Consider the following 250,795-nt stretch of genomic DNA (forward strand, 5'->3'; position numbering starts at 1 on the left):
AAATGTTTGTCTTGGTATACCAACCCCAAGAATTTAAATATTTCTAGGTATTATCAGTATTTATTTTTGGTTTTAAATTGTTAACCCTTCAGAACTTATTGGGTTAAACCAATAGCTAGGATCATGGTGTGATCCTGTACTGTGTTTATTTTAATAGGAGTAATGTACCAAATTTGTGATGGGTCTGTATGCAGCCAAAAAAGGGGGAGGGTGTTGTCAAAAGTTACCTACTGTCACACACATGAGAATGGGGGCCAGATAATGGGCCTGAATAGTGATAATTCCATGCCAGACCAGACCAGAGGGTGGAGAGGTGAACTGAATTTCTCTTGCAATCTTTAGCAGACCATTCAAGGTAAATCCCATTGGGTTGCGGCACCCATGATGACATCGCTTCCAGTTCTGGTGGCAACGATGTCACTTCCAGTGCCAATGAGGACATTCACTTCCGGTCACAATGACGTCACTTCCAGTCTCGACCCTTAAAGCTGCCATCTTTACACATTTGAACCAGTTCCGTTTTGGACTTGAACCTGAACGCAACTCATCAAAAAACACAGGCATTTGCGCTGGCAGGGCATATTTTACGGGTGGCTGCCCCAAACCTTTGTGATGTCTCTTGTTAATTCTTGTCACACTACCTAACTACTCAAGTCTTGATCAGTACCTTTACATGGTGGGCTTTGTTATACAAGATGTACACCAAACTTCATCATGGCAAAACTACTTTCCATACTTTAATTCTCAACAATGGCTAGGTTTGCTTACTTCTCTTTTGTGTGAATTTTACTGTGTCTCCGACAATAGCTCAATCGTGTAAAACGTCTGCCACATTCCAAACAGCAATATGGCTTCTCTCCAGTGTGAATTCTCAAGTGACTCTGAAGATGGCTCCTGTCAGAGAATTGTCTGCCACATTCACTACAGCAATACGGCTTCTCTCCCGTATGAATTCTTGTGTGTCTCTGAAGAGAGTACATTTGTGAAAACCGTTTACCACATTCATTACAGCAAAATGGCTTCTCTCCGGTGTGAATTCTTTCATGTCTCAAAAGATCGGTCTTGTCACCAAATCGTTTTCCACATTGAGAACAAGCACATGGCCTCTTCCTTGTGTGACTTTTTTTGTGTCTCTGAAGACAGCCATCATCAGAGAATTGTTTTCCACATTCAGAACAAGAAAATGTCTTTGCATTTACATGAGTTTTTGAGTGGGTTTCAAAAATATGTCTGTTACTGAACTGTTTGTCACATTCAGAACAGCAGTATGGTTTCTTTGCAGCATGAACTTGTTCACAAGTCTGAACGTTAATCACATGTTTCAACTGTCTTTCAAATTCATTACAGGAATGTGTTTTTTCCTCGGTGTGACTCTGAAGACAGGAGATTCCAGTGTGAATACTGGTGTGGCCGTTTTCAGAAAATTGTCTGCCATATTCATTAGAACAATAAGGCTTCTCTCCTTTGTGAATTTGGGTGTGTCGCTGAAGACCACGCATTCGTAAATATGCTTTGCCACATTCATTACAGCAATGTGGCTTATCTCCTGTGTGAATTCTTGTGTGTCTCAGAAGGTTGCTGCGATGGGAGAATTGCATGCCACATTCATTACAGTGATACGGCTTCTCTCCTGTGTGAATTACATTGTGTCTTTGAAGACTACTCATGCGACAGAATCGTTTGCCACATTCATTACAGCAATATGTCTTATCTCCGGTGTGAATTCTTGTATGGCTCTGAAGGTTGTTGCGATGGGAGAATTGCGTGCCACATTCATTACAGCGATACGGCTTCTCTCCTGTGTGAATTACAATGTGTCTTTGAAGAGTACTCCTGCGAAAGAATCTTTTGCCACATTCAGAACAGCAAAATGGCTTCTCTCCAGTGTGAATTCTTTTGTGGTCCTGAAGATGGCTCCTGTCATAGAATCGTTTGTCACACTCATCACAGCAATACAGCTTCTCTTTTGTGTGAATTCTAGTGTGTTTCAGAAACTCAGACCAAAAAGAGAAGCGATTCCCACATTCTGAACAGCAGTGAGGTTTGTTTCCTGTATGAAGGTTAAAAGAAACAATAAAAGCTTATTATTCACATTAAGTCACATCATACAATACATGCCGGCTGAAATTAGGAACAACCCTTTAAAGCGCAATCAATTGTAAAACTTGAGCTGCACATGGAAAGACACTCAAATTGCTCATTTTCCCTTCTGTATTACAAATACTCACCACATGAGTGCAAGCACTGGAGCCAAGAAGTTGAAACAGCAAACTAAACAGATCAAGCCATGACATGTCCAATTGGTAAGATTACTGGTCACATTTTATTTAAAATTACAGAACTGCATCAGTATTTTGTCATCCATCTCTTAAAAATGATTTAAAATATATACAGTATACTGATTTAATTTGATTAATAGAGAAAAAAGTGATAAACTTCAGTTAACAGGGTATTGAACAGAATGTCATGCAAATCCTGTAAAATGTAGCTTTAATGATTTACCTGCAATTATGCTAAAGCCACTTGACTCTAAAACACGTATCAAAATGCCTTATTTAAATTACCAAAGCAAAACAGACTAATGGACAAAAGTGACATATTAATGGTAAGGCCAAGAGAAGCTGCAGTGGTTTGAGAGAAAAAATACAAATTGAGAAAAACCAGGATGAGTGGAGTTACTTGGGTCTCCTCTGAAGGGTAGTGTCAGTTATGTGAGAGCTTGCGCTATGAGTGTGCACTGTGGCAGGTCTTTCATGGGCTCGAAGTGTTACTTCTTTTCCATCCACAAAACAAAGTAGACAGCTATGAGACAAATCAAGCGTGTTCATGTTTATAATTATGTCACCTTAGGTGTATTCAATGAAGCATACTTACTCAATAAGCCTCTGTCACGAGACACTGGCATGAGTCCATGCCCACTATTGGTTTGTAACTGGATGGTACTCAAGGTACCCCCAAACAATGATGTGGCACATGATGTAGTTCTAAAATTAAAGACATAGATGTCTGTGGTAGGAACAGTCACAATGGGTCCAGCTGCAGACCTCTGCAGCTCAGCGATTCAGTAGCTCCACTGGACAACCAATTGGATTGCAGGTTTTTGTCACATGGTTTACTTAACTCCTCCTCCAACCTAATCTTAATCATAATGTAGCCAGGTGTTATCACTGATGTATAATATAAAGTAACAACCTCCTCAATGGAGTACAGCTGTGGGGGTTCGCCTCGCAGCCTGAATCTATTGCACAATCCAGTAGTTGTGGGTGGGAAAATAAAAAAGTTCAACAAGAAAAGGTGAAACAAAAAGGTAACGGTCAATAAAAAAATATGCTACACTGACGTATCCTTGACTGATGAAAACACTCCCAAAAGGACAACCCAGCAAAGACAACAATAGTTACCTGAGAAAGAGAGCAAAAATTAAATGAATAAATAAAACTTTCAACATTTGCAGTTACTGGCAATGATTCCATAAAATTAAATAGTCCAATTCTGCCAAATAAGAAGAAAAAAAAAATTCTGCTAACTGATCAAGTGGCTCTGTAGCAACCCCCCCAAAAAATATTTGTATATGTGTGTATATATTGTATGTAAACGTCTACGTTTGTGTGTCTGTCCGGACTAAGAATGTAATGCTCAGCTCTTCACCCTGTCAAATAAATGGCTCATTTGCCATGAAGTTTTTGAAGGTGTATGACATCGAATGTGAAGCCTGCAGGGACAATGGCTAGTGGGACAACATCAGGGATGGAAGTGAGAGGTGGAGTCGGAGTAAGGGCCCCACCTCTGATGAAACAGAAAAGTCGCTTAGCCGCTAATGACACAAGCGGGGCCAGCATGTCGGCAAAACAAAACCTCAGAAGAAAGACGTCGCTTAGCTGCGAACATCGGCAAAACGGTGTTCCTTTTACTTTTCTTTCTGCCGCTAATGCACAAGTGAGGCGAGCACGTTGGGAAGACGAAACCTCCGAAGAAAGACAGTCACCTTAGCGGCCAATGCACAAGTGGGGCCAGCATATTGGCAAAATGAAACCTCCTAGGAGAGAGTTGCCCAGAGTAGTTCATTTCAATTACCGGACGTCTCTACATTTCATTATTTTTTTTTTCCTGATGATTTCAAGAGTTTCTAAAAGCCCAGGCTTTTTACAGCATGGGCTTACACAACTAGTATATATATCTGAAATAAAAATGTGCACACTGCATTTGTGTCTCTGCCTGTCTGTGTCGGGTTAGGGCAGTGTGAGAGAAAATGTAACTGCATGCAAGCTACTAAGGATTAAAAGCCGTTTTATTATAACAGCAGGATATTCATACAGGCGTCTGTCACAAGATAAGGTGAAGTAAGCTGAACTTGGGTAACTTCCTTTTTTAGGAATGCGTCTGGCAGGCACAGGAAAAATGACCTGTCCTTCTTTGGGTGCCCTCTTGACACGTACACAAAAAAGAAAACGGTTGGCTGAATTGATGAAATGCTTAGAGTAAGGGGGAAGGAGAAAAATGAATCTTAAAAGCCGATTGAAACAGGAAAACTTTGCTCTTCTGCTTTGCAAAGCATGAATCCATGTACTCCTCTGTGACTGAATAAAGACTGATTGATTGAACTATTCCCGTCTTCCTTGGGGGTTACTTCCACAGCAGCTGTACTTGCCCTGGTAGTCTAATCTGCCCTAACCTGACACACATGCATCGCGCACAGTTTAATTTTAATTTCAGTTCTGGGAAGTGCTTCTTCCTCGCTCCCCAGAACACAGCACGGTACAAATAAGCACCAAAGCACAGTCCTTTTCTTCTCTTCGTATCCGTCTTCCTCCGCCTCCACTCCTCTCCCGGCAAACTTCGTCCAGCTCCTCCCAACTCCGGCCCCTTTAATGTTGCTCCTGTGAATGCTCCAGGTGGCTCATTTAGCGTTACATGGAAAAACTCCCAGGTGTGATAGAAGTTCAAAGTAGGGCTCTGCAGCTCCCCCTGGCAGCCCCCAAGAAACCCAACAGGGCTGTATCAAACTCCAGCTCTCAACTGCCCTGCAGGAATCTGTGGTGGCATTGCTGCCCAGGAGGGCTGGCCTCTAGCGTCCCAGGGGTGGCAGTGCATTGCAAATGCACTTTCCCTCGGTCCTTCCATCCAGCTGGCGTCCCGGCCAGGTAATGGACATAGCTGTCCATCACAATATACATATTATATATATTTCAAACCAGTGGTGAAGCAGTTCAAAAAACTAGCAGGCACCCTGGCTTAACAAGTTTGAAATACCCTTTTTAAATGGCCAACAGCACAATAGGGACACCTACACTCCCCACAGACGGCCCTGAACTAAAGGCATGGGGGCTTTTTAACCACTTCCACTCCACTTGCTGTAAGGCAATGAATCTGTGCCACTCTGACAAAAAAGGGAAATCCATTTCCTTGTGATCACTTACTATAATCACACAAACAAACTTAAAAGTACACTTCACACATTCCTAGCGAATACACCTTTCCTGTTTCGCTTCTCTTGCATGTGTGGATTCAGTTGCTTACTGGCTTTTTACAGCAAAAAGTTGAGTAAGAAGACACTCACGCGAAAGGATGAAAAACTGCCCACCAACTGACTGCAGACAGCAGCAAGCCTGCGGAGGTGGAGACCACGAGCAGGTAAGCAAAATGCACTTTTACCAAATTTAAAAACTGGTTCTCACTGGAAATAAGCATTAATTGAAAAACATCTGGTGGCACAGTGGTAGCGCTGCTGCCTCGTAGTTAGGAGACCCGGGTTCGCTTCCCAGGTCCTCCCTGCGTGGAGTTTGCATGTTCTCCCCATGTCTACGTGGGTTTCCTCCCACAGTCCAAAGACATGCAGGTTAGGTGCATTGGCGATTTGAAACTGTCCCTAGTGTGTGCTTGGTGTGTGCCCTGCAGTGGGCTGGTGCCACGCCCGGGGTTCGTTTCCTGCCTTGTACCCTGTGTTGGCTGGGATTGGCTCCAGCAGAACCCCGTGACCCTGTGTTAGGATATTGCATGTTAGAAAATGGATTTATGAGAAATGTTTTGTTTTGTGTTTGGACTATTTTTTATTTTTAACATTGCACCTTCTAAAAACTCACTATGTATTTAACTAGTTAATCAACACTACTAGTCCTTCTGGCTCATCGGAGCCAGTAAAGGTCCTGGTAACCATTTTACTACTGTCACCGTCTCTAATACAGTAAGACGCTGGCCTTATTTCAGCCGGTTTTGTTAGGGCAAGTCACGCTTTCTAATTGAGGCAACTAAGGATGAAGTGGAGTGTTTGAATTGGGAGTTCATGAAATTAACAACCAATGAGAAATAAAATCCCAAAGAAAGATTCTTTTTTTTAAGAAAATATGATGTTGTTGAATTTTTATTTAAATTACTCTTAAATTTTCATTATGAATATTATAACTCAAATTATCTATTGAAAATACGCAACATTTAAATTATGTCATTCAATACCATGTTTGCTTGGTCAGCCACAGGACTTTAGTATATCTTGTAGACCTGGGTACAAATATTGATTACATGGGTGAGGGTTGATTTGTTTCAAACCTAGTTTTGTAAAACTTGACTTGCTTGTATGGAATGTTGTTATTTGATTTTTTATCATTTCAATAAAATGTAAAAACAGACGAGATTAGAAAGGAGTCCCCTTAGACTATGATGTTTGCTGATGACATTGTGATCTGTAGAGATAGTAGGGAGCAGGTTGAGGAGACCCTGGAGAGGTGGAGATATTCTCTAAAGAGGAGAGGAATGAAGGTCAGTAGGAACAAGACAGAATGCATGTGTGTAAATGAGAGGGAGGTCAGTGGAATGGTGAGGATGATAGGAGTAGTGTTAGAGAAGATGGATGAGTTTAAATAGTTGGGATTAACAGTACAGAGTAACGGGGATTGTGGAAGAGAGGTGAAAAAGAGAGTGCAGGCAGGGTGGAATGGGTGGAGAAGAGAGTCGGGAGTAATCTGTGACAGATGGGTATCAGCAAGAGTGAAAGGGAAGGTCTACAGGAAGACCAGTTATGTTATATGGGCTGGAGACGATGGCACTGACCAGAAAGCAAGAGACAGAGCTGGAGGTGGCAGAGTTAAAGATGCCAAGATTTGCATTGGGTGTGATAGGATTAGAAATGAGTACATTAGAGTGTCAGCTTAGGGTGGATGGTTGGGAAACAAAGTCAGAGAGGCGAGATTGCAATGGTTTGGTCTTGTGCAGAGGAGAGATGCTGGGTATATTAGGGGTGCTAAGGATAGAACTGCCAGGGAAGAGGAAAAAAGGAAGGCCTAAGAGAAGGTTTACGGATGTGCTGAGAGAGAACATGAAGGTGATGGGTGTGACAGAACAAGATGCAGAGTAGAGAAAGAAAGATATGGAAGAAGATGACCTGCTGTGGCAATCCCTAATGGGAGCAACTGAAAGAAGAAGACGACGATGTAAAAAAAAGATATCTATATCTATCTATCTCTCTCTCTCTATATATTATATATGTATATATATCTATATATCTATCTATATCTCTATATCTATATCTATATATATCTATATCTATATATATATATCTATATATATATATATATATATCTCTATATATCTATATCTATATATATATATCTATATATATAGATTTTCCGATTAATCATTATTTTTCATTTCAATGATTTGATATTGATTTTGAAAGTCTTATGACTGATTTTATAAATCTCTACCCTGCTCAATTACTACATGCAGATTTTTGCTTATCTTCATTTTTGGTGTCTGGTCTAGTAGATGTTGTTAATGAGCCTGTTAAGACTTCCTTTGGAAAAAGCACTTTACTACTTCACATAAAATAACTGTGTCCTCCTCAACTGAAATCAGCACCTTTGACATTTAAATGAGATTTGTGGACTTACTATGGATTCAAAGAGGGCCTCAATACAGAGTAACTGGATAAAAGCAAAGCCATATGTAAGCTGAACAACTCAGAAATATTGTTCTAACACAACAAATTTGAGAAATCATTCATCCCGATGTCACCCATTAACTTAATCTCAGGCGAGCAGCACCTAAACAATCTAACACTGGAGGAGAGTGTTTTGCTCCAAGCTTGCATTTAATTTGCCTTGTGCCAAAAAAAAAAAAAACAGAATCTATACCGGTTGTTATCTGTAAATATAAGAAACCCTACACTATTGTTGAAAATGAGGGCTTTCAACAAATGATACAGGTTTTGGAACTGGGGTGTGCTATACCTACCAGAAAGCAAATGTTAATGTTCCAAGGCTTTAATATTTCTTAAGCAAAGCATCGCCACATCTCTCAAATCAGCGGATAGAGTAGCCCTAATTTGTGACTGCTGGACATCCAGGACAGCAAAGTCATACAAGTCAATCACATATCACTATTTTAAAAATGACTGGGCACCTGTAAGGCAAATATGTTGCACATACAGTTAGGTCCATAAATATTTTCTCAGAGACAACTTTTTTTCTAATTTTGGTTCTGTACATTACCACAATAAATTTTAAATGAAACAACTCAGATGCAGTTGAAGTGCAGACTTTCAGCTTTAATTCAGTGGGTTGAACAAAAAGATTGCATAAAAATGTGAGGCAACTAAAGCATATTTTGTAACACAATCCCTTTATTTCAGGGGCTCAAAAGTAATTGGACAAATGAAATAACTGGAAATAAAATGTTCATTTCTAATACTTGGTTGAAAACCCTTTGCTGGCAATGACAGCCTGAAGTCTTGAACTCATGGACATCACCAGATGCTGGGTTTCCTCCTTTTTAATGCTCTGCCAGGTCTTTACTGCAGCGGCTTTACTTTCAGTTGCTGTTTGTTTGTGGGCCGTTCTGTCCGAAGTTTAGTCTTCAACAAGTGAAATGCATGCTCAGTTGGGTTAAGATCAGGTGACTGACTTGGCCATTCAAGAATTTTCCACTTCTTTGCTTTAATAAACTCCTGGGTTGCTTTGGCTGTATGTTTTGAGTTATTCTCCATCTGTATCATGAAACGCCGCCCAAAATAATTTGACTGCATTTAGCTGGATTTGAGCAGACAGCATGTCTCTGAACACCTCAGAATTCATTCGGCTGCTTCTGTCCTGTGTCACATCAACAATAAACACTAGTGTCCCAGTGCCACTGGCAGCCATGCACTCCCAAGCCATCACACTACCTCCACCGTGTTTTACAGATGATGTTGTATGCTTTGGATAATGAGCTGTTCCACGCCTTCTCCATACTTTTTTCTTGCCATCATTCTGGTAGAGGTTGATTTGGTTTCATCTTTCCAAAGAATGTTTTTTTCCAGAACTGTGCTGGCTTTTTTAGATGTTCTTTAGCAAAGTCCAATCTAGCCTTTCAATTCTTGAGGCTTATGAGTGGCTTGTACCTTGCAGTGCACCCTCTGTATTTACTTTCATGCAGTCTTCTCTTGATGGTAGACTTGGATATCGATACACTGACCCCCTGGAGAGTGTTGTTCACTTGGTTGGCTGTTGTGAAGGGGTTTCTCTTCACCATGGATATGATTCTGCGATCATCCACCACTGTTGTCTTACATGGATGTCCAGGTCTTGTTGCATTGCTGAGTTCACCAGTGTTTGCTTTCTCTCTCAGGATGTACCAAACTGTACATTTCGCCACTCGTAATATTGTAGCAATTTCTCGGATGAGTTTTTTCTGTTTTCACTGCTTAAGGATGGCTTCTTTAACCTGCATGGAGAGCTCCTTTGACCGCATGTTGTCTGTTCACAGCAAAATCTTCACATGCAAGCACCACACCTCAAATCAACTCCAGGCCTTTTATCTGCTTAATTCATAATGACATAATGACGGACTTGAACTCACCTGCCCATGAAATAGCCTTTGAGTCAATTGTCCAATTACTTTTGTGCCCCTGAAATGAAGGGATTGTGTTAAAAAATACTTTAGTTGCCTCACATTTTTATTCAATCTTTTTGTTCTTCCCACTGAATTAAAGCTGAAAGTCTGCACTTCAACTGCATTGGAGTTGTTTCATTTAAAATTCATTGTGGTGATGTACAGAACTAAAATTAGATAGATAGATAGATAGATACTTTATTAATCCCAAGGGGAAATTCACATAATCCAGCAGCAGTATACTGATACAAAAAACAATATTAAATTAAATAGTAATAAAATGAAAAAATTAAAATAAAATTAATGTTAGCATTTACTCCCCCGGGTGGAATTGAAGAGTCGCATAGTGTGGGGGAGGAACGATCTCCTCAGTCTGTCACTGAAGCTACTCCTCTGCCTGGAGATGACACTGTTCAGTGTCAATCTTCATGATTGACAGGAGTTTGCTTAATGCCCGTCGCTCTGTCACAGATGTCAAACTGTCCAACTTTAATCCTACAATAGAGCCTGCCTTCTTAACAAGTTTGTCCAGGCGTGAGGCGTCTTTCATCTTTATGCTGCCACCCCAGCACACCACCGCATAGAAGAGGGCACTCGCCACAACCGTCTGGTAGAACATCTGCAGCATCTTACTGCAGATGTTGAAGGATGCCAACCTTCTCAGAAAGTATAGTCTGCTCTGACCTTTCTTACATAGAGCATCAGTATTGGCAGTCCAGTCCAATTTGTCATCCAGCTGCACTCCCAGATATTTAAAGGTCTGCACCCTCTGCACAGTCACCTCTGATGATCACAGGGTCCATGAGGGGCCTGGGCCTCCTAAAATCCACCACCAGCTCCTTGGTCTTGCTGGTGTTAAGGTGTAAGTGGTTTGAGTCGCACCATTTAACAAAGTCTTTGATTAGCTTCTGTACTCCTCCTCCTGCCCACTCCTGATGCAGCCCACAATAGCAGTGTCATCAGCGAACTTTTGCACATGGCAGGACTCGAGTCATATTGGAAGTCTGATGTATATAGATTGAACAGGACCGAGAAAGTACAGTCCCCTGCGGCCCCTGTATTGCTGAACACAATGTCAGACCTGCAGTTCCCAAGACGCACATATTGAGGTCTGTCTGTAAGATAGTCCACAATCCATGCCACCAGGTGTGAATCTACTCCCATCTCAGTCAGCTTGTCTCTAAGGAGCAGAGGTTGGATGGTGTTGAAGGCGCTAGAGAAGTCCAAAACATAATTCTTACAGCACCACTGCCTCTGTCCAGGTGGGAGAGGGATCGGTGTAGCATATAGATGATGGCATCCTCCGCTCCCACCTTCTCCTGGTATGCAAACTGCAGAGGGTCGAGGGCGTGATGGACCTGTGGCCTCAGGTGGTGAAGCAGCAGCCGCTCCATGGTCTTCATCAGATGTGACGCCAGAGCAACAGGCCGGAAGTCATTCAGCTCACTAGGACGTGATACCTTTGGGACAGGGTGATACAAGATGTTTTCCAAAGCCTTGGGACTCTCCCTGTTCCAGGCTCAGGTTGAAGATGCGCTGTAGAGGACTCCCCAGTTCCAACGCACAGGCCTTCAGCAGTCGTGGCGATACACCATCTGGACCCGCTGCTTTGCTGGCACAAAGTCTTTTCAGCTCTCTGCTCACCTGGGCTGCTGTAATTGTGGGTGGGGATGTCTCACCTATGCTGGTATCAGCAGAAGGATGGTTGGAGGATGCAGTACTCGAGGTGAGAGTGGGTTAGTGATCAAACCTATTAAAGAAGTTGTTCATTTGGTTTGCTCTCTCCACGTCTGTCTTGATGGCGGCACCCCGCTTCGAGCTGCAGCCAGTGAAAATCATCATCTCATCCCACACTTCCTTCATGCTGTTGTTCTGCAACTTCTGCTCCAGCTTTCTCCTGTACTGCTCTTTCGCCGTCCTGAGCTGGACTCGGAGTTCCTTCTGCACGCGCTTGAGCTGATCACCACCTTTAAAAGCCCGTTTCTTCTGGTTCAAAAGGCCCTTGATTTCACTTGTAATCCATGGCTTGTTGTTAGCATAGCAGCATACTGTTCTTACTGGAACTACAATGTCCATACAGAAGTTGATGTAATCAGTTGTGCATTTAACAGCTTCTTCAATGTTCTCACTATGTGACCCTAGCAATATATCCCAGTCCGTAGTTCCAAAGCAGTCTCTCAGAGCCTGCTCTGCCTCAGGGGACCACTTCCTGAATGAGCGTGTAGTTGTAGGTAGCGCCCTCACTCTTGGTTTGTATTGAGGCTGAAGCAGAACCAGGTTATGATCTGCTTTCCCAAGCGCAGGCAGCGGGGTGGAGCTGTATGCGTCTTTAACGTTTGCATACAGTAGGTCGATAGTCCTGTTTCCCCGAGTGTTACAATCCACATACTGGGAGAAGGCAGGTAATGTTTTGTCCAGCGTTACATGGTTAAAGTCTCCAGCGATTAGCACAAGTGCCTCAGGGTGCTGCATTTGTAACTTAGCAACTGCGGAATGGATGATGTCACTCGCCATCTCCGCGTTCGCTTTATTTATGCACGTGAGTAGGTGTACTGTTACGGTGGAAGCGGGCGATTGTTAGAATTTTCAGAACAGCCTGCAAAACCAAAGCAGCTGACGTCAAGTAGCTCTGGCATTGCCAGTCACGATGGCAGGTTCCTCATCTTTTCTATTCCATTCATCCAATGCCGCTGTCAACAGGCATCAGCTCTAGATTCTCATTTTAAAATGCTTCCTTGTTGTCCGAGGAGGAACTGTGAGGACACATTTTCGAGATGGATTAAAGTGACTGCAACACGTGAGCAACTAAAGATATGTGGAACTTGCAGAATTGTATAAAGGAACAAATCTTCCCACTGTATCTTTAAATTTCGACTTTTTCTTGGTGAATTGTGACGTTTACTTAAAGTGCAGCAAACAATATTTGGCGTCCAGGGGTGCATTAACCCCCAAGTACGTGGCAGTCTAAGGGTTAAATGTCTAATAGGGAAATAAATTTGGCAAACGGGGGGAATCTACATGGAGATTCAGAACACGTGAATAGGTTACTGAATAACAATTATTTAAGAAGCAAAATTTTATCTTGTTATAATAATATTATAAAACATCTAGATCATCTTGTGAATAAAGCAGATGCCATTGCATTTTATTAAAACAGGGTGCCCCCCCATAATGTGTGTGAACTCTGATGTGGCGCTACATGTCTGTTAGTTAAATTATGGTGAATTTTTTTTTTTTTTTTAAACATTTTATGAATTTTATTAAAATCCAATAGTATTCCATACAAGCAAGTCAAGCTTAAAAAAAACTAGGTTCGAAACAAATCAATTCCCGCCCAAAATTATGTGTGGACTCTGATGAGGTGATACGTATATTTGTTAAATTAGGGTGAATTTTGAATGAGTGCAGTGTTGTGAATTTTTTTTTTTTTTTAATTTTGTTCCATATCTTGAATATACTGATGCTAACTGTTCATTACTAATCTCTATGTTGACACCCTTCAAAAAAGGGTTACTGGAATTTTCACATTACAGGCAGTCCCCGGGTTACGTACGAGATAGGGACTGTAGGTTTGTATTTAAGTTGAATTTGTATGCAAGTCGGAACAGGTATATAAATTTAATAAATGCTATTGTTGACCGACTGTAACCAAGTGCTCTGCCAATGAATGATGGAGTTTCACCTCTCTGACCTATTTATTTCTACTTTATTTTCAATGGTGATGGTTTTTCTCTTCTTTATTGTATCACCAGCACTTGCATCAGATTTGTGTTTCAGTGCCATTCTTGAAGGGTGAAGACAAAAGGTTAAGATGAACTCTTCTGCACAGCACTGTCCACGCTATCACAGCGGGAAGGCACCCCTCGTCAGCACGTCTGATGTACTGACAAGAGACAACTTCCTGCTATGCATGTAACAGTACAAGCAGGCTTGCTAATGAGAATGAATGGGGGCATCGAGGGGCGGTTAATTATCAGCCCACCTCACAGTCACCTCCACTACAATATGCTGCCTGCAGTGTCCGCCCACCGAGAACGAATGGGGCAGACGTGTGTGGTGGGCGGGCAGTGAAACCACTTACTGCCGGGAGCTGTCCGAGGGACACTACACTGCACAAGCAATAAAATTGCCCCCTGCAAGCTTCCATCCAGACACCGCATGCAGCATTACAATCCGCACACTGAGAATGAATGGGGCAGCCGTGTGTAGTGAGCGGGCAGTGAAACCGCTTGCCGCCGGGAACCACCCGAGGGACACTACACTGTGCGAGCAGCAAAATCGCCCCTCTCCAGCCTCCATCATGCCACCGCTTGCAGCGTCACCAGGCCGAAGATGACGGAGTGGCAGTTACTGAGGCGCATGCATTGCAGCTGTGGCCCCGTTCGTAAGTCGTAGGTCGGATGTCCATAATCTGGGGACTACCTCTATATTAATGTTAGCTATGAATGGTTAAGTCATCTCAAAAAATGCCAGCACTTCAAATAAAAATGTCAGTGCATACGAATTAAATGAAGATAAAATCAATATCAAATTGAATTGGGACATCAATGCTTATACCCAGGCCTAATATCTAGTGTTGTCATAATCCAAGTTGCCCTATTGTGTAATCTGATACGTCTGATTTGAAATGGTAAAATACTAAAAGCTATGCTGTCAATTGAAAACGACGAGAATGAATATATACACGTTTACATTTTTTACACAATCTATCCAGATTGTCCTTAAAAAAATAAATAAATAAATAAATAAATATAGTAACAAAAAAGTTTAAATAGGTGTGTTCCATATTGTTAAAATTATCAGTTATAAAAAGTACCAATTCTACAGTAAGACAGTAAACATCTGACACTAATGTGGAAGAAGTCAAAAAAAACACCACACTTCAACTTGAACTTTTATCAACCATTATGGTCTTTGCATACTACAAACGGCTTCATCAAGTTTTGTGGACAATACGACGATGCTAGGACTGATAAGCAGGGATGATGAAACAACATACAGAGATGAGGTGGAACAGCTGTCCACATTGGGTGAAGACAAAACAATCTCTCTCTCGATGTCGACAAGACAAAAGAGATTGTGGACTTCAGAAAATCACATCCTGCCCACGTCCCACTCAGCATCAACGGTTTAGATGTAGAAATTGTTAGGAGTACCAAGTTCCTTGGTGTGCACATAACTGAGGAACTTGCATGGATGCATAACATCTCATCACTAATAAAGAAAGCCCAGCCGAGACTACACTTCCTGAGGCGGCTGAAGCGAGCAAGTCTTCCCCCTTCCATCCTCACCATGTTCTACAGAGGCACTATTGAGAGTGTTGTTGACCAGCTGCATCACTGTCTGGTATGGCAACTGCAACATATCCGACTGCAAGAGCCTGCAAAGGATAGTGAAGACAGCAGAGAACATTATTGGGGTGCCTCTCCCTTCACTACAGGACATATTTTACAAACGCACTGTCCACAAGGCCTACAGCATTGTGCAGGACCCCTTACACCCCTCACATGGACTTTTCATACTTCTACCATCCAAGAGAAGGTACTGCAGCATCAAAGCCAGAACTGTCAGGCTGCAGAAGAGTTTTTACCCCCCAAGCTGTCAGACTCCTTAAAATCATGCTGCCCCCTGGGATTTTCCACACTGCCTCAACCACCTCTAAAAACAGAACTTTCATACATGAAAGCCACTTTCCTGTAAAGACGAGTGTGCATGTAGAATCGCATACTGACCTTTAAGTATTATTCTTTGATATCCTTCTGCTGTGAAACATTCTGACCTGTCATTGTTTAAGACATGTGTAAACAATTATTATCATACACTGACAATTTCTGTATTATCTCTATTATTTATTTATTATATTACATATTTATTGACTATATGTATCTAGATTGCATAATACCATACATTGCATCAACGTTCATACTGCTATCTACACGTCAATATTGCTGCTACTTCTTTGTCTTGTCTTTGGCACAATGACTGGTCTTGTTTGTGTTTCAATTTATATTTAAATTCTATTTTTAATTTAATTTTTTTTATTTTCACTTCATGTTGTTACACTGTGGACCCTGAGCTTCGCAATTTCATCTAGCCGTATACTTGTATATGGTTGAGATAACAATAAAGTTCCCTTCAACTTTAACTTTAAACCACCATCTCAAATGGATTAGAAGGAAAGCCCCTTGTCAGTTTTGATTTAAGTCATGACCGTATTTGGATGTATACTGTTAACAATCTGGTCATACTCTCCACAGAGCAGGGGGTCTCAGGAAGTGAGTCCTGACATGGGGCTGGCTGCTAAGAGCACTGCAGAGGAGGTGGGCACAGATGAGCTTCACCTGCCTGCTTTCGATGCAAACCTGCAACCAAGGTGGCGGGGTGGGGATTAGGAGATGAAAATGGGCCACCACGGGTTTCTCAGTTTAGACAGTTGTAGTACCACAAGCTTGGCCTGGTGCAGGATGTTGAATTTGTTTGCCATGCCAGAGATGGATAGTAGGGCTGGGCCATATACCTTTCACGGTAATACCGGTACAATGTTAGAGAATGATAAGAAAATGAAATATCACGATAGAATATGGGTAAAAGGCGCATGCGCAGTGCCTTTGTTTTCATACGCACATTGCGGAAAAAGCATGGTGGCGGCGGCGAATGAGAAGGGCGAAAGCGGATCGTTGAATGAAACAGATGAACCAGAATTGGTATGTAAAAATTGTGTTACTTCAGTGGTGTGGAACTGGTTTCGTTTTCGCCCGTCAGATACCCAACAAAGCACAATTGTTTGTAGAACATGCAAGCGGGCCGTCGTGGCGAAGGGAGGAAACACCACAAACCTATTTCATCATTTGAAGCAGAAGCACTTGTTGGAGTACAACAAAGCTGTTAAAGCACATGAAGAGGCGTCCGCTTCAACTAGCGTGGTGGTGAGACCAAAAAAAGCTGACACAACAAACAATCGGCGTAGCTTTAAATTGCTGCACGCCTTATGACAAAAGTAGCAAACGCGGGGGGAACTAACTAATGCAGTGCCGCATTGTTTAGCCAGGGATATGATGCCCATTCAGAGTGTGGAAAGAGAAGGTTTCACAAAGATGCTTAAAAGGTTTGATCCACGCTACAAGCTGCCCACCAAGAAATACTTCTCTAAAGTCGCATTGCCTGCTTTATATGAAAAGGTCCGTACTGAGGTGTCAAATGCATTATCTTCGGTGGAGTTTTTTGCGTCCACCACGGACATGTGGTCAAGCCGAACATCAAACCCCCAACTGAGCCTCACAATACACTACGTGGACAAAGACTGGAAGCTACAAAACAAGTGCCTTCAAACAAGTTTCCACTGGCCCCCCCTCCCCCCCACAGGACCATACAGGGGAAAATATAGCCAAAGCCTTCTCAGCTCATGTAATCTTCAGGAGGAAAACCAAGTGTGTGCGATGACCGACAACAGGGCCAACGTTGTGAAAGCCGTTGCACTCAACAACTGGACCACACTTTCATGCTTCGGACATCACCTGCACATTGCAATAGGTAAGTTAATTATAACGTCAGATTAACACTAGAATTATCAGAGTCTACTAAAAAACTCGTAGATCTGGCCCACCTTAAAACCGTTCTCACTTCTCCGCCACCGTCTTTTGTTTTCTAAATGTGCCGATTTAAAAGAGCAGCAAGCAGCCGGCTATTCCATCCCCCACCGTTGCAGAACGTTCATTAAGTTTTCCCAGCTCATGCCTTGTTTGATTATCTGGGAGTGACTCAACTGCTGGAGTTTTAGAATGGAAATAATAGATCGTTTGTATATATGTATGTATGTATGTATACATACTGTGTATATATACACACATATATACACATATATATATATACATATACACATATATATATACACATATCTATATCTATCTATCTATCTGAGAAATAAGATTCTCTGGTCTGATCAGACTAAGATAGAACTTTTTGGCCTTAATTCTAAGCGGTATTTTTGGAGACAACCAGGCACTGCTCATCACTTGTCCAATACAGTCCCCACAGTGAAGCATGGCGGTGGCAGCATCATGCTGTGGGGGTGTTTTTCAGCTGCAGGGACAGGATGACTGGTTGCAATCGAGGGAAAGATGAATGCGGCCAAGTACAGGGTTATCCTGGACAAAAACCTTCTCCAGAGTGCTAAGGACCTCAGACTGGGCCGAAGGTTTACCTTCCAACAAGACAATGACCCCAAGCACACAGCTAAAATAACAAAGGAGTGGCTTCACAACAACTCTGTGACTGTTCTTGAATAGCCCAGCCAGAGCCCTGACTTAAACCCAACTGAGCATCTCTGGAGAGACCTAAAAATGGCTGTCCACCAACGTTTACCATCCAACCTGACAGAACTGGAGAGGATCTGCAAGGAGGAATGGCAGAGGATCCCCAAATCCAGGTGTGAAAAACTTGTTGCATCTTTCCCAAGAAGACTCATGGCTGTATTAGCTCAAAAGGGTGCTTCTACTAAATACTGAGCAAAGGGTCTGAATACTTAGGACCATGTGATATTTCAGTTTTTCTTTTTTAAAAAATCTGCAACAATTTCAAAAATTCTTTTTTTTTGTCTGTCAATATGGGGTGCTGTGTGTACATTAATCAGGGAAAAAATTAATGTAAATGATTTTAGCAAATGGCTGCAATATAACAAAGAGTGAAAAATTGAATACTTTCTGTACCCACTGTGTATATATATATATATATATATATATATATATATATATATATACTGAAGACTGTTGTACTCCAGTCACACCTCAAAACACAGACATTCCAACTAAACAAATTGTTGTGCTTTAAATTAACTAAAGAGATCTTCATTTAGATCTTGATCTTTGTCCGCGAATTCCACGCATGCGTAGACCACCTTCCAGTTTAGTACGTTGTTGTTACTCACGGATGTCAACAATGTGCCGGAATAACAAAAGGGGTGTTGGAGAGTGTTACGCTGGTTGGCTCTTGAAGGCTGGTTAGAGAATGAGATTGCAGAAGATAAAAAGTACGTGCCTACGTAACATATGAATGAAAGAAAGACAGTGGGTAAAATGAACGGCAACGTAACAGCACGTTCCGGAAATTATTATTGTTACGTTGTAGCCGGGGGGTGCTGTGCGTCTCAAAGTTGTACCGTGGCTTGCTCACATTTCAGTGAAGTGATCCCTATTTATGCTTTAAAGAGCCTGGATACCTATGTGTCCCCCTTTTATAACCATTGCTCCGTGTATATTGCCTTACTCTTTGGATTGCTACAAAGCAACCTGCGAGATTGGAGAAAGGTTGAGAAAAGATCGTGAGAGGAAACGACCGCGTCGTGAAAACGAGACGGACTGTGAACAGACAGAAGCAGAAATGCTCCAAGACCACCAAATAATTACGATTCTGACAGTGATTCCGAGTGGGCCGTTCTTATCGAATCAATATCCAAGGGTTTTCTTTTTTAATCTTGTTTCCCTTATAAAAAAAATCATAATGCTGTGCGACAAAGGGCCCAGTTCACGACTGGCAGCGCGTTTAAACAGGTAGCCCTTCACAGACAACTTTAACACGCAACGTAGTTGGCGAACATAACTAGTGTGTGTATATATATATATATATATATATATATATATATATATATACACACATATATACACACACACATAATTTCATGATGTTGTTACATCAATGTATTAAGGTTAGTGCTCAGTGATAATGAATATAGTTGAATAGATTAAGTCAGTTATGCATCAGTAAATTTATGTTACATGGGAATAATTCAAAGGTTTACCATTAGTCTATATAAACTGTGCTGTTGTAATATCATATACATATCGTATACATTTAAGAGATTTGTCTCTTGATAAGCTACTGTAAGAGCCATTTTCCTAGTTCTATAAAATGTATGAATATTTATGAATATCCTATAACCCCCGTGAATAGAATTGAGTTGGTATTTTCCTGTCATTTCTTAACAGTTTTGAGTAAATAATGTTCTCCAGTTAGTGTCTAGCCTCGCCTTGTATAAGGTATAGAGACATACGGTTTTTTTAACCGTGTTCGTGCTTGCGCACATGACCGTGCCTAGGCGCATGTCTATGTGCCAACAGCCTACGGGCCTTTTGAGTGTGAAGTAACACGTAAAATAAAAGATTTAAGAATTGAACCGTGTGTTTAAAGCATACAGAAGAAGAAATAAATAACCTTTAAGTACAGAAATAACCAAAGCTTCTTAAGAAAAGCTAAGTTTATAGAAGATACATTTTTTCTTTTTTTTTGCCTTTATTCTATGTGTGTAACTATTTTTCCTTTTATTCTTGTATGGATTATTTGCTTTTAACTTTCACTAAATAATTTTAAAACAAACTTTTGGACTGAGAGATTTCTTTGACAGGCGTCTTACGCCTGACTTCGCCTTATACATCGGCGGCTACAGCTACAGTTTGTTATAAGGTTTAGATGCTATAAGATTTCCTTTTAGACAAAAATGAAAATACTCATAAGTTCAAATATGTAACATCTATATAATAAAAGCCCAGCGCGGTGTCCGTGTCCGGGTTCCTTTTGGCTGTATAGCTGCCCCGTAGAAAAGTCCGTCCCCTCTCAGAATTCCTGCTTACCCCCCTCCGTTCTTTCCCCTTTGCTTTTATTTTTTCTGTTCCCGAAAATCTTTTCAAAACAAAAGTAAAGAAATAGACAGAGCGTCACATTAACGTCTTCTCCCCTCTGCCTATTAAATAATCAATAACATGAAATTAAAAAAAATCACGAAAGAAACAGAAACCACAACCTACCCTTACAGCATCCACCGCGCTTCTGGAGTTACAGCCAAACATGTCGTGTATGCAGGTTATGAGGTGTGATGCTAATTAACGCCCGTACTACAACAGATTATATTGTTCATATACTATTAACAGGGTTCAACTCTTTTGGGGAAGTTCATAACAAAAAAAAGAAAAATTAAATTATAAATAACATGTGCACTTAAGTATTTCGAGCCCCACGTCTGAGTCGGATGGTTCCCCTGGTCACCAATTCGTGTGTGTCACTATGCCTTTCCGTCTTCAGCTACCCATGTGCACTTGTACGGAGACCACCTTACGGAACAATGCCGAAACGAAACTCAACTAAACCTGCTGCTGCGAGAGAGGACACATTACAGCGTGATCACGAAGCAAAGAGGTAAAGACGTGACAGTCGCTTACAAGAAACGGACACTCAGCATTCACACAGATTAGCTCAACGACGCGTCTCTGCCGCACAACGAAAGGCAACTGAAACCCCTACAGAGAGAGAAGACAGATTACGCCGTGATCGCGAAAGAAAGAGGCAAAAGCGTGCCAATGAGACACCCGACGAGAGGTCCTTATGATTGAGTCCTTCAACTGTGGTCATCCAACGCGCAGCGTAGCGCGCGCCAAGTTGCTAGTCTTGTTATAATTTACAACATCTGTAATGGATAACTGATGCAATGTGTTTATTTTGTTTAGTGTATTATCCTATTGAAGAAACATTTTTACTAGCCTGGTTAAAATGTAATAACTTGCCATATTCATTTATCTCTAACTGTTATTTATGATGTATGAAATGAGACTGAAAACTGAGAGTCTACGATTTCCATTAATAGTGCTGTATATTGTATTATACATACAGTATCTCACAAAAGTGAGTACAGTGATCCCTGCCTATCGCGGAAGTTACGTTCCAGACCCACCCAAGACAGGTGTAAATCCGCGATATAGAAAGACCACATTTTTTTTTATAGTTTAAGCCTTAAAATACCCCTCCCACACGCTTTAAACACATGTAAACTTATTAAAACACACTTTGGATACACATATGACACACGGATGTCGGACCAAAGATATGAGTAACATAATAATAATCATCATCATCAGTTTTACCTTCTCCTGTATGGTCAAGGTCTTCCTCTTGCGCTTAGGCTCACTGCTACCAGAAGGCTTACAAGATGCAGGATGCTCTGGAGCCATTGTAGGGCTTAAAACAAACATAAAGCTCAGAAAAGTTTGCTCACAAGAGTCGGACCACAAGCACGCTATGCATTATGCAATTCGTCGGGGACCCACGCTCGCTGTTCTTGCGAGATTACACCACATTAGTAGCAGCTAATCAGAGCCCAAGAGAATAAAATCCGCTCCGATTGGTTGAGTATCCTCTTTCAGCCAATAATGGGCTTTGTAAGAAATCATGTGGGTGCTGTAACACGAAACTCTGTCTGCTGAAAACCATATGCTTTGTTATGAATTGGCTGCAAAGTACAATACAGGTAGGATGTACTTATTGAATTTTTTCCGTGATACAGCGGGGGCGCGATAGCTCAACCGCGATAGAGCGGGAGATTACAGAACACCTCTAACATTTTTGTAAATATTTTATTATATCTTTTCATGAGACATCACTGAAGATATGACAATTTCATACAATGTAAAGTAATCAGTGTACAGCTTGTATAACAGTGCAAATTTGCTGTCCCCTCAAAATAACTCAACACACAGACATTAATGTCTAAATCGCTGTCAACAAAAGTGAGTACATCTCTAAGTGAAAAATGTCCAAATTGAGCCCAATTAGCCATTTTCCCTCCCTGGTGTCATGTGACTTGTTAGTGTTACAAGGTCTCAGGTGTGTTAAAGTTGGTGTTATCGCTCTCACACTCTCTCATACTGGTCACTGGAAGTTCAACATGGCACCTCATGGCAAAGAATCTTGAGGACCTAAAACAAATAATTGTTGCTCTACATAATGATTGCCTAGGCTATAAGAAGATTGCCAACACCCTGAAACTGAGCTGTAGCACAGTGGCCAAGACCATACAGCGGTTTAACAGGACAGGTTCCACTCAGAACAGGCCTCGCCACGGTTGACCAAAGAAGTTGAGTGCAAGTGCTCAGCGTCATATCCAGAGGGTGTCTTTAGAAAATAGACATATGAGTGCTTCCAGCATTGCTGCAGAGGTGGAAGGGGTCAGCCAGTCAGTGCTCAGACCATACGCCGCACACTGCATTAAATTGGTCTGCATGGCTGTCATCCCAGAAGGAAGCCTCTTCTAAAGACAATGCACAAGAAAGCCTGCAAACAGTTTGCTGAAGACAAGCAGACTAAGGACATGGATTACTGGAACCACCATGTCCTGTGGTCTGATGAGATAAGAGAGATGAGATAAACTTATCTGGTTCAGATGGCGTCAAGCGTGTGTGGCAGCAACCAGGTGAGAAGTACTAAGACAAGTGTGTGTCGCCTACAGTCAAGCATGGTGGTGGGAGTGTCACGGTTTGGGGCTGCATGAATGCTGCCGGCACTAGCGAGCTACAGTTCATTGAGGGCACCATGAATGCTAACATGCACTGTGACATACTGAAGCAGAGTATGATACTCTCCCTTCTGAAACTGAGCTGTAGGGCTGTATTCCAACATGATAACGACCCCAAACGCACCTCCAAGACGACCACTGCCTTGCTAAAGAAACTGAGGGTAAAGGTGCTGGACTGGCCAAGCATGTCTCCAGACCTAAACCCTATTGAGCATCTGTGGGGCATCCTCAAACGGAAGGTGGAGGAGCGCAAGGTCTCCAACATCCACCAGCTCCATGATGTCGTCATGGAGGAGTGGAAGAGGATTCCAGTGGCAACCTGTGAAGCTCTAGTGAACCTCAGGCCCAAGAGAGTTAAGGCAGTGCTGGAAAATAATGGTGGCCACACAAAATATTGACACTTTGGGCACTTTTCACTTAGGGGTGTACTTACTTTTGTTGCCAGCAGTTTAGACATGAATGGCTGTGTGTCAAGTTATTTTAAGGGGACAGCAAATTTACAATGTTATATAAGCTGTACACGGACTACTTTATATTGTATTAAAGTGTCATATCTTCAGTGTTGTCCCATGAAAAGATATAATAAAACGTTTACAAAAATGTGATGAATGTACTCACTTTTGTGAGATACTGTATGTTAGATAAAGCATAGTTTTATATTATGTATTTGGTCTACCCTTCATCCTTCTTTATTTAGCTTAGCAAGTATTTTAGCTTGAACACTCAATTTAGTTGTTGTTCAGACGTCTCCAACTCAGTGGTGGTGCTTTATCGATGAATAAAAGGTGGTGTTCTAAAATAAGGATTTAAAGTTACTGTACTAATGACACTTGGTCTGCTGCACATACCTGATAATAGCTGGTGAAGAAATGACTCGCTTTTCCAGAGTAGGAGGAGTGCGGAATCAAACGAACATTGTAAGTCCAGCTAAGTATATCTGATGCCATGATATGGTTGTGCAGACATTTGTTGCAAAAATCAAAGTTTTTATGGACTTTAACACAAATAGACTGCAAAATGCTTCTGAAGAGATGACAGATGTTGAATGCAAAGACTCCCTTGATTTACTGCTGTATCCAGTGCAGGACAAGTGAAGTGTTCTTCTGCTGAAGGGAAAGTCCCAATGTGTCCATCTCATTAGCTCTCTAATGGCAATCAGACTGTTTAGTTTGTGTTCCAGTAATGGCAAAGACTATTTAGTGTCTGTACCAGCCACACGTTTATTCGGAGGGATCTGCAAAGCCCCCAGGCAAAAAACTTTGCCTAGAAACCACTGGGTAGGACAAGGCATGTATATAGAAAGTTTAGGAATATACTTGAAAGTATTATAAGAGGGGCTCAAGGGTATGAGGATATGCAAAATTTACCACCAATGATGTTATCTTGTAAAGTGAAAAGGAAAAGGACATCCCATAGTGAAGTTGGGGAGGATAAAAGATAGTGTACAATTATGCAGTGATACTGGTAAATACACAATACGTCACATGTGATAAAGACCATGGAGCGGCTGCTGCTTCACCACCAGAGGCCACAGGTTCGCCACTCCCTCCACTCTCTGCATTTCGCATACCAGGAGAAGGTGGGAGCGGAGGATGCCATCATCTACATGCTACACAGATCCCTCTCCCACTTGAACAGAGGCAGTGGTGCAGTAAGAATTATGTTTCTGGACTTCTCTAGTGCCTTCAACACCATCTAACCTCTTCTCCTTAGGGACAAGCTGACAGAGATGGGAGTAGATTCATACCTGGTGGCATGGATCGTGGACTATCTTAAAGACGGACCTCAATATGTGCGTCTCGGGAACTGCAGGTCTGACATTGTGGTCAGCAGCACATGAGCGCCGCAGGGGACTGTACTTTTTTCTGGTCCTGTTCAGCCTATATACATCGGACGTCCAATACAACTCGGAGTCCTGTCACGTGCAAAAGTTCACTGACGACACTGCTATCGTGGGTTGCATTAGGAGTGGGCAGGAGGAGGAGTACAGGAACCTAATCAAGGACTTTGTTAAATGGTGCAGCTCAAACCACCTACAACTGAACACCAGCAAAACCAAGGAGGTGGTGGTGGATTTTAGGAGGCCCAGGCCCCTCATGGACCCTGTGATCATCAGAGGTGACTGTGTGCAGAGAGTACAGTCCTATAAATACCTGGGAGTGCAGCTGGATGATAAATTGGACTGGACTGTCAATACTGATGCTCTGTGCAAGAGAGGACAGAGCCAACTATACTTCTTTAGAAGGCTGGCGTCCTTCAACATCTACAATAAGATGCTGCAGATGTTCTATCTGACGGTTGTGGCGCGCCCTCTTCTACGCGGTGGTGTGCTGGGGAGGCAGCATAAAGAAGAGGGACGCCTCACGCCTGGACAAACTGGTGAAGAAGGCAGGCTCTATTGTAGACACGGAGCTGGACAAGTTTGACATCTGTGGCAGAGTGACGGGCGCTGAGCAGGCTCCTGTCAATCATGGAGACTCCACTGCATCCACTGAACAGGATCATCTCCAGACAGAGGGGCAGCTTCAGCGACAGACTGCTGTCACCGTCCTGCTCCACTGACAGACTGAGGAGATTGTTCCCCACCCCCACTATGCGACTCTTCAATTCCACCTGTAGCGGATGAGGGAAACATTAACATTATACAAAGTTATTGTCTGTCTTTTATACTTTCATTGTTATCACTCTTTAATTTAATATTGTTTTTTATCAGTATGCTGCTGCTGGAGTATGTGAATTTCCATTTGCGATTAATAAAGTATCTGTCTATCTTATCTATCGATCGATCAATCGCAGATTTCTCTCTGGTTTGGGAACTGCAGTGTTTGTGACCGCAAGGTCCTACAACGGATAGTGCACACAGCAGAAAAGATCATTGGGACCACTCTGCCCTCCATTGAAGACGTTTTTATGAAGCGTTGTACACACAAAGCCTGTGGCATTGTACCAGGATCACTCCCAGTCTTCCCCACAGTCTCTTTGCTCAACTTCCATCTGGCAGAAGGTATTGGAGCATTCGAACAGCTGCAACGACTTCTAGTCTCCCCTAGTCGACATTCAGCGATACCCGTCTCCTGTTGGATAGACTTCAAGAATAAGAACGCACTTGTGTACTTAAGCACCAACATGACGTGGAGAGGGTGTTTGGGAAGAGGCCGACAGCATCTGGACACCTCTACAGCCGCACCCGGAAGTGCAATTAGAAACAGGTGATCAAGCACCTGGAGAACTTCCGGGTGGGCTATAAAAAGGGCTATCATCCACCACTCAGGGGCCCAGAATCAGGAGGAAGAGGTTGCCTGGGAGGAGTGGTGGTGCCAAGGTGGAGAGTTGTGTGGTTTATATTAAGTGCTTTTGGGACTGTGTTGTGGCTGTGAAAATAAAAGTCTTGTGTGTTTTTACACGTGCATCTGAGTGAGTCTGTGCCGGGTCAGGAACTATATAGCGCCTTTATCACACTATCTAAAGAACAACTATTAATAATCATAGAAATAGATCTGGAATAGCATCAGATTTATTTTACAACTATTGTAACTCATTTGAAGGGATCAGACACCAAAGGGTGGGCACATATATCAACATACTGTAGTTAGAAATGTTATGAATGCCAAAGAATAGTAAAGTCCATCAAGGTGCTATATAGATGTATAATGTAATCTGAGGCTATGGTACCCACTGCATGGGCCCAGTGATATTCAGTTACAACACTATGTAAGTAATGAAAGACATAACAGGAAATCTCCATCTACACCACTTGCGGGATTTAGTGATCTCTACTTAGTAACACCATGTTAAAATGTCCAATTGTACTGTAACTTGTCATTGTTAAATATTTATTTATGCTGATATATTAGACAAATGGGCACTACACCCCACATTTCCATTACAAACATTCTTGAACTGTCTACACTGTGAAGGGGGATCGAGTACCTTTTGCTTTGTGGAGACGATCGTCATGCATTGTTTTTGTGTCACAGATCCAGTGACAAAGGGCGGATTGTAATCAGAATACAAGTTTAATGTCACTGTGCTCTGTGCAGATATTTAAGATCTGTATTTCTTTTCTTTCTACATGCACAGCTGAGCCAGATTTAGTACAGAGGGGCTCAGCATTTAGAACTGCTAGGCCAAGCATAGGACAAGAAAAGCCAAATGGGCAATGTGCACTATTTCTGTGTGTTCAAGTCAGCATGAAATTGAATCTTCTCTTTGCCTTGTTTGGAATGGCATGATTTTACCTAAGAAAGGGCCTTCACATGGAGAAAGAGTTTAAAGCCTTGGAACATTACCCAGGACACCTTTGAAGCCGACGGACGGATGGGAGATAATGTCAACTGATCCTGAAAATCCTTCCAGCGCAGCAACTAAAATGGCAGACTCTACTCAAAGGTCTTGTCATGGCTTCCCGCCTGTTACGCCGCGTAAACTGTCATGAAAGAAAGCCAAGTTATTTTGTCTTATGTGATTTATTACTGCCGTATCACTCAGGGAAGGATATTGCCTCTTTATAATATATCTATTTAGGTTCAGGTTACTTAAGATGCCACAATTCCAAAACAACTTATTCCAACCAGGGAGCTAGTGTCCCCTGCTGGATAGACCTACAAACCTGGTCAGAAGAGCAGGCATCTCCTCAGATGCAACAAGCCCTTAAAAGTGGGTCTCCCTTACTAATTCCGTATTTATCGTCTTGCAGATTACCTTTTTGCTTTGTAATTACTTTAAGATATGCAGTAGATGAAGCTACAGATGCAATGATGCACATTTTCAATCTGTGAACATTTAAGGTTTAAGAATCATCAGAAATACTTTACATAATTACAGGTACTGAAGAGTAGTACTTTTTGGCAGATGTTATCTTTATGGAGAGCTCCAACTTTTCCACCTTTTCACAGGCAGCACTTCAGTTCCTTCACAACAACCAGCTGAATCTTAATGACATTTTCGCAGTGGTTACCCACAATGCATCATACTGTCTGAACGCATACCAGGAAGTTTTAAAAGGGGTTCTGCCCAACAGTGTACATTCAACCTGCTTGTTCATGTCATCAGTTTGGTGGGGTGGGAGAGACCTGGCAGCACTACAAATACTTTAGTGAGGCTGCATCTCTAGTGACTTGGGTAAAGTCTACCTTCTTCAAGAAGCCCCGAGGCAGGAAACACCAGGTGGAATAGCTGCTTCCAATCAGTATGGTACCTTGCAGAACATATTCACCACCACAAAGAGTTCTTTCTGGCCAAGAACACATCAGCTCAGGCTGTAACAAATATACTAGATCCTAAAATTGAAGTTCATCTCAGAAGGATGCATCAAACTAGTGGCAGCTCTTACAATTACGGAGGGAACTCACTGTCCTACTGCAGTCTCTGCGTACAGCATCATGGAGGTTCTGGGCTCCTACCTGATGAATGGAAGTGCAAAACAAGGTTCAATTGTGCTAGAGTGCGGTTTCATTAAAAGGAATGTAAAGTGTCATTTCATTAGTGTTGGTTTACAGTACTTACAATTTAAAAAATAAAAATCAGAATCAAGGAAAAAGAAAACAGTGAAAACCGAAAATAAAAAACAAACACCAGAATTTGTAAAAACAGATTCCATAGGGCCCTATAAAATGTCACTTTAAAACAAAATTTCATGTGACATATTTATACATACCATGAGTATGAAGAAATAAATGGCAACCTGAAAAAAACATAGCTTCTCTTTTAAACAAGTTTCACATAAAGCACGCAAGATTACATTTTTTGGTCCAAAATCCCAACCATTAAAACCTCACACGTATTTTTTATTTCATACTTACTTTCTCCAGACTTGAGTGTAGGTGGTGGTTGATCGCAAACTGTAACAGGCAAAATGTCCTCAGTCCTCTTTGTGTCAGACTGTGATGATTCCGACCTCAACTCGATGTCAACGTGCTCCATAATTTTATGCTTGTGCATCTCAATCCCGCCAGATGTCTCCTCTACCTCTTCTTTAATCCCCTCAACAGTTACCAGTTCATAATTTCCATCCTTAATGCAGACACTTTCCTTGTTAGAGTAGGCAGACTCCCATTCACATTCCTCCTTCTTAATATTTGCGGTCATCACCTCCATGGAATTAGTGTCAGCCATACACGTCTTCTCTTTTACATCCATCTTGGTGTTAAGGTAAATGGCAGCTTCTTCTTCTTTACTGTGGTGGAAGAAAAGAATTTAACCCGATTATAAATACACCAATCAGATCTAAAAATATTTGTTTCTTTTTTATAGCACTCTTCCTCAGTCAAAGTTTCCGTCAGGTCAAACAATTTAAAGAAATCACACGTAGTAAGAATTCAAGCAAAAATGACACTGTTTATTAGCTAACTAAAAAGATTACAATATGCAAGCTTTCGAGGCAACTCGGGCCCCTTCTTCAGGCAGGATAAACCGTATATACTCGCGTATAAGTGGGGTCTTGAAACCCAAAAAATTGATCATAAAAATCAGACCCCGACTTATATACTTGTTCAAAAATGTGACCCTTAATATATATATTTTTTTATATCTTCTTGCCTCCTCCAATCTCACACCAGCTTCTCAGACACATCGAATTTTGTTGCAGCAATTTCTTTCGCCACTTCAACGTCTTTTAATTCAAAGCCAGCTACATATTTTCTTCTGATCGAACGCTCCATCGTAGATAAGGGATGCTCTTACGATAAAGGTGTTTGAGGGTGTGAGATACAAAAAAAAAATACAAAGCAGTGCAAACGTCGCTTCGGAATAGTTTGGGTATTACCGTGTGGGCACGTAGGCAAAATACATAGAAAATAAGGGCAGTGTGCTCCGTGGTTACGCTCTCAGGTGGGTGTTAGCATATCAATCTCTTGGACCAATACCGTAAGTTTTCCGCATTCGACTTATATAACTGACATTATAAAATACCAGAAATTATACGGTAAAATCAAGTCCCGACTTATCTGCAGGAGAACTTAATCCGCAAGTATATACGGTAATCATTCATGATGTAATGAATTATGTAATTTATGTAATCATAAATTTATTACATCTTGTCTGAAGAAGGGGCCCCGAGTTTCCTCAAAAGCTTGCATATTTTAAATCTTTTTAGTTAGCCTATAAAATGTGTCATTTTGTTTGACTTCTCGCTACACCCATAATGGCTAACATGGTACAACACCCTAGTACTAAAGAAATCACATTAAAGTGTATTCACAGTAACTCATTACCCTTCGTATCACATTAGGAAGTGTGCACTGAAGGTCCAACAGGCTCAAATAGATGTAGCCCACCAGTATTCACTCCTAGGCTTACACATATTGTGTTTAAAATAAAAGAACTGAATAGCAGGCCTCTGGATTTGCTTCATGTGTTCATTCATGCTAAGATGTGCTTATTGAATTTCTGTGGCAACGTAGTGGAAACAAAGCAGTAAGACTGGACCTATTAAGACAAATTTACAATGTGAAAATTAAGTAGATTTTAGTATGAGAAAAAAAAAAAAAATCAAGCCGACCTTATTATACAGTAGATGGTACAATTGACATTAGGCAGCATAATAAGGAATCCAATACAGCGTCAGTATGCTATAAGACACCATTTAGGAAAAAAGCCTATGACTATTCTGTCAAATCACTGTGTGTATACGATTCAGTACCTGCACCAGAATTTCTATACGGCTTTACTCAAAATCATGCGATTTTTGTTTTTCCCTAAACGGCATCTCATTCATTGCTAAGTCACACAGCGTGAGCACGGTCCAGTCTTGCATATGTGTCAGTATCTTCATGTAGCACAAAGAAAGCAAGCCGACTGTTTATTCCTACATTTGTATACATTGTCAGATCTGCTGCATTTGTGAAAGCATTGTGAGCAAGATGTCCTTCAGTGCTGTGGTCTCCACTCATGACTTACTTCATCCATAATGCACCATCTTAGGTGTTCTCCTTCCCCATGTCATATAGATGCTGGTTGTGAAATTCACATTCCAAATGGTCTGAAAAAGAACTACATTTATATTCATTCTTTTACCTAACTGTAATAAATGACAGTTTGCCAGTTTGGACGCTGGGGGTTCACTGTTGCCCCTTAAACCCTACTGTGACGATGTGGGTTCTTGCTCCATGCTCCCATCTTTCTTTAGGGTACGTCTTGAACCCGACACTATTGGTAATGTAACTGGATGAGCTGGACAAAGAGGACACCAAAATGAAGCAAGGGGAAGGCGGCAAGAGCAAACAATGCTTTTAAAAATTGAAAACAGTCATAACCAAAACTGGGTCCAAAAGAAAGTGCAGTGCTGCAAAATGTCAATATATAAATCATCCATTAAAAACAGGGTGAAAACGTGGAGGTTAAAATCCAATAAATAAATCCATTAAAACAGGGTTAAAACAAAGGCTGGAAGCAGTCCTTTAAAAACAAAACCTGGAGCCACCTTCTGTTTGGCGGCTCCCCTGCTTCTCCCTTCCGGGCCATGCACCAGGGGAGTCACCCTACCTGCAGCTGACCAATCCCATTGGACTGGAAGCCTTTCGGTCCCTGGATCCGTAACACTCCACCAGACAGAGACTTGGGTTCCCCAGCGACCAGGGCGCTCACGCTGGGGCTCCCACTACCCTGGTCACTCCCATCTTTGTTCCACAGCATCCCCTGGTGGTACCTAACAGGGCTGAGATAAAGAACTCCATGTCCCATTGTTCCCTGTGGGAATCTGGGGCACCGCTACAGTCCAGGGAAGCTGCCAACTAGCGTCTTGGGGAAGGCAGTGTCCCAAAGTAGCTGCCTTCGCCCATCCTTCCAGTCTCTGGGTGTCCCGGCCGGGGTGAGCTGCCGACCATCTGTTACACCAGATTTGTCAATTATTTTCTTTATCACATGCAGTGAAACAATACGAGTGATTAATAATGTGACACTTTCTCAGCGATTATATTCTGGTTGCCTGCCGTGCACAGAAAGCAACTCACACTTGGACAGTAATGTTTTTACGAATGTGAATAACAATGAAGGGAGACAATCTGCTGAGGTAAAAAGGTTATGCAAATATGGTCAAGATTTTTTGCTTTAATTTGATACAGGAGGACAGGCTTCAGAGTTGAAAAGGTTGTGTTTAAAAATAGAACAGCTGATGGAGGACTTAATGTGCTCGACTTCTCCCCACTGAAACACACTATTAAAATTAGCCTGATTAAAGTTCCTTAAAATCCTTTTGATATGAGGGTAAATCAAAAGGTAATGGCAATTTGAAAATTATGTGATAACTGCAATGGTTAGAAGCTGACACAACACAACATGCTCACAATGGCTTATGGGTAAGTCGAACATGCACAGTGCACTGCTCTGCAATTGGTCAAGTTGAAGGCATGTTCAAATGAACATGGACTCTCTGCTGTGGGAGCGCACCATACTTGGATTTCTTCGGGAAGTGGGAGTGAAACCCAATATCCCCATACCCGGTGGTGGACTCCAGTGGTAAAGGAAGCAGTCAGACTGAAGGAGGCGGCCTTTCGGACGTGGTTAGCTTGTGGGACTCCACATGCTGTTAACAGGTACCAACAGGCCAAATGGAACATGGCAATGGCAGTTGCAGAAGCAAAATGTCGGGTGTGGAAAGAGTTTGTGAGACCATGGAAAATTAACTTTGCTCGGCCTTCTGCCCTCGCCATGTCTTTGCGTACACAGTTATGCAGCAAGCTAAACACTCCCTCGACAAACACCCAAGGCACTGGTGATGTTCAGGCATTTAATCAAAGTGGTGTGAAACTGTAAAGTAACAAGCAATACTTATCAGAATTTGTTAACTTAATACACATCTCTCTACTATAATAAAATAAAAAATAAAAAATCTAGGGAGACCAGACTTTTTATCCCGCAACGAGATGTGATCTTTTGAAGAGAGCCACTTTCACGTCCCACAAGATGAGACTTTATGCCAAGAAATTTAGCCACACCCGGGGCTGGAAATAACAGACAAAGAGTAGATGATGAAGTAGAACATCGTAAAGAATTCAAAAATGATGGTGTGATACACACGCTTGGTGGTTAGAGATAATGGAAGTACATGCGAGAGGAGCCCCCTAGTTCTTCTTTAAAAATGCCTTCAAATTTAATACAAACTACTTTGTTATTATTTCCTTATGAAATGGTATAAATATTACAAAACAGATTCTTTAGCGCAAAGACATCCTGCTGCTTCATATTCAAATGCATAAAAATAGGCCTGAACAATAATATACATATACAGTAATCCCTCGTTATATCGCGCTTCAACATTCGCAGCTTCACTCTATCGCGGATTTTACATGTAAGCATATCTAAATATATAACGCGGATTTTTCGCTGATTCGCGGGTTCTGCGGACAATGGGTCTTTTTACTTCCTGTACATGCTTCCTCAGTTGATTTCATACAAGGGACGCTATTGGCGGAGAAGCTAACCAATCAGAGAACGCAGTTAAGTTCCTGTGTGCTGAATGGCTCAGCGACGGAGCACTGAATTCGATTCTGCCGCGTTAACCAGGAAGTCTCGTCTCGCTCATTCAGCATCAACTTGCTTCGCTGTGTAAAGAGTTAACTTTTGTGCTCTTTTGTGTTTATCTTTGTGCATAGTCAAGCCCTTCGTTATGGCTCCAAAACGATCTCCTCCTGCTACTGCTTCAGGGGCCGTGCCCAAGCGCCAATGGAAGATGTTAACGATTGCCAAAAAGGTAAACGTTTTAGATATGTCGAAGGAAGGGAAAAGCTACACCGCTGTAGAACGCCATCATGGCATCAATGAGGCTGCGATTCTTTTTATTTAAAAAGTAGGAAAGGAATATAAGATCTACGGCTGCAGTGTCCTTTTAACCAAGGTGCAAAACGGGTTGTAAGTGGATGTAATAAGGCAGTAGTCTGGATGGAATCTGCTTTAGGGATTTGGATTGAAGAGTGCCAGAAGAAGAACAACGGCGGTGATATACAGTTGCCTGAAGAGGCTCCTTTAGAAGAGCTGTAACACTCTCCTTTGTTGTGCAGTAAAACTAAACTCGTCGTTATCGGACAAGTCATTGTGTCATTGTTGGTGAGTAACCACAATTAATTTTCTACTTACAGTACTTAGTACATGCGTTTAGTGTCACTGTACATACATTTTACTGTATACAATTTTTCTTGCATTGTACGTATTTATTGCTGGTGGCCTGTCTATCGTAATGGCTGTAACATCTGTGATATCGGAGACACTCGATATCTTTAAAATAATATTTAGGTTTTACTGTATATAAACAGTGTGTTTACATACATAATTTCAATGAATCTTACCTAATATGTAAGAGAATACAAAGGGTTTATGCTGTATAACTGTGCGGGGAATATTTATAAACAGTGTGGGAGTGTTTATAAGTGCTTAAAATATATAAAAATAACCATACAAACATATGGTTTCCACTTCGCGGATTTTCACCTATCGCGGGTTGGTCTGGAACGTAACCCCCACGATCGAGGAGGGATTACTGTACTGTATATTTACATGCACACTAAAATTGTAAAAGGAACAACTAAAACTCAAACAATGTATATCTCTCTATTATATATATATATATAAAAAAAAAAAAAAGGTTCAATGAGACAAGACTTTTTGGAAGAGAGATTTTTTCAAGTCCCACGAGACAAAACTTTTGCCTTGAGATTTTTTCAAGTCACGCCTTCTCAAACATTTTCAGCCATGCACACGGCCCTCTCCCCTCTCATTCCTGTGAATGCTTTTGTCAGATACAGTTCCTGCTCTCTCAGCCCTTATAAATTTTAAGGTTTTCCTCACTTTAAGTTCCCAATTAAAGAAGCTGCATTATGTTCAAATCTTATTGATGAATTTCATCACAAAGGGTTATCAACAGAAGAATTGAGTACATGGGCAATCCTAGCACTGAAAAACGATAAAAACAAACCAATTAACACCAAAAATGTTGATCGGTTACACGGCAAATTGATTAAATGCATATTAATAGAGACTATGGTGAAACAGTTGGTGGGAATTGTGTGGAAGATGAAAACATCAGCTTACAATATCCCAAAGAATATCAAAAACCATTAACAAGAAAGGTAATGTAGTAGATCTTCTGCGAATAACGTTACACAACAAAGGAGATCTTGATATGCCATTCATATTAAAACATTAACAGTTTTATCTAATAGAGAGAAAGAAATGAAATTCAAATCATTGGCAGTTGTATGTTATGTTGATGTATATGTAACATTTCCCATGAAAATAAAAATCTGTTTAAATTGTAAATCCGCATCCCAATACGTGAGCAGCAGAACCGCAAAGAGGTTAACGTGTAGCGCAGGCCTGGGGGTTGGCAAGCGAAGTGAGCAGTGGGCAAAGCCCCCTAGTACTAATAAAGAAACAAAATACCCACAGATGTTGCCTTTAAAAGGGAAAATAAACAGCGGATGGAAATGGAGGTCTGCCACCTGCTTCAAGATGGAGTCTTAAGAACAATAAAAAGCAATACCTAACTTAGGCACTAGAGGTCCCTTATGAACACACGTTAACAAAGGACAGAACACTCAGCCTTGAAGTATTTCCCTCAGAATGGAGAAGCAGTGCTTTGCCCAGGCAGTTTATAGAAGGGATGGAGTACAGCTGACATCACCCGAGGATAATATTCAGCACTGGAAGAAGCACTTTAACCTCTTAAATCCCCCTGACATGCCTTTGTTTGAGGACTCGTCTATTACTGGAGCTGAAACTGCTGAGGTGGCCTTGGTGGCACATTTCAGGGTTTGATGATATTTGCCACAAGTTGTTGGGCTGTTTTGGTTGACTCACTTTTTCAACATTGCGTGGAGGTCGGGGAAATGACTGGGGTGATGGTCTCCATTAAAAAATAATAATAATAAAAAAAAGGGGGGGGGTCAGAGACTGTGTTCCATCTTCTGGGGGAAATCACACTTCTCAGCCACCCTAGGAAGGCCTATGCTAGGGTAGTGGAAAGGGGAAGCCCCCTGCTAGTTGATCCTTGGATTCAGGAGGAACAATGCAGATTTCATCCTGGTTGCAGAACACTCAATCAGCCTTTTTTTTACACTCTCAAGGTTTCGAAGGGGGAGTTCATGTGAGCATGCCTAATCAGTCAACTTGATTTTTGTGAACTCTGAACAGGCATAGGATTGCATGCCTCAGGGTGTAGTGTGCGGGGTGCATCAGGAGTAAGGGATACCAGGCCTAAGCATGGTTTGCATTTCTGTAGTAAATCATACTTGTTCTCAGTGGGTGTGGAAATCAAGACAAGGCAGCCCTTTGTCACTGATTCTGCACATACTTTTTATAGACAGATTTTTTTAGGCACAGCTAAGGAGTGGAGGGTATACAGGACAGTGACCTAAGGATCACATCCCTTCTGTTTGTAGGTTTTGTGGTCCCGGTGGCTCCATCGGGCTGTGACCTTAGACAGGCACTGGTGTGGTTTGCAGCCAAGTGTGAAGCGGCCAAAATGTGGATCAGCAACTCTAAGTTTGCGGTCATGGTGCTCAGCCAGAAATGGGTGAAGTGCCCTCTTCGGGAAGGGGATGAGGATGAAGTGCTACCTCAATAAGAGGAGTTTAAGTATCTCTGGGTCTTGTTAATGAGCGAGGGAAAAAGGGGAGCTGGTGATCGACAGGCCGATTGGAATAGCATCTGCAGTAATGTGGACATTGTACAGGTCAGTTGTGGTGAAGAGACAGCTGAGCCAAAAGACAAAGTTCTCAATTTACCAGTCGATCTACTGAATGTTTTTACCCTCACCAATGATCACATGCTGTGGGTGGTGACTGAAAGAAGCAGACTGCGGATGCAAGCCGCAGAAAAGAGTTTTCTTTGCAGAGTGTTTTGCCTCAGCCATTAGCCCAGGTTTATATTTCACACGACGCATGCTCAACCGGACGCTCCTGCTATGCAAGCGTTTTACTGTTTATACTTGTGCGAGTACTTTAAGTAAATCTGGAGAAATCCACCAGGTGGCAGTGCGAGATTTTATCATGGTGAGAACGGGTTCGGCTTCGCTGTGTTGCGAATTGCCTGGAACACCCATTAAATTCCAATGAGACCTTACCGCAATATCTCTGAGTAGGATGTTTAATGATTACATCCATCAATCCAGGGATGTGTCCATTCCAGCAAGCATTGGGCACGAGGCAGAAACAATCTCTAGATGGGGCATCAGCTCATTTCAAGGTAAATACAATCACTCACATACACTAGCAGCATTTCAGTGTCACCAAATCTGCATATCTTTGGAAGGAAACCAGAGCTCACTGTGGAAACCTACCAGGAAAAGATGCAAACTCCAGGCAGGGCACACCAGTGACGTGACTCTCTGCGAGAAAGCAGTGCTACCGCTCTGCCACTGTGTCACCACCATGTGTGTAATTATTAACTGTATTCATTATTTAAACGAAATTAAGGATTTATCTGTAAATGTAACATACATACTTTAATGCATTTCATAATGAAAGTGATATCAACTATAAATCTAAGGATTCTAAACGTGCAGAAAGTTGGAATATCATACATACAATGTGTTCTGTGTAGTGATCTATTGCTGTTTGCCACTGTTGTCAGGTCAGGAGGAAGCCCCAGAAAATAAATAAATAGATCTTTATTGTCATTGTCACTTTTACAAAGGAACAATGAAATTGAAGGTGCAGTTGACTCAGTGTCAGGCATAAGAGTTAAAAAGACAAGAAGAGAGAAAATAGTAGAAGACCGAATAGTAATAAAGACGGCACAGAAGACGGTTTGTGAGACTTAAAATGTATCGTGTCATTACGGTCGGGAATATGCGACGCTTGAATATAAAAGCACCACAAATGCATTTGTATGTCGGCATTTTGCTTCACCACATTGAACCATTCATCAAACATCGAAGCGCGCACTTCGGTCTTACTAGGATCCACAGAGAGGCTTTCAGTCACATGTAGATAGTAAACCGAGACTCTGACGTCAAGTTCTGACTTCTATCACACTGCGCCCCCCCGACTTTTTGCTGGTACTGCAATACCCGTACACGTTGCGTTAATTTCTGAGGACCTGCTCAAATGAACGCTGGGAACACGTGGAAGCGTTCGAGGAGATTCTGGTCCACTGTCCTGCGTCTCAGGAGGAAGAAGCAGTGCAGTGTCAACACCGTATATGGTGGGGATGGTGCGCTGCTGACCTCGACTCGGGACGCTGTGGGTCGGTGGGGGGAGTACTTCGAAGACCTCCTCAATCCCACTAACATGCCTTCCAATGAGGAAGCAGAGCCTGGGGACTCTGAGGTGGGCTCTCCCATCACTGGGACCGAAGTCACCGAGGTGGTCAAAAAACTCCTTGGTGGCAGGGCCCCGGGTGTGGATGAGATACGCCCGGAGTTCCTCAAGGCTCTGGATGTTGTAGGACTGTCTTGGCTGACACGTCTCTGCAACATCGCATGGACATCGGGGACAGTGCCTCTGGATTGGCAGACGGGGTGGTGGTCCCCTCTTTAAAAGGGGACCGGAGGGGTGTTCCAACTACAGAGGGATCACACTCCTCAGCCTCCCTGGAAAAGTCTATTCGGGGGTTCTGGAGAGGAGGGTCCGTCGGATAGTCGAACCTCGGATTCAGGAGGAACAGTGTGGTTTTCGTCCTGGTCGTGGAACAGTGGACCAGCTCTACACCATTAGCAGAGTCCTGGAGGGTGCATGGGAGTTTGCCCAACCAGTCTACATGTGTTTTGTGGACTTGGAAAAGGCATTCGACCATGTCCCTCGGGAATCCTGTGGGGAGTGCTCCGGGAGTATGAGGTACTGGAACCCCTGATAAGGGCTGTTCGGTCCCTGTGCAACTGGTGTCAGACTTGGTCCACATTGCCGGCAGTAAGTTGAGCCCATTTCCAGTGAGAGTTAGACTCCGCCAGGGCTGCCCTTTGTCACCGATTCTGTTCATAACTTTTATGGACAGAATTCTAGCGCAGCCAGGGTGTTGAGGGGGTCCGGTTTGGTGGACTCAGGATTTGGTCACTCCTTTTTGCAGATGATGCTGTCCTGTTTGCTTCATCAGGCCGTGATCTTCAGCTCTCTGGATCGGTTTGCAGCTGAGTGTGAAGCGGCTGGGATGAGAATCAGCACCTCCAAATCCGAGACCATGGTCCTCAGCCGGAAAAGGGTGGAGTGCCCCCTCAGGGTTGGGGGAGAGATCCTGCCCCAAGTGGAGGAGTTCAAGTATCTCAGGGTCTTGTTCACGAGTGAGGGAAGAATGGACCGTGAGATTGACAGGCGGATCGGTGCGGCATCCGCAGTGATGCGGGCTCTGCATCGGTCTGTCGTGGTGAAAAAGGAGCTGAGCCATAAGGCAAAGCTCTCGATTTACCAGTCCATCTACCCTCCTACCCTAACCTATGGTAAGAGCTATGGGTAGTGACCGAAAGAACGAGATCGCGAATACAAGCGGCTGAAATGAGTTTCCTCCGCAGGGTGTCTGGGCTTTCCCTTAAAGATAGGGTGAGAAGCTCAGTCATCCGGGATGGGCTCAGAGTAGAGCCGCTACTCCTCCGCATCGAGAGGAGTCAGATGCGGTGGCTCGGACATCTGATCAGGATGCATCCTGGACGCCTCCCTGGTGAGGTGTTCCGGGCACGTCCAACCAGGAGGAGGCCCCGGGGAAGACACAGGACACGCTGGAGGGACTATGTCTCCCGGCTGGCCTGGGAACGCCTTGGGATTCTCCCGGAAGAGCTGGAAGAAGTGGCCGGGGAGAGGGAAGTCTGGGCCTCTCTGCTTAAGCTGCTGCCCCCGTGACCCAACCTCGGATAAGCGGAAGAGGATGGATGGATGGAACACGTGGAAGCCATGATGCATGTGCATACGTGTTCTGAGCGCGAAGTAGAAATGAGCCCTTAGCGTAAGAAGTGCAGACATTTGGGAAGAGCTCAAAATGGAGCAGCTGCTCACCTGCGTCAAAAGGAGCCAGTTAAGCTGACCCCGCCATCTAATTAGGATGCCCCTCTGGGATGGTGTTTCGAGCTTGTCCAACAGGGGGGAGGCCTCGGGGCAGACACAGAACAAGCTGGAGAGATTATATCTCTCAATTTGCCTGGAAACACTTCGGAGGAGTTGGTAGAGAAAAGGGACATTTAGGTATATTTGCTTAGACTGCTGACCCTGTGACGTGGCAGAAAATGGATGAATGGAAGATATGGCTTCCTAGAAGTATACACTCATTTACAAAGACATATAGATTACTAGATAGACAGAATGCACTGATTAAATAACTCGACTACACCGACAAGACTGTGATGCCACCAAAACAAAGAATTAAGTATTGTAAATCTATTATTTGAAGCAGTGTTTCCCAACCTCGGTCCTGTGGCTGCAGGCTTTTGTTCCAACCAGCTTCTGTTTTTAACTGGACTGCTGGGTTAATTAAGTAATGTGTTATTTCCCAAGTTCTGTGTTTTGGGAACAATATAGAAATGACAAAACAAATTTTGGTGTGTATATATATATATATATATATATATATATATATATATATATATATATACACATACATATACACACACCGATACCAAGCAGTTATATGGGAATAATGTATTGCTTTCTTTTTAACAATATTTTCACCTTAATTTTCATTCTACTTTTCTAGGTGTTCTAATTAATCCATTATTTACTAATCAGTAGGTCTGATGCTAAAGTAATTGCAGCCTTTGATTATTCAGTGTTGTTTGCCAGAGTATCCGGTCTGCTCATTTTTAATTGTCATTAATAAGATAAAACGAAGAGGAAAAACTGCACAAAGAAAGGGCAAAATATAATGAAATCAACAAAAGAGAGTTAAGCATTTAGAATCTATAGCAAAAGCAGAAATATTTCTAAATGTCTTATTCTATATGACATGACTCGCGAAAATACTCCTATTGTTTCATATCAAAGCGCTATTTCGCGTGAAGTTGCTTCCTTCTCGAGCTCAAGGTATTCGGCAATCCCCAGAAGACACTTACTGGAGGGGTTTCCGGCACCGAATGAGTACGAAACGGCCGGTGTGTAGCAGAAATAGGAATCGACAACGTGAACTACATTGAGCCATAGAAAAAGGTGAATGAATAGCAAGTCACTCGAGCAGGAACCGAACTGCGTTAACACTGACTAAAGTGATTAGAAAATCTCGCACGTATAAAGTGACAGTCTCGAATTCGGATCACTTACTTCTGTCTTTGGGTATTACGACAAAACCGACTCACTCCACGTAAACAGAACACGGGCTTTTGTATACAACTCAAATTTACGGACAAGTTTTCGTCGCACTTGATGACGTACTTAGAGTGCGGTGCCATGTGACGTCACTGAATGCGACAAACAGTGAAGTCGGCGTTTGGTCGTCTGTCGCTTGTGTGCAGCAATCTTAAGCAGATAGCTGAGAAAGTCGGTTTTCAAAAGTATTGTAGCGTGCCAGCTAGGTTGAAGCCTTTTTTTGAGTGACAGTTAGGTTCGATTGAGGGAGTACAGCACGGAAGACTGACAGCGGGGTATTGATTGAAGCGGTAAGGGGGCGGGCATGACCCGGGATGGGAGGAGGGGGTGCTAAAAAGGGTGTGTTTGGGGTTACGAGGTCGGCGTTCTTTTTCTTGATTGTTCAAGTAAAAACTTTTGTGAGACTTTACTATATCTGTCAGTTTGTCTGTTTTTTGTTTTACTTTTTCTCTTTTCGAGCCTGGCGCGGAAGCCGTTGCAGTATCACATTATTTAGAGACAGAAGGTGATCTGCGCTGAGGAGCGCGGATCGCAACAGCTGCATTGTGACTGGAGTTTGAATGTAGCAGGTAAATCAGACGAGGAGGGTGATGATGGGATGGAATGTAAATAATCTAGTAGTTGGTGGGGGAAAAAGAGCTGCGAGGACATGTGATGTATTTAAAGTGATGATTTCTTTTCTAAATAGTACAGATAAGAATGGACAAAGGCAATTTACAAAGAAACTGGACAAGTAAAATCGGCAACGTGCCACAGTAACGAGAGAGCATTGATACAGTGTGTTAATAAAAAGGAAAGAGCAAATATTACACTGTAATAAATTGCCAGCATTTCACAGGAGTTAACTGTAATGTGTCACAACAAAATACTGTAATGAAAAATGTATTTTGTAATCACAGCAGACTAAGTCATTCTTCATCATAAAACAGCAAATTACTGTGAAAAATTGTGTTTGAACAGGTCCGCGCTGCATTGTTCGATTTCACTTATTTGTGAGGTAGGATGAGATTTAAATACGAAATCCCGACTACTGGGGCACAGACGGTAACTTGCTTGATCTCGTACAAACATTTGAAAGTTATCAATCACACAAAGAACCAGAGGCACAAAGAATAAGTTACCATATAGCGAGGTAGACAGGAGGATGACTTCAGGGTCCTTCAAAATTCACCTTCATGTACATTTTGGGGAAAATAAGAAATACATTAATTGTATATTTTCACAGTGAAAGATCTATAGAGCATTAGAACAATCTGGACAAGAACAGGCCATTCAGCCCAAGAAAGCTTGCCAGTCCTATCCACTTATTTCTTCCAAAAAAACATCAAGTTAAATGTCATCTGTCCAAGTCCCTCTGTGATGATTTAATGGATTTGAGATTATTTGCCCGTCCACTTTGCGTTGCATCATCTTCAAACTTAGTAATGCAATAAATGATTAAGGCAATGATTTCAATAAATCATTTCACTTTGCAAGACTATTTTTGCGAATCACTGTATTGCTGTAAAGTCATAATGGCCCAGAAAACTAAATTTGCATAAAGTTAGCATATTTGCATAAGGAACGCCCCCTTTGCAGCAACATTCTAAATTGTTCCTGATAACTTTTGCACTTGTGAGAAAGAAGAACTTAAAGATGACTAGCAAATACATTTTTCTGTGTGCAGAAGGTTATTTTGTGGTAATGGATGCTCATTTATACAGTTTTTTGATAAACCAGTGAACTTGTAGTACACCCTACATTAATAACAACAGTTTATTTCTTATATAGCCCAAAAATCACACAAGAAATGCCTCAATGTACACTGTATAATCAAATGTTTACGGTGTAGGATTAAAGATTCTTAATGGAAGTAAGGTAATATGTTCAATGATTGGAGAGGCAGCAACAAGAAGCAGTGGTGTGATCTTCACATCCTCCACCTGAAGCTAAGCAAGTTCAGGCCTGGCCAGTACTTGGATTAGAGACCATCTAGAACAGGGGTGTCCAACTCCAGTCCCGGTGGGTCGCAGTGGCTGCAGGTTTTCATTCCTGCCCTTTTCCTAATCACTGACCAGTTTTCACTGCTAATGAACTCTCTTTCCATTCATTTTAATAGCCCTGTTTTTAAGGATTCAGTCCTCTGGATTTATTTGTTTCTTCATTAAATGGCAGCCAAACAGAAATGAGATGTGAAATGAGCCAGCAGATGACCAGCTAAGCTGGAATGTCAAACTCCAGCCAATTTCACTCTAACCAGTTTCTTAATGAGAAGCCAATTCTTGCTGTTAATTATTGAATATCATGACTTGCTGCTGCTCTCATTCTGCCACAACAGACTGTTAATATTGTCCTGCCATCCATGCGGCGTGGTGAAAAAACTGGTCCATGATAAAGATATCTGTCATGAAGCCATTAATAACTAACAAAACATTATTCAGAATTATTCAGCAATGCCTTTGCATTGAATTTAATGAAATAGAGGCTGCTTAACAGGTCGGTGCTCTATCTCAGAGTACGGAGAGCTTTTCGTGTGCGTCTATACACCAAGCCCGTGAGCAAACAACGACCAAAAATCCCGCGCTTTTACTGTGTATGACAACCAAGATAACTCACCACGTGTCAAAGTCACCCTGAACTTTAGAGCCGTTAAAACAACAGCCCTGAACTTTTTCTGGTCACTACACTACCTAACTCCCCCTTCTGTTGTGCTGAGTCTCTTCAGCACTGCATGGGCTTAGCTATATACTCAAAATAAGTCACTATTAAGAACTGACTAACACTAAGCCAACTTTTTTTTTTTTTAATAATACAACAAAGCCAGTTACTGGTGCTGTTGTCAACTGTTTCTTCGACTCCTCGAATGCTAGCTGCTGAGTGTCACTTCATTTGAATTTGACTTCCTTCTGCAACAGCTGGGTCATTGGACTGGCAATTTCTGCAAATGTTGGTACAAATTGCTGGTGAAAGTTGCAAAGTCCAAGAAATATCTGTAGCTCCTTGATACTTGTTGGTGTATTCCAATTTTGTACATCATGTGTGAGAGCTGGGTTAGTGGCAATGCCCTGCCCACTCACTATGTGCCCTAGTGGAAGTTCTGCCTCCTGTAGTGAAGGATTGCACACACAAACAGGTATACGGTTTTCCATCTGAACCAGCACACTACTGGAAGATATGCCCTCTGCTAAACTTGTCGGCTCCAGTACTGCTGTAACACCAGGCCTTGAATCTTCAACAGTCCCCTATGCATCAAGTTCACTACACAGCGGGACTGTTGATGTGTGCTCTAGATGTATGCAGGATACAGCATACTCTCCTCTAGCCCCTCCTGCTTTGCGAGTGGGCACTGGTTCAGCTCCAATGAAGACCTTGCCTCTTGCGTGAATGGTCATGGTTCGTGGTCCATATGAAATCTAACCCTAGATAGGGGCCTCCCATCTCCATCATACGGAAGCGTATTAGGGCCACGGTGAAAAAAAAAAGTCTAAATGTCGAGATTAAAGTCGACATGTTGACTTTATTCTCGACATTTCCACTTTATTCTCGCCATTTACGTCGAGATTAAAGTCGGCATGTTGACTTTATTCTCGACATTTCCACTTTATTCTCGCCATTTACGTCGAGATTAAAGTCGACATGTTGACTTTATTCTCGCCATTTATGTCGAGATTAAAGTCGACATTTACACTTTATTCTATTGTTTATTTTGTCAGTAGAATGTCGCAAACTAAACATCTTAAAATGAATGTTCAATTTACTAGATTTTCTCAAACCCCTTAATTAATTAATTAATGTAGCACATTAAATGCTTTATATTAAGTGTTCCCCGACCCAGTTTTTAATCTCTATGCGCGTCTTCAACTGACTTCCTCCGCACTGAGAGGCGCAGACAGCGATCGCCGCACATTGACTTCATGATGTTCCTGCTCTAAGAACATTCAGAATACTAAGAGAAATACTTGATATCTTCTTCACGATGAAATGCATTAAAGCATGTATTAAACATGGGTGGCGGGGGGCACGGTGGCGTGGCTATAGAGCTGCTCCCTTGCATTAAGGGGTCCCCAGTTGTATGTTCAGTGTAGTGCAAAGTCCCAAAAACTGGATATGAAAGCCACTGTAGACCACCAGGACCGGAGCTGGACACCCCGATGTAGGAAAAGCTTGGGTTTTTGCTGGAAGAGGTGTTGGTGATGCCAGCAGTTGGTGCTGGTGGTCTGAATGTGGATCCCACTGCCCTAGTGCAGTGACAGGAGCACTGTGCTGTAAAAAAAATGGCGTCACCCTTCCAAAGATATGTGTGGGTCTTTGTGATCATAAAAGGTCTCTGGGCATCCTTCATAAAGAGTAGTGTGTATCTCAATGTACAGGATAAAATGCCCACCACAGCCTGGTCATTCTGGCCCACTAATCATCCCCTGTCTCTAACTGGCTATCTCTCTCACCTCTTCACCACCTAATAGCTTACGTGCAGTGAGTGTACTGGTGCCTAAATGGCTGCCATCACATCATCCAGGTGGATGCTGCACATTAGCAGTGGTTGAAGTGCCTCCTCACTCACTATGAAAAGTGCTTTGAGTAGTGAGGAAGTGCTATATAAATTAAAAGAATTATTATTATTATTATTATTATTATTATTATTATTTATTATTATTATTATCATCTCTGGAGTCCCACCTTGTGTTTCATTGGAAGAACTTGCAGGTAGTTGAAAAGGTGCAAAAATACTTTTAGCTAAACAACTACAAGAATGGGGGAAAGGCAGAAAATGTGACAGTCTGTCTGCATTGCTAAATTTTTATCGGAATTGTACTCCGGTTTCATTTAGGATATGTGTAGGCTTTTCAGTCTGACAGGATGAACCGCCTCCTCTGTGGTGTCGTAAATACCAGCATGTAGGACACGTAGCCACATTCTGTAAGGGAAAACTAAGATATGCAAAAAATGCAGAATGGACCATGAATATGGGAATTATGGGAGCAATGACTTAAATGTTGCAATTGTGGGGCTGATCATAGCACCACTTATTTTACTTGTCCTATTTTGCAGAAGGCTCATGAAATCAAAAAGCAGAAAAGATCAGAAAATTTCTATATATATACAGTACGTATAAAAAGAATCCCCCCCAATTCGAAATATTCCCATATTTTTTGTTTTACAGCTTTAAATGAACACACACACAAAAATATTTCTTCCCAGCTTTACTTACGCAATGCAACCTATAACACCTAAGTGAAAGATATCACAGACAGTAGTGGTTTTTGATATGGGCGACATGGGCAGTTGCCCAGGTTGGCATCGTGGTGGGGGCAGCATCGGCAAGAAAAATTTGTTTTGCGCGCGGCCATGTTGCCCCGACATCATGCCAACGCATTTTTGGGATTACATGGGCACCGATTGGTTTTCTATTGCCCATTTGTGGAGAGTAAGGGCGCCCTCCATTTGCGAGGTGCACCTGCTGCTTACTGCTTGCCGCACAGGGAGGAGAGGAGAGGAGAGGGGCGGGGCAGCAGGGGATTCTCTGGCTGGCTGGCGTGGCATCTACTAACCAGCTCGCAAAATAAAACAAACAAACAAACAAACAAACACAAAAGCACCAGACATTATGATAAAGACTTATAATTTGCACCAAAGTGTTTTCTGAATTCTCTCACACCCATATATGCGGGAAGTGAACGCGAGGGTCCTCGGTGCGCCTGCTTGCTGCTGCTGCTGTGCTGAAGTCTCACACACAACCTGTCGAAAGGGGAGGGGGGCGGGTTGCTTCCAAATAAAACACATTTCATTCATAATATTGTCAATCCAAGCCCATTATGTCACAATTAATTTTTCCTGGGTTGTGCGAAATCGCAGAAATCGTTAGATGGGCGCTCCTTGCGCGAGCAGCATAGAGCAGAGTACAGCAAACAGGAAGAATAAATTCTCCTGTGTGAAGCTGACTCCTGCTCAATGCCTGTGCTCTCTCTATTCTTTATCATAGGTTAGTAAATTCGCCATAATTGAAGTGCACATTACAGGCTTTAAAACGGTAAAATCGTCAATGAGATTTTGAACATGTTGATAAAATAATTTGAGTTAGTAAGAGTTTTTTTGTATGGATATATGTTTGCGTGCTAACTTACTAATGCAAATGATTCGCATAGTGGAGAGTGGTAGGCGGGGAAAGTTAACCCGAAATAATAAGCTGACTGCAGCTTAGAGAGAAAAGGTTTATGTAGTTGTTAGTGACCTGGTGAGCTGATGACTGGAGATGGTACTAAAGTGAAAATTCCTTTACACTATAACGAAATATTTTGGTGCTGTATAAATGTAAAATTTGATTTTGTCTCTGTTAGACATTACATTTCCAATAGTTTGTTTTATTGCACTGATTTTGTTCAGTATTAAAATGCTGGGGGGGCGCCAGAGGGGGTGTTCGGCCAGGGCACCAAACAAGCTAGGACCACCCCTGATCACAGCTACAGTTCAGAAAAATTACAAAAAATCAAAAGACATACTGAGATTAATAAAGGATCACACGACCCCCGTGTCAGTGTCATTTTGTTGAACGCCCTTTTGCTTTAATAACAGCCTTGAGTCTGTTGGGATACTTCTCTATCAGCTTGGCACATCTAGACTGAGCCCACTCAGCATTTGCCCACTTTTCTTTACAGTTTAAGTGTTCAAGTTCGGTCAAATTGGATGGTGAGCGTTGGTGGACTGCTATCTTCAAATCTTTCCATAAATTTTCAATGGGATTTAGGTCTGGGCTCTGACTGGGCCACACCAGGACATTCATTTTTTTCTCCTTCGGCCTGCTTGGGTTTAAGCACTTTGAGCTACATTTTTTGTATGAAAATGTGCTATATAAATAAATGTTGTTGTAATACTGGCATCTATACCAACTGTGAAAGGAGAATCAAGGAACAGAATAAGGGTTCTTGGACCTCTGGGCACTCCACCTAATTACTTCATCAAGAATAGATAGTGGGTAACAAATCAAACAAAAAACAAAGAAACTGGCTCCACTATCCAGTATTTTACCATTTTGGCTTGTAAAGTGTGCTTCCGAGACAAGGTCTGTCTATTTGTCGGTCTTGATCGAAATGTGTTTTTCTTTTCATTAATGAATCCTAATAAATAGTGAAGCAATTTTCTGTCAAACAGTGGGCTGACCCTATAATTGTTTTGTTTTATTGTTGTAACTGAAAATGTATGCTAATAATTATACATAAAAAAAAAAAAATTCAAACAGCAATTATTTATTTTCGATTTACCCAGACTTTTTAGTTTGTCAAGGACTTTTAGGGGTAGAGCATTAGGGTTGAGCTACCAGCATGATGAGCTGATAGGCCAATAGTGAGACCAAAAGGATTCAACTGCCACTTGGTGTAGCCTCAGGGGCTATAGTACTAAAAATGCATGGTGGCTTTAGAGTAAACTGAGGTAGTGCTGTATAAAAATATTAAAATGTTTTTAGATCTTAATGTAGAAGTGTTTATATAATTAAATCATACTCTTTTAACAGTGAGAAGCAGCAGCTTCTATTAACTACAGCACCAGCATGGATGTAGAAGAGAAGATGTGTGAGGCTGGTATAAGTAACATGGAGTTAATGACTTAAGTATTAAGGAGGAGGACTGTGAATGGGAGTCTGTAACCCAGCCACAGGTGATGCACAAACCAGTGTGTTTCTTTGTGCCAGTCCCAAGCCCAGATAAACGAATAGAGTTACGTCAGGAAGTGCATCCGGTGTAAAATTTTGCCAGATTAATATGCGGACAACAATACAGATTTCCATACCAGATCGGTCGAGCCCTGGGTTAGCAACATCCACCACCAGTACTGTTAGCCAACAGGGTGCTGGCGGAAATTTGGCTACTGTTGGTCGAAGAAGAAGAAGAAGAAGAGGGGAAGAAGTGTCCGGAGGCAGGAGAGGAGGAAGGTAAAGAGGGTGGAACTGAGGGTAGGAACTTTGAATGTTGGCAGTATGACTGGTAAGGGGAGAGAGTCAGCAGATATGATGGAGAGAAGGGGGGTTGATATATTGTGCGTGCAAGAGACTAAATAGAAGAGGAGTAAGGCCAGGTGGATTAGAGGTGGATTCAAATTATTCTATCATGGTGTGGATGGGAGGAGAAATGGAGTAGGGGTTATTCTGAAGGAACAGTATGTCAAGAGTGTTTCGGAGGTGAAAAGAGTTTCAGACAGAGTAATGATTATGAAGCTGGAAATTGGAGGTGTGATGATGAATGTTTTTAGTGCATATGCCCTGCAAGTTGGGTGTGCAATGGGTGAAAAAGAAGATTTCTGGAGTGAATTGGATGAAGTGATGAACGGTGTACCCAAGGGACAGAAAGTGGTGATTGGAGCAGATTTCAATGGACATGTTGGTTAAGGGAACAGAGGAGATGAGGAGGTGATGGGTAATTATGGTGTCAAAGAGAGGAATGAAGAAGGTCAGGTGATAGTTTGCGAAAAGAATGGGCATAGCTGTGGTGAATGCGTTAAGAAGAGGGAGGAACATAGGGTGACACACAAGAGTGGAGGAAGATGCACACAGGTAGATGCAAAAGAATCAATCTGAAGGAGATTAAAGACTGCAAAGTGGTAGCAGGGGAAAGTGTAGTTAAGCAGCATAGGATGGTGGTCTGTAGGATGATTTTGGAGATCAAGAACAGGAAGAGAGTGAGGGCAGAGCCAAGGTTCAAATGGTGGAAGTTGAAAAAGGAAGACTGCAAGGTTGAGTTTAGGGAGGAGGTGAGGCAGGCACTGGGTGGTAGTGAAGAGTTACCAGACAGCAGGAAACTACAGCAGATGTAGTAAGGGTGACAGCAAGAAGGGTGCTTGGCGTGACATCTGGACAGAGGATGGAGGAAAATTAAACTTGATGATGGAATAGGGAGGTACAGGAGAGTATACAGAGGAAGAGGATGGTAAAGAAGTGGGATAGTCAGAGAGATGTAGAAAGTAGGCAAGAGTATAAGGAGATAAGGTGCAAGGTGAAGAAAGAGGTGGCGAAGGCTAAAGAAAAGGCGTATGATGAGTTGTATGAGAGGGTGGACACTAAGCAGGGAGAAAAAGACCTGTACCGATTGGCTAAACAGACAGACAGTACTTTTGGTGTCATCTTTGATCAATCTCTTGAGTTTTGATGCATATGTTAGGTGTCTCTGTCATTGTTGTCTTTTTCATTCAATGAACTCATCCAAGTTGAGATGTGTTGTTACCAGGGCTGATTTGGAAATGCTTATACATGCTTTCATTTCATCAGGTCTGGATTATTTCAATTCCCTCTTTACCTGTCTGAGTAAAGCTGGTTTGTCTCGTCTTCAGATTGTTCAAAATGCAGTCACCAGGCTTTTAACTTGCTCGCACACATGGACCCACATCTCCCCGTTTTACATTCTCTGCATTGGATCTCAGTGGAATTTAGGGTCCAGGTCAAAATTCTGGTCCTTACTTACAGAAGTCTGCATAGTCAAACTCCCCACTCCATCATGAACCTCCTTCAGCACAGGACATGCTCTGAGATCTGCTCAGTTAGATCTCCTTACAGTTCCTTGTACCAGATTAAATACATGTGGGGATTGCACGTTTCAGGCCATTGCCCAAAGGTTATGGAACAGCCTTCCACAGACCTCGAGATCAGCAGAATCGCTTGAACTGTTTTAAGTGTCAACTTAGCATGCATCTGTTGGGTAGCTTTGCCATCTATGGGTGTCTTTAAAGTTGTCCTTGTTTTGTATGTTGCTTTGATATTTAAATTTATTCTATGTTTTATTGTTCAGCACTTTGTGACTTTAGTCTCCGATAGGTGTTTTGTAAATAAACTAATTATTTTTTACTTAATTTACATTGACTAGCTTTGCTGAATGTCTAAGACAGGTTAAAATCTCAAGTAATCAATGCAGACCTCAGCATATTCAGCATTAACATTTGCAGTGCATCATCTACTAGAGTGTATTTTGTTATGCTTGTGGTAATAAAATGCATGTCATTTTTCTTTCCAACAGGTGGCACATGAAACATTGGCACTGCTTTTACAAATCCCATACCAAATTGAACATAACTAAGACACAGCAGCCAGAATGACACACAGACAAGTGTCCTTTTATTAAGGTGGAGATTCACATAATACTTTTATTTATTTATTTCTCTGTGAGATATGGGCACTTTTCTTGACTGTAGACAGAAAATGTTCACAGTGATTTATTATGATCTGTAACTTTTCCAATCAAAGGTACATGGGCTCAGCTACATCTCACTGGAAAGCTCAAAAATACTTTAAATGCTCTGGTCTAATGTAACGTTAGCATAAGTCTTATTTTTCTCTTTTTCAGGGACCAATGCCATTTTACAGATTGCATTTCTTACTACCTTTGGGGTACTAGGGTGTTGTACTGGGTTAGCCATTATGAATGTAGTGAAAAGTCAAGCAAAATGACACCTTTTATTGGCTAACTAAAACAATTATATATATTATATGTAAACTTTTGAGGCAACTCATCTTGCTTACATATTGTAATCGTTTTAGTTAGCCAATAAAAGGTGTCATTTTGCTTCACTTTTCATTACTACCTTTGGTTAATTAAGGTAAAAAAAGATCTGAAGGAAAAGAGCATGAGTGGTGAGGATTGAGCTGTTTGGAAAAGGTTGATCAAACAAATCGACCAAACACACACACACACAAAAGTGGGAAAAGATAAAGAGGAAGAGGAAGAAGAAAAAGAAGACTACCTTTCGCTAGTAAAAAAAACAACAACAAAAAAACTCAAAAATAATAAAGAGCTTGGTCTGACATGCATTTTTTGATGCTGAACTACATACAGTGTATCAATACTATTCGTGTATATGGAAAACTGTCCTGTTACATGGTTGTTATGGTGTATAAAATCTGCACGTTTTTCTCTATATTTTCATTATATTTTGCTCAATCCCAACAAGATGAATTCAGATGCAGGACACTTTTATAGGCATTGTAACATCAAATGCATATTCTCTTCCCTTATACCTCACTTTTATAACAGTTGTTCACAACATAATGCTAAATTGGTTTACAGCCTGGAAAAGGAAGACATGCCAGTAGGTACTAGGCAACATCAAAAAAAACGTTATTATTTGGGAAAGATGGATTAAAGAGATTGAGCAAAATTCATCCATCATATTAACACCCAGCCAATGAGGTGCATGCAACAATCATGTATTGTGAAACCCCCAGAATGAAATTTTATAATAAATATGCCTTGTCTGAAAGACACATCAGAAGAGAAATGGTGATGATAGAACAGCGACGTCAAAAGAAAACATATGTGTGACCAATTTTCATCCGATTGTCAGTAAACAGCATTTTCATGAACACCAACTGCTACATCAAACGCTGCTTTGGGACATTCATCCTTGACATCACTAATTCATTTCAGTAATCTTTTTTAAGACTCTTTATCCAGACTTTACTATCGATCTTATTTTCTATTATTTATTATTGTCTTATATATAAACGTCTATACGTGGAAGTGTGTATGTGTCTGTCCGGCCTGGAAGTGAGAGGTGGAGTTGGAGTAAGGGTTCCGCCTCCGAGGAAACAGAAAACTCATTTAGCCGCTAATAACACAAGTGAGACCAGCATGTCATCAAAAACGAAACCTCAGAAGAAAGACAAAGCTGCTTAGCCGCTAACATCAGCAAACCTACTCTTCCTGCCGCCACTAATGCACAAGCCATGTGAGCACATAGGCAAGACAAACCCTCCTAGGAGAGAGAGTAGTTCCTTTCAATTACCCGACATATCTACATTTCAGTTTGTTTTCTGATGATTTCAATAGCTTCTAGGACCCCGGGCTTTTTACAGCACAGGCTTACACAGCTAGTTTTCTTTAATAAATATTCACTTGTTTTAATCTTTCTATACTTTGTTGTTATATGCAGAATGATTGAAGCAATAAAGTATTTTTTTATGAGCACCTGGAGCAGCCAGAGGTTTGCCATACACTCTGTGCTGTGAGGTTTATTAAGGCTAAGGGTTAGAGCTCTACCGAATAGTAGGGAACGGTACGTAAAGTAAGACATCTTTGATTGATAAATATAGTATAATTAAAGATGTTGAGCCTTTGTATGTTTGAATATGTTCCTAGTATTTAGGCCTGAGATATCTTTAAGATATCAACATTGTATGTTGTTTGTGCCGATAATAAGTAAGTCTCTTGAAGTGCTAAGAGAGTGACAAGTTGTATTATTCTTATAACATTTGTGTGGTTTAAAGTGCTAGAAGTTAACCAGCTGTGTGTGTATGTGTCTCATTTATGGGGCACTGTTGTGGTTAGTGTCTGTGTGTAATTGTGTGTTATTATTAGGGTGCGGGAGTAGACCAATCCAATAACGAACCTGACAAGTGTAAGGGGTAGACAGACGATAGCTCAGTTGTCCTCTTCATTCAAGCTATTTTCAAGTCTCAAAAAAGGGGTGCTTTGGAGGTGTAATTTTTTTTTTTACTTAATATTTAACAAAATACTGTTTACCTGCTTTCAAACCAAAAAAATATAGATTACTCTGAAAAAATAGAAAAAAAAAAGGCACTAGCCTGACCGAACATAAACTCGAGCTAAGATCAGAATGATGTACCCTCACTCAACCTCCTGAACAAGAAGCAGTCTCTGAGCCCATGGTGCTAGTGAAAACAACTGTTCTCAACAATCATAAACAATGTAAATTAAAAAGGAAAAAAAAAATGTTTACACATTGTGGTAATCCTGTTTGAAAGTTGCAGGGAAACTAACTTACCTGCTTTATGTGGTGGTTGGTGAGATAGACACTTGTAGTCAAAACCTGTGCAAGAATGTATTTATGGTACCAGCTACCAGTGAACAATGTGGATGTCTCAGCTGTGATTGATAGCGGAGCAACAGGAACTTTAATTAGTAAACAGTTGTCATAGACATTAGGCCCAATTCCAGTTCCGCTGACATTTAAACCAAAGCTGTTATCAGTTGATGGAGAGCCGATAGGAAACGGATTACTGGAATATACTACAACATTACCAGTGCAGTTACAAATTGGATTATTCCATTATGAAATTCTCAGTATCTTAGTTGATCAATCCCAAATTTGACAACTGCTTACCATGCTTACAGACACGTGATCTCATTAGAAACTGGTAGTAAAAAAGAAATTACAAACTGGGGTAGTGGCTGCAAACACAATCACCTGCATGTGAATTTACAGACACCTCTTCTTTGCTCTAAAGTTAAGTTCCTTCTTAATGAATATTTAGAGTGCCAAGATACCTTTGGTCAAAATTCAGCTCTAGTATCAACACCACAAAGGGAGCAGGACTGCTCCACTCAAGTGTTACCCAATGGTACACTTCCTAAACCAAAGACATGTGCTTTTAATAAGCCTGAATGTAAAGCAATGAAGGGCCTACTGCTGCTACAGCTTTTAAAAGTGAATATGATCATCATCACCCTTGGCCTTTAGAATGCAAAGCTTTAATTAAGGTTATATGGAAGAAGAAAAAAAAACAACAACAAACCTCCTGCAAATGATTTGCCAATAAATGATATTCAGTACTGGTGCCTACCTTATAATCCACCACTTACCTTTAATGATCTGAAAGACATAAATAATAAACCCTGGACTCTTCTTTCACTCCAGATTGTCCACCTTTTGTCCTCTCCAGGATTATTCAGCGACAGTTCTGTCTGTCTGAAGCACCTGATTCAGGAACACCAAAGATTTTTTGGACTCTGTCACCAAATAGAAAATTGTTCCCTAAATAAAACTGTAAGATTCACTATCCTAGTGCCATTTAGAGAACTGAACCAATAAGAACAAGCAAACCAAAGGATTTGACCAGAGTGGAGTATACTTTATTTTGACTTTCAGAAACCATTTGATAAAGTCTTGGATTAGAGGCCGAGCATCAAACTAAAAGTGGATGTTCAGGGTATTGTGGGTAGATGGGTGCAGAATTGGCTCAGACACATGAAGCTGTGGGAGATAATGTGAGGAACCTAACCTGAAATTTGTGATGCTAAGACTGGTGTCCCTTAGGTGTCACTTCTAGGGTTGTTACTATTTTTAATATATTATATTATATATATATATATATATATATATATACACATACACACACATATATTTATATACATACATACATACATACATGCTTAAAAACTCTGGAGGATTTTCTTCATTCTGTGGATGTTCTCTTTGCAAATAGTCCACCTTCATTATTCTCCAAGTATTTATCTTATAAGTTCAATTTGGATGACATAAGTTTCCTTGGAATATTCCTCTTGTTTATACAGTCATGGCCGAAATTATCGGCACCCCTGGAATTTTCCCAGAAAATGCACCATTTCTCCCAGAAAATTGTTGCAATTACAAATGTTTTGGTATACACACGTTTGTTTCCTTTATGTGCATTGGAACACAAAAAAATCATAGAAAAAAAAAGACAAATCTGACATCATTCACACAAAACTCAAAAACCCGGCTGGACAAAATTATTGGCACCCTCAACTTAAAATTTGATTGCTCGTGCTTTGGAAAAAATAACTGAAATCAAGTGCTTCCTATAACCATCAGCAAGCTTGTTACACCTCTCGACTGGAATTTCCGACCACTCTTCTTTTGCAAACTTCTCAAGGTCTCCCAGATTTGAAGGGCGCCTTCTCCCAACAGCAATTTTGAGATCTCTCCATAAGTGTTCAATCGGATTTAGATCCAGAGTAATTGCTGGCCACTTCAGAACTCTGCAGCGTTTTGTCTTCAGCCATTTCTGGGTGCTTTTAGAGGTATGTTTGGGGTCATTGTCCTGCTGGAACACCCATGACCTCTGATGCAGACCCAGCTTTCTAACACTACATATTGTGCCCCAATATCTTTTGGTAGTCTTCAGATTTCATGATGCCTTGCACACAGTCAAGGCATTCAGTGCCAGAGGCAGAAAAATATCCCCAAAACATCTTAGAAGCTCCACCATGTTTGACTGTAGGTACTGCGTTGTTCTTTTCTTCGCAGGCCTCATTCCATTTTCTGTAAAAAGTAGAATGATGAGTTTTACCAAAAAGCTCTACCTTGGTCTCATTTGTCCACAAGACATTCACCCAGAAGGATTTTGGCTTCCTCAAGTACATTTTGGCAAACTCCAGTCTGGCTTTTTTATGTTTCTGTGTCAGTAGTGGGGTCCTCCTGGCTCTCCTGCCATAGCGTTTCATTTCATTCAGATGTCGACGGATAGTTCGAGCTGACACTGTTGCACCCTGAGTCTGCAGAACAGCTTGAATATGATTTGAAGTTGATTTGGGCTGTTTATCCACCATTCAGACCATCCTTTGTTGCAGTCTTTTATCAATTTTTCTCTTCTGTCCACGTCCAGGAAGATTAACTACAGTGCCATGTGTCGTGAACGTCTTGATTATGTTGCGCACAGTGGACAAAGAAACATGAAGATCTCTGGAGATGGACTTGTAGCCTTGAGATTATTGATATTTTTCCACAATTTTTGTTCTCAAGTCCTCAGACAATTCTCTGCTCTTCTTTCTGTTCTCCATGCTTAGCGTGGCACACTCAGACACACAACAGAAAGGTTGAGTCAACTTTTCTCCATTTTAACTGGCTTCAGGTTTGATTGCTATATTGCCAGCACCTGTTTCTTGCCACAAGTGAGTTCAAACGAGCATCACATGCTTGAAATAAAATGATTTACCCACAATTCTGAAAAGGTGCCAATAATTTTGTCCGGAGTTCTGTGTGACATGATGTCAGATTTGGCTTTTTATCTCTTTTTTTTTTCTGCTGTTTCAATGCACATAAAGGAAATAAACATGTGTATACCAGAACATTTGGAATTGCAACAATTTTCTGGGAGAAATGGTGCATTTTCTGGGAAAATTCATGGCCGAAATTATCGGCACCCCTGGACTGTATATTAGGGGTTGTGATCCAGCCTTTGGCATGAAGCCGCAGGATTTCCTGTTAATGGTGCAGAGCAATTGTGATGAAACTTATGAGAGCAGGGTGGACTTTATACACTTCCAAGCATTTAAGGATCCAGGTTTGTAGTATATTATCAAAGGCATTTTTTTTTAATTGATTCATGCCATATTCAGGTGTTGGCCCTTCTTGCAGCACTCCATAAGTACTTTGTTTAACATTAGATTTTGTGCCATATGACCTCATTTTGTTTACCCTTTTCTTCTGCTGCATTTACGATATTTTGATCCGGGTGACTGTAAATTTAATTTCCGTCTACCGCTGCGAAGAGCTTATGTATGGTGGAGAGGCAGGTTATAGGATGGTAGCTTTTTGGTGTGTCGGTTTACTTGGATGTTGAAAGTAGGAATGTCGTTCCTGTGGTGAGTCGCTGTGGCGTCATATTCAGATGTTACATTAACATGTTTTTTTCACTCAGCTGTATTCTGGTGCAGTGCTCTTAGTTGTCTGAGCCAGACAGTGGGTATATCATCTCAATTGGGTGTCTTCCAGTTAGTAGCCTGGTTTCCGTTTCTTCAATTGACACCCAAGGTCATCACATTTCTTTAATTTCCCCATTTGCTTGGACTATCTCTATTGTTTGCTAAGCCAGTCTGCATCTTTATTGTATTCTTGAGTATCCTCGATTATGATTCTCCAAAATATTTCTATTTCCTTTTTTCCTGGTGCTGTAGTCACTTCCAGGGTGTCCCTGTGTAACATCCTTTAAAAATATTTCTTGGCATTTCCCCATTAAGTCTCATTTTGCTTAAGATCACTGTCCAAATACAGGTAAAGCTCTACACATGGGGGTGCTATAAAGCAGATTCTTCTGGTAATCATAGTTAACTATCACTCTGTAAAATAAGAGAACCAAAATAAAAAAACAAAGAAATGTCCACAATAATACACATTGTACATAGAGATTACTTTTTGGAACTCCAGTTTTGTGCAAGTCCTTCCATATCCTTTATTTGGAAATGCTGGATTTGTTGAATTAAAGCAGCAGTATATGACGTCCTCTTTATCTTCTACTGACCCTGGACTGTGTCCTGTCCTCTTAATTTCTTGCTCAAGTTCCATTTTGTGGTCTGATCATTTCCACTCTGGTGGGGCCAGTGACACCGTTCATCTGGACCAGAATGTCCGGGCATAGGGTGGGCACCTTTTTATCCAAGGGAAATTAACAACAACTATAAATTACTTTTACACATCCTTGTTATGAATCTTGCACATTAAACCCCACCACGTGGCAGTATTTATTCAAGACTTCAGTATTTAGAAAGATGACATTTCACTCCTTCCTCCCATTTCTTCCTTCTTCACCTGCCAACTTACTTCTTCAAGGTTTCTTCCTTTCTTCCTGTGTGGACTGTACAGTGTCTCTTAAGACTGTGCATATGCACAAATTGTTTGCCACAATCAGAACAACAATAAGGCTTTTCTCCTAGGTGAAGTCTTTCGTGGCTCTGAAGATATTTCATTCGTGAGAATGCCTTGCCACATTCAGAACAACAATATGGCTTCTCTCCTGTGTGAATTCTTTTGTGGGTATGAAGACTACCCCTGCCACGGAATTGTTTTCCACATTCATTACAGCAATATGGCTTCTCTCCGGTGTGAATTCTTTTGTGGCTCTGAAGATTTTGCCTGCTACAGAATCGTTTGTCACATTCATCACAGCAGTATGGCTTCTCTCCAGTGTGAAATTTAATATGCCTGCGAAGATTACTGCCATAATGGAATTGTTTGCCACATTCATTACAGCAATATGATTTTTCTCCTGTGTGGATTCTAATGTGTCTCTGAAGAGTATTCCTTTCTGAGAATTGTTTTCCACATTCAAAACACAAATACGGCTTCTCTTTAGTGTGAACATGATTGTGGCTCTGAAGAGTACTCCTGTGAGAGAATCGTTTACCACATTCTGAACAGCAATATGGCCTCTCTCCGGTGTGAGTTCTAGTGTGTCTCTGCAGAGCACTCCTGTAGCAGAATTGTTTGCCACAGTCAGAACAGCAGTGAGATTTGTCATCTGTATAAAATGTAAAAGGAAAAAGAAAAACTTATTTTCAATCCACTCCCCTAAAAATTGACATTAATCCACACTCTTAAATAAATGCTGTTTTAAATTATGAAAAACTTTTTTTTTATAATCAAGCAATCTTCAAAAATTAACAGTACTTACAAAGTCACTTAACTTGTTAATAGTGCCTTCTCCATTACAACTACTTACCACATGAGCACAATCACTGGAACCAAAAAGATGAAACAGTAACCTAAACAGATCACGTGGGAGAGGCCCAGTTGACCAGATTATGGGTCATACATTAGAGAACTGAATCATCATTTTGCATTATTCAAAATTATGCTGCTCTTATTTTTTTTATTATGTATCTAAAAAGTCATAATAATATTAATTTATGGTGATATTGGAAGTTGTCTTATAAATAAAACCAAGTGCCATGCCAAGCATGTGAAATGCACTTTTAATGATAAGAATGCTTCCTGACATTTCTTCACAATTAGACTAAAGCCGCTTGACTCCAAAATATGCATCAAAATGGCCTATTTAAAATCATCAAATTATATAAAAATGGCCTATTTAAAAATCACCTAAACATAAAAATAGAGGATAGGGAGAAGATGACATATGTAAAGTGGAAGAAATATTTTAGGAGATGAAAGACACAGATATTTGTGTCTGCTCTGAAATGGGAGTGCTTTGTGAAACCAGGACTGGTCAGCTTTGTGACACACTGATTCTATTCATGCTCTCATGTTCCTGGTCATGTGCCATTGTGATTTATTTAACAAAATGAAATCTGCTCCGTTTTACTGTGTATTTAGTACTAGGGTGTTGTACCTTGTTAGCCATTATGAATGTAGTGACAAATCAAGCAAAAGCTTGCAAATTGTAATCTTTTTAGTTAGCCCATAAAAGGTGTCATTTTGCTTGACTTCTCACTGTATATTTAGTGCAGTTTGTGTATGTTAATGATACCTGGTGTCATTATTTTCTCTTATAGCACTAGAAGTGAAAATCTGAAGCCCTCAAAGGCTGTAGTCAATAAGGAGCACTATGTACTATGTAATAAAACACTAAGATCTGTCTGTCCAGTTCCTCAGAGGCATCCGATTGGTCAGTTTGTCTTTGGTGATGTGACAAAAGAGGAAATGTGAGACGCATGAGGAGGAGGTCAAGGCGCATGCTGAGAGAGTCGCCTTCAAAGACGGCAGGTAAGAAAGGCGCTGAAAAAATAATGAGAGTTTGAGTAGTGTGCTGTATGGGAACGCGCATGAGAAAGTGATCCGACACATGCAACACACACATAGGGCTAGAGATAGCAAATATTTTTAAATTATTCTATTACCTGTCTTCAAAAGATACAGTGGCTTGTATAAAAAATTAAAATTGACCAAAAATGTTATTTAATAAAATGTTATTTAATTCTGCCATTAATACACAATCCTCTGTAGTGCACCCTTTCTGTAGGTTCTTTTGAAACAAAGTCAAGCGTCTGCCACATGTTTTGGTTCATTTCAGTCACATCACAATACTAACATTACATGCATGGAAGGCCTCTTTGTTAAGCTTGACAGCTCCCCTTAATGCTGGTGGTCCTCAAATGACTCCTAGGACTTCTGCCTGACTAAACATCCTTTCAGTGGCTTCTCTCTCTACTACTGAAGTCTTGAACAGGTCTATTCAAACTCTACACCCCTGATAAGTGATTCAGAAGCTCCACTGGAGTCAAACGCTTCATAAACCAGGGCTTTCACAAGCCATCTGCATGTCCAGAACGTGTGGCCTCAGTGCTGACAACACTTCCACAGTCAATCACTGCCCAATGGATATTCTATCCACCGTTCAGCACTCATGGGGTTTGTTATGTATACAACATGACCGGCACAGTAATTCACTAACAACTGACCACTTGGGCTCAAATCATACAGCGGGATAAATAAGTGTTGAACTCGTCAATGTTTATCTCAGTAAATATATTTCTAATGGGGCTACTGACATGAAATACCGTATAATGCCATAATCCACACATACAAAGAAATCAAAATAAACAAGTCCATAAGTTAATTTCTGTGTAATAAAGTGGAATGACACAGGGAATAAGTATTGAACACGCTTACTGACATTTATTTAATCCTTAGTAGAAAAGCCTTTGTTGGTAATGACAGCTTCAAGACGCCTCCTGTATAGAGAAACGAGTCGCATGCATTGCTCAGGTGTAATTTTTGGCCCATTCTTCCACACAAACTGTCCTCATATCTTGAGGGTTCCAGGGGCCTCTACTATGAAGTCTCATCTTCAGTTCTTGCCATAGATTTTCAATTGGATTCAAGTTGGGCGATTGACTGGGCCATTCTAGCAGCTTTACTTTCTTTCTCTGAAACCAGTTGAGTGTTTCCTTGGCTGTGTGTTTGGGATTTTTGTCATGCCAAAATGTCCCCCTTCGTTTCATCTTCAGCATCCTAATAGATGGCAGCAGATTCTTATCAAGAATTTCCCGCTACATTTCTCCTTGCATCCTTCCTTCAATTATATGAAGCCTGTCAGTACCATATGCTAAACAACAGCCCCCCACCATGATGTTCCTACCTCCAAATTTCATTGTTGGTGTGGTATTTTTGGGGTGATGTGCAGTACCTTTTCTCCTCCAAACATGGTGTGTGCAATGACATCCAAAGAGTTCAATTTTGGTCTCATCTGACCAGACTCTATTCTCCCAGTATTTCATTGGCTTGTCCAAATGTTGTTCACCAAACTTGACACCTTGGTAAGGAGAAACATTTTTATAGGCCATCAATTAGGACTAAACCAGCTGATATTCATTTGCACTGATAGGGGGCTATCAGGATTGACAGATGTCAGCTGCTTTCTTGGCTTTCCATGCCTTCTTGCACCTTCTTTTCTTCATATGTCATTCCACTTTATTACATATAACTTAAATTTATGGACTTTATTTGTGTTGATTTCTTTGTATGTGTGGATTACTTGGATTTTTACCGACATGTGATGAAAATTTCATGTCAATAACTCCATTAGAAATATATTTACTGAGAAAAATGTTGACGAGTTCAATACTTCTTTTCCCATCTGTACATATCCACAAGCTGGCTGGAGTTTCCAGGTAGGTCTGCACAGCTAGTTGATGACAGAGTGTTCAGCACAGAATCCAAAGTCTCTGAAGAGGCCAATACTCAGAAGAGTTAATTTACACACACGCACAAACACACACAACAATGATGAAAGTTGTCTATGCAACTTGAAAGCTTGTTAAGGCAAATTTTTTAATATAGTGGAAGAAACCAAAACTGTAGGCACCCACAAACCCCAAAGGTAACTTCTGTCTAAAACTGAGCTGACTCTTGATGAGGAATTTTGGTTCTTAAGCCATTTTTGTATAGATAAGTCTCACTCTATCTCATTAGGATTTCCCACCTTCTCCATAATCTTGAACTCCTACACAATACGAGAGAAGTAGTGCCAGACGCCAGTTTAAACCACCAAGGTCTAGTCGCCCTATTTATAGTATCTAACTGCCATTGCATTCAACCCTCATCCTTTACATTGGCAGCTCACACTGTTGCCCCACTACGCCCAACTGCTTTACATGGACAACTTGACCACAATGCACTCACCGGTTATCACAACTTCCAGGCCTGGTTCTGGGATTGAGTTTTTATGGGTATGACTAATTGCTTGGGAAAGCATGGTGGTGCAGTGGCAGCGCTGCTGCCTCGCAGTAAGGAGACCCGGGTTTGTCTCCTGGGTCCTCCCTGCGTGAAGTTTGCATGTTCTCCCTGTGTCTGTGTGAGTTTCCTCCAGTTGCTCTGGTTTCCTCCCACAGTCCAAAGACAAGCAGTTTAGGTGCATTGGCAATCCTAAATTGTCCCTAGTGTGTGCTTGGTGTGTGGGTGTCCTGTAATGTGCTGGCACCCTGCCCGGGGTTTGTTCCTGGCTTGTGCCTGGTGCTCCAGCTGACCTCCTTGACCTTGTGTTAGGATATAGCGGGCTGGATAATGACTGACTGACTGACTAATTACTCTCATATCAGAATAGTGATTTGATGTAACTTGATCTTCAGATCTCAAGAGCTGTGATCTTAGTCAGTTGATATATTATAAAGAGGGTCAGGACTGCATTCTCAGTCCATAACGTTTTCTTTTTTTCTTTCTTCCTTCCAAATCTTCCTATTGGAGAGAAGGCACATTGTATTGTGAAATACAGGCCAATAACAATAATGACGCACACTGCCTATATATACTGTATATATACTCAGCAAAAAAAGAAACGTCCCTTTTTCAGGACTGTGTATTTCAACAATAATGTTTTAAAAATCCAAATAACTTTACAGATCTTCATTGTAAAGGGTTTAAACAATGTTTTCCATGCATGTTCAATTAACCATAATCAATTAATTAACATGCACCTGTGGAATGGTCGTTAAGACCTTAACAGCTTACAGAAAGTAGGCATTTAAGGTCACAGTTCTAAAAATGCAGGACACTAAAGAGACTTGTCTACCGACTGTGACAAACACCCAAAGAAAGATGCCCAGGGTCCCTGCTCATCTGCGTGAACGTGCATTAGGCATGCTGCAGGGAGGCATGAGGACTGCTGATGTGGCTAGGGCAATAAATTGCCATGTCCACACTGTGAGACGCCTAAGACAGCGCTACAGGGAGACAGGAAGGACAGCTGATCATCCTCGCAGTGGAAGACCACGTGTAACACCTGCACAGGATCGGTACATCCGAATATCACACCTACGTGACAGGTACAGGATGGCCACAACAACTGCCCGAGTCACACCGGGAACACACAATCCCTCCATCAGTGCTCAGACTGTCCGCAATAGGCTGAGAGAGGCTGGACTGAGGGCTTGTAGGCCTGTTGTAAGGCAGGTCCTTACCAGACATCACCAGCAACAACGCCGCCTATGGACACAAACCCACCTTCGCTGGACCAGACAGGAGTGGCAAAAAGTGCTCTTCACTGATGAGCCACGGTTTTGTCTCACCAGGGGTGATGGACGGATTTGTGTTTATCGTCGAAGGAATTGAGCACGTCTGGGACCTGTTGGATCGCAGGGTGAGGGGCTAGGGCCATTCCCCCCAGAAATGTCCAGGAACTTGCAGGTGCCTTGGTGGAAGAGTGGGGTAACATCTCACAGCAAGAACTGACAAATCTGGTCCAGTCCATGAGGAGGAGATGCACTGCAGTACTTCAAGCAGCTGGTGGCCACACCAGATACTGACTGGTACTTTTGATTTTGAGCCTCCCTTCTTTCAGGGACACATTGTGAAACATTTTTAGTTTATGTCTTATGGTGTTGACTCTTTTAGTGTTCATACAAATATTTACACATTAAGTTTACTGAAAGTAAAACAGTCGAAAGTCAGAGGGCGTTTAGTTTTTGCTGAGTATACAGTATATATATATATATATATATATATATATATATATATTCTAAATTTCACACGAGAACTACTTAACGGATTTAGGTCGGCCTCTCTCATTGTGCCAAGTATCGTAGTTCACTTGCAGGAGCGATATATCTTCACGAAACCGAGAGAGACACAGAGGGGAGAGGGGCACGACCGTCCTCACTCACGCTCCAGCCTTCAGGCGCGTACCTTAAATCTGCTTAGCTATGCAAACGAGAAAACTACTTAACAGTTTTAGGTCAGGTTTTTTTTTACTATAATTTGCTTGAACATTCCGGTTGATTTTATGACTTCTCTCATTGCGCTATCATAGTTTTTGCTTGTAGATACCGATTTATTTATGCGAATCCGAGAGAGACGCAGTGGGCAGAGGTGGTATTGGATGCATATCCCTCCTCACGCACACTCCGCTTAGCTAGCAAATGAGAGAACTACTTAAAGAATTTAAATTGTTTTTTCTTCTAGAATTTGCTTAAACATTCCAGTTGATTTTACGACTTTGCTCATCACCCTAAGAATCATAGTTCGCTTGCAGGAGCGATATATTCGTGCTAATCCAAGACAGAGGCTGCGGCCCAAGGGGAGGGGGAAGCATGACATCAGGAATGGGGAGCTGGGCAGGGCCCTCCTAACTGTCCTGTTTCACTTCTACGTGGGCAGAGCCGTGGGGGACGGCAAGTATAGTCATAAAAGAACTGAACACAATGTTTTTGAGTGAGTGAATTCACAGACACTGATGCCAGTCAGTCATTTAATACCCAGACAAGAACACGCAGACACCTTGTAAAACCTGGTGCTGCGAGGCAGAAATGACAGCTTAGTGCTACCACTCGGCCCATGCTAAAGCTTCTGTACTGAACATACTAAACTTCAACTGGATTAAACGGAGGTGAATCAGCATTTTAAAGTGTGTGTTCTGGGATGGGCTAGCGACCTGGCCAGGTATTACTGACTTGTGCCTGATGCTTGCTGGTGTAGGCTACAGGTTTCCCACTGACCCAGCCCTGGATAGAGGAGTTTGAAAGACAGATAGGTGGATGGATTATTATTGTGCGCATAGTAGAGAAAAATATACAAATAAATCAATTGATGGAAGATATCGAGGAGAGCAATTATAACATTGGGAAGGCAAGGTGACGCAGTGGTAGCACTGCCATCTCGCAGAGGAAGGAGTCTCGGACTTACGTCTGTGTGGAATTTCTAGGTTCTCCCTGGGTGCGTTAATTTTAAACCCACATTCCAAACCCATGCAGATAAGGTGGACTGGTGTTGCCAAAATGGCCCCAGTGTGCGCGTTTTTCCCTTGTGACTGACTGGAGCCCTGTACATGGATATCTCCTGCCTTGAGAAATTTGATGTAGGATTTAGAACTCTATAAAAATATGATGTTGTTATATATTTAGTATATTTTTCTATTCTCTGTTTTGCTACCTATGAAGCACTTTGAGCCACACTCCCCTTGTATGAAAATATAAATAAATGTTGTTGTGGTTGTTGCTTTGCATCCATTGCCTGCTGGAATACATCATAACCCACCTGTGGGGGTTCAGGACTGACCAGGACCATAGGTGACCACAAAAGATAGTCAACATGTTGTTAAAAGAAGTTGATGTTTTACTTACAACTGGTTCTTGAACAGGGTGGAAAAAAAGATACACAGTTAAAGAAACACTAAACACAGGTCTCTAACAGTGAAAAGAAAATCATAAGTGCAAAAATCCATTAAAAACACCAAGGCTACACTTCTTTAAGGCAAGCATACTAACAGCCTTGACTACTATTTACAAAAACAAAAACACAGGTCAGGCTCTGGTGCAGCCTATACGCAGAAATAAAGCTCCCCTCAAAAGGAAAAGAAAATCAGGAGCCAGCGCTGGCATATAGGAGTAAACTTTGCTCCCACTGGCAGCCAATTACTGAGCCACACAGCCACTCTCTCCTCTATGCTGTCGGCCTCTTCCCAAACACTCGTCCATCTCTCAAACACCCTCTCCACGTCATGTTGGTGCTTAAGTACACAAGTGCGTTCTTGTTCTTGAAGTCTACCCAACAGGAGATGGGTATCGCTGAATGTCGACTAGGGGAGACTAGAAGTCGTTGCAGCTGTTCGAATGCTCCAATACCTTCTGCCAGATGGAAGTTGAGCAAAGAGACTGTGGGGAAGACTGGGAGTGATCCTGGTACAATGCCACAGAGGCTTTGTTTGTACAACGCTTCATAAAAACGTCTTCAATGGAGGGCAGAGTGGTCCCAATGATCTTTTCTGCTGTGTGCACTATCCGTTGTAGGACCTTGCGGTCACAAACACTGCAGATTCGATTGATCGATCGATAGATAAGATAGACAGATACTTTATTAATCGCAAATGGAAATTCACATACTCCAGCAGCAGCATACTGATAAAAAACAATATTAAATAGTGATAAAAATGCAGGTATTACAGACAGTAACTTTGTATAATGTCAATGTTTACCCATGGGTGGAATTGAAGAGTCGTGTAGTGTGAGGGAGGAACGATCTCCTCAGTCTGTCAGTGGAGCAGGACGGTGACAGCAGTCTGTTGCTGAAGCTGCTCCTCTGTCTGGAGATGATCCTGTTCAGTGGATGCAGTGGGTTCTCCATGATTGACAGGAGTCTGCTCAGCGCCCGTCGCTCTGCCACAGATGTCAAACTGTCCAGCTCCGTGTCTACAATAGAGCCTGCCTTCCTTACCAGTTTGTCCAGGCGTGAGGCGTCCCTCTTCTTTATGCTGCCTCTCCAGCACACCACCGCGTAGAAGAGGGCACTCGCCACAACCGTCTGATAGAACATCTGCAGCATCTTATAATAACTTGCACCTCTTAATCCTACCTGCTAGGCTTTACTTTATTGTCCAATTTAATTGGAGATATCCAAGCTGGCCTTTGTAAAATTCAGTTTCTGGTGTAATTAAAGATCTTGGTCTGGACCTTAGGCTGGCTGCTCTTGGTCTAGGTGTGTTTTGGCTTAACTCTTCTTGCAGTGCATCCTGTCAGTTCTATTTAAATTGAATATTATTCCCTATTACTGTATATGTAGCATAAGCTGTGAAGACTTTGGAGAATTCATAACAAACTTTTATTTTGAAAACTTCATCCTACCTGTCAAGTATGTCCCCTCCTACTCTCCATTTGGCTCCTGGCTGCAGAGATATAGGATGAGCCCAATAAGGCAACACTAATAACTTTCCAAAAGGGGAGTTAATGTTAATTAAAATGAGACACTAACATTAATCAGAAAGAAGCGTTTGCATTAATACAACTTGCTTAAAAAGAAAAATGTAACTAATAAAAAAGCAACACCAGCATGCCTAAACTTACACTGAAAATAAACAAGAGCAACTTTGCACACCCTCTCCCCCCCACCTGCTTGACATTCCATGTTTCCATACAAATGCGGCTCACGGCCTCCCACAATAGGTTCTTAGCTGCCTCACAACCCTGCCCTGGATAAGCAGGTTAAGACAGACAAATAGATGCCTGCAGTGTCCGTTTAGGAAGTGATTGTGGGACTTTATTCAGTGATAATTGACTAGTTGGCTACAGAACACAATAATTCACTTCTGGGCATTAACATTAAGTGTCAATATCTGTGCTAGTGATGACTTTCTGAGGTAAAGCCACAGCCCTGTGGCTGAAATATGGTGGGATTAACCATTAAGCAAAATATGCACTCAAATGGCTTACAGCCCCACAGGAATTTTCCATTGCCAGTTAACCAATAAATGAAAACGTTTCAAATATAAATAAGTTGGAAGTACACAAAAATTATTTTTTGTCCATCTTATTGTAAGTTTTGTTTCATTTAGAAAAATAACATTTTGTTGTATGGTATATTATCGATCCTCCACATCGAGAGGAGTCAGATGAGGTGGCTCGGGCATCAGATCAGGATGCCTCCTGGACACCTCCCTGGCGAGGTGTTCCAGGCACGTCCAACTGGAGGAGACCCCGGGGGAAGACCCAGGACATGCTGGAGGGACTATGTCTCCCAGCTGTCCTGGGAACGCCTCGGGATTCCCCTGGAAGAGCTAGAAGAAGTGGCCGAGGAGAGGGAAGTCTGGGCATCTGTGCTCAAGCTGCTGCCCCCACAACCCGATCTCGGATAAGCAGAAGATGATGGATGGATGGTATATTATTGTTTTATGTTGAATTGGATATATATGGAGGGACCAAAATCTATTAAGTGATTAGGGCCTCTAAAGGTCTTAATCTGGACCTGCGCTGAAAAGTGCCGTAGAAGACGACAAAGTGTGAAGCACAGAGCTTTTAAAATGGCTGAATCTCACAACAATGATTTGCTTTACTCTCTTCGTAAAAGGATAGATAGAAAGAAGATGGATGGATGGATGCATACATACATACACACAAAAATACTTACATACATACATACATACACTTTGATCTGAACACACACCAGAATGACCATACAGCAAGAAAATGAAAAAGTTGTGCCTTGGCTGTCCCAGTGAGGTGTTCATTAGACTGAATAGACTAAATTAATGTTATCTGCAGATTATTATTGTAAATAACTGACATTATCAACTAGCAGGTAAATGCTGTTTCAACTACAGTATAAGCTTGACTATCCGTCAGGGGTTGGGACTGAGGCCATGACGGAGAAGAGAAAAGATGGATAATGAAACCGCTACTTTAAAAATGATATACAGTAAATTTACCTGCAAAACAAAACTATACTAACAAAAGTAGCAGTAGTAACAAAAGTAATTCATTCACAGAACACTGTAATGACCAGCATAATAAGCAAACACAACTCACAGCTACTGGAGTTTTCTGTGTTTCACTTGGTGTCTTCTTTCCTTTACAAGCAGTGTCCTGTCTATACTCCGTTATCTGGGTTACAGTGCACACCTCCAAAACAATAAAAGAGACCTTTCCCTACCAATCAGTTTAACTTCTGCCACTCACGTTCTATTTTTCTCTAAACCGCCAGCATTGTTTCCCGGCTCTCTACTCCAAACTTCATTCCGCTGCACCTTCTTTTTCTCCTAACTTCTCCAGTCACTCATTTCATAACAGATGTGTTCACTTTGTCCTCCCATCACTTCTACCTTTCATTCCACCCTTTCTGACCCTCACAACCCATCACCAGCATGTCACAATATATTAACAAAACATAACATAATGTAAAGAGAAAATTACAATGCAGAAGAACATTAGCATTAATAGGGAATAACATTTCCGTCAGTGGTTTCATTTTCAACACGTTTTTCAATTTTGTCACCATCACGCTTTATATCGTTCACTGTTGTTCTTCCTACTCCATTAATTGCAGCGCTATTGCTGTTTTGTAAACATTTAGTAATTTCCACTTTGTGACAATTCCAATTCCACATGCATTTGATAATCAGCCATAACAATGTAGAGTAGATTAATTATAACAAAAGAGAAAAGCAACGAAAGGCTATTAAAATTGAAGGTACAGTACTGACACTGTGAATTTAAAATGCAGCCTGACATGTAGTGTTGGGGAAGAACACTATGAGCTAGCAGAAGGAAGAATTGTTGCAATGTGCAGAGCTTGCAGTGTAGCGCACATCAGTAGTAATAAGTAAGCAACGGCATGTGCAGTGTTTTTGTTTTGGTTTTTCCTTTGCCCTGACGGTTAATTGAGTGATGGATAATCGAGGTTTGATGGTAATTAATCACATTGAAAGTTGAAGCTCCCCTAGTTGGTGTAAAATTCAAGATGGGCTTGAAAAGGAGCTGCAGTTCATATGTAGGCAGAAGATCGGAGCCGCTGGACATGCAATGAGGACCGCTGTATCATACGAAGTGGCTGATTGTGCTGCAAAAAGCGAGGACAGGACAGGATTGCAGTTTGTGCAAGTTGAGAGAGTCACTTAGCGGTGTAAAGTACAACAGACTGGGCTGGGCTCACGGTTTATCAGGATCTGAAGAGATGCCTTTGCTTCTGTGTATCACACTGGAATTAAAATCTTTAATGTAATGGTCACCTTTGGTATTCCTGTTATACATTAAATCAGTTCAATTCCAAGTTCTTAGTTATTTACATAATTGTAATTAATTAATTAGTTTTACATGATATGAAGAGCTAGAAGCTGAACTTTTTTCAGGGTAATATTGATAGTGATTTATGCAAGTAGTGGTCATGTTATATTAATAGCTATGTCTACTTTGGTAATTACTGGGTACTTCTTTATTAGGTATACTTTCAAAAATATTATGTTTAAGAAAATTACACAACAGTTTCTGGTAGTCACAGGCCCTCCTGCACTAATACACATTAAATTAGTGTGGTTACACATCTCCGTGTATGAAAGCAACTGAGCCACCACAGGCTTATGTAGGCTACATTGTTAACTACATGGCATTGTGAAGTGCTGCTGAAAGGCGGGTATTTAATGTAGTCTACTAACACATTCTATTATCAAGGTTATTTGTAAATAGGGGTTATTGTTACAGAAATATTTAATAAACAAAAATTTGACAACTGACTCTTGGATGAAGTAACTGATGAATCCGAAATGGACCCTCGCGTTTGGGTTTCTGTTTACCCAACTTCAAATAAACCAGCACCATGTCGGTTTGATTTTGTGGGGCAGCCAAGAATAAAAGTGATGGTTGACAGCCAAAATTCATTCACTTACTTGAAGTTATTTCTTGATGATGATGATGATGATGATGATGTGAATGAAAGAAATGTTGTTGAGACAAACCGAGTCGATGAACAGTGTCGGGTAAATGACCGTACACCAAAGACATATTTTGACAGTATATACCATCCATCCATCCATTTGCTAACCCGCTGAATCCAAATACAGGGTCACGGGGGTCTGCTGGAGCCAATCCCAGCCAACACAGGGCACAAGGCAGGAACCAACCCTGGGCAGGGTGCCAACCCACCGCAGGACACACACAAACACACCCACACACCAAGCACACATTAGGGCCAATTTAGAATCGCCAATCCACCTAACCTGCATGTCTTTGGATTGTGGGAGGAAACCGGAGCGCCCGGAGGAAACTCACGCAGACACGGGAGAACATGTAAACTCCACGCAGGGAGGACCCGGGAAGCGAACCCGGGTCTCCTAACTGCGAGGCAGCAGTGCTACCACTGCGCTATATACCATATTAGCATTATCATCATCATCATTATTATTAATTTCATATTATTATTATAACTTGTATCATTAATATAATTTTAACACTTCTGATTTGGTACTTTTATACGTATAACAGTAGAAAGATAAGATTTAATAAAAATTAGAATTGTTTTCCTATATTCTCCAAGCAGAATCTGAAAATTCGACAAAGGCACTTTAATAGAAGAGACACTAGAAAAGAAGCTAAGCAGGAAAGAATAATCCCCCAACTAACATCCGCTTGAGTGTTGTTAATCGACTACGATTGGCACTTTGTTAAATATCAGACATCATTTTTAGGAGAAATAACTGCAGGAACTCATGGAATTCCAAAGACTTCACAAACTTTAACTTGCAACTCTTTCTTTGCCCCCTGCTCGCTTCACTCGCCAACGCCCGGGCCTGCGCTACATGCTAGTCACTTTGTGTTTCTGCCACTCACGTATGAACAATTTAAACAGATTGTTATATTCATGGGAACTGTTACATGCGAGCGAGTAATTAACCATAGTAAAAATTAATAAAACGTAATCATTTGAAAGTAAATTATGTTTCATGTTGTGTTAGAGTTTTTCATTGCATAATACGATTTTGTTCCATTTGGCTTTGAAATTAACCCGCAAATGATTTCTAAACTTACACTTTTACTGTAAAACTTCAGTAAAAAACTTTTGAATTAAATTTTCACCAATATTGCATTGTATTTTGATTCTGTGTTTGGACTTACATCGTGACAATGTAATGTATAACGGCCCGTAAGGGAATTTCGTTTCTTTCTCTCAATTAAATTAAAAGACTTTTTCAAATGTTTGTCCCTGTGATGTTAGTTGTCTTTGCAAAAGCTATTCTAATGGGCAACGGTTAACGTTTTTATACAAATGGCATATCAAGATTTCCCTTGTTGTCTAATGTTTTCCCCTGAGGATGTACTACATTACCTTTCTTGGATACATCCTTCTTTCTACAGTAATTTGGCCGGTGGTAGACCGGATGGTGTTAACGGTTGTAGATATTCTACGGGATATTGTAAGTTGTTGTTTTCATCTTCCACTCCATCACCACCAACTGTTTCAGCATAGTCTATTGATACGCATTTAACCAATTTGCCATTTAACCAATTTTCATGTTAATTTGTTTGACTTCATCGTTTCTTGGTGCTAGGATTGCCCGCGTACTCATTTCTTCTGCTGAAAACCCTTCGTGATTAAATTCTTCAATAAAATTTGGACATAATATGTCTTCTTTAATTGGGAACTTAAAGTGAGGAAAACATTAAAATTTATAACAGCTGAGAGAGCAGGGACTGTGTCTGTCAAAAGCATTCACACGAATGAGAGTTGAGAGGACCGTGGCATGATTGTATAAGAGGAGAGGAGGGTGGGACTTGAAAAAAATCCCACGGCCAAAGTCTCGTCTTGCAGGACTTGAAAAATGTCTCGTCTCTGGATTTTTTTTATATAATAGACAGACTTTCTAACAAGTCAGCCTTACAGAATTTGCACAATTGTACAACTGTTATGAAAGTAGAACACATAAACACTCAAGCTACATTAAAACATTCAAAACACTCAATTTCAATGACCACACCCTGGGTCTTTGACCCCTTGACCTTAAAGCCTCCAATTATTTCTTCACTTACCTTTTTTAGACTTCTTTGCAGGTGGTGGCAGATCCCCCTCAGTTCTAACAGCTGAAATGTCTTCAGGCCTCTTGATGTCCGACTCTAATGATTCAATCTTCACAATGATATAAGGCTCTGGAGATGAACTGTGTCTGCTTTGAGAAGAGATGAACCTTTCATCTTGGTATTCATAATGAAGATGGTCTTCTTTGACACTTTTATACTTGCGTTTCTCATTGCTGACACACTTCTGTTCAGCCTCTTCTTTAATATCTACTGACCGCAGCTCACAATCCACATCTTTAATGCCTAGACTCTCCTGCTGGACACACATCAATTCACAAGCTTCCTCTTTAACTTTTACAGTGCTTTCCTCCAGGATGTCTATGTAAGCTTCACACATCTCCTCTTTCACATCCATCTCGAAGTTAAATGGTAGCTTTTTCTTTTCCCTGTGGAATAAATAAGATGTGATTCCAACTAAACTACAGCACTCAGATTTAAAGGCATTTGAAATTCATTTTACAACACCTGTCAGTTAAAATTTACATCAAGTCAGACAGTTCACAGCATGTGGATAGTAACTCATCATGTGCTGGGCACATTTCACTACATGTTGTACAGTACTTTAAGAACTGTGTATGTGTAGCTCACAGTTGGTGGAATGAGCTTCATACCGCTATCAAATACAAACTAAGAAGGATAATAAAATTAGTAATAGCCTGGCACACAAAGGTCAGAGCAAGGTGTGACAATCAGTCTTTAATTAGGAGAGCCTCATTAATGGAATACTTCATCCAAAAATGATACACGTTTATATGTTACTTATATAGTTTGTAGTGATGGCCTAGAACAGGGGTCTTCAACTCTGGTCTTGGAGGGCCCCAATGCCTGCAGGCTTTCATTCTAACCCTTTTCTTAATTGGTGACCAGATTTTGCTGGAAATTAATTTTCCTTTCATTTTAATTGACTTGTTTTTTTAAAGATTTGTTCCCCTGAATTGCTTCATTTATTTCTTTAAGTGGCACCCAAACAGAAATGAAATGTGAAGTGAGTGAGCCAACAGAAGACCAACTAAGTCAGGGCCAATCAATTTCACTCCAACCAGCTCCTTAATTACGCGCCAATTCTTGTTTTTAATTAAACCCATTCTTTAATTCCATGGCTTGTTGCTGCTCTCAGTGTTCAACAGCATAGTTTCCGAAATTGTCGATTTTCTCTTTTCTAAGACCACTGTTAAAATGTTTAGAGGACCTGAGCAGATCATCATTCTTGAGACCTTAATCTTTCTTGATTTTCGGATATTGTACGATGTACACAGTTTGATGGTCACATTTTGTATCTCATTATTGCTTGGCTGCTATTTAAGGAAAAAGAAACAATTAAAGGGTCCGAGTCTTCAAAAGCAAGTCAATGGAAATGAATTCAAAAGAAGTTAATTAGCTGCAAAAACAGGTCACCAATTAAGAAAAGGGTTAGAAAATCTGCAGCCATTGCGGCCCTCTATAACCTCGTTTTCGGGCAAAACAGAGGTAGCAAAATCGAACATTATGTCGTATAATCTACATGTCTAGTCAATCAGTCATATACAGGGTTATCCAGATCTAGTCATGCAGATCCAGATCGTCTGGATGACTTGGATTTATGCGGGGACGATTCCAGTTCGGCGCGAAGACGATTCTTCATGTTGTCAGTTCGCACACTTCTCGATGGTCCAGGATTTTTCTATGTAATAAACTTAAGTTATAGCCTAATGAAAATTGCATAGTTAGATCTGGACCACCCTATACAGTATTTACAATGTGTAAAACTCATGCTCTTTTTATTAAAATATTTGTATACCACTGTCTCCGTTAAAAAATAAGTACTTCACATACTGAGAGCCCATTCATTCCTTCTGTTCCCCCAGCTGGGCTGAAGGAATACATGAAATGGAATGAATTTTAGAGGGCGCCATGGAATACAAACTGTACTCGATAACGTGAAGTGCACCGGGGACACAAACGACAGGTGGATTCACCCGGACAAAGCCTGGGTTGTCTTGATGGCACGATCGCGCTGCTCACTTGTGATTGAAGCCCCATGCAGTAGAGCGAATGAAAACTCACACACCCACAAGGTGGTGTCCCCAAAACCCCGAGCACTTACCCTCTGTCTGTCTCTTTTTCTTCTTTGTTTATTGGCAGGTGTCTCTGTGTCGGCGATTCTTTCTAAACTCGTTTGCACTCCTGCCTCTTCTTCTTGTATTCACCGCAATGCGAGCTACTAGCGGCATGGCTTCGGAATCCGTCGCTTTGGATGGCGTCACTCAGCACGTCACTTAAAAGTTCTTAACCACTGCTAAAAAATGAATAAAAGATTAGCAATTGCATTTCAAATGCTGGCAGGCGCCATCAATCTTCACTAGCTCACACAGTTCGCTGCTTGCTTTATTAAAACAGTCGGCCGATTCGTTTTAGGGATTGTCTGCTTATTCACTTTGGTGATCGCTTTAGAACTGATTTTAATACAGTTATTATGTCACGAAGGAACCACATGGAGCGATAACGAAATCGAACGATTTTCGAAAAGCTAATGTTAAATCTGAGTAGAATGAAGAAATGCGCTTAAAACGGAAACTTTATTTTATATTAGGACCTGAATAATTACACACGTTTAAGCAAAAGCCAGCTTTATGTCTTGAAATAAAACGAAATGGTCACGCAGATCATACTTTTTATCTGTGAGTTTTTCCTAATCCTTCATAAATTCCTTTTCCGATTTAAAGGAAGCACAGACTGAAAAGGCAGGCGGCCGCGCGCATCTTCATGCAAACTAAAATGAGCGTAATAGCGTGCGCGCACGTAAACAGCAGGCGCCAAGACGTGCCGTGTGACGCCATCAAGAGCGACGAAAATAGATGTTGGCATGCATTTAGTGTTTTTATATTACAGCACTTAAGAGGGCAATAATTGCTAGCTGTTGAGTCTGGATTGTTTATCGTATCACCCAGAGGCAGAAGGTATGGGATCCGAGTTCGGGGCCGTCACTTTTTGAGTGTGGGATGTTTCCATTCACTTTAGTCAGAGTTACGCGACGTGAATCGCAGACAAGCGGAGTCTTAAGGACCCTGCTCGAGTGAATTTCTCTTTGCCACTCACTGTCCTCTGTGTGTGGTTTACCGCCCCTCGCGTTGTATATTTTCATTTCTGCTTCAATGCACCCAGGCACACGGCCAATTCATATTCATTATATGCCGTTTATTCCTGCAGTCAGCACCCTGTGGATATTGCCGAAGAGTTTGAACTCGAGAAGAAGGCGACTAAACGCAGAAACGGCGCTTTCATTTCTTTATTATTTTACGCTATTACATAATAAGTTACAGTAACACAAAGTTTAGTCAAAATGCAAGGTGAGATCAAAAAGGCACAGAAAAGTGAACAGTTCCGCAGAGAGACAAGGTTAAATTTCATTTTCCCGTTGAGTTATGGGAGATGTATTTGGATTCTTCCATTTAAGTCACATTCATATTTGAGGAATTCTAGGATGCCTTTTAATTATTACATTTTTTTATTAATTGCGTTGAACATTTCGGAAATGTATAAGCTTTGATGAGTTCTTAATACACTGGATAAAATAGAAATAAATTGTAAAATCCGGAGTACTAATATCGTTTATATTTACATTAACTGTAATACTGTATACTTTTTGTTTCGGTGACATTGCAAAATTGTTAGTGTTGTTGGGTATTTAATCTATCATTGTGTACAAACTAAATAAATGATGGTATCCCCTCTGGAAGTCTCTTCTTCTCTTTATAAAATGTAGCTACTATTATAATGAGTTCGTGTTCATCTAATGTTAAGGAGACTTCTTCAAAATGCAATGCTATGTAGCAACTTTGAGAGATTTCTCCTTGACATCCAATTTCTCCATGTTTAAGAAAAGATCTTGCTAAAAATGGAAGACAAACACACAAACCTAAGTGCTCAATCAATTCTGTAGCTCCTTTACTGAACACCGAAGCATCGCTTGCATCAAGGAACTCCTCATACAGTCGTTTTGTTAACCAGATTGTTTCTGTGCAAAGTTTTACGTTGCCATTGTCTTATTCCGATTGATCGGCAGTGCTTCTTTTGGTAAGTAAAACAGTGAAATGTCACCGGAGGATCAGTTGTATTTATTAAGCACCTGGTAAAATTGTTTCAATTATTTTCCTTCATATTAACCATTTATAGACAATTAAGCATCTAATGAAGTGTCCAGTGATGTGATTACCTTTCATTAAATGGGAAAAAACTGATATACAGACATGGTGCTGGGCGATATGACGATATATATCGTGGGGACGATAGACACTTTTCTATCGTCCTATTTCTCTTCTATCATTTCTATCGTTTCTAACCTAATTTTATCAATTACTAAAGAAAATATTGCATTAAATAGGCTATGACAAATGAATGATAATGTCTTGTCGCTATGCAATGCATACTCTACCCTTTATGTAAGTGATAATCAAGAATAAAAATGAACTTTTTTCGCAAAGAAACTCCATCTTGTGGTTTTGTGACAGTTCAGTTAAATGTCACTTCAAAATAAAGTTGCAAAAAAAAGTATGCAATGATATTTGTGTCAAACTTTTCAGAGAATAACTGGAAACGTACTTTATTGTGGGTGGTATATCGTGATATATATCGTTATTGTGATATAAAATAACCCATATCGTGATATATGATTTTTCCATATCGCCCAGCACTATACAGACATATACCTTTTTCTATTGTGTTACTGAAGGGAGAGTCCCACATTTTCAACAAAGTTTGGAATAGGCAGTCACATCTTAATTTTTATCAGTACTAATACAATGTTGTTCTTAAACCATTTGCCTTTGAATAGTGATCTTGTCTCATGAGTAATATGTTTATTGCCCCAGAGAGAGTGAGAGCGCCTTATGGAAAATAATTATGTCTGTTAAATCAGCGGTAACTCCTCAAAACGAGTTTATGAATGGCAGTCAATTTTGTAAGTAGGTTACTAGTTTTTCAGCGGCATAATACCGGAAACTCTTGCAAATTTTGCCAAAATTGACATTGATTACAAGGTCCATTTACTAGAAGGACTTTTTAAAGAAACCTTAAATGAAACAGATCACAATGTTTTCAGACAATATAACATGCAAAGTACACAGTCGGCGTCAATTTAATATGGAGAAGGAAAACATCAGTGGATGACCGCTCTATTACAATGTTTTCAGAGATGCAGCAGCCTGACAATGTACACAAATGCAAGAATTAATGGTCAACTTTCTTTAATCGTCCTACATGAAGATAATGACACATGTATATGAGGTAGTATTCTGCAGAAGCTGGAAGGCATATAGAATGTGTTTTTTTTTCCATTGGCGCTGTATGCTTTGAGTACATGTGTACTGAAATGTTGACACAAAAAGGATCTTTTCATAATTAGTGCCTCATAGCGTACTGACAGCTTTGCAGTTGTATCAGACGCTTTGTGAGGAACCGCTTCATGTGTTATAAGCCACAATCAGAACATTACCATTGATGAGCAATTATTTCTGAGAAAATGTTGATGCTGTTTCACTCAGTACAACTAAAGTAAACCTGACTAATCCAGCATCAATGTTTGGATGGTGGGTGATGTAAATAACAAGTACTGTTTACAGGGCTGTGGAGTCGGAGACAACTTTGGGTACCTGGAGTCGGAGTCGGCAAAAAGTTAACCGACTCCGACTCCTACTAAATTTAAATGGGAATTAAAAAAGTAAGTTGAAATGTTCCAATTCACAAACAGTCATAATGAACTACTTCTCTGCTGTAAGAATAACGCCCAATGCATGCAGTGCATAATGTTACCACAAAACGAACATGTCAAGTAACCATGAAGCATGCTTTTCATTGACTGTATGCGTCACTATATGGGATGTAATGCACAGGTAAGGTGCGGCACCGCTTTCCATTGTGTCGTGTTCCACTGTTACAGGGAACTGTGAACCTAGCCTAAAGCCCCCCATACATTTACAGATGCACTGCCGATTTTTCGGCCGTTCAACGAGTCATCACGCGTCAAACGCCTGAAAAATCATCTGGTGTGTTCTCAGCTCCGTCGGCTGCCCTTCGCTATGCGCTAGTGAAGGGGGCCGAAGGAGCCGAGAACACAGATCTCCATACCTGTCTCCAGCAGAGGCTCGTTCTGCTGATCAGCTGGCCGGTGAGTGACACAATGCACTAATCTTCCGGCTGGCTGACAGAAGAGACAGCCACTGCAGCAGACAGAGGCATCACATTACTTTGGATGGGGGCGGTGGTCGAGATTTTCGGCAAGCTGGATCTGCCCGTCCATGTGGACACCCGCAATCTGCGGCCGCCAATCAATTGTGTTTGTCTTTAATCTGCCATTATAGTAGAGTGTTGGCTTCCTAGCCAGTAGTTCTGTGGTGAAATGACATGTATGTTGCCTTCCTTTCCTTCAATGGATGTAGAAAATACATTAGCATAGTATATACATACAGAGGAGTCGGAAGATTTAGAAACTGAGGAGTCGGAGCATTTATCTACCGACTCCACAGCCCTGACTGTTTACACTAAACGCTATTCCTTATTTGAAGGAAAACCCCACTCGATTACCAGAGAAAGACGGCCTCTGACTGTGGGACTGTGACTTGGTGAGCCTTTCACAAGCTATGGGAGAATAGCAGCAGCAACAACAGCATTTATTTCTGTTGTCTCAGTGAGTAATATTTTCACTTCACCTTTTATGGCAAACTAGCTGTCCCCCATGGCTCCGCCTGTATATTAGTAAAAGTGGACAAACTTTAAAAATCAACAAACAAAGAGGTATCGTTAGCTAAGCGGAGGCAAGGTGGGCTCCAAATCGTGGCGACAGGTAGACCGATTCAAATGTAGGCTGGCGCGTGAGTGAGAAGGGCCCTGTCCGGCTCCCCACTCTTGACGTCACGCCTCCCCCTCCCCTCTGTCTCAGATTAGTGCGAATAAATCGTTCCTGCAAGTGAACTATGATACTTCACACAAATGAGAGAAGTCGCAGAATCACCTGGAATATTCAAGCAAATTATAGAAAACACGATCTAAATCTAAATTAAGTAGTTCTCTCGCTCGCTAGCTAAGCGGAAGTAAGGTACACACCGAGGCTGGAGCGTGATTGAGCAGGAACCCACTGTGTGTTTCTCAGATTCGTGTAAATAAATCAGTGTACCACAAGCTAACTATAATACTTAGCGTGATGAGAGAAGTTGCAAAATCAAAAGGAATGTTCAAGCAAATTATAGGAAAAAAAATACAAAAACCCAATCTAAATCTGTTACATAGTTCACTCGTGAAATGCGGACAAACATTTTTATTTTATATATAGAGAGAGAGAGAGAGAGAGAGATATATAGATATATATATATATATATATATATAGAGAGAGAGATATATAGAGATATATAGATATATATATATATATATATATATATATATATATATATATATATATATATATATAGAGATATATATATATATAGAGATATATATAGAGAGAGATATATATATATATAGAGATATATATATATATATATATATATATATAGAGAGATATATACAGTGGAGGAAATAATTATTTGACCCCTCACTGATTTTGTAAGTTTGTCCAATGACAAAGAAATGAAAAGTCTCAGAACAGTATCATTTCAATGGTAGGTTTATTTCAACAGTGGCAAATTGCACATCAAAAGGAAAATCGAAAAATAACTTTAAATAAAAGATAGAAATTGATTTGCATTTCATTGAGGGAAATAAGTTTTGAACCCTCTAACAAAAAAGACTTAATACTTAGTGGAAAAACCCTTGTTTGCAAGCACAGAGGTCAAACGTTTCTTGTAATTGATGACCAAGTTTGCACATTTTAGGAGGAATGTTGGTCCACTCCTCTTTGCAGATCATCTCTAAATCCCTAAGGTTTCGAGGCTGTCTCTGTGCTACTCTGAGCTTGAGCTCCCTCCATAGGTTTTCTATTGGATTAAGGTCCGGAGACTGACTAGGCCACTCCATGACCTTAATGTGCTTCTTCTTGAGCCACTCCTTTGTTGCTTTGCTGTATGTTTTGGGTCATTGTCGTGCTGGAACACCCATCCACGACCCATTTTCAGTTTCCTGGCAGAGGGAAGGAGATTGTCGCTCAGGATTTCACGATACATGGCTCCGTCCATTTTCCGTTAATGCGATTAAGTTGTCCTGTGCCCTTAGCAGAAAAACACCCCCAAAGCAAAATGTTTCCACCCCCATGCTTGACGGTGGGGACGGTGTTTTGGGGGTCATAGGCAGCATTTTTCTTCCTCCAAACACAGCGAGCTGGGTTAATGCCAAAGAGCTCTATTTTGGTCTCATCAGACCACAGCACCTTCTCCCAGTCACTCTCTGAATCATTCAGGTGTTCATTGGCAAACTTCAGGCGGGCCTGCACATGTGCCTTCTTGAGCAGGGGACCTTGCGAGCCCTGCAGGATTTTAATCCATTGCGTGTAATGTGTTTCCAATGGTTTTCTTGGAGACTGTGGTCCCTGCTAATTTGAGGTCATTAACTAACTCCTCCCGTGTAGTTCTAGGATTCTTTTCACCTTTCTCAGAACCATTGACACCCCACGAGGTGAGATCTTGCGTGGAGCCCCAGGGCGAGGTCGATTGATGGTCATTTTGTGCTCCTTCCATTTTCGAACAATCGCACCAACAGTTGTCCCCTTCTCTCCCAGCTTCTTGCTAATGGTTTTGTAGCCCATTCCAGCCTTGTGCAGGTCTACAATTTTGTCTCTGACATCCTTGGACAGCTCTTTGGTCTTTCCCATGTTGTAGAGTGTGGAGTCTGCTTGATTGATTGATTCTGTGGACAGGTGTCTTTTATACAGGTGACTAGTTAAGACAGGTGTCCTTAATGAGGGTGACTAATTGAGTAAGTGTCTAACCACTCTGTGGGAGCCAGAACTCTTAATGGTTGGTAGGGGTTCAAAAACTTATTTCCCTCAATGAAATGCAAATCAATTTCTATCTTTTATTTAAAGTTATTTTTTCGATTTTCCTTTTGATGTGCAATCTGCCACTGTTGAAATAAACCTACCATTGAAATGATACTGTTCTGAGACTTTTCATTTCTTTGTCATTGGACAAACTTACAAAATCAGTGAGGGTCAAATAATTATTTCCTCCACTGTAGATATATAGATATAGATATATATATATATATATATATATAGATATATATATATAGATATATATAGATATATATAGATAGATAGATATAGATATATATAGATATATATATATATATAGATATATATATAGATATATAGATATATATAGATATATATATATATATATATATATATATATATATATATATAGAGAGATATATATATATAGAGATAGATATATATATATATATATATATATATATATATATATATATATATATATATATATATATATATATATATATATATATATATATATATATATATATATATAGAGAGAGAGAGAGATATAGAGACATGATTGTCGATGTAATTGTCGTCGACTTATTTTAGTATTGAGAGTGAATTTCATGATTGTAAAGAGTATAATTTATGATTGTAAATGTTGTGTATGAGAAGTGCACATTTTTAGGATGTAAGGATCTCTTTGTAAACAACGTTTGCAGTTCTGACCCTGGGCTGTAAAAGGACCAAGCTATTCGCTTAGCTTTCTCTTGATCATGCAATGTACAGTTGGCCATCTGAGAAGCCATCTTGTGTCAAGTCAATGCCGACCTTTTTTTAGAGTCAGACCCTGTGACTTATTAATTGTCATAGCGAAGCAGACCCTTACTGGAAATTGGAGGCGTTTGAATTGGAATGGGAGGTCAGAGGGTATGAGAGGGATGCGAGGAATAAATCCAGTCTCCCCTGAGTCAGTTCCGGTGAAGACAGTTGCCTCAATGAGGTTCTTGTGCAGAGATTTGATCTGAAGCCTGGTGCCGTTACAAAGTTTTGGTGGTTGTAAGTTTTGTAGTAACATAATTGGTGCGCCGACGTTCAAAAGTAGAGTATGCGGAGGCATGCCCGGAGGATTGAGAGTGTGAAGAAACTCTACTGGATAGTGCACCGCATCCTCTAGTTCTACAACAGAGTCGACAGACTTGTATGTTTTTGTTTCTGAATTAGAATGGTGTTTATATGTGAAGTCATGTTATTTTTTTTGGTGTTAGAATAGCACTCTCCCTCAACCATGAGATGTCATTTTCATGCAGATTTCGTAGGTTGGGGTAAACATTTTCAAGAAGGGTTTGTAAGGGGGCCTCATGCATAACGCCATGCATAGAATTCGCACTATAACATGACGTAAGCACAAAAGCCAAAATGTGCTTATGCACAGAAAAATCCAGATGCAGGAATCTGTGTGTACTCCAACTTCCACATTCTTCCGCTGCATAAATCCCAGTCAGCATGAAAAGTAACGCTCGTGCACGCGCTTTATGTAACGCCCCAACTCCTCCCAGAATTACGCCTCTATGAATATGCAAATCTATATAAATAGCCCTTAAACTCAGCCTTCTGTGAAAAGACAATGGAAAAAGCACGGGGGAAAATATAAGAATTTCAGCGAATACCAAGTGGAGGCAAAGGAAAAACATACTATTTTTTCAAATAAACCGTGGTATAGTCAACAAAAGGAAGTTGATCGAGTGACATAGCGTGTCGGAGACACTCGAAAGCTCAAGTCCACAAAGTCTCACAGTACCCCAAATAAAAAAAGAAGTTGTCAGATATCAAAGTCGCCATGAAAAGGCAAGTCATAGCCCACTGTCTGAGTGTCGTATGAAAGCTTATTAGGGTACAGAAGAAAAAAAAAAGGCACACAGTGGAGAAAGAAGCAGGAAATGTCAATTTTAATCTTGAAATTTTCACTTTTATCATGTAGTTTATTTTGTCATTAAAGTAGAACATCATAAACATCATCTTAAAATTGTTTAATTTACTAGTTTCTCAAATCCCATCGTAATTAAAGTAACACGTTAAATGCTTTGTTTTGTATTTGATCTTCTTTGTGCTCTGTGTGTGAATCACTACGTAGTTATTAAACCGGCTTTCTCTTCCTCCGACAGGACACAGAATCCATTACATTCTAATATTACAGCTGTCTGAATAATTAAATTACTAAGATGTATACGTGATATCTTTTTCATGATGATCGGAATGAAAGCATGTTACTAAACATGGGAACACGGTGGCGGTAATGTCTCTTTCAAACTTACTAACCTCTAATTGCTGTCCTTACTTTTCTTTCTCCAAATACCCAATCACCACACAATCAGCTCTGTAATAGACGTTAAGCCATCTGTAAGCTTAAACGACGATTCTTCAAAACTTTTAAGGAACATTGAAATATCTTCGTAGTACATGTTTAATTGTTCTATCCATCTATCCTTCCAGCATACAGCAATCAATCAGGATCAATCTGTGAACTTGCTAGCGCTGCTGCACTGTGTCCTCACATGTTTAATTATTAACAATACAGATTATTTAAATGGTTAGTTTTATCTGTATAATATAATCAACATATTTTGCTGCATTTCATCTTAAAAATGATATGGTCATCATATGTAAATACATGCTTTATAAAGTGGCTCAGGTTGTGCAATATTATCACTGAAGTGCAAGTTTACAGTGAGGTAATTGTACTTATGAGTACAAACAGTTCTACAAGGAGCACATGATGGACTGATTGACGTGTTTAAAGTTCTTGGGATGAAACTGTTTCTGAACTGCGAGGTCCGTACAGGAAAGGCTTTGAAGCGTTTTGCCGTGGCTGAGGCAGCGTGTGCTTGAAACTGTATCCTGTTAATTCTCTTTCCGATCAGCTGCTGCTGTGATTCACACTCAGATACAGTGATATAAATACTCCGAGTGGTGCAGTGAGAGTAATATGGAAAAAGATGATCCGCTGTGGCAACTCCTAACTGGAGCAGCTGAAAGAAGAAGGTGCAGTGAGAGTAACAACGCTAAAGCAGTTATGGTATTTGGAATACTATGGCTATTCCCTGGACCATTATATTGTTACAAGTTAATTACAATCAGATGCATTACACTAATAAACAATATGCGGTTAGTTTCTGTGTATTTATAAAGCCGCGTCAGGAAAATAAAGAGTAACCACACAGGAACAGTACCATTGCTTTGACGCTGGGTGGCGCCAGTCTGCAAAACCGAGCGGAGAACTTGCGTAAGACAAGGTATGAGGTACCGTGGAAAAGTATGTGGCTTTACGCCAAGTGTAGGTTTTATACATTGCAATTTGAACGTGGAAATGTTCTTACGCAACATTTCTGTGCATACGCACCATTTATACATGAGGCTCCAGGAGACAGAGACTGTTATTGATTTTACAGTTTATTAAGGTAAGCACGTTGGTCCTAGGCCATAGTTATGAAGACTTTAGACATGCTTTAACTTCGTTGGCGTGTGTTCCTTTTGGGACAATAGAAGTATTTTTGAAAGTTCGTTATGGGGCGTGGTGCAAAATGAAACATACTTAACGTTTGTAACTAGAGTGTAAAGGATGAGCATGGGAAATTTGGGCTTCCTACGTATATTATTAGTCGCAGAAATAGTGAGGAGGAGTTTCCCCTATCTTTATATACAGCTTAGGGGGTACACCCATTTCTCCCCCTTGGGTGTTACAATAGAACATGAAACATACTTTTGTAACTACACTGCAAAGAATGAGCATGCGAAATTTCAGCTTCTCACCTACAGTGGTGTGAAAAACTATTTGCCCCCTTCCTGATTTCTTATTCTTTTGCATGTTTGTCACACAAAATGTTTCTGATCATCAAACACATTTAACCATTAGTCAAATATAACACAAGTAAACACAAAATGCAGTTCTTAAATGATGGTTTTTATTATTTAGGGAGAAAAAAAATCCAAACCTACATGGCCCTGTGTGAAAAAGTAATTGCCCCCTTGTTCAAAAATAACCTAACTGTGGTGTATCACACCTGAGTTCAATTTCCATAGCCACCCCCAGGCCTGATTACTGCCACACCTGTTTCAATCAAGAAATCACTTACATAGGAGCTGCCTGACACAGAGAAGTAGACCAAAAGCACCTCAAAAGCTAGACATCATGCCAAGATCCAAAGAAATTCAGAAACAAATGAGAACAGAAGTAATTGAGATCTATCAGTCTGGTAAAGGTCATAAAGCCATTTCTAAAGCTTTGGGACTCCAGCGAACCACAGTGAGAGCCGTTATCCACAAATGGCAAAAACATGGAACAGTGGTGAACCTTCCCAGGAGTGGCCGGCTGACCAAAATTACCCCAAGAGCGCAGAGACGACTCATCCAAGAGGTCACAAAAGACCCCAGGACAACGTCTAAAGAACTGCAGGCCTCACTTGCCTCAATTAAGGTCAGTGTTCACGACTCCACAATAAGAAAGAGACTGGGCAAAAACGGCCTGCATGGCAGATTTCCAAGACGCAAACCACTGTTAAGCAAAAGAACATTAGGGCTCGTCTCAATTTTGCTAAGAAACATCTCAATGATTGCCAAGACTTTTGGGAAAATACCTTGTGGACTGATGAGACAAAAGTTGAACTTTTGGAAGGCAAATGTCCCGTTACATCTGGCGTAAAAGGAACACAGCATTTCAGAAAAGAACATCATACCAACAGTAAAATATGGTGGTGGTAGTGTGATGGTCTGGGGTTGTTTTGCTGCTTCAGGACCTGGAAGGCTTGCTGTGATAGATGGAACCATGAATTCTACTGTCTACCAAAAATCCTGAAGGAGAATGTCCGGCCATCTGTTCGTCAACTCAAGCTAAAGCGATCTTGGGTGCTGCAACAGGACAATGACCCAAAACACACCAGCAAATCCACCTCTGAATGGCTGAAGAAAAACAAAATGAAGACTTTGGAGTGGCCTAGTCAAAGTCCTGACCTGAATCCAATTGAGATGCTATGGCATGACCTTAAAAAGGCGGTTCATGCTAGAAAACCCTCAAATAAAGCTGAATTACAACAATTCTGCAAAGATGAGTGGGCCAAAATTCCTCCAGAGCGCTGTAAAAGACTCATTGCAAGTTATCGCAAACGCTTGATTGCAGTTATTGCTGCTAAGGGTGGCCCAACCAGTTATTAGGTTCAGGGGCAATTACTTTTTCACACAGGGCCATGTAGGTTTGGATTTTTTCTCCCTAAATAATAAAACCATCATTTAAAAACTGCATTTTGTGTTTACTTGTGTTATATTTGACTAATGGTTAAATGTGTTTGATGATCAGAAACATTTTGTGTGACAAACATGCAAAAGAATAAGAAATCAGGAAGGGGGCAAATAGTTTTTCACACCACTGTATATGGAAAGTGGGAGAATTAGTGATGAGTCAGTAAGGGCTTTGCCTTTTATATGTATGTATAGATAGAGAGAAAGAGAAAGATGGCTTGTCACACCAGTATTTTCCCTTTTTTTTTTTTTTTCTACAACCGTGTCATAGAAAATCAATAAACATATTTTAAACAAATGCATAAAGTAAATCTGTACTTTTACCATAAAACACCATAGTAATGAGTACTGGTGGCCGCAACTGTGTGAGGTGGTCGTCTGTAAGGCTATTGGCCATTTTTTTTTTTCACTTGATAAGAAAATTGATGAGCTATTGAGATTCCCCTGCCACAGTGTGAGTTCTCTGAAGTGTCCGATGATTTGACTATAAAAAGAAATTCATATGTTTATATCTTAATGGAGAAATGTTTAAGAAATTAAATCCTGTTTTTTTGAACAGCAAGGAAGGAAGATCTGCTGCCTTTTTCTGCAGCATTGGGATGGATGTGACAGAGGACACGCATGACCTAAACACCATGGAGGTAATGACTGTGATTGTTAAGGAAGAGGACTGTGAGTGGGAGTCTGACCACTCTGAACAGGAGAGTCTAAGCCTCTCGGATGAGGAGTATGAACTGGTGACTGTGGGCATTAAAGAAGAAGCCGAGGAGATATCTATCATCCCTGAGATGAGGACTGAGAAAAATTCATCTGTTAGAACTGAGGAAGATCAGCCATCACCAAACCAGTCTGGAGAAGGTATGCCCAGATTAAAAATACCTTTAAGTTTTAGGTTCTGTCGGTGTGGTCTGTAAGGCAGGTCTCAAGCTTTATAGCTGAGCATTGGAAATGCAGGGAAGTTTAAAACTTTATGGGTAAAACTGAGGACAGTTTCCTTTTTGTAAATTGCTCAGAAAAGTGTAGCCATTTTTGAACAGCCTAAGCTCTTGTTTGTATTTATTATTATATTTATTATTTATTAAGATTTTGTGAGCCTGGGACCTAACTGCTTTTTTTTTTTAAATTAGATATATGTATTTATAATAGTGGAGAGTGCCTGCCGGGGGATAGGCTAGAGATCATCAGCACTGTGACCTTGTCTCTTAATACTTCCTGCAAGTGTGTTTACTTTATTAAAGCTGTCGTCTGAAGTTTTTCTGTCCTCCATTGCCAACTGTCCATATTTTGTTTTAATAGTACAAAGAGCAAAGACATGATCTGTTTATATTAAAATTGAAGTTAATTCTATTTTACTGTATGTTTAACATAATTTGTATGTTAATGTATACACTAGCTGTGTAAGCCTGTGCTGTAAAAAACCTCAGGGTCCTAGAAACTATTGAAATTGTCAGAAAATAAATTGAAATGTAGAGATATCAGGAAATTGAAAGAAACTACTCTGGCACCTCTCTCCAGGAGGTTTTGTTTTGCCAGCGTGCACACATCGCTTGTGCATTAGCGGCTAAGCGAGTGTCTCTTCAGAGGTTTCGTTTTGCTGATGTGCTCCTGTCACTTGTGTATTAGCGGCTAAGACAATTTGTTTCCTCAGAGGCGTAGCCCTTACCCCGACTCCACCTCTCACTTCCGGGACGGGCAGACACACACACACACGCGCATGCATGCATAGACGGTTATATATGATATACTGTACTGAAACACTGAATAGTCCCATATTGTAGTGTAAATCTGATCAAAGTGCAATGATAGGCTTATTATGGGATGCCATATCCAGTCATTTTCCACCACTATAGCACTTTGAAATAATTACATTTAATTAAGGAAAAACGAAAAACCCCATGTGCAAGATCGGGTGTCTGACAGCCCTCTAACCCAAATACAGATGGGCACACCACACAGTTCTAAAGCACCCGCTTTTATTTTCTTTTTTGTTGCCTTTTCACAGCGCACAATGCTCACAATTCTCCACAGCAGTTAATGCCCAGTCCTTTTCTCTCTCTTTTTTTTTTTTTCTTCTGCCACCTCCACTCCTCTCCCACAAGCTCTGTCCTCCACCTCCCGACTCTGGCATGTGGTGGCCTCCTTTATACTGCACCTGGATATTCTCCAGATGCTCCCTTTACGATCATCTGGCAGCACTTCCTGGTGTGGCGGAACTGCTGCATGGGCACCCGGAAGCACTCCAGGTGCTCCTGGATCCTCTGCTGGTTGCACTTCCGGTTGTGGTGGAAGTGCTGCAGTCCAGGGCTCTAAAACTGTCCAGGTACCCCCAGGCGGTGTCCACGGGCCCCGATGCAATCCAGGGGGTTTGATCTCTCGTGTCCAAGGGGAGATATTGCTTCTCTCCCGGTCCTTCCATAATAAAGGCATCCTGGCCAGGCATGGGCCCCAGCCATCCGCCACACCTCAGACATTTTTCATGCTCAGCCCACCCATGCTGTCTGAGAATGCACTACCACTGTTAAAACTGTGTAACAGACACTCAACTGGCTGATGATCACAGGTTAGTCAGGGTTCAGGCTTCAGCGGTGGTGGTGGAGGACTCTTCTGGTTCTTTAGGCTCAGGCTGCTTTTCTTCCGTAAAGGAGGATTTCAGACAAATTCTGTACAAGTAGTGATGCTTTGGGTGAGTGTGGGAATGCAATCTGAGAGTGTGGGAGTAGCAGTGGACATGTAAATGCTGTTTTTTATGAACAAGAACTGTATTAATTATTAATTGAGCAGCTAGGCATTAATTTTATTTATTAAAAAACTCAGAAGGATTCCATTCACCTCTCCCAAAATGATAAAAGTATGGCCAATCACTTACTCACACTTTTACTCTACCGCCAGAGCCAAGCAAACAGGGCAGTAAGTTGAACCACACATCACTCCGAGTTATATTCTTAAAGGGGTATTCGGGCATTTTACACGCCGTTCACATAAGTCCTTAAGTAGAGACCTTACCTTTTGAGACCACTGATCAAAAATCACTTTTTACAATTTATATTCACTGCTAACCCCTGTATCTTGCAGTACAAATGAGTAAGGTTAGTCCTTGTCCATCAGAGGAGAGTAGGAGGGCAGAAGGCAGCACAAAGTTTGAAAGAAAGAGCAAGCTTCAGGGCAGTGCTGCAAAGCGGTGAGCTCAATCCCCAGAAATCACTGACATGTTGATTACTGGGAATACCTCCTTAAATGTATCCTATGAATTGTCAGTTCCAACGGCAGCAATTCTAAATTACCATCCCAGATGACAAACACAACTCCTCCAGTCCCACAAACCAAGACCAAAGGCAGTGGTGAAAATAAAAAACTTGAGGTGTGCACTGTCCTTACTGAACAATGAACACAAAATTCTCTCCAACGAAGTAAAAACACATCAATAAACACTTTCATAAAAGGTTCAAGAATGTTACAACAGCTTTCGTGGCGTACTGGTAAGTTTCGCCATTTGGAGCGCAGCAGATACTACCATACAGCAAAATGTATGAACTGGCAAGATCGGGGGGAAAAAACACACGGTCACTCATTACAAACTGCAAGGTGAATGAAAGAGACAATATATGTAAAAACATCATCGCACTAATGCAATATAATTTGAAAACGAACAGCACCAGATCGGGTTTGAATATGCGCCCGATCTGATGCTGTTCGTTTTCAAGTAATGCATGTACTGTACTATTTTAGAATAAAAACATACATTTGATTTCAGTCAGTCTGTAAGAGCCAGTGTAAATGCATGATAATTGCATAATAAATAAAAAGGTTAGCTTTTTTTTAAAATTCGGTTCCATTCTCTCAGTCGCGTTCACGATCCCCCCCTCCCCATCTGACACTGCTGTTTTCACATAAAGACGTGATTTATTTGGAGATGCGCTATAGCTCAAATGTTATTTATGTAGGGAAGAAAGTGTCAGGTGCTCATTCAGTGTAATAGGAACCATAGCACAGAGAGGTGTGTACACTGCAACAAGTACACATGTCGTAAATGAAGGAAGGGTGTGTGAGAACTGTTAGTATTTGAATGTGATGGATTTTATATAGCAGGATCAGAAATCAGCAGTTCTTAGCTTTGCACCACGCAAGCTGTCGTATCAACCGCCTACTTTAACTTGCTTTCTTTTTTCTTCAGTTATAGTCTTGAATAAAAGTGCACTTGTTTTGTTATACTTGTACACCAACATATGTTCCTGTGTTTGAGCGACACGGGCATGCTCAAAAAATAGACGTGTAATGCCACGAAAAGAGCACGCAGGCACTTCAGTTCGCAAGCATTGGTATGAGAATGCAGTCACAAGTACACTGCAGAGCTATAGCGCATTTTTATGTGAAAACAGCAGTGTCCGTTGTTAGGGAAGGATCCTGAACATGACTGAGAGAATGAAAAGTGAATAAAAAAAAAAAATAAGCTAACCTTTACAAGTATCATAAATTACACCGGCTGTTACACACTGAAATCAAATGTATGTTTTTATTCTAAAATAGTAATAAGAACAGTTTACTTCTCAAAATTGAGTCGTGCGGGATCGAACTCATGACCTTTTGATTACCAGTCCGCAGCTGATACCATTACGCTACCATGGCAGTTGTGGTAAGTGTGTGTCAATGTGGCATGCTAAGGCGGCTTTTTTTCTGCAGTTATATTTTTGAATAAAAGCATACTACTTCTATTATATTTGTACCTTTTGTGAAAGTGTTTCTTTGATATTTGGACTTCGGGCTTCATACATTATATAGTTTATGCCTACATTTTGTCATTTACTACTACAATATGAAAAAGTTTCTGTTTTAAAAATGTGTTTACACGGATTACTGTAGAAACAGAACACACATGAAATGCGTGTATTCCAAATAACGATCTATTATTTCCACTCTAAAACTCCACTTCACTCCCAGATAATCAATCAAGGCATGAGCTGGGAGAAGTTCATGCACATTCTAAGTCGGTGGGTGGATGGAATAGCCGGCTACTTGCAGATTTTCTTTATCAGCACATTTAGATTACAAAAGACGCTGGCAGAGAGGTGAGAATGGTTTTAAGAAGCGATTTAAGGTGGGATGGATCTACGAGTTTTTTCATAGGCTCTGATAATTCTAGTGTTGGAACAAAGTAGCTAAGAATTAATTGAAGGAGGGCAAAGATGAATTAAGGTGCCTACCTGCATGTCATATACGACAAGAAAATAATGGAAAATACAGTGCCTTGTAGAAAGAAGTACTTGACAATTGCCATCATAGATTAAATGTGCTGGATGGGTAAATATCGTTAACAATATCTGAAGTTACATCACACCTCATGACCAACTAGATAGACAGAAAATTATTTATCCATGATGGAAATTTGGCTTTATATGTAAGCTTCAGAAATAAATATTTATATACCGACACAGACACACACTATCTTATATAATACGCTACCGTGGCTGTTCGTTTGTCTGTCCAGGATTTTAAATCGGCTGTAGCTCGCAAACCGTTTCACTTATTGACCTGAAATTTGGTACACATATACTAAGTGACGTCTACTATCCGCTTTCGGGGTGATGATTTTTATTTTACTGTAGAATCGACTCTTGGCAGTGCGCAGCAGGGCGCCCGTGCGGCACATGCATATGCGCACCGTTCTCATCCTTACCAACATCGCAGTCACTTCCCCTACCTCTTCATAACTTTAATCATTCTTGAGGCAGATTAAGTGAAAAATTAAGAAAAATGTACTAAGTAATGGCAACACAAAAACTAACTTAATCAGTTTTAATGCGAAATGATGCTGACGGAAGAAGAGAAGCAGTGGGCCAGCAGGGTGGAGAAAAGAAGAGCTGCTCAGGAAGCAGCAAGCGCATCAACCTCTGAGCAAACGAATGCTAAACGTACAGAGAAAGTATGGAAACTATAAGTCAAGTGTATTCACTGCACGTTATCATGCAGTACGCCATTACTGGTGGTATATAACGGGGTGGACAAAATCGTTCCTAGAGGGCTGCAGTGGCTGCAGGTTTTTTTTTCCGACCCTGGTGCTTAATAAAAAGCACTTATTGCTTCAGTAACACTTCTGCTTCACTTTAGTTGTCTCGCTCATTAAGATTTTGAACCCTTATTGCTTACTTCAGTCTTAATCAGCTGTATTCTTGGTTTTTAATTGCTCCTAATTAGCAATAACATGCAAATGACAAAAGAGACCAGCATTTCTCAATTTAGCTTGTTACCATTCAGACCTGTGTTTTATTTATCATGCACTATTTGGTTTAATTAAATACTTGGAAGGAAAGTGAAGAGAAGTAAACAAAATCGGGAGTGGTCTCCCCTAGACTTCTCATATACTCAGATATGGGATAGATATTTGAGGAGTAAACCACAAGATAATGATTATATTTTTATATTTGTATTAAAGAACCATCAGCAATAAATCAAATTAATAATATATTGAGCAATTTTTTATAAAAGTAAAGTTGAATAAATCAGACTCTGTAGCTGCATGAACAAAAAAAGTATGTGTTCAGGTAAAGTATCCCTTCCGGTTAGAGGAAATAGCCCAAAAGTTGGTCGAAATCTATGTTTTGTACCTAATACCTGTATGCAAAATTTAGTTGACCTAAGTGAAAGCAAACTCAAGTTATCGTGTGTTATATATATATATATATATATATATATATATATATATATATATATATATATATATATATATATATATACACACACACACACAATTCCAATAATGGTATTTTCGGACTTAGGGAGGTCTAAACGTTTAAAATTCATCAAAATCATCTCATAATGGAATTTTTGGAAGCTTACAATACTTTACTTATTCTTTATATACAAGAAAGTCAGGGAGGTCTAAAATGTCAAGATTCATGAAAATCTCAACATCGAATTTTTGGATAATTACAATAATTTACCTATATTTCATATACAAGAAAGTGAAGGACTGAGAATTACTCATCTGTTTTAGACTTCAAATCAGCCCACACTGTTGATCCGAGGTGGACTCATCACCTGCCATTCTAATTGAAACAGTAAGAGCTGTAAAGTAGTAGGGATGGTTTGTGGAGACTGGTCATTAGAAGGTTGCAGTGGGAGGGAGAATCTATAAAAGAAATGGTTCTGGTTGTTCGCTTTCTCCACATTCCCTTTTAGCACCTGAGCCCTGGATTGTTTGAGTCCAATAAGTATGCCCAGTCCATTCCAGTCATCCTTCATGTTATTCTGATCAAGTTTGTTTTCTATTTTAGCTTTGTAAGCTGCCTTTCCTTCACTCAACTTTTTTCTTTTGCACTCGTTGAATGTCCTTCACAACCTCTTTGTCACTGGATTTGAGAGCTCTTTTTCTCATTCAGGAGACCTTTTTGCTCCTTAGTAAATCCAGGGTGACTCTTAAAAGAATCTTAAATGGTTTGGTATATTCGAAAAAGCTACAGACCTGCTTGATGTTATGTGTTAGTTTTTTGTTGTTCCTAATGGATTTTATATTTTCAAACTAGCTGTGTAAGCTCATGCTGTAAAAAGCCTGAGCTCTTAGAAACAATTGAAATTGTCCCAAAAAAAAAAATTGAAGTGCCGAGTTCCCATTTTCGTATTGTGGACATGCTCAAGCCCCTTGTTTATATCAGCGACTAAGCGTGTTTCTCTCTCCTCGGAGGTTTCGTTTTGGCGATGTACTTGCCTCACTTGTGTATTAGTGGCTAAGCGAGTTTGTCTTTCATCAGCGGTTTCACTTTGCCGACAGAGTTGCTTTCTTTTAGCTTCATGCTGTAGCCTCACACTTCCAGGCCACACAGACAGACACGTGTCAATGTTTATATATAAGATGATTTCAGTGTTATGTGCTTATTTTTTCTGTCTACTGTCTGGTCTTCAGTTAAATGACTTTCATATTTCTAGTTCTTCACATTTTCCTTTTTTTCCACTCACATCCCTCTGTGTCTGTTTCACTCTCTGTAACTTGGCTCTCCCCATTTCGGTATATCCTATTCAGTAAAATCCTTTCTCTCTCCCTCTTCAGAATAAACCAAATATGTGACATTACTACACCTGTCTAGTGTAAGCACTTTCCTGACTTCACTAAGATTTTACTAAAGACATTTTCTACTCTCTTAACCCAGCCACAGGGGATGCACAAACCAGTGTGTTTCTTCATGCCGTTCTCAAGCTCGGAAAAATGGGGAGGGTTATGTAGGGAAGGGCATCTGGTGTAAAATTTTGCCAAATTAATATGCGGACAATAATACAAATTTCTATACCAGATTGGTCGAGCCCAAGTGAATAATGACCGCCCCTAGTACTGTTATCCAACAGGTTGCTGTTGGAAATTGGGCTACAGTTGGCTAAAGAAGAAGAAATTGAAGAGGGCGAAGACATGTCTGGGGATGGGAGAAAGGTAAAGACAGTGGAAGTGAAGGTAGGAACTTTGAATGTTGGCAGTATGACTGGTAAGGAGAGAGAGTTGGCAGATATAATGGAGAGAAGGAAGGTTGATATATTGCGTATGCAAGAGACTAATTGGAAAGGGATTAAGGCCAGGTGGATCGGAAGTGGATTCAAATCGTGGTGCGGATTGGAAGAAGTAATGGAGTAGGGGTTATTCTAAAGGAACAGTATGTCAAGAGTGTTTTGGAGGTGAAAAGAGTGTCAGACAGAGTAATGATTATGAAGCTGGAAGTTGGAGGTGTGATGATGAGTATTGTTAGTGCAAATGCACCCAAGTTGGGTGTGCAATGGATGAGAAAGAAGATTTTTGGACTGAGTTGGATGAAGTGATGAACAGTGTACCCAAGGGACAGAAAGTGGTGATTGGAGCGGATTTCAATGGACATGTTGGTGAAGGGAACAGAGGAGATGAGGAGGTGATGGGTAGGTATGGTGTCAAGGAGAGGAATGAAGAAGGTCAGAGGATAGCGGATTTTACCAAAAGGATGGATATGGCTATGATGAATACGTATTTTATGAAGAGGGAGGAGCATAGGGTTACGTACAAGAGTGGAGGAAGATGCACACAGGTAGATTATATCCTATGCAGAAGAGTCAATCTGAAGGAGATTGGAGACTGCAAAGTGGTGGCAGGGGAAAGTGTGGTTAAGCAGCATAGGATGGTGGTCTGTAGGATGACATTGAAGATCAAGAAGTGGAAGAGAGTGAGGGGAGAGCCAAGGATCAAATGGTAGATGTTGAAAAAGGAACACTGCAAGGTTGAGTTTAGGGAGAAGGTGAGACAGGCACTGGATGGTAGTGAAGAGTTACCAGACAGTTGGGAAACTACAGCAGATGTAGTAAGGGTGACAGCAGGAAGGGTGCTTGACGTGACATCTGGACAGAGGAAAGAGGAAAAGGAAACCTGGTGGTGGAATGAGGAAATACAGGAGAGTATACAGAGGAAGAGGGTGGTGAAGAAGTGGGATAGTCGGAGAGATGCAGAAAGTAGACAAGAGTACAAGGAGATAAGGCGCAAGGTGAAGAGAGAGGTGGCGAAGGCTAAAGAAAAGGCATGTGGTGAGTTGTACGAGAGGTTGGACACTAAGGAGGGAGTAAAGGACCTATGGGCTAGAGAGAAGAACTGAGCTGGGAAAGATGTGCAGCAAGTTAGGGTAATAAAAGATAAAGATGGAAAAGTACTCGCAAGCCAGGAGAGTGTGTTGAGTAGTTGGAAAGAGTACTTTGAGAGGCTGATGAATGAAGAGAATGAGAGAGAGAGAGAGAGAAGTGGTTGGATGATGTGGAGACGGTGAATCATGAAGTGCAACCGATTAGTAAGGAGGAAGTAAGGACAGCTATGAAGAGAATGAAGAATGGAAAAGCCGTTGGTGCAGATGACATACCTGGGGAAGCATGGAAGTGTTTAGGGGAGATGGCAGTCGAGTTTTTAACCAGATTGTTTAATGGAATCTTGTGAGAGGATTCCTGAGTTGTGGAGCAGAAGTGTACTGGTGCAGATATTTAAGAATAAGGGGATGTGCAGAACTACAGTAATTACAGGGGAATAAAATTGATGAGCCCACAGCATGAAGTTATGGGAAAGAGTAGTGGAAGCTAGTTTAAGAAGTGAGGTGAAGGTTAGTGAGCAGCATTATGGTTTCATGCCAAGAAACAGCACCACAGATGCAATTTCTGCTCTGAAGGTGTTGGTGGAAATTTTATAGAGAAGGCCAGAAGGAGTTGCATTGCGTCTTTGTGGACCTGGAGAAAGCATATGACAGGATGCCTCGAGAGGAGTTGTGGTATTGTATGAAGAAGTTGGGAGTGGCAGAGAAGTAGGTAAGAGTTGTACAGGATATGTATGAGGGAAGTGTGACAGTGGTGATGTCTGCGGTAGGAGCGACGGATGCATTCAAGGTGGAGGTGGGATTACATCAGGGATCGGCTCTGAGCCCTTTCTTATTAGCAATAGTGATGGACAGGTTGACAGGCGAGATTAGACAGGAGTCCCCGTGAACTATGATATTTGCTAATGGAATTGTAATCTGTAGCGATAGTAGGGAGACCCTGGAGAGGTGGAGATATGCTCTAGAGAGGAGAGTAATGAAGATCAGTAGGAACAAGACAGAATATGTGTATAAATGAGGGGGAGGTCAGTGGAATGGTAAGGATGCAGGGAGGAGGGCTGGCGAAGGTGGAGGAGTTTAAATACTTGGGATCAACAGTACAGAGTAACAGGGAGTGTGGAAGAGAGGTGAAAAAGAGAGTGTAGGCAGGGTGGAATAGGTGGAGAAAAGTGTCAGGAATGAATTGTGTTAGATGGATATCAGCAAGAGTGAAAGGGAAGGTCTAAAGGACTGTAGTGAGACCAGCTATGCTTATATGGGTTGGAGACGGTAGCACTGACCAGAAAGCAGGAGACAGAGCTGGAGGTGGCAGAGTTAAAGATGCTAAGATTTACATTGGGTGTGACAAGGATGGACCAGATTAGGTACATTAGAGGGTCGGCTCAGGTTGGGTGGTTAGAAGGCAAAGTCTTCAAAGATGCTGGGTATATTGGGAAAAGGATGCTGAGGATAGAGCTGCCAGGGAAGAGGAAAAGAGAAAGGCCCAAGAGGTTTATGGATGTGGTGGGAGAGGACATGTAGGTAGTGTGTGTAACAGAACAAAATACAGAGAACAGAAAGATATGGAAGAAGATGATTCGCTGTGGCGACCCCTAACAGAAGCAGCCGAAAGAAGAAATTTTATAGTCTCTCTTTATAGTTTTACATGCTTGCCAATGTTTACATTTCTATTTTATGCTGCATCATTTAATTCTGTAACTTGCTGTCCCACAGTCCAAGAGGTATGAGTTGGGAGGAAAGATTGATGTAGCTGAATGTTTTCACTTTAAGCAAACAAAGATTCAGAGGCGATATGATTGAAGTGTTTAAAATTATGAAGGGAATTAGTACAGTGGATCCCGACTGTAGCTTTAAAATGAGTTCAACAAGAACACGGGATGCAGATGGAAGCATGCTAAGAGTATATTTCTAACAAATGTTTTTTCTTCATTTTAAGTAGCATTGACATCAGGAATAAACTACCAAGTAATATTGTAGACAGAAACACTTTGAGTCAGGTTTTGAATGTGCTCAGTGTTGGAGAAAGTAGGTTAGTAGGATTGGCAAGCTGATGGGCTGAATGAAGCACATAATTAGTATGCAGTACGCCCTGTGATAAATCAAGCAAGTGAGACAGATTAAAGGTTGGGGAGCCTCCCATGTATACTGGTTGTTGGTTCCAGTAATCAGCCACAAGCTCAAGGGTACAACAAAAAGTTTGACACATTTGACAAAAACTAATGGGTCAGGAAGCTTTTTATAGAGGAACAAATCAAATAAAGGAAGTGACAAAGAGGGATGGAGCTGCAGATGATGTCAGGAGTGGAGGGACGGAACTGAAGTCATCAGGATGGGACCGGAAGTGAGGTGATTCCCTGGGCTGGAACAGAGCGTTTTCTTCGTGGTGCGGAAATGCTTTGGAGATTGGTATACTCATTGAGGTACAGACTTTTTATTCAGGCATCTTTCTCTAGATGAAAATGAGAGAAAAGCATTAATACTGTGATTCGGATCCCCATTCCTTGGAGTTACATACATGATCGAGCCTGCTGACTGTCCCCTAATTGCGCGTGTGTGACAGCCCTTATCATAACACTTGGGCACATAATGTTGCTGCCACTGGCTTGAACCATGAATTTCTTTGGTGTTGAACAATCACCATGCTTATGTTGTTTCAATTGTTCCATAATACTATATTTGGTGGTGCTTCATTTTAGAGGCCAACATCCTAGGCACCCAATGTGCACAGACCTTTTTCAGTTGTTCATGAAGAATGGATTTGGCAGAACCAGACCTGATCCCTATCTTGCCCGTTACCTCATGTCACCCTTTGATTCTCCAGCTATGGCAGAAATGTTTTTGTCTGTTGTCACTGTTCGACAACTGAGCAGAGTTTGGGACATCACCATGGCATGTCCTGCTATCGTGGAATTCTGCAGCTGATTTGACTGTGTTATATGAAGTGCACTGGTGGTAGTAAATTTTGAGGAAGTGAGACTGAATCTCCAACAGTGTATTGTTCTCTTGCATTAGACATTCAATGGTAGCATAATACTTGATATTACTGATTTTTGGAATCCATACTGAATTGAAACAAAACATTTGTACTATGAAAGACAAAATCTTTAAACTCGTAATGAAACTGTGTCGACAGAAGCTAATCTTTTGCAAAATCGGCATTGCAAAAGTACATGTCAAAACTTTATCGTCTCGTATACATCAAAAGTAGAAATGGCTTTGCAACTGCAAGATGTAGATTATAAGTTTAAGCCAGGTAACCTGCTCCTTGTGTCCATCACCACAATTAAGTAGGTAGAGACCATACCATATTAAGGGAGTCAAGTGTAAATGAAACTGTGCTTTAGCCTAATAAGCAAAAGTCATCTGCTTTGCACATATGGACTCTGAGGAATCCATTATTATTATAGGGTCACCCATGCTGATGTCCAAGAAACCCCTGGCTTGTTATTTGAGAACTTAATGATTGCCCTGTGAATAAGGAGAACTGACAAGTGGAACTGTCCAATAAGTAACTAGCCTGAATTGGCAATGATTGTTCCTTTCTAACTAGGGATTGTGTGTAAACTTGCTAGCGTATCTGGCTCCCCAAATCTATTATGATGCCCAGAGTCTTTTATTTTGAAGCTCTCTTAGTGGGTAAGATGTATGTCAAATATATTTATCCCAACTAGTATATGTCTTTGTCAGAGCTTTATGTAATACTGTACTTTATATACCACATGTATGTGTTTGTTTATATTCTATTGTGTTGATGTCTCAACATTTTTTGTTTCATGTTTTTATAGCATTGATTACTGGACATGAGATTTTGCCACCGTCCACTTTGCACTCGAAGTCTCTGCCTGTTGTGAAACTAACCAAGACAGGTAAAAAGCTCACTCGACAACAGATGACCAATACAAATTCATCTGCTTTGTCACTCTTACAAGAGCAGAAGAAAAAGTTTAATCAAAAATCTAATGACAATAACAAGCAGGACAGTACTCCAAGAAAGAAGACACATTGCTGTACCGAATGTGGAAAACGCTTCTTCTGCAGCAGCCTGCTTGAGAAACACAGAAGAGTTCACACTGGAGAGAAGCCATATTGTTGTTCAGAATGTGGTAAACGATTTTCGCTAATGAGTTACCTTCGGAGTCATGCAAGAATTCACACTGGAGAGAAGCCATACTGCTGTACTGAATGTGGCCAACAATTTGGTTACAGTAGCAGTCTTCAAACACACTTAAGAACTCACAGTGGGGAGAAGCCATATTGCTGTACTGAATGTGGCAAGAAATTCTCACAAATAGGCAATCTTCAGGCTCACCAAACAATTCACACTGGCGAGAAGCCACATTGTTGTTCAGACTGTGGAAAATGTTTTGCGAGAAAAATTAATCTTAAGAAACACAGAAGAATTCACACTGGAGAACGCCCATATTCCTGTTCTGAATGCGAAAAACGATTCTACAGCAGTAGCAGCCTTAAGAGACACACCAGAGTTCATAGTGGAGAAAAGCCGTATTGCTGTGCAGAATGTGGAAAAGGATTCACCAGCAGTAGTAATCTTCAGCAACACACTAGAATTCACACTAAAGGGAAGCAACAAAAGAAAAAAGAAGAAAAAAAATGTTAAAACGGATATGTGCTGATTCTTCTTCTTTTTCAGCTGCTCCCATTAGGAGTTGCTACAGCGGATCATCTTCTTTCATATCTTTCTGTCCTCTGCATCTTGTTCCGTTACACCCATCACCTGCATGTCCTCTCTGACCACATCCATAAGCCTTCGTTTAGGCCTTCCTCTTTTCCTCTTCCCTGGCAGCTCTATTCTTAGCATCCTTCTCCCAATTTACCCAGCATCTCTCCTCTGCAAATGTCCAGACCAACACAATCTCGCCTTTGTCTCCCAACCTTCCAACTTGAGCTGACACTCTAATATACTTATTTCTAATCCTGTCCATCCTCGTCACACCCAATGCAAATCTTAGCATCTTTAACTCTGCTACCTCCAGCTCTGTCTCCTGCTTTCTGGTCAGTGCCATGGTCTCCAACCCATATAAGACAGCTGGTCTCACTACCGTCCTCTAGACCTTCACTTTCACTCTTGCTGATACCCGTCTGTCACAAATCACTCCTGACACTCTTCTCCACTCATTCCACCCTGCCAGCACTCTCTTCTCCACCTCTCTTTCACAATCCCTGTTACTCTGTACTGTTGATCCCAAGTATTTAAACTCATCCACTTTTGCCAGCTATACTCCCTGCATCCTCACCATTCTACTGACCCCTCCATCTCATTCACACATATGTATACTGTCTTGTTCATACTGATCTTCATTCCTCTCCTCTCTAGAGCATATCTCCACCTCTCCAGGGTCTCCTCAACCTGCTCCCTACTTTCGCTACAGATCACAATGTCATCAGCAAACATCATAGTCTAAGGGGACTCCTGTCTAATCTCGTCTGTCAACTTGTCCATCACCATTGCAAATAAGAAAGGACTCAGAGCTGATCCCTGATGTAATCCCACCTCCACCTTGAATGCATCCGTCGCTCCTACCAAACACCTCACCACTGTCACACTTCCCTCGTACATATCCTGTACAACTCTTACGTACTTCTCTGCCATTCCCGACTTCTTCATACAATACCACAGCTCCTCTCGAGGCACCCTGTCATATGCTTTTTCCAGGTCCACAAAGACGCAATGCAACTCGTTCTGGTGCTGATTCTACGAAATGGAAATGGAATCAGTTGGTCATCTGGCTTATACACACAGAGACATAACAAAATTGCCAGATGGCATCACTGGAAAATATGCAAAATATAAAACTTGCCAGTACCACAGATGTGCTGTGACCACACTACAGACTATATAATAGAAAATGAGGAGGAGGTAGATACTTGAGGCATACCAATAGCAACTGACAGGAAACTAGATTTAGTCATTAAAGAAAAACAGCAACAAAGCAAGGATCGTCAAAGTCTCAGTCCCAAGTGAATATTCCAAATTGAAAAGAAAAAAACATAACCAAGTATCCAGAAATTCAATCTGAGTTGAGCCAGATGTGGAATAAAACAACTAATGTTGTGGCAGTGGTGCTGGGATGAACCGGTCTTGCTCAAAGAAATTAAAAGTGCAGTCCCACCTGGACTCCCTCCCAATTACCATCATTTCATATGAACCACAGAAGGAAACACTTTTAGGGACAACGCAAGTGCTATGCTAAACCTTGTCTGCATATGTAAAAGAATAACGGTAGTAGTGCAAAAGTTAGTTCACAACTCTACAATGAAGTTCACTCCTGTCCTGAAAGTAAGCATACCAAGGCATTGTTGAGAAAGGAATGCAGAGAGAACATGTGAAAACAGTACTAACCACAAAAAAATTACTTCTACAGTGTGTGTATGTGTGTGTGTGTATATATATATATATATATATAATATAAAATATACATACATACGTACATACAGTGGTGTGAAAAACTATTTGCCCCCTTCCTGATTTCTTATTCTTTTGCATGTTTGTCACACAAAATGTTTCTGATCATCAAACACATTTAACCATTAGTCAAATATAACACAAGTAAACACAAAAAGCAGTTTTTAAATGATGGTTTTTAATTACTTAGGGAGAAAAAAAAATCCAAACCTACATGGCCCTGTGTGAAAAAGTAATTGCCCCCTGAACCTACTAACTGATTGGGCCACCCTTAGCAGCAATAACTGCAATCAAGCGTTTGCGATAACTTGCAATGAGTCTTTTACAGCGCTCTGGAGGAATTTTGCCCACTCATCTTTGCAGAATTGTTGTAATTCAGCTTTATTTGAGGGTTTTCTAGCATGAACCGCCTTTTTAAGGTCATGCCATAGCATTTCAATTGGATTCAGGTCAGGACTTTGACTAGGCCACTCCAAAGTCTTCATTTTGTTTTTCTTCAGCCATTCAGAGGTGGATTTGCTGGTGTGTTTTGGGTCATTGTCCTGTTGCAGCACCCAAGATCGCCTCAGCTTGAGTTGACGAACAGATGGACGGACATTCTACTTCGGGATTTTTTGGTAGACAGTAGAATTCATGGTTCCATCTATCACAGCAAGCCTTCCAGGTCCTGAAGCAGCAAAACAACCCCAGACCATCACACTACCACCACCATATTTTACTGTTGGTATGATGTTCTTTTTCTGAAATGCTGTGTTCCTTTTACGCCAGATGTAACGGGACATTTGCCTTCCAAAAGTTCAACTTTTGTCTCATCAGTCCACAAGGTATTTTCCCAAAAGTCTTGGCAATCATTGAGATGTTTCTTAGCAAAATTGAGACGAGCCCTAATGTTCTTTTTGCTTAACAGTGGTTTGCGTCTTGAAAATCTGCCATGCAGGCCATTTTTGCCCAGTCTCTTTCTTATGGTGGAGTCGTGAACACTAACCTTAATTGAGGCAAGTGAGGCCTGCAGTTCTTTAGACGTTGTCCTGGGGTCTTTTGTGACCTCTCGGATGAATCATCTCTGCGCTCTTAGGGTAATTTTGGTTGGCCGGCCACTCCTGGGAAGGTTCACCACTGTTCCATGTTTTTGCCATTTGTGGATAATGGCTCTCACTGTGGTTCGCTGGAGTCCCAAAGCTTTAGAAATGGCTTTATAACCTTTACCAGACTGATAGATCTCAATTACCTCTGTTCTCATTTGTTCCTGAATTTCTTTGGATCTTGGCATGATGTCTAGCTTTTGAGGTGCTTTTGGTCTACTTCTCTGTGGCAGGCAGCTCCTATTCAAGTGATTTCTTGATTGAAACAGGTGTGGCAGTAATCAGGCCTGGGGGTGGCTATGGAAATTGAACTCAGGTGTGATACACCACAGTTAGGTTATTTTTTAACAAGGGGGCAATTACTTTTTCACACAGGGCCATGTAGGTTTGGATTTTTTTTCTCCCTAAATAATAAAAACCATCATTTAAAAACTGCATTTAGTGTTTACATGTGTTATATTTGACTAAATTGGGTAATTTGGCTAAATTTGGCTAAATATGTTTGATGATCAGAAACATTTTGTGTGACAAACATGCAAAAGAATAAGAAATCAGGAAGGGGGCAAATAGTTTTTCACACCATTGTACGTATATATATATATATATAAAACTTCCAAGTCCATCCGAACCAATTTCTGTCAGTCCATACAAACTGCGGAATGGTGGCCTGAGGCTAGAGATCTGTGCCATCAATCAGAAGGTTGCTGGTTTGAGATATCCCTAGGGCTACTTAGAGGTATTATGCTAAGCCCTCACAGCAAATTTTCGATAATTAAAGAAGCTCAGTAAAGTGTCAGTAGTAATGAGTGAGGTTTAAGTCTGTCATGATGCAAACAGAGAGGTTCAAATGAAAGGGAAGCCATGTTAGTTCAGTACACTGCTGTTTTTCCGGACAAGAGTTTGATTTGAGAGTCACTGATTTAACTTCAGCACTCCGAACTGACCTCACAGGACGTCTTGACTTACATTTTGGGTTTGATACGTTTCACAGCAAACTCTGTCTAATGGTCATTATTATCCACTAGAAAAAGAAATCGGGTTTGATGGCAAATGTGCAGTCAGAACTGTAGACCAAACGGAAAGTAACAAATACATAAAGATAAGTGAGTGTTTGGGAGAAAAAAAAAGAACACGCGTAATGCTGTGACAGAAAATTTTCTGGCAATTCTTGTCAATTAATCACAAATGATTTGCATTGTCAGGATGTGAAACAATTAAATGACTGCATTTAGTGTGCAAAGGCAGTACTTCTTGGAATAGACATCTCGGGGGCTGAAGGTGGTCTTGGTCCTTGATAGAACTGTGAACTGAAGACTTTCTTCTTGAATTCTTGAGATGCCACACCAAGTATTCCAGTGTGGGGAAAAAAAGTGTGTCCAAATAAACCTCCATCGTAAGGCTTGGACAAAGTCTCTGCATTAATGAGAGGCTGAATGGCATCTTGAATGAATTAAACGAAATATGCTAAAAGAACAAAATGGCTGACCTCCTGTTGCAGCATTCTACAGATGAAGAGAGGAGAACTGAAAATTGATCAGTGGCCTGCACACAAATGGCTGAACTCTCATGCATCTGGATACAACATGGCTGAGGGTTTATACACAGAACGATGCCACAAAGACTCACAAACTCTCTGCTGCATTGGGACCATATAAAAAAAATAAAATAAACCTGTTTGTGCTGAAAAGGGTGGCATGGTGGCGCAATGGGTAGTGCTGCTGCCTCACATTTAGGAGACCCAGGTTCGATTCCTGGGTCCACCCTGCATGGAGTTCGGATGTTCTCCCTGTGTCTGCGTGGGTTTCCTCCTGGTACTCCAGTTTCCTCCTACAGGCCAAAGACATGCAGGTTAGGTGCATTGGCGATTCTAAATTGTCCCAGGTGTGTACTTGGGGTGTGTGTATGTCAGAGAGCCCTGCGGTGGGCTGGCGTCCTGCCTTGTGCCCTGTGTTGGCTGGGCTTGGCTCCAGCAGACCCCCGTGACCCTGTAGTTAGGATATAGCAGGTTGGATGATGGATGGATGGATGTGCTGAAGAGACATTGGAACCACAAGGCATAAAGAATAATGGAGAGTGAAGAGGCGCTGATGACTTGGGCCATAGCGACTGGAAAGGAACACAACATATGAGAGGTGATACCTAAAGTACTCTTTAGTTAGTTAATGCTGTTTGTTATTCCATTAGTTAGTTTTTGATGAGAGTTTTGAAGTATTAGTGAAGAAGATCTTTGTCTCCTTCCACAGTGTCCTGTTCACAACTGGTTACATGTTAAACTATCTTAGCTGTGTTAAGATTCCTTTGCAGTTTGTTAATATATGTTTCAATGATATGTCATTTTGCATTACATTTGTAACATAAAGAATCTATCATTCTCACTTAATCTAATGCAGTGTTTCTTTGGGTAATAAGTTGGGTGGGCTTAAGCCTGTCCTGGCAGCACTGGGTACAAGGTGGGGAGCAGCAGCCCAGGACAAGTGCCAGTTGTGTCATTTTGATCCTGCTTTTTAAAATATTCCTCTTAATGCTGTTTCAAAATAGGAGGAATGGAAGACTGAAAATACAGTCATATGAAAAAGTTTGGGAAATTCTTTACATTTTTGTTTATCATTGGCCGAGCTTTTAAAGTAACAACTTCCTTTTAATATATGACATGCCTTATGGAAACAGTAGTATTTCAGCAGTGACATTAACTTTATTGGAGTAACAGAAAATGTGCATCGTAACAAAATTAGACAGGTGCATAAATTTGGACACCCCGACAGAGATATTGCATCAAATACTTAGTTGGGCCTCCTTTTGCAAATATAACAGCCTCTAGACGCTTCCTATAGCCTTTGATGAGTGTCTGGCCATTCCAGAACATTGTACTTCTCCCTCTGCACGAATGCCTTTGTAGATTTCGAACTGTGTTTTGGGTCATTGTCTTGTTGGAATACTCCAACGTCCACGTTCTTCCGCTACATAAATCCCGATCAGCGTGAAAACTAACGCTCGTGCACGCTTTATATAACGCCCCAACTCCTCCCAGAATTACGCCTCTTTGAATATGCAAATCAATTTAAATCGCCCTTAAGCTCAGCCTTCTGTGAAAAGACAATTGGGAAAAGCACGGGGAAAAATATAAGAATTTCAGCGAATACCAAGTGGAGGCAAAGGAAAAACATCCTATTTGTTCAAATAAGCCGTGGTATAATCAACAAAAGGAAGTTGATCGAGTGACATAGCGTGTTGGAGAAACTTGAAAGCTCACATCCACAAAATCGCACAGTGCCGGAAATAAAAAAGAAGTCGCATATCAAAGCCGCCATGAAAAGCCGAGTTATAAGCCCACTGTCTGAGTGTCATATGAAAGCTTATTAGGGTACAGAGAAAAAAGGCACACGGTGGGGAAAAAGCACGAAATGTCAACTTCAATCTCGACATTTCCACTTTAATCACGTAGTTTATTTTGTCATTAAAGTAGAACATCATAAACTTCATCTTAAAATCGTTTAATTTACTAGTTTCTCAAATCACATCGTAATTAAAGTAGCACGTTAAATGCTTTGTTTTGTATTTGATCTTCTACTCGTATGTGATCTATGTGTGTGAATCACTACTTGCTTCTTAAACCGGCTCTCTTCCACCAACTGGACACAGAGTCCATTACATTCGTGATATTACAGCTCTCTGAATAACTAAAATACTGAGATGTATACGTGATGTCATTTTTATGATGATAGTTAAAGCACGATATTAAACATGGGTTTCACGGCACAGTGATTGTGTGCGACCTTCGATGAAATTATTTATTTCAGCAGTACTCATGGGCGGCTCTATGTCCAATAGAGAAAGTCCAATGTCAATATGGTAACTTATGCATGGTGGATGGCCACGTCCGTTGCGGACACTGCATAGCCGCCTCGTGCTCATGACACAAGCATTTAACTTTTGCCGAAATTTGTCGCTGCGTTTTTAGCTGTGTTGTTATTTTCTCTTTCTGTTTTATATTCAACTAGCAGAATACCAGCTGCCATAGCGGAGAAGTAGTGTGTTAAAGAAGCAATGAAAAAGAAAAGGAAACATTTTGAAAATAACGTAACATGATTGTCAATGTAATTGTTTTGTCACTGTTGTGAGTGATGAGTGTTGTTGTCATATATATATATATATATATATATATATATATATATATATATATATATATATATATATATATATTACACACACATAAACATATATATACACATATCTATACATATATACATACATATATATATATATATATACATACACACACACATATATAAACATATATATACATATACATACATATCTACATATATACACACACAGCTATTTCAGTATCAGTGCAATACGCTGTTTGTTAAAACGGATGACTCCGCTCTTACGTGCAAGTCTGCGTGGATATTATGAACTATCGTATTTGTTCAAGTTCTATTTAAATTTTAAATAGAAGGAATTTTTATTTAGTCGACAGAAATATCTTTGGTAGGAATGGTAAAACAGACAGGAATATTATTTGTGAATAAATCAACTCAAACCTTAAACAACTTATAATATTTTGCTCTCCATAAAAATTTATCCTGTCTAAATTATACAAGTTAGAAATAAAGTAAACGTTAAAAGAACAAACATTCAAATTTCTTTACTCTTATGTAATTTTATATAAAAAATAAACTTAGATTTTAAATATCCCAAAAGATTTTGCTCTCCATAAAAATATATCCTGTCAAAATTATACAAATTCAAATATGAACATGCTGCATAACAAAACCTGGAAATATAAATAAAATGTGTTCCTTTCAGCAATAACAAATCAAATCATTCAGTTGTCTTTGCTCATATGTCATTTTAGAGCTGGACGCCTGGCATCTTTTTTTGGCCACAGGTTCGTTTCTGTTTGGTGTGAGGTTCTGTGTTGTGGAGATTCTCAGGATGGATTGCAGGTGCTCATCAGTGAGGCGACTCCTGTGTGCTGTTTTGTTAGTCTTTATCACTGAGAAGAGCTTCTCACACAGATATGTGCTACCAAACATGCACAAGGTTCGAGCCGCATGTAGACGGACTTTTTGTTCTTCAAAGTCACCAAAGCGCCGTGCAAACTCAGTGCGCTCAGTTTATCAGCAAAGTGCGTGTTTGGGAACACCGTAGTGACGACTTGGTTTAACATTACTTGGCAACAGGGAAAGTGGGGCAAGTGCACTGGTGCATTTGTGTCTCCCATAAAAGCAGCTTCACTTGAAATCACTTTGTGATTGTGCACGGGTTAAAGCGTCCGCTGAAGTGTCAGATTCTTATTTAATTATTCTGCTTTCTGTATCTTCTGCATTGCATTCAGGTTACCCTGATGTTTTGTCTCATAGTGCCGTCTTAGATTAAATTCTGTAATTACAGCCACATTAGCTCCACAAATGAGACACACGGGTTCAGTAAACATATACTCAGCCTCCCATCGGTTTTAAAGGCTCTATTTTCAGAATCAACTTTTCTCTTCAGCATCGTGTGAGCTAGCTTCGCAATAACTTGCAGCATCATAAGGTAGACTTGATTAACGCGTAAGTGTTCGCAAGGCAGCTGAAGCGCTGCATTATGGGATCTGTAGTTTATTGTGTTACCAGCGCTTCATATACCGGGCCATTAATAACAATAATACAGTATATAAAATGATCTCGGGCGGATATAATTACGCCGGGCGGATGTGGCCCGACCCTTGAGTTTGACACATATGGACTAAATAGAACTTGAAAAGATATATTTTTCAAATGTGATCGCGCAATTCAGATAGAGTTGGCGCACTACAGCCTGCATGCCTCAATAAGTCATCCTCCCTCGCTCTTACTTTTTACCGTTCATCTAATGAATACACTGAGTATGGCTTTACCAAAACAATCATTGATGGCGAATAAAGTATCCATTATTCAGTATGTAGATCGGATATATATATACATATATATATATATATACCCGTATCGCAGCGAGAAGTAGTGTGTTAAAAAGCTAGAAAAAAAAGGGAACATTTTAAAAATAGCGTAACATGACTGTCAATATACAGTATTTGTTTTGTGAGTGTTACTGAGTGTTGCTGTCATCAAGGATTTGATTATCATTATTTCTTTCAATCAGGTTCGTATTTGTAGGATGTGTTGTGTTCAAGTTACATTCCGTGTTTGTCAATCGTTGTAAAGATGACAGGTTTCATTCATCGATTCGTTTCTTACTGCATCAATAAACAGCTCGTCTTCTTCTTTATCTGAGACCTGACACACTGCATGCACGGGTTTTTACACTGTCTTCCTTTAGCGGGACATTGACTTTTTCCACGTGTGCTTTGTTTCCGCAGTAGCTGGATTTATGAATATGCTTATCAGGCGCTTCATATTTTTGCTGCCTTTTCAATTGTGTAATTCGGTTTTGTTCAGCCTCTTTGGAACTGTTGCTTTTATCTGTGCACTGCGTCAGTTCCGTGAGCCACTCGGTGTACATGCATCGAAGGTTCCCAGCTGTGCTGGTGCCATCTCGTGCTATGTCCATGGCTGTATTTAATGTTACCTTAGTCCTGGCACTTAAAACTTTCTCTCGCAGTTTCGCTGAGTTTGTGTCAAACACCACCCTGACCATCTCATCTTCCTCTCCATAAGCACAGTCCTTCACCCGTGAATATTTAGTGGAGTTTGCTATTGGATTGCCGCTGACGGATGGCCTTATATGGGCAGGCACTAAATTACAAGCGCCAGCGGCAGCCTGTCTATGAACTTAATTTAAAGTGTAGGTTTACATCGTGCTTTGTTTCAGTAGCAGAACTCATGAATATGGTTGTATATGTCACTTTCGCTTCGCTTCTTATTGTTTAGCTGCCTTCTCAATTATATAATGCATGTTTTCTTCAGCGCTTTTTGAGGTCTTCCTGGTTTTCTATGTACTGCGTGATTACGTGGGAGGCGTGATGATGTCACATGAAACTCCGCCCCCACGGCGTTGAAGCTCATCTCCATTACAGTAAATGGAGAAAAACTGCTTCCAGTTATGACCATTACGCGTAGAATTTCGATATAAAACCTGCCCAACTTTTGTAAGGAAGCTGTAAGGAATGAACCTGCCAAATTTCATCCTTCCACCCCCACGGGAAGTTGGAGAATTAGTGATGAGTCAGTGAGTGAGTGAGTGAGGGCTTTGCCTTTTATTAGTATAGATATATATTGGCGTAGCCGCCCCTGCAGTCCTTGCTTTTCTTTCCCCAAGTAACCGATCGCCACACAATCAGCTCTGTAATAGACGTTAAGCCATCTGTAATCTTAGCGCCGATTCTTCAAAACGTTTAAAGAGCATTGAAATATCTTCATAGTACATGTTTAATTATTCTATCCTTCACGACACTCCCAGTGAAGAATATAGATTATTTAAATGAAGTTAAAGTTTTATGTGTATAATTTAATAAACATATTTTGCTGCATTTCACCTTAAAATGATATCGTCATCATATTTAAATACGCGCTTTATAAAGTGGCTCAGGTTGTGCGATATTATAACTATAGTTCAAGTTTACAGTGGGGTGATTGTACTTATAAGTACAAACCGTTCTACAAGGTGCAATTGATTGAGTGCATTTAAAGTTCTTGGGATTAAACTGTTTCTGAACCGCGAGGTCTGTACAGGAAAGGCTTTAAAACGTTTTGCAGTGGCTGAGACAGCGTGTGCTTAATGCCGTATACCGATAATTCTCTTTCCGATCAGCTGCTGCTGTGATTCACACTCAGATACAGTGATATAAATACTCAGTCGTGCAGTGAGAGTAATATGGAAAAAGATGATCCGCTGTGGCAACTCCTAACGGGAGGAGCTGAAAGAAGAAGAAGGTGCAGTGAGAGTAACAACGCTAAAGCAGTTATGGTATTTGGAATACTATGGCTGTTCCCTCTACCATTATATTGTTACAAGTTAATTACAATCAGATGCGTTACAATAATAAACAATATGCGGTTAGTTTCAGTGTATTTATAAAGCCGCGTCAGGAAAATAAGAAGTAACCACACAGGAATAGTAGCACTGCTTTGACGCTGGGTGCCACCAGTCTGCAAAACCGAGCGGAGAACTTGCGTACGACAAGGCATGAGGTACCGTGGAAAAGTGCGTGGCTTTACGCCAAGTGTAGGTTTTATACATCGCGATTTGAACGTGGAAAAGTTCTTACGCAACATTTCTGTGCGTACGCACTGTTTATACATGAGGCCCCAGGACTCTTCCTAGAGCTGGCCGGCCATCTAAATTGAGCGACTGAGGGAGAAGGGCCTTAGTCAGGGAGGTGACCAAGAACCTGATGGTCACTCTGTCAGAGCTCCAGAGGACCTCTGTGGAGAGAGGAGAACCTTCCAGAAGGACAACCATCTCTGCAGCAATCCACCCATCAGGCCTGTATGGTAGAGTGGCCAGACGGTCTGATGAGACAAAGATTGAACTCTTTGGTGTGAATGTCAGGCATCACGTCACAGTGGCAGGAACTTTGAGACTAGTCAGGATAAAGGGAAAGATGACTGCAGCAATGTACAGAGACATCCTGGATGAAAACCTGCTCCAGAGAGCTCTTGACCTCAGACTTGGACAACAGTTCATCTTTCAGCAAAACAATGACCCTAAGCACATGGTCTTGCTCCATTTTCCTAAAATGTTGAGGTTCATCAAAATCTCGAAATGGAATTTTTGGAAAGGGGTGTGTTGCGCTCTCAATATCTATGCAAAAGGATGAAGGTCCAAGTCTTTAGAGTCCTGGTGCTTCCTGTCTTGCTATATGATTGCGAGACATGGACACTATCCAGAGACCTGAGACGAAGACTAGACTCCTTTGGTACTGTGTCTCTCCAGAAAATCATTGGGTACCGTTGGTTTGACTTTGTGTTGCTCATGGAGTCCCGAATGAGGCACATTACCTGCATTGTGAGGGAGCGTCAGTTACGGCACTACGGCCATGTGGAGCGTTTCCCTGAGGTTGATCCAGATCGTAAGATCCTCATTGTTGGGGACCTGAGTGGCTGGACCAGGCCAAGGGTTCGCCCACATAACACCTGGCTGCGGCAGATAGAGGGTCATTTCTGGAAGGTGGGACTGGACTATGTGTCTGCATGGGGGGTTGCAAACCGGGATCCCGAGTTGTTTCGTCGTGTAGTGGGTGCGACAACACATTGTACCAGTGCATGCTCCCCAACTTGACTTGACTTGACCACCTCGACCCCAGTCCAGGCAAAATGAGCATGTGACGTGTCTTTTAGCCAGGGCCGGATTAAGACCCTTAGATGCACTAAGTAATTTTGGTGCCCCCTTACACTAGTAATTCAAAATATTAAAAAATTAACAAACTAGAAAATAAAATTTTATTATCGAAAATTCGAAATTAAACAAAACATAAAAAAAATATTTATTTTTGTATGTTTGATTTTTTTATCTTAATAATTTTCTCCTACTTTTTTTCCTTGCAAACTCTTTGATTAGATCTTCATAATCAATCTTACGTAACACATCTGCTTCTATACATAATAGAGATAAGGCATCCAGCCTGCCTTGATGAGTAGTTGTTCTGAGGGGATTTTTAATATATTTCAACCGAGAAAATGAGTGCTCAGCTGAGCAGTTTGTGACTATTAATGTTAAAAATATACAAAAGACAATGTCTACATTTGGAAAAGCACACTCAATATTGTCTTTTAAAATTATTTTATAAAGTTCTGCATGACTTTTACATGCCATTTTTTACATGACAGATAAAATTAATATTTTTAGCCTTTTAAGTTAAATGGCTACAAATATTAGTTTTATCTGCCATTATTCTAAGGGCTACAAATGATCCAATCTCCTGCCAAAACCTGTAGAAATTGACTTTATCCCCAAAATTACTGCTTTTCGATAAAGATCCGATTGTGTTTTTATCATTACTTGAAGAGAAAATGGCATCCAAAATTTTACAAATTTTAATGTTTGGGGTTGATTTTGAAGGTTATTTTTTTAAATGTGCGGTTTTCATTTTAACATGAAAACCGTAGATTTAACATTTTGATTATTTAATTTATTTATGGCTTTCGTGTAAATTTAGCAAATCTATTTACACATATTCTTAGTACAAGATTTAAAGAATATTTTGTGAAAATTGTGTTAATCTTTATTAGTAAAAAAAAAAGAGCAATTTTATCCAATAGTAATCGGCTGTACAATTTTCACTTTCAAAACTGGGACGATTTTTTGTTTTTGCTTAAAACAGAAAATAACGCTTTCTATGCACTAGAAATTTATTTTAAGTTAAATAACAGATAATTCACGAAACACAACAATTTCGTGATAATTTTTAATCAACTATTAGCTATTATTTAAAAATATAAAAACATTGTTTTGAATCGAATTATTTTCACAATATTTTGACATAACATGGCGTTTAAGGGAATCACCATGAAACGGGAATTCCCCATCGTAGATGGCACCAGTATGCAGAACGCACTGTGTAAGGTGCCATCTATGAACCGTGACGGCATAGGGAGGTACAGGGAGACATTATTAATTTCTCATTAAATTTAGAAAATGGTTATAAATTTAATCTATTTAATAATTTATGTGATAAATTCGGCCATGAAAAAATTTTATGGTGCCTCCTTTAACCCTTGATGCCCTAAAGCATGTGCTTACTTTGCTTAAATGTTTAATCCAGCACTACTTTTAGCCTCTGCACTAAATCAAATTGCAAAACGGCTGCAAAGAACTGAGCGATGATAAAACTGAATATTTTATGTGATCTTTCTATTTATTGTTACACCCTTTTCACAAACGTTACTAACGTATTCGAGGACAAAGCACCCCGGTACAACGAAGCGAACAGACTTCAAACTAAATGATGGTGAGAGAGCAACCAAAGGAGTGCGAGCGCCTGCGCGTGCGAATTACCGGTGGCAACGGAGCGTGCGTAAGCTCAAAGAGCGAAGAGGCAGGCTCCGATTGCTTTCTCGAAACGTTACGCAGAAGTTAGAGACCAAAAAGTAAGCAGAAACAGTCACGAGTACCTGGCTGCAGAAGGGGCCTGACAACGCGTTTACTTTCTCAATGCACTGTCCACGATCACGTATCATCGGATAGAGATAACGACTTTCCCGATTCAGTGGCGTAGCTGGGGGCGGCATTATTGGCCAAAAGGCTCAGTACAATTCGTGTGTAAGCAGCAGGGTTCGGAAAAAATATCACTCATGTACAAAAAAGTCAAATTCACTGATTTTTAACCACAAATGCTTGAAAAATAATGTTCAGATTGTCCTTCTACAACAGACACAGCAGTTGAAATTTATGAGGCAATGACAAAAATAAACAAACATTACACCGACAATTTCTAGGAAGATAAACAACTAATTTATAATTTCGTTTCGTTATTAATCCGAATGCCTTCTTGCTCTGCGCAGAAAACATCCCCAACCATCACTTGTACCCTACTTTGGTTCTGGTTTTCGTAGCGTATTAAACTAATAATAATATATTAAACTAATAATTAGGACACGGCTTATCAGTGCGTCTATACTATATTCTTGTCTAGTTGATGCTTATGAATCTATATAAAGCATCATTGCTGTTTCTTTATATATGAATAAATCTATGCAAAATGTATCTTAATTTTTCTCTATACGTCATTTTAATTGTCTGTTTAAATAGTTTAAAATATTCAGATATGTTGGTGTATTTTCTTTTTACTCTTCCCGTGGTCACATATCCAGGTTTATGGATTTAAACAACGAAGCACTTCTAATCAGCGCTGCTCTCCAAGAGCTTTACGCTTTGTGACTCCCGCACGAATAAACAGAATCCCTCTGCTCGGCCTCTCAGGCTCCGCCCCTTCTGACAGCCCAGCCCTTTCTCTCTCTCTCTCTCTCTCTCTCTCTCAAAGATTCACCGCAGCTTTACTAGGCTACAATGACAAAAAGATAAAGAGAAGTACAGAGGAGAACAATAATTGAATACATTTAAAGAAAGCATCTCTATATACATTTATGCTGTATATTGCTCCATTTACTAAATTCATTTATTCCAGAGTGTGGTTACACGGCTGGTTGAGCCTATCCAGAAACGCAACCTGTGTGCAAGTCAAGAACAACACTTGGACAGGGCACCGGTCCATTAGAGGATGAACATACTGTATATTAGGGCCAGTTTAACAACACTGTTTCACCTATATGCTGATGTTACATTACATGACTTCTAGTCATTGGGGATGTCAGGATTAAAACATAAGACATCACCAAGATGAACTTCTCTTCTGTTTAAAAGATCCAAAACACATATTTTGCTTATTCCTCACCATAGACATTATCGCATTGTACATCTGGATGATCATTCATTGGTTGTCAGCTCTCAATCACACAGAGCCCAACGCTGTATATAATGGGGTAAGTCGTGGACTAGTTGGAGTGAGTGATGGGGTATGTCACACCGGACATCTGGCAGTCATGTGAGCGCACCGTCGACCACCTCCGACTCTCTGAAATTGTGTAATGAAGGCTATGACTGAAAATTGCTGGCAAGGATCTGTGCAGAACTTTTTCAAAACCTGGCAGGATCTAATCAATAATATTTTAGAATAAACTTTTAAAGCACTGAGGAAGCAGATTCTCTTCCCGTTTCTGTTTCTTCTCCATTTGTCTTTATCCGGTTATTAAACTCATCAATTTATTTATTTTTTACTAGCTTTAAGTGTTACTCCGTTGGCCATGCTCTCGTTCTCAAGGGTGGGGGTTGATTTGTTTCCAATCCTATTTTTTGTAAAAATGTATCTATACGTATGAAATGATTACAATAAAATCAATAAAATAAAAAAAAAGAAAATTGCTGGCAAAGTTGTCTATTGTGACATGGCCTCAACTGTGGGAGAAGAGCAGACCACCAGGTAGAAACCCATACAGACTCAGTCTCCTTGCTGCAAGGAAGCACCATGACACCCTTCTATATAGACGATTTACTTTAGCATATCAATCAATTACAAATAAGTGTGTATATGTATATGTGTATGTGTATATATATATATATATATATATATATATATATATATATATATATATATATATATATATATATAAATAAACGCATACATGGACTATCCATGTAATTTGCACCCATTCTGTTTCTTCTGCCCACTCTGTATCTGGCTGCTCTCCCTGCTGTCTGGTCCTCCCCTCTCATCTCATATTTTATCATCCAGTGTTGTGGACTCTGGGCTCACTTCTCATGGTGTGGTGAGGCTGGGGTCCTTCACTGCCCCTGTATTTGGGGTGCTGCTGTTCATCCTCTATCTGGAAAATATTATCCTATTATATAAAAAGGGGGACCAGGCAGATCCAAGCAGCTATAGGCCAGTAAGCTAAACGTGCATTACTGGAAAATTAATGGAAGGAATTATTAAAGGTAAGATTGAGCAGCACATGGCAAGGACAGGAGTTTAACTGAACAATCAGCGTGGGTTGAGAAGAGGGAGGTCGTGTTTTACTAACATGCTGGAATTCTATGAGGAGGCAACAAAAGGATACGATCAAAGCGGAGCTTATGTTATTATTTATCTGGACTTTCAGAAAGCATTTGATAAGGTGCCACATGAGAGGTTGGGCATCAAGTTAAAAGAAGTGGGAGTTTAGGGTGATGTTTTTAGATGGGTGCAGAATTGGTTCAGACACAGGAAGCAGAGGGTGATGGTGCGAGGAACCTCATCAGAACTGGCCGATGTTAAGAGTGGTGTTCCACAGGGGTCAGTGCTAGGGCCGCTGCTATTTTTAATATATATAAATGATTTAGATAGGAATATAAGTAACAAGCTGGTTAAATTTGCAGATGATACCAAGATAAGTGGATTAGCAGATCATTTGGAATCCGTTATATCATTACAGAAGGACTTGGATAGCATACAGGCTTGGGTAGATTTGTGGCAGATGAGATTTAATGTCAGTAAATGTAAAATTTTACACATAGGAAGTAAAAATATTAGGTTTGAATACACAATGGGCGGTTGGAAAATCGAGAGTACACCTTATGAGAAGGATTTAGGAGTCATAGTGGACTCTAAGCTATCAACTTCTCGACAGTTTTCAGAAGCCATTAAGAAGGCTAACAGAATGTCAGGTTATATAGCGCCTTGATGTGTGGAGTACAAGTCACAGGAGGTTCTGCTCAAGCTTTATAACACACTGGTGAGGCCTCATCTGGAGTACTGGGTGCAGTTTTGGTCTCCAGGCTACAAAAAGAACATAGCAGCGCTACAAAAGGTCCAGAGAAGAGCGACTAGGCTAATTCCAGGGCTACAGGGAATGAATTATGAAGAAAGGTTAAAAGAGCTGAGCCTTTATAAAAGAAGATTAAGATGTGACATGACTGAAGTGTTTAAAATTATGAAGGGAATCAGTACAGTGGATCGAGACTTGTATTTTAAAATGAGTTCATCAAGAACACGGGGACACAGTTGGAAACTTGTTAAAGGTAAATTTCAAACAAACATTAGGAAGTTTTTTTTTACACAAAGAGCAGTAGACACTTGGAATAAGCGACCAAGTAGTGTGGTAGACAGTAAGACTTTACGGATTTTCAAGAGTCAACTTGATGTTATTTCAGAAGAATTAAGTTTATAGAACTGGCGAGCTTTGTTGGTCTGAACTGCCTGTTCTCATCTAGACTGCTCTAATGTTCTCATCTCTCCTAAGCCCCACTACTCACACTGTATCTCCTACCTGGGTCTCCATGTTTGATGACAATGGACTTTTTCTACTGCCAGACTGTCACAACTCCATCTGTGTTGGTTCAGTATCTTTCTTTCCTTGGGGTCTTTTATTGTGACCAGGTATGGTGCCAAGGTGTAGATGCATTCCAGTTTTGTGGCTGCATCTTTTTTTGCCACTGAGTGACGTACGTAGCATCTTGTATTTTTTTCATCTGCAGTTTCCCTGAAGCTGATGCCCACACTCTTTCCCCTGTTACTGGTGATGGCAACTGACTTCATATTCATCTCACGTTTCTCTTTTATATTGTAAGTAACGGGGGATGTGGTCCCATTCAGGCCCTCAGCGGTTGCTAGTGACACCCCTGCAGTGACAAGTTCTGGTGTGTTGCTCTCTTTTCTAGCATTTTCTGGCATGAACCTCACCGACATGCAGGAGAATTGATGAGATGACAGCATCAAAAATCTGCACCCCGATCCTGGTGGGTTTAGGTGACAGTGCTTCTTCTTGATGGCATAGAAAGCTCTTAATGATTTTTATCGGAGGGCTTCAATGGCAGATAGGAAGCTCCCTGAAACACTGATGGTCTGCCCCAGATCTGTGGATGTTCGTTCAATTGGGGTACCGTTCAGGATGAACTGGCATTTCTGATACTGAGTTTTGGCTCTTCTTCTGGAAGACCACCATTTTGGTTTTGTCCATGTTCACAGCCAGTATGCCGCCTCAGCCCCATTGCTAAAGCATATCCAAGCTTTGTTGGAGAGATCAGAAGGAGATCAGCAGCATACATCAGATTTGATTTGTGAGGTCTAGGGGTCTGCTCCAGTGCTAAGGGTAGCTCAGTGATATAAAGATTGGGGGGCGCAGGCTGCAATCCTGTCTGACTCCATGGCCCTCATAGAAAAAATTCAGATGTCAGCGTCACCCTAGGAACCAAGTTACCCAAATTCTTCTCTAACATTTCAGTAATTATTTAGCACTCTGATGCTGATCTTTCTGATCAGAAAGTAGGTCATTACGATAGCAATTGATGAGAAGAATTCATAATTAATTGTATAATTACAGTATTTGACGGTTCCACTGGAGTGCCTCTTTCTCATGGCTCAAAAACTAATCCGCACATCGTCATCTCATAACAGTCTTGCATTTCGAGTTTGGTATTTTTCTGCCCACCCGTTTTACCTCTAGACCATTCTCAAGAAACTGTGACACGCTGACACACAAACACACACCCATCATCGAGACATCAATGTTTTCTGTATCAGGGGACCCTAAAATGTCGAGGCCAGTCGAAAACCGGAAATCGAAATTTTTAACGAATCTAAAGCTTTTTCTCCACCACCACAGATGATAGGTTATGGTGGGGGAGGGCGCAAAGCAAAACTCAAGCTCTTCTCTTGTCTCTGGTGTTCCTGGCCCATGCTTTTGAAGCCATCAGAGGTCTCCCCTCCAGTGCCACTATCCAATAGTCGCAGCAGCAGTCTGGGGTCCCACATGGAATGAAAAGCATTGAAGTCAACAAGGCATGCAAAGACTTTCCCGATGTTGGTGCGGTGGACGTGTTTGCTGAGGAGGTTGTTTGGGCGTGCCAATGAGGTCAGTGGGGGTGATGGATGCCCAGAACAGACACAAAGTATTCTCCGCTTTAGCAGTTTTCACATTTTATTGATATACAACACTGAATCACAGTGAAGTTAATTTGGCTTCCTTGACACTGATCATCAGTAAGAGTTTGTAAGGTACAAGTATGTGAAATGTTCTAAATTAATAACAAATATAAAACACGGGGATAGTCTATCACATACATATCGACCCCCTTTAACATGACACCTCTAAATCATTACTGGTGCAGCCCACTGGCTTTAGATGTCCCAGAATTAGTTCAGCGGATTCATCTGCCAGTACTTTCAATTGATTGTTGTTTAAATGCCCCCCAACTGAATCTGGAAGGTCCCACATCTGGTGAGTCAGCATCATAGCATAATCTACACAATGAAGAAGAAAGAAGACTCCAGGTTAAAAATTAAAAAGGGATTGAAAAACATAAGTCAGGGGATTTAGACAAAATGATTAAATATCCAGTACAATCAATCATGAAGAACTAGAGAGTTTGGCACAGCTGTAAACCTGCTAAAGCAGGTTCTCCACAAAAACTGTAGATGATGGGTGAGGGAGGCCACCAAGAGACCTTTGAGAACTCTGAAGGAGTTACAAGCTACTGTGGCCAAGAATGGAGAGACATTGCAGGCAGCAGCTATGCCCGGGTGCCTCATCCATTTCAGTTTTATGGGAAAGAGTGGCAAAGAGATTTAATTGAAAGTACTAGCAAAAGGTAGGAGTCAGGAGCACCTCCACCCCCCATATGCTAAGTGGCAGTGGTCTTCACATGGGAACGCAATTGGGATGCCCACAGGGGTGCTTGGGATATGGAATCCAGAAATGCAGCCTATGTACTGTAAGAGGGTGCTGTTCGGGGAGGACCTCCCTACTTTCCTTATTATCCTGGAAGTGCTCCCCGGAAGACATGACATGGCATTGGAAACTGGGTCTGACTTAAAAGGGACCCTGCTGACTTATGTAGCTGAATCAGAGTCGGGAGGCAGTGGGCAACACTCAACTGGAGGAAGGAAGGAAGGAGGAGGAATAATTGGTTATTATTGTGTATTTTGTATTATTGTGGAGAAGAGAAGTGCCTTGTGGTATAAAATCCTTTATTCATAAATTGTGTGCTGTATTGCTGTGTCTGTGGTTTGGGGCTCTCTGACACCCCCTTGTGGTCACATCAAACAATGCCAATGAGAATTTGGTAACTGAGGCTTCCATTCATGCCTCAAATTCCGTTGTGTAAGACCACTGGTGTCATGAACTGCAGTATTAAAGTAGAGGTAATCTGTCAGAAATAACAGAGCTAATATCGCTTCTGCTCTAGCGGTAGAGCCTTTATTACATTCATATTTACATTACATTTACTTATTTGGCTGTTGCCTTTAACTAAGGTGACTATACAACAGGGGTGTTGAACTCCAGGCCTGGAGGGCCGTAGTGGCTGCAGGTTTTCATTCTAACCCATTTCCTAGTCAGCGACCAGTTTTCACTGCTAATTAACTTCTTTTCCCTTCATTTTAATAGCCCTGTTTTTAAGGATCCAGTCCTCTGAATTGATTTCTTTCTTCATTAAATGACAGCCAAATAGAAATGAGATGTGAAACGAGCTAACAGTTGACCAGCTAAATGGGAATTTCAAACTCCAACCAATTTCACACCAACCAACCTCTTAATGAGAAGCTGATTCTTGCTGTTAATTAAACCCATTATTTACAATCATATGAAAAAGTTTGGGGACCCCTCTTAATTCTTTGGATTTTTGTTTATCATTGGCTGAGCTTTCAAAGTAGCAACTTGACATGCCTTATGGAAACAGTAGTATTTCAGCAGTGACATTAAGTTTATTGGATTAACAGAAAATATGCAATATGCATCATAACAAAATTAGACAGGTGCATAAATTTGGGCACCGCAACAGAGATATGACATCAATACTTAGTAGAGCCTCCTTTTCCAAATATAACAGCCTCTAGACACCTCCTATAGCATTTGATGAGTGTCTGGATTCTGAATGGAGGTATTTCTGACCATTCTTTCATACAAAATCTCTCCAGTTCAGTTCAATTTGATGGCTGCTGAGCATGGACAGCCTGCTTTAAATCATCCCATAGATTTGTGATGATATTCAAGTCAGGGGACTGTGACGGCCATTCCAGAACATTGTACTTCACCCTCTCCATGAATGCCTTTGTAGATTTTGAACTGTGTTTTGGGTCATTGTCTTGTTGGAATATCCAACCCCTGCGTAACTTCAACTTTGTGACTGATGCTTGAACATTATCCTGAAGAATTTGTTGATATTGGGTTGAATTCATCTGACCCTCAACTTTAACAAGGGCCTCAGTCCCTGAACTGGCCACACAGCCCCACAGCATGATGGAACCTCCACCAAATTTGACAGGAGGTAGCAGGTGTTTTACTTGGAATGTGGTGTTCTTCTTCCACCATGCAAAGTGCTTTTTGTTATGACCAAATAACTCAATATTTGTCTCATCAGTCCAAAGCACTTTGTTCCAAAATGAATCTGGCTTGTCTAAATGAGCATTTGCATACAACAAGCGACTCTGTTTGTGCCGTGAGTGCAGAAAGGGCTTCTTTCTCATCACCCTGCCATACAGATGTTCTTTGTGCAAATTGCGCTGAATTGTAGAACGATGTACAGATACACCAGCTGCAGCAAGATGTTCTTGCAGGTCTTTGGAGGTGATCTGTGGGTTGTCTGTAACCATTCTCACAATCCTGCGCATATGCTGCTCCTAGATTTTTCTTGGCCTGCCAGGCCTGCTGGGTTTAACAGCAACTGTGCCTGTGGCCTTCCATTTCCTGATTACATTCCTTACAGTTGAAACTGACAGTTTAAACCTCTCAGATGCTTTTTGTAGCCTTCCTCTAAACCATGAGACTGAAGAATCTTTGTTTTCAGATCTCTTGAGAGTTGCTTTGAGGATCTCATGCTGTCTGTCACTCTTCAGAGGAGAGTCAAAGGGAAGCACAACTTGCAATTGACCACCTTAAATACCTTTATATCTCATGATTGGACACACCTGTCTATGAAGTTCAAGGCTTACCGAGCTAATCCAACCAAATTGGTGTTGCAAGTAATCCGTATTGAGCAGTTATAGGCATTCAAATCAGCAAAATTACAAGGGGACCCACATTTGTGCACAGCCAGTTTTTCACATTTGATTTAATTTCATACAACTAAATACTGCTTCACTATCTATCTATCTATCTATCTATCTATCTATCTATCTATCTATCTATCTATCTATCTATCTATCTATCTATCTATATATCTATCTTTGTTCGGAAAACACCCCAGTAAATGAAAGACATACCACTGTTATCTTTTTTGTTGAAAGGAGACTAAATTATTATGCAGGCTGAAAGGGGTTCCCAAACTTTTTCATATGACTGTAATTCTATGGCTTGTTTCTGCTCTCATTCTGCCACAGCAGACATTTCCAAAACTGTTCCTTTTTCTGATTTTTCTGACCTTCACGTTTCTTTATTTCCAGATATTGTGTGATGGGCACAGGTTAGATGGTCATGTGGCAGCTTGTTTTGTATCTCATTATTGCTTGGCTGCTAGTTAAGGAAAAAGAGACAACTAAGGGTCCTGAGTCAAGTTAATTAAAACGAAGGCAAAAGGAATTAATTAGCAGCCAAAACTGGTTACCATGGAAGAAGATGGTTAGAATGAAAGCCTGCAGCCACTGCAGCCCGCCAGGACCAGGGGTTCGATACCCATGCTATACAACATTTATGATACAATTGGTTACGTTTTCTTTTTCTGGTTTTCCCAATTGGCGCACAGGCAGGTCAAGTCACTTGCTTGTGGTCACACAGTGCCAGCAGCGGGATTTGATCCCACAACCACAGGGTTTATATTTATTTGCACATCAAGAGTGACTTACAAAGGAGGTCCTAATAATCGAAGAACATCATTTGAGTAAAATCAGCATTAAAAAAATTTAATGTGGTATTAAATGAGAAACAAAAGTCCTGTGCTTCACTCGCTCCTTACGCTGCTCTCAATACATCAGCAGTCACCAACTGTCCGGCAAACTTAGAGGTGTCGGTCCTTTTAAACTAAACACACAAGCACAGTGCAAACATTAGAGACATTTAAGAGACTTTGTACCTGTGACTGACACCTTATGACATTTAAGAAATTCAATAAATCAATCTATGCAGAATATGATCTATAAAACTCAGGAAAATGTAAGCCAATATCCCTGATGAGCAGCTTTGTAATGGCCTTTAGGATTCAAAGACATTCAGGGTGTGGCAAGGCATTGTGAACTGCTTTAGTCGATATTTGAAACTTTTAAAATGAGAATATTTGTCACCTTTTCATAGGTGATATGTACATAAAGCACTGGATGTGTATGAGAATCCCAATCCTTCTTAACAGTACATACACTAATTGACACAGCCAGATGTACTTTACACTTAAAGGCACTGAATACTCAGATGGTGGCGCTGTACATTCTTAAAAATCCCGGTTCTTCAAAGGCATTGTCTTTAGATACTTTTTTTTTTGTTGGTGACTTTCTATTAAGTTCTTGTAGATTTTTCTGAAAATGTTTGATTTATCTTTGCACCTCCTGCAAAACAAATATCATATTTGAAGATGAAGTAGTCAAATTTCTAATTTGTGAACCACATCTAGTGCTGCGGGTGAACAAACTGAGCTCAGAAAAATAGACAGATAGATAGATGGATAAATAGATAGATAGAGATAGATAGATATGAAAGGCACTATATGATAGATAGATAGATAGAACTGAAAGGCACTATATGATAGATAGATAGATAGATAGGCACTATAAGATAGATAGATAGAACTGAAAGGCACTATATGATAGATAGATAGATAGATAGATAGATAGATAGATACTTTATTAATCCCAAGGGGAAATTCACTTACTCCAGCAGCAGCATACTGATAAAGAACAATATTAATTAAAGAGTGATAACAATGAAGGTATAACAGACAGACAATAACTTTGTGTAATGTTAACGTTTACCCCCCCGAGTGGAATTGAAGAGTCGCATAGTGTGGGGTCTCCTCAGTCTGTCAGTGGAGCAGGATGGTGACAGCAGTCTGTCGCTGAAGCTGCTCCTCTGTCTGGAGATGATCCTGTTCAGTGGATGCAGTGGATTCTCCATGATTGGCAAGAGCCTGCTCAGTGCCCGTCGCTCTGCCACGGATGTTACCAGTTTGCCCAGACGTGAGGTGTCCTTCTTTTTTATGCTGCCTCCCCAGCACACCACCGCATAGAAGAGGGCGCTCACCACAACCGTCTGGTAGAACATTTGCAGCATCTTATTGCAGATGATGAAAGACACCAGTCTTCTAAGGAAGTATAGTCAGCTCTGTCCTCTCTTACACAGAGCATCAGTATTGGCAGTCCAGTCCAGTTTATCATCCAGCTGCACTCCCAGGTATTTACCATTTAAATGCATCTTCTAACTCAATTTAAATATAAATGGAGCTATTTACTTTAATAAATCTCAATCATCTTGTAAATGTGTCACCCTTGAAGCTTAGTTGATCCAAGCATTGGGGTATCCTGTAAAATGTCAAGCACCATGTAGAACTGACATACAATCAATGATCGAGGGGTTTGGCGGATTGGAGAACCCCGTGAATCAATGGGTGTCGGTGGGCCAATAAACAATGAAACGCAGTCGCTGAGCTTTGTCCCCCACTATAACACCGGCACTGCAGCTCAAAAACAGATGTGCCGCACAGTTTAGATTGTTATGCTACTGCCAGCACCGCCAGCAGGAGAGATGGGCTGAGCGTAAGCAGCAGGTGTTACATCCAATTCAGTCCCCCCTGACAAAAATATCGATCAAACCTCGAAACCAGTGACATGTCACAATCAGGGCTCTCGCTGAAATCAATACTTGACCTCGCCCTTCTCTATGGGTCACTGCAAGGTGTAAATTCCATCCTCTTAAAAAAAAAAACCAACAACAACATTTAACACATTTTCAAACGAATGCTGTAGCTCAAAATGCTTTAAAAGATAAAGAAAGAAAAGTTTATATGAAACAAAAATAAGATTAGGCAATACTAAGTAAGAGCAGCACGGTGGCGCAGTGGGTAGCGCTGCTGCATTGCAGTAAGGAGAACTGGGTTCACTTCTCGGGGCCTCCCTGCGTGGAGTTTGCATGTTCTCCTCGTATCAGTGTGAGTTTTCTCCGGGTGCTCCGGTTTCCTCCCACAGTCCAAAGACATGCAGGTTAGGTGTATTGGCGATTCTAAATTGTCCCTAGTGTGTGTGTGTGTGTGTGTGCCCTGTGGTGGGCTGGCACCCTGCCCGGGGTTTGTTTCCTGCCTTGCACCCTGTGTTGGCTCCAGCAGACCCCCGTGACCCTTGTAGTTAGGATATAGCGGGTTGGATAATGGATGGATAGAATACTAAGTAACAAAGAATAAAACAAAATAAAAAACACTCAAAATAATAGGAATAAAACAAAATCTGCAGGGATTTCAAGGTCAAGAAACCACCCAGTCCCCACTGGGGAAAACGCCCTCAGCAAGCAACCCATGAGACCACACACTTCTGTGGTTCGTTCACAGGTGACAATTGCATGCTCAGTTCTTTTCATATCATAGGACTGGAGCACAAACTAATCAATGACCAACAAATGGTGACACAGTAAAAGACACGTGGACATGGGAGGCAGCTAAAGGGTCCAAATCCTGACGATTCCATGCTTGACCAGGGGAGGACGTGGTGCACTGATTTTCTCTCTCAATCCTCTGCAGACCATTCACGGGAAATCCCACACGGGTCCCTTCCGGTTCTGACGCCCATGATGACATCACTTCTGGGGCAGACCTTTAAAGCCTCCTTCTTTACCACATCTCTTCAGTTCAATTTTGGACTCTGGACCAGAGACATCTCTTAAAAAGTCCACCCTTTTGCAGCCAGGGCATAATATATGGGTGGCTGCTCCAAACCTTTTTAGGTCTCCTGTAACTTCTTGTGACACACTGCAATAAAGTCGTACAACACACCTCCCTCAATTCTGGTGAGTCACAACGCAGCCTTCCCTTTTGTCACACACCCAGGTGGGGAGGGCACCCCAGGTTAGGAAGCCCTGCTCTGGATCAAGTAAAAATATCTTGGCTATATGTAATATCAGATGACAATACAGTCCCTGACAAACGTCTTGTCGCTTGTGTACAAATTGACCTGAAGTGCCGCTAAAATATATTTCTAATCAAGATTTTGTTACAAGAAATGGGTCATTTCAATCCCATCAGCTTTTGTAATAATGTTTCAGTGCAAAACGAAACTGACAAACAGTATTCTAATATTCACAGCTTGGTAAAGCCCATTGAGTCAATTTTTGGCAAGACATAAGTGTTGTCACCTTGTCATATGAGCTTCACCTGTGACTAATAATGGATCAATTAGGTCTCAGGCGTGTATAAAAAGAAGCCCAGTAAACTCGACCTTCACATCAACTGCAACGAGACCTCTGCAAACATGCCTAAGATTCACCCTGAGACTAAGGTGTTGATTATCAAGAGGCTGAAGACCAAATCCACTGCTGATGTGGCAAACACCTTCAATGTGTCCCAGCGTCAAGTTCAGAGGATAAAAAAAAGATTTGAAGAGACTGGAGACGTTTTTGACAAGCCCAGGTCAGGAAGACCCCGCAAGACAACTGCTCGAGAGGACCGTTTGTTGGCTCGAAAATCCAAGGCCAGCCTATTTTCCACTGCAGCAGAGCTCCACGAGACCTGGTCACCTGAAGTCCCTGTGTCAACCAGAACAGTTTGTCGGATTCTGTCTCGAAATGGCCTCCATGATCGAATCAGTGCCCATAAGCCAGCACTAAACAAAAGACAATTGAAAAACCGTGTGGCATTTGCCAAGGCCCACAGCCTGCTAAAAGGATGGACGCTGGAAAAGTGGTAGAAGGTGGATTTTTCAGATGAATCTTCTGTTGAATTACAGCACAGTCACCGCAAATATTGCAGGACACCTACTGGAACCCACATGGAGCCGAGATTTACCCAGAAAACAGTGAAGTTTGGTGGAGGCAAAATCATGGTCTGGGATTACATCCAGTATGGGGGTATGTGAGGGATCTGCAGGGTGGAAGGCAACATCAATAGTCTAAAATACCAAGAAATCTTAGCTACCTCTTATATTCACAACCATAAAAAAGGCCAAATTCTGCAGCAGGATGGTGCTCCATCGCATACTTCCATCTCGACATCAAAGTTCCTTAAAGCGAAGAAGATCAAGATGCTCCAGGATTGGCCAGCCCAGTCACCAGACATGAACATCATTGAACACATGTGGGGTAGGATGAAAGACGAAACCAAAGAATATTGATGAGCTCTGGGAGGCATGCTATTCTTGATGACTTCATCAATAAATTGTATGAATCCCTGCCAAACCGCATGGATGCTGTCCTTCAAGCTCATGGAAGTCATACAAGATATTAAATTTGGATCTCACAGCCCCACTACTTAATTTGCTGACATATTTTTAGATTTGCAGTAAAGTTGTTCATTTTCTGTATAGGCGACAAAACTTTTGTCTTGCCCAAATTTGACCTTTCTGTCTTGATTAAATGATAAATCTTTTTACAGTGCAACTAATTTATATTAGTGCGTTAAACATCATTTGGGAGGGCTTTAGCTTTTCATATGAGCTATTTCTAACACCAGTTGATTAATTCAAAGTCAGGTTAATAGCAGGAGTTTCTACAAAATAGAGAAGCGACAAGACTTTTGTCAGGGACTGTACAAGTGGGGTCCTTTCATCGGAGCAATGTTTCAGCCGTGGCATGGCCAAATGGGGAGGCAGCTAGATGGATGAGGTCTCCAGGACTCTAAAAATATCCAAACCTAATTATGTCATATCATCTACTGTTAAACCGTACTTCTAAAATTTTTATTATTATGCTGTATTAAGGAATTGTTCTGTTCTGTGTATTGTATTGTATTGACCCCCTACTTTTGACACCCACTGCACGCCCAACCTACCTGGAAAGGGGTCTCTCTTTGAACTGCCTTTCCCGAGGTTTCTTCCATTTTTCCCTACAAGGTTTTATTGGGAGTTTTTCCTTGTCTTCTCAGAGAGTCAAGGCTGGGGGGCTGTCAAAAGGCAGGGCCTGTTAAAGCCCATTGCGGCACTTCCTGTGTGATTTTGGGCTATACAAAAATAAACTGTATTGTATTGTATTGTATTGTATTGTACATAAAAGCCAAAAATACCTAAAGTCCACCGAGCAATGAAGATGGAGGAAACGGCCCATGTGTGTGCAGGCCAAAATTTAGTATGAAAATAAATTCAGCAATTCTTCATCAGCTGTATTCTGTATGCAGGTTCTCTAAATTGGTGTTGAATGCACCTTCACTGCATTCATTTCCACACATTGCATACACACTTAATGAATCATATGCAGTATGAACAGCTTAAAAAAGTTTAACACTTTATTTAATTGTCAAAAAATAAAATAAAATAAAATAAAAGAACACGTAACAGAGACAGTGGCAGCCCTTTGAGCAGTTGATTTAAAAGTAACTGTGGATCAAACCTTATAATAACACACTAAAAAAAAATGCGTTTTATATTAAGGAAGCTGGAAGAGGCTGCAGCGATTAATGCCGAAGGACAGTACAGGTCTGAATTCGTGCATTGCATAATTAGAAGTTAATGGCATTACCCGAATTAAAGAAAGCTCATTTGAACTGCCCAGTTTGATTGTAAATGTACAATTATGAATTATGAATGAACACTTGAAACAATGAAGTGTTCAGAAACAATGAGAAGCAGGTCTGTCAGCAAATTACATACAAGAACACGCTTCAGAATTACTAGAATATACCGTACATTCATGTGTGAAAGAACATTGGCACACCGTACCGGTGCCCCAAAATCACTCCTGCTGATTAGTTGGTCTTCACCAGAAAGACTGGCCACTCACGTCAGGGTCCTTTACAAGGATGGACCTGTGCATGGATGCCATGAATGATTTTTAGCATACTTGGTCAGCCTCTAATGAGCTTAGCACTGCCGTTACTCACACAGGAGTGTCTTTAACATTTGAGAAGTCTAAGGAACATAATGTAATGTCACTGATTCAACTTTAGATAAAATGCATTTCACATAAATTCACTTGGCAAGAAAAAATAAAGCTTCTATAAACCATCCTGGTTCCCCAACATCACCTTGGCCTATCCCAAGTGACCACCCACTCCTCCTCACAGTCTGCTGTTCGGTCTTCGCTGACCTCATGATACGTCTGTGGTGCTATCAAACAAGGTTTTTTCCCCCCCCTTCTTCAGTGGAGTAATCCGGTAACTTGATTGTCTCTCTCTGTGTATAAACCTCTGCCACCATTTTCTCTTCTATTCGTTTGATCCATTTAGTTCTGTAGTTTAGTCAGTTTCTCCATACACTCTTAAAAACAATGGTGTCAGAGTGGTTCTTCAGAGAGACACCATAGGGGAGCCATCTTGGGTTCCACAAAGACCCATCCACATGAAGCTTCCAGAAGAATCCCTTATTTATTTAGATGAGTTACAGATGGTGACAGATGTGTGAAATACCAACAGTTCCTGATTTTAGAAGGACTCCCACTGCATACAATAACACCGCCTATGTTCAGGTTTTCTTAATCTGTTACAGTCCTGCTAGGTAGCCTAAGATTTCAGATTTCTCCTACATATTAGAAAGTTTTTCAAATCACAAAGAACCAACTTTATACGCAAAGAATGAAATGATATTTGGTTAAAAAGTCTGGCAGATGTTGCTGTAGCATCCAAACCAGTTCTTCAAGGCACTACAGCAACTTCTGCCCATGGCTATCTGGACTCTGAACTCTGTGTGGCCCATCTGCCCAGATGTGCACCAAGTAGCAAATTTATACGCAGTACATTTGTCACTACTGTGGTTTTATTATTAGCGTTACTTTTATTGATTATTTATTAATATCTGTTTCAAATTGTTTATATTTATTTACTTATCTATTATAGAGTATGGTATAGTTCTTTACCTGTGTTGCACTTGCCCTGTGTTTATGTATAAATTGCACCGCTGTGGTCCTGTTGAATGTTATTTTGTGTCAGTGTATGGATGGGATGACAATAAAGCCCCTTGACTTGACTTGACTCTAGTAGGCTACCTGGCAGGGTACTAAAAGGCTGAGAAAACCTGAACTTAGCTTGTGTTACTGCATATAGCAAGAGGTCTTGTAAAATCAGGAACCCACTGGTATTTTATAAATCTGTTATCTTCTGTTCATGGATATGTACGGGCCTAAATAAATGGATCTAAATAAATAAATAAAGAATGTGTCTGAAACCTTCTTGGGGATGTTGCTTTTAGGAACTAAAATGGTTCCCAAAGGCATCGCTCTAAAGAAGCGCTTTGGCACCTTTATTTTTAAGACTGGACTTGTCAATGTCAATGAGGTTTTCTCTGTCTTCAATTGATGGGATCTTTTCTGTCATTCTTAGGGTTTTGTCTTTTTTTTTTTTGTTAGTGATTTTCTATTAAGCGCTTGTAGATTTCTCTGTTCTTGGTCTTTCTGCTTCTTGACCACTTGGAGCCGATTGTTTTTGATGGTCCTTGGAAGGTTTATGTTGCACACTGGCTTTTGATGTCACCCTCAGTCTTCCTTCCATACTTAATTGCTCCAAAACTTCTCTCTGTTATTGGCATTCACTTCATTTGATTATCAAATACTTTTAAAGACATTCTACATTTGTGTAATCATCTTTGGAGTGAGTCTGTTCATATTTTGGAGTTTATTTCTGAACTTGTTTAAAATATGCCCGTTTTCCTCTTTTTTATTTAGTTTGGGTGCTGATGCTTTCATGTTAGGATTTTGCCCACACCATATGAAGTCTCTCCATTTCAACTTCCCAAGTTTTATTCTCGAGTCATCTGGATTCCATTTTTTCCAGTTCATTTCTTATATTGTTTTTCTTTGAAAATGTTTTAATTTCTGGACTAAAGTGCTTTCTTTCTTTAATTATTCCAATTAGACATTTGATGTTTGCTCCCTGCGTGGAGTTTGCATGTTCTCCCCGTGTCTGCGTGGGTTTCCTCCGGGCGCTCCGGTTTCCTCCCACAATCCAAAGACATGCAGGTTAGGTGGATTGGCGATTCTAAATTGGCCCTAGTGTGTGCTTGGTGTGTGGGTGTGTTTGTGTGTGTCCTGTGGTGGGTTGGCACCCTGCCCAGGATTGGTTCCTGCCTTGTGCCCTGTGTTGGCTGGGATTGGCTCCAGCAGACCCCCGTGACCCTGTATTCGGATTCAGCGGGTTAGAAAATGGATGGATGGATGGATGGATGTTTGCATTAGGGGCAGCACGGTGGCACAGTGGGTAGTGCTGCTGCCTTGCAGTTAGGAGACCCGGGTTCGCTTCCTGGGTCCTCCCTGCGTGGAGTTTGCATGTTCTCCCTGTGTCTATGGGATTCCTCCAGTTTCCTCCCACAGTCCAAAGACATGCAGGCTAGGTGCATTGGCGATCCTAAATTGTCCCTTGTGTGTGCGTGCCCTGCAGTGGGTTGGTGCCCCACCCAAGGTTTGTTTCCTACCTTGTGCCCTGGGATTGGCTCCAGCAGACCCCCATGACCCTGTAGTTAGCATAGAGCAGGTTGGATAATGGATGGATGTTTGCATTAGATATCTAATTTCTTTTGGAAATTGAGATTACTTTGCAGGATTCTTTTTTTACAGGCTATCCTGTCATATACTTTATTTAGAAACTCTGGATTTGTTGCATAAAGGTGGCAGAACACAACCCTCTCTTAACGTTCAGCTGAACATTCAACTGTGTCCAGTCCTCTTAACTTCTTGTTCAATTTGTGTGCTTTTGTGGCCTGACCAGATCAACTGTGGAGTGACCAGCAACACTATGCATTTAGACTTTCATCACAATGGAGGTGTTCTCCTCTTCTTCTAGAGATGTTGCATTATCACGTATGCTAGTGCTGAGATGTGGGGTCAGAACCTTTTCATCCTTGGAGATGTGTGGTCACTATGAATGACTTTTTTTTAGGTCCGTTTAACATTATAAAAGCACTTTTTCCTTGATGAGGTGTGAAATGGATCTCATACAATGAAGCCCACCTTATGGAGACACTCATCAAGACTTGAGTAGTTTGAAGAGTTTTGTTTCATTTCTTCCTCTGCTCCTTTTATTCTTCACCCTCCAGCTTACTCATTCAGGACTTCTCTGGGTTAATTTCTCAGCAATTACTTATTTTGCTTACTTTCAAGACAGGAGTGAAACTCATTCATGCGATATGTAGTGATATTTACACTGTGACATTTGTTATTCTCTTAGATGTGGTGACAGGACTTGATGTAGGGTGTGTATTGTCCCTACTGTCCCTTCAGTTTAGTATGACGTTTTTTGTGATTTTGATGAGCGCTACTGCTGGTGAACAATTTTCCACATTCAGAACAAACATATGGCTTCTCTCCAGTGTGAATTCTTGTGTGGGAGCAGAGAGCGTTACTGCTGGTGAACTTTTTTCCACATTCAGAACAAACATATGGCTTCTCTCCACCGTGAATCATTCTGTGTCTGTTAAGGCTTTTTTTGTGTCTGAACTGCTTGCCACATTTAGAACAGCAATATGGCTTCTCTCCAGTGTGAATTCTTGTGTGGGAGTGGAGATGGCTCATTTGTGTAAATCGTTTACCACATTCAGAACAAACATATGGCTTCTCTCCAGTGTGAATTCTTGTGTGGGAGCGGAGAGCGCTACTGCTGGTGAACTTTTTTCCACATTCAGAACAAACATATGGCTTCTCTCCAGTGTGAGTCCTTTTGTGGGTGCAGAGATTGGTCATTTGTGTAAATCGTTTACCACATTCAGAACAGCAATATGGCTTCTCTCCAGTGTGAATTCTTGTGTGGGAACAGAGAGCGCTACTGCTGGTGAACTTTTTTCCACATTCAGAACAAACATATGGCTTCTCTCCACTGTGAATCATTCTGTGATAGTAAAGGCTTTTTTTGTGTCTGAACTGTTTTCCACATTCAGAACAGCAATATGGCTTCTCTGCACTGTGAATCATTCTGTGTCTGTTAAGGCTTTTTTTGTGTCTGAACTGCTTGTCACATTCAGAACATTGGTACAGCTTCTGCTGTGTTTGACTCTGATTTCCATCCCTGGAATGAGAGCTGCTTTTAAACCTTTTTGTCTGCTCATGGTGGACACTGTTTGAGTCCGAGTTGAATTGACTGGTGGTGGCACTTAGTGTCGTTAGTTTCATTACCGGTTGAGAATCATTGTGCATAGAATCTGATGTCTCATGCTCTGATCCAGATGTAAGTTTCTTTAAATTTTCTTCATTTGTTGCATGTTGTGACGTGCACTGAAGAGCCGTCTGAGCCAATGAAGATGAGGGGAAGCTGCCATTGTCTTGTGAAGCTGCAGAAATACAAACATGGAAACAAGAGGTGCATTTCTAAGAAAGACAAACATTTAGAGGTGAGATCAACCATCAGTACTTTTACTTTATCGAGGATGGGTTCATTCGAATTAAAATGGAATCCTAAGTGTAAAGGAAAAATTTCCCATGGAATAAGAGAAGTAAAACGGAGAATGGGAATTGTTTTAGTTATGAGCCAGTCTCCACTCATAAATCTAATTGAAACTTAAAAAAATCATTATGATTTGTCTATGAAAACCATGAGCTGACACATAAACAAGGATTATGTGAAAAGTATTCAGAAATGCTTGAATAAAAAGAGACAGAGGTGTGTAAGAGGGGTATGTGGGCCTTGGGGCTGTGCGGACATTTCAGAGAAGGCTTTATCCTTGGTAAGTGGGCTCAGGGATAATCAGTGAGAAAACCACTGTTATGACTGTTAAACCAAGCCTTAAATTAGGTATGAATGTTCAAAATAAAAATAAGTAAACATTTAAAAATAATGAGACACAGATTAATGATTCTGGGTGTAACATCAACATTCTTATTACAGTCACGGTGGCAGCACTGGCCTCAGAAAAAATAAACAGAAAAAAATCCTAGTGGCACTCGAGTAATGATTATTTAAATAGAAGAACCATCTATGGACAGGAAGGATCTGCAAAGATGACTTGTCTTCAGTCTGTAACTGACGAATGGCTGAGCATTAAACACTTGTTAGGGCAGCGAGCCATACAATCAGCCACAAGCAGGAGCGGAAATCCTCACAAGTCACGTGCGCTGACACCGCACTTCACTACATAATTATTCATATTTCACTGAAGCGCTTATGACAAAGCTGTGTGGGTTCTGCTTGCCACATTCAACTGGCATCCTGCACTACAAATGTGCTCAGTCAGGATCTGCACAATCTGACTACTCTGATGTACTTCACAGATGCATCAATACTGCAATATTTTAGTTATACTCCATATTTTTAGGCATTGAGCAATCAGCCACATAAAATGGAGACTAATTGTGGGTTTGCTGAGGTAGCTAAATATCCATTGCTGACACTGAAGAGGCTCTTAAAAGTGAGGATTTTAAAGTGTTGTATTAAGAAACTTAAAATCAGAAGTACGACAGTTATATTGTATTCAGTTATATTAAACAGTCAAGGATCTCAAACTGTCCCAAACTACGTTGTGAAGGAGGAGGAAGTTTTACCAATAAAAATAACAAACCAGCCATTTAAAATTATAAAAACTGATGTGCATAAACAGTAAAATAGTGTTGCATTGCCTAACGTGTCAGGAGTAGCAGGATGCCAAAGTGAATGTGAAATCAATTGTCTGCTTTCGTCTTCAAATTATACCTTTTTTTTCAATCCGTTTGAAATATATTTGAATAGTCACATTTGATCTGACATTCCTAGATGTGACATAATTGCACCCCATCTAAATAAACAGAACAGATGGACACTCCTGCAGTTGGATATAACTGCGCTAGAAAATATAATTTGTAGCAAAACTCAGCATTTCACTACTGAAATGGATGGAGTTTTCACTTCTAGTAAAATGCATTCCTTTACAGGGCCTAATGCTGCTCAGTGCCGGTCATGTTACTGTTTAAGGGGTGTAAAGGTTTGGCACAAACTGAAACAAGCCTGCAGTTCTGAATTCAGTGATAAGAAAAAGCTGTTCATGTCAGGTGAATCCCACCAGCCCAGAGCCTCAGGCTAATTCTTGAATTTCATCACCTACCTTCTCCTGAAGGACTTGAACCCGGTGCTTTTGTAGTCTTCTTCATCACAGATTCCAGCTTCACATTTATAGAATGTTGCTGTATGGAGCAGTGTCTACTGGGGGTGAATCCCAATCCAGGAGGCTCTTCATGTCGGTAAAAACCCTGCCAGTCAGACTCATATATGAGGTCTTCTTCCTTTATGCCACTGACAGTTTTGTTTTCCTGTTCATTGCTGATGTAAGACATTAGCTCAGAGTCTACTGTAAAGCCTATAGAGGTAGGTCCACTATAACAATCCTCCTTCTCCTCCTCCTTTATGCAAACACTTGCCTGTTCAAGATGTTCAGACCCCCATTTACTGTGCTCTTCATCAACATCTGTGCCATTCTTTAACTGGAGACCCCAGTGGCTTGTGGGATTTGTCTCCTCCTTGACCATGCACGCTTCTTCTGAGACCCCCTCTTCACGTGTATATTTCTGCACATCACTGATGTAAGACATTGGCTCAGAGTCCACTGTAAAGCTTTTAGGTACACTATCACAATCCTCCTTCTCCTCCTTTATGCAGACACTTTCATGTTCAAGATGTTCAGACCCCCATTTACTGTGCTCTTCATCAACATCTGTGCCATTCTTTAACTGGAGACCCCAGTGGCTTGTGGGATTTGTTTCCTCCTTGACCATGCACGCTTCTTCTGAGACCCCCTCTTCACGTGTATATTTCTGCAAATCACTGATGTAAGACATTGGCTCGGAGTCCACTGTAAAGCTTTTAGGTACACTATCACAATCCTTCTTCTCCTTCGTTATGCAGACACTTTCATGTTCAAGATGTTCAGACCCCGATTTACTGTACTCTTCATCAACATCTGCACCATTCTTTAACTGTACTCTTCATCAACATCTGACCCCAGTGGCTTGTGGGATTTGTCTCCTCCTTGACCATGTACACTTCTTCTGAGACCCCCTCTTCACGTGTATATTTCTGCACATCACTGATGTAAGACATTGGCTCAGAGTCCACTGTAAAGCTTTTAGGTACACTATCACAATCCTCCTTCTCCTCCTTTATGCAGACACTTTCATGTTCAAGATGTTCAGACCCCGATTTACTGTACTCTTCATCAACATCTGCACCATTCTTTAACTGGAGACCCCAGTGGCTTGTGGGATTTGTCTCCTCCTTGACCATGCACGCTTCTTCTGAGACCCCCTCTTCACGTGTATATTTCTGCACATCACTGATGTAAGACATTGGCTCAGAGTCCACTGTAAAGCTTTTAGGTACACTATCACAATCCTCCTTCTCCTCCTTTATGCAGACACTTTCATGTTCAAGATGTTCAGACCCCGATTTACTGTACTCTTCATCAACATCTGCACCATTCTTTAACTGGAGACCCCAGTGGCTTGTGGGATTTGTCTCCTCCTTGACCATGCTTCTGAGACCCCCTCTTCACGTGTATATTTCTGCACATCACTGATGTAAGACATTGGCTCAGAGTCCACTGTAAAGCTTTTAGGTACACTATCACAATCCTCCTTCTCCTCCTTTATGCAGACACTTTCATATTCAAGATGTTCAGACCCCGATTTACTGTACTCTTCATCAACATCTGCACCATTCTTTAACTGGAGACCCCAGTGGCTTGTGGGATTTGTCTCCTCCTTGACCATGCACGCTTCTTCTGAGACCCCCTCTTCACGTGTATATTTCTGCACATCACTGATGTAAGACACTGGCTCAGAGTCCACTGTAAAGCTTTTAGGTACACTATCACAATCCTCCTTCTCCTCCTTTATGCAGACACTTTCATGTTCAAGATGTTCAGACCCCCTTTTATTGTGCTGCTTATCTACATCTATGCAGTTCGTTAAAAGGAAACCCCAATCTACTGTAAAGTCTATAGGTCCACTATCACAATCCTCCTCCTCTTTGATGCTGACACTTTCCTCTTCAGGATGATCAGACCCCCATATGCAGTACTCTTCATCAACTTCTATGCCATTCATTAAGAGGAGCCCCCAGTTCCGTCTCAGATATTTCTCATCCTTGACATTGCACGCTTCTTCTGAGACCTCCTCTTCACAGTTATATTTCCCCTGTTGATGTCCATGGACAGTTGGGCTCACCTTGTCCATATTGTACAAGTGGAGAAATTAATCCTGTTGTTATCTGTAGACAAAGAAGAGTAGAACTGTGAAGTGCAGCAAAAACAAACACACTGAAGTTTATTCTTTCAGTGATTCTTTACAGCTCATTACTGTGAGACCCCTCTTAACCAATGGCACCTGGAAGGAAAATGCTTAAGGATGGGTCCACATGGACATGAAAAAGATACTCTGTGAGAAGGGACAGGGCCTGAAAGAAGATGGAAGAATCTCCAGAGTGGATGAAAGTCAGTGCAGATGGTGTTACCTCTGACCCCAAGTGAGCGGTGAGAGGTGGAGTTGGCAAAGTGAATATACAAGCAGTGGACACAGCAAAGAAAAGATCATTGGTGCTGTATGGAGGGGAGTGATGAAAGACCAGAGTGGCAGGCGAGGAAGGAGACAACCTTCAGTAAACTTTATGTGAAGGAGTAATGGAGAGACACTGTATTTGAAAATGTGTTATACTACCAACACCAATAATGTTGAAATGATCCACTGAATAATGTCATAATGTCAAATTGCAGAAACTTAAGATCAAGCAAGAAAGAAATCTTTCACATTGTACATCCATCAAAAGACAACATTAACACATAAAGATATCTCATCTACAATATATATGTACATATAAATGATCATATATATATAATTGTTTAACAAAACAGAGACCCAAATGACATTCATAGCAGATATCTTCAGCCTTTTTCAGTTTTCTTCCTTTTTGGTCATGAGGGAGTTTTCTATTTGTTACAATATACTGCTCAAAAAATTAAAGGAACACTTTTTAATGAGAGCATAGCATCAAGTCAATGATCCTTCTGGGATATTGATCTGGTCAGTTAAGTAGCAAAGGGGCTTGTTAATCAGATTCAGCTAGTTTGGTGTTAATGAGTGGCACTAGAGGGGCAACAATGAGACGACCCCAAAACTGGAATGGTTTTACAAGTGAATGCTACTGACATTTTCCCCCCTTCACCTGTTTTTTCACTAGTTTTCCATTTGGCTACGGTCAGTGTCACTACTGGTAGCATGAGGCAATATCTGGACCCTACAGAGTTTGGTGGCACAGGTTGTCCAGCTTCTCCAGGATGGCACATCAATATGTGCCATTGCCAGAAGGTTTGCCATGTCTCCCAGCACAGTCTCAAGGGCATGGAGGAGATTCCAAGAGACAGGCAGTTACTCTAGGAGAGCTGGATAGGACCCCTCGTAGAAGGTCCTTAACCCATCAGCAGGACCAAAATCTGCTTTTCTGGGCAAGGAGGAACAGGATAAGCACTGCCAGAGCCTAACAAAATGACCTCCAGCAGGTAAAAGTGTGAATGTATCTGACCAAACAATCCGAAACAGACTTCATGAGGGTGGCCAGAGGGCCCAATGTCCTCTAGTGGGCCCTGTGCTCACTACCCACCTGGTACCATGGAGCTCGATTGGCATTTGCCTTTGAATACCAGAATTGGCAGGTCCACCACTGGCACCCTGTGCTTTTCACAGATGAGAGCAGGTACACCCTGAGCACATGTGACAGACGTGAAAGGGTCTGGAGAAGCCATGGAGAACGTTATGCTGCCTGTAACATCGTTCAGCATGACCGGTTTGGTGGTGGGTCAGTGATGGTATATCTGGAGAGGCATATCCATGGAGGGATGCACAGACCTCTACAGGCTACACAACGACACCTTGACTGCCATTAGGTATCGGGATGAAACCCTTGCACCCACTGTCAGACCCTATGCTGGTTCCTCCTGGTACACGACAATGCCCAGCCTCATGTGGCGAGAGTATGCAGGCAGTAACTGGAGGATGAAGGAATTGATGCCATTGACTGCTCCCCATGCTCACTCACCTGACCTCAATCCAATAGAAGACCTCTGGGTGGGACATTATGTTTCAGTCCATCTGATGCCTCAGACTGTCCAGGAGCTCAGTGATGCCCTGGTCCAGATCTGGGAGGAGATCCCCCCAGGACGCTATCTGTCGTCTCATTAGAAGTATGACCCCCCCCACTCCCCAAAGTTGTCAGGCATGCATACAAGCACGTGGAGGCCATACAAATTACTGAGTACGATTTGCTGCAATGAAATTTGGCAAAATGGACTCGCCTGCCTGCCGCATCATTATATCAGTTTGATTTTTGTGGTGTCTTTGAATCCAGCCCTCTGTAGGCTGATCATTTTCATTTCGATCAAATGAAGTGGCATCCTTTCATTCCTAACATATTACTATATCAGTCCATATCAGTATAGTCCTGCAATCAAACAATTGATTCATTGTACAAAATACCTTTACAGGTTATTTAAAATTACAAAATTAGATGCCAATCTATCTATCTATCTATCTATCTATCTATCTATCTATCTATCTATCTATCTATCTATCTATCTACAGTGGTGTGAAAAACTATTTGCCCCCTTCCTGATTTCTTATTCTTTTGCATGTTTGTCACACAAAATGTTTCTGATCATCAAACACATTTAACCATTAGTCAAATATAACACAAGTAAACACAAAATGCAGTTTTTAAATGATGGTTTTTATTATTTAAGGAGAAAAAAATCCAAACCTACATGGCCCTGTGTGAAAAAGTAATTGCCCCCTGAACCTAATAACTGGTTGGGCCACACTTAGCAGCAATAACTGCAATCAAGTGTTTGCGATAACTTGCAATGAGTCTTTTACAGCGCTCTGGAGGAATTTTGGCCCACTCATCTTTGCAGAATTTTTGTAATTCAGCTTTATTTGAGGGTTTTCTAGCATGAACCGCCTTTTTAAGGTCATGCCATAGCATCTCAATTGGATTCAGGTCAGGACTTTGACTAGGCCACTCCAAAGTCTTCATTTTGTTTTTCTTCAGCCATTCAGAGGTGGATTTGCTGGTGTGTTTTGAGTCATTGTCCTGTTGCAGCACCCAAAATCGCTTCAGCTTGAGTTGACGAACAGATGGCCGGACATTCTCCTTCAGGATTTTTTGGTAGACAGTAGAATTCATGGTTCCATCTATCACAGCAAGCCTTCCAGGTCCTGAAGCAGCAAAACAACCCCAGACCATCACACTACCACCACCATATTTTACTGTTGGTATGATGTTCTTTTCTGAAATGCTGTGTTCCTTTTACGCCAGATGTAACGGGACATTTGCCTTCCAAAAAGTTCAACTTTTGTCTCATCAGTCCACAAGGTATTTTCCCAAAAGTCTTGGCAATCATTGAGATGTTTCTTAGCAAAATTGAGACAAGCCCTAATGTTTTTTTTTGCTTAACAGTGGTTTGCATCTTGGAAATCTGCCATGCAGGCCGTTTTTGCCCAGTCTCTTTCTTATGGTGGAGTCGTGAACACTGACCTTAATTGAGGCAAGTGAGGCCTGCAGTTCTTTAGACGTTGTCCTGGGGTCTTTTGTGACCTCTCGGATGAGTCATCTCTGCGCTCTTGGGGTAATTTTGGTGGCCGGCCACTCCTGGGAAGGTTCACCACTGTTCCATGTTTTAGCCATTTGTGTATAATGGCTCTCACGGTGGTTCGCTGGAGTCCCAAAGCTTTAGAAATGACTTTATAACCTTTACCAGACTGATAGATCTCAATTACTTCTGTTCTCATTTGTTCCTGAATTTCTTTGGATCTTGGCATGATGTCTAGCTTTTGAGGTGCTTTTGGTCTACTTCTCTGTGTCAGGCAGCTCCTATGTAAGTGATTTCTTGATTTAAACAGGTGTGGCAGTAATCAGGCCTGGGGGTGGCTACGGAAATTGAACTCAGGTGTGATACACCACAGTTAGGTTATTTTTGAACAAGGGGGCAATTACTTTTTCACAAAGGGCCATGTAGGTTTGGATTTTTTTTCTCCCTAAATAATAAAAACCATCATTTAAAAAACTGCATTTTGTGTTTACTTGTGTTATAATTGACTAATGGTTAAATGTGTTTGATGATCAGAAACATTTTGTGTGACAAACATGCAAAAGAAAAAGAAATCAGGAAGGGGGCAAATAGTTTTTCACACCACTCTATCTATCTATCTATCTATCTATCTATCTATCTATCTATCTATCTATCTATCTATCTATCTATCTATCTATCTATCTATCTATCTATCTAAATTCCCAGTTTTTTCTCAATGGGCACCAAGCACAAAGAAAATGTCACACACTGCAAAAGGACAGATTTTTCAAAATAAAAATATTGCATTGAGTATATCATGGAACACTAGAAAAAAATTCAGAAGAACTAAGCTGAGTTTGCTGTACATTTATCCATGTTGTTTTAGAAAGGATCAAACATTTTCCTGAGATTTAGCCATTTCTTAGAACATTAGTACTTTTAAGAAAATTCAGATGAGAACAGGCCATTTAGTCTAACAAGCTTGCCAGCCCACGCCACTTAATTCTTCCAAAATAACATTGTAATCGGAGACCAGCTTTGTGTGCCACCTCCCTGTTCATCTTCCTGGCCATTATTTCCTCCAACACGTACTTTTGACCTTGAAAACTCATCTCCACGCTTTCTTGCCAAAATTACTGAATGTTGATTGCCGACAGAACTTGCCGAAAAGTGTAACACTTATGATCAGTCAGTCTTTCATTAGGTATGATAATAATATTTAAAGCTGACACAAATCAAAACTCAGAACTACCTAATCATGTTAAGGATTTGAGTTAAAGTCTTCCATGAAGAAACTGTGAGATTTAACAAATTATGTTTACTCACTCAGGCCTTTAATTATCATAACCTCGACTCATTAGGCTTGATAGAATGTCATCATTGACAGTTGTGGCCCTTCAGTGTGTTTCTTTCACCGCAGTTTGGCTCTGTCCCACAATTTGCCTTTTTCATTTCTCCAGTATTTTTTATTGGGTTTGTTGATTTGCCCCTCTGAACTTAGCATTGATATTCATGTGGCCGTGGCTTTTTCCCAAATCTTAGACAGCAAATGCAATGCAGTTTAACCAGCTCAGGTTTACTGTTATGTGCAGAAAACAAATTAAAACTCTTATGTGTAGCCTCAAAACTGCCACTCAGGATGAATCTTGCTCCGGAGGGCAAGTCTTCATGTCATGATTTCACTTAGGTAAAGCCATATATAAAATCACCGGGAATGACATTATAATGTTTTTCATACACTCAGATTCCAAGAGAGAAGACAGCACAGAGCGGAAGGGGCAAGCCGCAAGTCAAGAGTCCACTGCTGGAAGGTGGCACACACAGCAGACCTGACAATTTACAGGACCGTATCTTTTCAATCATTTTGCTCCTCATATTGTCAGATTCATAGTAGGCGCATAAACGTTGCTTGTAAAATCGCTCGTTCCAGCGATGCACGATGCAATCAAGATAAAAGAGGGAACGGAAAGAAGACTAAATTGTAAGGAGCCGCCGAATTGTTGTAAAGAAGGACGAGCAAGGGTCTCAAGAATTATTGCAGATGCCCCGATGGCAGTTTATTCAAGACACGAGAATACACAGATAAAGAAACAAGAACTTAAAACTATTTATACTCCAGTTTCCTTCCACTGTCCATACAAGGACAGGTTAAGTGGTTGGTGAGGCAAAATTGGCCCAAGTGTGTCTGTGTGTTTTTTGCTCTGCTATGGACTGGAGGCATTTGCTTGCTGGAATAGGAGCATTTCTACCGCACCCCTGCTTATGATAAAGAAGGTTTGGAAAAAGAACGGACGGGAGGAGCTCCAATGTTTTAAGACCCCAGAGCTTGCCATGATTAACCCTATAAAGCGCTCCGAGCGTTCTAGACACGCAGCGCACCCGTGCCGAGCTTCTCTGGCGTTCTAGCCATGCAGCAACTCTTCTGTCCGACAGCCCGCCACTTAAACCCTTTGCAGCCCTCGTGGTGACAGCTTCTGAACTAAACAGACACGGCGTGTGTTCCCCATCGTGCCCTTTTATTAACGTTCGTGGGTTGCGCTCCAAACCTGCACGCTGTCACTCACAGCCCATGCTGACAAGTCTTTGAGTATTAATCGGAGTCTCCACTTGCTGACTTTCTCGAGTGATCAGAAGTGCAGCGCAGCCTGTTCGTGCAACAAGACATCATCTAAGTGTCGGAAATAAGAACAAGCCTCAGAGGTTTTCAGCACCCAAGGACAATTGAAGATTTCGTGCCCCTTCCTGTTTGCCAAAATGCAATGGGGAAGGGAAAGAAATGTTTTAAAAATGTATTTAAAATAGTAGTATTTTAAGAAAAAAATGTCATATTTTTTAGTTTAAATAGTTTTAAATTTTTAAATATTTAAATTTTTTAAAGCACTTTTATGCATATATTTTCAAGGTTTCGCCAAATTTATAAAGATAGAACAAAGTAAAATAATAAAGACAACAATGGTAGTTCGAAAATATAATTATTCTAAAATATTATTCAAATTGCAAAAACTTAAACATTACATTGGATATAATAATATAATAACCTGAAAATTAAGTTAGTATAAAGTAAAAAAAAAATAGTTTGATATACAGTGCTTTAAATGTAATTATTAACTTCAAAGAGAATTTTTCCTAGCCTTTGCTGCTGCAAATTTATCGATTAGTTCATCAAAATGTATGCTGTCGGTAACCTCCCGCTCCACACTCGGCAAAGCCAAGGCTGACAGTCTTTCCTGTGCCACGGATGACATGGCACACAGAAATGGCGTTTGCAACAACTTAGACCATGATACAATGCCTCATAACAGTCGCGCGACCTGTTTAATAACGTCAAAAATGTTTCTGGGTGGGAGTCAAGCATGTTAGGGTAGTGGAGGGGATAAATTATTGTCTGTTGGGTAAATAGAACTAATACGTGCTTCGAAATCAGAAAGAGACAATAAACATAGGAAAAAGATATCCTCATACTAATGAAGTGATGGACTGAGTATGCGAATATTTTTTATTTACTTTTTAGTGCATTTAAGAATGGAAAACCTTTCATTCTAAAAATTTCGTAACATTAATTTGGCGACCCCTACGCCACTGACAAGCCTGCCATAGTTTTACTAAAAAAAGTACACGTACAAACCTGAACTTGAAGAAAATAAAAAAAAAACAAGGACACTCAGCTTAAACATAGCCTCTGTGAAACGGAATACAGTCTGTCCCGAGATTTAGAAGACCACCCGTCCTGTACTTGGGCTCAGGTAGGTCGTTACACATTACTAGTATGCGAAAATTACATCAAACAGTGTAATCGCGTTAATAGGCTGCATAGATTAAAAAAAAAAGACTATTTAAGTGACCGACATGTTCACATAAATGGTGACGGTGTAGGCCAAGCACGTACCTTTACTGTTTCTCAAATCGTGTCATCCACGAGGATACTTTCTCTCTATCCGGTGATAGCGCAGCTCTAATCGGTGCACTCGGACACAGTCTGCTTGGAGCTCTCGGACTCCGCCCATCCAAACCGAATCAGTCTCTCTCTCTCTCTCTCTCTCTCCCTCCCTCCCTGAAACATTCCAAATGGCTCCATTGACTTGGCGCACCTCCATATGTTTTGCCAAAGTAGAAAGAAACCGTTCCAGTGCTAAGAAAAATGAGAATATGAAGAGAAGTGAAACGGAGAATAATGGAATAACTAAATTTAAAGAATCTCTCTCTCTCTCTTTATATATATATATATATATATATATATATATATATATATATATATATATATATATATATATATATATATATATATATATATATATATATATATATACACACATACATTTACTTCTTCTTTCTTATGCTCCCATTATGGGTTGCCACAGCAGATCATCATTTTCCATATCTTTCTGTCCTCGTCATCTTGTTCTGTTACACCCATCACCTGCATGTCCTCTCTCACCACATCCATAAACCTTCACTTAGGCCTTCCTCTTTTTCTCTTCCCTGGCAGCTCTATCCTTAGCATCCTTCTCCCAATATACTCAGCATCTATCCTCTGCACATGTCCAAATCAATGCAATCTCGCCTCTCTGACTTTGTCTCCCAACTGTCCAAATTGAGCTGACCCTCATGTCCTCATTTCTAATCCTGTCCATGCTTATCACAACCAGTGCAAATCTTATCTTTAACTGTGTCACCTCCAGCCCTATCTCCTGTTTTTACTAAATTATCTTTTTCCAGAGCAGGGTTGCAGAGGAGTTGAAGCCTATTCAGGTGTCCATCTTGGTGCAAGGCTGGGACAGCACCTTGCCAGGGCACCAGATGATAACAGGGTGACATTGTTACCAGGGCCACATTGTCACATTTCATGACTTGTAGCCACAGGGGATATCAAAGTAGCTGATTGCAGTTGCTGATCTCATCACTGGATCATGTCCACTTACATTGGCCGTGTCAAATTTAATGACACTGTGCCCATTTTCCAGGTTTGTGTTGCTTGTTTCTTTTTCTCACAGCCAAAAGTGTGCTGCCTGACGGAGCTTATGTGGTATGAAGGACTAATGGGTATGGTGAGTTTTTTCTTTTTTCTAGCAGTTAGTAATTCAATTAAAAAAAAAAAAAACTTCAGTGTACAAATAAAGTAAATAAAGAACCACACTCCACATAATGTGTTATAAAAGACTAAACCAACAAAGTATGCTTCTATAAATTTGAATGTTAAATTAATTTAAAAAGTTCCTTTTACACCTCTTGGTTACTGTTCAGGCAAATGTTGAATCAATAGTGTTTTCATATTTGAATAAAGCATTGCTTTGTTTGTGCCTGACTGCTATTAAAGTTACATGGTAATATAACCTTGAAGTGAATGTGATGAAGTCGCCGTCCTCACTGGAATGTCGTAGGAGTGCAGTGGAGGTTCATGCTGCAGCGCTTCTGATAGCGGGATGGCTTTCTCACAAAGACAAAATTGTTGAAGATTATCTGACGTGGGATTTTTTTAAGCAGAAATGCTTCTTGTATCCAAAGGTATGTTGTAATGAATTCTTTAGAGATATATATGAATACTGAAATTGACCAAGATGAGGAAATAACATTTCCATTAAACTAGGAGTGGACAAATGACACACTAGAGGGATTGTGCCTCTTGACCAGCATGGAAGCATCTCAGAATTCCCCAGGAGGAGTTGGCAAAAGATGTTGAACACAGAATGACAAGATCTGTCCAGCTCAGCACGTTGCTATGGAGGAATATTTCGGACAAAATGAAATAAATAAATAAATGCGTAAATAAATAAAAGTACTGTGAAATGTGAGCATAAATAAATAAATGTGTCATGAAATGAGAGCGTTAATAAATAAATATGTCATGAAATGAGAGCATAAATAAATAAATGTGTCACGAAATATGTTTTTCGTTGCTTATTTATTTATTTCATTTTGTCAGTAACATTCCTGCAAACCGTCATGAAATACGGCTTGAAATAAAACTGTCACTTTCACTCGTCAAAGTTGAGAGGGTGGGCTCTAACACGCCCTCTAGTTACTGATTGGTGAATCGATAGCACAAGAATTAATTAGAAAAATGCTTACTACTGCCGATGAAATGGATTCTGCCGAAGATATTACGTATTTCAGAGAGAGAATTGAAGATTTATCGGAAGAAATTACAATGTTGGCGGCCCTTTTAGAACTGAGTATTTGACCCTTGTTTTACGAGTATAAAGTCAGTTGCATATTCGCAGCTACTTTTTCAAACAACTGTACAGCTCTGATCAGTGGTAAAGTTGTTCAGTTCAAAATATTAGGTGGAGCTGCTTTGGGCATTCCATGTCAAAGTACCTAAACTAATACAGCCGTTGCAGCTTCAGATATCAAACTGGCTCATTCGCCTTGTGATCGTCTTCTCCGATACACCACATAGATCTGCAATCTGTTGTACTTTTAAACCGCATAACAGAAGGTGTTCTATTGACTCAGCTGGAATGTCAAAGGATGGACGTCCAGAGCAGGGAACTGCGTCACCTGAACTGGAGTGTAGTAGAGTCTGTTCCACCTGTTCTTCGATAATTTCAAAACAGTTTCATCTATATCGGAGTCTAAAAGGGCCGCCAACATTGTAATTTCTTCCGATAAATCTTCAATTCTCTCTCTGAAATACGTAATATCTTCGGCAGAATCCATTTCATCGGCAGTAGTAAGCATTTTTCTAATTAATTCTTGTGCTATCGATTCACCAATCAGTAACTAGAGGGCGTGTTAGAGCCCACCCTCTCAACTTTGACGAGTGAAACTGACAGTTTTATTTCAAGCCGTATTTCATGACGGTTTGCAGGAATGTTACGGACAAAATGAAATAAATAAATAAGCAACGAAAAACATATTTCGTGACACATTTATTTATTTATGCTCTCATTTCATGACATATTTATTTATTAAGGCTCTCATTTCATGACACATTTATTTATTTATGCTCACATTTCACAGTACTTTTATTTATTTACGCATTTATTTATTTATTTCATTTTGTCCGAAATATTCCTCCATACGTTGCCACTTTGATTTAGTGATTGTAAAATTAAATAGCAATTAATGGCTAATCCCAATCTGAATGTATTGCTGAGTAATGCGGCGCGCACACAAAACCACATGATTTGAGTCAAATATAAACGAGCAGCGGTAAAGGATATCAGGTAATGGTGGATATGACCCGAGATTTACTAACCTGCTTAATTCAGACCAGGGTCACAAGAGAGCTTAAGGCTATCGCAGCGAGCACAGGGGGCAAGGCAGCAACAAACTCTGGACATTGCAGGGTGAACAAACACACACACACACACATATAAAGGCCAATTCAGCGTCACCAACCCCTAACCTCTATGGCTTTGGTCACTGAGAAGAAGCTCGAGCTCCACCAAGAGGAATGCCACACAAAGACTGGGAGATCATGCAAACTCCATGCAGGGAGGACCCCTGGACACAAACCGAGGTCTCCTTACTGTGAGGTGACAGCACTGCCACTGCCCCACTATGCCACTCTGTAATGGTGACTATTTTTAAACCATTTGTACAGTGCTGGCATTATTTTAAAGTTAATACAAATCAGCACTTTTAACATCTATTCATTTGTATTATTTTTGAACACAGGAAATTTGCAGAGTGGTACAGAAAACATTAATCCTGTTTAAACAGCAAACATAATCCAGTGACACTAGAGGGAAGTCCACATGCTTGTTAGTTTTGTTATCCGTGTGTGTGTGTGTGCGTGTGCGCACTAGAAGGACTCGCTCTTTTCATTAGAGAGTATTTAGATTGTGGAGCTGTACGTTCATAGCAGTGCCTTCTGTTGACATATTAAAGATTTTGGGCCGAGTATCTCATTGTGAGTGCTCCTGTGAAACGCACAGATCAGCGAATGGCAGTAAAGTGTCCCATTACTGGTTCTGTGAGAGACGTACTAAGAGCAGGAAACTCTTGTGTCTGCACTGCTGATGGTCTGGCAAACGCTGCTGCAGATCTCATGGAAACAGAAGTCCTCAGATGTCGACAGCACAACAATTATCACAACGTACAGGAGTGTGTCGATGGCCATGTTAGTGTGGGCTCCATGTTCTGAGTGGTGCTTTTTTATGTCCCACCAGGTCCTATTGTGACCTGAATAACCTTCTCAAACCTGCTGAATCCCACTCTGCACATCTTGAATTGTGGTCAGGACTGAATCAGTGTAGAGTTTTTATGTGGTCTTCTTGTTTGTGGAGGTTACAAGTGGCACATGTGTCAGGTCATCTGCAGGCCTCTAAGCTCTTCACGCTCTCAGTCACATTTTATAAAGCCATGACACCTCTTTATATGCAGTAAGGCTGACAGATATGGACAGGATGTCATAACATGACGGACATCACATTCATGAAGTGTCCTCTCAGGAATACGTCCTTCCTTTGGCATTAAAGGTGATTTGACATGACCTGGTCTCACTGTCAGCTCACTCTCTTGGTAAATTTATTTTATTTATTCTTTTTTAATGACATTCGCCTTGTAATGTTCAGAGTATGAAATAAGTACTGTGTATAAAAAAACAAAACAACCTAATCTCATTTAATATGCTTTTTAGCAGGTTCAAGGAAGGATATCCACACTCAACGTTCTTGAAGCAATGAAACAAAATCCATCAGGATTCTGGAAACACTTTTGTTTTTCTGCTTATAAACTAACAGCAGAAATTCAAGAGAATCTATTTAAAGTGGAGTTTAGCCGGCTGGTGTCACTAGAAGATGAGAGCAGGTGAGGATGGCTGTGCGCTCGGCCAACTACTTGTGAGGTACTGAAGGGCAGAACTCAAGGGTTGGAGAAAACATTTGCTTCATAAGCTTCGTGGAACTGGTAATGTGGTGGAGAGCACCTGCACAGTAGCCTTGCACCTTACGTCATTTATGAAACACCGACGCTGAATGTGTGCACAGCAGGAGAAAAACAAGCGACTGTCAGAAGGATTGGAACTTCTGCCATGTGGGCCACGAGTTTAGAAAACAAATCAGTGTTCACCTCATTTACTTGTGATAAACGCACTGATTAAGCAATTTGTGCTTTTTAAACTTTTACACCTCATAGACCTTTGTAGCTGGCTAGCAATTTATACATTTATCATTTAATGAATTTACACCTTTGATTTCACCAGCATTAAACTAAACTTGTCATGCCTCTTAACCAACAAAGAAATAAAGCTAAGAATCTCTAAGTCTGACTCCAATTTATAATTAATATTTAACGATATTTCTACCGTGTGCTGTGGATTGATTAGAAGTTATTGTAATATTTGAGTTAACGCTGACGTACTATCATCGGCAGAGCTTTATAGAAATGGCACACAAACATACGTGTGGCGGCTGTGCCTTGTGATGAGGAATGGGACCTGCCAGAATAAAGTGATGGCGGGCTTGGACAGTAGAGTTTTACTGAATCTGAAGAGAGGAAAAGAAAAAAAAAAGACATATTGGTCAAGATGCAGGCATTTAAACAGTAGAGTTACGTGTATTGGTACAGTTCATCAAAGTGTACTCAGTTACAAAATGACACAGCATGCACAAAATGTCCAATCCTGGTTGGAACTCCTTGATGTCACAACATCAGGTGACAGATTAATTCTAAGTATCACAGGCTTTTAAACTTTAATGATACATTTGGATCAAATGATTGCATTTTTAAGAATCAGAGACCTTTCCTATGTATTGTTTCGTTGTGCCAGTCGTCCGGCTGCTCTTTACAGATATGGAGTTATCATCTCATTCTGTTAAATGGTGAAGCTTTTTCTATATTTTGTATTATGTCTATTTGTTTCAAACCAGACTTTTGAAATGAATGGTTTGAGCAGAACCTCGATGTTAATGTTGCTTCCCTGAGATGTAACACTGAAGTGTTCTTGAACTGATTAAACAAAAGTGTAGAAACTATGAAAAGATCGTTTTCAAATAAAATATCATGATGGTTGACTTCAAGTTCCAGTTCATTTGCAAAGATGTTGTTAATCCACTTTTTAACAGAAGCAGTCTATCCTGTGTTTACCTTTCCTGACACTTAATAAAGTTCAAGAAGCAAAGACATTTAAATGTTCAACTGCTGTTGGCCTCTAATTGTAAATCAGTAATACATAAATAAAGGAATGAATAGATAGATAGATAGATAGATAGATAGATAGATAGATAGATAGATAGATAGATAGATAGATAGAAAGAAAAAGTTACTATTAATAATAGATAGATAGATAGATAGATAGATAGATAGATAGATAGATAGATAGATAGATAGAAAGAAAAAGTTACTATTAATAGATAGATAGATAGATAGATAGATAGATAGATAGATAGAAAGAAAAAGTTACTATTAATAATAGATAGATAGATAGATAGATAGATAGATACAAAATGTTACTATTAATAATATAATGGATAGAAAAATAATATTTCACCCCATCTTGCACTATTCAAACTTCCCAGGTTGTACCGTAGGCTGTAGTGGCGGGAGGCGGTGCGCCTCTGTGAGGTCTCGCACGCACTGCATTGTGGGAGGAGGCGGGTTGATGCGTGCAGAGGTAACATTTATTTATATACAGCAGTTTAATGAAACATGTTCAATAATAGAGTTCACTTGCATCGAGTAAACGTTGTATGGCGTGTTTTGTCGGACTATTGCGCATGCGCGGCGTTTTTGTTTGTGTTTTCATGCTATCGTTTGCGCTGCCTTTTCTAACTGAGTGTTGTCCGTTATTGACAAAGTAGGGAGTTCTCTTTCCTGCAGTGTGCGATGCATTTTAACATCACAGCGAATACTTCAACTTATATTAACGTGTAGTTTTCAGATATGCAAATGTGCTATTATAGCCCTGTTATGAACATGTTATTAAATGTATTCACTATTAACCTTTAAGGAGCAGGGCGCTGTACTGTACTTTGCTCCAAGACAGGGCCATCTTAACGTATGTGCACTGGCCGGGACCCCAGGAGCCCACGATGCTTCTGATGCCTATGTATGCTCAGCGGTCCCAGCACACTGCTTTGCCCAGGAGTTCTTGTCGCTGTTAAGACGGCCCTGCTTTCCAAGTTGCTAATATCAACATGTTTTAAGTGTATAAAAATTTATTAAACGTAAAGCATTTTCTTTTGTTTGCCAACGCCGCCTTGTACCTTACGCCGTGCCTTTATTCAGAAAGTAGTTTAATAGTGCCATCTTGTGGTTGGCTTGGTGAAACGAATATTTGAAGTTTTGAAGAACTGGTGCGTGCAATTCCTCTTCCTGAGTAATCTATAATGTTTCAGTTTTGCTTTATGATCATTTATGCTTATATATGTACTCCATCTTACTTGTGAACTTATTGTATTTATTTATTTCTGTTTAATATCACGTGTATGCGCATGTATATCCAATAAAGCTCTTGATGCAAGCCTCAAAATGGATTCAAACCACTATCTGGTGTAGCTGTTATTTGGCTGACACCTTTATCCAAGTCGACTTACAAAAGTTATGATAGAACTGGTTACAGTTCTTTTTTAGTTTTCCAGTTGGAGTACAGGCAGGTGAAGGGTCACACAGTGTCAGTAGTGGGATTTGAACCCACAACCTCAGGGTGTGAGGTTCAAAGCCTTAACCACTCCACCACACTGCCTCTTTTTAAGTGAAGAATTAGGCCAGCAGACATACAATGAGCCCAGGATCTTACCGTCATTAAGGTACTCAGTCCACAATCCCATTGAAGGATTTTCTTGCGTGGCACGGTGGCGCAGTGGGTAGTGCTGCTGGGTCCTCCCTGCGTGGAGTTTGCATGTTCTCCCCATGTCTGCGTGGGTTTCCTCCCACAGTCCAAAGACATGCAGGTTGGGTTCATTGGCGATTCTAAATTGTCCCTGGTGTTTGCTTGGTGTGTGGGATGTGTGTGTATGCCCTGCCTGGTGTTTGTTCCTGCCTTGCACCCTGTGTTGGCTGGGATTGGCTCCAGCAGACCCCCGTGACCCTGTAGTTAGGATTTAGTGGGTTGGATAATGGATGGATGAATGACACAACTGTAGCTGAAGCTCTCCAAAACAAAGTCTCCAGTGCAAACCCGGGCAGTCGTACACGTCTTTGTCTGACATGGGCCTTTGTGAGGAGCAGATTCTAGGCTGTAGACATGTAAAGAGTCTCTGACCCCAAACACAGGATTGTCTCAGGGCCGTGTTCTGACTCCAGACATTTGCTTGTCGTACAGCAACAACTGACTGCGTCTCTCCTGGCTGCTCTGTAGAACTTGTTAGGTGGGCTGATGTCGCCTTTCTATTTGTCAGTTTGCAGAAGGCCACAAGGAGCCATGAGGAGATATTAAGTATTGAACTGTTTGGGTAGCGGAGAGGGCAGTATGCCTAAAACTGGCACACACACACACACACACACACACACACACACACAGTATGTCACGTTGTTATATCTTTCCTGATCATTCACAGCCTGTGATATTCTTTTTGTTGCCCCCAGCCTTCTACTGCTGCCCAGCAGCTTTTATTTTACTTAATGAAGACTTATAGAGAAAAAGTAAAGATGAGTTCGACAAGTTCTATTAGTTTTAATCATGCAGTTATTGTGTATTGTAAGCTACGGTATATTGTCACTATTGGTACATCTGCTGTTGAAAGGTTAAATAACGTTTAGTGTCTCTGTTGTCTTTTTACTGTTATATTTGTAGCTGCAACACAAACACAAATTCACAGCAACTGCGTTTCTGAGGGTCGACTCAAATCATTTCAACTAGTGTTTTATTTTGCAAGACCCAATGCAAGTCCTGTCTGCAGTTGGTTTTCTGGTACATCCTTGATGTTGCTGGAATAAATGATTTAAATTAAGCAACATCTAGAAATGGATGCAGGAAAAATAATCCTAAAATAATGTATAGTTACTTAAATATAAAGTGCTATAATGTCGTCGTTGTAACCAATGAGCTGAAATACGGGAGAAGTAACAGGACTTTATGTTGTGACATACAAAAGAAAAAAAAAAATCTTACAAATTACAAAAATATTCAGATTTCCAAATTTCTTTTAGTCTCAGACATAATTCTACAGTAGATTTCCTTGTAAGTGGATTTTGTCAAGTGTACTGTTGCTTTATGAAATCTCAATATTCCTGTATGCTTTCATCTTCACAATTGTACATTTTCTTGCATTGTGTTGCCAGTTGATGAAGCTTCTCTTTTGAAACAACAAATCCAAAGTTTCTTGATTGGAATCTGGACAAATAAGTAATGTGTTTAAAATAAAACAAATGTAAATATGACGTTTGCTAATATATTCAGACGTCTGTCGAATTAACTGAGTACTAGCGACGGGAAAATGAAGCCTCGTGAAGCTTTCGGGCTTTCTTTCTGTTTGTGCCGATAAAGATTCGAAGTTTTGAAGCCTCAGCCCCAGTATGAACAGCGACATCTGGTGGTTAACTGAGGTCAAGGCAGCCTCTGGAGCGCGCAAGTGAAGCAGCACTCACTGTTTCAGCCTCATGTCGCCGGTAAAAGGACAGACAAGTCTGTGTTCATTTTATTCTGCTAAGGTCCTTGTCTATTTGTACTATTTAACTTTTAAAGGCCGTTGTCACCAAAGCTCTCCCAATCTCACTCTCCTCACAACCCAACATTGTTGAATGAGAACGACCCATTTTATATAGGCTACCTATTCATTTAGCGAACCCAGCCACAGGGGATGCACAAACCAGTGTGTTTCTTTGCGCCGGTCCCAAGTCCGGATAAATGGGGAGGGTTACGTCAGGAAGAGCATCCGGTGTAAAATCTTTCCATATCAATATGAAGACAACAATACAAATTTCCATACCGGATCGGTCGGTTTCCTGCCTTGCACCCTGTGTTGGCTGGGATTGGCTCCAGCAGACTCCTGTGACCCTGTAGTTAGGATATAGCGGGTTGGATAATGGATGGAAGGATGGACGTTCTACTTATTTTAAACTCACTCAAGCTTCTTCTTCTTTACTTGTATCCATTTATTCCTAGCTGTGCAGTGGGCTGAACATTTCATTGGAACTGATATCCTCGAGGGTCTAATTCTGTGTTGGTTCCAGGGGTCTTTAAATGCATTCAAAGCCTTCTGCATCAATTCAAGGAAAGCAAAGTGCAGCAAACATACATGCTGATGGCTACCATTGAAATTGGCAGAATCTCTCAGATCTTCCAGCACTTCAACCAGGAGCTGTGAACTGAATGAAATGAAATGCAATAATAACTTAAATATAGCTTTAGTTACATTGTTTTAAATTGCATTGTATAAATGGTTTTGTTTACTGGCACAATTAAGCTTACAATGAAGGCAAATTAGAAAGGCTATGAGGTCTGGCAAACTGTGCACAGTTACACATTTAGAAGAAATTAAAATTCCATGATGCAGAGTGCAAGCTCTGTTTTATATTATTCATAAATATTTTACAATGACTGTTTAAGTTACGATTGGAATTATTATAACAAAATATAAACACAGATATTGTTAATTTTGGGCAGCACGGTGGCGCAGTGGTAGCGCTGCTGCCTCGCAGTTAGGGTCCTCCCTGCGTGGAGTTTGCATGTTCTCCCCGTGTCTGCGCGGGTTTCCTCCCACGGTCCAAAGACATGCAGGTTAGGTGGATTGGCGATTCTAAATTGGCCCTAGTGTGTGCTTGGTGTGTTTGTGTGTGTCCTGCGGTGGGTTGGCATCCTGCCCGGGATTGGTTCCTGCCTTGTGCCCTGTGTTGGCTGGGATTGGCTCCAGCAGACCCCTGAGTTCGGATTCAGCGGGTTGGAAAATGGATGGATGGATATTCTTACTTTTGTTTTCTGAAATGCGCCCACCAGGATTCTTATCTCTGACGTTATCAAACGTTTCATAAACATGGCTACCTGTCCAGTGAAGTGGTTGTGTCCTTGAGAGCGCAACGTGCACTGCACTGCTGCCATCACGGTATTTTCCATTCCACAGTACTTTCTCAGTCTCATCGGTTTTTTGCAATTACCTGCTGGGTTATTATTCTTTGGTGCATATGTGCGCCATAAAATCTTTCTTGAAAACCGCTCGATGCACCCCACTTACCTCTCTACCATAAGGCTTTAATTTATCATACCCATCTACACGATAAACAGAGTTTGGACCCAGTGAGTGGTCACCACACGCACAGTTTTATATTTCTGCATCACGTGGTCCAAGAAGTTGATCCCACCCTCATATCTCGATGTCCGTGGCCAAGCGCACTTGACTTATATTGGAGGAATTCCTACGTGTTGACAATCCCAGGTCTCGCAGTCGCATTTTCACACTTTTTAAACACATTGTTTCCCAATAAAACAGGGAAAATGAGAAGTGGCTCATCGTGCTCTGATCTCCCTCTAGGGGACTCAAACCCAACTACCGTGCCCTCCATGCCTCCCTCTTACCCGTGTGTTTGGGCACCCAAACCACCAAATGGGACCCACAACCAAATAAAAGGAAAGATATTCATGTATGTTATCGCACTCTCAAATTTATAAGAAAATTCGTCACATTGCGAGGAGTGGAATTTAGCCGACGCAACAGAGAAGAGCAGCCGCAGTTATAGATAACTTTTACTTTCTTATTTTAAGTTTGTAAAGATGTTAAACGTTTTGTTCAGTTTTCCAAGGAAACACTTTTGTTTTTTTAAATTACTACGAAGTCACAAAACCTGAATTTCTGAAGGTATTATACTTAATAAGAACAACCCTATATATACTGTATATGTAAGTCATTTCGTATGAAATCCAGGCAGTTACTACAACCAACCATCAACACCTTTTGCTGAAACGGACTTTCCCGCACTTAACACGTTGAATGTTTAGAAGGAGATAAAAGCTTGTAAACAGACCCCATACTGGGGGTCTACAGAATCTCCTCTCTCTGTATAGAAAACCCTAAGCTTAAAAGTGCAACCATTTTCTGTCACTTTTTTGTCACGCTTTAAATCAGGCTTATTTTCAAACCTACATACATATATGTTTGGTATCATTCTTTTCAGAATTTATCGAACTTTAATGTGACGTTGTTAGATTTTCAGATTCTTGTTCCGTTTTTAAATTATAAACTAAAATATCAAGAAGCTTGTTTAGGTATTGCATTTAGGTGATTTAGTTAGCTGAAGGTCGAGTTAAAATGACCCACTGCATGCCACTTTAGTTTTCACGTGATTTTTCCTATTATTAAATGAATCATTTTTTTTTTAAAGTTTTATTATCTGTAAGAATGTCAGTTAAAACGATTGGATCGTTTACTTAGTCTCTTATAAATACTCATCGAGCACAGTGGACCTCAGTTTAATGGGAATACTCCAATCGGTAAGAGAGTAAATATTTTATTCTCATTTCATGATTTTTACTGTGTTAAATAATAATTTTTCTTTTACATATTTATAGAATTTTGTGATTTTGGCCGCTAGTGGGGGGGCCTATCAGGCCGTAACTTGGGGTTGGAGGCCAAAGGTGCCAGGGGTGTGGCCCCCCTAGTATTATATATGGTAGAAAATATAGAGCATAATCTGCACTTCACCTGTAAATGTAATCAGTTGAAGATTAGTCCGTCCGTCACACAGATTTCTAAACCCAGTACGCTTGCAGCAATTTCATTTCTGGTGTGGACATTTCTATTTTCAATTTTGTTGCTTTCATTTTGTAATGTTTTATTGTTCATTTCTCACTCTTTTTTACTTTCTCATATACGAAGTATAGAGAAAGTATAGTAATCATAAAAAAAATTCAACCTTGAGATTTTGTTGAATCTTAATGTGTTAGACCTCCCTGAGTCCGAAAATATGGTTTTTGGAATTATGCGTGTGTGTGTAAACATGATAACTCAAAAATGCAATGAGATAAATGGATGAAATTTGGCCTGTGGTTGTTACACTAAAATTGTAGATCTGTATTAACTTTTGGGTCAAATCCATCAATCGGACATGGTACTTTACCTGAAGACATATATATATATATATATATATATATATATATATATATATATATATATATATACAGTGGAACCTCGGTTTATGAGCAACTTGGTTTACGAGTGTTTTGCAAGATGAGCAAAATTTTTTAATGCATTTTGACTTGATAAACGAGCGATGTCTTGCAATACGAGCAGTATGGATACACTTTGTCTGCTGAGCGTTATGTGATCACAACTGAGCTGATGGTTCTTCTCTCTCTCTCCTTATCTCGCTCGCCCAGCGCTCTCTCTCTCTCTCTCTCTCCTTATCTCGCTCGCTTGCCCAGCACCTCTCTCTCTCTCTCTCTCTCTCTCTCTCTCTTATCTCGCTCACTCGCACAGCGCGTCTTTCTCTCTCTCTCTCTATCGCTCGCCCGTCTCTCTCTCTCTCTCCTTATCTATCTCGCCCGCACAGCGCGTCTCTCTCTCTCTCTCTGGCATTCGTCTCCTATTCTCCGTCTGAGTCTGTGTGCCACACTCATATAGTCAACGTCTGTTTACTACAGCATTGTGACTGTGTGTGTGTGTGTGTGCGCTGTGAAGTGCGAGTCCCCATCTTGCTCCCCAAAACACGAAGCTGAGTCTCAGTACTTTAACAAAACCAGCTTTACTCAGCTTGAAACAGCAACATCGCTGTTATTTATTGCAGTGGGATCTTTATAATGTTCCTTGTATGACCCATTGACGGCAGGCGCTTATAGCATGTCTGCGATCTTTTTGGATGCGCTTATATGGCGAACTGCTACAGCGCTGGGAGACTGCGATTGCTTTGGGACACTCTTCCGTGTGTCGTCCCGTTGGGTGGAATCCCACATGAGTTTAGAAACTCACACCAGCCATGATTCTTTTTAAAGGTAAAGTGCAGGTTAATTTGTATTATGTATTTTACTTTATATTTTGTATTAATCATTTTTATATGAATAGTTTTGGGTTGTGGAACGAATCATCTGAGTTTCCATTATTTCTTATGGGGAAATTCGCTTTGATATACGAGTGCTTTGGATTGCGAGCACGTTTCCGGAACGAATTATGCTCACAAACCGAGATTCCACTGTATTTTATTCATGCAGCTGCAGAGTTCAATTTATTCAACTTTACTTTTTTAATAATTGGTCAATATATTATTAATTTGATTTGATTAGTTGTTGATGGTTCTTTATTGTACGTAATATGAAAGTATAATCATTGTCTTGCGGTTTACTCCTCAAATATCCATCCCCATATCTGAATATAAGACAAAGTGAAGGGGAGGCCACTCCTGATTTTGATTTAATGATGTGAGTTTTCGTTAATTTCACACTTTTACTTTCTGTTAATTTTATGCTCTGACATTTTCATGTTAGTTTCACGCTCTCACTTTTTTGTCTTTATTAAATTAATTTTATTGGGTCGTATTTATTTAGTTTTTTGTGTTTTTGCCCTTCCTGTGATGGTCGCTTATCCAGCCTAATGGAATTAAACAGTGAAACGGTTCTAATCAGCACTGCTCTCCAAGTGCTACATGCTGTGTGACTCAGATAGGAACACAAAGACATAAACCCTCTCAGGCTCCGCCCCTTCTGATTGCCCAGTCTCTCTCTCTCTCTCTCTCTCTCTCTCTCTCACTAAGTAGCTTTAGTAAAGTAAAATGGCAAAGAGATAAACAGACGTGCAGAGGAGAACAATAACAGAGTAACATCTCTATATGCATATACGTATTGTCACACACGTGCGCATGGGGGGGCAGCTGAAGGGCTTGAGTAAGGGCAGTTCCGAAGAATGCTGGGATGTGGCAGAGTGCACTGACTCTTTTTCTCCCTTTCCTGTAGACCGTTCACGGGAGATCCCACCTGACTCTTGACGTGACTTCTGGGACCGAGCCTATGGAAGAAGACCTTGCCGGCCCCGGCCCCGGCGATGTCACATCCGGACTCGAACCAATGGCTGAAGACCATGAGCCCGATCCATATGATCTCACTTCCTCTCTTCCCCTTTAAAAACCTACCCCTTTTCCCTAGTCCCTCAGTTCTGTTTTGGACTCGGTTTTGTGCACATCAGTGCTGTATTTGCTGAGAATTACTTTTGCAGCCAGGATACCAGATTATACTGGTGGCTGCCCCAAACCTTTATATGACTCTGTCTCGTGTTTGTGACAGTATATATTCGCCCATTTACTAAATTCACTTATTCCTGAGCAGGGCTGCAGGGCAGATGCAGCCTATCCAGTCGTCCATCCTAGGTGCAAGGTAGGAACAACACCTGGACAGGGCACCAGTCCATTAGAAGGTGAACGTATATTACAGCCAGTTCGAAACAGCTGATTCATCTCTGAGCTGATGTCACATTACATGACTTCTAGTCGTTGGGAGTGTCAAAATTGCAGACCGCAGTTTCTGATGTCATCACCTGACCGTGCCAATTTACACAACTGAAATTGCTGAGCCGGTCAAATTACACAACTTTGTCCTGAATTTCCTGAATTTTCTAATAGCCAGTAGTGTGCTGCCTTATAGAGCTGGTGCTATGCAAAGCATTAACAAGTATGACAAGTTCAGTCACAGTGTCTGCTCTTTTTTTCCATTCTCTCATGGTACATAAAACATGAGATATCACACAGACAAACTTCTGTTCTGTTTTTTAAGGCCCCAAACACCCATGTGCCTTATTCCTCATCACTGAATTATATGCATTGTATATCTGGATGAATATGACTTGGTTTCCAGCTCTCACGCACACTGTGAATCAGTAGACAAGATGCACGTAATCAGACATTTAAAATGGCAGACCTAGCAGAATATGCAGGTGTGCTCAGCAAATGAGGTATAAAAATCACACCTGTAAATTATGACAGAGTCCACTAGAGGGCAGTATTGCAATAATAATAATTTTGCAGATGCAAGCCAGTAGTCTAATAAATGTAAATGTAAATTCCACAGCAGGAAGTGTCATCAGATGAAGCAGCTGGAGCCCATCCCGGTCACTTTAAAAGGGGCCGCCTCGCTACAATCAAGGAGCTAGAGTCAGGACGTGGCTCCCGTGGAGAGAGGAATGGCTGCCCACGGACAGTGGGAAAGAAGCCTGAAGTAGGGGTGATTGGTGCTAAAACGTGTGCTTTTTTATAAAGATGTGGTGTCAGTCAGGTGGTGTTTGGGCATGTCTTTACAAATACTTGGGAAATATGTGTTCAGTTCATTTGCCATTTCCTTCTCATATCATCTCATTTTCTATCCCACTTAATTCAGACCATATTCACAGGGGGCGCGGGAGCCTATCAGGATGCTGGAGTGGGCACCAGTCCATTGTAGGACGAACACACACACACACTACAGACAAATGAGCATTGCCAAGAAAGACTGCCAAACCTGCAAGAAGAAGAACTCCGGTCTGCTTAATGCTCCACCATGCCACCCATTTCCTTTCTGCCTTCAATGATTTCACCTTTTGTAAACCTAAGGTTTCTCAAATGATCTTTTCTTGTCTTTTTTACTGGATTAGTACTGAAAAATTTGCTTTCTGTTTGTTTTAGCTTCACTGCCAATTGATTTATTTATTGGTTTCTTTTTTGACCTTTCATATGTTTTTTTTTTTTTAATCTCTTGCAAGTGTTCTATACAAGAGCAGTTGTAATAAAATAAATCTAGATGGAGTCCCTGCAGAGTGACGTCAGTAATTATTCATATAGGATTTCTTGACAGCATAACCATTATTCCACAGCAGAGTGTGAGGTGTCTTGCAGTAACCCTTCATAGTGTCTTCCTAAATTATTTGTTGGCTTAGTTTATTTACAAGTGTTGAAAAAAATATGTTCTCTTTGATTGGCCAGCAAACCTACAGGATTCACAATATGTGCAAAATGCAAAGGGGTGCCAGCAGAGGCAAAGGCAACCACCTTCAGAAAGCCAAAGGAATTACAGCCTCTGACTCTGATGGTGTCTGTAATGTATTGAGAAATAATGGAGCGTCACTGCCTAATGTTCACATGATATGTGAAGCACACCTCAAAGCACCATTTTGAAACATCTGCACATCAAAAGCTCAACACAACATTAAAACACAAGTATCAAGCGTCTCGTCCCTACTTTGTGTGCAGCTCACTATCTTGTGTAACTATGATTAGGCACTGATCTCTTAGTTTTTGCTTGCCCCTTATAAACCACTCCCTGGCAATAAGAGACACTCCTGGAACCTCTTCTAGGCAAGGGGCCATCCAGACCAAAAGGACTCCCTTACTTAATCCAGTTACAAAAATATTTATTAAATTTTTCAAAATAGAAATAAATATTTTACATATATATTTAGGCTACATAAAATACTGTGAAAGTGGTGATTTGCTTTGTGTGATATCACAGTCAATAGACGGTGTGACACACGCACGTTGGAAGACCTCCTTACGGGTCTCAGTCGAGGCATGTAATAACCCACTGGGATGAGAGGGGGCCCTGCCTTCCTTCTCCACAGTGACAAGAAGCTGCCCAGTGCAGGCATCTGAGCCCACCATAAACAACCAGGCCTCTGGGAAGGAGGTGTCATTACTGGCTTGAGTGAGCAGCTGGAGGGATACGACTTGACCGTTGTGAACCCGGCCCGGACACAGACAGGCGGACATGTTGTTTCTCAACCACCACACGTTTATTTACAATATTTACAATATGAAGTTGGTCACACAGACCCAGTTCAGTGCACAAACGAACCCCAAATACAAAGTCCTGGCCACTCAATGCCTTTTCTTCGGGCCGCCTCCACAGCTCTCCTGAGCCTTGTCCTTCCGCCTCCCGACTCCAGCCTCGAATGAAGGGAGACGGCCCCTTTTATACAGGACCCGGATGAGCCCCAGGTGTTCCCGGCATTCCTCCTCTAGCCACGCCCCAGCATGGCGGAAGTGCCGGCTTTCCTCCCGGCAGCTCTCCGGGTATCATCTTCATCTTCCTGGTGTGGCGGAAGTGCTGGGGCAACAGGTCCCCAAGGCATTGGGGCGCCTCCTGGCGGTGACCACGGGCCCCTACAGGGTAGGGCTTCCATGCCCTCGACCCGTGGCCCCCAGAACAACCCGGAAGGCAGCTCCCACGTGATCCAGGGTGGGCTCAGACCCACATCCGGTCCCTCATGGCGTCCCGGCCGGGTCATGGCCCCTGGCATCCCTGACACTGTCCAGTCTGACGAACTTTGCCTTTGTCATGTTCACCTTTTTTGTTTTATCTGGTCTGCCTTTGGGCGATAAATGGGACGACCCGGTCGGGGCCCAATTAAAATTAATACTTGAATTCTGCAAAACTTACCTGGCATCTAACAAAGTGTTCCATCATGATAAGACAAAGAAAATATCTAAGCAGTGCTCAAAGCAAGCAATTGTCCCACCAAGTCATTGCAGATGACATCAGCTTATATGCTTAAAGCATCAGCAGAAGAGGGAACTGGCGAAATGCTACCAGTGTCATCAACACAGCAGATCATATTAGATGATTTGAGCATCTTGGCAAGCTCGACGGAAGTGACTTCTTCTCCTGGTCCTGTCTGCCCACCCTTTCATATTACACTGACCACAAGTTTCTAACAAATCTGCCCGCCATGCCAAAATGGGTCGATCGTTACCGCTAACCTCTCCTACTTTAAGGCAGATGATAAAAAGGATAGGCCAATATCGCACCACCGTACACACCGTTTTAAAATGTTCAGTTCAAACTTGATGACTGAGCATTTACAGTTTGAGAGAGAAAAAAATAGCTAGTGATCATATCTATAAACACTGAGAAATATAATATACTAAAGAAAAGACAGGAGGAGAAAAGAACAACAACAATCCCTTTTATCTGCTCCCTCAAACCCAAAAATAACCCTTATATGTGCTGATACAATATTTATATAATATATATGCAGACAGCGGGTTACAAATGAGATAGGGACTGTAGATTTGTACTTAAGTTCAATTTGTATGTAAGTCGGAACAGGTACATTATTTTAATAAATGCTATTGTTGACCTACTGTAACCAAATGCCCTGCCAGTGAATGATGGAGTTTCACCTTTCTGACCTTTTTATTATTTCTATTTTATTTTCAATGGTGATGGTTTTTCTCTTCTTTACTACATCACCAGCACTTGCTTCAGATTTGTGTTTCAGAGACATTCTTAAAGGGTGAAGACAAAAGGTTAAGATGAGCTCTTCTGCACAGCACTGTCCACGCTATCACAGCGGGAAGGCACCCATCGTCAACACGTCTGATGTATAGGGTGGTCCAGATCTAATTATGCAATTTTCATTACGCTTTAACTTATTCAGTTTATTACATAGAAAATCACCCGAAAAATCCCGGACCATCGAGAAGTGTGCGAACTGACGACATGAAGAATCGTCTTCGCACCAAACTGGAATCGTCCACACATAAATCAAAGTCATCCAGACGATCTGGATCTGCATAATTAGATCTGGGACACCCTGTACTGACGAGACAACTTTCTGCTATGTGCGTAACAGTACAAGCAGGCTTGCTATTAAGAATGAATGGGGGCAGTGACGGGGAGTTCATTATCAGCCCACCTCACAGTCACCTCCACTACAGTATGCTGCTTGAAGCTTATGCAACACCACCGCCCCCATTCAACACGCAGCCATCTGAGGCACATTACAATACAATCCCCCCCCCCATCCCGTTCACCCTCAATGGCCTCCGTTCAGCCACAATCGGGTCACTGCTTGCAGCATTACAAGCCGCCCACCTAGAACAAATGGGGCAGCCATGTGTGGTGGGCGGGCAGTGAAACCGCTTGACGCCCGACGGACACCACACTGCACAAGGAGCGAAATCGCCCCCCTCCAACCTCTGTCCAGCCACTGCTTGTAGCATCCCCAGGCCGAAGATGACAGAGCAGCAGTTACTGAGGCGCATGCATTGCAGATGCGGCCCTGTTCGTATGTCGATGTCTGTAACCTGGGGACTACCTGTGTATGTGTATATTATATATATATATATGTTATCTAAAAAACTTTTGGGTCTCGGATAGACACTTTCACGTCACGCGAGACTAGACATCACAACCTTAGGAAACAAGACCCGTGAGACGGTGACTTTTTCACATCACGCCCTACTTACAAACAATTTCTCGGAGAAACTGTAATTTCCCACGAGACAAAAGGACAGCTGCTGTATAGGCTTTTAAACGATCGACATGCAGATCACACAGTACGGCACAAGAGGCAGCTGGCTTAAAGTGTGCCCCCAGGGGAGGGGGAATAACTCATTCAATACAGCTTTATTACTGGTAAATATCAAGAATATGAAAATTAATTAAATAAAAATAACCTCTTTAAATTATATATTCGGTTCACTAAACCCAGGGTTGGTGAGCGAATCGAGCAGGGGGTGGAGCCCCTTAGTACGTATATATATATATATATATATATATATATTGTGAACGCTGGCCCGGACACACACAGATGGACAACATAGTTCCACCCAACACACGTTTATTTTCACAATATTTATAATTAGTGCACTCACAAACCCCAGTGCCTCCAGCACCGATTCCGCCAATGTCCAGGCCACACAGTCCTGTGCCTCTCTTTCTCCTGGCCGCCTCCAGTCCTCACTCCAGCTCCGTCCTCTTCCACCCGACTTCCGTTGCTCACTGAAGGGAGGCGGCCCCTTATATATGATTCCCGGACGAGCACCAGGTGTTCCCGGCATTCTTCCCTTGGCCACGCCCAGCGTGGCGGAAGTGCCGGCTGTCCTCCCGGCAGCTCTCCGGGTGTCTTCCAAAGTCTTCCCCCCGGCACTTCCGCCGCTCCCGGGATAATCAGGCACTGGGGCACCGCCTGGCGGTGGCCACGGGTCCCTACAGGGCTGGGCTTCCAAGCCCTTTACCCGAGGCCCCCAACATAACCAGGACGGACGCCCCCTCGTTGGTATATATATTGTGGGGTACAGCCCGGACACAGACAGGCAGACATGTTCTTTCTCCACACACGTGTTTATTTACAGCTTCTATTTATACAAAAGTGCACAAACCCAGTGCCGCAGCACCAATCACCCCTTCAAGTCCTGGCCGCACTACAATGCCTTGCACAGTACTCAGACCGCCTCCACTCCTCTCCTCCGAGCTCCGTCCACTTCCACCCGACTCTTGCTGTCGACTGGAGGGAGGCGGTCCCTTTTATCTGCACCCGGATGAGCTCCAGTTGCTCCCCGACAATCTTCCGCTGACACGCCCCAGTGTAGCCGAAGTGCCGGCTGTTCTCCCGGAAGCTCTCCGGGTGTCGCTGCTTCTCTTCCCCCCAGCACTTCCTGGTGTGGTGGAAGTACTGGGGTCCAGGGTTCCCAAGGCATTGGGGCGCCTCCTGGTGGTGACCACGGGCCCCTACAGGGTGGGGCTTCCATGCCCTGCACCCGTGGCCCCCAAAGCAACCAGGAAGGCAGCCCCCACGTGATCCCAGATGGGCACACACCCACTTCCGGTCCTCCAAGGCGTCCCGGCCGGGTCGTGGCCCCTGGCATCCTCGACAATATAAATATATATAATATGTATTGTATTCATAGTCTGAGTCCTGACCTGATTGTATGGGTGGTTACCTACCAGGTAACACATGGGGTTGGTCTGCCATTCGGCAAACATCCGACTGACACAGAGGCACGTGTAAATCCCAACAAGACTTTTATTTTTCTTCACCTGTGGAGCACGTCTTCCCCGTAAATCCCACAGGCAATACACAGTCCCAAAAGCACTTAACTCCAATGTCCACAACACTCCCATTTGGCAACCTCGTCCTCTTCCTCCCGATTCTGGCCCTGAGTGGTGGTTGCTGGCCCTTTTTGTAGCCCACCCGGAAGTGCTCCGTGTGCTTGATCACCTGCTTCTGACTGCACTTATGGACGGGGCTGTAGAGTTGTCCAGGCTGGCTCAGGGACCCATGCAGCACCCTCCTGGTGCCACCCCAGATCCCAACTGGGCTGTGGAGAACTCCATCTCCCATGGAGCCCTGCAGGAAACTGAGGCACCATCCTCAGCCAGGGAGGCTGCCACCAAGCGTCCCAGGGGAGATAAATTGAGCAGTCCATGATTGCTGCCCTGGAACATGTGTAGAAGGGGTGTCCCAGCCAGGTATGGTATATATATATATACAGTAGGAATATCACTCCCCCAGTTCCCCTTCCGAAGCTCACATGTAAGTCAAAAGTTCCTGGCCCTGTTTTCAGCAGGTGAAACGAAGAGTATAATTGGATGCCGACCCCAAGTAGTGAAAGTATTAACTGTAAAATGCGATACAGTCAGTCTGCACCATGACAAAGAACAATAAGGTCTTTATGTGCTCACCCGAGTCTGTGGGAAATAACGGAATCCCCAATTCACAAATCAAAAGAGAATCACCAACTTCCACCTAACAGTCAGGTCTTCAGGATGCTACAGGACCTCTTCTAATGGCCCAGTCAGATGCTGATCTGCTTCTGCTTAAAGCACTTTGAGTTACATTGTTTGTAAGAAAATGTGCTATACAGTATAAATAAATGTTGTTGTTGTTTGTTGGATTTTACCGTCTTCTTCTTGGCTGTCCTCTCTCCTTTTAAAATGGTGCAGTTAATGCAGATTACTCTCAGAAAACAAAAAAGGAAAACCGGATGTCCTACCTTCTGGGGCACTGCTGTCAATCACAGTCCGTAAGTACTATCCACACAAAACCTATCGACAGCAGAAAAACACATTTCTTTTATTTATGTGTCAGCGCTACAAGTTTATTAACAAATAATTAGGGAGAGGGTGGGAGAAATAACAATATGCAACATATGAATAGAAATAAGCAAACAATGACATTGGAGTCTTATTGTTTCTTCCCAAAACTGTGACAAATAGGCCAGGTGAAACACAAATTTAATTGTGGTCTTTGTAAAACTGTTTATTTAAATAGTTTAAGCTCAAAGGAGAGGCGGGCAATGTTCAAAATACAGAAGAATATCCATGTAGCATTTTTGATGGACCAAAGAGAGTAAAAAAATAAATAAATGATTGAAGGAAGTTTCTGATTTGAGAGGATTCCAACGGTGCAGGACTGGGTTTGCTGGTTTTAGGTTTATTGTTTCACTGCAGGATTATCAGTTACAAATAATGTCCTCCTTTGCTCAGTTTCACTTGTGAAATTCTTATTGTCCTTCTTGTTGTCTGAGTTTGTTAGTCATTCTCGTGAAGGCTGTTGTGTTGTTGGTAGCAACTGCACTGGAGTCTGAAACCCAGCTGCAGTATGATAGGTACAACATTGCTTTTGGTTTAAAGTCTTTGTTCATGACAACTCCATTCCCATTTCCTCACTTATCTGATGTGTGATTAGTAAAAAAAAATCAGCATGGAATCAAGCATTTTCAGAAGGAACTTCAACCCTTTTGTAAAGTCCACTTTGTATAAGATCCTCTATACACTGCACCATCTCCAGTCTTGTCCCATCTGGTGTTTCTATAAACAGATCTGGCAGTGACGGCGGCCCTCAAATCTAACTTCAAGAACAATCAGTTTCTTGAAATCACAAGACGTCCTCCAGAGAAATTCATAAAGGAGCACAGCAACCGGCATCCATTTATGAAGTTGCCGCCATCTGAACGAATTACTTTTATTCACTTACTTACTCATTCAGATATGTTCAAGACTGACATCAGTACACAACTGATTTAAATTATTTGCAAAATTAATTTGAGAAGTCCACAAAAAAAAAAAAGAACTGGATGGAGGAAACAATCACAACAGAATGAAGGCTACAGTATCACTGAAGCCATAACAGACTTGTAGACTTAAAAAAAGGCCAAACAAACTCAACAGCAAACAAATAACATTAAAAGTGGGAAAGTCTGAAATATGGGAACATCAAATATATTTTCCATGTAACACTTTTTCTTTTGCTGATGTAGATCGTGATCTGCTTGGGGTCAGAGTTGGTGGGCAGTGTATTTCCCACTGTATTTGTAGTTTGGCCAGTTGTCCTTTTTTTCTGCTTATCCAGCAATTTACCAAGTCTGTACGATCTTTATGTCTGCATGAAGTGAAGGAGCACCTTTACTTCCTTTGAATTGCTGGCCAAACTTCATAATTGAGGTTTTTTTTGGGCTTTTTCTGTTACATTTCAATACGTCTTTACACGTTGGTCTTTGGAGAGCATCGGGTAAGCTAGAAATTCAGTGATTGTTGAACTGTTCATGATGTCTGTTTCAAGCAGACCCATTCTCATTCAGATCTTGGGATGTAATTTGAGAAGCTATGGCGGTGTGCACAGACGCAGCGGCTCGGTGCTGTTCATTTCTGTGTTTAGTGTGCATGTGTGTGTTAGTATTACTTCTTGTTTTACCTACGTCTTGTCGAGCCGACAACATCTACAGCCGACAAGAACTTCTCAGGGTCGGAGTGTGCAGCGAGGGGAGTGTTTCACCAGAGTTTTTCTTCTCCCACGACATTACGGCAGACATAGTGAGGAGTCTCGCCTCTCCTTGGATTATCATCCCCACGGGCAGACGAAAGAGGTGGCATAGAGAGCCAAAACAAAAGCTAGGCTGCAGGCCTGGCGTGTTAGCGAGGTTACATAGGCATCCTGTTAAACCACCACTCCCCAGTGTTTTCCTCACCAATGCCAGATCTCTCATCAACAAAATCGATGAACTGAGGCTACAAGTGGCAACAAATAACGTCGTAAAGAACAGTTGCGTTCTGTTGATCACGGAATCCTGGCTTCACTCATTGATCCTGGACTCTGTTATCCAGCTAACAGGCTACACTGTACAGCACCATGACAGTACCAATGACTCCAGTAAGAGCAGAGGAGGGGACCTGTGTGTGTACGTAAATAATAACTGGTGTACAAATACAGTGACTGTAGACAGTCACTGCTCCCCGAACCTGGAGTATGTGACTGTTACATGCAGACCCATATACCTCCCTAAAGAGTTTACTGTGGTCTTGATTACCGCTGTTTACATAGCACCAGACGCTAATGCAAACTTGTCTATTGAACTTTTACACTGCAGTATTAGCAGTCAGCTGACCAAGCACCCTGATGCTTTGTATATCGTTGCTGGGGACTTTAACCATGTGGATTTAAAACCTGTGCTCCCTAAATTCCATCAGTACGTCAAGTGTGCCACCAGAGGAGCTAACACTTTGGATAAAGTCTACACAAACATTAAACAGGGCTACAGGGCTAATCCCAGCATACATTTCACTCCGGAAAACTTCCCCTAGCAGCACAAGGACAGTTAAAACTTGGCCAGATGGAGCCTCTCAGCAGCTGCAGGACTGTTTCAGTAGGGCCAACTGGGACATCTTTGAACGCCCAGACCTTGAAGTGTTTAGTGATAGCGTACTGTGTTATATTAAGAACTGCACAGACATTGTCACAGTGGATAAACTTATCCGAGTCTACCCCAATCCGAAGCCCTGGATGACCAGGAAAGTCCAGAGGTTGCTAAAAGAGAAGAACACTGCCTTCAGGTCTTGTGACAAGGTCCTTTACAGTACAGCCCATGCCAGCCTAAAGGGGGACATCTGAGAGGCCAGTCCAGACTATAAAAGGAAGATTGAGGAACACCTCGACAGCAACAACAGCAGGCAAGTGTGGATGGGTGTCCGGCGTATGACCAACTACAGGACTAGACCCGGAGCTGTGGGGGGTTATTTATCACTGGCTGAGGAACTTAACCACTACTTTGCCCAGTTTGAAGTAGATTCACCAGAGAAAGCCAGACCCCATCCAGAAACCAACAACAGTCCCATCTTCACAGTGGGGGAGCACGAGATGAGATGCACTCTACAGGCTGTTGACCCACGGAAAACAGCTGGACCTGATGTCATCTCAGGATATGTGCTGAAAGGCTGTGCAGACCAACTGGCTGGGGGATTCACCAGGATATTCAACCAGTCTCTGTCTCAGTTCACTGTGCAATCCTGCCTGAAATCCTCTGTCATAGTGCCTCTGGCCAAGAAACAGACCGCCACCAGTCTTAATGACTACAGGCCAGTTGCACCGACCCCTGTGGTTATGAAGTTCTTCGAGAAGCTCATCAGGAACCACATCATGTCATCCATTAATCCCATACTTGATCCGCACCAGTTTGCCTACAGAGCAAATAGGTCTACAGAGGATGCTGTGGCCACTGTTCTCCATGCTGTTCTGTCCCATCTGGAGCAGCAGGGAAGCTACACAAGGCTGCTCTTCATAGACTTCAGCTCTGCCTTTAATACCATCTTACCCCACAGACTGGTGACCAAACTGTCAGACATAGGACTTCCACACTCCACCTGACTTTGGATCAAGGACTTCCTGAGTGATCACACTCAGAGGGTTAGAGTGGGCCCCTACATCTCCACACCCATCAGCCTCAGCACTGGTTCCCCACAGGACTGTGTGCTGAGCCCCCTGCTCTATACCCTCTACACCCATGATTGTATTGTATTTCTGTCCACCACAGTATCACCATTGTTAAGTTCGCTGATGATAGCATGGTAGTAGGGTTCATCTCTGGGGGGGATGAGTCCACCTACTGGGATGAGGTGGAGCGGCTGGCAACATGGTGTAGGAATAACAACTTGCTCCTAAATACAGCCAAGACCAAGGAGCTCATCGTGAACATCAGGAAGAAGGCAGACAACATCCAGCCACTCATCATCAACGGGGATTGTGTGGAGAGGGTCTCAGACTTCCACTTCTAGGGAGTCACCATTAGGGAGGACTTGGCCTGGGGAACAGACACTGCTGAGGTAGTAAAGAAGGCCCAAAAGAGACTCTACATCCTGAGGGTTCTCAGGAAGAACAACATCCCTGAGAAACTGCTAGTGTCCTTTTACCGCTGCACAGTAGAGAGCATCTTGGTCTACTGTCTCTGTGTGTGGTTCTCCAGTTGCACAGTAGCACAAAAAAAAGAGCTCCACAGGGTCATTACGGTCGCCCAGCAGATAGTTGGTTGTCCTCTCGCCTCACTAGAAGAACTACATAGTTCCTGTTGTCTCAGGAACATCAAGAAAATTCTTCAGGACCCATCTCACCCAGGACATGCATTGTTTGAAAGCCTGCCTTCAGGCAGATGTTTCAGATCTGTAAAGACTAAGACAAATAGACTGAGAAACAGTTTCTATCCTTCAGCCATCACCATGCTGAATGCTGCTAAGTGGTCAATCTGACCGAGTGCACCTTCATGTTTATAATACAGCCCTAAGTCAACATTGGGTAAGGGACACGTGAAATATGACATATGTATGAATGGAAAACAGTGTTCTGCTGTTATAGTCTATTTTGGCACTTATTTTATTTATTCCCTCTTATATATTTATTTATTTTAGTTTTAACTTGAGTGTTTGTGTTTTTCTTGCACCTAGATTTCGTTGTACAATGTCTCTTTGCTACAATGACAATAAAGATTTTGATTTGATTTGATGTAATGTATTGATATACACGAGAATCATGGCATTAATTGCAGCACATTTCTTGCTTTATACAGTTCAGTTTATGGAAGTCATTTTGTGGAGAGTCATGGATTCCAAAGCTGTAGGGTAGAACGTTGCTTGTTAGTTGGTCAACGGCTTAACTTTTGTTGCCTACAGTGAAGGCACGCCAGAGGATATTCCTATTTTTGCAACTGTATTCTTTAACAACAATTTGTCTTAGTGTCTCTCTCAAATATTCTTGCCATTGTTTCTATCAAGACAGGAGTGGACCTCACTCTTTAGTGATTACTGTTCAGTTGTACTGCTTCATTTCTTACCCTTTTAAGTTTGCAGCGAGGGCTCGGCGTAGCACCTGCATTGATCCTAATAAGGCTTTGTTTTGCAATTCATATGGGGTAATGATAGTTGGTCCGATGTCAAGATGGGTCTTAAAGTTTCTTTTTTAATTAGTCCTGTTGTTCTCAGCACAATGGGCACTATTTCTGTTGTTTGTTTCTACATTTGGAATGACTTGGAGTGTGTTTCCTGATACTCTGTTATTTATTCCTTTCCATTCTTAGTACTGAGTAGCCATTAGGAGCTGATACTTCTATTATCCATGCTTTCTTAGACTGTTTTTCTTTTAATAAAAGTATATTTCATTTTATAGTATATGTTTTTTCATCAGGTGGTACTGGTATGAATTCTTATGTGCCTTTGAAAGATGCTAGCCCTGGTAAATCTTTTACTACATTCGGAACACCAAAATGTCTTTTCTCCAGTGTGAAATCTTTTGTGGTACCGAAGGCCTTCACTGCTGGTGAACTGTTTACCACATTCAGAACAACAATATGGCTTCTCTCCAGTGTGAATTCTTTTGTGCCTAAGAAGATGGCTAGCATGGGTATATCTTTTACCACATTCAGAACAACAATATGGCTTCTCTCCAGTATGAATTTTACTGTGCTCCTGAAGATGATCAATGAAGTTAAATCCTTTACCACATTCAGAACAATAATATGTTTTCTCTCCAGTGTGAACTCTTTTGTGGCGTCGAAGGTTTGAGGCAGTGGTGAATAGTTTGTCACATTCAGAACAGCAATATGGTGTCTCTCCAGTGTGAACTTTTCTGTGATTCCAAAGGCTACTATATCTGGTGAACTGTTTGCCACATTCAGAACAACGATATGGCGTCTCTCCAGTGTGAATTCTTTTGTGGACTTGAAGGTATGAGGCAGTGGTGAATTGTTTGTTACATTCAGAACAACAATATGGCTTCTCTCCAGTGTGAACTCTTCTGTGATACAAAAGGCCACTATTGCTGTGGAACTGTTTGCCACATTCATTGCAACAATATGGCTTCTCTCCAGTATGAATTCTTTTGTGGAGTTGAAGGTTTGAGGCAGTGGTGAATCGTTTGTCACATTCAGAACAGCAATATGGTGTCTCTCCAGTGTGAACTTTTCTGTGATTCCAAAGGCTACTATATCTGGTGAACTGTTTGCCACATTCAGAACAACAAAAAGGCTTTTCTCCAGTGTGAACTCTTCTGTGATAGTAAAGACCAATATTGCTGGTGAATTGTTTGTTACATTCAGAACAACAATATGGCTTCTCTCCAGTATGAGTCCTTCTGTGCTTCTTAAGGGATTTACTGGATACCAATCCTTTACCACACTCTGAACAATGATATGGCTTAATTCCAGTGTGAATTCTTTTATGTTTCTGAAGGTTGCTAGTGCAGTTAAATCTTTTACCACATTCAGAGCAACAATATGGCTTCTCTCCAGTGTGAATTCTTTTGTGGACTTGAAGGTATGAGGCAGTGGTGAATTGTTTGTCACATTCAGAACAACAATATGGCTTCTCTCTAGTGTGAATTGTTCTATGGTACTGAAGGCTATTATTGCTGGCGAACTGCTTGCCACCTTCAGAACAACAATATGGCTTTTCTGCACTGTGAATTCTTGTATGGATGTGAAGGGTGTCTATTTGTGTGAATCGTTTGCCACATTCTAAACACTGGTAAAGTTTCTGTTGTGCTTGACTCAGATGATCATTTCTGGTTTCACGTTTGCTTTTAATCATTTTCGTCTGGTCTTGGTGGATGGCGGCTGAGTCTAAATTGTGCATCTGAATTTGTGGATTCATCACTGACAGAAAAACATTGTGCAAAGAAGCAGGTGTCACACTCTCTGATCCAGATTTCAGTTTCTTCATATCCTCATCACCGGATGTCTGTTGAGATCTGTACTGAGGAGATATCTGAGCCAATGCGGGTAAGATGAAGCTGTACTTGTCTTGTGAAACTGTGGAAAATGAAATATAGAAATAAAAGTGAGATTTTGAAAGAAAGACATCTGTTAAGAGACAACTGTTTACTGTAAATATTAACCCAGGTTCATTTTATTGATTTTGATTTGATTGCAATCCTAACTGCAAAGAAAAAAATAAATAAAAAAAAAAAACTTTGTAAATATTCAGTTATGGAGAAATAATAAAGGGAATGGAAATTGTTTAGTTGTGAGTCGTCTTCCATTAATATATTTAAATGAAACTTAGACAATTCTTATAATTCAGTAATGTATTTGTAGACCATTTTGGGTCCAGTATAGTTTTCAGAAAAGCAGACAAAGATAAATGAGTGCATTTGGGATTAAACTCTGCATAGACATGAAAACAAGCCGAGGTAAAGGACTGCACATTTGCATTTGTTTTCTGAATCATTGCATTTAGCTCTTGTTTCACTTAGCTGTGTATTCTTAAGATCTAATATTAAAGTAATGGCATATTATAATGTCATTCAGGAATTTTAAGGAAGCTTTCCTAAAGTACGATATTGTAACTTCCCTCCCAGAAATGCCATAACCATCTTTGATGTGGTGGGTCGGAGGAAAATTGACCAGAGTCCAGTTTATAACTTAATTTCATCTTTTGAAACTCGAGAAGATTCCAATGCTTTACAAGGTGAAGAAAGAAAAAATATATAAAAATAAATTAGGCGACACTAAGTAGCAAAGAGTAAAGTAAGGTCCAATGGCCAGGAGGACAGAAAAAAACAAAACAAAACAAAAAAAAAAAACTCCAGAGGACAGGAGAAAAAAATAAAATCTGCAGGGGTTCCGATGCCACAAGACCACCCAGCCCCCACTGGGACGCTACACCATTCTTAGCCTATGGACTTTGTTGAACCAGATGCTAATCAACATACCGAGACAAAATAGCCACCTGGAAGTCTATGCAAGATGACCTAACTATTATTTTGGTTGTATTATTATTTTGCCAACACTCATTTGAACTACACTTATATTTTGGGGATATTATCTATAATACCTACAAATATATATCATTACCATCCTGCCATGAATGTTAAGGGGTAATCTCAGAAAAATGCAGGAGGATGAATGATGGACTGTCTGAGCGCAGCTTGTGGGACTCAAGGACTGTGTGAGGAACACTGGGGCACCTCAAGGAACAGTCCTGTTTCACCTCTGTACACCTCGCACCAGGGGCCTCATGTATAACGTCGTGCGTAGAACTCGCACAATAACATGGCGTAAGCACAAAAGCCGAAATGTGCTTACGCACAGAAAAATCCAGATGCAGGAATCTGTGCGTACTCCAACTTCCACGTTCTTCCGTTACATAAATCCCGATCAGCGTGAAAACTAACGCTCGTGCACGCGCATTATGTAACGCCCCAAATCCTCCCAGAATTACGCCTATTTGAATATGCAAATCAATATAAATCGCCCTTAAGCGCAGCCTTCTGTGAAAAGACAATGAGAAAAGCACGGGGAAAATATAAGAATTTCAGCGAAAACCAAGTGGAGGCAAAGGAAAAACATACTATTTGTTCAAATAAATCGTGGTATAATCAACAAAAGGAAGTTGATCGAGTGACATAGCGTGTTGGAGAAACTTGAAAGCTCACATTCACAAAATCGCACAGTGCCGGAAATAAAAAAGAAGTCACATATCAAAGTTGCCGTGAAAAGAAGAGTTGTAAGCCCACTGTCTGAGTGTCATATGAAAGCTTATTAGGGTACAGAGAAAAAAGGCACACGGTGGGGAAAAAGCACGAAATGTCAACTTTAATCTCGAATTTTCCACTTTAATCACGTAGTTTATTTTGTCATTTAGTAGAACATTATAAACTTCATCTTAAAATCGTTTAATTAACCAGTTTCTCAAAATTACATCGTAATTAAAGTAGCACGTTAAATGCTTTGTTTTGTATTTGATCTTCTACTCGTATGTGATCTATGTGTGTGAATCACTACTTGCTTCTTAAACTGGCTCTCTTCCTCCAACTGGACACAGAGTCCATTACATTTGTGATATTACAGCTCTCTGAATAACTAAAATACTGAGATGTATACGTGATGTCATTTTCATGATGATAGGAGCTAAAGCACATTATTAAACATGTGTTTCATGAGCCTCGTGCTCATGACAAGCATTTATCTTTTGTCGAAATTTGTCGCTGCGTTTTTAGCTGTGTTGTTATTTTCTCTTTCTGTTTTATATTCAATATATATTTTATGCGCCCAAGAGTCCTTGCTTTTCTTTCCCCAAGTAACCGATCGCCATACAATCAGCTCTGTAATAGACGTTAAGCCATCTGTAAGCTTAGCGCGATTCTTCAAAACGCTTAAAGAACATTGAAATATCTTCGTAGTACATGTTTAATTATTCTATCCTTCACGACACTCCCAGTGAAGAATATAGATTATTTAAATGAAGTTAAAGTTTTATGTGTATAATTTAACAAACATATTTTGCTGCATTTCACCTTAAAAATGATATCGCATCATATGTAAATACGCGCTTTATAAAGTGGCCCAGGTTGTGAGATATTATAACTGTAGTGCAAGTTTACAGTGGGGTGATTGTACTTATAAGTACAAACAGTTCTACAAGGAGCAATTGATTGAGTGCATTTAAAGTTCTTGGGATTAAACTGTTTCTGAACCGCGAGGTCCGTACAGGAAAGGCTTTAAAACGTTTTGCAGTGGCTGAGACAGCGTGTCCTTAAAGCTGTATACCGATAATTCTCTTTCCGATCAGCTGCTGCTGTGATTCACACTCAGATACAGTGATATAAATACTCTGAGTCGTGCAGTGAGAGTAATATGGAAAAAGATGATCCTCTGTGGCAACTCCTAACGGGAGGAGCTGAAAGAAGAAGAAGAAGAAGAAGAAGTGAGAGCAGTTATGGTATTTGGAATACTATGGCTGTTCCCTGGACCATTATATTGTTACGAGTTAATTACAATCAGATGCATTACACTAATAAACAATATGCGGTTAGTTTCTGTGTATTTATAAAGCCGCGTCATGAAAATAATGAGTAATCACACAAGAACAGTAGCACTGCTTTGACGCTGGGTGCCGCCAGTTTGCAAAACCGAGCGGAGAACTTGCGTACGACAAGGCATGAGGTACCGTGGAAAAGTGCGTGGCTTTACGCCAAGTGTAGGTTTTATACATCGTGATTTGAACGTGGAAAAGTTCTTACGCAACATTTCTGTGCGTACGCACCGTTTATACATGAGGCCCCAGGTCATGTCACCTGCAGAAATTCTAAGATGATTCTACATTTTTGGGGTGTATTGATAAGGGGTTGAGACAGAGGACAGGAGTCAGGTGGAGAACTTTGTTTCTTGGTGCAAAGTCATTTGTCTGCATCTTAACATCAGCAAAACCAAAGAGATGTTCGTTGACTTTTGGCACACTATGTCCGTTCACTATTCAAGGAATGGATGTAGAAATGGTCCACTCCAACAAGTACTCGCGGGTCCTCAGCAATGACAGGTTGGACTAGTCTTGGAACACAGAGGGACTGCATAAGAAAGGAGTTTCTCCACTGGCTGTTCAGGTACTCTGTCTAATTGCCTAGGATAATACAGTCAATTCTCATTGTCTGTGGGATTTTCCCCCTTAAAAGCCAGTGGAAAAGGAAACTGCAAATTCTGAAGAATAACTGTGTTAGGTTTCAGTGGACCATATTCACTATACACTTTTGATGTTACCATAAACACATTACTTTGTGTTTTGAAAATCAACTAAGCTAATCATAACGTGTTTGCACTGCAGGCCACCAGGCAAAACACTTTCATTAGCACTACGCTTTGCAGCCATTGATGAAATGTAACTGAAAAAGAGAGTAAAACACTGATAGCACGTGGGATGATATCAGAACTTGAAAGCTTTTTAACTCAACTGAAGCTGTGAGAATAAAGTCATGAAACTGCTTCGGCAATACAGACAGATATAACCACTCTAACATATTCTGTTAAGGTGCCACAGCGGTTCTTCAGAGCAATGCCATAGGGGAACAATTTTTGGTTCCCCAAAAGATCTCTCCACATTTACCATTTATTTATTTAGATGCATAACCGAGTTCATAAATTAAATAACCATGAATAGATGGTAACAGATGTGTGAACTACCAATGGTTCCTAAGTTTAGGACTCTTGCTGCATATATCCAGTAACAAAGGCTAAGTTCAGGTTTCTTAATCTGTTAGTGTCCTGCCTACCACCATACATTAAGGATTTGTTTATTGATTTACTTTGTCTACATTTTAGGAAGTTTGCAAAGCACAAAGACCAACTTTATATGCAAATAATCAATGAATTGGTGCTTGGTCACACAACGACTCTATGAGGGACCACATAACCCAATAAGGAACCATAGCATGCAATTAAAGAACAAGGATTTTAAGAGTGTACTTGGGTCTCTATGACTGAAAATGGAGGGAGGAAAGGATTCACATGGGCAGAGTAAGCAGGTATCATTGGGTTGGGTGCAGGGAAATTGAAGTTTGATGGCACACTGGCTCTGGTCCCATTGCGGATGCAGCCCCAAAGAGGAAACCAGGGTGTGGCAGAACTGGCTGTGGAAGGATCTCACTCCTCAAAACTTGGTAATGATCCTTTGTCAGATTCATTTTGTCACAACTTTTACTTCCTCAATAGTCTGGTTCAATCGTTTTCCAAGATTCCACCAGGACATGGCTGCTCCGAGGATCTCACTAAACCATCTCATCAGCAGTAATGATGGTGTGTGTGCACAAAAGGCAGGGCTTATTCAGTACAAGTTTATCACCCACACCTTCTGGGAACACCTTGTTTGTGGGAAGCAATTGCAAGCCTGGATCCTCCTCACCAACGGGGTTTAATAGCTTGCACAAAAGTTAAACCATTTTTTGCAGGGCACATACAGCTAAAGCCATTAAAGACCTGCTCTTCCTTAGCGTTATGTGTTACTACTGCATGATAAGCCTCTCAGAAATTTTTTTCTGCGTTATATTGTTGAGAAGAGGTGCAAGTAGACCTCAGGTGTTGCATAATGGGTTACACTTTCCTTTACTCAGATTAGTGAATTTGCGGAAATGGAATCTGTGGATAAAGAAGATTTACTGTAGATGTGAAAGAGAGGGGGAAGTGTTGAGTTGCAAAAGTAGCAGTGGCAGTTTGTAAAGCGGAGTGCTGGGGTCCTAAATCTAACCCTAACCCCCCCAGACATTTAAAAAAAAACCACATTAATTAGGTTATGTGAAATAATCATGAAATAAATTTGTTTATTGGCACAGCATGCCTGGTGTCAGTGAATGTCAACCTCCATTAAAAATTAGTTCCGACTTGAATTTGTATAATGCACACGTACCGGTCCCGGTAAATAACGACGATTGGACGACGTCACAGCCATGTGTGCATGCCCCTCTGTCATGCACCTCGACACACTACCCATCAAATGAAAATTCAGAGTCTCGTCTTTCCGATGATATAAACCATTTTGACACACAACAACCACAGCACTGACACTAAATCCTTTTTTACAGAGAAGTACATACTTTTTAAGAGCTGAATTTTCCTACCTTTGACTACCTTTGACGGCTCTCTGCAAGTCAAACATCAATATTTCCGAGCAATATTGATCTCATTCTGTCCGTAAGGCTCCAGGGAATATAATCCAGTAAACCGATTAGGTCCAAAACACACGATAGATCCTCAAAGAGACAAAAACTCCAGAAAACGTTTCTTAACTTGAGACTAGCTCCGACATTTTTTTTCATTTCTATTGGTCATATCAGACGTAATTTGTTTCTGTTGGCAATAACCATGCTAAAGCATGTTACACGGAAGTGTTAGCTTCTGATTGACATCTAAGTTGGCGAATTACGAGGGGTCTGGGGGGTGACTGGCACCTCGTATAGCCAACGAGTGTCACAGACAGCTGAACGATGACGCACAACTCCAAACCCTGGTAGAATCTACCAGTTTGATTGGACGCTGTGAGTGACACTCCAAACTTACAGCCAATGAGCAGCTGAGCACGCCGATATGTAACTTGCCATGCCAACTTGTAAACAAAACCGATCGGAGCTGCGTGAAGCTGGCATTTGTGCCAGTCTGCAGACTTGGTGCGTGGTTGTTTATTGTGATTTCACCAAGTTTTTTCGCATTTTAAATATGGATAAATGTACAGATATACGTAAATACACTCTCGATTAAGTAATAGAGGCATGTACGCGGCGTGACAGTGATCTATCATACCAGGTGACGTCTAATGGCAGAGAGCGACATGTGACACGCCCTTGTGCTTTCTGCCTGCTAGGGATTGCTGCCATCGAGTGGCACGTGGAAAAACGCTGAGCTGTATTGTAACAGTTTGTAAAAAATGTATATAGTTTGGGTGCATTTTATTAAAAAAAAAGTAAAAAATAATATATATATATATATTTTTAGCCCATAAGACTTGTTTTGACTATTTTTATATTGAAATGTGTATTTTTTATTGTTTTTATTATTTTGATAACTAATAGAGTGACACTGTGTGTAGATATAGATTCCTTTAGGTGTAAGCTTTCAGTAGAGCCCTCATTGATATCTGTGGGTTGAAGCATTCAAAAGTTATTACACTTTTTCCATACATTCCAAAATGTGGATAATGGATAAACCAGAGGTCCCACTAAAAAGCACCTGGACATGCCCACATAAAAACTGGTGTAAAAATGTCATTTTACAGGTATTCTTTTCAAATTTGACATGTGAGTAGTCAACAAGTTATTCTGTTGGTACATAGTGTGTTTCTGTCCCCACCTACCTACTGCAGCTATAGAGGCCTTTATTTTTAAAAAAAACTTAGGCGAGAACAAAAAAAATCATTTTTTTTGTGAGTTCTAATGTGCATAACTTTTGATCAGTCACACCTACAGTGATTCTGACTACTAAGGGTGAAACTAGAGAATGTTACCTTTACAAAGAGACCAAACATGTGTTTATACTCCAGATAGTTCAATAACAGCAATGATTCTAATTTGGAGAGGTCAAATTACAGGCGATTTAGCAAAAATGACCCTGCTTGATAAGGGGTTAATTTCTGTGTGGGGAAAAAAAAACCAAAACAAAATCTGTGTGAATACCAATGGGATGCTGGTCAAATGAAAGTCTTTGCAAGTCTTTGGTCTTTTGGAAAGCAGGTGACCTGAGTCTGCCCTTTAATTGGTTGTTTTCAGATTTTTCTGGACAAGCCCACATTTATTGCCAGTGAGTTAGCATTGCTTTAGGTTTTTTAATCTAATGTGATTGGACAATCTTCAAAGCACTATGTCATGTTGACATCAATGGTTCACAGTTCCCACCTGCCTTTAACGTTACATAACTACAGATGAGTGAGCACGACTTATGACAAACAGAGTTGGCTAACTGGGTATGTTGTGAATGATGACTTTTCTTTCTTTCCCTGTTTGCTGTTTCAAAGTGTTGGTACCAAAGTGTTGTGGACAACAATGGGGATCCAAAATCTATAACATCTTTTTGAAAAATGCAAGTGGCAGGAATGTAGCTGCAATTGTCTAGACTATAGCATGAGGCTACATATTTTGGCAGACTTAGTATTGCTGAATAGCTAGATGAAGGCTGAAGGATTGACGTTAGAATGCACAACAAAGAGGTGACCAAAAATAGATACAGCCTTTCCAGAATAAAAGACTATGGAATTTTGTGGCGCATTTCAATTGGCTTTGTGTGGCCATGATGAGAGCAAGAACTCTTGGGCCTTGTTCACACGGGCGTTAAGTTTTTGGATAACGAACTTGCTCTGAATGTCCTAGACGTTTATGTTGCATTTTGTGGTGGCGATCGATTGACTTCTACACCGGCGTTTGTTTGTCTCTGTCTAACGCCAGCCTGCAGCCCAAATTGTAGTTTGTGTGTTAACCTGTGGAGGCAGTGTCGGGAACTGGATATGAAAGCCCTTGTCGTTTTATTTGAGGTGCCTCCTTTCAATATGGACCATTTTGCTATGTTAGATATTAATCTTCTTGTTTTAAAATACTGTAATACGGCGACGTAGGGAGAGAAAAATCGCCCGCTACTGGGTTCATCCTCTGACTGCACAACGTCGGCTTAAAGGAAGTTTTTTTTGTGCTTTATGAAGAAATGCGAAAATTTCCGCGCAAGTTTTTAATTACTGTCGGATGTCGGTTTCCACTTTTGATTGTCTGCAGCTGGTGCAATGCCACATTGCACGCCGATCAACCAATATGCGACTTGGTGTTAGCGAAGAGAGACTACTTGTCACTTTGAGGTAAGGAAACAGTAGTCGAGTGTGCGCTTACACCCCCCTTACATAATCGTTATCAAATATTATATTAGAATATAAATTAATAGGTTCATGGTTTACAAATTACATGAGACAATAAAATAAAAGAAGCGATATGAAAATATATATGTTGTATATGAAAACATAAAATATCCGGTCCTCCGAAGCGTAAAATAAACGCGCAGAAAACGAACTAGAAGCGGTTTCCTTGCGTTCGTTGGGTTTTGAACGCCAAGAAAAAGCTGCATGCAACGTTTTTTTGATGCCGTATAAACGCGCTGCCGGACAAATGCACGTCACCAAAGCCCATGTGAACACTCTCATTGACTCCTACGTCTAGAAAACACTCGGCGCTTGATCCGCGCTCACGGACGCTACGAACGAAAAAAACGCTCGATTTTTACGCCCGTGTGAACAAGGCCTTATAAGCCAAAAAGTGATCAGTTCTCTAAACCATGCATTGAAAAGGTGGAGAACGCAGTGGTGCCTAAACCTGTAATGTAACAACAGTTATCTCGGTAACAAAGGGCCTTCTTTTACTAGGCATTCTACAGCTCCTGCAGGTATAAGCATTCAAAATATGCACAAGTACTCACAGAAACAATTCAATGTTATGCTAAGTATTGTTATTCATTTCATAAAGTGGAAACTAAATATTAATAAATAGACATGATCAAAATTATTTGCACACCACCTGACAACAGACTTGCAATATCATGATTCAGGTGGTTTTCTATTCTTGCAAGCATTTTAAACTCAGCCTTTGATGCTCCTGTTCCATGCTGTATTGTGCAGCTGCCTTTTTGTTTCCTTTTTCATATTGTGCACAGTGATGGATGGCTAGGGATCTTGCCCAGCCGGGATGCCCTATTAAAGAGAAGACCAGGGGAAGGAACATACTATATGACCAGCAGTACTTCCCCCGGGACATGAGAGGGCAGCCCCCTTGGTTTACACAGGGGCCACGGAACTGGAGCTTGTAAGCTCAACTCAGCAGGGGTCTGTGACCACCGCTAAGGAGTGCCTGGACAGATCTGGAGTCTGGGCATGAAGCACTTCCGCCACGGCCAGAGGTGCTGCCCGAGGAGGAGCTGACTTTATATGCAGCACTTCCGCCACACCCAGAAGTGCTGCCGGATGTCAATCGGAAGACATCTGGAGCACTTCCGGGTGCAGTAAAAAGGAGGTCACCTCACTCCTTTCATGGAGCCCAAATTGGGAGGCAGGGAACAGAGCGTGCAAGAATGGAGTGGAGGCAGCAGAATGAAAGAGAAGAAAAAGAAGAAGAACTGTGTATGGTGGTGATTGATACACTGTGTGTGCTGTAGAAGAAAAAAGAGAATAAACGTGTGCTTTAGGACAATTGATGTCCGTGTCTGTCTGTGTCCGGGGTTCAAGTTCACAGCACAAAAACAGATCTACTCTGGCATCAGAAAGTGCGAACAAACTTGTGTGCCTTAGCAACTGGCTGACTGTTAAGAAGGAAAAATATCGACAGTGGCCTTGAGCAATGTTACAGCTATGTCTGACATTTTGTGTTTTGTTTGTCATAATTTTGACAATATAGAATTCTGATCATAAATTGAATTTCTGAAATCCACTTATTTCCAGTATATCACAATGTTGACGTTAATATATTTATTGCTGACGTGATGAAGTAGTAACTGTACATGTTTACATAATTCATAGTGTAAAACATTCAAACATGCTTTTCTTTTTATACTTTGTGTGTTTTACTAATTGGCCTACTGTTTGTTAAGGTTATGCAGATTAAGAAGGTTGAACTGAGCGAGAACTCGATGAACAGAAAAACATTCACTTGCCAGTGTTGTTCACTGTCGGCTATTATTGGTATCTGTAGTTTGAGTGCAATCATGCCAATTTATTGTTTTTTTTTATTTTTTATTTTGTTTTGCTTTTTGCATCATTGTAAGGCCATCATAAGGTTTAGTTTTCTTCCTAAAGTAGGAGAGAAGGAAAGATTTTTTTAAAAGGCTGGGTATTTAGATTTGTGTGTGTGCGTCTTTCAGCGTTTTTTGCCTTACAGAGCAGGGTTTATTTTTTAGAGGATCCCCCTCATTCAGCTGCTGATGGTCAAGTTCTATAAACCATCTTATCTCGGTAAAATTTTATTCACCGGCCTAGTTTCATATATGTCCACCCACCAACAAATTTCTGGCTAGGCTACCATTACTTCTACTACTACTACTACTAATTATTATTATTTACTTTTATGTAGGGCTTTACTCACTACTCAAAGTGTTCCGAGTGCAGGCCACATTACAGTTTGTGTAGGTGTTTTTTCTTCTTCTATAATCCAGAGCTATGAAATGCTGCTTCAGCTTGTCCCACCAAAAACTGCACCCATGCCAACATTTTTTTTCACCAGTCACCACTGCTGAAGAGACAACGTAAGGGGACAAGACCCCTGAGACAAACAGGAGCTGAAGATGGCTGCACTACGGGCTTGGCAGAGCATCACCAGAGAAGATCCTCAGCATCTTCTGGTGTCTGTGAATCGCAGACTTCAAGCAGACATTGCATGTGAGGGATAGGCGACAAAGTCCTAAATATGACAACAGCTTCAATAGAACTGCCATTGCTGTTTCCCAATAGTATTGTAATTTCAACATGGTGTGACTAAAATGTCCCCTTAAATGGAAGTCTGCAATGCGCACTTTAATCACATCTGAACTGATTGACTTGGAATTTTAAACTGTGGAGCAGAGGAGTAAATCGAGGACAAATGTGTCATTGTCCCAACCATCATGGAGGGCACATATTATTATTATTATTTTATATAAAAACTGACTACAGTGAAAGGTCAGGAGAATTCAAGAAGCTTTTCTTTCTCTGAATTATCCGACTTGAAACTTTGAGTTTGTAGGGTGGTAATGTGGCATTTACACACTTGTGATCATATTTATCATGTCTGATAACACAATGACACAGCATGATGCTCTGAGAAGCAAACTTCCCTGTTGTTAATCTAAAAATCTGTTGATATCAATAGTGAGTTTGACGTAATTCAACAATTAAGAAATCACCTCTTAAGCAAAATTCAGTGTCAGTTGTGAATCAAATGTTTCTTGTTTTGTCTATCATGGTGCAGTCCCACTAAAAGATTATTTACTCCAGAACAGTATTCCCAAGGTCATATCTATTTGGTGACTCCCACATTTAAACAGTGACACATGACACACTGTAATCAGAATAAAAGTGTAATATTTCACTGTGCTCTGTGCAACTATTTTATATCTGCTTGTCTTTTCTTCTCACATGTTCAGCTAACACAAAGCCGGATTTAGCACCCCGGGTTCTCATCATTTAGAACTGCTTGGCAATCATTATTTCCCATGGGCTCACTACCTATGGGAGGAGCCAAGGAGGTCGGGTGCAGTGTGAGTTGGGTGATGGCCGAAGGCGGGGACCTTGGCGGTCTGATCCTCGGCTAGATATAGGGTTAGGGTTAGGGTTCACCTCGATGCACAGCTTGGACAGTTCAAGTATCTCGGGGTCGTGTTCACGAGTGAGGGAAGAATGGAACGCGAGATCGACAGGCGGATCGGTGCGGCATCCGCAGTGATCCGGGCTCTGCATCGTTCTGTTGTGGTGAAAAAGGAGCTGAGCCGTAAGGCAAAACTCTCAATTTACCAGTTGATCTATGTTCCTACCCTCACCTATGGTCATGAGCTATGGGTAGTGACCGAAAGAACGAGATTGCGAATACAAGCAGCTGAAATGAGTTTCCTCCGCAGGGTGCCTAGGCTTTCCCTTAAAGATAAGGTGAGAAGCTCAGTCATCTGGGAGGGCCTCAGAGTAGAGCCACTGCTCCTCCGCATCGAGAGGAGTCAGATGAGGTGGCTCGGGCATCTGATCAGGATGCCTCCTGGACGCCTACCTGGTGAGGTGTTCCGGACACACTGGAGGGACTATGTCTCCTGGCTGGCCTGGGAATGCCTCGGGAAGAAGTGGCTGAGGAGAGGGAAGTCTGGGCATCTCTGCTCAAGCTGCTGCCCCCGTGACCCGATCTCGGATAAGCGGAAGAGGATGGATGAATGGATGGATGGATGGATGGATAGGCAAGCATAAGAAGACAAGATAGAGACAAATACAAAAATGGGCATTGTACTATTTGTGTGTGTCAGATTCAGCATGACATTGGATCTTCTTTGATTTGTTTGGAATGGCATGATTTACCTAAGTGGGGGCCTGCACATTTAGAAAGAGTATAAAGGCTTGGAACATTGCCCGGTACACCTTTGAAGCCAACAGACAGATGGTAGATAACGTCATCCAATCCTGAAAATCCTTCCAAAACAGTGACGAAAATGGCAGACCCTACACATTGGACCCCCACTCTCAAACTGGGCTCTTGCCATTGGCTTCCTTCATCTGTTATGCAGTGTTAGCTGTCATTAAAGAAAGCTAAGTTATTTCTCCTATGTTATTTCTTACCGCTGTATCACTAAGGGAGTGGTATTGACATTATTATATTATATTTGTATAGTTTCGGGTTATGTAACATGCTGCAATTACAAAAGAACTTATTCCAACAAGGGAGCGAGTGCAGCCTGCTGGATAGAGACATCACTTCATTACCACGAAATGATATTCGATGGCAGTAGCATCTTAACTTGTACTGTGTATGTCCAGTCCTGATAAGCAACTTGCTCTAACAAATTTTTTCAACAATTGCTGGCTGCTCATCTGACTGCACTCATACTGACATTTTATTTTTCTTAATGCTAGTCAATGCCAACCATGTTACTGTTTAAGAAGAGTAAAGGTGATGATTTCTGATGGAAAGAATGGATTTTTCTCTCACAAAACATGAAATGAATGGTTTAACTTGTTGCCCCAGAATGCTCAGACCAAAACAAGCCTGGAATTCTGAAACTAGTGATTAAGAAAAGGATGTGTGTGTGTGTCGGATCAATCCTATCAGCCCAGAGCCTCAGGTTAACTGTCGTATTTTAACACCTACCTTCTTCAGGAGGCCTTGAACCTGATTCTTTGGCAGACCTCTTCATGTCAGCTTGTGGCTTCTCATTGACCAAGTGATGCTGTAGGGAACGGTGACTGCTGGGTGTGAATCCTAATCCAGGAGCCTCTTTATCTGAATAAAAATCCTGCCATTCAGATTTACATTTGAGATTTTCTTCCTTTATGTCATTGGCCGCTTCGTTTTTCTGCAGATTGGGGCAGTAAGGCATTAGCTTGGGATCTACCGTAAAGTCCATAGGTCCATCTTCACAATCTTCTTGCTCCTTATTGTTCATGCAGACACTCTCATCTTCAAGATGTTCAGACCTCCATATACAGTGTTCTTCATCAACATCTATTCCATTCATTAAGAGGAGTCCCCAGTGTTGTGTGGGATTTATCCACTCCTTGCTATTACACACTTCTTCTAAGACCCCCTCTTCACATTTGTTTTTCACATAATGATGTTCCTCGACAGCTATGCACTCCTTCTCCATACTGGATAACGAGATAGTGGCTTCCTTGTTACCTGTAGATTGAAAAGAGTAGAGGTGAGAAGTACAAACATAAACATCACTTAACATAGAGTCAAACTGTTTTCACGTTCTTGAGGAGCTGGACGGTGTCTCTGATGATTCTGAGGTGGTAGGCAGGGATGAGAGGTTCCAAAGAGCCATCCCAAAACCAGTTCCCAGAAACAGAGAGGTAGTGATATTTGAGGAGTCAATCATTAGGGGGATTGAAGGGCTAGTGTGCTCCAGAGACAGAGAGTCTTGCACAGTGTATGCCTTCTGGGTGCAGAGGTGGGGGACCTCACTGGAAGGGTGGATAGGCTCTTGGCCAGAGCGGGGTTGGATCCAGTTGTCATTGTCTATGTTGGAACAAATGACATACATAAGGGTAGTCTGTCAGTTGTGCGATCCAAATTCAAAGAGTTAGGTGCCAAGCTGAGGAGAAGAACTGACAAGGTAGTCTACTCTGAAGTCCTGCCTGTGCCACGCGCCAGTCCAGGTAAGACTGAGGAGATCAGAAGGCTTAACGCGTGGCTCAAATCTTGGTGAAGGGAAAAAGGCTATAGGTGTATGGGGCATTGGGACTCCTTTTGGAACAGATGGGACCTGTTCTGCCACGGTGGATATGAACCAATGTGTTGGGAAGGCATTTAAGTAGATTAGTCAAGGATTATTTAAACTAGGGTATTGGGGAAGGGTGTTTAGGACAGGAGAGGTTTACATCTATGTATGGAGGAACACACAATGGTGTAGAAATAAAAATGTGCAGTAATGTAAATTATAAGCAAACATTAAAAATAGCTTACCTTAATGCTATAAGTATCAAAAATAAGGTAAGTGAGTTGGAGCTGTATGTAGCAGAGCATAATTGTGATATTATAGCAATACCGGAAACCTGGCTAAATAACAAAGATGGGGATGAGTGTAACATAGAGGGATACACATGTTTTAGGAAGGATAGACAGAACAGAAAAGGAGGTGGGGTTGTTGTTTATGAAAAACAGAATTTAAATTCAAGTCCTCTTCAGTTGGATGATGAGCCCCATCTTAGTGAGGACATGTGGCTTTGCTTGGAAAATATTAGGGAAAGAGGTCTTATTTTAGGAGTGTGTTATAGACCACCCAATGCAGACAGTAATTTCAACACACATCTTTTTTAGTAATATCAAAAAGGCAAGTTTACAGGGAGATATTATAGTCATGGGGGACTTTAATTATCCAAATATAAACTGGAATAACCTTACAGATGGAGGAGCACAAGAGCAGGAGTTTTTAGAAGTAATCAGCGACTGTTTTTTAACACAGCATGTTAAAGCACCAACACGGGGTGAAGCCTGTCTGGATTTAGTATTCTGTAATAATCAGGATAGAATTGAGGGTGTAGAGGTGATTGAACCACTAGGGTCAAGTGACCAGAATGTAATACAATTCTCAGTATTTTGTAAGAGTACAGATGCAAAGACTAAAATTGTTAAGCTGAACTTTGGTAGGGCTAATTTTGAGCAGATGCAACAAAGAAGAGGGCGAACAGACTGGGATAGGCTTTTAAGTGTGGAGACAGTTGAGGAGCAGTGAAACAGGTTTAAAAATATAATCCAGGACAGATACATACCTAAAATTGGAATTAATAGGAATTTTTAAAAACCCACAGTGTGTTAATAAAGAGTTAAAAAAAGAAGTTGCAAAGGAAAAAACTGCTTTATAAGGCATATAAGACTAATGACTGCAAAGTGAATCGTAGGGCGTATGAGAACATGAGGGCAACCATTAAGAAGGATATCAGGGAGGCTAAAAGACAGTTGGAGAGGAATATAGCAGATAAGGCGAAAGAAGACCCCAAGAGATTCTTTCAGTATTTTAGTAGTAAAAGAACAGTGAAGGAGGAGGTCAAGTGCATCAGGAATAGTAAAGGGGAATTAAAAGATACAGACAATGAAATAACAGATGCCCTAAACTAACATTTTTCTGAGGTGTTTACAAGTGAACAAGTGGATAACCTGCCAGAGGTAAACACAACTACTAAGGAGGTACTGAGGGATTTGGAAATTGTAGAGGGAGAAGTGCTGCTCAGATTAAATAAGATGAAATCAAACAAATCACCACCCCAGATAATATTTACCCTCGAGTTCTTAAGGAGGTTAGCAAGTACAAATACAGTGGTGTGAAAAACTATTTGCCCCCTTCCTGATTTCTTATTCTTTTGCATGTTTGTCACACAAAATATTTCTGATCATCAAACACATTTAACCATTAGTCAAATATAACACAAGTAAACACAAAATGCAGTTTTTAAATGATGGTTTTTATTATTTAGGGAGAAAAAATCCAAACCTACATGGCCCTGTGTGAAAAGTAATTGCCCCCTTGTTCAAAAATAACCTAACTGTGGTGTATCACACCTGAGTTCAATTTCCGTAGCCACCCCCAGGCCTGATTACTGCCACACCTGTTTCAATCAAGAAATCACTTAAATAGGAGCTGCCTGACACAGAGAAGTAGACCAAAAGCACCTCAAAAGCTAGACATCATGCCAAGATCCAAAGAAATTCAGGAGCAAATGAGAACAGAAGTAATTGAGATCTATCAGTCTGGTAAAGGTTATAAAGCCATTTCTAAAGCTTTGGGACTCCAGCAAACCACAGTGAGAGCCATTATCCACAAATGGCAAAAACATGGAACAGTGGTGAACCTTCCCAGGAGTGGCCGGACGACCGACCAAAATTACCCCAAGAGCGCAGAGACGACTCATCCGAGAGGTCACAAAAGACCCCAGGACAACGTCTAAAGAACTGCAGGCCTCACTTGCCTCAATTAAGGTCAGTGTTCACGACTCCATCATAAGAAAGAGACTGGGCAAAAACGGCCTGCATGGCAGATTTCCAAGATGCAAACCACTGTTAAGCAAAAAGAACATTAGGGCTTGTCTCAATTTTGCTAAGAAACATCTCAATGATGGCCAAGACTTTTGGGAAAATATCTTGTGGACTGATGAGACAAAAGTTGAACTTTTTGGAAGGCAAATGTCCCGTTACATCTGGCGTAAAGGAACACAGCATTTCAGAAAAAGAACATCACACCAACAGTAAAATATGGTGGTGGTAGTGTGATGGTCTGGGGTTGTTTTGCTGCTTCAGGACCTGGAAGGCTTGCTGTGATAGATGGAACCATGAATTCTACTGTCTACCAAAAAATCCTGAAGGAGAATGTCCGGCCATCTGTTCGTCAACTCAAGCTGAAGCGATCTTGGGTGCTGCAACAGGACAATGACCCAAAACACACCAGCAAATCCACCTCTGAAAGGCTGAAGAAAAACAAAATGAAGACTTTGGAGTGGCCTAGTCAACGTCCTGACCTGAATCCAATTGAGATGCTATGGCATGACCTTAAAAAGGCGGTTCATACTAGAAAACCCTCAAATAAAGCTGAATTACAACAATTCAGCAAAGATGAGTGGGCCAAAATTCCTCCAGAGCGCAGTAAATGACTCATTGCAAGTTATCGCAAACACTTGATTGCAGTTATTGCTGCTAAGGGTGGCCCAACCAGTTATTAGGTTCAGGGGGCAATTACTTTTTCACACAGGGCCATGTAGGTTTGGATTTTTTTCTCCCTAAATAATAAAACCATCATTTAAAAACTGCATTTTGTGTTTACTTGTGTTATATTTGACTAATGGTTAAATGTGTTTGATGATCAGAAACATTTTGTGTGACAAACATGCAAAAGAATAAGAAATCAGGAAGGGGGCAAATAGTTTTTCACACCACTGTATAAACCCTTGATGCAAATTTTTAGGAAGTCACTGCACACTGGAGAGATTCTGAAGGACTGGAAAATGGCAAATATCATCCCATTATATAAAAAGGGTGATGGGGCAGATCCAAGCAGCTATAGGCCAGTAAGCTTAACATGCATCACAGGAAAATTAATGGAAGGAATTATTAAGGATAAGGTTGAGCAACACATGGCAAGGATAGGGTTCAGAAGAGGGATGTTGTGTTTTACTAATATGCTGGAATTTTATGAGGAGGCAACAAAAGGATACGATCAAAGCGGAGCTTATGATATTATTTATGTGGACTTTCAGAAAGTATTTGATAAGGTGCCACATGAGAGGTTGGGCATCAAATTAAAAGAAGTGGGAGTTCAGGGTGATGTTATTAGAATTGGCTCAGACACTGGAAGAAGAGGGTGATGGTGAGAGGAACCTCATCAGAACTGGCTGATGTTAAGAGTGGTGACCAGCAGGGGTCAGTGTTAGGGCCATTGCTATTTTTAATATATGTGAATGATTTAGATAAGAATATAAGTAACAAGCTGATTAAATTTTCAGATGATACCAAGATAAGTTGATTAGCATATAATTTGGAATCCGTTATATCATTACAGAAGGACTTGGATAGCATACAGGCTTGGGCAGATTTGTGGCAGATGAAATTTAATGTCAGTAAATGTAAAGTATTACACAAAGGAAGTAAAAATATTAGGTTTGAATACACAATGGGCGGTCGGAAAATCGAGAGTACACCTTATGAGAAGGATTTAGGAGTCATAGTGGACTTGACACTATCAGCTGCCAGACAGTGTTCAGAAGTCATTAAGAAGGCTAACAGAATATCAGGTTATATAGCGCCTTGATGTGTGGAGTACAAGTCACAGGAGGTTCTGCTCAAGCTTTATAACACACTGGTGAGGCCTCATCTGGAGTACTGGGTGCAGTTTTGGTCTCCAGGCTACAAAAAGGACATAGCAGAGCTAGAAAAGGTCCAGAGAAGAGCGACTAGGCTGATTCCAGGGCTACATGGGATGAATTATGAAGAAAGATTAAAAAGAGCTGAGTCTTTACAGTTTAAACAAAAGAAGATTAAAAGGTGACATGATTGAAGTGTTTAAAATTCTGAGAGGTTCATGAGTTGGCAATGTCTCTACTGAACTACAGGTAGGTGAGTGAATTGAGTCTGCCAACTGGAGAAAAACTAAACCTTCTAATGTTTTCTTGTATTTATTCTGTATTTATTAATTTAACATTTTTAGTTTTACCTTCACAGCTCAAAGTATCTGATATTGTGAAAATAATCTGTTGGCCGAATTATGTTCTAAAATATTTGTCTCCCTCTTTTCAATCTCTCCATCTCTCTCTTTCAAAATAGATATACTCTTTTCTTGTTCTTAACATCAGCCATGTCATACATATACTGTAGTATTATTGCAGTAGGCTGGCACACTGTCCAAGGATTTTTCCAGCCTTGCATCCAAACCTACTGGGGTAGGCTCCAGGTTTCCTGTGATCCTGCTCTGGATAAATTGATTTAGATAATGTATATATTGTTCCTAATGTGAGATGCTCTGTCTGTCGTTTTGTGCCTGTCCATACCCAGATTACCTGCTCTTGTTCTGCTCATTAAGGGTTTACTGTTCTTATAAATTGGCTGTTCAAGTCTCACCACCCCTAACCTTCACACTACATGCTTGTTTTTCTTGTTTCCCACAATACAGCTAAGAGGCGTCTGCACACTGATTCAAGCCTAAGTGTCCTGTTCTTCCTAAACTCCTATGATTTTTATGATCACACCTATCAGAACACAGTAGAATCTATATTTTCTGATTTTTTAGATATTTTCAGGCCTGCAGGTGGCAAAATTCTGCCTATAAATTGTATGTGCCTGAGATGGAATCAGAGATCAGCATGGCTGGTAGACAAATAACAAAGAACAACATCAACAATGATAAACTGTTAGCCGAATTAGCAATTAAAAAAAACAAGGAAAAACTCACACAAAATGAAGCTCTGTCAACATATTGTTGTATAAGACAAGCACAGAGAGACAGAATTAAGTGCAAAGCTGAACAGCGTAGATTGGGATCAACATGCAGGCTTTGACTGAGGACGACAGTGGGAGTTAAACCTTGATTAAACTTACCATGTGAAACTTGTGTACAGACCATAATGTAAAGTGCACGAGTACACGGCCAGCGACTAAGTTGCACTTATACATGTTACGGCTCTTTCGAGCGGTGCATTGATATTCGCCTAGTCAGTAGGTGACAGTGTTTGGTCAATGTCACGTACCTAACATGCACACGTACCGGTCTCGGTACATAACGACGATTTGACGACGTCACAATCATGTCACAGCCATGTGTGCATGCCCCTCTGTCATGCACCTCGACACACTACCCATCAAATGAAAATTCAGAGTCTCGTCTTTCCGATGATATAAACCATTTTGACACACAACAACCACAGCACTGACACTAAATCCTTTTTTACAGAGAAGTACATACTTTTAAGAGCTGACTTTTCCTACCTTTGAAGGCTCTCTGCAAGTCAAACATCAATATTTCCAAGCAATATTGATCTCATTCTGTCCGTAAGGCTCCAGGGAATATAATCCAGTAAAACGATTAGGTCCAAAACACACGATAGATCCTCAAAGGGACAAAAACTCCAGAAAACGTTTCTTAACTTGAGACTAGCTCCGACATTTTTTTTCATTTCTATTGGTCATATCAGGCGTAATTTGTTTCTGTTGGCAATAACCATGCTACAGCATGTTACACGGAAGTGTTAGCTTCTGATTGACACCTAAGTTGGCCAATTACGAGGGGTCTGGGGGGTGACTGGCACCTCGTATAGCCAACAAGTGTCACAGACAGCTGAACGATGACGTACAACTCCAAACCCTGGTAGAATCTACCAGTTTGATTGGACGCTGTGAGTGACACTCCAAACTTACAGCCAATGAGCAGCCGAGCATTTTGATATGTAACTTGCCATACCAACTTGTAAACAAAACCGATCGGAGCTGCGCGAAGCTGGCATTTGTGCCAGTCTGCAGACTTGGTGCGTGGTTGTTTATTGTGATTTCACCAAGTTTTTTTCGCATTTTAAATATGGATGAAAGTACAGATATACGTAAATACACTCTCGATTAAGTAGTAGAGGCATGTACGCAGCGTGACAGTGATCAATCGTACCAGGAGACGTCTAATGGCAGAGAGCGACATGTGACACGCCCTTGTGCTTTCTGCCTGCTAGGGATTGCTAAATTCAGTGGCACGTGGAAAAACGCTGAGCTGTATTGTAACAGTTTGTAAAAAATGTATATAGTTTGTGTGCATTTTATTAAAAAAAGTAAAAATAAAAATATATATATATATATTTTGGCCCATAAGACTTGTATTGACTATTTTTATATTGAAATGTGTATTTTTTATTGTTTTTATTATTTTGATAACTAATAGAGTGACACTGTGTGTAGATGTAGATTCCTTTAGGTGTAACTTTCAGTAGAGCCCTCATTGATATCTGTGGGTTGAAGCATTCAAAAGTTATTACACTTTTTCCATACGTTCCAAAATGTGGATAATGGATAAACCAGAGGTCCCTCTAAAAAGCCCCTGGACATGCCCACATAAAAACTGGTGTAAAATGTCATTTTTACAGGTATTCTTTTCAAATTTGAAATGTGAGTAGTCAACAAGTTATTCTGTTGGTACATAGTGTGTTTCTGTCCCCACCTACCTACTGCCGCTATAGAGGCCTTTATTTTCACAAAAAAACTTAGGCGAGAACAAAAAAATTCATTTTTTTTGTGAGTTCTAATGTGCATAACTTTTGATCAGTCACACCTACAGTGATTCTGAGGGTGAAACTAGAGAATGTTACCTTTACAAAGAGACCAAACATGTTTATAGTCCAGATGGTTCAATAACAGCAGTGATTCTAATTTGGAGAGGTCAAATTACAAGCGATTTAGCAAAAATGACCCCGCTTGAGAAGAGATGTGCCCGTTATTATGGGAGAAAGGAGGAGGAAGAGGAGTGTCAGACCCATTAACCAAAAGTGAGGAAGTGAGGGAGGTGTATAATATTCTCAGAATGGGGGACCTGCATGAGGAAGAGACACACTTCAGGTATTTTTTCATGTCTTCCTTGCACTTTGATGACCAGTTCATTATTGCACTACTGTATTTGCATTTTCCAAATGAAATATGATATCATAATGACCTCAAGTGCAGCGGCGTTTTGATTTGAAACACTCACTGAGACGTTACTATATTTGCCCACTGATATGATCTGTGGTTTTTCTTTCAATTTTCCAGGCTTCCTGAACATATATGGATTTATTATGGCCAAGGACTCCAAATGTAACTGCAGTTTCCTGCATGGTGATTTAAAAGAGCTGAAACTTAATATCTTTATGCCACAAAGGCATCTTTGTTTAATCATCAGGGTGCCATTTTTCGGGGTTTGGAATTGGGTGTTTTCCTAACAATCATTTTCCCAGAATTCCACTTGTGGCTTGAGCAGTGTGACCATTTTTATGTCGACGTGTGTGATTCTTCCATACCCAAGAGTGGTGGAGAAAAAAAAAACCTGAAAAGTGTGCATTATACATCTCATTTATTGTCTTCCAAGTACTTTGAATCTAGCTTTTGTATTTTTTTTTTTTTTTTTTGCGTCCGGGGTCCTCCCTGTTTGCAGTTTGCACGTTTTCCCCGTGTCTCTGTGGGTTTTCTCCAGGTACTTTTGTTTCTCCCACAGTCCAAATACATGCAGGTCGGGTGGATTTGTAATACTAAATTGGCTCTTGTGTACGTGTGTATGTATGTTTTGTGTGTGTTTGCCTTGTGATAGACTGGCACCCTGTCTTCAGAGCTGTCTTAACGCATGGGCAAGCTGGGCAGTTGCCTGGGGGCCTCATGAGCATAGGAGCCCCATGCTGTATGGTTTACCAATTGAGTTTAATGTATATGTTAAAATTTTAATGTTATATTGTTCAAACGTTTGGGTTGATTAATCTTTGCTGTACAGCATGCTTTTTAATGTTTAAACACTGATCTTGTTGGAAGTACCAATACAATAAAGATATGTTTCATTTGATCATCCATTTACATTTTTATTCCTGTGTAGTGCGTTGCTTTGCCCGGAGGCCTATAGTGCTGTTAAGATTGCTCTGCCTGTCTTGGGTTTCTTCTTGCTTTTCGGCCTATGCTAGCAGTCAATCTGCACATTTATGCTTAATGGATATTTAACATCACATTATATGTAAAGGCTTGTAATCCTCTCATAATTTGAGTGTCAGTCAGATCAATTTATTAGAACATTTTATGCTGTCTCGTGAGTGTTTTGCATCAAACAAACGTGCCATCCTATCCCGTTCCTTTTTCGTTGTCTCTTGTTTGCTCACGTGTGCCCTTTTTGTAGTTTCAAAACACCATGAAAATAGCAATAAAGACGCTGGACATCTTTTATTGTATTTGTTGTCAAAGTCTATTTGTACCTACTGATAATACTTCACAATCTCCCACTTCTGGGATATCCATCCATCCATTATCCAACCTGCTATATCCTAACCACAGGGTCACGGGGGTCTGCTGGAGCCAATCGCAGCCAACACAGGGAGCAAGGCAGGAAGCAAACCCCGGGCAGGGTGCCAGCCCACCGCAGGGCACACACACACACACCAAGCACACACTAGGGGACAATTAGAATCGCCAATGTCTTTGGACTGTGGGAGGAAACTGGAGTACCCGGAGGAAACCCACGCAGACACGGGGAGAACATGCAAACTCCTTACAAAGGTCTCCTTACTGCGAGGCAGCAGCGCTACCCACTGCGCCACCATGCCGCCCACTTCTGGAATAACAAGTGCAAAAAATCTTCAGTCCAATTGGTACAGCACCATTTATAGACTTAGTGTTTATGAATTAACAAACGCACACGTGGTGAATGAAGCGCCATTACTGGGCCAGTCTCTTGTACTACAATCTGCAATGACATCTTCACTGTGCCGTCACTCACCTATCCACAGACCTGACCGTCAAAAGTCACCTCAGGACAGCATCAGAAAGCTCACTAATAAAAGCATTTGGGAGAAGTTACCACAATGAGTTATTCAGAAAGCTGCTCAGGTCAATTGAAACAAACAGGGTGAGTGTTTTATCTTGGTAGAGTAATATATAAATTGCTCTACTTTCCCCTATTGTATTATTAATATGTAGCCTTAGAATGCCTAATCTCACAGATTTACCACTGTATATAACAACTTCTCCCCACCTTCCCTTCTATATCTATAACCTCAGGCAATTAGATGTAGTAAAAAGACAAGCAGGAGTTAAATTACACATAAAATAATGTATTACTGATAATATTCATAAATAATAAGAAAATGCAAAGTACATTTAAATATTTGCAGCCATACAACCTGATGAAATGGTGATGTGTAATTCAGGTGGCACACAGACTTGTAGTTACTCAAAATGTCTCTAGTTAAGGCGTTGTTGGTGCTCAGCTTTCAGCCACATGTCTGTTCAATATGGCTGCTGAGCTGTGCTCTTCATTGTGTTGTCTTCATCATCACAGGTTAGCAAGAGAGATGCTTCTTCATCATATGTTAGTTAGAAAGAGAGAATGTGGTTGAGCCAGCAAATTTATAGGTTTTCTGTCCAACACCTACGGCCAATCCAGACAGCCGTACCTCAGACCAATGGGTGAAATAGAACATCTTATCTCCTGCCCCCCCAACACCATATGCTAATCATCCTGGCTTCCTTGCAGGGAGTTCAAAGACTTTAGCAGAGAAATACTCATCAAACTGGTTTAAGTCACATCCCCCCAAATCCTGTCATAAAATTACAAAGAGACAGTCGTAAAAGGGGGTGGGGGTGGGGAGTCGGGGCAAACACGAAGACCTCTCACCACTTGGTTTGCCTAAATTATAAATAAAGACATACAAAACATTTATCAAGTTATATGCAAAATCCCACATCACAACACCCCTCGCGGAGACCTGAAAGCTGCTCCTCCCCCGCTGCTGTCTGCTGCTGCAAGCCGCTCGCCTCGCTACCATAAAACACCTCTGCCTGTTTAGCCTGCACAACAACCAGCATACTTGAGTGACTGCCTCCTGTCTCAGCTGCAATCTGCTCTGCTTTAATAAACTGCGCTCCGGTGTGCAGCATAAGAACTGCGTGTCCTCAACAAAAGCGGCTCTCTTATCAGCAATTAGATGTGAGGGTGCGGCGATCTGCGACAAACTAAGTTATCCTGCATTTCTCTCCTGTTTCTCAGCGTCAGAAGACCCCGAAATCAAAGCACACACTTTAACACTGAGCGATCGTTGCTTAATCTGTGTGGCATTCTCTTTATACATTTCTACGTGTACTGCTAGCTGCTTGCGACTTTTTGGCCATCTATTTCTCATCTGTCTTGCCTCCACAACTAACTGCTTTATAATAATTAACAATACATAACCTGCCTGACCAGCAGACAAGTGTATGTTTTCTATTTTAGCCGCCTTTGCCTCCACTTTATGCAGAGACGGCTTCTCTGCGTCTTTGACTAGCTCAACTGCTGCGCCTGACTCCGCCCTCCTCGAGGAAAGCACAACGGCCTGCGATTCTTCACTCTCTAGAGCAAGGCTTCCCAAAGTGGTCGATATTGACCCCCTGGGGTCGATTTGAACTTTCTAGGGGTCGATAGTTTCAATAAAAAAATTTGGGGGCAAAAATAGACCCCCTTACTACTGCTATTTGTTTGTTACTTCAAAATATCTATGATTCCAATAGGTACCTAATTATGAAGCAAAATAATTCAAGAAAACACTTTTTTGATAAAAACACATTACATACCAAACTTGTGAACGAAAAGGTAAAATGTGTCATTAAAAGAGTCACACGTAAGAATGCATGAAAATACATGTAGCACAAACATGTCTGTGCATTGTCTTAACGAACTTATCAAAGCAAGTGTGGACACGAAAAACCGTTGCATGTGACTAGGGGGTCGATGGTTTTAAAAGCTTTTGGTAAAGGGGTCTGCGGCAAAAAAAAAGTTTGGGAACTCCTGCTCTAGAGCCATTGCTGCGGCTGCTGCTGCCTCCGTTTTTAGCGGAGAAAACACAGCTGTGACAGCTGACTCTACCGTACACCTAAAAAACTTTACAAATGCTGTTGATGCACACTGACATGTGCCGGCTGTATGCCAGCATGCGATTACAGCATATTTGCCGCCTGTGGACGATCCATCCCTGTCTTTGAAAAATGAAACCGAACACACAAAAATGCAACACATGATTATTCCGTTAACTCTGCCGCAGCGCCAAAATGTATTATCGTGGTATTTCCCTCTACTTGCCCTTTTACCTGTTTCATCAAGGGTAAGGGTTCTTGTCAAGTTCGTTATCGAGTTGGTCTACTGTTGCACTTTAAGATGAACACACACACACATATATAGTGGTGTGAAAAACTATTTGCCCCCTTCCTGATTTCTTATTCTTTTGCATGTTTGTCACACAAAATGTTTCTGATCATCAAACACATTTAACCATTAGTCAAATATAACACAAGTAAACACAAAAGGCAGTTTTTAAATGATGGTTTTTATTATTTAGGGAGAAAACAAAATCCAAACCTACATGGCCCTGTGTGAAAAAGTAATTGCCACCTTGTTAAAAAATAACCTAACTGTGGTGTATCACACCTGAGTTCAATTTCTGTAGCCACCCCCAGGCCTGATTACTGCCACACCTGTTTCAATCAAGAAATCACTTCAATAGGAGCTGCCTGACACAGAGAAGTAGACCAAAAGCACCTCAAAAGCTAGACATCATGCCAAGATCCAAAGAAATTCAGGAACAAATGAGAACAGAAGTAATTGAGATCTATCAGTCTGGTAAAGGTTATAAAGCCATTTCTAAAGCTTTGGGACTCCAGCAAACCACAGTGAGAGCCATTATCCACAGATGGCAAAAACATGGAACAGTGGTGAACCTTCCCAGGAGTGGCCGGCCGACCAAAATTACCCCAAGAGCGCAGAGACGACTCATCCGAGAGGTCACAAAAGGCCCCAGGACAACGTCTAAAGAACTGCAGGCCTCACTTGCCTGAATTAGGGTCAGTGTTCACGACTCCACCATAAGAAAGAGACTGGGCAAAAATGGTCTGCATGGCAGATTTCCAAGACGCAAACCACTGTTAAGCAAAAAGAACATTAGGGCTCGTCTCAATTTTGCTAAGAAACATCTCAATGATTGCCAAGACTTTTGGGAAAATACCTTGTGGACTGATGAGACAAAAGTTGAACTTTTGGAAGGCAAATGTCCCGTTACATCTGGCGTAAAAGGAACACAGCATTTCAGAAAAAGAACATCATACCAACAGTAAAATATGGTGGTGGTAGTGTGATGATCTGGGGTTGTTTTGCTGCTTCAGGACCTGGAAGGCTTGCTGTGATAGATGGAACCATGAATTCTACTGTCTACCACAAAATCCTGAAGGAGAATGTCCGATCATCTGTTCGTCAACTCAAGCTGAAGCGATCTTGGGTGCTGCAACAGGACAATGACCCAAAACACACCAGCAAATCCACCTCTGAATGGCTGAAGAAAAACAAAATGAAGACTTTGGAGTGGCCTAGTCAAAGTCGTGACCTGAATCCAATTGAGATGCTATGGCATGACCTTAAAAAGGCGGTTCATGCTAGAAAACCCTCAAATAAAGCTGAATTACAACAATTCTGCAAAGATGAGTGGGCCAAAATTCCTCCAGAGCGCTGTAAAAGACTCATTGGAAGTTATCGCAAACGCTTGATTGCAGTTATTGCTGCTAAGGGTGGCCCAACCAGTTATTAGGTTCAGGGGGCAATTACTTTTTCACACAGGGCCATGTAGGTTTGGATTTTTTCCTCCATAAATAATAATAACCATCATTTAAAAACTGCATTTTGTGTTTACTTGTGTTATATTTGACTAATGGTTAAATGTGTTTGATGATCAGAAACATTTTGTGTGACAAACATGCAAAAGAATAAGAAATCAGGAAGGGGGCAAATAGTTTTTCACACCACTGTATAACAGACAGACAGACCCTAACCACAACAGTGCTCCATGAATGACACACACACGCTGATTAACCCTTAGCACTTTAAACCACACAAGTGCTATAGGAATAACAGCCTGTCATTCAGCACTTCAAGAGACTTACCTATTTTCGGCACGAACAACAATACGATATTTTAGTGATATCTCAGACCTAAATATTACTTTTGGTCTACAAGAATACATTTAAACATACAAAGACTCAGCACTCTTGACTATAGGCCATTTATCAGCCAAGAATACCTTCTTTCTCGTATTTGTTCCTTCTATTGAGTATAGCGCTCTCACTCTCAGCCTTATAAACCTCGCAGCACAGAAATAATGGCAAAAATCTGGCTGTCACCAGGTGCTCAAAGAAATCTAACTTATTACTTCAATCACCCTAGACATTAAGACAAAGCATTGAAAGTTAAAAGCAGCATGGTATTTATTACAAGAATAATAATAATACCACAAGAACAAAGAATACTAGAAAATAGGTACTGATAGGAAAGTCTGAATATATATAGTCTTTAGAAAAAGTTACAGATGACAAGGATGAATGTCCCAGGGAGGCGTTTGATTTAGCAATCGATGTTCATGATGCCTTTCTGACGACCAGGGCCGTCTTCGTCCGTTCCTCTTCTTCTTTGCTTCTCTCTTCTTCTTTTCTTCTCTCTCTTCTCTCTCAAACCAAGGTGTATTTATTATGAAATGTCAAGCCTTGGTTTCACAACACATACACCTGATTGGCTGGCTGTCCAAATGATCGATGAATTAATTCAATGTCCGTTTTCCCACACAACAAAACCTTTGATGTACTCTGAAGTATCAGTAGTTCTTCCTGTCCCAGGCTATAAAGCAAATTGTTGTTCCAGATGTCAATCCATAAAGTAATCAATAGCCTGAGGTATCAGCTCAGCATCCTTTCCCAGGCTATAAAACCAAATTAGCACGAAGCTATGAACAAGTGTTATAAAAGTAAGGTGTAAGGGAAGAAAACCTGCTTTAATTTGTCTTAGTTCATCTGTTGTCTTGTCTTGAACAAAATATAATGGAAACCAAAATGTACAGATTTTATACACCATAACAGTGAGGCATTGGTTTTGTTGATGAGGTGTTCCTGTTTCGCTATGGTGAGTGCTGCTCTTCATTTTTTTTTAAAAGATTTGATTAAAATAATGATTAAACAAATATTGATGTTATGTAGGGTGAAGTTGCCATTGCCCACTCTGCTAGACTTCAGTGGCACACCAGGTCTGCACTCAATGAACATTAAATGAGAACTGAAGGCTTTCATTAGAACATCAAATCCAGTTCTAAGAATGTGATGGAGTGAAGGACCACGTCTAGGGTGGCAGTGGAGGAACCCCTTTGTTTAAATCTTTTGCCTTTTGGCCTAATACATGTTTGTGTGTGCAGAGTGGATATCAAATGAAGTGCTGTTATTATCTGGTCTACTTATTTCACGTTTCTGCGATTCTCAGTGTAAAGAAAATGTTTGTATGCAGTCTGTGCTGCAACAAGTTTCCATCAGTGTCCCCATTGCGGCCTTGAAGTATTCATTTGATAGCAGCTCGAATCAAATGGACTATGTGTGTGTGTATTTGTGACAGATGCATGAGGGAGGAAAGAAAACCTGGAAAGTATGTGAGGATTGTTGATTTTAAAAATAAAAGTGCCAGAGTGGTACTCTAGAGGATTGCCATAGGGGAACCATGTTTGGTTCCCAAAAGACGCAACCACATAACGGTTCCAAAAAGAACCTTTCTTTCTCTTTCTTTCTTTCTTTCTTTCTTTCTTTCTCTTTCAATATCTGTAACAGGCTCCATACAGTAAATAGCCAGGTGCAGATGGTAACAGCTTTGTGAAATATCAATGGGTTCCTGATGTTAAAAGGATATTTGCTACTGTGGTCCCCGGCCGGGCTCCAGGGCAGAAGGACCAGAGGAGGGCTTGTGCCTCCTCCAGACCGAAAGGGGGCATCCGTCCTGGTTATGTTGGGGGCCTAAGGTAAAGAGCTTGGAAGCCCAGCCCTGTAGGGACCTGTGGACACCGCCAGGTGGCGCCCCAGTGCCTGATTATCCCAGGAGCCCGGCACTTCCGCCACACCAGGAAGTGCCGGGGGGAAGACGACTGGGGGACACCCGGATGGCTTCCTGGTGCGCAGCCGGCATTTCCGCCACACTGGGGTGTGGCTATGACTGATTGCCGGGAAGCAGCTGGAGCCCATCCGGGTTACTATAAAAGGGGCCGCCTCCCTCCAGTCAGCGCGAGAGTCGGGAGGAAGGAAGACGGAGCTAGAGCGAGGACGGGAGGCGGCCAGGAGAAAGGCACAAAGACTGGAAGAGTGTGGCCTGGACATTGTGGAATCGGTGCTGGCGGCACTGGGGTGTGTGAGTGCACGTAATTGAAAACTGTAAATATTGTAAATAAACGGTGTGTGGTTAAACTATGATGTCCGTCTGTCTGTGTCCGGGCCAGCGTTCACACTACATACCATCAGACAGTCTAAGTTCATGTTTTCTTAGTAGGTTTCTGACCTGTTAGGTAGCCTACCAGGCATTAAAGATTTAAGTTCTTGTTTCTACATAGTAAGAAGTTGTTCAAAGCACAAACAGCCAACTTCATATGCAAAGATACCGTCCCAAAATGAAATGGTGATTTGGCAAGCAATGTCTCTATGACGAACCACACAACCCAGTAAAGAAGCAAAGTGTTGCTGAAGAACGAGAAGTTTTAAGAATGTAATGTGGAAGAAAAATTAGACTTAGGGGTCACGTAGAGATTTAGGGTAAAGTGTTTTGAAATATGCTTTCCATATTAATATATAACATCCATCTTAAAGAAATAGCATAAATGGTTAATAAATGTCAGAAGGCAAATCAGGAAACCAGATAAAGTGAATAACAAAGACAAAGATGTAATACACTGACTGTGCTAAGAGATGACTAAGAAGTCAGCAGATGTCCTGTGAACAACCAGAATGGACAGCTGTCGCATACATGGAAATTTCAATGGTAATGGCTAACCCTAACGATATAGGAAGAACAGGAGTACAGCAAAGTAGACTTTTATTTTCTACGTTATCTGATGTTTAAACAAATGAACCAACCAGAGTAAAATGTATGCATTGATTGACACTATATGTAAATTCAATAGTTTATAAAAAGAACCCGTTTCCATTGTTTCTCCATCCATCCTGATCATACCATAGAACACGGGTGTCGAACACCAATCCTTGGAGGGCCGCAGTGGCTGCAGGTTTTCATTCTAACCCTTTTCCTAATCAGTGACCAGTTTTCACTGCTAATGAACTCCTTTCCCCTTCATTGTTTAAGAATTCAGTCCTCTGAATTTCTTCATTAAATGGTGGCCAAACAGAAATGAGATGTGAAACAAGCCAACAGATGACCAGCTAAACTGGGGCTTCAAATGCTAACCACTTTCTTAATGAGAAGCTGATTCCTGCTGTTAATCAATCCTGCTATTTAATTCCATGGTTGTTGCTGCTGTCATTCTGCCACAGCAGACATTTCCAAAACTGTTGGATTTTCTGTTTTCTCTAAGATCACAGTCAAGATGTTTTGATGACCTGAACAGGTAAACTTTACTGAGACCTTCACCTCACTTTATTTTCTGATATTGTGTGATGGCCGCAGGTGAGCTGCTCATAATGTGGCTTGTTTTGTGTCTCATTATTGTTTGGCTGTTAATTAAGGAAAAAGAAACTACAAAGAAACCTGAGTCAAGTTAATTAAAATTAAGGCAAATAAATTTAATTAGCTGCAAAAGCGGGTCACTAATTAAGAAGATGGTTAGAATGAAAACCTGCAGCCACTGCGGCCCTCCAGGACCAGAGTACCAGAGTTCGACACCCCTGCTGTAGAAGAATCCTCCCTGCTGAAATATTAGCTGAAGCCTAATAAAATGATGCAGATGGACAAGCTTTTCTCCTGTCTGATTACGGACAAAAAGGTTTTCAGACTTATAGAGGATACGTTTCTTTCTTTAATTAAGTTGCTGATTTCTACCACAGTTTGGAGGAATGAGAATCCAGGTTAGAAGTCATGTTGGGTTAACAGACAAGACTCCAGTCAGAGTTGCTCTGCACCAGGGGTCTTATTGAAGTCTCTTTGACCTCTTTGATCTGGTTGTGGATATGCTGAGTCATGTGATAAAAGACTAGGCCCCCTGGTGTAGACTTCAGTGGGGTAGCTAGGGGTGGACGGAGGGGGTGGCATTATTGGCCAAAAGGCTCAGTACAATTTGTGTGTAAGCAGCAGGGTTAGGAAAAATATTAGAACATTAGAACACTCTAGACAAGAACAGGCCATTCAGCCCAACAAAGCTTGCCAGTCCTATCCACTTATTTCTTCTAAAAAAACATCAAGTCGAGTTTTGAAAGTCATCTTACTGTCTACCACACTACTTGGTCGCTTATTCCAAGTGTCTATCGTTCTTTGTGTAAAGTAAAAAGGTCCCATCTTGCCTCCTGTGTACAGTCCCAGCAACACTCAAGCACATCCTGGTTGGTTGTAGGACTAGCCTCACTCAAGGCAGATACATGCCTTACATACAGATACATACAGATACAGCAATACAGAGGCGCCGCAGGGAACTGTACTTTCTCCGGTCCTGTTCAATCTATATACATCAGACTTCCAATATGACTCGGAGTCCTGCCACGTGCAAAAGTTCGCTGATGACACTGCTATTGTGGGCTGCATCAGGTGTGGGCAGGAGGAGTAAAGAAAGTTAATCAAAGACTTTGTTAAATGGTGCGACTCAAACCACTTACACCAGCAAGACCAAGGAGCTGGTGGTGGATTTTAGGAGGCCTAGGCCCCTCATGGACCCCGTGATCATCAGAGGTGACTGTGTACAGAGGGTGCATACCTATAAATATCTGGGAGTGCAGCTGGATGACAAATTGGACTGGACTGCCAATACTGATGCTCTATGTAAGAAAGGTCAGAGCAGACTATACTTTCTGAGAAGGTTGGCATCCTTCAACATCTGCAGTAAGATGCTGCAGATGTTCTACCAGACGGTTGTGGCGAGTGCACTCTTCTACACGGTGGTGTGCTGGGGTGGCAGCATAAAGATGAAAGACGCCTCACGCCTGGACAAACTTGTTAAGAAGGCAGGCTCTATTATAGGCATGGAGCTGGACAGTTTGACATCTGTGGCAGAGCGACGGGCACTAAGCAAACTCCTGTCAATCATGGAGAATCCACTGCATCCACTGAACAGGATCATCTCCAGGCAGACGAGCAGCTTCAGTGACAGACTTTTGTCACCATCCTGCTCCACTGACAGACTGAGGAGATCGTTCCTCCCCCACACTATGCGACTCTTCAATTCCACCCGGGGGAGTAAATGCTAACATTAATTTTATTTTAATTCTTTTCATTTTTATTACTATTTAATTTAATATTGTTTCTTTGTATCAGTATACTGCTGTTGGATTATGTGAATTTCCCCTTGGGATTAATAAAGTATCTATCTATCTATCTACACATGGAGACACAACCAGGTCCTCAGGTGTCTGACTGAGAAAGTTGAGTGCAAGAGGGAAGCCATCAATGCCCAACCTTTCACCAACCAGGAGGTGCACCAGAACCCACCAGCATTTGTCCGGGAGGGGGACAAGCAGAGGACTAGCCCTTCAATTCCGGATCTGGGACCGCTGAAGGTAGCCAGGGATTGGCAGATGCAAGCTGACTTGGATCAGAGGCTCATCTTCCCGACAGAGATCGTAACAACTACTCTGCGACCAGACCTCGTCCTTTGGTCTAACTCCCGAAAACTTGCTTACGTCACCGATACCATGGGAGGATGCCATTGAGGAAGCCTTTGAACGTAAGAAGCTGCGGTATGCCATATTAGCAGCTGAGGCGGAGGACAGAGGCTGGAAGATCAAGGTGCACCTGGTAGAGGTGGGGTGTAGGGGCTTTGTTGCCAGTTCAAAAGCGAAGCTCCTTAGAGAGGTTGGAGTCAGGGGACAGGCCCATCAACAGGCTATCAGAGAATTGGCTAACACTGCTGAGAGGACCAGTCACTGGCTATGGCTGAAAAGGGGTTATATCATTTGGGCAGCTAAGGCGATTAGCTAACTGCAAGACACATGCCCAGGCTTGATCAACCTGTAGTGGGCCTGCCTCAGCAGCAGAGGGTGTCTTGTGATAAAAGGCCGAAACACCCTCTGAAGTTGTGGCACACAACTGATGATGTGTCCTGCTGGTAAAGCCTCCTGGCTGCCATCCCTCAAGATTTCCCCCCATTAGAAGCGATGCAAATATCAGGAATTGTAACATCTAGTCCTTTCATTGAATCTAATGTTTGTGTGAAATTTACCCTTCACAAGTTTCCAACTGTGTCTGTAAGAGCCATTTTCCTAGCTCTATAAAATTCATGAATATTTTACTAGATGATAATGATAATATTATATACATACATACACTCACCTAAAGGATTATTAGGAACACCATACTAATACGGTGTTTGACCCCCTTTTGCCTTCAGAACTGCCTTAATTCTACGTGGCATTGATTCAACAAGGTGCTGAAAGCATTCTTTAGAAATGTTGGCCCATATTGATAGGATAGCATCTTGCAGTTGATGGAGATTTGTGGGATGCACATCCAGGGCACGAAGCTCCTGTTCCACCACATCCCAAAGATGCTCTATTGGGTTGAGATCTGGTGACTGTGGGGGCCATTTTAGTACAGTGAACTCATTGTCATGTTCAAGAAACCAATTTGAAATGATTCGAGCTTTGTGACATGGTGCATTATCCTGCTGGAAGTAGCCATCAGAGGATGGGTACATGGTGGTCATGAAGGGATGGACATGGTCAGAAACAATGCTCAGGTAGCCGTGGCATTTAAACAATGCCCAATTGGCACTAAGGGGCCTAAAGTGTGCCAAGAAAACATCCCCCACACCATTACACCACCACCACCCTGCACAGTGGTAACAAGGCATGATGGATCCATGTTCTCATTCTGTTTACACAAAATTCTAACTCTACCATTTGAATGTCTCAACAGAAATCGAGACTCATCAGACCAGGCAACATTTTTCCAGTCTTCAACTGTCCAATTTTGGTGAGCTCGTGCAAATTGTAGCCTCTTTTTCCTATTTGTAGTGGAGATGAGTGGTACCCGGTGGGGTCTTCTGCTGTTGTAGCCCATCCGCCTCAAGGTTGTGCGTGTTGTGGCTTCACAAATGCTTTGCTGCATACCTCGGTTGTAACGAGTGGTCATTTCAGTCAAAGTTGCTCTTCTATCAGCTTGAATCAGTCGGCCCATTCTCCTCTGACCTCTAGCATCAACAAGGCATTTTCGCCCACAGGACTGCCGCATACTGGATGTTTTTCCCTTTTCACACCATTCTTTGTAAACCCTAGAAATGGTTGTGCGTGAAAATCCCAGTAACCGAGCAGATTGTGAAATACTCAGACCGGCCCGTCTGGCACCAACAACCATGCCACGTTAAAAATTGCTTAAATCACCTTTCTTTCCCATTCTGACATTCAGTTTGGAGTTCAGGAGATTGTCTTGACCAGGACCACACCTCTAAATGCATTGAAGCAACTGCCATGTGATTGGTTGATTAGATCATTGCATTAATGAGAAATTGAACAGGTGTTCCTAATAATCCTTTAGGTGAGTGTATATATATATATATATAATAATATATCATTATATATATATATATATATATTTTAATAATAATAATAAATAATAATAATAATATATATATATATATATATATATATATATATATATATATATATATATATATATATATATATATATAAAATGATATATTATTATTATAATGATAATAATAATATAGGAGGTTCCTATAACACCCGCGAATAGAATTGTGTTGGTATTTTCCTGTCATTTTCTAACAGCTTTGAGTGAACGATGTTCTCCAGTTAGTGTCTAGCCTTGCCTTGGGCATACGGTTTTTAACTGTGTTCTTGTTTGTGCTCGTGTTTGTGCCTGGGCGCATGTCTATGTGCCAACGACCTACGGGCCTTTTGAGTGTGAAGTAGCTGATAAAATAAAAGATTTAAGTGTTGAACCGTTTATGTTTAAGGCATACAGAAGAAGAAATTAAGAACCTTTAAGTATAGAAAGAAATAAAGAACGTTTAAGTATAGAAATAACTAAAGTTTCTCAAGAAAAGCTAAGTTTATAGAAGATACATTTTTCCCTTTTTTTTTTACCTTTATCCTACGTCTGTAACTATTTTTCTTTTTATTCTTGTGTGGATTATTTGCTTTTAACTTTCACTAAATATTTTACAACAAACTTTTGGACTGTGAGATTTCTTTGACATGCGTCTTACCCGTGCCTGACTTCGCCTTATGCATTGGTGGTTAAAGTCTCCCTGTGTTCTTGATGAACTCATTTTAAAATAACAGTCTTGATCCACTGGACTAATGAAGAAACGAGAATGTGGAGAAGGAGGTGTGGAGTTACAAAAAAAAGGACAGAATTAGAGAAGAGACAATCTGAGGTTCAACAATTGTGGGAGAGAAACTGAGAAAGTAGAGGAAAAGAGTTTGAAGCAGTATGGACATGTGATGAGAGACGAGGAATATGTGGGCAAAGGAGGGATGGAAATTGAACTCCACTCTTTAATATAAAGGTGCCAGAGTGGTTCTTTAGAGTGATACCAAGGGGAATCCAGAAAGACCCTCTTATTTATTTACATTTATTTATCATTTATTTACATTTATTTGCTCCTTACAGTAAATAATCATGAAAAGATGGTGACAGATTCACAAAATTCCAGTGTTTCCTGATTTTAAAAGGACTAAAGGATTTTTGCTGCATGCAACAACAGGTGATGTCCAAATTATTTTTTTAACGTGTTAGTGTCCTGCAACCTATACCACACATGACAGATTTTAGTTTTTCTCTACATATTAGAAAGTTACTCCAAGCACAAAGATCCAACTTCATATGCAAAGAACTCTTCCCATGATGAAATGTTGCCTTCTCAAGCCGTGACTCTTTGAGGAACTAAACAACAGAGTAAATAAATATCAAGTGCCATTACAAATTCTGTATTTTAAGAGTGTCCAGGAGAAGGAAAAGAAGCCAACTGGAGGCACCTCTCTTCAAAATATTGGCTCTTTAATGGCACTTTATGGTTCTTTACTGGGTTATGTGGTTCCTCATAGGCCCATTGCTTGATCAAACACCATTTCATTCTGGGAAAGGGTCTTTGTATATACAATACAATACAATACAATTTATTTTTGTATAGCCCAAAATCATACAAGAAGTGCCACAATGGGCTTTAACAGGCCCTGCCTCTTGACAGCCCCCCAGACTCTCTAAGAAGACAAGGAAAAACTACCCCCAAAAAAAAACAAACAAAAAAACGCTTGTAGGGAAAAAATGGGAGAAGCCTTAGGAAAGGCAGTTCAAAGAGAGACCCCTTTCCAATTAGGTTGGGCGTGCAGTGGGTGTCAAAAAGATGGGGGTCAATACAATACAACACAATACACAGAACAGAACAAACCCTCAATACAGGATAAAAATAAAAATGTTACATGTATAGAGCATAATTTAACAGTAAATGATATCACATAATATGATTTGGATTTGTTTAGAGTCCTGGAGACCTCAGACATCAAGCTGCCTCTCCCATCTGGCCATTCCACAGCTGAAACAGCTCTGGACCAGCCAATCCGATGAAAGGACCCTTCTTTTCCACGATTCCTGTGATACTCCATCAGGGATGACTTTACCTTAGGCAGGCAAAACAACATCTCTTTAAATATCTCTCTCTCTGTATATCTCTTACAAGGGGAACGAACAGTGTAACTAACCACCTATAGCAGGCGCTTGCAATGGCGGTGGTTAGTTCTGCTCGCCACATTTTATTTTTACCGTGCACTTTACGGGCGGCAGCATTCCGCACTGACCGCTAGATGGCAGCAACAGTACAAGACCGCGTTTTGGTCACAGGTTTACATCTTGAGTGGAAGTCTGACGCTAAGTGGACGCTATTGTAGTTACTGCTGTGGTTTTATGAATATTTCAGTGGTGCTTCTAATAATTTGGATGAGTAATCGTTCTATTATCATTGCATATTATTCAGGAAATATGTAGAAGCCATTTTCTGTATTTACAAAAGTGTTTCTTCTCTTTAGAGCCTTATGGTCAAGGCAGCTAACTACCGCCCTTGAATAACATCAGTTACGGCTCGGCGAAGAGGTTTGTCTGATGAGGAAATTTACCGTTTGCTTTGAGAGGAAATAACATCCGACAGTGAGAGTGAAGTGGATTCCGACGATAGTGATGGTGATCCTACTTTTGTAAATAATAAAATGAATGATACCGGTAATGTCAGCAGGAGTGTACTGGGTCTCAAAACCGGCCCGGGTATCCTTCAACGAGTGAGGTGAAGAGGTCGACCCACTCGGCCCATTTATTCATTGTAATATTCTTAAAGTGTGTGATAAGTACGCGGCTTGCTACTTACTATGAGCTTATGATATGAACTCTATCTATAAACTGTTGCCAAACTTAATCTGTACAATGTTGTTTCGACACAACTTAAAATCTTGACGACATGCTTAGAAATAAAATAAATGAAAATACAAATTTAATGACACGGCTTACACGTTATTAGAGTACATGTCGAATGTCAATGTCATGTCCAAGTGCCAGTACCCTAGTAGTTTACTCAGCTCGATGCTTTTAGCAGCCACATCATCAACGATACTGGCTAGGATACTTTTCTTCACCGATATCAACATGAACGCCTCAAGATGTTCTTGCGTCCTTGTGCTTCTCAGGCGGCTTTTGATTCTCTTCAACGCAGAGAATGATCTTCACACTGCACTTGCGACACAGACAGCGTTAGCAGCAGCTTGTAGGCAAGCCCAATGCTCTTGTAAGCAGCAGTTAAGATGAAAAATGAAAATGAAATATTCATATCCTGTGCTTTATAACTTTATTTCCGCATACTAATAATCGAAGCTGAAAACCATTAATTATCACTCACGCCGACGACCAATGAACAATAAAGTGCATAATACATAATGTAAACTAATTATTAGTACCGAAGAAATTAAATACTAGATGTGAGATCAAATAAATTGCAAAAATGTATACGCTAACCGAAATGTAGAGGTAACAAAACAGAAATCGGCAAAAGGCAGTTTTGACCAAATTTTTCGCTGCAACGTAATGACAACTAACTTGATGACATAATACGGCATATTATATAGGACTATATAAATCGCAGTACCGGACAGATAATGTTTAGTAGTTTAGAAAATAAAGTTTTAATGCCAAACAGTAACCAGTGCAAAAGGGCCGCCAACATTGTAATCTCTTCCGATAAATCTTCAATTCTCTCTCTGAAATACGTAATATCTTCGGCAGAATCCATTTCATCGGCAGTAGTAAGCATTTTTCTAATTAATTCTTGTGCTATCGATTCACCAATCAGTAACTAGAGGGCGTGTTAGAGCCCACCCTCTCAACTTTGACGAGTGAAAGTGACAGTTTTATTTCAAGCCGTATTTCATGGCGGTTTGCAGGAATGTTACGGACAAAATGAAATAAATAAATAAGCAACGAAAAACATATTTCGTGACACATTTATTTATTTATGCTCTCATTTCATGACATATTTATTTATTTATTAAGGCTGTCATTTCATGACACATTTATTTATTTATGCTCACATTTCACAGTACTTTTATTTATTTATGCATTTATTTATTTATTTCATTTTGTCCGAAATATTCCTCCATACTGGGCTTCCACCTGGGAACAAGAATGATTTTTTTTACTGTTTTTAAAGTGAAGAGCCAATAGAAATAAAATTAGGATTAAACTGTGTACTATTTTTCGAGTGGATGGACAACATTTTATTCTCATTTAATTGCTACAATAACATCTTTTTTTTAAAAATAATACTGCCATTTCAATGTTTTCATTTTTTTTGCTGATGTATTAATACTAAGGTTTTTATTTTTTTAAGTCTTTTTTTTTTTAATGCACGGATGGTATTTTAGTGGGACGGTAGTTAGTTAAAAGAGAATATGTAATACACCCCGCCCCCAATTGTTGTTAATGTGAAATTGTAAATATAATATTAAAATAACAATATAATTGCATTGAAAGCCTCCTGAGATTATTTTGAATGAATATTTGTTCCTGCCCCACTCAGGTAATTATTTAAGCAATATATGTGCCCCTCAAAGAGATATGAGGTTGATCTTTGTGCTTTGAAAAACTTCCAAATTTGAAGAACAAAATAAAAACAACCTGAAATCTTTAATGCTTGGTAGGCTGCCGAGCAGAACACAAAGGGATTAAGAAAAACTGAACTTACTGTAGCCTTTGAAAGTGAATGATTTAGGAGTCCTTTGAAAATCAGGAACCTGTTGGTATTTTACAAATCTGTGAATATCTTGACCACATGGATCCAAATAAATAAAAGTTATTTCTGGAACCTTCATGTGGGTCTTTTGGGAGCCACAAATGGTTTCCTTGTAGCACTGATGTGAAGAACCGATGTGGACCTGGAGAATCTTACATGGGGTGGCAGCACAAAAACCTTCTTTCAGATGCAGACATACTGTATTTGACAAACTGTACATGTTCGAGGGAGGCATATTTATGAGGTAAATCAAACCAGTGATTACAGACATAAGTCCGTCCTCAGAGTAACAATCAGCAGTTTATCATTTGATTAGCATATTCCACAGTTCTCACCGTAATAGAAACTACAGACAAATATGTTTAACGATGCTGATGTAAGACTGTAAAATGAAGGGTCACGTTGCTTTTGAAATTATTCAAATATAAAAGTATCTTTAACAAAGGACCTGTCCCCAAAAGCACTGTTCCTTTCCATCTGACAATTACAACAGCAGAATACGACGATTACCGTGCTGTCCAGCAAATCTTTTCACCAAGTCATCCAGATTCAAAGATGTACTGTGTTTGGACTCAATGCTTAGTTTAGCCACATTTGACAAGCGACTTTCTGTCACTGTAGATTGCAAAATGATTCTTCATTAGCTTTAGGGTTGGAAAACTTAATTTACAAGACGCACTGCTGACGGGTAACACCACAGCTATCTTCCACAAACGTAACAGCTCAAAGAACACATCCCGGTATGATAGATAGATAGATAGATAGATAGATAGATAGATAGATAGATAGATAGATAGATAGATAGATAGATAGATATGAATGGCACTATATGATAGATAGATAGATAGATAGATAGATAGATAGATAGATAGATAGATAGATAGATAGATACTTTATAATGTTTTTATGAAAACAGAGTGGCAGGATTTTGTTCACCATTTTTAATGGCTTTCTAAGAGTCTCCTTATCTGGTGAAGGATCTTCTTGGAGTCGTCAATATTGGACCCATAAGCGTTTGCCATAAGAAGAGCATCTTCCTCTAGATGAATTTGAGTGCCAATCATGATACTGCAGTTGGTGTTAGAAAAACGCCTTTCTGTTTCCTCTAATCCTGCTCTCAACAACTTGAAAAGCATGTCAGCTGTCTTGTTTGACATGCTGTCTGAGACTGGTGGTGACAACACGATCTTGGAGTTTTCCTGTCACCTTCACTGACTGCTTTGAGAAGTACTGGGCTGGAGAAATACCTCTTCTTTCACACGTGTCACCCCTATCGCTCCAGAATAGACACTCCTACGATAACGTGCCATTGTGTCTTTCAGGGACTGAATTAAATCAAAGGCTTTACAAACATTTTGACGGCAGCATTTCTGACAATAATTTAGAATCACCTAAAATCTTTCTGGACACGGCAAGACGCTCTACAAAATGACCCAGTATTCCTTACACTTCAACAGCTCTCTGTGGATTGTTCTCGCACTGAATTTCCTCACGCACTTTAAGAATAGCCATCAGTCTGTCATTACATTGCGGTGTGCTACAAGTCTGCAAGCCCAGCGTGTATCGTTAAGGTGCTGAAGATCCCTTGGTGCCCCCATAGACATCTCAGACTGACCATCCAACTATTTCTGATGGACACGCAGGGTCCAGACATGAATGTGTACAATTTTTCCCAATTTTTCCAGCATCAGGTACACTTCTGACTGTGCCAGCTATCACTAAGTTTAAGCAATGGGCACTGCAATGGACATAAAATGTAAATCTGTCAACATCTTTTTTCCTAAATATCAATGATCTACAGGGTTTTGTTTATAATCCAATTCCATTCCTTTCCAAACAGCCAATAATTTGAGCACTTAATGCATCAGTATCCAGCCTTTCTGCCTCTTGAAACTCCACACAAATTATGAAAGTAAGCAAGTGTTACACTCCTGCCAAAAAGGGGAATGATCAATAAATCAGATTCAACCTGCTGTCTCCCCAGCAGCGCCTGTACAGCGAGCTCATTTACAGCAGCACAATGAAACAACACTTTCAGCACTACATTGATCATTTGATCTCTCCTCAGCCCCTTACGGTCTTTATATGCATAATTACCACCGATTTATAAACATTAGTGCTTATATTTTATCCTTCACCTCTAGCTCCCAAACGTTCCTAATTTCTATATATTTGTTACAACTACTTGAATCACATTATTATCATTCCACACTTCCTCTTATTTAACTCCTTCAGGCTTATTTCCTATTTATCAAAACAGTATTATGTATTAAGATGTTAAATGGGAGATGGTCACGGGGCAGACCCAGGACACGCTGAAGGGATTATATCTCCCGGCTGGCCTGGGAATGCCTCAGAATCCCCCAAGAGGAGCTGGAGGAGGTGGCCGGGGAGAGGGTGGTCTGGGCTTCACTGCTTAGGCTGCTGCCCCTGCGACCCGACTTCGGATAAGCGGTGGACAATGGATGGATGTATTAACATGCATAATAAGCCATAATAAGCATGTACAAAATGATGTATATGCAAATCATATATAGAAACATATGCAAATCATATATAGAAACATATGCAAATTATATAAAGGAACATATGCAAATTATATATAGAAACATATGCAAATCATGTATAGACACATATATATACAGAAACTCAGTCTTATTAAGACATATAAATACATAACCAGAGACATGAGCATAACGGAATACTGTTATAATATCCTTAACAACAGACTGTCACTTTTACTTCTCCTAATAAATTACTTTTGATATAAAACGTTATATTACAACAGTAAATCTTTAAAAAAACAATACACTGCTTTAATAACTGGCTGAACAGACTCCTCTCACGCACAAACTGAAGTAAATCTACGGGCGGCCATCTACAGACAATGCGCATTCTGGACATTTCTACTTTACTGACTGGCAGCGTTGCAAATTCACTGAACATTCATTTTTTTTTTCTTTTCCTTTACAAAAGTGGAAGTTAGCACTTTTCATATATCACAACTAAAACTAAGCATCATGCACACCTTTATGCTGAGGGTTTAGCGGAGTGAATAATAACAGCAGCGTTCTCAAACGAAAAACAAAAGTTGCTTTGCACTGTGTTTTATCTGAATCGACACCAGAACATGCAGTGTGCAATGACAAGTATTTTTTTATTAGGGTAAAATGGAGTTGTCAAACCATGGCCATATAATAAGAAAAATGAACGAAGTGTAAAATGCCATACATTAAATTAGTCAGTCATTCTCCAGCACAGGGTCACGGGGGTCTGCCACCACATTCTTTAATACTGGAGCCAATCCCAGCCAGCACAGGGCGCAAGGCAGAAACAAACCCCAGGCAGGGCGCCAGCCCACCGCACACGCACACACACATCCAGCACACACTAAGGACAATTTTAGGATCGCCAATGCACCTAACCTGCATGTCTTTGGACTGTTGGAGGAAACCGGAGTACCCTCACGCAGACACGGGGAGAACATGCAAACTCCACGCAGGGAGGACCCGGGAAGAGAACCCAGGTCTCCTTAGTGCGAAGCAGCAGCGCTACTGTGCCCCCTACATGAAATTATAACGGGTTTAATTCTTATTTGAGTAAACCAGTCTTTAATACTAGCTTCAGTTATGCACATAGCAAAGAAAAAGGAGAGAACTTACGAATTATTTCTAACATTACCTCATTCTTTCACGAGACAGACGATCTCACTTCTTATTCTCATATATTGCGCCTTTAATTTCTTAGCGCCAGATTAAAAAGGTTGAAGAGACGCAAGTCATGCGTGGAACAAACCATTGTTCTCTGAAAGGGAGGTTATCATGGAAGACCGAGCGCAGGACATGTTTTATGTCAAAATACGTTTTATGGGACTTAGTTATTAATTACAACCTTTTGATATATATTTTATATACATTTGTGGTGGCAAATGGGGTGGCACCTAATTATGTTAGGGTGGCAAATGAAACCACAAGCAAAACCCACTCCCTCCTAGTTGATCTGCCCCAGTCACTCTGGTACCTTTAAACCAAAGAACCACTCGGGCGCTAGTAAACCAAAATAATAAGCCCCCTACGCTTGCGGGTTATTTAAAGTTTCAGACGATTTATTTTGCACACTGGTTTTCATTTGCGCTCCAACAGATCATCACTGAAAAACATAAAGACAGCGGGATAAGCCGAAAGAAAGCGCAAAAAGCAAAGTTGGTACAAAGAGCCAAGGGCGGGCGACAAATTGGGTGACGATAGACTTGAACTTTTCCTTAACAGTGTTATTTTTCCACATTCCTTTTTGACTAATCTATCTACAGACTGTAAGACGGCAAAAGTAACAGAGCGCAGCTGCGCGTTCACATTTCCGGCGACCATAACCAAAGATGCGCGAGCTCAAAGATATCGGAAAAGCGTTCCACCTCAGTGTGTCCGCGTTCACGAGTTATGGGATAGTTGGCAAACCACGAATTTCCCACATGTGAACCTATGAATTTTTCGAGTTGTAACTTAGCTCTTATTTTTACCTCATTTAAAATTAAATAATAATAATAATAATAATAATAATAATAATAATAATTAACCAGTCAACAAGAAATTACATTTTTGTGGTCGAACTAAATTTGGTCAGACGTGATAAACTTTTAATGTGTTTAGTGAGCTATTATTGTCGAGGGTAAAATGCTACCTTATCATCTTTAATTTCTTTTTGTGTGGAACAATTAGCAGATTAATAGCAGCGACCCCGCATTTGTACTGCCACTTGGCTGCCCCGACCTTTCTCTTGGATCTGCCCTAATAGCTTATGTATATTCTGAACATCTGTAAACGCTGTTGTCTTAAATATTAACAGTTGTTGTAATTATTTATTTATTTGATAGTATCTATTTCAATGTATTACTATTAATTTACCGTGTATTTATTTATTTATGTATTTATAGTATATACAGTATAGTGTCTTTCTTCACTTGTCTTGCAGTTGTCCTGTGTTTATACATATATTATATGTTCCACCGCGGTGGGTTTTTTGAATTTTATTTCGTGCCACTTTCTGCTGCCATTTGGTTCTTGGATGGTTCAAGCCTCTTGACTTGAACATCTCTGACCAAAGTTAACAGATGAACCCAACGTATTGGAAACTCATCCAAGTCCGATAGCGAATGAAGGCAGCAGAAGGGCCACAGAAGGAGCTCCACTGTAAGCCGCTGTGATCGTGACGGGGCGTACCGGCGCTCGTGTGCGGCGGTCAGACAGGAAGTGGAATCCCCTAAAAAACTGGATGCGGGTGAAGCACATACGGAAACGACAAAGTGTGCCAAATCCATGCCCAGTGAAAGTAAGCGAGAAGTCGAGTGCACTTTATAAATTAGGACAGCCACTAACGCCACAACCCTGAGATCCAAAGATCCACATCAGGATTGAATGTCCGAGCTTTTTAAAGGTTATAAAAATGAATGTGAAAAGAGGCTCCTGTCCAATTAGGACCTTCGCTAGCTGTCCACTCCATTCTCCACTCCTCTCTTTCTCTCGGGTTATCCCACTCCGGTATAGCTCAAGTACGTACCTGTCCTCTTAATCAAATCCTCTCTTACACCCGACTGACCAACACGACTCCAATTACTGCTAGCTCGCTGCTCACTCTTTAAAACTGCCGGCCGGTGCCCGACTGATTTGCATTGCGCATGCGCAAAAGTGTGTCAGTGTGTAATTCTTTTTTTCACGGCCCCTTATCCTCGCAGCGTCTGTTTCTGTCTGTTAAGACTTTATCGGCGCTTCGATCAGTCAGCAGGGCTAACGGACCGAGACTATTAGCCCAACGACCACGATCTGATTAGAAAGCTTCAAGGAGAAAGTCCTTCATAAACTAAATTCTCCACTCCAAACACATTTTTTGAACACGATACTAAAGTCAAATTAATTATTTGTTGATCCAAAATTAGATAACTGTATAATCTTTTACCCTTGTAAGCTAACATGTAATAGGACATTCTCAGCTATATGTGTAATAAAAGAGTGTTAATCAGTCAGTTAGGAACAAAGTCGCTCTTTGAAGCATGAGCCGTTAGATTGACTTCGAAATAAAACTAACAGAGAGATTTCTGAACTTTTGCCCTGCACGTATATGCTAGGAACTTAAAGAAATATAACAAGATATGTAAGCCTCAAACAGAACCATATTAAGCAAGAACTTTTCCTTTTCTGTATTATCAAATTTTCTCTTCATTATAGTGTGAGCTGTTTTTGCTTACCCTAACACTACTTTTACTAAAAACTGAAGATACTCAGACTGTGGACTTATTTGCATTCGTCACACTCATTGCCTGATTCGTTTAATGAAGAAAGATGAAGCTACAGTATTACAGAAAGCCACATTCAGGTAAATGAAAACCTTTTTTTTTTAAATTAATTTACTTATTAAGAGATGGACAATAAGATGAGAAATACACCGACTTAGGCAACTATATACTGTGGCCTGATGGGGGCGCTCTAGTCTCGCAGGGCCAGATATGAGTCGGTTTCAGAGAGACTGTGGGCATTCTGGATGAGACCCTGGACCCAGAAAGACACCCGATAAAGATCAGGACCAAAACAGGGTGACAATAAGATGTGCATATGATACCATTTGGGATGAGATGAACAAAACCTCTAATACTCCTTTGGGCCTTTCTACTTGAGTTTTAAAGCAAAATCCTCCTTTGCAAAAGGAGTTTCTTAGCAGCAAAAGGGACGATGATCTTCAAGATAAGTGATGTGAACGTTATTTTAATGAACGTTATAGCACATGAAGATGCAGCACACCTCACTACTGGTAATATTCACAGATTTCTCTTGCTGTTACTATGAAGTGCACAAGAAACACAAAGTTAAAAAGAGAGTACATCAGGTGTTTCATTAAATCACACAACATCATATTACGCTTCCTACCTCCCTGCCTTCGTCTTCTTCCACACACCGGCCTCCTCCTCTCCCTCCTCAGCAGATGAGCACTCCTCTCTGCTCCTCTACAAGTTCCTCTGCCTGAGGGTATGAAGTCCTCATTAAAGGGTGGCCTGAGACTCCCAATCCCAGATGGCTTGTTGGCCTCCAATCCTGACGGTGGTCCAATTCAACTCACTTACGGCCCCTCGGCCTTCTGTCCTAGCAGTGGTCCAATCCAAGTCCCAGATGGCTCTTTACTCTCCCGTGTGGGCACTGGTCTAGTCCAGCTTCCTGATGGCTGATAGCCCCTATAGAACATCTCCATGCCCTGAGACCCTGACAGTGCACAGTGTACAAAGATGGTGTAATGTGGACTGTAACAATAGAGTACATCAGTTATATATTTGTAAGTCTGTCCTGCTTGGGTGTTTTTTACATTTTTTGATATTATTCAAATATTGTATACATTCAATTAGATCAGAAAGCCAGGGCTAACGTATACACAACCTACTTCAATAGGTGCCCCAAATAAGTAAAGAAAAAAGGTATTTCATATGAAAAATTAAATAAAGTATATAACAGAAAAAAGTAACAAACTGTTACCAAAAACTCATAGACTGTACAGTAATGATGAAGAGAACTTTTCAAGGTGAGATTTGCCACAAATGTTACTATGTTCTTCTTCACGCAATGAACCACATGGACATGTTGTGTGGTGGACAGCAGGACTGTGGGGACCTTCAGATCTCGACTGGATGTCAATTTGGAGAAATGGGGTGGTCAGGGCTGATCCGAATGGCCTGTCCTCACCAAGTGTGCTGTGATGGTCTCATTATGGAAGCCCTTCCAGTAAAGCTACTCCTTCGTTATCACTTTTGTGCACGTTTTAATAGCAGAGTTTTCAGTGGAGATGAACAAACAGGAGGACGGCCTTCCTCTCGTATGGTGCTGCTGATAAGGCCGCCTTCACGTGCTGTCGGACTATTCAGAGCTCCAGCTTGTAATGTCTCACCTTCCCACTTCAGGGCGTTCACATGAAATGCCGATCAACATCTGCGGAGAAACGCGATGCGTACGGAGCCTGTTATGGAACTAAATAAATAAAACTTCTTTCAGGATCCTTCATGCGGATGACTCTTTTGGAAACCAAAAAACGGTTCCTCTGTGGTATCGCTTTGAAGATTCACACTGGCACCTTTATTTTTAAGACTGCAAGGCTTTAATTCAGCGGCGACTCTGTCCTATTTTGTCGCCAGATGGCGCTGTTCTACAGAAATTAAACACGTGAAAAACTCGCCTCAATAAAGCCTCTTTAAAATGTTTTTAGTGAGCTCGATGTAATCATTATAATGATATAATCCAAGGTTTGCACTTTTCCAAGATATGCTAATAGTTTTTTTCTTTACCTATAAAATTTTTCTTTTTGGATTATGTGTCCCTTTCGACACTTGCCTGTTTCTTGACGTTACGTTACAGCAAGGCTTTCACCCTTGCCCCGGTGCGTGTTTTCTTTTATGCAACTTTGTTGTTGTTGATGTTATGTTATGACCAGGGTGTGCCCCTTGGTTTATGCGTAATTTCCCCTTATTGTTAATTGTTTCATTTTAGTATTTTTAAGAAATACTTATGGACGCTTTGAAGTCACTTCTGTCCCCCGACATCTGACTCACCGGTACGAGAGAAACCCCATTTGCATTGATATCTCGTTATGCAAGAAGATGGCAAACTTTTTGGGTTTCCCCTTATGTGTGTCCCTTTAGTTCAAATGGAGAAAAAATATTTTATGGCCTTTTTGGACTAAATTTTGTGCAGGGAATGATACTCTTTTGATAAAGAGTAAAGAAACCGTTGTCTTCAGCAAAAATGATCAGAAGGATTTGAAGTTGTGCCTGCCACATCAAGCGACACCAGGGGTTCGCCGCCTAATGGGATACAAAGTTACTTCTTTTCACACAAAAAAGGGGGGATCGGTAATATACACACGTGCGTGTCATTTTATGCTATTTTAAGGTTGCCGATCACAGACTTGAGAAGATTTTTGATATTCATTTCTTTATCGGTGGTTCCAGCCCTCTAAAATCCACTTCCAGAAGGCAGACAAGAGGCATGTGGGGTATCGTTTTAGACTCTTTCAATGTCAGCCATTATAAATATGATAGTTTTAATTGGTGATTCCTTACTGGAGATCGAACCCTTAATGGATCTCTCAGAGGGTGGAAAAAGACAAATTCCTATTACAGTCATGCATATATAGACTTTAAATATTTAAACTGAAGCACAATTTTTTTTTAATTTTTCAAATATCAGCTATTCTTATTTATTTGATACTTCTACCTCATGAGGTAAATCATTACTTATATATATCCATCTATCCATTATCCAACCCGCTATTTCCTAACTACAGGGTCATAGGGGTCTGTCAGAGCCAATCCCAGCCAATACAGGGCACAAGGCAGGAAAAAAAACTCCGGGCAGGGCACCAGCCCACCGCAGTTACTTATATATATACAGTATATTACTTATAGACACCCAAATTAGGAAGGATCACCCTGTCTATTTATTATTTTCCATGTGTTTTTTTTTTGTTTGTTTCCTGGGTATGACGCTAAACTGCATCTGGCCCTGCAAGTGGTCCTCCAAGTTGCAGGGAAATCATGGGCTTTGGTGGCAGGATTGGCACTCCAGCCACCATAAAAAAAAGAAAACCTCACACAGCTCTGAGACAACAGAAAAGACTCCTTTTTGCTCTCCACATGAGTAGCTCTGCTGCAGCCGCCCATAGGAAGGGAATGGGGGAAAGCCCATGGGCGCCCCATCCCTGGAAGAGTCGAAACCATTGGAGAGCCAATGGGGTCAGGTCTGTTGGGGATCGGAACTGGTGTGGTGCTGAGGCATCATCTGCTGCATGGCAGCACTCAGGTCCCAATTTGAGGCGGGCATTCTGGGTAGGCGCATGCAACGTCTTGTCTCTCTGGCAAGATGATCATCTTCCTCTGCTGTCAGAGGAGCTGCATAAACTCCAAATTTCAGGGGCGGCACTCTCTGATACATAGATAACAACAACAACATCAACATTTATTTATATAGCACATTTTCATACAAAACAATGTAGCTCAAAGAGCATAGATAGATAGATAGATAGATAGATAGATAGATAGATAGATAGATAGATAGATAGATAGATAGATAGATAGATAGATAGATAGATAGATAGATAGATAGATACTTTATTAAACCCAAGGTGAAATTCACATACTCCAGCAGCAGCATACTGATAAAGAACAATATTAAATTAAAGAGTGATAACAATGAAAGAATAACAGACAGACAATAATTTTGTATAATATATAAACGTTTACCCCCCCGGGTGGATTTGAAGAGTCGCATAGTGTGGGGTCTCCTCAGTCTGTCAGTGGAGCAGGATGGTGACAGCAGTCTGTCGCTGAAGCTGCTCCTCTGTCTGGAGATGATCCTGTTCAGAGGATGCAGTGGATTCTCCATGATTGACAGGAGTCTGCTCAGCGCCCGTCGCTCTGCCACGGATGTTAAACTGTCCAGCTTTATTCCTACAATAGAGCCTGGCTTCCTCACCAGTTTGTCCAGGTGTGAGGCGTCCTTCATCTTTATGCTGCCTCCCCAGCACACCACCGTGTAGAAGAGGGCACTCGCCACAACCGTCTGGTAGAACATCTGCAGCATCTTATTGCAGATGTTGAAGGATGCCATCCTTCTAAGGAAGTATAGTCGGCTCTGACTTTTCTTACACTGAGCATCAGTATTGACAGTCCAGTCCAATTTATCATCCAGCTGCACTCCCAGATATTTAAAGGTCTGTACCCTCTGCACACAGTCACCTCTGATGATCACAGGGGTCCATGAGGGGCCTGGGCCTCCTAAAATCCACCACCAGCTCCTTGATTTTGCTGGTGTTCAGGTGTAAGTGGTTTGAGTCCCACCATTTAACAAAGTCTTTGATTAGTTTCCTGTACTCTTCCTCCTGCCCACTCCTGATGCAGCCCATGATAGCAGTGTCATCTGCAAACTTTTGCATGTGGCAGGACTCCAAGTCATATTTGAAGTCCGATGTATATAGGCTGAACAGGACCGGAGAAAGTACAGTCCCCTGTGGTGCTCCTGTGTTGCTGATCACCATGTCAGACCTGCAGTTCACGAGACGCACATACTTAGGTCTGTCTTTAAGATGCTACCAGGTATGAATCTACTCCCATCTGTGTCAGCTTGTCCCTAAGGAGCAAAGGCTGGATGGTGTTGAAGGCGCTAGAGAAGTCCAGAAACATAATTCTTACAGCACCACTGCCTCTGTCCAGGTGGGAGAGGGATCGATGTAGCATATAGATGATGGCATCCTCCACTCCCACCTTCTCCTGGTATGTGAACTGCAGAGGATCGAGGGCGTGGTGGACCTGTGGCCTCAGGTGGTGAAGCAGCAGCCTCTCCATGGTCTTCATCAGATGTGACATCAGAGCGACAGGCCGGAAGTCATTCAGCTCACTAGGACATGATACCTTTGGGACTGGGGTGATGCAAGATGTTTTTCAAAGCCTCGGGACTCTCCCCTGTTCCAGGCTCAGGTTGAAGATGCGCTGTAGAGGACTCCCCAGTTCCAAAACACAGGCCTTCAGCAGTCGTGGCGATACTCCATCTTGACTTGCTGCTTTGCTGGCACAAAGTCACCTCAGCTCTCCGCTCACCTGCGCTGCTGTAATTGTGGGTGGGGATGTCTCACCTATGCTGGTATCAGCAGAAGGATGGTTGTAGGATGCAGTACTCCGAGGTGAGAGTGGGTTAGGGTGGTCAAACATGTTGAAGAAGTTGTTCATCTGGTTTGCTCTCTCCACATCTCTCTCGATGGTGGCACCCCGCTTCGAGCTGCAGCCAGTGATGATCTTCATCCCATCCCACACTTCCTTCGTGCTGTTATTCTGCAACGTCTGCTTCAGCTTTCTCCTGTACTGCTCCTTCACCATCCTGAGCTGGACTCGGAGTTCCTTCTGCACGTGCTTGAGCTCATGTTGATCACCGCCTTTAAAAGCTCCTTTCTTCTGGTTCAAAAGGCCCTTGATGTCACTTGTAATCCATGGCTTGTTGTTAGCATAGCAGCGTACTGTTCTTACTGGAACTACAATGTCCGTACAGAAGTTGATGTAGTCAGTAGCACAGTCAACATCCTCCTCAATGTTCTCACTATAAGATCCCTGCAGGGTATCCCAGTCCGTAGTTCCAAAGCAGTCTCTCAGAGCCTGCTCTGCCTCAGGGGACCACTTCCTGAATGAGCGTAGCCTTCACTCTTGGTTTGTGGTGAGGCTGAAGCAGAACCAGGTTATGATCTACTTTCCCAAGCGCAGACCAGGGACTGGCCAGATCTCTGGAGGTGGATACACCTTTTATTGGTCTGGTTGCTCTGATGGCTGTCATACTCGGGCAGTAGCTGTTGCTGTAGTGAATTGGCTTCCAATTCAGCTGAGGGGAGGAAAGGCCGCAGAGATTTGTGGTATCCGGGGTGAACTTCTTCAGGCAGGTGGTAAGGCTGTCCTCCTGGCATTGCAAGCAATCTTTGCTTCCATTTGGGAGACTGGCATCATCCTAACTGACTGGAAAACAGGACTTGTCATCCCTATCTGGAAAGGGAAGGGTGATCGCCTAGATTACAGCAACTACAGGGGGATAAAACCGCTCTCGGTGCCAGGTAAGGTCCTTGTTAGGATAGTCCTCAATAGGATCCGTGATCACTTGCTCACCTACCAGTGACCAGTTTTTTGACAGTCTGGTTTTATGCCTAAGAAGTCTACAATCAACTGCATCCTGTCACTGAGGGTTCTCATGGAGTGTAAATGCGAATATCGGCAGAGATTCTTTGCAGCCTTTGTCAATTTTCATAAAGCGTACAACTCAGTTGATCAAGCTGCCCTGTGGGACATCCTGGGGGTTCACAGGATCCCCTCAAGGTTGCTGGATATCACGGCTGGCCTGTACATTGGTACTGTGAGTGCTCTGCAGAGTGGAGGCAAAACCTCTGTTTTCTTTTCAGGTGATTCTGGGGTTCGTCAGGGGTGTGTTCTGCTCCTACTCTTTTCAATGCTTGTATGGACTGGGTGTTGGGCAGGGTAGTGAGGTCCAGCGGCTGTGGGGCATCTGTTGGTGAAGAAAGATTCACAGATCTAGACTTTGCTGACGATGCTATGATCTTCACGGTGTCAATGGAGGCTCTGATCGAGGCTCTTGAGAGACTGAGCGAGGAGTCTGAATGTCTGGATAAAAACCAAGATTCAGGCCTCTAATGACCTCTTGGGCACAGACATCAGCAGTGTGTCTGTCTGCGGAGAGAGTGTCGACCTTGTTGAGAGGTTTACTTACCTCAGCAGTGACATTCATGTCTCTGGTGACTCTTTCTATGAAGTCAGTAGACGGATTGGGAGAGCATTGGGGGTCATGAGGTCACTGGAAAAGGGGTGTGTGGCGCTGCCGATATCTATGTCAGTGGTTCTCAAACTGTGGGTCGTGAAGTAACAAAAAGGGGGGCGCGGAGATGTGAAAAAAAAGAAACAAGAATCAAAAATTTGAAAAATACATGTATTGAAACCAAAAACAAATGAACTTAAACTACCTTCTGATACTAGAAAACTAAATATAGAGTTAGATAAATGTCGATAAAAGTTAAGTAGGTATAATAAAATATGCATCTATGATATATCATTCATTAAAAAAGAACAAATTGTTATTAGTGGGCACCTTTCAAAAAAACGTTAGAGGGGGCCCGTTTAAAACTGTTATGAAAACTCGGGTCGCAAATACTTAAAGGTTGAGAAATGCTGATCTATGCAAAAGGACGAAGGTCCAAGTCTTTAGAGTCCTGGTGCTTCCTGTCTTGCTATATGGTTGGACGCTATCCAGTGACCTGAGATGAAGACTGGACTCCTTTGGTACTGTGTCTTTCCGGAGAATCCTTGGGTACCGTTGGTTTGACTTTGTGTCGAATGAGTGGTTGCTCATGGAGTCCCGAATGAGGCACATTACCTACATTGCGAGGGAGCATCAGTTATGGCACTATGGCCATGTGACGCGTTTTCCTGAGGATGATCCAGCTCGTAAGATCCTCATTGTTGGGGACTCGAGCGGCTGGACCAGGCCAAGGGGTCACCCACGTAACACCTGGCTGTGGCAGATAGAGGGTTATTTCTAGAGGGTGGGACTGGACTGCGTGTCTGCCTGGGGGGTTGCCAATTGGGATCCTGAGATGTTTCGTTGTGTAGTGGGTGCGGCAACACAGTGTACCAGTGCATGCTCCCCAACTTGATTTGACTTGTTTTGTTTTTATGTCATATTTGTTAATATAGTTATGTTTATTTATTATTTAGTATGTAAGTATTGTGTGTTTAAGTTGTATTCCATGGTGGAATGCCTAAAGGTGGGGTCACCAATGCATGACGTCTGAAGGACCACCCTCTGCCTTTACCTTCATGTTGAAGTGATGACTTTCTTCAGAGAGTCATAGGAGTTTGTGGATTGCTCTTCTTTGTAAGTCTTACTCGGATTTTTTGGAACTGGTTAGGGATTAGTGATAACACTTTTACGGATTGTATTTAGCTTAGTTTGGATTTCCTTTCTAATCCAATCCTTTTTCTGCATATTTTGCCGGTTTTCCATTTTTGATTACTTTCCCAAGTTTTCTGAACAGATTTTTATTTGCGAAGGTGTTATTTCATTGTAAAGATATGTTTTCCTGAAAACCAGAGGTTTGTGGCTTTGTTGTCTTTTGAAGGACATTTTTGGGATACTTAAGAACGTTTTGAACTATCCAAGCTTGTGCCCCATTTTTGGTCTAGGCAAACCTAAAAGCCTGACTCTTGAGTTTGTCAGCTGGCTGCTTGGGGTGAGGCCTGTTTTTGAGGTCAAATCCTGGTCAGGTTTTTATTTATTTTTCACAATTTATATTGTCTGTTCACTACAATTGTTTATTAAATGTTTTCTAAATACTGTTATTAATTATGTTTTGCTTTTTATTCCTGTATATACTTAAGTAACTGTTTTATGTTATCATTCATTTCCTCATGCTATGTCTGTCACAATGTTATTTTTAGTTTCCTGTTGGGTTGGGATTCATTTGAGAATTTTTAAAAGTACTTTATTTTATTCCATTCTGTGTTAAAATGATGAGTCATTAGATGGTGATCATCACATTTGTGATGTCATTGGACCTCCGGTGTAAATATGGCCATAGCTTCATTCAAAATTATCCTTAAGTACAAAAAATCTTTGTCGTTAGTTAGTTGTGTTTTACAAGTAGCCCAAGTCCTAGGTTCATGTCATTTTGATTTTGCTTTGATTCTAAGTTTGATTTTGGATTATGCAAGATGTTGAGCATTTTGGAGTTCCCCTGATTCTGGGACATCTAGTCCTGATAACAATTTAATTTTTGGGGCATTGTTTGGATCATATATTGTGCAGGAAATCACAACCTTATGATGAACAGTAAACTAATAGGTGTCTTCAGCAAAAATGTTCAGAAGGGCTTGTATAACAATGCAAGGACAATGGCAAGGGCCCAAAAGCTGATTATGCCAGCTATCAACCAATCACCCTGCTTTCTGTCCCATAGCCTCCTTAGGGTATTGTCTGCACTTCTCATTGCTAGTTACGGACCTCAACAGGCAAGTTTTACAGCAGGCATTCCTTCATAATTTGCAAAAAAACCCTACATAAATTAAGGTTTTGGATGTTTAGCAATCTATTCCTGTTATTTTCCATTAAACTAATTAATATTTTTAGGCACAAATTTATTGTGATTCATTTCCACAACTATGAGTACTCATCTTGCCCTTTCGATCCTGTTTGCCTGGTGGAGTTTGTCATGCTTTCTATTGCACTAGCAGAGTACCTGGCATTGCCCGGTCTTTTCAAATAAAAACGTTGAGGGAGAGAGTATACTTCATTTCCTATCTTTCTTACATTGTAAGGCCCATTTTTAGGCATCTTTCTTTTGAGGAACCTTAAACATAAAAAGTTAACCAAAACTATAAAACTAATTAACATGAAAAAAATCATAATGATCGTGAGTGTCAAAAAGAGAGAAGATATGATTAAAAAAGTAGAGTAAAATCATTTTTTGATTTAAAAATAATATTGAGAGAGAGGGAGAGAGAAATGAATTCAGCTAATATATTATTGCAATACTTGTTTGTAAACTATATTCTTAGTTTCATTTCCAGGTGCAATAATGACCACATTTTTCGGGGAACCTACCCTTGAACATGCAACATAAAGTTACCCATGTGAAAAACACGATGATCTTAAATCAACTCTGCAGTACCAAACAGACTGCCCCTGTGACTTGTTGATCGTGATGGAAAACGCAGGTCTCACTGGGAGTTGCAGTCTCGGGAGATCAGTCGGAATAAGAGGTATCCGTGGAATGAAAACTGTTTCAGCTCTTCACTTTCCTGTCAAGATGGTAGCTTCTATCACATTGGGCAACATTCTCCTTACACACAGCCTTGTCCCGTTGCATAGTTTTGGTGGGTCAAGGTTTTGTAATAATATAATAGGACATCCAACTTTAAGTGTAAGACGATGTGGTGGAAATCCAGCTGGATCGAGGGAATTTAGAAATTCTGGTGGGAAATGGACTGCTTCATCAGTATCCACAACAGAAATTTGTATTCAGCGCCCGGTATCATAGCAAGTATTCAATTGTTTATTTCATGGACGTCGTCATTTTTAGGAGCAAGAATAGCTCTCTCACACAGCCAGTTCATATCAGTAAAGTTTTTCGAAACATTACGGTATACTGCATCTATTAGTTCTGAGATGGATGATACCAGTTTACAAAAATCAGGGAGAAATTTTATGTTGCCAGATGATTCAACTGATAGACTACCCTCTCCAATTTCCATAAGTCTGTTTGAGAAAAGTTGAGCATTTTTATCCCCCAATAGTACTTTCATATTTTCTTTTAAAGTAATTTTTCTCACTTTTCTCCACAAAAGTGAATACTTTAAACAGGAATGTATTTCATCAGCCGGTGTTGATTTTGGAATGACTGGCAGAGTTTGCCGAAAGTCTCCATAGAGAAGCACCAGAACTCCTCCCATAAGTCTGTTATTTCCTTTTACATCTTTGAGAGTCACGTCAAGGGCCTTGAGGACTTTCTTGTGGGCCATGGTGCATTCGATTAGTCGATCCAGACGATTAATGTACATGCTTTAAGCACCTGTGCCTGTCCACTTGTTTTACTTATGTTGCAGGAAGGCGATGTCTAGTGGCAACTTTAGCGCAGAGTGGGCTGTCCTTCCTCTTTCCATAAGGGTAGCTGAATGTCAGCCAGAATTAGATTAGTCAAGAATGCTTTTCCTGTGCCCCCAAGGAACATCAAGAAAAATGATCCCACCTTGTTATCTCATGATGTGATGAATTATAGTTTGGTGTCCTTTTCTCTGTTCTTGATTTAAAAGTGTTTTTTTCTCTGCCACATACACACGCAGCTCTTCGATGTTGAGGTTCTTCTCTCTCATGTGGTCTGTATTCAATACGTTTTGTGGGTCTCGTACTGGTGCTTGCAGGCCCAACTGCACCAATGTCTTATTGATCATGGCCATGTATTTGTCCTCAAGAATTATTAATGCCTTATTGAAAATCTCAAGAGTAAAAGCAATTTCAACCCGGGCTTTGGCAAGTATATCCTCACTCATTGGTTCCTTATACTTCTCCCATGAAGTGTTTGGATTTGATGGGCTGCATGTAGTTAGTATTCTAGCAAATAGGTTTCTGATTTGGTCAGGGAAAGATTAATTCTGTTTCTCTCAATGTACTATCCCAGTGTTGGTCTCCTTCAAGCAAACCGAGCTTCTGACAGGCCTCTCTGTATGTTTGGCACACCTCGCCGTTTATTGTTTTTAGTGCTACGAAAGAAGTTAGTCCTCAAACTGTGTGAAGAAGCATTCTAAGGAAAAAGCATTCGCCATTATTGGGGTGAACTGTGTACACTCGACCCAAGGAGTCACTTGCAACTGCATCATAGCCAAGGATGGGCTGTCCAACTTTTCTTCTACAGAAAACTTTCTTCGACGAATTCCACGTATAGTATCGAGAAACTGCAGGATAAAGCAATGTCCTTGCAAAAGGATCTTGTTGACATAATTGGAAGAATGCTGTCAAAGTAGCGTTTGGTGGCTGATCAACTAGTCTAGGGGCACTCTCCGTTGTGAAATAAACTCTCTGGCCGTTTTCTAAATGAACGTTGAGGTGAACAACCGTAGGGTGTCTTTCAAGAATCGGAAATCCTAAGATCCGCCAAACTGCTTCGTTGTTGCTAATGTATCTTCCCAACTGATACTGCATCACTTCATTGTTTGTTCTCTTATTGGTTATGCCAAAAACAGCCATATCACTACCTTTGTTTACATATTTGCAAACATACTTTCTTGAATTTGCACTGTTGCAGTACTCAATGTTAATATGTGCCTGGAACATTTTGGAAAGCAGGGGTGAAAATGGCACAATGCATCACAATTTCTATTTCTGTGTTGCCACGCATCTTCAGTTTCGTCGTGAATCCTCCATATTCTGGAGCCCGCCGTCTGTATTGAGGAGAACCGTCATCACCAGTTTGTGTTTCTCTATTCAATTCTCTTGGGTATTTCTTGCTGAACTTTCCTTCCTTCATACACGGCGAGTTGGGGTTTAGATTTCCACATGGTCCATGGATCATATTTTTCGTCACCACTGTGAAAAGATTGGGATCTTCTATTGTGTTTGGGAGCTCAGCAGATATAACATCATCGATTTTTGTGGGCTGGATTGTTTCAGCCAATCAGATTAAGTTGTGTGAGCGTGGCAGTCCGTGCTTTTGATATTCAATTCTGTACATCCAGCATCTTGAAGCTCCAAAAACACGAGCCTTTGTCATAACATTTAATTCATTTCAGTTGTTTCTGTCTTAACACTCTCGCAATTAAGTCGTGGCGGTCACTGGGTACTTGACCGTTTGTAAGCATTTTCTTTATCTCTGTCCAAGCCGGATTGCACGTGAAGGTGATGAATAAGCCCAGTCTCCCATACGTTCTCACGTATGTCATCGCATCTTGAGTATATTCGTGCATGTGTCTGGGACTACCTGTGAATGTCGCTGGTAGTATGACCAAAGTTCCAACGTCTTCAACATTACTATCATTTGCCACAGCATCTCTCAGGTGAATATATTCTTCAACTTTTAGTTTACTCTGATTTAAATGAATAAAAAGAAGATACTCACTCTCAAGTTTTGCATACATATCAATGATGAACTGATGGAATAATTGCCTACAGTTTAATATGTGGTTCTGTTCAGCATCTCAAATCATTAGCCTGTATGCATAGAAATCCATCGCTGAAACTTTCTTGTTGGTTGTTTCATCTGTTGCTGGGTTGACAAACCTTAGGTTAAAATGATATCCATCTTCACCTCAGGGGAATATCACTGTGTTCTGTAGAGCATCATAAGATTGATGCGTTTCTGAAATGCGCTGCAATGAATCGGCTCGTCATTGGATTAAAATATCACATTGATGAAATTTGACTCCTTATATAACCACTGCGACTTTGTCTGCTTGAGGTGCATTGAAGTGTTGTTCATGTTCACCTGTGGGTCTCTGGTCTGCTCTAATGACTATTTATATTCATTCATTGGCATATGTTCCAATGCTGTTTTAAATGTCTTAGTAAAATTATTGTGCTCGTGAAACATCATTTGTAGGTTCAACACAATCTGATGCCTTTCTCCTGGATTTAGTCGTATCATTGATTGGCTTCCAGTTGTTCACCTCTGATGAAATACAGTTGTAGGAATTTTGGGGCTTGATCAGGGTGGGGTAGCAATGATCCTGCCTTGTGGTAAATCTGACCTTGCAAAGTGAAAGTTGATGGAAAGCCGGGCTGTTCAACTATTGAAGTGGCACTGAAAGATGTCATTTGGAAACATGAGTTGTACCTTCTGATGTAGTTGAGGAAATGTTTTGACTCCAATGAATCTTGTAATGTGTAAGATAAAAGTTCATCTGAGGGTGATTGCAATCGGGATAGTTTCACTTTTTCATTTTTGTAGCACATTTAAACTTTTTGGCTTGACAGTAACTACAGACTATGTCCATTTTTCCCAATGGTAACACTTGTATGTTGTGAGTAGTCTTTTTGCCGGTCATAGTGAAATCCTTCCAACAGCAAGCTAAAATGTTCAGCAACCCTGGTCATTCTGGCTCTCTCCCTCTTATCTGTAAGGCGAATGTCACGTTGTTGTTCAGTTTCTGAAGCTCTAGATGTAGTAGCTCTCTCCCTCATCTCCTGAAGTCGAATGTCATGCTGCTGTTGGGTTTCTGAAGCTCTAGATATAGTAGCTCTTTCCCTCATATCCTGAAGTCGGCCCTCACACTGTTGTGTTGTCTCTGAAGTTCTTGAAGCTTGAGCTTTCTCTCGCATCGTCGCAAGCTGGCTACTCTGCTCCTCGGGAGGTTCTTGTCTTCACAGTTCTTTCATCTTTTTAGCCTTAGATTGCTCTTGGACAAGAGCCTTACGTTTCCTTGCAGGCATTTCAAAATCGAACCAGCCGTTTGGGGGGTTTGTAAAAGTTGTAAAGTAACCTATCTTTTATTCCGGGTCCTGAAACATATGTATGCCAAGTGTCATCAAAATCTCCCCAGCCATTTGGAATTTTTCAGAAACACACACAAATACACAGACATATATATATATATATATTGTGAACTTGAACCCTAACACAGACAGACAGACATCGTTGGATCCACCACACACTGTTTATTTACAACTATATTTACAATCACGTGCAACTCAAACCCCAGTCCTCCAGCACCGTTTCCCCAATGTCCAGGCCTCTCAGTTTCAATGCCTTTCTCCTGGCCGCCTCCAGTCCTTTCTCCAGCTCCGTCTCTCTTCCACCCGACTTCCGCCATCGACTGAAGGGAGGCGGCCCCTTAAATAGGAACCGGATGGGCTCCAGCTGCTTCCCGGCATTCCTCCGTAGCCATGCCCCAGTGTGGCGGAAGTGCCGGCTGCGTACCCGGAAGCCGTCCGGGTGTCCCCTGTCGTCTTCCCCCCAGCACCTCGTGTGGCGTAAGTGCTGGGCTCCAGGGATATTCAGGCACCGGCGGTAGCCACGGGTCCCTACAGGGCTGGGCTTCTAAGCCTCTTACCTGTGGCCCCCAACATAACCAGGGCGGACGCCCCCTCGCGGTCTGGAGGATGCACAAGCCCTCCTCCGGCCCTCCTGGGTGTACCACAATATATATATATATATATATATATGTTGACTTTTATATATAGCACAGGATCCTAGAAAGTATTGAAATCGTCAGAACTACTCCGGGCATCTCTCTGCTATGAGGTTTTGTTTTTGCCGAAGTGCTCACATCGTTTGTGCATTAGCAGCTAAGTGACTGCCTTTCTTAGGAGGTTTCATTTTGTTGGTGTGCTGGCCTTGCTTGTGTATCCTCGGAGCTGAAGCCCTCACCCCGAGTCTACATCTCACTTCCAGGCTGGACAGACACCCACACTTCCATGTGTAGATGTCTACATATAACATATAAATATATGGCTGTTCGAGTCACAAAGACAGAATGAGTCCCCAAAATAGTTGGGGTGTCAACCTGACCAACTCTATTTAATTTGAAAAGCAACAGGGGCGTGCGGTGGTGCTGCTCAAACATAAAGAATGCTGGCAGTCACCTCCAGTTCTCCTTCTGGTGGTCATTCCAAGTGTCAACTGCAAGATCACTCCCAACCGTACCCAGAAGGGGGTGAGTTACGGCTGATTTCACCCTACAGTATTTTTAGTCGACCAATGAGGAACATGTGTACCAGGTTTCATGAAAATCGATCCAGTCATTCGGACGTGATGCTGGAACATACATACACACACATGTTGACATTTTTTATATCGTATATAAATTTGGTGATTATTTGCGTTCTGTTCTTGTGTTTTGCATTCTATTGACCCCCTTCTTTTTTACACCCATTGCATGCTCAACTTACCTGGTTATGGTTCTCTCTTTGAACTGCCTTTCCAAGGTTTTTTCCATTTTTTTCCCCTACAGGGTGTTTTTTGTCAAACCTTGTCACATGGCAGGGCCTGTTAAAGCCCATTGTAGCACTTCTTGTGTGATTTTGAGCTAGGCAAAAATAAATTGTATTGTATTTAAGGTAGGGCGGCATGGTGGAGCAGTGGTAGCGCTGCTGCCTCGCAGTTAGGAGACCCGGGTTCGCTTCCCGGGTCCTCCCTGCGTGGAGTTTGCATGTTCTCCCCGTGTCTGCGTGGGTTTCCTCCCACAATCCAAAGACATGCAGGTTAGGTGGATTGGCGATTCTAAATTGGCCCTAGTGTGTGCTTGGTGTGTGGGTGTGTTTGTGTGTGTCCTGCGGTGGGTTGGCACAGGATTGGTTCCTGCCTTGTGCCCTGTGTTGGCTGGGATTGGCTCCAGCAGACCCCCGTGACCCTATTTGGATTCAGCGGGTTAGAAAATGGATGGATGGATGGATGTATTTAAGGTAATGTGATGTGGAATCACTGCTACTGTCATTGCAGCACCTGCTTTGTTCCTAACAATGTCTCCTTCTGTAATCCGTATGAAGTAACGGTTTTTGGTAGGATGTCAATGTGGGCCTGGAAGGTGTTTTATTTTAATTAGTCTTTTGGACCCCAGTATCACTGGCAAAATTTTGATCATTTGGTTCCACATGTGGCATATTTATGAGTTCATTTAATGGTATTTTTTGTCTCTCTGTTCTTACTAGTGAGTAGATGAGATAAGATTCCTTATTTGTTATTGCATAGCACATACAATGAGATTCTGGTACACTACCTGGAGTCACATGGTACTGAACTTCAATTATCCAGTCCGTTTTAGACTCTTTTTCTTGAACAACAACATTACTGTTTAAATTGGTGTGATCCAAATGACTAACATCTTCCCATCAGTTATTCAGATGGGAGTGTGGACCCAGTGTCTCTTTGGTGCTGGTAAGTTGTATTTTTTTTTTTCCATAATTCAAGTGAATTAATCTGTAAGCTTTATAATATATTTTGGTGGTATGAAATCTTTTGACCATCAGGACTTTGCAACAAGTACAACCAATTTGTCATGAAGTTGCTCACAAACCACAGTGAAAAAGTGTGAAACTTTGAAATATCCAAATTCAGATCTGTACTCCGCTGATGTAAAACCCAAATGTTGGCTTCACCCTAGGCAGCTTCAATCAGAACAGGTTTAATTAAAATGGGGCTAAGGCATTAAAAGTTTAAATTAAGAAAACAAAAAACAGGACGCGTTGGTCCAAGCAAGGGACAGAGGCCAAAAAAAAAATGGAGGACCAGTAGTAACAAAATCTTTAGATGAAGAAAGTGCAATGGAAACTGAAACCAAGGTGGGAGTAGGTGGCACAAAACAGACATAAGCATGCAGAAGTGAAACATTTGAAACATAATAAAAATTTACAAGGAGAACAAGTCAATCAGGTCAATTGGCCCAACAACTCCGTCCATCATTTTTATTTAGAGTGTCCAAAACACTTGAGAAACAGTTGAGATTTGAAGGTCCCTAAATCCTTCTCTTCACCACACTACTTGCTAATTCACTCCATGTGCCTAAGGTTTGTTGTATATTTGTGTGAAATTTGACCTTAAGAAGTCTTCAGCCATATTCTTGATGAAGAATTTATTTATGCTACCCTTTGCTTCCTAAAAAAGAAAACGTATAGATATTTGAGCCAACTTTGCACCCACCTCCAAACTGTGCCCTGAATTTCCACTTCTGAAGTTGTAGGTTGAAAAGTTTTCCAAACCAACTATGGAGTAGGAGACTGAACAGCTATGGAGGCAGTACAGACAGGAGTGGGGGGTTTAACTCTTTGAGGGCTGAATATTTTTTCTAAAAAACTTTCACACATAAATCAACATGAAACGTCTGTAGCTACGTTCTGTGGCTGCTGTTGGCACCTGTTCAGCATCTCTGGCAGCAGTGACTGCACAGGGGTGGCTTGATGGCCAGCAGGAATGTATGGCGTGTTGGCTACCTCTCTGTCTTCACACAACAGGTGGGCGATGGTGGTGGTGGGCGACGGTGGAAGTCGCAGTGTGATGCAATCTGGTTTGTACCTCTTGTCATCACAAGTGGTGGTCCTCCTAGGCGAACGCTGTGGTAAGCATATCATCTAAGTGTTCAGCGCTACGATCAGCTGGGGACAAATAGGCTGATGCTGGTACCTCACTTTCATTTTCAATATATATCTCCAGATCACTTGCATCAAACTCACACTCCAAAAAGTCTGAGTGTGATTCAGCGATCATACGTAAAACGTCCATGCAGTATTTTGCTTTGCACATATGCTTTAGTCTCACCAGATGTTTGCTCTTCACTTTTCACGCATGCGCAGGGAATCGAGGTCAAATCAACAAAGCTATGTAACTTTCCTTCAAGCAAAAAGAGTCGAACTAAAACGTAAGGGCGAGTTTTGTCAGAATTTACAGCTGATTACCATCCTCTATCCCTGAATTTTGACAAAAGTCAACATCAGCCCTAAAAGAGTTAATAAGAGGTGACACAAACTAAAAGTGATTCAATAGCAGAAGCAACACGTTTTGGTAACTTCAGTTTGACAGGCATAGACTTGGGTTTCTGAGTGACTGGGATGGGCTTGATTAATGGTTGGTATCAGTTTAAAAAATATTGGATGTGGTTTGATTCCTCAGTGTGCTAATCATCAGCCAGTCTTTAGCCCACGATATGCGCGCAATTATCTTTTTCTATTTTAATCCCCAATCATATTTAAAAAAATCATATCTCCAGCCCTATAATTTGGGGACTTCCATTACTCAATTCAGCAAGTGTCCCACCATGTTCTCCTAAGATTTCATTCTAATCTAATCTACGCAGAACTTCCATCCATTTTCTAACCCGCTATATCCTAACACAGGGTCACGGGGGTCTGCTGGGGCTAATCCCAGCCAGCACAGGGCGCAAGGCAGGAAACAAAGCCACCGCAGGACACACACATACACACTCTCACACACCAAGCACACACTAGGAACAATTTAGGATCACCAATGCTCCTAACCTGCATGTCTTTGCACTGTGGGAGGAAACCGGAGCACCCAGATGAAACCTATGCACACGGGGAGAACATGCAAACTCCATGCAGGGAGGACCCGGGAAGCAAACCCAGGTTTCCTAACTGCGAGGCACTGTGCTGCCCCTTCACAGAACGTTTGTGCAGAAATAGCTTAAAAAACATGTTTTTATAAATGGCCAGTATTTGGGGGTGTCTGATCTCAATGTTTCTGACCAACAATATTAAGAATTTTTAAAATTAAAATTCTGAGGTCACAACTCCAAACATCAACGTGCCAAATCTGGACAAAGATCCTTACCTTGCCCTTAATTATATAGCTATAGATATCAAAATCGTCAAAGTTATCCTCCTCCTCCAGATCAATAATTGCGGACGCAAAGGAGGATGCACCTCAAAATTTGGTCATCATGTCATTCAATAGCATGCAATATAACAACAGTATGTCCAGAACTCTTTTACCATTTAGAGGTTTCTAATAGTTTTATTATTTCACATACACCTTACCAAAAAATGTCCACAATACAAGTATGTGTTGCTCTGTCTTTATTATTAATTTGTTTTTAACTACAACAAATAAGGAATAGGGCACATAACTAAAACCTGGAATGCCCAATTAAATAAACGTCCTGCCCCTTTAAATCAAACTTTTCGAAGTTGAGAAAGAAAATAATAGATTACCCACAAACTGAATATAGACAAGATTTACTACAGTAGCTGAAAAATCCACTGGAAGAGGCACAAATGAGATGACAGGTTTCACCTCTTGTTCGCTCTTTCCCTCCGTGCTTGTTTTGTCCGCAGGCTCACACAGAACTCAGCAGAGATCCCCCACTCACCCTCCCCCCAGCTAAACATCCAATCACTGTTAGTATGCAAATGACCCGGTGTCAGGTTTCTCAGTAGGGAGGGCAGAGCAAAATGAGCCGCGCAACAGCGGGAGGCTTTGAGGAAGCAGCAAATCTCTGTCGTCAAAATCCAAGCTTTTAAAAAGTGAGGCGCTGCCCCTGCCTGTACCAATAGCAGTAGCAATGATGCTGCTGCTGGTACATCAGAAACAGCAGCTAGCATGTCTACTCCTGTGGCATCAACAGGCACTGCTTCTCCTGTACCTCTGCCAACAATTGCTGCCCCAAAGCAACCTACTCAGCTACCCATTAACTTAAATGGCAATACACCATCCCAGCCATACTGGGTAGTTACCCCAAACGTGTATTAGGTGGTACAACATTAAGATCATTCAATCCTGCCTGGTACCGAACACGACTATGGCTGGACTATTCTGTTGTGCGATACGCATGCTTCTGTTTCCCCTGTTGGAAATATGGCAGCACTGTTAATGAGAGGGATGTAGTTTTTACCTTAACTGGTTTTAACAACTGGAAAGCAGCACTTGATTGAGACAAGGGGCTACAGAGGCATGTGTCCAGCCACAACCATGCTTCAACCATCTGGACGTAGCATAAATGTAGAGAGGCCACGCGGCTGGCTTGGCGTGGGGGATTGGGGGAACTGTGGATTCACTGTTGGTTGGTAAAACACAACTTGAACAAAACCATTACTATGTCAAGAGTGTCGGTAGTGCTATAAGGTTTCTCTGTGTAAATGAGTTGGGGCTCCATGGGACTGCAGAAACCTTGAGACATGATGCAGCGGGTAATGATGATGACATTGCTTCAGGTATTTTTCTAAAACTGATGGAATATACCTTAGAGAAGGATGAGAAGCTAGCAAGCATTGCTAAGGGTATCCCAAAAAATGCAAAATGCACATCTAAGGATATCCAAAATGAAATTATCCAAACACTGGCTGACATGGTGCTTGGAGAGGTCAGGAAAAATATGAAAGTGCTGATTCTGCAGGGTTTTGCCTCAAAAGTGATGGGACCAGGGATAGGTGCAATGTGGAAAATGTGTCTGTGATAATACGGTTTGTCAGAAATTCCATGCCAGTGGAGCATCTTATTGGGTTGCTTGACTTGCAACAACTTGATGAAGAGTACATCACCTCTGAGATGCTGTTACACCTTTGTGTTGCTGGCTACAGTGCTGACAGTATACTGAGCCAGTGTTATGATGGGGCTTCTGTGATGAGTGAGGTTAGAGGTGGTGTACAAGCTCTGCTCCAAAAGTGGCTTGACAGATATGTCCCATACATCCACTGCTACAACCACCAACTGCACTTAGTGGTTGTGCATGCCATGCAGAGTGAGCCGTGTGAAAAAAAAGATTTTTTAGCCTATCTAGTTCACTCTACAACTTTTTTCACCACCACTATGTGCTCAATAAACATGATGCACCTTACTTGTCTAAAAAAGCTGCTTGAGATCAGATGGACAAGTCACTATGAGGTGACAAGGTGCACTGTGGACAATCAAGAACAAATCCTTAGTATCCCATCTGAGATGACAGAGGATGATGATGATGCTGCAGTTGACCTGTGCACCGAGGCATCAGGCCTGCTATGCCAAATTAAGAGGCATCACTTCTTTGAGATTGGAAAGTTCCCGGAGCAGGTGCTTGGTGTCTTCAAACCAGCAAATGCTATTCTACAGTCTCAGTCAGTTGATCTGTGCAGTGCTTCTGAGGTTGTTAGTGCAGCACTGGACTCCTTAAAAAACATCTGTGAGGATGAATGTTGGGGAGCGTCATCTAATATGGATTATATGAATTTCCCCTTGGGATTAATAAAGTATCTATCTATCTATCTATCTATCTATCTATCTATCTATCTATCTATCTATCTATCTATCTATCTACAGTGGTGTGAAAAACTATTTGCCCCCTTCCTGATTTCTTATTCTTTTGCATGTTTGTCACACAAAATGTTTCTGATCATCAAACACATTTAACCATTAGTCAAATATAACACAAGTAAACACAAAATGCAGTTTTTAAATGATGGTTTTTATTATTTAGGAGAAAAAAAATCCAAACCTACATGGCCCTGTGTGAAAAGTAATTGCCCCTTGTTAAAAATAACCTAACTGTGGTGTATCACACCTGAGTTCAATTTCCATAGCCACCCCCAGGCCTGATTACTGCCACACCTGTTTCAATCAAGAAATCACTTAAATAGGAGCTGCCTGACACAGAGAAGTAGACCAAAAGCACCTCAAAAGCTAGACATCATGCCAAGATCCAAAGAAATTCAGGAACAAATGAGAACAGAAGTAAATGAGATCTATCAGTCTAGTAAAGGTTATAAAGCCATTTCTAAAGCTTTGGGACTCCAGCGAACCACAGTGAGAGCCATTATCCACAGATGGCAAAAACATGGAACAGCGGTGAACCTTCCCAGGAGTGGCCGGCTGACCAAAATTACCCCAAGAGCGCAGAGACGACTCATCCGAGAGGTCACAAAAGACCCCAGGACAACGTCTAAAGAACTGCAGGCCTCACTTGCCTCAATTAAGGTCAGTGTTCACGACTCCACCATAAGAAAGAGACTGGGCAAAAACAGCCTGAATGGCAGATTTCCAAGACACAAACCACTGTTAAGCAAAAAGAACATTAGGGCTCGTCTCAATTTTGCTAAGAAACATCTCAATGATTGCCAAGACTTTTGGGAAAATACCTTGTGGACTGATGAGACAAAAGTTGAACTTTTTGGAAGGCAAATGTCCCGTTACATCTGGCATAAAAGGAGCACAGCATTTCAGAAAAAAAACATCATACCAACAGTAAAATATGGTGGTGGTAGTGTGATGGTCTGGGGTTGTTTTGCTGCTTCAGGACCTGGAAGGCTTGCTGTGATAGATGGAACCATGAATTCTACTGTCTACCAAAAATCCTGAAGGAGAATGTCCGGCCATCTGTTCGTCAACTCAAGCTGAAGCGATCTTGGGTGCTACAACAGGACAATGACCCAAAACACACCAGCAAATCCACTTCTGAATGGCTGAAGAAAAACAAAATGAAGACTTTGGAGTGGCCTAGTCAAAGTCGTGACCTGAATCCAATTGAAATGCTATGGCATGACCTTAAAAAGGCGGTTCATGCTAGAAAACCCTCAAATAAAGCTGAATTACAACAATTCTGCAAAGATGAGTGGGCCAAAATTCCTCCAGATTGCTGTAAAAGACTCATTGCAAGTTATCGCAAACGCTTGATTGCAGTTATTGCTGCTAAGGGTGGCCCAACCAGTTATTAGGTTCAGGGGGCAATTACTTTTCACACAGGGCCATGTAGGTTTGGATTTTTTTCTCCCTAAATAATAAAAGCCATCATTTAAAAACTGCATTTTGTGTTTACTTGTGTTATATTTGACTAATGGTTAAATGTGTTTGATGATCAGAAACATTTTGTATGACAAACATGCAAAAGAATAAGAAATCAGGAAGGGGGCAAATAGTTTTTCACACCACTCTATCTATCTATCTATCTATCTATCTATCTATCTATCTATCTATCTATCTATCTATCTATCTATCTATCTATCTATCTATCTATCTATCTATCTATCTATCTATCTATCTATCTAATGCTGAGGATGAGTCTCGTCCAACAAAGAGAAGGAGAACAATGAGCAAACACCTGGGTCAAAGTGTTGTGCTCTCAACTTTGGGCCGTACAGACCCTGGTGACCCTACCATTTCCCCCCATCAGTTTCTGAAAAGATCCCTGTTCAACATCCTTGACAGGGCCATTTCAGAAATGGAAACTAGATTTTCACGCAAGAATATTGACCCGATGAGAGCCATATCTAGTCTTGCACCCAAATCTAGCGCATTTCTAGATCCCACCCTGTGATGGCTGTCACTGTAGCAGATGTTGTAAATCTGAAAAATGAAGTTCTTGTGGCAAAACAGATGCTGTTCAAAAAATGTTCAAAGGAAACCGACCTGTCCACTGTGTGTAAACTCCTGCAGGAGTACAAGGAAGCCTTTCCTGAGTTGCATAAATTGTATGTAACAGCCCTGGTAATTGGTGTGTCTTCAGCATCGTGTGAGAGTTCCTTCTCCACTTTGTCACGGGTCCTAAGCCCCTATGGCCACACCATGTTACATAAAAGAAAGAGGAATTTCGTGATCTTGGCCCTTGAGAAGTCCATAACAAATAACTTGGATATGATGAATTTGGAAGAGTGTTTGCAAAGGGAAACAAGAGACTGTTGTTGTAGAGTGGATTGAGGAGAAAGGAGAGTGGAGCTGTTCAGTTACAAACAGAGAGTTCAGTTACTTGCAAAACAAACAACCTGAAAACAAGACAAAAAGACAAAAAAGAAGAAACAAGTTCAAATGTTCTGTTCTAAATCTGTTGTGTTCTACAAATTAGTTTGAGAATTGTAGGAAAAGACATGGTGAATTGTTTTAATTTTAAATTACTATGCCAACTCTTTTTAGTTTTGTAAATATTGGCTATATTGAGAGGTCTTATTTTATACTCACTTTATTTTGCAAATTTATTTGACAATTAGGCCATCCAATTAAGATACATTTTATGTTGTTGGTCGTGGTCAGGGGGTTTGCGTGCCTCAGTGATCCTAAGAGCTACACCAGCAGAATCTTAGCATTCAGGTGGGACACCCAAGTTGGACAGGTCTTAGGGTAGAGGCCTGATGAAGTGCAATCCAATAATGACAAAAACATTATCCAGAGCACCCCCACCCCACCCCTTTCCTGCCTCCGTCACCACCATGTGCCCCCTTCACATTTATGTCTGCCCCCTCATATATGCCTGTCAGCCCAGACTAAACATAAATATATTAACACCTAATACATAAACATAAAATATCAAAATATTGAATAAAATGGGCAATAAACAACATAAATGATCAAATCAAAGTGTATGTAAGGCAGGCCCAGACCCTACAGAAATCAACACACATATGTCTGACAGTCTCCAGACCTGCCTGGTTGAAGCAGCACTGACCTGCTGTACCAGATGGTCTCAAGCACCCTGCGTGAAGACAGTGGTCCTGCCCAGCCATGGCTAGGTGCTCATTTTCAAGTCTCAGTTTGCACCTTACAAGCCACTCTTGGGTATGTTCCCGGTCTGCAGCGTGTTTCCCACAGTATGGTGCTCTTGCCAGTTGTCTTTTCTTCTCTGTTTAGATAGATAGATAGATAGATAGATAGATAGATAGATAGATAGATAGATAGATAGATAGATAGATAGATAGATAGATAGATAGATACTAATTTCCTATTTCTGCAAAAGGTGGGGGGAGTTTTTACTTTCACTTTTGCTGAGTAACTGCCAAGATTTATAATGAAGCACTGTTTTCTTTTTAATGGCTGAATACTTTCTGCATGTATTGGGTCTTTAGAATGCATCAGGTAAACCATGAAGTCCAATGACTGTTAATCCAGATGTGTGAGTCATTTCAATTAGGCTCAGATCACCTTCCACTCTCTCTGGATGAAAAGTCGCGGAATGCACAGATTCTTGTATATTACTTGATGTGCATGCGACATTCTTCTTGTTTTAGTGTCCAGTTTATGGAAATAGATTTGGAATCAGAGACTGGCCACAAAACAACATGTCGAGACAGGGACTGCTTGTTGGTACAGTATATGGTTTGATTTTTCTTTTTTCCTTCTTTGTGTACTGCTAGACAGAGGCAGCCTTAAGGGTGTGTGAGGCCCAGTGCTGACCAACCCCACGTGGGGCCGGATATGTCAAACGCTGTTACTGGTGTGTGTGGACATACACCGGATTTTCTCATTACAGTATTCAGCTAAATATTTTCAAGATAACATGCGGACTTTATCAAAACAGAACTGGAGAATATAACTTGACAAATCCGCTCGAACGGGATAGGCGGACCTCAAAAGCGGGGCCCCCTTGGGCGCGGACCCTGGGGCAGTCACCCCACTTGCCACCCCCAAACAACACTCTTGGTGCTAGAGAACTCCCGACGTCTTCTTCACTTTACAGATGTGCCCTCTGCCAGCAGTCTGCCGTGATCCCTTAGGTTTAGATCTGCGCCTTAATTAATCTAATTCTTTGATGGCACAATTTTGAACAAGGTCAATATGTCCAGTGGATGTTAACTTTTGTTTTGAAGGAAGGTTGCCTTTGAATGTGTTCAATCCAAATGTCAGTAGGAGGTCATTCAAAAATTCTTTCACCAAGTGTGTCTGTTCTTCTAGGCTTTATAGTACATAACAAACTGGGATATTTGAGAGTTCACTTGAGATTTTGAGTGTTGATGTTGAACGCATGACCAAGGTTACTGAGAGAGTTCTAACTGTGTTGAATGCAACAAGAGTAGAGAAAACAAGTCTTCTTGAAATGTTCCTCTTTTGTCATTACATTTGAGATTGTGGCCCTGACTTTGCCATGGCTAAGCCTGTTTGAAAGTGCAACTTGGTAGTGACATTTACCGGAACAGAGAGGATTTTATGCACGTCCAAGAATTTGAAGAGATCACTGTGTGGCAGGCTTTTCCATAGTCAATCCAAGCCGCATGTAGATTTCTGCATTCCTTTCAGCACTCTGGAATTACTTTCTCTCTATTATAAAAAAAAAATCTTGGAAGGAGACGAGACATGATTTTCTCGGAGAGAGACTTATATGTCCCGTGAGATGAGTCCACACCTGGGGCCGGAAATAAAGGACAAAGAGTAGACGACAAAGTAGGACATTGCAAAGAATTCAAAAAGGATAGTAAAGATTGCAATAGCGTAAACAAACGGAAATTATTACTTGGTGAAATAACGGAACAGCGAAAAGAGATCAAATGTACTTTTCGAATTTAAACTTGTAGATTGTCTAATTCATGTTGCTAGCAACAATTTAAAGATTCCAAAAACATTGGCGCAGTATAAAGTACCGTGAAACGGAGACTTTTAACATGAGATTCTTTCAAGTCACGCCCTACTTAGAACTATTTTCAAACAAGACCACGGTCATCTAAACTCAGTTGTGTGAATTCTTTTGTCAGACACACTTCCTGCACTCTCAGCTCTTATAAATTTTAACAGGACAATAATTCTATACGTTCTAGATGACACGTCAATGACTAAGCGAAGAAGAAAGAGCTTGGACAAACATCAGAAAAAGTCAATTTATTTATTAGAGAGAAAGAAACGATATTCACTCACAGGCAGATATACTTGCGTTTTCACGATGTAAGTCCAATAAAAGTGAACATAATGCACATGTTACAATTCCCATGAAAATAGCAATCTCTTTAAATTGTGTATCTGGTAAACCAAACTCAGGGGTGGGCGAGTGAAGCGAGCAGGGGGTGTTGCCTCCTAGTTATTTAAAAAGCATTATTTTGTTATATACTAATTGTCATTCTGTTCCATTGCAAATTGTTATTTTGTTTAAAGATTTTGTAAAGTCTAACTTATCATTACACTCAGTCATATCCTGGTGCAGGGACAGGCAACCAAGAGGATCTTACCATTGGAAGGTTTCATTAGAGTGGCACACCTCATTGATAAGCTAATGTGTTCTAAAGGCACAGTGCCAGGCTCATGAACTTTAATGGAAATGATCAAGTTGGCAAATAAACAGTCAGTATGGGTTCAGAAGAGGGAGGTCGTGTTTTAGTAACATGCTGGAATTCTATGAGGAGGTAATAAAAGGATACGATCAAAGTGGAGCTTATGATATTATTTATCTGGACTTTCAGAAAGCATTTGATAAGGTGCCACATGAGAGGTTGGGCATCAAATTAAAAGAAGTGGGAGTTTAGGGTGATGTTTTTAGATGGGTACAGAATTGGCTCAGACACAGGAAGCAGAGGGTGATGGTGTGAGGAACCTCATCAGAACTGGCCGATGTTAAGAGTGGTGATCAGCAGGGGTCAGTGTTAGGGCCTCTGCTATTTTCAAAATATATAAATGATTTAGATAGGAATATAAGTAACAAGCTGGTTAAGTTTGTAGATGATACCAAGATAGGTGGATTAGCAGATAATTTGGAATCCGTTATATCATCGCAGAAGGACTTGGACAGCATACAGGCTTGGGTAGATTTGTGGCAGATGAAGTTTAATGTCAGTAAATGTAAAGTATTACACATAGGAACTACACCTTATGAGAAGGATTTAGGAGTCACAGTGGACTCTACGTTATCAACTTCCCGACAGTGCTCAGAAGCTATTAAGAAGGTTAACAGAATGTCAGGTTATATAGCGCCTTGATGCGTGGAGTACAAGTCAC

The 250,795-nt window shown here is 41.2% G+C and overlaps 3 protein-coding genes and 1 long non-coding RNA gene across 5 annotated transcripts; 1 reads left to right on the top strand and 3 right to left on the bottom strand.

Annotated features, from left to right (window-relative positions):
* Window positions 1-202: 202 nt before the first annotated feature.
* LOC120533261 (gastrula zinc finger protein XlCGF26.1-like) lies at window positions 203-41,509 on the bottom strand. Its single transcript, XM_039760064.1, has 3 exons — window positions 41,362-41,509; window positions 28,996-29,369; window positions 203-2,050 (listed from the first exon to the last, which is right to left on the bottom strand). The coding sequence occupies exons 1-3, from the start codon at window positions 41,487-41,489 to the stop codon at window positions 765-767; spliced, it is 1,788 nt and encodes a 595-aa protein (XP_039615998.1). The 5' UTR covers window positions 41,490-41,509; the 3' UTR covers window positions 203-764.
* A 15,707-nt stretch (window positions 41,510-57,216) lies between these two features.
* LOC120534684 (zinc finger protein 208-like) lies at window positions 57,217-196,687 on the bottom strand. Its single transcript, XM_039762274.1, has 10 exons — window positions 196,656-196,687; window positions 189,837-190,364; window positions 174,931-176,544; window positions 152,230-152,354; window positions 148,289-148,351; window positions 138,875-139,501; window positions 138,285-138,791; window positions 137,416-138,199; window positions 134,671-135,672; window positions 57,217-59,164 (listed from the first exon to the last, which is right to left on the bottom strand). The coding sequence occupies exons 1-10, from the start codon at window positions 196,681-196,683 to the stop codon at window positions 58,677-58,679; spliced, it is 5,766 nt and encodes a 1,921-aa protein (XP_039618208.1). The 5' UTR covers window positions 196,684-196,687; the 3' UTR covers window positions 57,217-58,676.
* Window positions 75,723-76,386, bottom strand: LOC120533380. Its single transcript, XR_005634484.1, has 2 exons — window positions 76,292-76,386; window positions 75,723-75,918 (listed from the first exon to the last, which is right to left on the bottom strand). It is a non-coding gene; the product is annotated as an uncharacterized LOC120533380 (long non-coding RNA).
* Window positions 76,473-102,044, top strand: LOC120533320 (zinc finger protein 239-like). 2 transcript variants are annotated; one of them, XM_039760160.1, is made up of 3 exons: window positions 76,473-76,579; window positions 88,394-88,692; window positions 101,192-102,044. In XM_039760160.1, exons 2-3 carry the CDS (start codon window positions 88,434-88,436, stop codon window positions 102,022-102,024), a joined length of 1,092 nt encoding a protein of 363 aa, XP_039616094.1. In that variant the 5' UTR covers window positions 76,473-76,579; window positions 88,394-88,433; the 3' UTR covers window positions 102,025-102,044. The 2 variants fall into 2 exon arrangements, with proteins under 2 accessions (XP_039616094.1, XP_039616095.1); XM_039760161.1 differs by having other exon boundaries at window positions 88,398-88,692.
* Window positions 196,688-250,795: the final 54,108 nt, after the last annotated feature.

This window comes from Polypterus senegalus, chromosome 8 (assembly GCF_016835505.1).
Source record: "Polypterus senegalus isolate Bchr_013 chromosome 8, ASM1683550v1, whole genome shotgun sequence".
Taxonomy (NCBI): Eukaryota; Metazoa; Chordata; class Cladistia; order Polypteriformes; family Polypteridae; genus Polypterus; species Polypterus senegalus.

Bases quoted from the DNA above. Each gene is read 5' to 3' on its own strand.
- LOC120534684 (XM_039762274.1), bottom strand. From the start codon at position 196,683: ATGTTTGACTTGCAGAGAGCCTTCAAAG. The intron at 138,792-138,874 runs GTGCAGAAATAT...TGGGGTCTCCAG, and splicing joins CAATGTCTTACATCAGTGAT to TTAAAGAATGGTGCAGATGT. The intron at 135,673-137,415 runs GTAGGTGATGAA...GTATTTCTGCAG, and splicing joins TTCAAGTCCTTCAGGAGAAG to CTTCACAAGACAATGGCAGC.
- LOC120533320 (XM_039760160.1), top strand. From the start codon at position 88,434: ATGGATGTGACAGAGGACACGCATGACCTAAACACCATGGAGGTAATG. The intron at 88,693-101,191 runs GTATGCCCAGAT...ATGTTTTTATAG, and splicing joins ACCAAACCAGTCTGGAGAAG to CATTGATTACTGGACATGAG.
- LOC120533261 (XM_039760064.1), bottom strand. From the start codon at position 41,489: ATGGCACCGCACTCTAAGTACGTCATCAAGTGCGACGAAAACTTGTCC. The intron at 29,370-41,361 runs GTAAGTGATCCG...CTTCCACCACAG, and splicing joins CGTAATACCCAAAGACAGAA to TAAAGAAGAAGAAGCTGCCA. The intron at 2,051-28,995 runs GTAAGTATGAAA...ACCTTCATACAG, and splicing joins TACACTCAAGTCTGGAGAAA to GAAACAAACCTCACTGCTGT.